General features: G+C 39.0%; 1 protein-coding gene across 4 annotated transcripts; it reads left to right on the forward strand.

The window, feature by feature from the left end:
* The first annotated feature begins 48,606 nt into the window (after window positions 1-48,606).
* Window positions 48,607-229,815, forward strand: LYST (lysosomal trafficking regulator). Of its 4 annotated transcripts, none has more exons than XM_082423109.1 (54): window positions 48,607-48,742; window positions 72,841-72,930; window positions 76,407-76,597; window positions 76,722-76,920; window positions 90,512-90,602; window positions 92,316-94,395; window positions 96,132-97,155; window positions 98,949-99,110; window positions 100,594-100,750; window positions 102,885-103,111; window positions 103,617-103,683; window positions 107,143-107,252; window positions 109,429-109,861; window positions 112,911-113,055; window positions 114,050-114,223; window positions 117,677-117,837; window positions 118,687-118,877; window positions 121,420-121,665; window positions 124,900-125,073; window positions 125,989-126,142; window positions 129,938-130,071; window positions 135,572-135,770; window positions 138,050-138,181; window positions 140,932-141,559; window positions 142,280-142,457; window positions 144,221-144,390; window positions 145,664-145,894; window positions 147,534-147,700; window positions 148,590-148,742; window positions 154,908-155,099; window positions 157,071-157,249; window positions 158,963-159,169; window positions 165,118-165,294; window positions 165,871-165,947; window positions 166,090-166,278; window positions 169,919-170,064; window positions 170,155-170,251; window positions 171,190-171,251; window positions 172,709-172,764; window positions 174,822-174,974; window positions 178,969-179,213; window positions 183,762-183,828; window positions 185,205-185,361; window positions 194,973-195,113; window positions 197,887-198,104; window positions 205,057-205,287; window positions 207,074-207,263; window positions 210,402-210,538; window positions 214,360-214,458; window positions 220,324-220,463; window positions 220,744-220,841; window positions 226,196-226,352; window positions 226,763-226,834; window positions 227,775-229,815. In XM_082423109.1, exons 3-54 carry the CDS (start codon window positions 76,578-76,580, stop codon window positions 227,911-227,913), a joined length of 11,433 nt encoding a protein of 3,810 aa, XP_082279235.1. In that variant the 5' UTR covers window positions 48,607-48,742; window positions 72,841-72,930; window positions 76,407-76,577; the 3' UTR covers window positions 227,914-229,815. The 4 variants fall into 4 exon arrangements, with proteins under 4 accessions (XP_082279235.1, XP_082279234.1, XP_082279236.1 ...); XM_082423108.1 differs by lacking the exon at window positions 76,407-76,597 and adding an exon at window positions 154,048-154,209 and having other exon boundaries at window positions 170,152-170,251; XM_082423110.1 differs by lacking the exons at window positions 48,607-48,742; window positions 76,407-76,597 and adding an exon at window positions 154,048-154,209 and having other exon boundaries at window positions 72,911-72,930.
* The last annotated feature ends 11,803 nt before the right edge of the window (window positions 229,816-241,618 follow it).

The following is a 241,618-nucleotide window of genomic DNA, read 5'->3' on the forward strand; positions in this document are numbered from 1 at the left end:
CACTAAGGAGAAAATGGCAAACGAACATGAAAATACAAATGCCCTCAGTACAGACATGTTTCACATGCAGTACACGCAGCTCCTTGTCCTTGCTTTGCCCCCCGTTCATAGGTTCACAGCAGCCACTTCACCAAGTCTGCTATCTTCCTTCAGGGTCTTTTTTTTTTAATTGAAGTATAGTTGATTTACAATGTTGTGTTAATTTCTGCTGTACAGCAAAGTGATTCAGTTATACATATACACATTCTTTTTTAATATTCTTTTCCACTATGGTTTATCATAGGATATTGAATATACTTCTTTGTGCTATACAGTGGGACCTTGTTGTTTGTCTAATCTATACATAAAAGCTTACATCTGCTAACCCCACTCCATCCCTCACCCCCTCTCCCTTGGCAACCACAAGTCTGTTCTCTATGACTGTGAGTCTGTTTCTGTTTCATAGATAAGTTCATTTGTGTCCTATTTTAGATTCCACATATAGGTGATGTCATATGGTATTTGTCTTTCTCTTTCTGACTTACTTCACTTAGTATGATAATCTCTAGTTGCACCCATGTTGCTGCAAATGACATTATTTCATTCTTTTTATGGCTGAGTAGTATTCCATTGTATATATGTACCACACCTTCATCCATTCACCTGTCGATGGACATTCAGGTTGTTTCTATGTCTTGGCTGTTGTGAATAGTGCTGCTATGAATATAGGGGTGCAAGTATTTTTTGAATTATAGTTTTGTCTGGTTATATGCCCAGGAATGGGATTGCTGGATCATATGGTTTCTCTATTTTTAGTTTTTTGAGGAACCTCCATACTGTTCTCCATAGTGTGTGCATCAACTTACACTCCCACCAACAGTGTAGGAGGGTTCTCTTTTCTCCACACCCTCTCCAGCATTTGTTATTTGTAGACTTTTTAATGATGTCCATTCTGACCAGTGAGAGGTGATACCTCATTGTAGTTTTGATTTGCATTTCTCTAATAATTAGTGATGTTGAGCATCTTTTCATGTGCCTACTTGACCATCTCTATTTCTTCTTTGGAGAAATGTCTATTTAGGTCTTCTGCCCGTTTTTCGATTGGGTTGTTTTTTTTGTTGTTATTGAGTTGTATGAGCTCTTTGTATATTTTGGAAATTAAGCCCTTGTTGGTCACATCATTTGCAAATATTTTCTCCCATTCTGTAGGTTGTCTTTTCGTTTTGTTTATGGTTTCCTTTGCTGTGCAAAAGCTTGTAAGTTTGATTAGGTCCCATTTGTTTATTTTTGTTTCTATTTCTATTGCCTTGGAAGACGCTTCAGGGTCTTCTATTTGGTCTGAGATCCTTGAGCCTTGGTCCATGTCCTTCCATCTTGGACAGGTGCCAGCACCTTGCCTGACACATGTGAGCGCTGAGTCAATGGTAGATGATTGGCTAAATAAATACAATTCACAACCATGTGAGGAAGACGCCCAAGTAATTGGAATGTTGTTTTTCCTTTGATTTCAGTTTTCCCTCTGGGATCCATAGTGGTTTATGTACAAAATCTCATGGTCAGTGTCTCTTTAGTGGGGGAAGGGAGCCTAAGTATTTAGGGAGAACAGGAAGTGTCAAAAGGATTAAAAGAAAGAAAAAGAAATGTTAAGTGTTCTTGCGGAAGAACTGATACCATAGAAGGAAAGCCTGTGAGAGTCTGATGAGCAAACTGTAAAGGGGCCTGTGAAATCTTCCAGGTTTCAGTGCAGACCTAAGCCAGGGCTGCTTTGTTTTCTCAAGGTCTAAGAGCCTTGACACAGTTGTCATGTGAATGCATGCAGGTAGATTTCAATTGAGATTAATAAGGAAAATGTGACTTGCCCCTAATTGAAAAGTGGACAGATGACAGGAGCAGGTAAATCATAGAAGAAACACAAATTCCCCCAGAAGAAGTAAAATATTAGGTTGACATTAATCACCCAGTGTCACTTTCTGAAACGCGTTTTCTGTGCTAAGCACTGTCCATGAATTATCTCCTTTAATCCTCACAATAAATCTATAATGTAGATATCTTTAATCCCCCTTTTAGATACCCCCATTTGATATTTTTATCCCCATTTTAGCGAGAGGCTCCTTAACAGAGAGGTTAAGAAACTTAAAGTCACACGGTAGATAAATGGTTCCAGATGACGCACCCAGGTAGGCATCTCACAGAGCCTGCACTGTACAATATTGCTTGTATGTGAAATCTCACTGTTATACAGATGCAACAAAAATGCAGCGGCTTTCTGTAATGTAAGTACACTCTACAACATTAACTCAAATTCTAGAGATGTCCCCCAGATTGGTGACACCAGTTATTGTAGGATAATGGTGACGCTGAAATTTTCAATAACCTTGAAAAATACATGGGGTTTGGGGAGCCACTTCTTCAATCTTCATTGTGGGAAATAATCAAATATAAGTCATCTCCACTCTGTGACAAATTCCCTTTTCCAGGGCTGTCCCGTTACGCTACAGTAACCCCTATGATGACTAAGCCATCAAGACTAAGCCATCATTTTACTGATGATATATGCTATATAGGACCAAATTCTATTAAGCCAGTCTTTGAGTCTGGACCTGGAGGGGAGATTATATCTCTGTCTTTCAAAACTGGGCTCAAAGGGCCAGGATCTATTAACATAATGCGACCCAAGTCCCCTCCTTCTAGGAAGCCTGACCCCGCCAGCTCATTCTCTTCTCTTCCCTGGTGAATCTGCTTCCGGCTCCTTGTGGGGCACCTACCATGACATAGTCTCCCTGAGAGTGGGGTGTTGGGCTGGGCCAGGTCTATAGGCCCCCTCAGTGCCTATCCAGGCAACATGCCTCCACCTTGGGTTATTTTATAGTTACTCGGGGCCACAGAACACAGACAGTGCCAAATCAAGGCAGCAAACCAGAAAAAAGCGAGGACCCATCATTCAGTGCACCAGTGTCTTTATTTTTATGCCAAACGCGGCTGGAGTCCTTTCTGACTCTGACATCCTAAATTATGATCCTAATAAATATTTATCTAGACAACAGCACATAAATCAGTTGATGACTTCCCATGTTACTTATAAACCTGCAAGGGTCAGAGGTAAAGAACCAAGGACAATTAAGTGTCTTAAAATTGAAGTTCCAGATATGGAAAGAGAATTACAGGCAGACCTCATTTAATTGCACTCTGCTTTATTGTGCTCTGCAGATACTGCGTTTTTTACAAATTGAAGGTTTGGGGCAACCCTGCGTCGAGCAACTCTATCGGTGCCATTTTTCCAACTGCATTTGCTCACTTTGTGTTTCTGTGGTAATTCTATTGGTAATTCTCACAATATTTCAAACTGTTTGTTTCATTGATATTCTATTTGTTATGGTGATCTGTGATCAGTAATCTTTGATGGTACTGCTACAACTCACTAAAGTCTCAGCTGATGGTTAGCATTTTTTAGCAATAAAAGTTTTTTGTTTTTTTTTTAAATTTCTTTTTTGGCCACGCCTCGCGGCATGTGGAATCTTAGTTCCCCAGCCAGGGATCGAACTCATGCCCCGTGCAGTGGAGGCGTGGCGTCTTAACCAGACCGCCGGGGAAGTCCCAGCAATAAAGTATTTTAAAATTAAGATATGTACATTGTTTTTTTAGACATAATGCTATTGCACACTTAACAGACTATAGCATAGTGTAAACATAACTTTTATATGCACTGGGAAACGAAAAAATTCGTGTGACTTGCTTTATTGGAGTGGGCTGGAACTAAACCCACAATATCTCCGAGGTGTGTCTATTACTGAAATTTTCTGAGTTCTAATGATTGGTGTATTTAGACTCTCCTCAGCTAAAATCCTTGCCTTTTTCTCAGTTTCTGATAATAAAGAAAATCTGGTGAGCCCATTACCCTGCTTAAAACTTGTCAGTGGCTGCCGGTTTCCCCCCAGGATAAAAGCCAACCCTTTTATCATGGTAAAGAAAGTTCTTCCTAATCTGTCCCCTGCTTACCTGTTAGTCTTCTCTCTCAACACCCCTGACTTCTGCCCCTGGCTAAGCCTCAGCCCTCAGGCACCAACACACCAAGGTTTCTCTGTCTCTTGGTGGGCCCACGAGACCCCTCATCTTGAAACATCCCCTGGCGTCCTTACCCCTCCATCCTCACCTGGCTGAGTGAGTCTTTGTGCATCCGTCTCCGCTAAGGTGTCCTTTCCTCCCAGAAGCTTTCCTCCCTCCCCACCAACCCCCGCAGGTGTGGGAGCTGCTCCTGTATATTCCCATGGAAGTGCTCAGCGTTTTCCATGCTGTGTTACGACTGCCTGTGGATTTCTCTGGCTCCCGCTCCAACTGTAAATTTTTGAGAGCAAAGCCCTTCACTGCTACATTCCCAACACCCAGCCATTGTGTCTGGCACTTAGTAGATGCTTGATAAATATCTGTGATTGAATGTTATTCATGCCCATAGGATTTTTGATATTTGTCACTATGTAAACTGCAGTTATCCATTCTCTTTGTATATATACTCTCTGCCACTTAGAACAACTGAGTGACTCCTCTTTTCCCCCACCCCAAGTTGACACCTACTCCAGCAACCTGAGGGCGGTCCTCTTCCCACTCCTCACACACTCTCAGCCAAGTCTCAACCCTGCTGTGTAGGAACTTGAATGTTACCCTGGAACTGGATTTCATTCAACAAGAAGGGTGAATCAGTAGAAGTGCGTTTAAGATCAGGGGAGCGTGAAATTACAGCGCTGGGCTAAGATGAAGATGGATGCATTGGCAGCACAAAAACATGAGACTAAGGGAGGTTGGTTAGGGAACGGTGACACTAATTGATGTAAATTGGGTTACTGGGGGTAGGAATGGCGAGGAAGAGGCAGATTTGAACTGAGATGTAGGATTTGCCAATTCATCAGATACAGAGACAAAAAAGAGAAAGGCTCAAAGTTGACTTCAAACTCATAGGTCTAGAAAATGGGAAGGCAGGGACTTCCCTGGTGGTCCAGTGGTTACGACTCTGCGCTTCCACTGCAGGGGGCGCGGGTTCGATCCCTGGTCAGGGGACTAAGATCCCACATGCTGTGTGGTGCAGCCAAAAAAAAAAAAAAATTCAAAAAAAGAATAGAAAATGGAAAGGCAGGTGACACCACTCAAAGAAACAGGAAACATTGGAGGGCTTGTGTGAAGTGTTTCACTTTTTCAGAGAGGAGAGGTGTGCATTGGATCTGCTAACAAAGTATGCAAGTTAAAAAGCTTAATTATTCAAATAAAAATTACAGGTAGCATGTGTTAAGTGATTGCTAGGTGCCAATCACTTTACAGCATTCACTTCCTTCATGCTTACTACAACATCGGGAAGTCCATTCTATGATTCTTTCCATTGTACAGATAAGGAGACTGAGGCTTGTCACTGGTCCACATTCACACAGCTTTTCTGGGTGGCAGAGACGGGATCCAGCCTGAGCTCTGTGACCCCAGCACCTTCAGTATGGTGGGAACTGGGGCACGAGGGAGGCTCCGAGCTCTCTGTCAATTTAAGGACCATCCACTTTAGCATGCTAATCGAACACTGATTGGATGAGGTTATCAAGGGAGATAACATGCAGGGGAAGGAGTTGAGAACCAAGGTTGGAAATGGAAGACTAAGACGAGCAGCCAAGGGAAGAAGAGAAGACAGAGGTGGAAATGAAGCAGGAGCAGCAGAGAAGGGGAATGAATGGAGTAAAGCATCTTCGAAGAAGGTAGAAACATGTTTTGGAAGAGAGTGATGGTCGCATCAGTGCTGTATAGAGAGGTCAAGAAGGAAGAATATTTTAAGGCCATGGGATTGTTTATTATTTGTTGATTGGTTGGGTTAATTGTGTGTTTGCCTAAGTCTTCCCAGGCATCTCCAGGCAGAAAGCAGGGAAATGACAAGGAAGCAATTAGGGCGGCATCAGCAGCATACATAGGATTGTACCAGGACCAGTACAGAAAGGTCGAGGCAAATTTGTACTGTGGGTTCCATGCATCAAAGATACAAAGCTGTGACATGCCAAGTATTAAGGTTGCTTGAAACCCACAGGGTATCTCTCCAGCAGAGCTAAAGCCTCAGAATCGCTCTGCGTTGACAAATTGGCATTTAGTTTGAACACACAATCTGAGACGGCCTTGACTCTCATGTACTGGGGCCCCTAAGATCATTTGCCAAAGACCCAGATCTTATTTCAAGCTCGCCTTTCAGGCTCCAGCACCAGATAACATGGGAATATGGCCATTTCCAGAATTAGCTAGAACTGCTGTTCATTTACAACCATTCACATAATACTTTATGTGCAGTGACAGAACTTACAAACCAAGATCATTCTCTTCAGCTTTGCCAGTTGCTAATTAATCTTTCAGCTTGATCTGCACAGTTTCTGGAACTCAGGGAATTTCAGACGATCTCTGCTAACACTGGCCTCTTTGGAAGAGGAGAGGTTTCTTTCCTTTTCCTTGGTTAAATAATAAATGAACTGGTATCCAAGCTGCTAAAACTGAACTCGCATTGGGGGCTTACTGGCTTCAAAGCGTACGTGCTGGGGAGGAGGGATAGGACATCCTGCCTTTAGAAACTGTAGGACGTTAAAACTAAAACACATTGGGACTTCCCTGGCGGTCCAGTGGTTAAGACTCCATGCTTCCATTGTGGGGGGCACGGGTTCCATCCCTGGTTGGGGAACTAAGATCCCGCATGGGAAAAAAAAAAAAACAAAACACTAAAGCAGCACCAAAAACCATCTCACTCAAGCCCTTATTGTTCAGATGAGCAAAATGAAGCCCAGAAATGTGAAGGGGTTTGCTCAAGTCCCCGCGCTGATTACAGCTTTAGGACTAGAGACCCTAAGTCTCTTAGAGTTAATCTAGTTCTCTTTCTACTATGCTATTCAAAAAACAATGCACTGATCCACGCATATCCTCTGTCTAACATCCTAACACGTTAGCATCTAATACCATACACTATCTTCATAAGTACACTTGTGCCTTAGGCAAGAGAGAATGGAAGGAGCCTGGCAGACAAGCTCTTCAAAACATACTGAGCAGATACCCAAGAAGTTTCTTAAGAGGTAACATAAGCTTTAGGGAAAGCCCACCCAGGCTTTGGAATATTCACTCTTGGTTTTAATCTGGGGTTCATCCTATCTAATTTGTGACGTTGCACCAGTTATGACTTAAAATCTATATTAGTTTTCTTTTTCGTTGTTAATATTTATTTATCTATTTGGTTGCACTGGGTCTTTAGTTGTGGCTCGCAGGCTCCTTAGTTGTGGCATGCGAACTCAGCTGCGGCGTGCATGTGGAATCTAGCTCCCTGACCAGGGATTGAACCCGGGCCCCCTGCATTGGGAACGTGGAGTCTTAACCACTGCACCACCAGGGAAGTCCTTGTATTAGTTTTCTATTGCTGCTGTGACAGATTACTACAAACCTAATGGCTTAAAACCACACCAATGTATTCTCTTACAGTTGTAGAACAAGTCCAAAATGAGTCTTACTGATTAAAACCAAGTGTCAGCAGGGCAGTGTCCTTTAGGAGGCTCTCAAGGAGAATCTGTTTCCTTACCTGTTTCAGCTTCTAGAGGCCACCCGTATCCCTTGGCTTGTGGCCCCTTCCTCTCATCACTCCAACTTCTTGCTTCTATCATTACATCTCCCACTACTGACTTTGACCTTCTTGCTTCCCTGTTATAAGGGGTTACATGTGCTTACATCGGGCCTACCCAGACAACCCAAAATAATCTCCCCATCTCAAAATGTTTAACTTAATCACATCGGCAAAGTCTTTTTTGCCATATAAGGTAACGTATTCATAGGTTCTGGGGATTAGAATGTGGGCATCTTTGGGAGCCAGTATTCTGTCTTCCACAAACTCTGAGGCTCAGAGGTAACTCTGGAGATGATAATTTTCATCAAATAGTGCTTAGACATCACTTCCCGCAAGAAGACTTCATCGGCACCCCAAAACTGGGTTAGGGTTTCCTCCTATGTGCTCCCATAGCCATCTGGGCTCACCTTTTTGCCCTTATTACACTGTATTGTAATTTCTTTCCTTATAAATACAGATATATTTATTTCATTTTTTATAGTAGGTCCTTGTTGGTTATCTATTTTATTTTATTATTATTTTTTAAAATTTATTTATTTATTTTTATTTTTGGCTGTCTTGGGCCTTTGTTGCTGTGCACGGTTTTCTCTAGTTGCGGTTAGCGGGGGCTACTCTTCATTGCGCTGCATGGGCTTCTCATTGCGGTGGCTTCTCTTGTTGCAAAGTGTGGGCTCTGGGCGTATGGGCTTCAGTAATTGTGGCACGCGGGCTCAGTAGTTGTGGCTCGCGGACTCTAGAGCGCAGGCTCAGTAGTTGTGGTGCACAGACTTAGTTGCTCTGCGGCATGTGGGATCTTCCTAGGCCAGGGATTGAACCCGTGTCCCCTGCATTGGCAGGCAGATTCTCAACCCCTGCGCCACCAGGGAAGCCCTGGTTGTCTATTTTAAATACGGCAGTGTGTGCATGTCAATCCCAAACTCCCAACTACCCCTCTCCCCCGACCCTTCCCCTCTGGTAACCATAAATTCATTCTCTAAGCCTGTGAGTCTGTTTCTGTTTTGTAAATAAGTTCATTTGTAACATTTTTAGATGCTGCATATAAGTGGTATCATATAATATTTGTCTTTCTCTGTCTGACTTACTTCACTTAGTATGATAATCTCCATGTTGCTGCAGATGGCATTATTTCATTCTTTTTGATGGCTGAATAATATTCCATTGTATATATGTACCACATCTTCTTTATCCATTCGTCTGTCGATAGGCATTTAGGTTGCTTCCATGTCTTGGCTATTGTAAACAGTGTTGCAATGAACATTGGGATGCATGTATCCTTTCGAACCATGTTTTTCTCTGGATATATGCCCAGGATTGGGATTGCTGGATCACATGGTAGCTCTATTTTTAGTTTTTCAAGGAACCTCCATACTGTTCTCCATAGTGGCTGTACCAATTTACATTCTCATCAACAGTGTAGGAGGGTTCCTTTTTCTCCACACCCTCTCCGGCATTTATTGTTTGTAGATTTTTGATGATGGCCATTCTGACTGGTGTGAGGTGACATCTCATTGTATTATACTGTATTGTAACTTCTTGATCATGAGTATATTTTGTACACTAGACTATACAACTCTGGAGAGCAGGGACTGTGCCCAGTTTATTTTTGTATCTCTGGTCCCCAACAGTGTCCAGCACATGCAGTTGCTCAATAAATATATATTTGTCATAAGGATGAAGTGGAGACCATACAAAATGCCCAGTGGTACCTGCCTCAAATAGGTGTTCAGTAGATGAAGGATGCTTTTGCTGACACCCATTATGCCCAAGAAAGTGGGAAAATTTCTATGGGTGACAAGTAAAATGTCTCCATCCTTAATGGGAAAATGCAAGATTGCATGACTTCTAGGTTAGGGACAAAGACCCTTCGGGGCAATTAGAGTCAATGTCATGGTTCACCTTTTCTATTTTTATTATAATGTTGTTTTGCCCAGAACCCAGCACAGATTTGCTGAAGAAAGAGTGCTGGTTGACTTTCAGAGGCCAAGTGAGACAGGAACAGGTGAGAAGAAAGAAACCCACCACCTGCATATCTTTACCCCAACGGGGCAGAGCAGAAATGCAACCTGGTCTGTCTTTACCTTTTCAAGAGCTGTGAACTTTGGCATCTGTTTCTTCTCATCTCAGTGGCCAGAATTGCTTTTCTCTACCAATGTTCATACTTGGTACAGCGGAGGGATGAAAGGATGGGCAGCTGGCCCAGTAATTCTGGGCAGCCTCATGGCGCTGGAGCCACTATATCCTTGGAGTTGCCGTCTGGCCTCATGCAAGTCATTCCTCTTTCAATTCTGTACCTATAAAATGCATGATTCACCTCTCAGATGCCAAGAAACTCAAAGACTCTGTGTTCCTGTCATTAAAGGGTAATATTTAAATTTTAAAAAGCTGCTGTAGACATACCTATCAGACTATTATTAGATGAAAGCTCAAGTCAAGACCAAAGCAAGCTTTGATTTTATTTCAAAGCCTGGAGCAGGAGATCTAGTGCCGGAACTTTAAAGGTGCTTGCTGTTTAAAGTGGGCCTGCCCACCCTACAACTTGGATTCAGATTCAAACATGTCCTGCTAGCTGGACGCTGATTCCCCTGCAGGTACACAGAGTAGGACTTGAACCAGCAACCCTGCCTTTCTAGCCAAGCAGTAACATGTACTGATCGCACCCACAGCCAGAGCCTGATGGGTATGCCTATCATGTTTGCTGACAAAACTAGGCCACGTGGTCTGCAGAAGAAATTTTTAATGATATGTGAATGTATTTCCACGGAAAGTATAACAAAGGAACAAATATTAAACCAAACTTAGTTTTGCATTCAGCAAGACACTCTTTGAGAAGAATGAATTGTATAATCAGCCACCATGAGCTTCTTGAAGACCACTTAATTTTATTTCTTTTTCAATCCCTACCTTTAAAATATCTTTGAAATAATTTGTGCTGAAATAAATGTTAACTGGTTAATTAAGTATTCAAAATTAAGCACTAAATCAAACACTAGTTCTGTTGTCTGTTGCAAGGATCAGAGGGGACTAGAGACAGTTTTTGCCACCCATGGGAGGCAAGAGAGCAAACAGATTAAACAGACATATAGCAGAGGGACATTGCATACGGGAAAACAAATTTGCCTTTACATGGAACTTATGCAGTTTGGTATATTGACCATTCATTCATTTACTCTCTCATTTTTATCATTCCACAAATATGTTCTAAGTATTTTCCATGAGACAACAAGGGAGCAGGCCATGTTAGCCTGAGTTACGCTCAGCGTTCTTGCGTCTTCTTGGCCTTATTAGGCAATAAATGGGCAATTATATGGACAATGCAGTGTGGTAAGTGCTGGTTTAGGGAAGCAAAGGATACCAGAGAGCTAAGGAGGATGCCAGCCCAGTCTGGGGGTACCAGGGGGTCAGTCTCAACCACCAAAGAGCACCTGCCTTCAGTCACATTATTTTTAAATGTGAGGAGCAGAGAAGGGAAGGTACTGCAGAATATTCTAGAAAAAGAACTTGTCCCATACCTCAGGAACCTTAATAGTCAACAGGTTGGGACTACTGGCATTTGATGAATGCCCTGGATTCAGAGATTTAGAATTGTGTTTAACAAAACCAATAATCCTAACATAAGTGACCTTTCACTCTGGATAAAGGCAACTCTACTATCATCAGCACCACCCCCAGCCTCTGTCCAGAAGAACCATATTCCTTTTCAGGACCCTCTTTACTTCTGTGGATTTCTGCAACTGTGGCCAACCAACCCCCCAATTACTCAAGTTCTCCTGAACCTTCCCCTCCAAAGCAAGTGGGGTTCTCAAGAAGCAGGAGGCTTCTTGAGCAAGTGATTCATTGGGGAAATATTCTTAGGAAAAGGGGAATGAGGGAAGTAAGATAGGACAGGGGAAAACCCAAGCAAGGTGGGGCTCTCAGCTGGAGGCTAGCTTCAAGCTCATCCCTCCAGGCAGCCCTGGAAACCCCAATTACACCATGTAGTCAATCCCCCTTAATTCAAGGGCCCCAAGCTTTTGTGCCTCAGTGTACACAGCCTGGTGAGGGTGGGGCATGGCCTCACGGAGCCATGATTCCTGTTTGCTAGAGGCCCATTCCCAGGAGAAAGGGGCTGGGAGTTGTCATCAGCCAACACTCACAGAAGCTGGGGCACAGAGGCCCCTGTCGGTAAAAGGGCTCGGGGTGGGGGGGGCGGGGCGGGGGGCGGTCCTTACATCTACAAGGATGAACTCACCGATGAGTTGAGTCTTCACTGCTGTGTCAGGAAAGGCCCTTTCCCAGAATGCAAGGGAGCTCAACCGAGGGAGATGTGGATGCCACAAAACGTGTTTGTTGCTGTTACGTCTGCGCGTCACCCAAAGCCTCTGCCTCCCTCCCTGCCCTTCACACCTGGCTTGTTCTGCGCCGCCCTTTGTATCCTGCACTGCAGCCAGACTGCACGTCTTTCTGTTCCTTGAGCACACACCGAGCTCATTCTCTATTCGTTTGCTTTTCTTTTTCCACCTGGAATATTCCTGCGCTTTGATATGATGGTGCCATTTTCTAAGGTGAGGATGGAGCGAAATGGTCTGAAGGGGGAGGGCAGCGCAAGGGAGGATGTGGAAATCAAGAGTTCTTTCTGAGGAACCTATTAGGTTTCTAAGTAGAGTTGTAAAGATAGACACTTGGATATGTGATTCTGGAGTCGTGGTTCTTAAAACCAGCCTGTATCAGATTACCCTGCAGGGCTTGTTAAAGCAGACTGCTGGGCCCCGCCCCCAGAGTTTCTGATTCAATAGGTCTGGGGTAAGACCTGAAAATCTGCACTTTTAATTTGTTTATTTATTTTTATTTGTTTGGCTGTGTCGGGTCTTAGGTGCGGCACAGGGGATCTTTAGGTACGCGCGGACTTCTCTCTAGTTGTGACCCCATGTAGTGCATGGGCTCAGTAGTTGCAGCACACGGGCTTAGTTGCTCCACGGCATGTGGGATTTTAGTTCCCCGACCAGGGATCGAACCCACGTCCCCTGCATTGGAAGGCGGATTCTTAACCACTGGACCACCAAGGAAGTCCCCAGATCTGCATTTTTCACAAGTTCCCAGGTGACGTTGATGCCCCTGGTTGGGGAGCACACTTTGAGAAGAACTGGTCTAGAGTTCTAGGCCGGGGTTGGACCTAGAATTGGGAAGCTTTGGCATATAGACAACATTTCAGCCATGGGATGATGCAAGATCATCTGAGATGGAGCAAAGTCCCAAGACTGATGTTATGGATTGAATTGTATCCCCCCCTGCAAAAAAAAATTTCATATGCTGAAGTCCTAACCCCTAGTACCTCAGAATGTGATCTTATTTGGAAATAGGACGGTTGCAGATTTAATTAGTTAAGATGAGGTCACATTCGAGTAGGGTGGGCCCTTAATCCGGTATGATTGGTGCCCTATCAAAAGGAGAAATTTGGACACAGAGACACGCACACAGGGAGAACGCCATGTGAAGGCTAAGGCAGAGATCTACAAGGCATGGAACACCAAAGATTGCCAGTAAACCTCCAGAAGCCAGGAGAAGGGCCTGGAACAGATCTTCACTCACAGCCCTCGGAAGGAAGCAACCCTGCCAACACCTTTTTTTTGCAGGGGAAGCACAGTTGATTTAGAGTGTTATGTTAATTTCTGCTGTACAGCAAAGTGACTCAGTTATACATATACTTTGTTTTCATATTCTTTTCCATTATGGTTTATCATGGGATATTGAATATAGTTCCCTGTGCTATACAGCAGGACCTTGTTGTTTATCCATCCTATATATAAGAGTTTGCATCTACTAACCCCAGACTCCTAATCCTTCCCTCTCCCACCCTCCTCCCCCCTTGCCTGCCCACACCTTGATCTTGGACTTGTGGCCTCCAGCACTGTGAGACAATACATTTCTGTTGTTTAAGCCACTCAGTCGATGGTAATTTGGTACAGCACCCCTAGCAAACTAATACAACTGGGATCCACCAAAACTATGCAGAGATCCGGTGGGTGAGGAGAAGCCAGCAAAGAAGTGGCTGGTGGAAATCCCAGGAGAACGTAATATCCCAGAAGCCAAGGAAAGACTGTGTTGAAGCAGGAGAGTGGTCTTTGTGACAAATGCTGCTGAGAAGTCAAGTCAAAAGAGGACAGGGAAACGACTCTGATAGGACTGCAGTTTTATAAGGCAGTGTGTTGTCTCTGACGACCTTGAGAGAACAGTCTTAGTGGAAGGGGAGGGGCCAGAGCCAACTGCAGTAGCTTGAAGAGAGGAAGAGAGAAAAGGATGTGGACAGGTTTCCTGGGTGGGGCAGCAAAGCCATGGGGCCATAGCTGGAGGAAAGTGTAGGTTTTTTGGTATAAAGATAGGACCCTGGAAATAATAGACTGATAGACATAAGGAGAAACTTATGATGCTGGAGAGAAGGGATGATTGAGGGAGGAAAGTCCTTGAGAAAAACTAGAGGCTTCTCAGAAGGGGTAGGGTCTTCATTCAGGGTAACAAGGAGAAAGGCTGAGAGGGACGGGGAGAGAGGCTGATGTGAAATTCGGTTTTGTTTCTTGTGCTCTCAGTAATTGCACAGAATTTCAGCAAAGGAGATGTTCAAAACAAAGAAAAAATCTTATGACTAAATGATTAAATGTGGAGTCCACACTGGAAAAAATGTGTGTGTTGGTGGGGGAGAGGGGAGGTGGAAGCGTAGCAGGGGAAATATGCGAATTGTGTAGGTTGCAGTTGTGAAATAGCCATTCAAAGGAAGAGATGTAAATAGCAACATTTGCCAAACTAGGCTGGACGGTAGAACTGGAATTTTGAGACGGGACACAGAAGCCAGTACTCCCCGGGCTGGGCTTCTTGATGACTCAGGGAGCTGTCCCGCTGCGGGGTCTTTGACTGGCTCAGCGGATGGGAAAGGTCAAGGCTATGATACATTTGGAACATAGTATCTGTGATAGTTCAAAATCTGTCATTAATTTGAAGGAGGTAAATAGATACCCTTTACCTCTTATCTTCCCACCTACCCAGGGTTGAGGCCCTGCCTCTGGAGGAGGGGATTCTGGGAGTTCTGTAGCAGCATGATGTCACCTCCTTGTAGCTATTGACCTTTGGCCAATTACATCACCACCATCACCATCATCATCATCGATTGAACGCTTGCTATGTGCCAGGCACTGAGCTGAGTGCTTCAAGTATATTATCTTATTTAATCCTTATGTAAATCTATGAAGTATAGACAATTAGCATTCACATTTTACTCTCGAAAGGAATCTGAGTCTCAGGGGGATTAAGTCGTAGGAACTGTGATAGAGGTAAAGGTGGAAGCTAGTCTGTCGCCAGAGGCTGCATTTACTTCTTAACCTCTCTGAGCCTCAGTTTCCTCATCAGAAAACGGGGCTGAAAACACCTCCCACACAGGAGTGTTCCATGGATTACATGACATCATGCATAAAGTAAACAGTCAAAAAATTTAGCTATTATTAGTAGATTTGGGCTATTATTACAACACTGTGTTTACATTTTTACATTTTAATAAAGGACTATAGAGAAAGAATGTGGGTTTGTATGAGTGCTTATGTGTGTGTGTCAGAGAGAGAAAAAGAACAATAATCATCAGAAAGTCATAAATTCGAGCTGGAGAATTTTGAGTGTTGATAGAAGAGAGTTTGTGGGGGCTGCTTTCCCTTAGTGCCTAAAACCCTATGATATACAAGTTCCTCAAGATGCTTTTAATTTTCGGGGCTGGGACTAGGGTGAGGTGAATGAGGCACTAGACTCTGGTGTAACTTTTAAAGGGACACAAACAATTCAGTCATCAAGATACATTTTACGTGTGTGTGTATGTGTATATACACGTACATATATATTTTTAACACCTCTGAATGCGCTAGCTCTATAAAAGCATGTGTTTGTCCTACAACATTCTAAGATGGATTTTGGTATTTTAGCTTTTTACTGGTAGGTGAAATGTATGATTTCTCCTTTTTTGCCTTACTTTGCAGCTTATTTGGAAATAGTATCTAAGTTCTATGGCTCTCCATTTCTGCCCAAAGAGTAGTTAGAAATTCTGTGCAGTTTTGTTTTTGAGATATACTTAACATATAGCATTATATTAGTTTCAGGTGTACCATATAATGATTTAATATTTGTATGTATTGTAAAATGATCACCTCATTAAGTCCAGTCAACATCCATCACCACACATAGTTAAAATTTTTTTTCTTGTGATAAGAAGATCTGTTAGCAACTTTCAAGTTTACAGTACAGTATTATTAACTATAGTCACCGTGCCGTACATTACATCCCCAGGACTTATTTATTTTATAACTGGAGGTTTGCACTTTTTGACTCCCTTCACCCATTTCGCCCACTCCCATGCCCCACCTCTGTATCTATGAGTTTTTTGGGTTTTGGTTTTAGGTTTTTTTGTTTTTACGTTTTTTGTTTTGTTTTTTTTAAAGATTCCTCATATAAGTGAGATCGTATGGTATTTGTCTTTCTCTGTCTGACTTTTTTCACTCAACATAATACCCTTAAGGTCCATCCATGTTGCTGCAAATGGCAGGATTTCCTTCTTTTTTTATGGCTAACATTCCATTGTATAGGTATACTACATTTTCTTTATCCGTTCATCCATCAATGAACACTTAGATTGCTTCCATGTCTTGGCTATTGAAAATAATGCTGTAATGAACATAGGGATGCATAGATCTTTTCAATTTAGTACTTTTGTTTCCTTCAGATAAATGCCCAGAAGTGAAATTGCTGGATCATATGGTAGTTCTATTTTTATTTTTTTGAGGAACCTCCAAATTGTTCTCCATAGTGGCTGCATCAATTTACATTCCCACCAACAGCGCATAAGCGTTCCCTTTTCTCCACATCCTTGCCAAAACCTGTTATTTCTTGCCTTTTTGATAATAACCATTTTAACAGATACGTGATATCTCATTGTGTTTTTTTTTTATTGAAGTATAGTTGATTTACAATGTTGTGTTAGTTTCTGCTGTACAGCAAAGTGATTCTGTTATACATATATACACATATTCTTTTTCATATTATTTTCCATTAGGGTTTATTACACGGTATTGACTGTAGTTCCCTGTGCTATACAGTAGGACCTTGTTGTTTATCTATTTTATATATAGTAGTTTATATCTGCTAATCCCAAACTCCTAATTTATCCCTCCCCCATCCCTTTTCCCCTTTGGTAACCACAACTTTGTTTTCTGTGTCTGTGAGTCTGGTTTCTGTTTCTGTTTCTTCTTTGGAAAAATTTCTATTCTACCCATTTTTAATTGGACTATTTGGTTTTTTGCTCTTAAGTTGTGTGAGTTCTTTGTATATTTTGGATATTAATCCTTCATCAGATATCTGACTTGCACATATTTTCTTGCATTCAGTAGGTTGCCTTTTCATTTTGTTGATGGTTTCCTTTGCTGTGCAGAACTTTGATGTAATCCCCCTTGTTTATCTTTGCTTTTGTTGCTTTTGCTTTTCGTGTCAAAACCAAAAAAACCTTTGCCAAAACCGCAGTCAAGGAGCTTACCACCTCTGTTTTCTTCCAGGAGTTTTATGGTTTTAGGGCTTATGTTCAGTCTTTAATTCATTTTGAGTTGATTTTGGGGTATGGTTAAGTTTTATTCTTTTGCATGTGGCTGTCCAGTTTTCCCATCACCATTTATTGAAGAGACTGTCCTTTCCCCATTGTGTATTATTGGCCATATTTTGTGGGTTTCTTTCTGAGCTCTCTATTCTGTTTCACTGACCTATGTGTCCAATTTTATGCCAACATTGTACTGTTTTGATTACTATAGCTTTGTAATATAGTTTGAAGTCAGGAAATGTGATGCCTCCAGCTTTGTTCTTCTTTCTCAAGATTGCTTTGGCTATTCATGGTCTTTTGTGGTTCTGTACAAATTTTAGGATTGTTTGTTCTATTTCTGTGAAAAATGTCATTGGAATTTTGATAAGGATTGCATTGAAGCTGTAGATTACTTGAGTAGTATGGACATTTTAATGATATTAATTCTTCCAATCCATGAGCATGGAATATCTTTCCATTTATTCGTGTCATCATCAATTTCTTTCATCAATGTCTTATAGTTTTCAGTGTACAGGTCTTTCACCTTCTTGATTACATTTAGTCCTAGATATTTTATTCTTTTTGATGCAATTGTAAGTGAGATTGTTTTCTTAATTTTTCTTTCTGATAGTTGTTGTTAGTGTATAGAAATACAGCTGATTTTTGTATATTGATTTTGTATCCTGCAAGTTCACTGAGTTTGCTTGTTAGTTCTAACAGTTTTTTGGTGGAGCCTTTAGGAATTTTTAATATATAATATGTCATCTGCAAAAAGAGACATTTTTACTTCTCCCTTTCTGATTTGGATGCCTTTTATTTCTTTTTCCTGCTTAATTTTTCTGGCTAGGATTTCCAATACTATGTTGAATAAAAGGGGCAAGAGTGGGCATCCTTGTCTTGTTTCTGGTGTTACAGGAAAAGCTTTCAGATGGATAATACTTTATTGCAGTATTTAAAAAAAAATCAAATTGACAAACTATGGCCTGTGGGCAGCCACCTGTTTTTGTAAATAAAGTCTTACTTCTAATTTAAAACAGAACTCTTTATTAACATTCTCATACCCGCAAGCATATAAAAGAGTTCTAGAATATTTCCAGACCTTCACTGACACACTGATAAAGGTTCATGTTCCTAGCTTTGTATGTTTTTTCTTTGAATGCTTCGTATCAGATCATCATTATCCAGCTTTGGATATAACGTCAGAAAATATAACATTACCAAAAATTTACAGAAAAAGCTCTCTATAAAATGACTAGCTGATAAAGTCAGTCTTGGATTATTCCCCAAAACTACATAATGACACTACATAATAAAGTTCCTTTATACGCAAAGTGTTTCACAATATACTATTCAACCTTAGAGAGCACGAAGGGAGTATGGGGAAGGCCCATTCAACCGTGGAGTAGCTATAACACGTGTTATCCACATGATTTGTATCTCTCCTAATACGTGCATTCCCAAACAAAGGGTATTTATAGGAATTGTGTGTGCATCAGAATGATGGCACCCTGCCATACTCAGCAATGTTTTTTCAGTTTTGAACCCTAGTACTTAAGAGAAAAATGAAAATTAATTCACGATAAGGCTAATTGGACTGTAGACCTCATTAAAAAGTTCTTTCTCCCTTCAGTCATTCTTTAGGGCCCAGAAATGTTAACAAGCAACACTACAGCTGCCTTTTTTGTCTCTAAGAGAAAGACAGAAAATGAAAGAAAGAGCTTTGCATCTGATTTATGAAGGGTGAGCAGCTCTCCTCCGAGAGAGAGAATTGTCTCCACATAACAGTGGCTACACCTGCTTATCAACAGTCTGAGCTGCGGCAGGTTGCTCACCTGTGCATCAGTCCCATCATCCCCCCAAAATGGGGAGAACACCTCTTGCGGCTTTTGTACCGAGTAAAGAAATCAATGCAAGCAAAGCACTTAGAATATACGTAGCACATAGTAAGTGCTCAATAAATGGTAGCTATTATTAGCAATTAGCGATTGGTTACCCAAGTCTAGGGGAAATTGGAAGGCAATGGGAACAAGATTAACAAGCATGGAAGAACAGATAACTAGAGAGGATGCTAACGACATCTATCTTTCTCTCATTCCAGCTGAGGACAGATGTTGGGGTTTCCCTGGGTACCATCCTTGGGCCACTGCTTGTTGCATTTCACATGCTCTCCAGAGAGTGACGACTCCCAAACCTTGAGTTCCAGCCCTCCTTTCTGGGCCTGTTTCTCCCAGGTTCCTACAAGCATCTCAGATTCAACACATCCCAAACCTGATGGGTCACCTCACTCTCTCCGGCTCGCCAAGCCTGCTTCCACAGTGTGCCCTTGGTTGATGCAATCCCATCATCATCTCTGCATCCCCCAAGCTCTTGACTCTTTCTCAGCAACCTTCAGCCAACCTGCCCCACACTTCATCAGTAACCGAGTCCTACCAGCTTGACTTCTTAAAGGTTCTGGAAACTGTTTCTGACTCTCTCTCTGTGACCTCTGCCCCAGGTCAGAGCCTCATCAAATTCACCGGGTCTCCTGCCTCAAAATGCATCCTCTCAAATCCACCACCTCCCGCCCCACCACCCACCCCTCATTAAAACTTTCAGGGACCTCTTCCTACTTAAACGTCCAAGCTTCTAACCATGACTCCAGTGCCTCCTCATCAGGCCCCAGCTCATTGCTCTGACTTATTTCTCTGACTGCACTTGATTTTCTAGCAATGCTAAAGGGCTGACTGTTTTCCTGTCCACAGAATATTGCTTTTCTGTTCCATATCTGGGCTCATGCAGTTCCCTGTGCTTGTAATGCCTTCCTCCCCTTTATCTGGCTCAGATCCGATGACACGTCCTCCAGGAAGAAGGATCTTTCTGTCTCTCAAACTGGATTAGATCTCCTTCCCCTGTGAGACTGTCTTTGTCTTTTATATAGCAAATCATTGCACCTGCTACAGAATATTATAATTATGTGCTTCCGTTGCTAGGCTGGGAGTTCCTTGAAGTTAGGAAATGCTGTATCTTATGCATCTTTGTATCCTGAGTGCTTAATATACTGCCTGGCACTTCATAAGTAAATGCTGAGTGAATTAATATTTATTGAACCCCCGTCCCAGTACCCACTGGGATGGAGTGCCATTTGAAGAAACTAGATTAGTGTAATGAATGGTTCCCTAAGGTGAGGGGAGGGACTTCAAACACTGAACAAACAATACAAAAGAGCAGATATTTCATTTCAGAGCTGCAGAAGGTGAAATAGAAAACAGGAACTCGGGGACGGGGGAGATGGGAGGGATCAGAAGTGGCCTGGGGGAGGCTCAGATCAGAAAGAGAGCTGCCCAGAGGGACAGGTCACAGAGATTTGACAGCTACCTTGCATATCACAGTGCTATGGGTTTATAAGCCACCAAACCAGAGGAAAAGTGAAACGGCTATTCGCTCATTGAACTAGTGTTTATTGAGCATCTATTAAGGAGGCAGGCAGTGGGGATACAGCAGTGAACCAAACAGGCCTTGTCTCTGTTGTCATTGAGCTTACCAGGCGGTGGGGAGACAGAAAATCCCCAAGCAAAGAAATATATAATTACATACAGTGATAAGAACTGTGAAGGGACGAAACAGAATGCTCCGTGAGAAAACGGCAGGCAGGGCAGGGAAGGTCTCTCTAAGGGTGTGGTTTTTAAGCTGAAGTAGACAAGGCCAGGAAGGAGCTGGAGGAGGAGCAGTCCAGGAAACGGGCCTAGGGACTGAGCAGGGAACTGAAAGGGGCCGGTGCAGCCTCAAAAAGCCGGGCAAGGCAAAGCGAGGCCTGTCAACATCCAGCACCTGCCGGGGAGGCGGGCAAAGGCAGAGCGAGTGGAGTCAGGTCAGACGGGTTAAGGAGTTTAGATTTTGTTCCATGTACAGTGGCCGAGGAAGTGTTTTAAGAAAGGGTGTGATGGAGTGATGGGACGCGACTTACATTCACAGGGGAACATCCAGGATGCTGGGAGGAAACGAGAGAGGAAAGGAGTTTCAGAGTCGGAGGTGGTCGTGACTAGTGTTGAGCTATCGAGCACTTCTTTTTAGGAAATATCATTTATCTCATTTAAAAAAAAATCTTTGGCCACGCCTCACAGCATGTGGGGTCTTAGTTCCCCAGCCAGGGATGGAACCCACGCCCCCTGCAGTGGAAGCGTGGAGTCTGAACCCCTGGACTGCCAGGGAAGTCCCTCAGTTATCTCATTTTATAGCTGAGGAAACAGGTTCTGAGCTGGAAGGAGGAGCCAAGTCTGTTCTATCCCGGAGTTGGAACTTCAAGCCCTGTTGCCTCTTCTGTGACCCTTGTGCTCAGTTACATGAAATTTCCAGACTGGCAAAGATTAAAAAGAATGATAATATCCATTTTCGCAAGGCAACAGGGGGAAGGTGAACTTTCAACCCCTGTAGGTGGGAATGTAAATCAGTGCAGTCTTTCTAGAAGAAAACCCAATGCCTTAAAGATGTGTGCCCTAGAGTCACCAATTCCATTTTCAGAATCTTAAAAAGATAAACCAAATACTGAGCAGAGATGTCTGAGCAAGTCTTATTTATCAGTGTTTGTAGTAACATAATAGGGCATTGATAAAATAGACTCCAGAACTATGCAGTTAATAACATGCAGTATTACTGCATGGACCCTACAGTATATTGCCTGGTGATAAAACTGGGTTACCAAAAGATGTAGAATGTGATTTCATTTTCACAAAATATATGTTTACATAGAAAACATTCTGGAAGGATCTACATCCAAATATTTAGAGTAGCTATTGTCAGGGAGGAAAAAATTCCCTTCTAACCCTTAGGTTCTGTGGCTGGTCTAACAATAAAAATGACATAAGGCAGATCAATGGGTGAAAAACAAATTTAATTATGTACATACCATACAGGAGCCCTACAAAGGCAGTGAGACTCAGGGCAAGTTGGGCAGTTGAGACTCTTACACCATCCAGAGCTAAGGAACTACAATGGGATAGGGGCTTCAAAGGGGAGGAGGGCCATTCACAGGACGATAGGAAGAGCAGAGGTCTGGTCATTGATGTTCGCCCTGCCATACAGTAGGTCTTTCAGATGTAAAGTTACCTCTGGTACAAGCTCTCTTTCTGGGCCAGGCCCTGATCTAAATTATTTTAGGTAGTCAAGAGGGGGGTAAAAGTTTTCCTCGAGTCTGCTGTGTCTTGATTGCCTCCTGCTCAAAATAATCCATGTGCCAAAGTGGCACATTTTGGGCACGCTTGTTCGGAACGCCTTCACTGTCTCTGGAAGATGGCGAAATCTGGAGATTTTTATCGTTGTTGCTGTTGTTTTTTATCCGCGGTATCTAATTTTTCTAAATAAAAAATTTTCAGTTTTTGCTGAAGTAGGACATACGTACAGAAAAGGGCACACATCCTATTCTCAGAAGGGATGAGTGATCGCAAACTGACCACACCCGTGTCAACAACACACAGATCAAGAGAGAATGTTCCCAGCCCCCAGAAGCCCCTCTGTAGAATCACATAGAACCTACTGCATTGAGTCTGGCTTCCTCCACTTCACATTATGTTTCGTGCAGTTCCTCCATGTGGTTGCAACTGAATTGCAGTACATTAATTGCTTAAAATCTTATCATGTTAATACTTGTCTTTTCTAAATATGGCACCTCAGAATGATAATCGTCAGCATTTTTGTCTCTATATAGAGTGCTTTTCATGGGCACTAGCTCCAAGTATTATTGTTACCCTCACTGGTGCCTTAATAGACAAGGGAACTGGGAGCAGACGGTCATTTCCCTCCGTCCGGTTCACGCACAAAGCGAGAAGTAGCACAGCCAGGACAGGCTCGTATCTAAATACATGCCCTTTTTGCCCCACCTCATGGGATTAAGAGCAGAGGTAGCAGTGGAGTAAATGAAAGGAATAGCTTTCTCACCATTAGGCTCATTTAGACATTGAGACAATTACGTGGGAAAGTTGTTTAAACTCCTTTTCTGAAAGTCATTCAGAATAGAATACACAGACCCTGCCAGTTCAGAAGCTGAAGGTCCCATCAATATTCAACCAATTTCAACATGCATCATCTCTGGAGAGAATTTCTTTTGCTAATAATCTGTGAGAACAACACTTCTCATTTCACATTATTAATCACAGTGCCTTCATCGTTACGTTGTGTATGTAATCTCTGTATACTTGCCATGTGGATTTTGTGTTTGCCTATGTCCACTTTGCTCTCCAGCTTTATGAACAACATTGATTGCAGCCTCTTAGCGATCATGTACAGGCGGTTCACTTCTCATGTACAGGTCAAATATCTGGTGTCAGCAGGACGGGGGTAGAACTCAGGTGTTCCGGCTCACGGGTCTTAGGACCACACGTCAGTGCCTGAAGTGAAAAAATCCATTTCTACTTGGAAACATAAACAATGATGGTCCTGATTGTTAAGAAACCTGTGAACGTGGTTTTTTTTTTTTTTCTATAACGTAGAACTTCATGACTTAGCTTTATGTATCTTACCATCACATTTCACTCTAAAATCCACAATGATCCTTCTTTAAAATCTTGTGATTCTAGGTGTCTGTAGTGTGAAACGAATTTCACAATCCAGTATGCTTTGTAGACTTTTCAAAAGAAATTAGGTGAATTAGTAGAGAAAACAAAGACCTATCACTGCAGATATTTACTTCAGTGCTGACACAAGTAGCCTTGTTTTACTGGTAGGGTTGTCAGCCCTTAAAAGCTGAAGTGAGGTAAACAAGCGGCTTAGTCTGAACTCCCCTTCTCCTTCTTCCCCATTCCTACTCCCCCTCCTGTGGATATTCTCTTTTTTGTGTTAATTTTAGAAAAAGCACAGACAAGTAATTCGTGTCTGCTGTCCTTCTGCCTCTGAACCTAGCACTAGATGCCCCGCGTGTGGGAGAACGTAGGAGACACCACTCCTCCCCCTTTCCCGGGTTACCTTTCAGGAATCCAAAAACTGCATGGTCTGTTTTTCCTGACAAAAGAACAGTATCTGCAGGTCAAAGGATAACTGATAAGCCTATTTATTTTCCCAGAGACTTTGGCCAGACACTTCCCCTTTCTTAACTCTCCTGGTCAGCCTGGCACAGCCCTGACCAGTCCTACTTGGCAGGCTGTCTATGCCTCCTCTGTGAATCTGTAGCTTCACAGTTACTTTTTTATAAACAACATGAAGGGGGAATCTTTTTTTTTTTTTTTGCTTTTATTTTTGATAATTAAAAAAAAATTTTTTTATTGGAGTCTAGTTGATTTACAATGTTGCATTAGTTTCAGGTGTACAGCAGAGGGAATCAGTTATACATATACATAGATCCACTTTTCTTTTTTTTTTTCTTTTAAGATTCTTTTCCCATATAGGCCATTACAGAGTATTGAGTAGAGTTCCCTGTGCTATACAGCAAGTTATCATAAAGTTATCATTTATCCGCACCCCCCCTTACCCCCGGTAAACATAAGTTTGTTTTCTACATCTGTGACTCTACTTCTGTTTTGTAAATACGTTCATTTGTACCCCTCCTTTTTTTTTAGATTCCACGTATAAGCGATATCATATGATATTTGCCTTTCTGTGTCTGACTTACTTCACTCAGTATGACAATCTATAGGTTCTTCCATGTTGTTGCAGATGGCATTATTTTGTTCTTTTTTATTGCTTAGTAATATTCTGGGGGAATCTTTATTTATTTGTTATAATTTATTTATTTTATTTATTTATTTTTGGCTGCATTGGGTCTTTGCTGCTGTGTTCGGGCTTTCTCTAGTTGTGGTGAGTGAAGGCTACTCTTCGTTGCGGTGCATGGGCTTCTCATTGTGGTGGCTTCTCTTGTTGCGGAGCACGGGCTCTAGGCGCGTGGTCTTCAGTAGCTGTGGCATGCGGGCTCAGTAGTTGTGGCTCGCGGGCTCTAGAGCGCAGGCTCAGTAGCTGTGGCGCACGGGCTTAGTTGCTCCACGGCATGTGGGATCTTCCCGGACCAGGGCTTGAACCTGTGTCCCCTGCATTGGCAGGTGGATTCTTAACCACTGTGCCACCAGGGAAGCCTTTTTTTTTTTTTTTAAATTAATGGAATCTTTAAATAAACAGACGAATGAGGTCTCAGAGTTATCGCCCTTCTAATGACCTTTAGACATAAGGGAAATACCTTGGCCTCAGAAGCAAGGAAATGGGCCCTCAGAGCCCTGTCCCTCCCCCGTCCCAGCGCAGGACCCTGTGTGTGTGGGCGGCTGGAGGGGGGGGGGAGTTGTCCAGGCGCACAGTTTGAGTGCTGAGGAAATAGCCTTCCGGGCTTTCAGTGGGAGTTCTCCCATTTAGAACACGCCACATGGCATGACTCTTGTCTCTCCTACAGAAAAGGGCTGAGCCTCGGGGCTCTTGTCTACTGGCCTGGATTGTAATAGAGACTGGCAACTCTTAGAGGTCCTCATGTGTCCTAAAGCTCAGAGAAATTTGTTCAGGGAGAGGTTGAGGGGAAGGGACTGCAGGGCGTGGGGAGTGGCAGTGGCCTACAGGTGGCCTCCTCGATGAGGTCTGTGGTGGCACCAAGGCTGTGGGCTGGGCAGCTGGTCAGGATGAAAGTGAGTTGATGAAGGGGAGGGGCTCAGAGCAGTGCTGCTGCCCGAAGGAGGGGCAGGGTCTCTAGGAGGAACCTCCTTCCTGACCTCTCACTGAAGTCCAAAGGCCTTAAGAAATCTTGTTTAAGAAGTGGCACATATATACGATGGGATACTACTCAGCCATGAAAAAGAACAAGATAATGCCATTTGCAGCAACGTGGATGGACCTAGAGATGATCATACTAAGTGAAGTAAGTTAGACAAAGACAAATACCATATGATATCTCTCATATGTGGAATCTAAAATAGAACATAAATGGACTTATCTATGAACAGAAACAGACTCACAGACATAGAAAAGAGACTTGTGGTTGCCAAAGGGGAGTGGGTTGGAGGAGGGATGAACTAGGATTTAGGGATTAGCAGATGTATGTTATTATATATAGAAGTGATAAACAATAAGATCCTACTATACAGCACAGGGAACTATATTCAATATCTTATGATAAACCATAATGGTAAAGAATATTTTCAAAAATAATGTATATGTATATCTATATATATATATAGATCTATATCTATATCTGAATCACTTTGCTGTACAGCAGAAATTGACACAACGTTGTAAATCAACTACACTTCAATAAATAAATAAATAAATACCTTCATCTGAAAAAAAAATCGAAAAGAAAGAAATCTTTAAAAATTGCTGCTCTTGGCCAACAGTTCAGTATACTTGCAGTTAGTTCTGTTAGGCATTTTTTTTTTAACTTTTTATTTTATATTGGAGTATAGTTGATAAACAGCAAACTGATTCAGTTATACATATACATGAATCTATTCTTTTACAAATTCTTTTCCCATTTAGCTTGTTACATAATACTGAGCAGAGTTCCCTGTGCTATACAGTAGGTTCTTGTTGATTATCCATTTAAAATACAGCAGTGTGTATATGTCAATCCCAAACTCCCTGATGTGGTACATATATGCAATGCAATATTACTCAGCCATTAAAAAGAATGAAATAATGCCAGTGGCAGCAACATGGATGGACCTAGAGATTGTCATACTGAGTGAAGTAAGACAGAGAAAGAGAAATATTGTATGATATTGCTTACATGTGGAATCTAAAAAAAAAAATGATACAAATGAACTTATTGACAAAACAGAAACAGATTCACAAACTTAGAGAACGAACTTATGGTTACCAGGGGGTAAGAATGGTGGGAAGGGATAGTTGTTAGGCTTTTTGAATGATTAGCATTACATTCTGGATAATGATTACCTCTGGGGAGGAGCCATAAGAGAAAGGTATCAATGATGTTTCATATCCATAATATGGTTATTATTATTTTTAATAAATGTTTTATTTTGGAATAATTTTGGATCTATAGAAAAATTGCAAAGAGAGTACAGAGAGTTCCCATATACCCTACACCAGGCTTTCCCTAATGTTTACATCTTCATAACCATCATAACATGGATCAAAACTAAGAAATTAACATTGGTACAACTAAGTATTAGACTTTATTCCGATTTTACCCGTTTTTCCACTATTTTTTATTCTGTTCCAGGATTCAATCCAGGATACTACATTGCATTTAGCACAGCCGTACTGTTTTATATTTTTAAAGAGTCTGAAGAAATTACAGCAAATATTAAGATTTGATTAAACTTTCTGGCAAGAACAGAAAGTTCATTATATTACTTTCTGGTTAATATAGGAGAGAAAGTATAATGTAGTGGCTATCAGGGAGGCTCTGGAAAGAAACTGCCCAGGTTCAAATTCTGGCTCAAGCACTGTCCAGCTGTGTTACTTGGTGGTTACTTAATCTCTCTGTGCCTAAATTTCCTATCTCAAAAATAGGGGTAACCACAGCACCCTTAGGATTACTCTGAGTCTTAAATGTACTAATTCCTGTAAAGCAACTAGAATAGCACTCAATAAAGGTTAGCCATTATTATTAATTACATATATAATACTTCACAATATATTTTAAATTTTTAAAAAATTTATTTTATTCAAGTATAGGTGATTTACAATGTTGCATTAATTTCTGCTGTACAGCAAAGTGATTCAGTTGTACATATATATATACATTCTTTTTCAGATTCTTTTCCATTATGGTTTACCACAGGATACTGATATAGTTCCCTGTGCTATACAGTAGGACCTGGTTTTCTATCCATTCTGTATATAAGAGCTTGCATCAGCTAACCCCAAACTCCCAGTGCATCCCTCCCCTGTGCCCCCTCTCCCTTGGCAAACACAGGTCTGTTCTCTATGTCTGTGAATCTGTTTCGTAGATGAGTTCATTTGTGTCCTGTTTTAGATTCCACATATAGGTGATATCATATGGTATTTGTCTTTCTCTTTCTGACTTACTTCACTCAGTATGATAATCTCTAATTCCATCCATGTTGCTGCAAATGGCATTATTTCATTCTTTTTTAATGGCTGAATAGTATTCCATCATATACGTGTACCACATCTTCTTTATCCATTCATCTGCTGAGGGACATTTAGGTTGTTTCCATGTCTTGGCTATCATAATACATTAAAAAAAAAAAAATAGGGCTTCCCTGGTGGCGCAGTGGTTGAGAATCTGCCTGCCAATGCAGGGGACACGGGTTCGAGCCCTGGTCTGGGAAGATCCCACATTCCACGGAGCAACTAAGCCCGTGAGCCACAATTACTGAGCCTGCGCGTCTGGAGCCTGTGCTCCGCAACAAGAGAGGCCGCGACAGTGAGAGGCCCGCGCACTGCGATGAAGAGTGGCCCCCACTTGCCGCAACCAGAGAAAGCTCTCGCACAGAAACGAAGACCCAACACAGCCATAAATAAATAAATAAAATTAAAAAAAAAAAAAGAATTCAGAGTTTTAAAAAAAAAAAAGCTCCTTTGAGCTTTTCTGGATCTCATTTTAACAGGAAATCCCAATCTTCTTTGTACATTCACTACCTGTGTTATAAAACATACCACACTGTATTATAATTTGCTTCTGTTGTGTCTCCAACAGTGGACCCCGCCTAACCCATCATGGCATGCATAGGATTAAAGTGTTTTCAGTCTGGAGGAAGGACAAAATAAGGAATGCGAAAGCAAGCTGAGTGAGTACGCAGCTCTCCCAGCAGCTTTAATGGGGGGGGCTCGAGCCAGAGCAGAAGCACAGAATGTGTTGGGATTGAGAGAGCCACACTTTTCAGAGCAAGGCTTCAGCAGTGACGGGAAGATGGTGTAACAGCGTGGAGGGCTCCCAGCGTAGAGCAGGGGTGCCTGGACGTGGGGATGAAGACACAAAGAAAGAGCTCTCTGCACAGTTCTTTGCAAGAGCATGAGCAGGGCAGAGGCCTGGAAGCACTTTTCATCCCCAGGGCTGAACTGAAGACTCTAGTGCATTCTCACTGGAGCTCTGCTGGGACCATGTCCGCAGTTAGCTTTCATCCTTGGACACTGAGTAGCAAGTCCCCGCCAGATGGCTTTCTTCTTTAATTTATCCTTTTAAGTGAATAGTTCTGTGTGACTGAGCAACACTGACTCTGTTTTGCCCGCTCCGTCTTAGGCCCGCAGTCCTACCCCCTCCCTTTTCTGGGTGACTGAGTTGTAGCCTAACTCACAAGCCATACGCCCAAGCCAGGTAAGTTCCCTATCAACTTTTACCCTTGCCTCCATCTGATATGAAAACTGGAAGAATGCCTTTTGCTGATGCAGGTGGTTAATGGTCCTCGAGGAAGGGAAGAAAAAACCCCAGTTCTCATTGGTGCGGACCTGCTTTTCCCTTAGTAATCAGATTCTGTCTTTGTCTTTGGCCCCTTTAAATTCCCTTGAACCCCTGTGGGTGTCCCGGGGTGCAGCTGTGGACGCCTCTGGGCCATCTTCCTCCTGGTCCTGCCTGTATGTAAGTGGCCGACAATAAACTTCATGACTGCACTTTGAAAGGATCCTAGGGGATGGGAGGGTGGGGAAGAGGGATGGTAGTTCCAAGAATCAAGAAGCAGGATTCCTTAGAAAGGAGGTTAACTGAGTTTTCAGTCCTCTCTGTAGGGCGGCGCACTACACGCCACCCAACAGCGGAGTAACTATTACATCTTTCCTACCCAACTGCTCTCTCAACCCTTCCAAACCACATGAACAGGTATTGAAGGCTTATGAAAGATAGTAACTTGAACTTTTCTCTCCACTCCACTCCTCCCCGTAACTCTGACTTTTTTTTTTTTTTTGGCCGTGCCACATGTGGGATTTTAGTTCCCTGACCAGGGATTGAACCTGCGCCCCATGCAGTGGAAGCGCAGAGTCTTAACCACTGGACCGCCGGGGAAGTCCTGACATATTTTTAATACGCCGTTCTCTTATCTCTAATAATAATAGTAGACAACCTATAAACAGGGGAAATATTTAATGACTTTTATCGTTTCCTGTTGATATGTTTTAAAGAGTACAATAACTCTTTAGGGATAAATGGTTTATCCCCCCCTTGAATTTAATGCCAATTAATTTAATGCTGATTTAGTGCCATTTATCTTTATCAGATACAAGATTAAAACTTTTTCCCTTTTTTTGGTCTGACCTATGGTAACCTATGGCAACCATCTTCTTTCCTTTTGTGCATTGGTTACCTGGAATCTAGGCCAAATTCAGAGCCCAACTATAATAATCAGCTCATCTCAGGTAACTGGTTATATTCACCCCTTTACAGAGTCCCTATTGTATTTTCAATCTTAAATTACCCTATTTTTTATTATGTTTATGTGTGGAAAACTATCTTGTGCCCTTTCAGAACTCGGCAGGATTATAAATTCTAAATAAATGAAAGAATAACACACCTTTACGAAGGTAACTCTTTCAAACTACCTGAGTCCCATTTAGTGCATTATAGTAATTGAGCTGCACAGATTCTGCAAGTTAGAAACATCTTAGAGAAAATCTAGTTTACTGTTTGTGTTGCCCTGACTGTTTATCTGGCAAAATCAGGACCTCTAAGACCTCCAAGGAAGGATCACTGCTCTTGAAAATATATCAATAAATCAGGCATTTTAGAATCTGCATCAACTCTCAAGCCATTCGGTATCATTCTGTGCCTCAGAAGAGTGTTTAACTAAATGGTTGAAACCTGTAAAGGTACTCTGTCTTCCAAATGAATCGTTTGCATCCTGTTCATTAACAAGGGTCTCTAAGTTCCTAATTGGGCCAAGACAGTTTTTCCTCCAGCAAGCTTCCAGGAAGAAAACATTAATTCATTACATCGAGCAGTAGTAAGTGATCATACAGCAGTAGTATTAAATGAGTCAGGAAGCATCATGATAAACGCAAGGAACTCTTGGAGAGGCAAGTCTTCAGAGGTATTCAAAATACTTCAGGGCTTTTTTGTGTGTTACAACGTGAAACACAGGTAACAGACCTTTCAAAGTGAAGAAGGAATTTTTTCCCCTAGAAGTATCCATTGATGGTGACTTTATTATCTATAGCATTCAGACAATTTTCATGTTGGAAAGATAAGGAACTTTCTCTCAGTCCCTTCGACCCTGACATCTCTGTTGGGTGTGTGTCACTGAGTTGTCAGCTAGACACGAGAGCTGACACAAGGATGGTAAATACAGTCCACCTACACTCCTTTCACTGAGCGTGGCTGGGGGAGTCCCAGACACGGCCCAAGCAGTGACAGTCATTACAAGCAGAGATTGCAATCACTATTCATTGAAAAGATATTCATCAAGGGCCTAATACGTACATGGCACATAATATATTTGAATACATTTACAGCTATTTGTTTAGGAACTATGCCAGGTGCTTTGGTGTTCAGCTGGGCGTGGAAACTGAGAACCATAAGTAATGTGATAAAACCTATTATAAGCATCCACTTTAATAGCCACTGTTCTAGGTGCCACCATGATGTCATAATATGAATTTGTTTAGCTGTAATCTGTGTCCAGAATATAACATAATTAGCATCAATTTCTAGGTACAGTAATAACACTGAAAGTTTGGAGCAAATACATATAATATATAATAGTAACAACAAACATTTATTGTACACCTTCTTTATAGTCTATGTATACTTACATGTATTATGTATCTCACACACACCACACACACAGAGCAGCCTAGTAAGTAGTTAAGAGCTTGGAACTGGAAGTTAAACTAACTAGTGCTACCATTTAAAAGCAGTGTGACAAACTTATGGTTACCAGAGGGGAAAGGTTGGGGGAGGGATAAATTAGGAGTTTGGGATTAGAATATACAAACTACTGTATATAAAATAGATAAACAACAAGGTCCTACTGTATAGCACAGGGAACTATATGCAATATCTTGTAATAAACCATAATGGAAAAGTATCTGAAAAAGAATATATGTATGTGTATATGTGTGTGTGTGTGTGTGTATGTGTATATATATATATATATATATATATATATATATATATATATATATACACACACTAGTGAATCACTTTGCTGTATACCTGAAATGAACACAACATTGTAAATCAACTATACTTCAATAAATTTTTTAAAATAAAGTAAATATTAAAGCAGATAATTGACAGGAATAAAGCAACTACTTGAGAATAAAAAATAAAGAAAGAAAGAAAGCAGTGTGACATTGGGCAAGTCTCAGATTTCTTATCCGTAAAATGGGAACAAAAATACTTATTTGGCAGAATTGTTGTGAGAATTAAATACAATAATGTTTGTAAGGTGCTAACCTAGGGCCTGGCTTAAATGCTGAATAAAAGGTAACAATTTGTTGTTTTATGTACATATATGCACATGAATTTGTTAATAAAAATATTAGTCCAGAAATCCATAACAGGCATGAGATTAAAAAGATGAGAGTATTTTTAAATCAAAATTTAAAAAAAGAATAATAGCAGAAAGAAAAGGACAGGGGCAGATATCAGCACAAAAGAAGGGCCAAAAAAATCTACACTGCAAGTTTGGTGAAAGTTTGCAACCAGATGGTGAGTGGCAGCAGCCAGGCTCAGGACCCACATTCTGGCGTTTAGTTTGGTTCTAGGTCCTCCAAGGACTGCAGAATTCTCAGAACAAGAGTAATGATGATCCTCCTGGGGTCAATCTCAGGCCCTCACCCTCTGCTGGAGAATCAGGGCGCTATGACTCACCGCAGCCATCACAAAATCACTAACTGGAAATCCTTGCTGCAGCTACACTGCAAAGGAATCGGACTCGATTTGCCAACTTCCCCATGTGATCCAAGCATGGCCATCTGCCAAAGAGCCAGAGGGAGAGAGGGCCACTCGCCTTGCCGGCAACACAGAGATTGCCTAGCCCCATCACCAAATGAAAAAGCAGCAGAGGGCTCACAAGAAGTCCTTTCCAATGACGATCTGGCTTTGAAAAGAGCAGCTGTAGTGCCAGAGTGTTTGGTGCATTGCCTCTTTTGGCCGAGTATCCATTCTTCCATGGGGAAGTGGTGTTGGGAGGTTCTTGTGGTGCACGAAGCTATTCCTCTGCCCTCTGCTCCCAGGGGCATCAGAGAGTGCAGCAGGATTTGCCTTTGCCACTTAATGGGGTTTCAGTTTGTTTGACTCAACTGGGCATGTTCTTATAATGCCAGGAGAATGATTCTATCCTAAGTCAGCTGAACAGAAGCCAGAAGTGAACTGCAAACAAGAGACCCGGCTTGCATAACAGCATGGAGGAGACCAGTTTCACTGCAGCAACACAGCGTAGGTGGTTGCTAATGAGCCTGCAGTGAAGATGCCTACAGAGTGACGACCAAAGGGAAGAGTTCCCTGCTCACCTGAAAAAGACAATCACTGTACAGGTAGGTTAAAGTGTTTCTGAGACCTCCCAGTGCCAGCCAAGCAGTTGCGCAGATTTGGTGGGCAGGCTGGGTACAGGCTGAGAGCTTTAGAACCACTGAGGAAGATGATTAACAGCTGAATTCCTGGCAGCCTTGGTGCTTTCAGGAGCTGGTTCCTACAGACTGCTTGCCCGGAGATACTGCACAGAAAGGAAGGAGAATGCGGTGAGCCAGTGACCCTTATTGGAGAGAGTCCAGCTCTGATTCTTGGATGCCAGTAAACTGAGGTTGACTCTCTTGGGCATGGCATAGGTACAAGGACTCAAGCAGTAAGTGGGTGCAGGTGGACTTCTGTGAGATGTTATTAGACGAGGTACATCAAACCCAACGTATCCAAAGTGCATTTTCTTTCTCTCTCTCTGTCTGTCTCTCTCTCTCACTCTCACCCCCACTGCTAGATCGCTAACCCTTCAGCCTCTACCATATTCCTGATCTGTGCTAAGGATAGCTCAAGTCCCTCTATCTCAGAGGCTAGAGACTGGTCTAGGAGGAGGAGGGAGACAGCACAGAACTAAGGATCGGAGTGGGGAATTATGAAGGGATAAATAAGAAATTCTGTGGCTGGAGTTGGAGGGGAAGGGAAAGACTGCGGGTGAGATTGGAGGGAAAGCTAGCAAGAGCCAGAATGCCTGCCAGATGGAGAGGCGGCTGAGGACAGTATGGAAGTCAGGGGTTTAGGGATCGGGAGGGAAGAGTAAGCCCAAGTAGGGTCAAGGTTGGGAGGGGTATTGAGCGCTTGTTCTGAGACAGGAGACCTGGAGAACTTGTGGGTGGGTCAGCTGGGCTGGAGATGTGGATGAAGATGAGAAGACGGAAGTGGATGAAAAGACAACTCAGCACTCAGAAGCCAAGTAGCCTGGGCCGTCCTCCACTCCACAAGCCTTCTCACTCCCCACCTCCTGCTGGTTTCCACCTCCTGCTAAACAGCCCCCTCCATTCCACGTCCTCTCAACTCTGCCCTCATTGTCTCTCTGTCAGGCTATTGCCAGACCCTCTCCACCAGTGTCCCTGCCTCTAGTCTTTCCCCTCCAACCCATTCTTCACTCAACTGCCAAGCATTATCTTTCCAAAATGCAAGCTTGATCGTGTCCCCAAGCTTAAAGGACTCCAGTCTTCCCATTGCCTACAGAATAAAGCCCAAACTTCTTGCATGGCACGCAGGGGGCCTCAAGATTCCCCCCGCCTTGCCATTGCAGCTTCATCTCTTGTAACTTACCCATAAGTGCGCAGTCACCTGCAAGTGTCCAGTCACCTGGATAAGTTGCTATTCCTTGAATACGACCTTGTAATTTGCCTTCCTACTTCCCAAAGTTATTCCCTCAGCCTAGAGGAACTTTTCCTTCTCTCCTGCCTACCAAACCTCTTCTCATCTTTCAAGATGAAAGTGCCTCCTCTGAGAAGCCTTCCTTATATTCCTCCCTCCAGATTAGGGTTAACTGTTCTGTCTCGTGTGTGTGTCTGTGTGTGTGTGTGTGTGTTAAACTATATAAAACAGAACGTTTATCATTTTAACCATTTTAAGTGTACAGTTCTGTGGCGTTAAGTACATTCACACTGTTGTGCAAACTTCACCACCATCCATCGCCAGAACTTTTTCATCATCCCCAAGTAGTACTCTGTCCCCATTAAACACTCACTCCCCATTATTTCCTCCCCCTAGCCCCTGACAACCATCATTCTACTTTCTGTCTCTATGAATTTAATTATTCTAAGTGCCTCATATATGTGGAAGCATATATTCTCCTTTATGACTGGCTTGTTTCACTTAGCATAATATCCTCAAGTTTCCTCCATGTTGTAGCAAATATCAGAACGTCCTTCCTTTTTAAAGCTGAATTATATTCCATTGTATGCATAGACCACATTTTGTTTATCCATTCATCCATGTATGGATACTTGGGTTGCTTCTGCCTTTTGATTGTTGTGAATGACGCTGCTATGAACATCAGAGTTACAAATATCTGTTCAAGTCCCAAGAACTGCTTTCAGTTCTTTAGGGTATATACCCAGAAGTGGAATTGCTGGATCATATGGTAATTCTAACTCCCATTCTTTTCCCTCCCTTGAAAGTAATTGTGCATGGTAAGTGTGCATCTTCAGTGTCATAATATAAATACCCTTGGAGTAATGCTCAATAATTAAAGCACAGTAAAGACCCTGGAAAGAATATTTAACTCTTCCCTGAAGTAAAAGTATGTTTTTCACATAGAGAAGTTACAAACCAGTTGAAACGTGACAATGCTGTTAACACTTGAACTCTAAAATTAGACTCTGGCAAAATGCTTTTAAGAAAATCCTTTCAAGAAATCCGGTTAGTAAGTTTTGTAGTTATTACTCTGTCATGACCTGCTTAGGAATTTGGAATCAGGAAACCTGAGTTCCAGCCCCACCCTGCTGGTTACTGACAGTTAAGTTACCTAATTTCTCTAGGCTCTAATTTTACCATCAGTAAAATAACAAATGCCCCTGTACATTCACGAAAGAAGAGCAATCCAAATGAAAGCGTTCTGGTAACCTCAAAAAAAAAAAAAAAAAAAAAAAGGATCGTCTGAATTATCACAGTGACTGGCATCCCGTGCAACACTGGGGCCTCTTTAGCCAAGCTGAATGATAGTACATTGAACTAATGTCCTTCCTCAAAGGAAGCTAAATGGAATTCTTTAAAGGATAAAGTGCAGCCATACTTTTTTTTTTTGAGGTTTGAATAGAACTTTTTTTAAATTTAATTTTTATTTTATATTGGGGTATAGTTGATTTACAATTTGCATTAGTTTCAGGTGTACAGCAAAGTGTTTCAGTTATCCATATACATATATCCATTCTTTTTCAGATTCTTTTTCCATATAAGTTATTACAGAATACTGAGTAAAGTTCCCTGTGCTATACAGTAGGTCCTTGTTGATTATCTATTTTATATATAGTAGAGTATATCTGTCAATCCCAAACTCCTAATTTATCCCTCCCCCCTCCCACATTTCCCCTTCGGTAACTATAAGTTTGTTTTCTAAGTTTGTGAGTCTGTCTCTGTTTTGTGAATAAGTTCATTTGCATCCTTTTTTTAGATTCCACATATAATGATATCATATGATATTTGTCTCTCTCTGTCTGACTTACTTCACTTAGTGTGATAATCTCTAGGTCCATCCATGTTGCTGCAAATGGCATTATTTCATTCTTTTTTATGGCTGAGTAATATTCCATTGTATGTATGTACCACATCTTCTTTATCCATTCATCCGTTGATGGACATTTAGGTTGTTTCCACGTCTTGGCTATTGTAAATCGTGCTACAACGAACATTGGGGTGCATTATCTTTTCGAATTATGGTTTTCTCCGGGTATATGCCCAGGAGTGGGATTGAAAGTGCAGCCATACTTCATCATTCCTGTTTGGATAAGAAAAATCTTTGAGTAAGAAGTGGAATTCCAGGGACATTTGAAGAGTGATAGGAAAGCTGCTGGAGGGGTTTTAACACTGGGCAGTTAAGGAGACAGCTTTCTATAAATAAGAAATAGGCACAGAGAAAGAAAGCCCTGAGCCAAGATTACTAAAAAATACTCTTGGTAAAAATAGATGGTAATAGTCCTATACACTATGCGTGTATTTCATCCAGACAGTCTTTACGTTTTTATGAAAACTTGTAGATAGAAGAAAAAACTCAAACCTGCTTCACATGGTTACTTCTGGCCTATAGTACATATTACATGTGGTAAAGACTGTGGAGAGTCACTGTTAAGATGTTGGTGCCAAACCATGAAACTTTTCCTGAGTCATAAATCGGCATCGCTTTCTTACCTTAGAAGAAATGACCAGTGAACTTACTTTTAGATCTTACAGCCTACATTCTTCTCTTCTGTGTTTTCAGAATGTCTGTGTTATTGATTCTTTAGAAGGGAAGGCAGGATAAGGCAAGACTACTGATCTTTTTTTCACATAGACTGGTAAATTACCATTGAATGGGATATATTCTTCCTCCTGCATTTCTCCCTCTTCACTCCCTGAAATTGAAGAAGTGGCCAGTAAATAGAATACAGGTTTGGAACAATTACAGAATTCAAATGATGTAATCATTCACTTGTGTATACAAGACAGAAGGCACAGTGCTACATATGTAATAGCAGTGAAATCAAAGAAAAAATGAGACAGCAGTTATTCCTCTGAAGATTGAGATCCATTTTCAGGGCTATCAGTGTACAGGTGTATATTTCTCTATTTTAGAGAGTTCAGAAACAGCCTGGAAAAAAGAACGTTAGTATGGAATAAAGATGACATTTCTAATTAGAGGGGAAAAGATGAGTGTAATGCATGGTGTTCAAACAAGAGACTATTTGGAGGAAAATCTTTCTCCCTGTTCTCTTTCCCTTTAAATGGTGTCTTTCGCACTAATTCTCAGGCATCTGGTTAGGGAACCCAGAAACAGAGGTGGCACTTGGGATGATGGCATTTTCCATCAAATGCTCCTGCTTGTAAACCGGTCTCCAGTGGCCAAGGATTTATCTTATTTTCGAAGACATCTATTATAGGTCTGACTAGAATTTATCCTATTTCAGGAAACTCCCACATACCTGCAAGTGCATTCGCCCTGGGGATGAATGTTCTAAAACCAGGTCTCTTTATTAAGAATCAGCCACAAGGTCCAGTGGTCCCTGGTGGCCTAGTGGTTAAGACTCCGCGCTCCCAGTGCAGGGGGCCCGGGTTCGATCCCTGGTCAGGGAACTAGATCCCGCATGCCGCTAAGAAGATCCCGCAGGCAGCAACGAAGAGCCCATGTGCTGCCACTAGGATCTGGCACAGCCAAGAGAAAAAAAAAAAAAAAAGCATCAGCCACAGTGGTGGGTAGGATACTTACCTGAGAGCTGCCTTCATCGTGTGAAGAGCTGGCTTCGCTAAATTGCCTGAGTTGGGCGTGGTGGTGGAGAGCGAGCATAGGGTCAAAAGCCAGGTTTCCAACAATTAGCAGAGGCACAGCTGCCAGCAAACACAGTGTTGTCTGCATCCCGTCAGGAAACTCTCGCTCTCTATTAGACCTAATCATCAGTCAGCAGCTGAGTTCCAGAAATGGTGCTATAGGTTGGGCAGGACAAAAGTCAGGAGAGGTTATCCTGAGGGGCGAGTGGTCCTGTGACAGTGCTTTATAGTACATTTCCTGGCCATTTATTCCTTTGATTTGGTGACCTCACATTCTTGGTTGATGCTTTTTCTGGAGAAGAAACTCGTGCAGTCTAAAATCATTCTTTTTCTTTCAGGTGGCTGGTATCTGATTCTTAGGGATGTTGGGTGGGGGAGGGAGAGTGGGATGGAATAGGGGAGTATATTCCAGAAATCACATCGAATTCAGGAGAATCTGAGTCAAATGGCAGCTTGTACCCCGGCCACAAAGACCACCCAGAGAGCCAGAGCCACTTGCCACAAAGCAGCTCTCCCCTTGCCCAGGGAGGCACTGCATTTTGGCAAGACTTCTCTCCTGGCCGGGAGTCTTTATCCAGCTGAAGACTGAGCCCACTTGCTCCTGAGTGTGACTGCTTGGTGTGACTGCCTTGGGGCTTTGCTGACTAAACTACTCTACCACAGTGACCCATGTGAAGTGACATGATCTTTTAAAAAATATGGATGAAAATCCAGAAGATTATGTTATTAAATAGACCCAGATGTTTTTAAATACCTTGTTTATGTAAGGTCCTTTACAGTTCACAAAGGTGCTTAAAAATGTCTTACTTGTATTCCTCAGATTTTTAGAATTTTTTTTCCGCTGCGCCACGTGGCTTGCGGGATGTTAGTTCCCCGACCAGTGATCAAACCTGGACCCTCAGCAGTGAAAGTGCCGAGTCCTGACCCCTGGACCGCCAGGGAAGTACCCCCCCTGTCTTCTTCATTATATATTTCAGTGATTGATTTTCCAACATAATGTCTGCATTTTTGCCAATGTTATTGTGTGTTGCAGATTACTTTTTACGGGTTGGCTATTGTTGTACTTCCAAACAAGAGTCTATATTTTATTTTCAATAAGATAGCATGCCTGGGCTGCATCTCTACTACTAAGTGGTACAACTGTCTCAGAACTTTACTCACGGAGTAGCTGCTTGAAAAAGGCAAAAGCTGGCCACAAGCTAGCTGTTTACAAAGTGAATTCTGTGTTCCCGTGGAGTCCTTCATTTCCTGCATTGCTCTAACGTCAGCACAAGCTGGGCAGGGAGAAGGGTTTTTGCTTCAAGCCAAGGCTCCGGGCAAACAGCTAAGGAAATGAGTGCCCTCCCTCCGCCGTGGCTGGCGCGCTGCAGGCCCTCCCCATGGCACAGTAGAGCTGTTCTCTTTCCTCTGGTGTGACTGCTTGCTTGCATGGATCTTAAGGGCAGAGCTGCCTGGGACCAGGGATTCTACAGACATTTTAGTGAAAACAGGCCTCTCAGTTTTTCATCTCAGATCCCTTTGAAATATCTTTGAAAACTCAGGACTTAGAAATATCTCAGGTGCTGGTGAGGAGTAGATTTGGATACCAGACACCATGCTGTACATACGTTCATCCCGTCCCTTCTGCGGCCCAAGTTTTATTATTAGATGAGCTTGTGTACCAGAGAAACTTAGAACGAGAGCTTCCCCAGAATACCCTTCACTTGCTCATGTAGGTTATTCCTGGACAGCCCCACCGGGACCCCTACAACCCCCACCATCTGAATTCGACAGGTAAATATAGCTTAGGCTGAAGATGGGGGTCACACTACATTAATATTCAGTTCTGATTCCAAATATATGACAGGCCTATGCCTCTCAAATTAGTTCACATTGTGAACTGGGGAAATGATTATGTAATTTTTACAAGTTTGATTTCTCGTTGCATAAAATAGCACTTTATTTTTTAAATTTATTTTAGTGAAGTATAATTGATTTACAATGTTGTGTTAATTTCTGCTGCACAGCAAAGTGATTCAGTTATATATATATATATATATATATATATATATATATATATATATATATTCTTTTTCATATTCCTTTCCATTACGGTTTCTTACAGAATATTGAATATAGTTCCCTGGTTATACAGTAAGACCTATCCATTCTATATATAATAGTTTGCATCTGCTAACCCCAAACTCCCAATCCATCCCTCCCCTCCCCTCCTTGCCCCTTGGCAACCACAAGTCTATTCTCTATGTCTGTGATTCTGTTTCTGTTTTCTAGATAAGTTCATTTGTGTCATATTTTAGATTCCACATATCGTATGGTATTCATCTTTCTCTGCCTGGCTTACTTCACTTAGTATGATAATCTCTAGGTCCATCCATGCTGCTGCAAATGACATTACTTCATTATTTTTTTATGGCTGAGTAATATTCCATTGTATATATATACCACATCTTCTTTATCCATTCATAAAATAGCACTTTACTATCAGGATGCCACATCAGAATGCACATAGATATGAAATATTCTGATATTCCAGGCACAAAAGTCAGGATTTAAATAAAATCTCCCAAAGTGTAAAAGATATATAACCTCTAACAACTATTGACCATGAGACCACAGGTCATGGAGAATTCTTTCAGCTACTGTATTCTTCTGTATCCTCCTCCTCCTCATTTATTAAAAAAAATTATTGAGCAGCTACTGTCTCAGGCACTTGGGCATACAGAATGCTAAAATGCAGTCCTCACAACTTATTGAACTCAAAGTGTATTTGAGAAGACAAATTACAAAAATAACGATAGGTACTGGGAGTTAAGGAACATAGGGAAGACTACTGTATTCGATTGTGTTCTGGCTTGTCTGTCACACTCACTTGGGATATTCTTTCCCTATTAGCAGATAAAAGAGATAATGCATACTTTATATCTTAACTTATAAATACCAAGAGGGCAAGATGTGCCTTTTGTGCATTCAGTACAGCCTTATGCTGGCACAGGACAAAGACTAATTGAGACATCACAGCAGTTGGGTGGGACAGGCTCCTTCCATCTCTGTGATGTAGCAGTACCCTGGCTTAGGGTAAACCTTTATCCTTTGGTGTCTGGTCCTTATTAAAACAGACTCTCCACCAGTCCCTCTGGAGAGTCAGCCCAACCTATGATTATAGTTACGATATGCTTTATCAGAATCCCACTAATTGCCACACAATAGGCCCCAGATAAGATATTTGCCCCACAAGAGTTTAACCTGTGTTTTGTGGTTCTTCAACAAGTGATTAGACGTTTTAAAAAATATATTTATTTATTTATTTGGTTGCATGGGGTCTTAGTTGCGTCTCCAGACCTCCTTAGTTGCAGCTCACCAGCTCCTTAGTTGCGGCACGTGGGCTCCTTAGTTGTGGCATGCAAACTCTTAGTTGTTAACGGCATACATGTGGGATCTAGTTCCCTGACCTGGGATCAGACTCGGGCCCCCTGCATTGGGAGCGTGGATTCTTAACCACTGTGCCACCAGGGAAGTCCCTAGTGATTAGACATCTTAAGCAGCATGGAACATGGCTTAGTTAAGAACAACCAGGATGAAATAGGGAGCAATTATCTATCTGGCTGCAGTTGGAGCAGAGGGAAATATTAGTTATCTTCACCCACCTGCCCACCTGCCTTCCTAACATCACTCTCAACCTCCCTGAAATGTGGCCTTTACTTTTTCTATTTTAAAAAGGATCTTCAAGCCACCACAGTCTCTCTCACCAGTTTTTTTTTTCAATTGAAGTATAGTTGATTTACAATGTGTTCATTTCTGCTGTACAGCAAAGTGATTCAGTTATACATATATATATATATATATACACATTCTTTTTCATATTCTTTTCCATTATGGTTTATCACAGGATATTGAATATAGTTCCCTGTGTTATACAGTAGGACCTTGTTGTTTATGCAGTCTATATGTAATAGTTTGCATCTGCTAACCCCAGACTCCCACTCCATCTCCTGCCCCACTCGGCAGCCACAAGTCTGCTCTCTACGTCTGCTCTCTTACCGGTTTTTACACATGCTCTTCCCCCTCCTAAAAGAGTGCTTCTTAAACTTTAATGTGCATAGAAATCACCTGAGCATCTTGTTGAACTGCCCAGTGTGACTCAGTGAGTCTGGGGCGTGGCCTGAGATTCTGGATTTCTCACATGCTGGTGCTGCTGGCCTGAGGAGGAGCATGGGCCTAGAACTCCCTGCCGGCCCATCCTGGTTTCTGGACACATGGATTTTATAGACTGCTACCAAAAAGTAAAAAATTAAGAACAAAACAATAAACTCTTTCAGGGACCAATCAGCTCGCCAACTTTTTATTGCCAATTAATTGGTCAAGAAAGGCCATTAAACATATGCATGGCTCTGATTGCTGTATCATAAAGAAAGGTTATTTAAATTCCAAAAAAGTAGGAAGGGCATAGTTTCAGAATACTAGAGGACAGTCTTTTGAATTGAATAAACTCAGCTTTGCGGAAAGACTCACTACACTGATCTCATTTTTAAAATTTTGTCCTAGATTGGGGGCACTAAAAGCAGTTAGGAAAAATTGGCCTGCCTGAAGCCTACTGAGGCTTTTAAGTCTGAAGTCTAGAGTCAGCTTTTCCAAGATGTCTTTTCTGATCCCAAAGGTGGGGTTGGACGTCCCTCCACAGTGCCTCAGGGATCGCTGTGCATGACACTGTCATAACCTTCATCACCATCCACTGTAATTGCTTGTTTACTTGTCTGGAGCTCCCAACAGGCCTAGAATGTCTTTTTAAAAAAATTAAAGTTAATTTACGATATTGTGTTAGTTTCAAGTGTACAGCAAAGTGACTCATATACATATATTTGTATATTCTTTTTCAGATTCTTTTCCATTATAGGTTATTACAAGATATTGAGCATAGTTCCCCATGCTATACAGTAGGTCCTTGTTGTTTACCTATTTTATATACAGTAGTGTGTATCTGTTAATCCCAAACTCCTAATTTATCTCTCCCCCCACCCTCCTGCTACCCCTTTGGTAACCACAAGTTTGTTTTCTATGTCTGTGAGTCCATTTCTGTTTTGTAAATAAGTATCATTTTTTTAGATACCACATATAATTGATATTATATATTTGTCTTTCTCTGACTTACTTCACTGAATATGATAATCTCTAGGTCCGTCTATGTTGCTGCAGATGGCATTATTTCATTCTTTTTTATGGCTCTTATTCCATTGTATGTATATATACCACATCTTCTTTATCCATTTATCTGTCGATGGACATTTAGGGTGCTTCCATGTCTTGGCTATTGTAAATAGTGCTGCAGTGAACACTGGGGTGCATGTGTCTCTTTGAATTATGGTTTTCTCTGGGTATATGCCCAGTAGTGGGATTGCTGGATCATATGGTAACTCTATTTTTAGTTTTTTAAGGAACCTCCATACTGTTCTCCATAATAGAATGTCTTTTATCTACCTCTATATCCCAAAGCCTCAAACATTGCAAGTACACAGAAAAGAGTCAGTAATTGAATGAAGGCCTGAAATAAGGCATCAGTGTTACAGTCTCACTAGTGGATTCCGTTTGTGGTGTTAGGTAGAATCAGAGACATTTTCTGAAGTGGTCCAAACTAGTGGCATGTATGAAATTATAGAGAAAATGTACATTAAGAATATTCTTATGTAGCACAGGTTTCTTTGAGTAGGCAGTGAAACACACACACACACGTACACACACACACACACACACATATATGTATAAAATCTTTACCTCTTCCTTACTTTGAACCTGACTGGCCCTTTCCAACTCTTGCTTTGAACTGGTCAAGTAATATGCTGTTCTGTGAACTTGCTGATACCCTGAACTGTTTCTTTGTTTTTCTGGTCTGCTGAATGAGCTACCATGAGCTTTAGAGGGTTCTTATGAATTTTTAATCTGCTCTGATCCCCTGGGCTCTTGGCTTTTAAACAGGAATGGATAGCAAACATGCATTTCTTATGATAACATTTCTTAATTTCCTTCCACTTCTTAGCCTGTCTGTTGTATAGGATAGACTTAGTGCTCTCTTCCAAAATAAACAGCTCACGCAGCTCATAGCTCAAAGTTAATCAGAAACTTGTTTACCACAGGAATATATTGGGAATTAAGACAGACAAATATCAACTATAAAAATAAGAAATGGCAAGTGAGAAAGTAGGACACTAAGACACACTCAGTATGAAGTTTCCACAGCAAAGAAGGGAATATTTGGGTTGTTTTAACGCTTTTAGCTGGTTGAAAAGATCTTCCCATAAATTTTTTTTTGCTGTTTACCAGTCTTTTAATGCAATGTTATAAGAGTTTTAAAGTAAAGTACACATATTTTGGGGGATTTAAAATGTTATCAGTGATTTAGTAGAGAAAAGTACATAAAAGAATCTTATTAAAACCTACTCTGATAAGCTTTGCAAAAAAGAGTGGACGTTACTAGTAACCTAATGGAGACATTAATTATGAATTGACTTCTTCAATAACGTTTCAAGGTACCTATTAAAAAGCATGTTTTTTAAAGATCCATATACATCCTAATAAAGTAAAGCACTCCAAAACTAAATTTATACAACTATAATTTTTTAATGTAGCAATTACTTGGTCTGTAGGCAAAGGTGGACCATCTGTATAATTTTGACCATGTTACTGTTCCTGAAATGACAGCCCTGCATCCCCTCTACCACTTCTTTACAAATCCATTTCTATGCCAGTGCAGTGCAGTAGGCATTAGAGTTGTCAAACTTCATCTCAAAGTATGAATAACTCATTCTTTAGATATTTACTTGAATTTGAACAAAATCTTCTTAATTAAACTATTCATTCAAAAAATATTTACTGAGTGCTTACTATGTGCCAGGTACTGTTCTGGCACATGGGATACATCATAAACAGAGCAAGTGTTGCTGCCTTCGTGGAGCTTATAGTCTAAATGCAGGAGACAATAAAAATAAACATAATAAATGGCTAAAATATGAATGTTTGAAGTTGATAGGTTCAATGAGAAAGATGATGTTTAGGATCACACAGTGTTGACTTCGGCACCAGATCCCAAGCTGACAGAAAACCTGTATGTTCTTTAATAAAATTATTTTTGGGGGTATGTTAGTCTGCTAGGGTTGCCATAACAAAATACTACAGCCTAGGTGGCTTAAACAACAGAAATTTATTTTCTCATTGTTCCTGTGGCTGGGAGTCCCAGATCAAGGTACCAGTGGGGCTGGTTTCTGGTGAGACCTTTCTTCCTGGTTTGCAGACAGCCGCAGTCTCACTGTGTCCTCACATGGCCTTTCCTCTGTGCATGTGTGGAAAGCTCTGGTGACTCTTCCCCTTCTCATAAAGACACTAGTCCTATTGGATGAGCCCCCCACCCCCTTATGACCTCTTTTAACCTTAATTAAAAGGCTGATTACCTCCTTTAAGGCTCTGTCTCCAGAGTCATGTATGGGTTAGCGCTTCAACATATGAATGTGGTCAAGGGAGCGGGAATCAATTCCACTCGTAACAGATGGCATTTGTGACATGAGGGAGACTTAAGTATGGGGCCTAGGGCAGAGTCCCATCTTGTTCAGGTTTAAGGGCAGTGTTGAGGTAAACTTCATGGAGAAGATGAAATTTGAGCAAAGACAGGAAGGAGGTAAACGGGTTCTCTATGTGGCTATCTGGAGAAAAAGCATTGCAAGCAAAGGGAACAGCCAGTGCAAAGGCCTTAGGACAGGAATGTATCTGGAATGTTTGGTAAACAGTAAAGACGCCAGTATGCCTGTGGGATGGCAGAGTAGGAAGAGATGAAGTTGTGAGGAGCTGGATGGTGCAGAGTTCTGCAAGCTATTGTAAGGACTTTGGTTTTACCTGAGTGAAATGGGGAGCCATTGCAGGGTTTTGAGCAGAGGTGTGACATGGTCTGATTTACATATGCATGTAGTCACGAAATAATTATTTTAACATTTTGGTGAATTCAGTGTGAAATGATGCACATATACATTAATCGCATCTTTTAAAACCTTGATTTTAGAATCTCCTTTTAGATTCTAATTTTAGAGTCAAATTATCTGGAGAATTGCCCACTCACAAAGTTTTCCCGTATGCGATAAATACATAAGTAGGGCTTCCTTCTAGATCTCTTATTACTTTTCTTTATTCTTCTATTGCATGCGCTTGATTACACATTATTTTGTGTGTTCATTTGAAATATTTTAAACTAAGTTTTATCTAATAGGTATACTTAATATCTACGTTCTAAGATACTCTTGCACAGAGTCAATACGATGGTAGCGTGGTTAAAATAGTTTGTAACTCAGATATGAAGAGAAAAGAATAGTCACAAAAGACATTACTTTGTGCCTTTTACAAAAAAATAATACTTTGAGGGCCGGTTGTGTACCATTGTCATATAAAGTCTATTTTGTTCTCTTTGACTTTAACGAAATCATGACCATCTATTATTTGCCATTCAAGAGAAACAGAAACCGGCTTGTTACTTAACACTTCTATGGCTTATTTTTTCCATTAAAGAAAAAAAAGAGGTGTTTTTGAGATTAGTGTGTGAAAGTTGACGTATAAACAAGAGTAGGTTTGGTTATAGGTAAAACTGTGAAATATGTCAAGTTTGGCTTCCTCTGAGTTCAGGGAAATTCACCAAAGCATCTTGGGCACTTAGCACACAGTACCCAGCACATAGTAGGTGCCCATTACATACTTGTTAAGTGAATAACATCTCTTTCACTAACTTGCTGGGGACTTCGTGTGTTGCCCATCCCTGGAGTATTCCAGTTTTACAAGATTGCTGTAGGAAGTGTGCGACCTCTGCACAAACGTATGAATTGCTAATAGTTGCACTTCAGATGTCAGTGGGGAGATATTTTAAAGTACAGGATCTCCTCTGAGAGCCCCTTCAAACCACATCACTGGGCACGTATTTACTTGGTTTGTCGTTGGGGCGGATGGAAGTTGCATTTGGTATACAGCCTTAGAATATAATATCCTGAATTATTTCTATTTCTTGATTCCTATGCAAAAATTACTGGAGTTGTTGATTCTAAAGCAGCTCCTGTCAATTAGTAAACCATTGCTTATACAGCTGACCCTTGAACAACAGGTGTGAACAGCACGGGTCCACTTACAAACAAAATTTTTCACTAATCTGTTTTACAGTACTACACCATCCGCGGTTGGTTGAATCCACAGGTGGAAGGCTGATTATAAAGCCATATGCAGGATTTTTAACTAGCAGGGGGTCAGTGCCCCTAACAACTTCCCTCTTGGTCAGTGGTCAGCTGTACTTTGTATTAGGTAGGACTTGAACCCCCGACCCTCAGACCTCAAAGCCCAAGCTCTTTCCCAATACCTTTGACATTGCACCGCAAGGCCAGCCTCAGTGACTGGGTGGTAAAGAGGGGTGTCCTCTAAAATGCCAAACTGCCGGCATCAGTAGTCTGTCAGCCTTGTGCTGGACCTGACAGTCAATGATGCAGCTAAAACATCCTTATATGTAACGTAGGGTTCCCGCCCTCTGGAGGCACTGCTATTATAAGACATACAATGTTGACAGTGCACGCTGCCTACAACTGTGTTTTAAAAGAGTTAAGTTGAAACATACACCTTTGCGCTGAATTAATTCTAGGGTAGCTTCGTAAACCTCTTTCCGGTTTTGTAAGAAGCCTACAGTAACCTTTGTAAACTGTTTTTTTTCCAGCCCCAAAGGAAGGGCAGGGTTCCTCGTGGGTAACCCTTTCTCCCTCTCGCGACCCCCTTCCCATATTTCTTCTACCCCCATCCTCCGGAGCCACACAAGGGGGATGACAGTCTGTGTTGAACAGAGAAAGAGGACGCTGCGCATGTGTTTGGTGCTTTTCAAACTGAGCAGGCTCACCCTAGGGGGCGACGCAGCCTCGTCGCAAGCCCCTTGGAGAGTGAGGACTAGGCGAGCCTCCCCCGCGCAGGGAGGAACCCCACGGCCCCAGCCCAGGGGCTCGGCCCGCCCTCCTCCCTTCCTCATTGGCTCCCGTGCTCTACGTGTCACGCCTGCGACGCTGGCGCTGCCCTACCGGCGAGGGGCGGGGGTCGGGACGCGTCCGGCGGACAAGTGCGCAGGCGCAGGCGAGCGGGTCTGGGGCCGGACGGGGGGAGGGAGGGGGTGGTGTTCCCGGTTTCCTGGGTTACCTGAGGGGGCGGGGGTGGGGAGTTCGCGGCGGCGGTGGCGGTAGCGGCAGCTGCGACGACTCGGGATTTTCCCGGTGAGACGGAGCGCGCGGCGGCGACGGCGGCCAGAGAGCAGGTAAAGGCGGTCCCCGGGCCCGGCGATGCCGGCAGAGGGCTAGGGGTCCCGGACCCAATCGGTGGCCTGGAGGGAAGGCGGTTGGCGCGGGGGGCGGGTAGCAGTCAGCCCGGGATGGGGGTCGCGGCGGCCGGGCTGAGGGCGCGGGGGACTCGGCCCGACGCGCCGGCCCGGGGTTTCTGTCCGGCTCCGGGACGTCTCCCTGCTGTGCCCGGGCCGCCTCTGACAGCAACTGAGCCGAGGGCAGGAGCACTGCCCGGCCTCTCCGGACCTTTGCGGTGGGCGCGCGGCCACCAGCCACTAACTTTATTTCCTGGCGCTTGGAGGGCGGAGGTCAAGCAGGCTGGGGGCGATTTGCTGCGATCTTGATTGTATTTATTATCCTGTGCCGCGGCACAACCTGCACCCGGCCGGGCCCACACTGGCAGGTTGACGGCTGGAGTTGACAGTTTCCGCGCCGCCACTCTGCTGGTCGCTCTTTACGATCTTGCCCGGCGGTTGCTCGCCCACCTGTCATCTCCCCCGTGCGCCTTGGTCCGCTGCTTTTTCTCCTGCCTGTAACATCCCTTGCCCGGGCGAGAGACTCTCCAGAGGATCCTCTGAGACATCTGCCGTCTGTCCCGGGCATCATTGGAGCCTTGGCTGAGATGCCCGTTGGCCTCTGGTGGGATTAAACTGTATGGGAAATAACCCAGGGAGACCCCGGCACCACAGTGTGGAGGCCAACGGGTTGCTTAGTGGCGGGGTGGGTAAGCTCAGAGGCTTTAAAAAACGCTTCCTAGCTCTGAGTCTTACCAGGTTAAACAAAACAAAACATTCCCTATATGCTCAGCAGACCATACACACCTAGTTAACAGCACTTGGTAGTTGATGAGGTTGCTTTAAGCAGATAGAACATTTTAAAGGAGTTGAATCTCGTGTTGAATACGTCGGTGTTGGATTCAGACCAGTGGTTCCTCGAATATTGAATTCAGCTTGCACTTTCCTTAGGGTTTGTTTAGCAGACTGATAGGACAAACTGAATTGGGCTTGTCTTCCTGATGATCCTTGGCTGTTCTGCTCTGTTACTTTAAACTTCCATACCCAGGAACCTTATGCTAATAAAGATGTTGACTCTGAGCTTTCATTTTATAAATGTAGTTAATTACTATGGGGGATCTGTTTTAAAGAGCTTTGCAAGTAGCCAGCAACTTTTCTGATAGCTTTGTTGTCATCCACATTGTTACTGCAAAGATTGGAGAATTTGGAGAAGGGGGGGAGCATAAGGAGAAAATGAGTTGCTATATAATTTAATTTACATGAAAGCAATTTGTAAACTATAAAATTGTACATGAATATAGTAAATATTTTTTGAGCACCTACTGTGTGCAAGACAGTTTCCTAAACAGATAAATATCCCCTCCTACATGGAACTTACATTAGTGAGGAATCGCAGATGATAAACAAAATATGTGCTATGTCAGATGGTATTAAGGACTATGGAGAAAAAGCAGGGAAGAGGGAGAGACTTGCAGTTTTATTTTATTTTATTTTATTGAAGTATATTTTGATAGTTGATTTACAATGTTGTATTAATTTCTGCTATACAGCAAAGTGATTCGGTTATTTATATATATATATATATATATATATATACATATATATATATATATACACACACACATTCTTTTTTTAAAATATTCTTTTCCATTGTGGTTAATCATAGGATACTGAATATATTTCTCTGTGCTCTACAGTAGGACCTTGTTTATCCATTCCGTATAATAGCTTACATCTGCTAATCCCAAACTCCCACTCCATCCCCTCCGCCTTGGCAACCACAAATCTGTCCTCTGTGAGACTTGCAGTTTTAACTAGAGGTAGCCAGGGAAAACTTCCTAGGGAAGATGACATTTGAGCCCAAGACCAAAGGGAAGTGAGAGGGTAATCTGTGCACCTCTCTGAGGGAAGAGTGTTCAAGCAGAAAGAAAGGCACTTGCAAAAAGCTTAGAGGCAGGAGTGGACTGGGTACGTTTGAGGGCAGCAGAGAGGCTGATTTGGCTGTGGTGGAGTGAGCAAAGTAAGAGTAGTAGAAATGAAGGAGAGCGGTAAGTGGGAATGGGGAATCAGATTGTGTAAGGACTTGGGCTTCCACTCTGAGTGAGAAGGGGCTCACACTTTTGAATAGAGAAGGGATATAATCAGACTTGCCTTTTAAAAGGGTCGCTGTGGTGGCTGGATGGAGAATAGATTTTGTCTGGGGTAGGGTGAGGGGTTGGGCAGAAGCAGGGATATCAATTCCAGGACGCTTGCCATAATCCAGGCCAGAGAGGACGTACCTTGGACCAGAGAGGAATTGGTGGAGTGGTTGATTTCTGGACAAATTGAGGGTAGGGTCAACAGGAGACTTAAAGGACACCAAAATTTTTGTCCTGAGCAATTAGAAAGATGGAGTAGACATATACCAAGATGAGGTTTATGAGAGGAGCAATTTGGTGGGGAGAAGGTTAGGAGTTGGTTAGAAAATAATGAAATTAGTGATTAAATTAATTAAATTAATTAATCTCCAAGTGGAGATTAGTAGTAGTAGACACTAGTGACTTTGTATTGAAGACACTTTTTATGTTATCCTGGCTATAACAGGGGTTTAATATTTTCAACCATGAACTCCCAACGTTTTTTCACGCTCATTTTCTTTTTAGCCGTTTGAACCAGCCTAATCATTTTTTTCACCAAATGTAGCTTTGCTTTTATTTGCTTGCACTTAGAGCATCTGTTTGTTAGTTTCATTTGCAGAGAAAGCCATATAATCCAGAATTTCAGAGTGTTGTATCTAACTTGAACACCTTCATCTGATTAATCTTTTTCTGAATTCTATTTAGATGCCTGGCTTAAGTTCAAGAACTTTTTTTTAAGCCTCAGAAATCTTGTTATCAAATGTGGCTTCACTTGGCCATTTGCAAAATTACAATGGTAATGACCTATATTTTTAATACTTTACTAATAGTAATATACAGGGATTATCCTAATTCTTCTGTTTCATTAAAGATGGCTTGAAATAAATGGGCCATCACATGTTAAATGGAGATCTTTTTCATCAAATTATGCAGTATTTGGAGCAATAGAATCTGACCTGTAAAACTTGTATGAAAAATATATCAAGCTCTTAGAATTTAAGGCTGCCCCTTACATTTTAAGAAACAAGGTAATATGCTAATATTTTTAAATGGATTTTTAACCTAAATGTATCATGAAAGTATGTAAAAATCTGTTAGATAAATAGCTATAAACCGATCTTAGAGTTGATAGGGATGCTGTATTCTCTTTGATACTACTTTCTTTTGCTATTGCTTCTCAGCGTTGTTTGTCCTGTGCCTCTTAATTCTCCTGACTTTGTTTTACAGTAATTGAGATATTTGGAAGTTTTGAATGCTCTCCAAATCTAACTTCTGGGAAAAGGAAAACAAAAACAAAAACAAAGAAAAATCTTATCCAATAATACGAAAGAGTAATGCTTAAAGTGTAACCATCTTAATTAGCCAAGAAAGGAATCAAACAATTTTCCAAAAGACTAGTCACTATTCCATTCAAATGTGATTCTTTGAAGTTGAAACTCAAGATAGACCAGGAAATAAGAGAACTTCTAGCCACTTTAGAAGAGTGGAAGAAATAGATGAATGATAAGGTAGAGTACTACACATACTTCTACAACTACTGCCGCTTGTCTTTAAAAAGTAAAGAGAATAGAAGATTTTTGCCAGAAACCTGAAGAATTGCATATTTTAAATTAAAAAATGTGTGGGGAGGTGAAGCCCAGAAGCTATACGTTAAACATCTTGACACTGACTGATTCCTAGAAAAATTGTAGACCAGATTGCCAGACAGATGCTTTGTGAACTGTGATTAGAAAAAAAAAGCACTGATTACTAAGATGCAGAGTTGGTTTTTAAAGAACACATTGTATTACGCTAACCTCATGCTCACTTTGCCAAAGATATAATAATATTAAATAATCTTTGTAAGCACCTCACATCTTACAGAGTGCATTCCCATTTATCATCTCACTTAACCCTCACGTCATCCCCCCTGTGAAGTACTGTTAGGTGAGGAGGGCCTCAACAGTAAGAGTCCTGGGGAGACACAAAAGGGACAGATATGGGAGATTTTAGAAAGGAATTGCTTAGATATGGGGGAAAGTTGAGGGAGGAATCAAAGTGAGCTTTAAGGATTCTAGAATGTCTGGGGGAATGGTGATGCTGGTAATTGCTCTTAATTCTAAAAATACAAATGGGGCTTCCCTGGTGGCACAGAGGTTAAGAATCCGCCTGCCAATGCAGGAGACACGGGTTTGAGCCCTGGTCTGGGAAGATCCCACGTGCCGTGGAGCAACTAAGCCCGTGCACCACAACTACTGAGCCTGCGCCCTAGAGCCCGTGAGCCACAACTACTGAGCCTGTGTGTCACAACTACTGAAGCCCGCACGCCTAGAGCCTGTGCTCTGCAACAAGAGAAGCAACTGCAGTAAGAAGCCCGTGCACCACAACAAAGAGTAGCCCCCGCTCGCTGCAACTAGAGAAAGTCCATGCGCAGCAACAAAGACCCAACGCAGCCAAAAATAAATAAATAAATAAATAAATTTATAAAAATAAATAAATAAAAATACAAGTGGAGGAGTAGATGGGGAGATGTGAAATTCATCAGTTCACATCAGTTTGGTGGAAGTAGCTGTTTTCTTTCTTGGAACTGAATCTGGAATGAGTCACATATAATTAAAAATTTTAACATATGTAGGTCTGAAGCTCAGGAGAGAAGTCTGAACCAAATAAAAAAAGTCTTCATTCAGTAAATATATTCTTTCAAATACTTCTGGTAAAGAAGGGAGGACAGTGGGTAGAAGCTTGAGCGGGGAGGTGTGATCAGGGAAGGTTTGTTTTTCTTTAAAAATGTAAGAGATAAGGATACTTTAGTGGACTGAAGGAAGGGGGCCGTTGAAGAGGTGAGAAAATTGAAGTCACAAGAGAAGGAAGGTAATTAGACATAATCTCAGAGGAAGTGGAAGGGTTGGGAACAAGAGCACAGGTGAAAGGGTTATCCTGAAGAAAAGCAGTGATGCATATTCCTTTAAAAAAAAGAAAAGGAAATAGGGAGTAGATACAGATACAGATTTATAGATAAGTATCCAGGATAGCATCAGTTGTCTCTGTGAAGCAAGGTTATCTGCTGAGATTGAGAAGGAAGAGCGTGGATCGGGGTAATTTTGAGGGGAAAAGAAAATTTACCATTGTGATTGGAAAACGGCCTTGACCAGGGACCAGTGACCTAATTGCTGATACTGTTTAACACCCCTGCAATCACAAATGTAGGAAGCGGCTGTCAGTGCTGAAGCAGTTTTCTCCAGCAGCTCCCCATAACAGAGCAAAAGGCAAATAGGCTGAACCGGGAAGGGGGTTGGAAGGGAAGGTATGATGGAGAACTTGGGTCGGGGTGCTGTGAAGTCAGGGGATTGTGGGTGGTAGTGAGGTGGTTGATTGAAGGGCTGAACCTTAGGTATCCTGCTTGATTAAGGAAGAAAGCGAAGCCAAGACAGGGCTGATGAATGTGGAGAATGAAGAGGATGAAACATCCCAGTGAGTAAGCTGTAGGATTAACGGAAGTGAAGAACTAGAGACAGAAAAATGTGATGTGAGAGTCCTAAATTTAAGATTCTGGAGTTGGAGCAATTGCAGGTGATGATAAGGGCCAAAGTACGACCGATGGTGGTGAGTAGCTAAGATCAGTAGTGCTAATTACAACAATAGTAATATTAATAAAAGCTACTGTTTATTGAGTACTGTATACTAGTCACTATACTGAATGCTTCCCGTAGGTTATCATACTTATTTTTCACAACCATCCTGTGAGGTACATAGTAGGAGCTCCATTTTACAAATGAGGAAACTGGGGCTCAGTGAGGTTAAGTAATTTTCCCCAAGGCACACAGGAAGTACCTGAGTCTTTCTAGCCCCATAGCCCTTATGCCCAGCTATTGAAACCATGCTGGCCTTCTGCAAAGTAGGGGTCACTGAAGGAAAGGAAGTCAAAGTGCTCTAAATCCCAGTGTGTTGGCATTAATTTTTCTTATGGATAGTGAAGCCCCCAGAATAACAGATCTTGTGTGGAGAGGAAGATAGGAGTTGTGTCACGAAATTCTCAGTAAATGCAGATGAATGACTCAAAGGTCAGTCGTGTTAACTTTAAATATGGTTATAATATAACATTAAAAGTAGATGAAATGGGATAATAATAATGTGCAAATCACCTTGGGAAACCAGGATAGTACTGACCTGTCCTCTGGCCTGGGATCTGGGTGTGTATAGGGGTTTATTAAGAGGAGGAGATGAAGTGATCCTCCTGTGTGAAGGTAGAGGATATAGGGAAGTTTCTTAGCAACAGAACTAGGGATCCTAATGGTAAGGGAGTAAAGAATTCAGGGGGAGGGGAAGGACTCATCTAGCTGTGAATGAAAAAATCAGAAAGGATGATGGCAGGTAGGGTGATTATATAATGTATTGACCAAACAGGTGTTATTTCGAAAATGAAAAGAATGTCATTAATAGTCACTCTGGGACAAGAAGCATAAACTAGGACTGTCCTGGGGAAATAGAGATGTTTAATCATATCAGTCATGGGTAACCAGAGGACCTGTCACCCTGGAAAGGGGTTGTGGATGTTGAGAAGGAATGAATTGAGCCTTAAATTTGAGGGATGTGAATGGAGCTTACTAGCCTAAGATTATTCTCTAGCCCCATAATACTGCTCCAGAATGCTCTGGGCGTGCCTTGTTCTATAAGGGTCTGAAGGAAGTTACGAATTCATCTCTAGATGAAAATTTGGAGGACGTTAATATGTAGATGGTACCTGAAACCTTAGAAGTGGATGATATTGTCACAGAACACAAAGGGAAGTGAGGTGGAGGGGAAAATGCAGAGGCTCACCTACATGAAGGAGCTGGCAAAGAAGCATCCCGCCAAGGAGACAGGAGTGGTCAGAGAGGCAGGAGGAAAACCAAAAGAGATTTGGCATCTTCCAAGTCAGAGAAGAGAGATTTAAGAAGTGAGTGATTGGGACTTCCCTGGTGATCCAGTGGGTAAGACTCCGTGCTTGCAATGCAGGGGGCCTGGGTTCGATCCCTGGTCAGGGAACTAGATCCCGCACACATGCCGCAACTAAGAAGACCGCGCGCCACAACTAAGACCCAGCGCAGCCTAGATAAATAAATATTAAAGAAAAAAAGGAGTGAATGATTAATAGTCTCATATGCTTCATGTTCCTCACAGAGGTCAAATGAGGTAAGGACTGGAACGTGTCTGTTGGATTGGTCTTGACCTGAGTAGTTCTGGTAGAGCAGTGTGGGCAAAAGCCACACTGCAGTGCACAGAGGGGTGGAGGGGAAGTGAGAAGACTACTTCCAGTGCAGATTACCCTGAGTAATCTTGAAAGAGGAAGGTGTCACCAGGACTTCTTTTCTTTTTAAGTGTAGGCAGTGAAGAAGCCAAAGGAGATGAGGGGTTAAAAACTGAGAAGGAGATGGAAGTCCAAGCTGTGCCTCCTAATATTGTCTAGTCAGTAATTTTGTAGTAATCAAAAGAGTGAAAGTAAGAGGAAGGAACATTTTAGATCAAGAAAGACAAACTTCATAATGACTATAATTTGTCAGAAGCTGGAATGGGTGGGGAGTGTTTATTGAAGGGATCAAAGTCCTAATTTGGGTGAAATATTGGAAAGTGACATCTAGGTTGTGGACTAACTCTAGGATTCTGTTTTTTCCGCTACTTTTTTTTTTTTAAGACTTTTATTTTTATTTAGTATTTATTTATTTATTTGGCTGTGCCGTGTCTTAGTTGTGGCATGAGGGATCTTTAGTTGCGGCACACAGGATCTTTAGTTGTAGCATGCAGGATCTTTAGTCATGGCATGCAGGATCTTTAGTTGCGGCATGTAGGATCTAGTTCCCTGACCAGGGATCGAACCCGGGCCCCCTGCATTGGCAGTGTGGAGTCTTGACCACTGGACCACCAGGGAAGTCCCTTTTCCTCTACTTTTAAGCCTGTTTTTTTGGAATGGTTTAACCATGTTCCACCCCCAAGATTGTTGTTGGGATGGGTTTGCATTTTCTAGGGATTTGTCCTTATACTTCCTTCTTTTTAAAAGTTAACTGTGTCTTTGTACATCGGAAATATATTCTGGTTAAATATATTTAAATTTTCTGTTGTGGTAGCATTTGATTCTTGGCTGAATTCACTGCTCTTGGTAATTTCTATTTAGCAAAAGTGAATTCCAATCTATATGCTTGTTTTATATTATGAACTTTTAAAGGGCAATAATAGTATATTAATTTTTTCCTTTCTCTTCCCTCTTTAAAATTGCTCTGATCAAAATGTGATTTGCTGCAGTGGAATTCTTAAGTTTTGTAGTTCACTTGTCTTGGTTCCTTAGATGGAAGAGTAATAGTCGTAATTGCATAGATATTATTTCAACAGGATAATTATTATACAAAGTTTAATGAGTATAAAATTAAAACAATGGTGAGAATGATTTCCTCCTTTATTATAACTAGGTGCTTTATTTGAAAGGCCAGCAAAACATGTTTATCAGTTCATAAAGTGCATTCATTGTTATTGCTTCTGGGTATTCATTCATTGAAGTACAAAATTCAGTGTATCCTCACCAATGGTAAAAGGAGGTTTTACTGCTGTGAATTGTAGGACAGCTGTTTATATTCATCAACTCACTCTTATACTGCTTATTGATATTTGCTTATCTGAACCTTTAATGCACTATGACTTTATTTTTATTTTAGTCTATTAAAGATTAAAATCCTTTGCCATTTTCTGGATTTCCTCTTAATGATGCTTCCAAAGACAGTAATGCTGATAACTGTTCTTGTTTTTCTGTTAGCTTTATTTAAATATTTTGGAGAATATTTCTAAAGTCATACGTTCCACACTACTGAAATATATTTATTTTTTTCTGCACCTTATTTTTTTAAAAATAAAACCTCAAAAGAAAATGTCAGTGGTTTTGACAAAACCTGATTATGCACAATTTAAGGAAACATTTAGAATGTGTAATTTTAATCCTAAATTAATCTTGATGTTTACTATCACTGTATGACTATTACTATATTGCTATTTTCTGACTGTTGTACTGTCACAAAAGTCCATAGCCTAAAAAATATTTAGAGATCATCTACTTTTGTTTTTGTTTTTGTTTAAATATGTATAAGAAGAATGGGGATCAGAAAGGTTAAGCACTTTGCCTGAGATGCTAAAGAGTTTGAGGCAAAACAGAAAACCGAATGTCTCTTGACTTTCAGTCTAGTATTCTTTCTCCTATACCACCAACTTCTTGAACATTTTAATGCATTTTGAAAAAGTAATTCCATAGCCAAAAGATGCCTTATACAACATGGAAAACAGAAGGGTTTGGTTTCTAGTGTGTAGTTTATTTCTAACTTTAACCATTTTCTTTGCACGTGTCTACATAGAGATCACAGTGATAGAAACTAGATTGTAATGATACCAATGTGGTCGAAAAAAAATATTAAGTGTAGGTTGAATTTGAAATGCATTCGCTCAGGAAGTGTTTAGTACATATTCCTGTTTTATTTCTGTTCTCTATCACTCCCAACCCCTGTGCCTTTCTTTCCTGCTGTCTGTCTATCTTCATGAATGGTTAGAGAACAATAGATGAAACAACTGGATCTCAGTTTGGTCTCACTGTTATTTTTCTTGGTGTGAAATGTTTTTTTAACAGTAAACACATTTGTCTATAACTGTCTCAGCTAAATCTTTTTCTTTAGAAGGGAAGCGAATTTTCATTGTGTCTGTAAGAATTACAGAGGAATGAGGAAACTAGTACTATGTACATTTGCAAGGGGTCTTTAAAGCTTGTAAATATCTACGTTCAGTATTTCTGAAACTTATTTTGCAGACTCTTTTACCGTATGCAAAGTATATATTAAAAACTGTGGATCATTATGATGTTGCTCTATAAATTATTTTTTATTTTTTCATTTCACCTTTAGGATAAGGCTCCAAGATGTTTTTTAGTGTTTCTTTGGGAGGTATGGAAAACCATCATGTCTACTACTGATTTGAAAGAACTTTGAAACTGTAAACTCTGAGTTATACTCTTTAACATAGGAAGAATAAACATCCAAGATTTTATTGCTGAAGTTTTTTGTTTTTAATAATCAAAAAATTTTGGTAAGGTTTTTAGGTGTTTCTGTAGCACTTCCTTAATACATCAAATTCTTGCTGTGGAATGGAGAAAGACTTTTGTAAATGTGCCTGTTGATTTCTCCATGCTTTAGCTGTGGGAAGATTTCCTAAAGGAATTTGAATTACAAAATGTTTCCTATCAAAGTTAGTATTAAATGAATTGGTTTTAATTTATTGAGCTCTTCCCGTTTGTGACAGTGTGTCAGGCACAAATGATTTTTTTTTAAACAAATAAGACCTGATTTCCCTTCTTAAGGAAAGTATAATCAAGCTTTGAAAGAAACAATATAATTCTGTAATGCAATGTGGTGAGTCCTAGGATTAAGGCATGTAGAAAAGTAATTGGGAATTAATGGGAATTTCTGTAGCAGCAGCAACAGGATTTTAAAAAAAACAACAGCAACAACAGTGAAATGGTGTTGAGAAAGTATGTACCCTTAGGAGGAATTATGGGGTAGTACAGTGTGTTTTGGGATGTGTTGAGAGATTAAAAAGGTTAGATGGGGAAGGGAATCCCATAGCATGATAATAAGGAGTCGGGATCTTATTCCCTAGGAATTGGAGTGTCATTTATGATTTTTAAGGAATGTGGCTGACATTTTTAGCTGTTGTAGAATTTGAAGTGAATGGAAAATAGACCAGACACGGTGACCAAATAAGAGGTTGCTGGTATGGCATGTGAGAGAGATGAGGGCCGGAGAATGCTTAAGCGTAAGTTTAGAGGGGAAGGACCAGATTCAAGATGATGATCATAATAGCTACTAATTATTGATCTTCCGACAATCTGCCGGGCCCAGCGCTGTCTCATTTAGTTTTAATATTCACAACAACTTGAGGTGCCCTTAGGAACTCAGTTTTATAGATAAGAAACTGAGATTTAGAGGAAGTCAAGTACCCAGGGTCATAGAGGTAGCAAGTAACAGATGCAGAGGTGAACCAGCAAGCTGTCAAGAGGAAAAATTGACTAGGCCCCGGACGAAGTGCTATTCTGTTTTTGTTTTTGTTTTTTTCTTTTTGCCGGAGTGACTGGGTAGAGGCCATTAACTGAAATAGGAGTGAGGAAGGAAGAGCTGGTTTGATGGAGGTAGGAGTCACTGTTTTGGAGAATAGACATTTGTATACAGAGTACAGAGAGATGGCCTGGGTCTGAATCCTGCCTCTGACACTTGAATCTCTGTGACCTTGAGCAGTTACCTAACCTCATGTGCTTCAGTTTCCAACACGTGACAAGTAGGGATATATCAATATTTGTACTTACGAGATGGTTGTGAGGATTAAACCAGCCACTCTAGGAGAGTGCTTACAGAAGTACCTGCTGTGTAGTAGTTGATCTTGGTGGGTGTTAGGTGTATCATCATCATTATCATTCTGTGAAAATCTAGAGATCTATTATGAAGATGGATGAACTATTCAGTATAAAACTTCTAGCACAATTCCTTCTAGTAGTGATGTAAAGCCAGGGGAGATGCTTTACCTGGACGGGCCTTCAGGGTTCCTTTTAGTGCAGCCTTGCTATAACCACAGTGTCTCAGAATTTCCATGCTTTTATGGTGTTCAGGATCGAACACAGGTTCTTCTGAGTTATCTGGTTGCCCAATTTGTTTGGTTTAGAGAAAATGAACTGCTTGTTGAAGGGCTTAAGTTTAATACATTTTGGTGTGACTTCCTCAGAATTTCTTTTAAAATTCTGCCTTGCTACACTGTTCCTGGGTTTCCTTTATTTCCTGGCCAGTTTTGTCATACAAGGAGCCAGGATGGCCTCTCCTCTTTGGGCCAATCACAGGTTTCAAAGCAGCTGTGAAGGAAAGCAAGAACCAAGACTTCATCGGTTTGGGGAAGGGGAGGGAAACAGGCGGTGGTATTTGTTGGCTCCCTGAAATGTGGAAAAAATAGTGTGTGCACTTTTCTGGAGCCATTGCTTTCTTAGATTTCGATCCTTCCCCTGCCAGATCATTTTATTGAGTTTTATTTGAACAGCCTACACAATTCTACATAATTTGAAAATATTTCATTCAACACATTTTTGTACTTTGACTTAGCCTAAATGCATAATACAGAATAAAAGTAGGAACAGTATAAACATTTTCTTCCATATTTACTAGTTAAGGATTATTATGGTCCTATATATATATTTTTAAGCTTCTCGAAACATTTTTAAATTTTCTGCTTTTCCCACCAAGACCTAAGTTTTACAAACAGGTGTAAAATTCTGAACCATCAGGGCATGAAGCGTGACCTCACGTGGTCCAAGTCCTTTCCGCTCTCCTTTCCACGTGTTTTCAAGTTGTGTCCCATTCAGAGCATTGCCTTCTTCCATGACATATCAGCCATAGGCAGCAAGAGCGCTTGGAGGTGTGGGGACAGTGGGGAAGGCACGTGTGCCAGGAGCAGCGAGCTCCCACACCAGCCGAGAGCACTTCAGAAACAGCCTCAGCAGGTGGATGCACAGAGAAGGAAGGTCCCGGCTGTTCCAGCTTCCTTGCACTCGGCTGGCAGCCCTGGGCTACTTTCTAAGATGAGAAAGACCTAGGGGCTCCCAAGGAAAGTGAGCAGTTAAGAATCATTCACAACCAGGCAGTGATTTCAAGCGAGATTAAAAGTTCTCTAACTATCATTTTCTATTGGAGAATGGAGGAGCAAAGTCAAGAAAAGGGTTGAATCACCTTTCATTCTTCCATTTTCATCATTCATTTGATGGTTCTTGACTTTGATACAGCAGAAATAAAAACAAAAAGGCTTCAAACCAACCTATCACCTGGGTCCAGGCTACTGCATACAAAACTCTCCCAAGAACTGAGGTAAAAGAACTTTTTCCCCCCAAGCCCTGAAGAAGTCCTGTTTTGATTAGGGAAATTTGTTGAAAGCTACAGCCAGCTGAGAAGCCATTGGTAACAGAGACAGAAAGCAGTGCACATATACTTATTTCATTGAATTGTAAACTGACAAGGTAAAGAGAATACAAATCCTACTGTTTATGTAATAGAACCCTATTAAGTGGTTTTAGGAAGGGACTAGAACTTAGGTAGCAATCTACTTTCCGGAGATTCCTGGGCATTCGTTATTCATGCATTCATTTCTGGCAGAGTCCAGTTGGACACAACCTTTCTCCCCATCCCACCCTAGACCCTTTGGAATTGACTGCATCAAACATTCTGTACTGTGAAGTCCCTTTAGAGTTTATATGAAAAGCCAAACCTAAAGAGAAAAGAATCCTTACACCTTCTCTCCACTCAAGCATCAGTGTGAAGAAAACTCAGCTTAGAATATACCAAATAACATACCAAAGAAGGGAGTGTGACCCAGCAAACCAAAATGACCAGTCCCCTGCCCCCCTCCCACGGTGCACCCCATCACACTGTAGTTATTTTCTTATCCTCGGTGGCTTGCTTGATGGCTGCCTATATATAGTCCTATATTTTTAATACGGAACACCTAGGTCAGAGCCAACTTTTACCCCTCTTATGTTGCAATCCTGGTTAGAGCTGAGGGTGTTACTTCTTGTTAAAATGTAAATACTTGTTTCTAGGAGGAGCAGAATTTTCTTTTTTTTCAGGTCACTTCTTGATGTAAATGAGAAATGGGGAAACATATGGAAAAGGATAACATGAACCTGTAGAAGACTAGGGTAGCAGGATATATTGCCTGGAGGACAGACAGACAGGCAGGGTTACTGCCTAATTACAGTTGCACTTAGTGCCAGACCTAATCACTAAAATGCTCTGACAGGTAGCATTCTAAAAGACATAGTTGGGCTGTGAGAAGTCTCTCAAAAATTTCATGCAGTATTAGGAAGAACAGTGGACAGGATCTGAAGACCCAGGTGTGAAGCCCTATGACTTTTGGGGAATCTCTTAACCTCCATCTGCCTTAGGGTTCTTATCTATAAAATTCTGAGGAGGTACTAAGATCATTTAACTCTCTGTGTGTTTATTCTCTAATAGATTTTCATTCTCAAATAATTCATAAAATGTAAACTCCATGGCAGTTTTCCTTTACTGGCAGTCAACTTGTTACTTACTTCAGTGTTAGTTGAAAAAACTTTAAGGACGGCAGTTACTTCTTATAAATGGTTGTGTTCCAAAGGTTCATGTCTAAGATAGTTATTCAGACTGTAAACGATTTGCCCTTATAGACAACGTTATATGAGGTATTTATATCCATAAGGCTGTTTAATCTACAGTATACCTGAGAGTGGCGTTGTGGGAGAACCCCGGGAAGAAGGTTTGGGGAGGTGCTGCGATTACCTCATCAAGCTTAGCTGGCCTACTGTTTGCCTCACATGCTGCTACCCTACTTTCGGAGCCCTTTCCCCAGACCATCAGAGGCACCTCAGATGGCTTGGCGGTGCGGGCACACCTTCTCCCCTTGCCTGACAGGGTACTGGGGGGGGATGCGGTGCGGCCAGCTGTGTTGTTAGCAGTCCAAATTGGAACTGTCAGTTCAGTTCCCCAGGGGGTCTGGGGGAGTTACTCAGACTCTGTAGGGTCTGGTGGAGTTCAATGCCTTAATGACATTTTTTTCATGAGACCACATTAGTATCTAAGGAGCTGGAGGCCACAGTCCAAACTTCATAAGGATGTGTGTGTGACATCCTGACTTCCAATCAGATACTCTTTAAAGCAGAATTCAGAAAGTCAAGTTCAGTATTTGTCAAGAAGGGCCTGAGCTCAAACAACCGCTCTAGTCTAAAACAACTGTTCTAATTCCTGTTGAAGTTATTGATTAGATGGAAGTTGAGCATCCTCCTCAAGTGTGGTGACTTATCAGTAATTACGGGATTGTGCGCCAAAGATTTATCTTATTGCTAAAGTGGTTTTTAACGGATCTCTGATTCAGCTGTTTAATTTAGAGCTTTGTTAAAGTGTCACAACCTTTCCTAACTCTCATTTTATTTTATTTATTTTTTTGATGTGGACCATTTTTAAAGTCTTTATTGAATTGGTTACAGTATTGCTTCTGTTTTATGTTTTGTTTTGTTTTTTTCGGCCCCGAGGCATGTGGGATCTTAGCTCCCCAACCAGGGATCGAACCTGCACCCCCTGCATTGGAAGGTGAAGTCTTAACCACTGGACCGCCAGGGAAGTCACCCCTAACTCTCATTTTAAATTCCAAGAATTTTATAAAAATAAGCCCACAAAATATATTTTAATTTTTCATATTCAATGACTATCAAATTTTACTTCAATTTTCTCAAGAGAATATTTATTATCTACTATAACATAGGTTGTAAAGATGCTTACATTAATAAAAATATACATAATAAAATGGATAAGCAACAAGGATATATTGTACAGCACAGGAAAATATAGCCATTATTTTATAATAACTTTAAATGGAGAATAATCTATAAAAATATTAAATCACTATGCTGTACACCTGAAACTAATATAATGTTGTAAATCAACTATACTTCAATTAAAAAAAAAGAAAACAAACTACTTGCAAGAAGAAAAAAATTTTGGTATGTAAATAGTATCCTAATAAACTTTCTGTCTTAAGTCTGTAGTTGGGAATCATTCTGATGGTTATTAATTAACATATGTAGTATGACCAAAAATTTACAGGGTAAAACCTAGATTAACAGACATGTGCTTGCTTAAATGTTGTATAATTTAATGCAACCGATATGCCTTAACTAGCTCATTCCTTAAAGAGAATTCTGTTGATCTGAACAAGCTCAGTTCATAGTATCTTCTCCCCTCTCCCACACAAGTTTCCTGTATTTCAAACATATGGCTCTGTGTTGTGGTTACAAAAGTGTGTAGAGAGAGATTCTTAAATCTTGTTTCCTGGTGTACAGATTGCAAACTAGTGGACTTGCGTAAAGGTTCTGGGTAACATTTAGAGATAGCATTTGGTGTTAAGGAAACTTCTTTGCCCACTGTCTAATTTTTAATTGACCTGACAGAAGAAAGGCTGTGTCTTCTAAACTTGGGTTATTTTAGTTCTAGTTAATTAGCTCCAAAAATACCGTATAACTCCCAAGACAACTGTCATGGGATCTTGAACCTGTTGGCTTCACTTTTTGTCACCTATAGAATGTGGGGTTGGAGAATATGATGTCTAAAGTTTCTGCCATTGTGCAAATGTACGCTTCTAACTTATTCATGTTTATTCCTTTATTCGTGTCATTTACGAAATTGTATAAATAGCGTTATCATTTTTCTCCTCCTAAGTTTTTTTGATTTTTAGTAATGTATTGCAAAGAATGTGTGAGATCTTTGGGAAAGTCATTAATTAGTCTCTAATCAATATATATTGAACTCTGTACAGATGGGATTTAGCATAGTTAAGAGTCCATATGAACCAACCCTTATTTTCATGAAGGCTGCTTCAAATTGTAACAGATTCTGTCAACAGAATTCATTGAGTACTAATTATTCTGTGCATTATTTTGTTTAAGCCTCACAATAGTCCTGTGATTTGTAGTACTCGCCTCCTTTTTGGTATATAGTACATTTCTGAAAAATATTCTTTCTAATGGCAATTTCTCTAATACTGTTGTAATTAACAGATTTAGGCAAGTACATAGTATTATTTTAAAAGACAATTTACCAGGATTTTTGGCATTTGATGAAAGATTAGGAATTGAGTCCTTCAGGTGGCACTGTTTGATGAGAAAAAAATATGCTTTTTAATCAGGCTATAAGAATAAACTTCATTGTTATAATCTTTTTTTCTTGTCTTTTTCCTTTTACTTCTTGTTTTCTGTAGAAGTCACAAGGTAGGGAAAAGATAAAAAATGCAGGTACCCTCTGCTTTTATTTTCAGTGTTTCCTTGGAAACCACGTCATCATAAAGCAGAACATTAACATTTCCATGCTAACTGGTCTGTGAGGAAAGGTTGTAGTGATCTTTTCTTCCTCCAGATGGCACTCTCTGTTGGAACATGTTCAGCTAGTGCCAAGCATTTGAAATAGAACTACATACAACATATTCCAAGAATGTTTACTGATATTATATAATCTCCGAAGATCCACATAACAACTCTATGGGATAGACATTTTATGGAAAAGGAAGCCAAACTTCACACACCTCTGTGTGACGGACTAGTAATTGCTTGATTCCAAATCTGCCGCCTTTGTTTTCACCACTGTCACAGTGCTGACAATCTGACTATTCAGAACAGATTCAGAAACTAACAAAAATAGAATGAGTAATCAGACTCGTAAATATTTATTGAATAAGTAATAAATATTGATTGAATAAATGAATGAATGAATGAATTAGTGAAAAAGTGAACTGTAGCACAATGGACTCCACCCTTCTTATCACCATGGCCACTTGTTATGTGACAGTTCTTGAGAAGGAAACTTGGTGACCTTTAGAATACTTCTTGCCATATTGTTGAGCTTGAGATTTTTTTTTTTTTAATTTATTTATTTACGGCTTTGTTGGGTCTTCATTGCGCGCGGGCTTTTCTCTAGTTGCGGCGAGCGGGGACTGCTCTTCGTCATGGTGCCCGGGCTTCTCATTGCAGTGGCTTCTCTTGTTGAGGAGCACTGGCTCTACGCGTGCGGGCTTCAGTAGTTGTGGCTCGCGGGCTCAGTAGTTGTGGCTCGCGGGCTCAGTAGTTGTGGCTTGAGGGCTCTAGAGCGCAGGCTCAGTAGTTGTGGCACACGGGCTTAGTTGCTCTGCAGCATGTGGGATCTTCCCAGACCAGGGATTGAACCCGTGTCCCCTGCACTGGCCGGCGGATTCTTAACCACTGCGCCACCAGGGAAGTCCTGTTGAGCTTGAGATTTTATCTTCAATGGTAAATGTAATATCATTGGTTGCACTGATTAAAACACAGAAGTGACAAGGTCTTTTCAAATGCCGAAAAGTGAAGAATGTATGTAGTAATGGTTTGGTGTAGGGGCAGGTGTAGTTGTTTTATATGTCAAGAAAATAAATGTTTGAAAATCCACAAGACTGAGGGTGAAAGCTTAATTCTGTGATCTTTTGGATAATAGGTTGTGGAAATTAATCACAGAAGCAGATCAGAGCTAAAATATCAAAGTCAGCTATCCAAATGTCGTGGGAAGTCTCACTCAGTAAAGCAAAACTTATGTTGTTGACCATTTCATTTCCAGAAGGTAAAGGAAATAGTCGGGGAGCTGATACTCTGAGCCTAATTTTGACCCACTGTGAGGGCTTAGTTAGACAGTGAACATAATGGGAATCCTGAGAGAAAAGTCATGTCATTCATTCAACAAATTCCACAAATGATTGCCTTCTCTGTGCCACGTACTATTCTAGATGCTGTAGATTTAGCAGTAAATGCAACAGAAAAACTCCCTGTCATCAAGGAGCTTTCAAGAGCTTGCAGTGACCTGTTGTCCAGAAAACTAGCTTCATGGTTACTTAGCTACAGTGACCTTTCACTTCACCTCAGACACTGACTTGCAGGGTCACACGCTGGATGTTGTCATCATCTGGAACTGCTTGCTTCAAAAACCTGCGAATTCCAGTGTCTTCCGTAGCCCATTCTCTGTTCTTCTCTCTCGTAGGGGTTGATTACCTGTGTGTCAGCATTTGCCTGGCGTCTTTCTCTTCCCTGCCCAGCCTGTACACATTCTGACCATATGGACTGTTCTTTCACCTCTACCCCTGATTCCCTTCCACTTATGCTTCTGCTGCCTCCACCCACCAAAACCCTCATCAAGATCAGTGATACAATCTGTATTCTCTCCTGTTAGATCCAAGCAGCTGAATGCTGCTGGAGAATCTCAAATAGCTGAGGAAATTGACACCATCAGAAATTCACGTTTTCAGCGCATCAATAAATCCTTTTATTTATCCTTGGTCACTATTCTCTCCATCCTTGTTTTCCTGCTTCTCATTTTGCTTTTTGATACCAAACTTATTGTAATTCTTCCAAGGACTTGACTTGAGCCTCTCTTCCTGTCTGTAATGCCTTTCTTCTCTCCTTTTCTCCCTTTACCTGTTCTACTTTTTCTTGAAGATTATCTCCTTTATGAAGCTTCCCTGACTCCTCAAATTGGGTTCAGTGCTCCTTATCAGTATGCAGTACCCTGTGTGTTGGTTTGCCTTTGCCACCATAACGTGATCTTCCTGAGGGGCAAAGACTGGGACTGCTTTCAAAGGGAGTGTTTAGTAAATGATAGCTAAATGAATAAATAATAAACAGGAAGAAGAATATGAAGCAAAGCTGGAATATAGAGAATTGGAAATACAGAGTTCCTAAATTTCAAAGAAAAGATAGGTAAGGTGCCATGGATATGGTTTCTAGAAGGGAAAGTGGTTGTAAGATGACCATGGACTGGTCTTTATGGAACAATTGGAAATAATATGTGAAGAAAGGTAGAGGTAAAGTGGCCAAATGAACTCAGATTTTAAAATAACATGTGCAGAAGAAGGAAAGAAGGATATGAAACAAATAACAAAAACAAAATTATTTATATATAAAAGAGGAACACAAACCTCTGAAAATAATGAGCTGAGGTTTTGAAAAAGGTTAAGGCTGACCTTTTTACATTTTATATATAGAAGATGAAAACAACAGGCCAATAATAGATTCTTCTTTGAAACAAACTGACCCTATAATCAGATACAGAGAGTAAGTGAAACTTCTCAACTTCTGTTTTCTTTCTGTCTTCTCTGACACGAAGAACAATCTACACACAGACTAATAAGGGTAGAAGTAAGAAGAATAATAGAAAATTTAAGCCCAAGAGTGAGGAGGAGATTGTATCAGAATCTCTGGTTGCTCTAAATGAATTCACATCTCAGGTTCAGGTTCTGAGAAAATTTGTTAATGTCATTGCTGAACTGGTAATCTTTGAGTTATTATAGTAAATTTGAAAAATTTCAGAAGACTGTGGAGGAATAAAGTTCCAAAATTATAAAAAAGAATGTAGAGTCCATAGATTTTAGTGAGTTTGAAGTTACCTTCACAAAAGATTCTAGCGATCATTTTAAAAGATTTGCAGACATTTACAGAAGGACCAGATGGGCAGTAAAGGTTAAGGGGATTCTCTAAAATGAATTCATGCCGATTACCCAGTTTCTGCTTTTGATGGGGATGTACAGATACACATCAGGAGAACGCTGCAGCTGTAACATACGTAGATTTCCACGAGGTGTTTGACATCATCTGTTCTATCATTCTGTTCTTGGGGACACACTGGAGAGTGGGACTGTAGTATGGGTACAGTTACTAAACAGCGCAACTTGATCTTAGTTACTAACTGGCAGCCGTGTGGGAAATCTCTTAGGGGCTGCAGTTTTGACCCTGTTCCACTCATCAGCTTAAAACACCTCCCACTTCTGACTCTCAGCTGGTAAACTTGTGGTTTATTTCACTGAGAAGATAGAAGCCTCCAAATCTTGGTCCTCCCACTGCCAGATACACAAGTCTTCCTGAATCTGTACTCATGAGCTCTGTCGTGCTTCTTACTCCACCGGATGAACTGTCACCGTCCCGTCCACTTGCACTTGGATCCTCTTCATTTTGCCTCCTCACTGTCCCTGATACTATCTCCTCTCATTCTAGTTTTTCATCCGTTTTCCTTTCTCTGTTGGAGAAACATGCTGTACAAACATGCTGTGATATCTCAGCTTACAAACATGCTGTTATATCTTTTTTTCTTAAAAAAAAAAAAAGAAAAAGCCAACAACAACTCCCCTATCCAATGTATTTTCAAGCTACCACCCATTTCCTTGCTACCCTTTTGGGCAGAGCTTCTCTAAGGAGTTTTCTAAACCCCTTGCCTCCATTTCTTCACCACTCTTTGCGACTCCACTGAGGCCACTCTCTGACACGGCTGTCTGTAACTTCAGTGTTGCTACATCCAGCCGTCAGTTCCCAGTTTCCATCTTACTCAACCTCTCAGCGATATTTGACACAGTTGATCAGTCTCTCCTGTTTCAAGTTTTCCTCCCCTGGTTTCTGGGAAGGACCACTCTCCTGATTTTTTTTCTTCCCGCTTCACATGTTATTTCTTCCTGGTCTCCTGTGCTGGAACCTCCCTGAGTCAGTGGTGTTAACCCCAGAGCTAGAACCTCTTCTCTGCCCCACTTACACTCATTCTCTGGGTCCCCGCTGTTCAATACTGTGGCCACTAGGCACAGCCCCCATCATTGCAGGACGTTCTGCCAGACAACACTGCTCTGGGTTGTTTCATCCATCTGGTCTCATTAAACTCCATCTATATGCTGATAACTCCCAAACTGACTCACCAGTCCCAGCCTCCCACCTGAACTCCAGTTGGGTATATCCAGCTGCCTGCTTGATATCCTTTACTTGCTTCCTGAGAGACCTGTCAAACTTGACATAGCTAAAGGCGAACTTTATTTTCCCTCCCAACTAGTCTTACCTATCCGTGAATGGCGCTATTCTGTCTCTTTTTTGGGGGGGGGGGTGGGCAAGGAAAGGAGGGTGGGCAGCAAGGAGGCTTCCATTCCTCACGAGAGACAGTTTCAGAGGAACACTCCTGTTTCTTCTTTCTACATCTTACTTCAGTCCCTGAGAAGTAGGAGCGAGAGACTTTTCTCACTTTTGTGGTAATGTTTAACTTCTCTCTTTCTTCTCGTTACTCAGTATCCAGTGCATCAAACATACACTAATCTCAGAGCCCTGGAATACTCTTTCCCCGGATACTCATGTGGGCTGTTTTCTTACGTCATTCAGGGTTTTGCTCGGATGTCACGTCTTCAGACATTCCTCACCAGCCCTATCTGAAGTCGCATTCCTGTCACTCTGTACCCTTATTCTGTTTTACTTTGTTTCGTAGCGCTTAGTACTACTACCTGACATTACAACAGGTTTATTTTTTTTGTCTCTACCCCACTAGAATCCATGAGGGTAGGGATTTTATTTTTGCTCTATACTCAGTGTCAAAAGTAGTAGCTGGCGTATAATGAATGCTCAATAAACATTTGTTTAATTAAATGGCATATTGATGAAATTTCTGATGACGTAAAACTAGGGGGTATAGCTAATACATTGTCAGGTTTTGTTTTGTTTTGGGCATTTATATTTTACACTGTACCAGTCACTGAATTAGAGAAAGTGAAACCTACTATTTTTCTGGGAAGGTCATTTATATGATTAGAGGCATTTTGTTATTATGCTTTTCATTTATGGTAAATTTTAAGAATATAAAAATTCTAGTAATATTGTTGGGAGCAAGTCTTATTTATTATGTCACTATAACAATAGTTGTATTAGAAGGTGAAAATTGTAATGATGATGAATTTAAAATTTGGCATGATAGCTATAAAGTGCAAAGAGTAATAAGACAGGGTTCCTGGCCTTAAGGAACTCATGACCTAGGAGGTAAGACAGTCATATAGATAAGTAGCTACAGGGTGTCCATGTAGTTTGGAAACAGGGGCAAAAATATATATTGTCCTAAGCACATCTTCAATTTATTTTTTTTTAAAACCTGTATTTTCAGACTTTATGGACACCCAGCATAATATAGGGTGATAAAAGTTAGAATACAGCTGTGAATAAAGCGTCATGGCAGAGTGAAGGAGGGCACAGCTGATGGTGCTGGCAGATAGGATTATGATCTTGGATGGAGTGAGACTCCATGGATAGCCAAGCTGGGCTGTGTAAAATATGGAGATAAAGAAGCCATGTCAGTTTAAGAGCATTAGAAAAATCCCTCAGCTTGGCCTAGAAATGTCCCTCGGTAAGAGAGAGAAACAGATGGATCCAGTTGTCTGTCAGCTTTCACTTCTAATGGCCAGGCTGAGTGAGCTGGAATCGTTTCAGTGTCGTGAGCTGAATGGGTCCACCTTGTAGCAGTCCAAGCCAGAGGGCGCCAGTAGTCAGCTCAATTCGTACAAGCCCTCCTCATGCTCATGATTTGATTGATAATTTCCCCGCCCAAATTTTAGAGTTAAAACTGCAGGGATGATGCAGTAGGAGCAGGTCTGGAAGGTGTTTTGAGACTCCATTCCAGGGCTCTTTCGTTTGGTTGAGCAGTTGATGCACTGGTGCTTGGCCAGTGGAGCGGCGAGTAGGACTGAAGTCTAGCCTGTGCTTTGATAGCTGTGTGCCATGGGCTGCCTCAGCCTAGAAGGAAGTGTTTTTTCCCTAATTCACACAAAGTCCTGTGTAGTCTAACAGCAGCTCTGTCCTATTTCCTGCCTACTTTATTCTCAAGGGCCTAGAATAGTGTGGTACAAGAACTGTTTGTCAAGCTGAAAGGAATTCAAGACAGTTCTCTAGATTTGAGCATTTTAAAGCAATTAAAGGTGTTTTGATTTTATAAACTTGTGGTTCAAAATAAACCTTTATGTTTGCCTTATAACTGTAATAAGGAAATTTTTTCTCATGCCTCTGCCTGGTAAAAACTATAGAGAAGGAGAAAACTACAGAGAAGCACCTTCTCGCTACCCCAGAAGTAGGAATTTATCCTTTGGTATCCTAGAAATAGCCTTCACTGTGTTATACACAAAAGTTAATTCATTTTTAAAAATTCAACAAGGATAGGAAATTTGGTGGTGGTTTATTCATTGTTTGGCTGTAGTATTTTCTGAATTCTCATATATCCTCACCCTAGATTTCATTGTTAAGAAGACTGATGTTGCCTGATTCTCCTTCCTTTGTAGTGATTTACCTGGAGGTTATAAGTTGGGGGTTGGGAGAAGAGCCGTGGGGAGCTACAGTCAGGTTGCCTTTTTCAGATCAAACATGTTCCAAGACTCCATCTCTCAAGACACCATTCTTGAAGCTACAGGCATTTTTTAGTGTGTTCTTGAGATTCAAAAAAATCGTTGTCTGTTTCATACATCAGATATGAAGACTGGCCTCTTGTTTTTATATCAGAACTTCAGTTGTTAAAAATATTTGTTTTACTATTGCTGTTAATATCTTTCTCTTTTTTTTTTTTTTGGTAGGTCAAGCTTTGTTCTAAGATTATTTGTTTCGTCTAGTTCATGAGCTCAAATCATAAAGACCCTAAATGTTACAGAAGTGTTGAAAGATTGGTAAGTATTTAATGTAACATATATTAGCAGTCAAAATCCTTGGTTCAGTCCAAGACTTTGAAACTATATAGTTATGTGACATTAAATTTTTAAACCCCAAAGTGAAAACAGCTAAACTTTCTAGATATGTAAATTGTGGTTTATTCATACCATGGCATATTGCACAATGGTTTAAAGGAATGAACTTAATGTCGAGAGGGAAAAGCAAAGTTATGAAATGATGCATATATTATACTATTTATTATTAATTTTTATTGGAGTATAGTTGCTTCACAACGTTGTGTTAGTTTCTGCTGTACAGCAAAGCAATCAGTTATACATACACATATATCCATTCTTTTTGAGATTCCCTTCCCATCTAGGTCACCACAGAGCACTGAGTAGGGTTCCCTGTGCTTTACAGTAGGTTCTCCTTAGTTATCTATTTTATATATAGTAGAGTATATGTATCAATCTCAATCTCCCAATTCATCCCACCCCCCTATAATATACTGTTTATATAAAGTGTTAAAAATAACTAAAACAATACTGAATATTTTATGGCTTTAACATATCAAAATTATAAAAATATGTATGGAAAAGGTGTGGGTGGAGTGTGGCTTTCCTGTACTATAAGGTTTGATTTCTTTACACACATACACACACACACAGACACACCCACACATGGGAACTGAACGGAACATAGCATAATGTTAATACTTGCTAGATCTAAGGTCTGAGCATTGGCTATAACCTCATGTTATATGTTCTTTGCACTTTTCTGGGTATTTGAAATATTCCAAAAAAATCTTTAAAAATTACCATGCAATCATCTTTTCAGTTGACATTCAGAATGGCTGAAAGGCAATAGGTAAATTCAGCATTCCTATTAGATGCATAGGAAGAAATAAGTATTTCTTAATGTGCAAAGCAAAAGTGTCCCCATCACCCCTACCAGTGTTGTTCTGCTAGTACTAATGCAGTTGAAAGAGTGGAAAGTGTGAATGTTGGATAGAAAAATTCAGAATTTTTGTTATTTGTAGATGATAGGGTTTTATATCTGGAAATTCTGAGAAAATCAATAAGAGAGTTCAGTAAGAAGTTTGGACATATGAGTAAAGTTTGGATATCTCAAAATAAATCTACTTCCTATAGGCCTCCTATATACCAGTTTTCTATCCGAGTAAGAATGTATCAATATAATGGAAAATAAAATCCCATTCAGAATAATGGCAAAAACTATAAAACACCTTGGAATAAACCTAACAGAAATGTGTGAAGCCTATTATATGAAGTAACAGCAATTTCTGCTTCAAGGAAATAATAGGATAAATGTGCAAATATTGTAAGGATGTTTATTGCAGCTTTGTTTATGATAATAAGAAACTAGAAATAACCTAAATGTTCAACAGTGACAGATTGGCTACATAGTGATAGTACATCTAATAATGAAATATATGAACTATATGTAATATATACATGCAGTGGAATATATTAAAAAGAGTAAGCATGCAGCTATTAAACAGAGTAAAAGAGAGCTCGTGGGAAAAGATTTCCGAAATATCTAAATGAAACAAACAGGTAATAGATCATCTATATGTAATACCCGATATATGTAACTGTGTACATATTTTATACACGTTTTTAAATCAGGAAAAATGTTTCTGCATATATTATAATACTTTTTACTGACATGGCATCTTGTGCTTTTGGGAAGTGGGATTGAAATTATTTCCTCATTAATTGTCTAAAAATTCACGTTAATTTTCATTATCTTAATTTCTTGAAGATAGACCCTAATTATTGCCACAGTTTTTCAGTTTTTCACATTTTTATTGTTCCTAAAGTTGCAGTGTGCCTTGCAAATGATGGTGTCTTAGAAACACTGTCAGAGGGCTGCACTTGTGGAAGAGTTGTTCTTGCGTGCCCATGAGGTGACCTTGGTCATAGCTGTTCACATTGTCAGCGCTTCAGTTGAGTAACATGAATTGTTGTACTATATCTGATGAGTTTTCAATGTTTCCTGGTTATTTTCTGAAATTTTCTACCGACCTCATCTGGTAAGGTTAAGAAAGCCACCAGCATCAAAACTTACAGAATGATGTCAGCCTCTTCAGAAGAAAATCCCCAGAACAATAGGGTAGCACTCTTAAGAAATGTTGCATGGTGGATGGTCCTGATGGTCTAGAAGGTGATATTGTATGGAAAATTCTAAGTGATAAGAAAGCATTGTATTATAGTTTAATTGGCAGTGTTTTTTCTTTTGTAGTGGTACACTAAATAATTATGTATCTTAAAATCAATGACAGATTAAGTGAAATAAATTAATAAAATTGGATGAATATGGACTGAATATAAATCAGGTTATTTGATTTATTGAACAATTTTACTTTACAAAAGCTTATAAAGAAGTAATATTATAAATAATAGCGGCTATTGCTGCATTTTGGGATAATGAGCGATGTACCTTTTTTTATACTTTTCTTTTCCTAATGTTCAATATTTAAAATAATGATACTTGTTATATTATAGTGGGGATTGTTATTGTAACAATACCTAGAATTCTGATGGGAATCCAGGAATTAAACCATCAGACTCTTGAATGAATAGGAACCGAAGTAGTATTAGGAATTTCTTTGGTCTCTCCCTTTCATGTTTATCTGTTTCTCTCTGCATCCTCTTGGTTAATTTTCACTCAATTAGCCTCAGCTACCTCATAGTGACCACCACAAGGTCATCTCTCTGTGACTTTCCAGCACAACTATGCTCCTAATCCAAATTCCTATGAGAGAGAAAGAAAACTTGATTGGCCAAGGCCTCTTTGCAGGCTGCACCATATGAGTCACATCTTGCAGCCATCGTATTTGTTGGCTGATCCTGAATCAGGTGTGTGTCAGCTGATTCGGGCCCAGAGACTGGCAGTGCCTCTTGGCAGTAGACATAGTCACATGGCCCACTGCCTTCTCAGCAGGGACGATGGAAGGTCTTCCCCCAAAGGGTGAAGGAAGACTGCAAAACACATTTCATTTAATTTAAGCTGTCAGGTTACAAGGGTCTCAGGGTAACTGGATGTCTCAAAATTACCTTTAATCCTAAGATTAAACTATTTTGAAATTCTTTGGGGATTTTGTTCTTCATGCTTTTTCCTTTTCTGAAGATTTATACATGTTTTTCTTTACATTTGTGTTTTGCGTCTCTTTTGTCTGTTTTACTGTACTGTTTTCCTTAATCCTAAAATGTCACACTGCCCTTTATTTGATTCAGATGTGTAGCAAGAAATGAAGTGCCATAACTTCAGCTGCTAGAATTCTTGTATTTTTATTCACCTGGTGGTAAATCTTTTCCCCACCCACCCCTCATGTGTTTGAGGACGTGGGTTAGTGATTGTGGCTTCTATCAAGTGAAAAACAGTTTATATTTTTAAAAGACCCATTTATCTTTCAAAACATGTACAGCAAGAATACTTTATAAGTTATGTGTTTATTTTTATTCTACAGTGAGACATTTAAGAGAGGAAGTCAGCATCTACCTTAACTGCCACCACTCCCTAGTGTCTTCTCTCCCGGCGCTTTCACGTACCCGTGCGTGGTTCCACCCAGCCATTTCACACCCAGGACTAATTTCTGCCATGTAGGAATATTTAAGGAGCCCCTGACTAGGTCGGAACTATGTCTGAAAAGATTATAAGGTTAGATACCAATGCCCAGTAATTTAAAGTCAGTCTTCAGTTAAAAACAAACAGCAACAAAAACACATAGTTTTAAACATAATTTTTAGTTTCTCTAATCTCTTTTGTGTTACTTATTTTATAGCTCGGTCATGAGCACTGACAGTAACTCACTGGCACGTGAATTTCTGACCGATGTCAACCGGCTTTGCAATGCGGTGGTCCAGAGAGTGGGGGCCAGGGAGGAAGAAGAGGAGGAGACACACATGGCAACCCTTGGACAATACCTCGTCCACGGCCGAGGATTTCTGTTACTTACCAAGCTAAATTCTATTATTGATCAGGTAACATTTTCATATCAAATCATTTTTTTCATCAGTAAATTTTAGTTAATTATAGATATGTAATTTCTGGGTTACATAATTTCTGAGAGTCTCTTTGAGATAAAGTTCTATCTCTCACATCACTCAGACAAGGAAAAGTAGCCCCATTTGTGAACATATTATTTATTTGGATACTTTTCAAAATGTCTAAAATACCTTACAGTTATATATAGCCTTTCTTCTAAAATGGTTTCATATATACTATGCTTTTTATCCTAATTCCAGTGTGAGATAACTATGATTATTAGTAGAGATAAGATCACGATTCAGAAACATCATGCATTTGCAGTTTCAGTAAGTATCAGGTATGTTTTTGAAAAGTTTAGTGTAAATGATATTTAGGGAACTTGCCAATTCTGGGGTAAAAAAAGTAGAGAATCCTTTGTGTAAACTAATAATTACTAAGTCTTTCATTTTGTACACATCTAGTTTTTCATACATTACTGTGTTTGCTTAAACTATGGTAAGACCATATGGTATTTTGCTGTTTCCTTATTATAGAATTAACAGAATTTTAAAGCTAGTTGGGACTATGGAGATGTTTTCATCTAACCTCCTTTGGTAGGTGAAAGACTGAGATCTGGAAACATTAAGTAGCTCAAACAAGGTTAACTTGAAGCCCAGATGTGATTTATATCTATTTCATTTTAGTAGAAAACAAATACTTACTTTATGAAAGAAAAGTCCACCATCTGCTTTCACTATCTACTAATTAATGCAGTTAGATAATAATATTTCAGTTAACTTGAATTTAAAGGATAATAAGGGCTCTGTAGCACCAATATGATGGACAGCTTTAAACACTTTAAATGTTACTGGCTTTAGATGTAAACTTAACCGTTGTAAAATAAAATTTCTTTGCCATGAAAGCATTTTGCTAATAAATACATATATTGGGTAAATATAGATACTAAAATTAAACAGTATCTGTTTTCACTGTAAGCTAAGGAACCTAACAAATATAAACCAGGATGTATTTGTTCACTGTGGTGTCTACCTGTCATGGACTTTTCCAGAATATTTGCAGGTTTATGTATTTTTAAATTTTATTTATTTTTATTGAGGTAGCATTGATTTATAACATTATATAGGTTTATATAATTTTATTCTTTTTTCTGAATGTAGTTTATCAAATGTGACTAAATGTAATTTAATTTTTATATATTTGTATGACTTTTCCATAAATAAATTTTAAAATCAGAAAAAATTATTTGTTAGACCACGTGTAGTGATTTTTTATTTCAAAATTTTTATGACTTAGTATGCATATCATGCTCTATTCATCTTCTTACCCCACATTAGGACAATTCAGTGCTTTCTCTCTTTTTTTTTAAGATACTATGTAAGTAGCATCAGAAATATCAGTTACCCAGGAATAAATCTGATAAATTATGTACAAATTTCTCTATAAAATTCTATAAAACATTGTTGAGAGAAACTAAAGAAGACCCAAATAAGGGCACAACTACATAATTTTCATGTATTGGGAAAAATTAATATTGTAAATATATCTGTTTTCTCCAAATTGATCTATAGATGCCAATGCAATCCCAATCAGAATCTCAATGGCTTTTTTTAAATGACAGCTTTTTTGAGATATAGTTCACATATCATAGAATTCACCTATTTCATATGTACAATTTGGTGGTTTTTAATGTAGTCACACATATGTGCAACTGTCACCACAGTCAATTTTAGGACATTTTCATCCTCTCAAATAGAAACTGGTGCCTTTTAGCCATCGCTCCCCTATCCCTCCCATCCCCCTTGGCCCTAAGCAAACATTAATCTACTTTCTGTCTTTCTCTTTTAAGTTGTGAAATATCTTTTAATGTACTATTAAATGATTGAACGCATTCAAGTCATAATTGCTGCAACAACATTCTTTCCTATGGTAATACTTTTTAATGCCCTCTTTCCCCCAGTCACTCACTTTTTGGAATATCTGTAGCAATGGTAGTAGGGCCAGTAGAGGCAGAAGTAGAGTGAAAATAAACAGCCATTTTAAAAATGAGACTTCTCAGGATTTAATTGTTTAAACCAGAAAATGGAGAATGATCTTTTGGCTCTTTAAGGGGAATTTAATTGCATAAGGTTTAATCACTTAAAATGGAATCAAAACACTAGATGCTGTACAGGAGGAACTTTAGCTTTTTTTTTTTAAATTGGGGTGTAGTTGTTTTACAATGTTGTGTTAGTTTCTACTGTACAGCAAAGTGAAGTAGAGTTCCCTGTGCTATAGAGCAGGTTCTCATTAGTTATCTGTTTTATACATATTAGTGTATATATGTCAATCCCAATCTCCCAGTTCATTCCACCCCCACTTCCCCCCCTTGGTGTCCATACGTTTGTTCTCTTACGTCTGTGTCTCTATTTCTGCCTTGCAAACTGGTTCATCTGTACCATTTTTCTAGATTCCACATGGAACTTTAACTTTTGTATCTATGCTTCTCATGAGTTGGAACACTTCTTGGATACTCTAGAGAAGAGGCAATTTAAGCCCTTGTCCTTCTATGCAATACTTTTGCTTTATTAACAGATATTTAATATACAGAATTAAGCAGACTTTTTATTGATATGTAATTTACATATAGTAAATGCACAGATGTTCAGTGTATTGTTGGATAAGTTTTGACAAATATATACACCTCTGTAACCACTACCCAGATCAGTGGTTAGAACATTTCTACCACCCTAGAAAGTTTTGTCATACTCCTTTTCAGTCAGCCACTCTCCTTCCCCCACTGCAAGATAACCACTGTTCTGGCTTTTAACATCTAAGTGTAGTGTTGCTTGTTCTAGTACTTCACGTAAATGTAATCATGCAGTATGTACTCTTGTATCTCGGAGATTCATCCATGTTGCTTGAATCAGTAGTTCACTATTTTTTGTTTCTGGTTAGTATTTTGTTGTATGGATATACCATAATTTCTTTAACTATTCACCTGTTGTTTAACCTTTTGGGTTGTTTACATTTGGCTATTTTGAATAAAACTGCTGTGAATGTTCTTATAGATGTCTTTGTGTGCATATATTTTCATCTCCTGGGTAAATATCTAGGCATATGATTTCTGGGCCAAACAGTAGGTATTTAACTTTATAAGAAATTGCCAAACTGTTTTTCCAAGTGGTTGTACCACTTTTCATTCTCACCAGCAGTGTATGAGAATTCCAGTTGTTTTACATCCTCTCTAATATTTGACACTGCCAGTCTTTTTAGTATTAGCCATTCTAAGTGAATATGAAGTAGTATCTCACTGCAGTTTTAATTCGAATTTCTCTGACAACTAATGATGTTGAGCATTTTTTATGTGCTTATTGGCCATCTGTGTATCTTCTTTTGTGAATGTCTGTTCAAGTTTTGTGCCCATTTTTAAAGTCAGGTTATTCGTTTATTATCCAGTTGCTGTAATTATTTATGTATTCTGGATAAAAATCTTTGTTAAATTGCAAATACTTTCTTTGTGGCTTGCCTTTTCATTTCTTTCTGCATGCAGGATCTTAGTTCCCTGACTAGGAATGGAACCCATGCCCCCTGCAGTGGAAGCGCGGTCTTAACCACTGGACCGCCAGGGAAGTCCCACCTTTTCATTTCTTAACAATGTCTTTCGAAAAGCAAAATTTTTTTCCTGTGTGAATAGTGCTTTTTGTATCTTGTCTAAGAAATCTTGGTCTTGCAAGTCCAAAGCTGCAAAGATATTCTCTGATGTTTTTTCCCCCTAGGGGCTTTTTTGTTATTATTTTTACTTTTAGGTCTGTGATCCATTTTGAATTAATATTTGCGTATGGTGTGAGGTAGGAGTTACGGTTCATTTCTTCCCCTCTCTCCTGTATAGTTACCCAGTTGTTCCAGCAACATTTCTTCTTAAAAGTCTGTTCTTTCCCCCACTGAAAAACTTTGCCACCTTGGTTAAAAATCCATTGACCAAATATTTATGGTTTATTTCTAGACTCTCTATTCTACTCCTTACCTGTCATCTGTTCTTTCACTAATACCATACTGTCTTGATTACTATAGCTTTTATAGTAAGTCTAGAAATTACATGGTGTAAGTTCTCCAATTTGTACTTCATTTTCAAGAATGTTTGAAGAACATTCTAGATCCTTTGCATTTCCATATACATTTTAGAATCAACATTATTTCTACAGAGTGCCTGCTATGATTTCACTTGTGATGTCATTGAATCCAGAAATCAATTTGGAGAGAATTGACATCTTACATCTTAACAATCCTGAGTTTCTCAATCCATGAGCATGGTATAAATCTCTGTTTGAGTCTTCTCAAATTTCTCCGCAGTATTTTGCAGTTTTTAGTGTAGCGGTCTTATATTTTGGGGGGTAAATTTATTCTAAATAGTTTATTCTTTTTTATGACATTATAAATGGCATTTAAAATTTTTATTTTTCTGTATACTGCTCATAGAAATACAGTTGATTTTTGTACGTTGACCTTGTGTCCTATGCTTTTGCTAAATTATTTATCCATCTTAAAGTTTTTCTGTGGTTTCCTTAGGATTTTCTGTGTAAACAATCACGTCATCTGTACATAATGATAGTTTCACTTCTTTTCAAATTTTTATGCCTTTTATTTCATTTTCTTGCCTTTTGCACTGGCTTCTAGTACAAAGGTGGATGGAAGTGATGATAGTGGACATCCTGCCTTGTGTCAACCTTAGGGAAAAACGTTCAGTATCTCACCATTAAATCTGATGTCAGCTCTAGATTTTTCCTAGATGCATTTTATCACAATGAGGAAGTTCTCTTTTATTTCCAGTTTGTTGAGAGTTTCTATCCTGAATGGATGTTGGATTTTGTCAAATGCCTTTTCTGTGTCTATTCAGACTATCATATTATCTTCCTATTAATGTAGGTGAATTACATTGATGGTTTCTAAATGTTGAAGCAACTTTGCATTCCTGGGATAAACCCCATTTGGTCATAATTTATTATATACAGACATGTTAATCTACTTATTCTTAGGGAAAAAATGCTCTGCTTAAATAGAAAAAATGTAACCTTTTTAATGGTTAAAGATAGAGTGGACCTATACTGAGACCTTTACAAGTTTTTTTAAAACTTGTAAACTTGAAAACTGCCCAGCCTAAAAAGTAACAATTATCCTTGATTTTTTAATCTTGGTACCAGTATCAACCAGATGGGTGGCTTTAGTGACTTAATTGCTCCAGATCTCAGTATCCTCATCAGTAACATAAATACATCTAGTTGGATGACTTAAAAGATCTCTTCCAACATAAAAATGATTTGTTTCCATGTAATATTTGATAATAATGGTTTCTAATTTCTTCTGTACCCTAATTATGAATGTATATATAGCTCAATTCTAATGTAATCGGTAGAAAATTACATGATTTATTACCAATACAATATATCAAAAAAGAGCTAATATACACAGCCATGTGTTATAAATATACTTTAAAAATTTCCAGTATGTATAATTTCCATGCCTATTCACATTCTATGGATGTTCTATAAAGTTGTTACTTATTTTGCTGAGTAAAATATGAAGTTTTACTGAAAGAGGCTGTACATTTATGGACAAAATGTAATTTAAAAAATAGCTATTTTATGTGTAAGAGAGTACTTTATTCTTCTTACATTTCTGTAGCATTGTCACTTTAATATATAGTACTATATAAACGGCCTGTCATAATAATACATAAAATAAGTATAATTGGAAAATATCAGACTTTTAAAACTGTGGCTACACAGTTCATTCACTGGTTTATTCAGCAGACCATTAAGTACCTGCTATGTGCTCGCACCTCTGCTAGATGCAGAAATACAAGAGCAGAGACTGTCTTTACCGGGAGCTTATAGCTTTTGAAGGGATGGACAGATATATATTTTTTTAATGGTGACAAAACAGTGTGAAAGTATTTGGGGAGTGTAAAGGAGAGAGTCCTCAGGAAATGCTTCTTAGAGAAATTGACATGTCTAAATAAGGATTGGCAGTGTAAAGGGGGAGGGGGCATTAGACCAAGGGAACTGCAAATGCAAGCACACTGAGGGTTGGAGAACGATCAGCTAGTAGGGTAAGAGCAAAGGCTGCATGTGGGGGGTTGGCTAGTCGGGAGACTGGAAGACATAGACCATGTGATGGCAAGCCTTGTCTACCGTAGTAAGGAGTCTTAACTTTATTCTCACAATATTGGGGAGGTTTTTAAGTAAGAGAATAGGCAATGAAAAGTATTCTTCAGATTGGACGAGTCAGTCATTGATAATATTATCAGCAAGAATTGCTTCTCTTGGAGAATAATGCAAACTTTTAAATTTAGTAAAGGTAATAATAATAAAATAAACTTTAACTTACTACATCTAGTTCTACAGATTCTGTTTACACACATGCCAGGATTTATCTATGTATGGTTGGTCTGGCAGGGATGAGGGGGAGTGTAGGGGATGCTGGCATTCCTACTTATTGGAGGAGTGGGAGTATGAGTGCAGTGGAAGTGTTAGCCACTGGACAGCAGTAGATAATCCACTGCATTATCTCCCTTTGCACCCAGGCTACTAGATAGGAGCAATGAGTACATCAGTTGATTGCTGTGTAACAAACCACATTCCAAAAACTTAGTGGCATAAAACAATGACTTATTTGCTCATGATTCTGGAGCAGTTCAGAGAGGCTCAGCTGGGATCACAGGCTCTGCTCCTGTGGTGTCGGCGGGGCTTACATCCGAATGTGCAGTTAGTTGGTTGGCAGAAGACTGAGGGCTGTCGGATGGGGCCGTTGGCCAGGCTGCCTCAGTTCTCACCCACGCAGCCTCTCATCTTTCAGGAGGCTAGTCTCAGCTTCTTTCCATGGGTGGAAGCATTCTAAGAGATTGAGGGGGAAGCTGCAGGAAGTACATAATCTCACTTCTGCCGCATTCTGTTGGTCAAAGCAAGTCACAAGGCCGGCACAGGTTTAAGAGATGGGAACATAGAGTCCAGCACTTGATGGGAGGAAATGACTTGTGGCCACGTTTTATCTACCATAGTCTCCCCTCCGGCCACGATTATTAGCGTCCCTCCCACACCCCCTCCCTACCAGAACTCTCAAAGTAATGCTCCACAGTGGCATCAGGCCCGAAGTCCATGAGCTCACGATGTGCGTCACTTCCGGATGCACTCGGGGCTTCCAGGTGCAGTACTTTGGTTGCAGCTCTTCTTGATTGAGAGGCTTGTGAATAAAAAGACAAGTTATCTGCCCCCCGCACACCCTGCACACAATGATGAGATAGGAACAAGTTAACCACGCTACATACTTGTATTCAACAAGCAGGTGACAGGAGGCGCATAGCAGCCATTAATCCACTGAAATGCAGCCAGGCATGCGTTATCACACATCTTGCTCTGGAAGCAGGAAATACGTTTCTCTTCCTTAGGAGTGGTTCCCTAGTCTCTGGTTCTCCAGGACTCTTGGCTCCACCCTCTGAGATGCCCTCTCTTTTCCAGAATAGATAGCCCATAATTTCAGCTTTCTCATTCTGCCTCCTGCCTGTAAAAAAGTGGGCACCCAGAAGTCTCATCATTTTAATCTGTCTCTGCCCCTTTTAGTCCAAGCTGTTAGTATTTTTTAGTAATACAACTTCTTTAAAAATATTGTGAGTTTCTTCTGAACCTTGGTGGAGTTCACTCCATGCCCCCAAAGCCACATCTATAATTGTTTTTGATACAGACCTCTCTCTACCTTGGGCATATAAGGCTTGTGTGGAACAACGCCTTCAGGATTCTTAGTAGTACTTTTGTCTAGCTAACAGGGTCTGCTAGGTACCACCTTAAGTCTTCCTGGAGTCTTAACTAAGAGTATTGCAGCCATTTAATAACCATTTTTGATGGGAGAGGAGGAGGAGAGGGAATGGGGGCTGGTTGGGCGAACTATGGCCTACAGGCCAAATCCTGCTGTCAGTGATCTCTTTTTGAGCAGCACACAAGCTAAGAAGAGTTTTGGCGTTTTTAAAGCATTGTTAAAAGAAACAAGAATATGCAACACAGACCATATATGACTCACAAAGCCTAAAATATTTACATTCTGGCCCTTTACAAAGTGAGTTTGCAACTCCTGGTCTAATGCAAGAAAAACTATTAGCGTGATGTTTGACATCATTAGGAGAAACAGTACATTCAATTAACCTGAGACATCAGAATAACATTTGACAGAATTCATCTATTCTTGACAAAAACTCTAAAAATAAATTAATAGAGGGTTTCATATACAAAGAGTAGAAAAACCAAAAAAAATTTAAAAATTTATTTTATTGAAGTATAGTTGATTTACAATGTTGTGTTAACTTCTGCTGTACAGCAAAGTGATTCAGTTATACATATATACATTCCTTTTCATATTCTTTTCCATTATGATTTATCATATGATATTGAATATAGTCCCCTGGGATGTACAGTAGGACCTTGTTGTTCATCCATTCTATGTATAATCGTTTGCATCTGCTAACCCCGAACTCCCAATCTATCCCTTCCCCACCCCCTCTCCCCCTTGGCAACCACAAGTCTGTTCTCTATGTCTGTGACTCTGTTTCTGTTTCATAGATAAGTTCATTTATGTCCTATTTTAGATTCCACATATAAGTGATATCCTGTGGTATTTGTCTTTCCCTTTCTGACTTACTTCACTTAGTATGATCATCTCTAGGTCCATCCATCTTGCTGCAAATGACATTTCATTCTTTTTGTCTGAGTAGTATTCCATTGTATATATATGTACGACGTCTTCTTTATCCATTCATCTGTCCATAGGCATTTAGGTTGTTTCCATGTCTTGGCTATTGTGAATAGTGCTGCTATGAACATAGGGGTGCGTGTATCTTTTTGAATTATAGTTTTATCTGGATATATGCACAGGAATAGGATTGCTGGATTACATGGCACATCTATTTTTAGTTTCTTGACGAACCTCCATACTGTTTTCCACAGTGGCTGCACCAATTTACATTCCCACCAACAGTGCAAGAGGGTTCCCTTTTCTCCACACCCTCTCCAGCATTTGTTATTTGTGGATTTTCTGATGATGGCCATTCTGACTGGTGTGAGGTGATACCTCATTGTAGTTTTGATTTGCATTTCTCTAATAATTAGTGATGATGAGCATCTTTCATGTGCCTGTAGGCCATCTGTATGTCTTCTTTGGAGAAATGTCTGTTTAGGTCTTCTGCCCATTTTTCGATTGGGTTGTTTTTTTGTTGTTGAGTTGTATGAGCTGTTTGTATAGAAAAACCAAAATTATTTTTAATAAGAAGCTTTGTAATAGAACCAATATAAGAATAACTTTTTATTACTATTCTGTTTGACATCATGTTTTAAAAACATTCGATAGTAAAGTGGAGTATGAAAGTAATGACAGCTAAATGTGAGAAAGATGAATAAAAATTTTTTAAGTGATGTGTACAGAAAAATCCAAAAGATCATCCCGAAAACTGTTCAGCAAAGTTATGGAATATAAGTCAAATATATTGTTTCCTTTAGCTAAAGCTATATAGCTAGGAAATTTTAAAAAGATTCTGTTTACAGTACTATTGAAGAAATGTTCACATATGTATGTATAGATACACATATTTTAGAAATAATTATAAAATTCTGATAGAAGAAATAAAGGACTTAAATAAATAGCACTTGGGACTTCCCTGGTGGTCCAGTGGTTAAGCCTCTGTGCTTCCTCTGCAGGGGGTGCAGGTTCAATTCCTGGTTAGGGAACTAAGATCCTGCATGCTGTGCAGCACAGCCAAAATGAATGAATGAATGAATAAATGAATAAATAAATAACATATTTCTGCTATGTCAGGAACATTAAATTTAATTACCATGTCAAAATTAAAAGTAATACCATTAATACCAATTAAAATAACTTCATTCCATGTTCCTTAGCATGTCATCCTGAGGTCCTTGATCTGGTGCCCACCTGCCTTTGTAGCTTCCTAAACATCACCTCTGGTTTGGGATCTCAACCTTTCCCCCCAATAAACTTGCCCTTTCTCTCCCATCCTGCCACCACTACTTCTGGATGGTTAGGATACGTAGTTAATATAAAATCCAGTCAAAACAATAGAATTGTGAAAGGGATGGTGCCTGGCACCTGGTAGGTACTTACAATATGCTTCTTACTACCTGGATGAGAGTGATTTCACTGTTTATTATTGGTACGGGGAATTTAAAAATGTATGACACAGTCATTTTCCCTGCACAGGGGGAAACATAAAAGTGTAAGTATTAAATGAGGAGTAGTATGATTTCTGTAGATTGGACAGTCTAGGAATAGCCAAGGAATGGATCTGTTTGTGTCACGTATTGCCTAATTTGGCATATTGAGCCCTGAGCTAAGTGGGAAGGAGCGAGAGAAGTTCCAGGCCACGTGTTGCAGAGGCCAGGGGCAGGAATGCCAGCTCACACAGCAGTGGTGATTTGCCAGTGTACTGTGGGGAAACGAGGGCTGAATTATAAGGACAGTGTGTCTATAGCACTTCTTCACACACCCTTGAGGTTTTACCAAGCTCTGTTAGAAAGTTATTAGTTCATCTGCTAAAGATAAAGACTCAGCTTAGGAGGACTCTGCAGGAATGACCTGCCCAAAATTGGTTTACATTTTTTTTTAAAGACTATGTATCTTTTGCTGACATCTTAAAAAATGTTGAGATACATACAGAGTACAAGCTATATGTGTGAATGTTATATAGACATCTTTAGTCTTATTAATTCTGAAGTAAAGCACATAAAAATGGGGCCCTTTGATATAATTTTTACTTCACATCCAGAATTCAAAGTCATTCATGCAGGTAATGTTTATGGATATCTGACTACGTACTAGGCATTGAGTGGCAGAAAAGGGAGGTGATTGCTAAGGACTAGAGCCTGAGCCCTGGAGTTCATGCTCTGAGAGAGGCCTGGGAAGTATGTTTGGAAAAGTTTCCCATCGTATTTAGAGATAAATCCAAACTCCTTCACATGACGCCCAAGGCCACATTGAATCTGGCACTGTCCACCTCGCTGACCTTCCAGGCTTATCTCCTAGCGCCCTCCCCCATGCTATGCTTCAGCCACACTGGACTGCCTGCTCTTCTATGAAAAAGTCAAATCCATTCCCAGCCCTTTATATACTTCCTGTGAGCCCTTTGCTTCCCTGTCTTTGCATGGATTCTTCCTTCTCATCAGTTAAGTAGCTGCTCAAGTGGCCCATCCTGACTAGCCAGTTTAAATGTTCCCCTTTCCATCATTCTGTCATCCCTCTCCTGTTTAATTTTCTCCATCGCACAGCATTCTGTCTGAAATTCTCTTATCTGTGCCCATTATTTTCTGTCTCCCCTGCTAGAGTGTCTGCTTTGTAAGGATGTGAGTATCGTCTTCCTTGTTCACCACTACATCCAAAGCGTCTGGCACATAGTAGGGGCTCAATAAGTATTTGTTGAATGAATGAAAGAGGAAAACGGGCATTCAGACATTAACCGTTCAGCAAGTTGGTTGCTGTACTAAATTAGAGGCATGAAACCCAGCTTGACTTAGGGGAGATTAGGGAAGTCTCCCCACAGAGGAATTAAGACCTGAGGAATGAGTTGGCATTTGGCAGACGGGAGGATGGTGAGAGAATTGCAAGAGCCGTGTATGTGAGGAAGATGTTTGCAAAGACCAGTGGTGGTCAGGAAACCCTTAATAGCTGGACATGTGGGGAGGGGTCAGATGTGGTGATGGGAGCTACAACTAGACAAGTCAGTAGGAATCGTGTCATGAAATGTCTTCCAAGCCTGAGAAGGAGTTTAAATTTTACTTTTGCGGAATTTTGAGGCTTTTCATAGCCAGGACACTAGAAAGTGATAGTCTGAATCTATGTCTCTGCTTTCTCATTCTCTTCGACTCTTCAGCCTATCGTAATCTGACCTGCACCCTCATCACTCCATTAAAACTGTGTTTGTTAAGGTCACCAGTGACCCTCTACTTGCTAAATACTTTCCTGCCATCATCTTACACAATTAAAGAACAACAACTCTTGACCTGGTTGACCTTTCTTTCCTGAACTGCTCTCTTCCCTTGATATTTCTTGTTCTGCTTCTGTTTGGGGGAAGCTACTTCTCAGTCTCCTTCGCAGGCTGCTCTTCAGGTCCACCGTCCACAGTTCTTTCAATGTTGTTCTCCAGAGCTCCATTCTGGGTAGAAGTCTCTTGTCCTCCTGCATACTCTCCCTAGGAAATCTCACCCATGTCCTTAACCTCTGCCCTGATGACTCCCCAGTCTTTTTATTTACTTCACATCTTTTTCTTAAGCTCCAATTCTGTATATCCAGCTGTTTACTAAAAAGCTCTCTCCATTTGGATATCTTACAGACATCTCAAACTCAGTATGTCTAAAAAGTGAATCCATTATCTTTACCCCAACCTGACACCACTGCTAAATTTCCTGCCTTGGTGACTATTATCAGTTGCCTAGTGGCCTAAACCAGAAACCTTCAAGTTCTTTTTGATCTTTTTTTTTTTTCTCCCAGTGTCATACCTGACAGGTATGCAAGTCATACCTGACAGGTATGCAAGTCATACCTGACAGGTATGCAGTCATATACTGCAAGTCATTTCAGTTCTCCCTCACAGTTTCTCAAATATGTCTCCTTCTCTTCAATTTTACTATCTGAGGCTTCATATCATTATTATCTCCCATCTGTATTGTTTCCCTGCCTCTGACACTGATCAATCCCTTCCCCTCCCTGCCAATTCCATCCTCTATATAGTGGCAAATCTGACTGTATCACCCTGACCCCCTCCCCACTGATTGATGTGAGGAATTTAAACTTGATTCGTCATTAATTCCTTGACCACCCATGTCCCAACGTTTCCAGGTCTAGCACTTCCACACCTCTAACTGATAATGACTGCTCCTTTTTCTTAACTCCTCAACTGAATGCCTGTACCACACCTGGGTATGTACACATACTACATGCCTTCTGTTCTTTAACTGTTTTGTGTATATGTATTCTACGGACCAAATGAGGGGACCTTCTGCAGGGCTTGGACCATATCCTCCAGAAAGGGTAAGACAGTAAATGCTGTGGACCTAGTGTGCAGTCTATAAATATTTATTGGATGACCTTCACTAATACGTCTTTCTCTCTTTAGGTATATTATTTTATTAATAATGTCAGTTTCTCTTTTTAAAATTGTGTTCTCTGAGTTTTAAACTTAACTGCATGAAGACTTTGTTTTCTAGTAACTTATGTTATTGGTTTGCTAATTAATAGGGCTTAACTTTTCATTTGCACCTAGCAAAATTTTTTTTTCGTAGGTAAGGAATTCTTACAATGTGCATGGTGGTAATAACAGCTATTTTTGGAAAAATCAGCAAGAATGTGCTAAATACCGTCAAATACTCTTACATTCTTCTGTCATTGGCAGGGTTTATAAGTTGCAAAGTATCGCAGCTTTAATTGGATTTAAAATAGGTTAACTTGATTCTTCCTTCTCAAGAAAAAGGATTTTTTGGTTCAATTTAAGACAGAATATTAGGAATTAATGTGTTTCATGACCTTGGAACATGAAGGATTCTTTTATTTCTAATACAGGCATTGACATGTAGAGAAGAACTCCTTACCCTTCTTCTGTCACTCCTTCCACTGGTATGGAAGATACCTGTTCAACTAGAAAAGGCAACAGGTATGTTTCTTTTCTTTATCATATCACCTGTGTTATCACAATTCCACTGGGGAAAAAAGTTCCATTGAAAAGTTACTTCTGCTGTAACGGTTGATACGGCTCAAAATCAGAATGGTATATATTAGTATGATACTTAATATGAAAAATTCTTTAGGCAAATACATTTTTATTTCTTCTAATAATACAGAAACCATGGTCCTTCTTAGGGGATTCCTTGAATGTAATGATGATTAGAAAATAGATGAAGAAGCAGAACACTTAGCAAACGGAGTAAATCTGGATATGTAGCCTAACATTTGAGAAATGGAGAGGGAAAAGTTTGAAGAAAGAAATTAAAGATTCTTTGCTTATTTTAAAGGCTGCTTTCCATTACCAGTACTCTGTCAGTGACTTTTGTAGTTTAGTTTTTCTACTGTTGCTTTTAAAGGATAAATTTGAAGTAATATTTTGTTTCAGGACTTGGTAGAATTATTACACTTAAGGTCACTACATACTTTTAATTTCTGATTCAGAAAAAATAAAAATATGTGTATACATATCATATTAAGTATATGAAACTTAGTTTAAATGTTTCAGTGGAGGGATTAACAGTTTTCCCCCTTGACCACTTCTGGAATATGAGAATTGTGAGATGCTTAAGGATATCTCAGGTTGAAAAAAAAAAAGAAAAATCTCCTGAATTGTATTTTAATGCCATATATGCATTTTTAATGTGTTTCTGATATGGGGCTCTCTTTTAGGGAGTTACCTAAGTTCTTGTAATATTGTTATCCTACTTATTTGTTGATTCACTGATTCTGCTCTTGTTTTCTTCTTAATTTATAGAATTCACAAATTGTTAATCACTTAAGAAATCTAATTTGTGTCCTTTTGGGGAAGTTGTCTTCATTGCCTGCATCTTTTGCATACATGGAATTTGTCAGACTCCTTTTAATCTCCCTTAATTAAAGCACAAGTCTTTTATTTACAGATTTTTTAATTTATTCATTCTGAATTATAACTATATCTTTCGTATAGATCTTATTACGTGTTATTGCAAAAGGAAAGACCAATTTCATTATCTTTTTAATTAGTATGGAAAATTTATTCATTTCCCTAAGAGATAGGTATTGAGTGGTGACCACACGGCAGCCCTAGGTTCTAGGCACTGAGGATGAAACAGGAATGAATGCCTGTACCTGTGCCTAGTTCAGTGCGTAGCACATGCCGTAGATATTGTGAATGAATAACTCTTTTAACCTCAGTCTTGGAGAACATTTGGTATCTACTGTATAATTTAAAAATAATTTTAGAAAATCTTAAAGTTTCTAAGTTATATCAGGGCTATAAACTAAATACTGTTTTGAGAATATAATATACCCGTGTCTTAATTAATGGCATTATCGGAGGAGATTTGTAAAGTGGTAGGAATAGTAGCGCTAAATACCAGCACTACTTTCCTAACACTGTTCTCCATGTTGTTTTCAGAATCAATTTGTATCCTTTGAACCAGTGCCACCTGGTACTTAACATGAGCGGGATAAGGAAGTGAAGTGATAAGGGGAGGAAGGGGAGTAGAGACATAACAAAAGGCTAAAGGAAATCAGCCCCATAATAAAAATATACTGAGGATAAACTCCTAAACTGAATGATAAGTAAGAAGGTAATCACCTATGCAAACTGAGTTTTAAAACATATTAAGGTATTCTAAATTTTCTTTCTTCATATTGTTAGATTTTAATCTACCGTTCTCAGCTGATATAATCCTGACCAAAGAAAAGAACTCAAGTTCTCAAAGATCTACTCAGGAAAAATTATATTTAGAAGGAAGCGCCCCAGCCGGTCAGGTTTCTGCAGAAGTAAATGTTTTTCGACAAAGCAGACGGCAGCGTAAAACTACCCATCGCTATTCTGTAAGAGATGCAAGAAAGACACAGCTCTCCACCTCAGATTCAGAAGTCAATTCAGATGACAAAACTATAGTAATGACTAAGCATAGAAGGTCCCATCTGCTGAAGCATTTTGTAACACAGTCTCCTAAAGAAGACCACCTTACAGCTAAGCTTGACCACTTATCAACCAAAGAACAGACCCTTCCTGATACCATGGCTTTGGAAAATTCCAGAGAGAAGATTCCAAGACAGGAGTCAAACACTGACATTTTAAGTGAGCCAGCAGCCTTGTCTATCATCAGTCACATGCACAATTCTCCATTTGACTTATGTCACGTTTTGTTATCTTTATTAGAGAAGGTCTGTAAGTTTGACATTACCTTGAATCATAATTCTGCTCTAGCCGCCAGCGTAGTGCCCACGCTGACTGAGTTCCTAGTGGGTTTTGGGGACTGCTGTAATCTCAGCGACAATTTGGAGAGTCGGGTGGTTTCTGCAGGTTGGACTGAAGAACCGGTGGCTTTGATTCAACGGATGCTTTTTCGAACAGTGTTGCATCTTATGTCAGTAGATATTAGTATGGCAGAGATGATGCCAGAAAGTCTTAGAAAAAATTTAACGGAATTGCTTAGAGCAGCTTTAAAAATTAGAACTTGCCTAGAAAAGCAGCCCGACCCTTTTGCACCAAGACAAAAGAAAACACTACAAGAGGTTGAGGAAGATTTTGTGTTTTCCAAGTATCGCCATAGAGCGCTTCTTTTACCTGAGCTCCTAGAGGGAGTTTTACAGATCCTGATCTGTTGTCTTCAAAGTGCAGCTTCAAATCCTTTCTTCTTCAGTCAAGCCATGGATCTGGTTCAAGAATTCATTCAGCATCATGGATTTCATTTACTTGAAACAGCAGTTCTTCAAATGGAGTGGCTGGTTGTAAGAGATGGGGTTCCTCCTGAGGCCTCAGAACATTTGAAAGCCCTCATCAATAGTGTGATGAAAATAATGAGCACCGTCAAAAAAGTGAAATCAGAGCAACTTCATCATTCAATGTGTACAAGAAAAAGGCACAGACGGTGTGAATATTCCCACCTCATGCATCACCACAGAGATCTCTCAGGTCTGCTGGTTTCGGCTTTTAAAAACCAAGTTTCCAAAAGCCCGTTTGAAGAGACGGCAGATGGAGACGTGTATTACCCGGAGCGGTGCTGTTGCATTGCAGTGTGTGCTCACCAGTGTTTACGCTTACTGCAGCAGGCTTCCTCGAGCAGCACGTGCGTCCAGATTCTCTCGGGTGTTCAGCACATCGGCATATGCTGTTGTATGGATCCCAAATCTGTGATCCTTCCTTTGCTCTGTGCTTTTAAATCGCCAGCACTGAAAAACTGTCGGCAGCATATATTAAATATTCTTAACAAACTTATTTTGGATCAGTTAGGAGGAGCCGAGATACCACAAAAAACTAAGAAAGCAGCTTGCAATATTTGTACCGTTGACTCAGATCAACTAGCCAAATTAGAAGAGACCCTGCAGGGAAACGCATGCGATGCTGAACCTTCCTCAGGTTTAGCCAGTCCTTCTTACAGATTTCAAGGGATCCTGCCCAGCAGTGGATCTGAAGACTTGTTGTGGAAATGGGATGCCTTAGAGGCTTATCAGAATTTTGTTTTTGAAGAAGACAGACTATGTAGTGTGCAGATTGCAAGTCACATTTCCAGTTTAATGCAGAAAGGCAATATAGTTGTTCAGTGGAAATTGTATAACTACATATTTAATCCTGTGCTCCAAAGAGGAGTTGAATTAGCACATCATTGTCAACAGCTCGGCATTACTTCAGCTCAGACTCATGTATGTAGCCATCATAACCAGTGTTTGCCCCAGGAAGTGGTTCAGATTTATTTAAAAACTCTGCCTACCCTGCTTAAATCAAGGTTCGTGTGTGTGTGTGTGTGTGTGTGTATGTGTGTGTGTGTGTGTGTAGATATTTTTTTCTCATTGTACGCTTTTGAATATCTTTATTATTTATTTTTTCCTAGGATTTAATTTTTAGTTTAACAACTACCAAAAAATTCCCATCCCATGTCAGATTGTTTTTTAAACATTTATATATTTGTTCATTTGTTTGTTTTTACTGGGGTGGTCATAGAGAAGAGGATAGAGCCATTGATTTTAATTTCTCTGAAAAAAAGTAAAGTTTTAAATGTATTTCTGAGAAAAAAATGGACACAACACAAATATCTAACAGCAGGGGCAAGGTTAAATTAATTATTTTATATTTTCTTGATGTAATATTATTAGCCATTAAAAAATAATGTTTAAAAGGATCATGTTGGGACATGAAAAAATGCTTATAATATTTTATCAATAAAATAAAAAAATAAAAATATCATCCGCTTATTTACAACTAGGTAAAATATGCATATACATAAAATGATAATTATTTATGGAGGTAGTGAAATTAAGGGAATTATTATTTTTTAAATACCATATCTACATTTATTGCCTAAGCAATATATGTGGAAAATACAGATAAGCAAAATGAAGAAAATTAAAATTACTTAGAATCCCATCAATGAGTTTTGCAGATTTTTTTTTAATTAATTAATTAATTAATTTTTTTTTTTTTGGCTGTGTTGGGTCTTCGTTTCTGTGCGAGGGCTTTCTGTAGTTGCGGCAAGCGGGGGCCACTCTTCACCGCGGTGCGCGGGCCTCTCACTGTCGTGGCCTCTCCCATTGCGGAGCACAGGCTCCAGACGCGCAGGCTCAGTAGTTGTGGCTCACGGGCTTAGTTGCTCCGCGGCATGTGGGATCTTCCCAGACCAGGGCTCGAACCCGTGTCCCCTGCATTAGCAGGCAGATTCTCAACCACTGCGCCACCAGGGAAGCCCAGTTTTGCAGATTTTGTGATTTTCAACTCTGATACTTAAAAAATAGTTTTATAAATAAAGCTTGCTTCTGATGGGTAGTTTGGCCTTTCAAATTAATGCATGTACCATTTTAAAAAACGTAATAAAATACAACCCATCTGTGATGGTTATCTTTACAATCTCTTTTTTAAAAATTCCTGACATTCTGACATTGTTTAACTAGAACTGACTTTGCTTTGAAAGCTTGTAACTCCTTAGCCTATTTCTGGACAGGGATCCAGACCCGTGAGTCTTACCCGAGGCAGAGCTGAAAAACTTCACATCTGCAGTTTGGTTCTTTCCCTGTGTGACATACAGATTTAAAACCAACAGAAGTCCTGGGTGAACCATCAGGCAGACACACAAATGCCTCCGGGCTTCCGGAGTGTCCATCTCAAATGTGATGGTGGCTGTGGCACTGAGAATTTATAGAGAAATTTGCCATTTGGAGAAAAATGCGCTTCGTTTAACTTAACTTGAGATGCGTTGCTTCGTTTAACTTGAGATGCGTTGCTTCGTTTAACTTGAGATATACGTTGTAATCTGTTCTTGCTGCTGGAGTGTTTGAAGAAGGATGTAAAAGTAACTAGAAAGCCACTTGAGATCCTAGTCATATCTGAGGACTTCAGCCAGATAATTGATGAGTTGAAATAGGTAGTGTTTAGTTACTTGCAGCAATGACATATTTAAATAGTATATGTACCTACTTAATAAATGATGTTGCTATATGTAAAAGCTCTTGTTTTTTTTTTCTCTCACAGGGTAATAAGAGATTTGTTTTTAAGTTGTAATGGAGTGAACCAAATAATTGAATTAAATTACTTAGATGGTATTCGAAATCACTCGCTAAAAGCATTTGAAACTCTGATAATCAGCCTAGGGCAACAACAGAAAGATTCTTCAATTCCAGGTACTGATGGGACAGACCTTGAACAGAAGGAGCTGTCGTCTTTAAATGTCAGTACTTTGTACAACCAGCAAGCTTATTCAGATTCTCAGAGTCTTAGCAAATTTTATGCCCGCCTCAAAGATGCTTATCCAAAGAAACGGAAGTCTGTCACCCAGGATGTTCATATCAACACGATAAACCTCTTCCTCTGTGTGGCATTCTTGTGCGTAAGTAAAGAAGCAGAATCTGATAGAGAGTCAGCCAATGATTCAGAAGATACTTCTGGCTACGACAGTACAGCGAGCGAGCCTTTGCAACACATGCTGCCATGTTTCTGTCTCGAGAGCCTCGTCCTGCCCTCTCCCAAACACATGCACCAAGCAGCAGACATTTGGTCAATGTGTCATTGGATCTACATGTTGAGTCCAGTTTTCCAGAAACAGTTTTATAGGCTTGGTGGTTTCCGAGTATGCCATAAATTAATATTTATGATAATACAGGAACTATTCAGAAGTCCTGAAGAGGAGCAAGGGAAAAAGGAGGGAGATATAAATGTAGATGAAAACCAAGATTTACACAGACCTTCTCAATCTGAGATCACTGTGAAGGAAGATTTATTGTCTTTGACTGTGAAAAGTGACCCCACACCATCAGAACTGGGTAGTCTGAAAAAGAGTGCTGACAGTTTAGGTAAATTGGAGTCACAGCCTATTTCTTCCATGAATGTGGAACAAATTCCAGCCACGGAAGCTGCTCCTGAGGAAGCAAAAGTATTTACGAATCGAGAAAGCGAGACCTCACTTCAGGGCATACGACTTTTGGAAGCCCTTTTGGCTATTTGTCTTCATGGCACCAGAGCTAGTCAGCAAAAGATGGAATTGGAGTTACCTAATCAGGTAGTAACTTGTCCTTCATCTAGCTATTGTGTTTTACATATACATATATACACACATATATATATATATATATATATATATATATATATATATATATATTTTAAAGTTCTAATGTAATACTATTGTCATTTTGTTTTTCCAAAGATTCTAAGTTTTGAGATGCTCCTGCATGCTTAGCACAGTACCAGGTGCTGTGGCGGCCACAGAGGAGTACATGACCCTGCTCTTGCCCTCAAGAAGCTTACGTTTTAGTTTGGAATTCAGAACCCACATGTGACAAATTTACCAACTCTGAAAGGCATTAGTTACTCACTGAATGTCAGATGAGTAATAATGAGTATTGTATTTCAAAGTTCAGACTCTTCAGTCTTGGTGTGATTCTGTTTGGTGCCCTGCCCAGATCCCCTACCGAGCTGATCCCCCCGCCCACCGTCTGCTGCAGGTGTTGGCTGCTGAGGACTCACGTCTGCACCCGTCTCCCAAGGGGTGCCCTTGGCCGACTGGGGACGGGTGCTCAGAGCCCGTGATTGATGGCAGTGGCTCTGTTGGGGGGGGCAGTTTCTGCGGTGCAGCTCAGGCCACAGATCTTGCCATGGAATTAGGCTGGGACTACACATTTATTCTGGAACCACACGTTTGCCTGGCTTCTTCCCCTGACATATTCTGCCTCCCTCATACCTTTACAAGTTTCTGCTGAGAGCATGTCTCAGAGAAAAAGGAGTCCTCAGTTTCGGACCTTGCTTCTAAGGGCACTTCGAATATGGCAGATCCCTTCTTTCCTTACTGACTCACCCCTAACCGTTCTGTCAGCCAGCAGGCTCTCCCGACTGCAGTCCCAGCCTCCATAATGCCTCCTGTCTAAGACATCTTGATGCCTCCACGTTGCTCACAATTAAAATAGACACTCCTTAGTATAGCACGCAGAGCCCATCACAGTCTTGCTTTCACTTCCGTGTTTAGCCTAATTTCCTGCCATCCTTCACCATGCTGCAATCAGCCATACTGAGCTGACAGCTTCTCGAGATGCCATTCTTTGTCGTCACTTCTGTACTTTTGTACCTGTTCTTCTGCCTGGCGTATTCTCTCTCTCTGCTTCTATGCCTGCTGTCTCCAACTTGTTCTTCATTGTTCATCTCCTACAGTCCTTCCTCTGGACATTCTGACAGGTCTCTCAGGCACGTCCTCTCTTTTCTGTACTCAGAGAACTTTATTTATAGCTCTCGTATGGTCACCATCATATCTTGTTTGTATGTATCTGTGTCTCACATTGGACGGAGATAATTCCTTAGGGAAGAAGTCAGTTTCCTATCCATCCTTATGGCCTCATCCCCTAGTAGAAGAACGTAGGCAAGCAGTGAGAGTTCCCCTCAAGCACAGATGGAAAGGAGTAAAGAAGGGAGGAAGAGAAAAGGATTAGAACATAAGTGCTTCTTAGAGTCTTAAGGAATCTCCAAGAAGAAGGAATTTGTAAAATCTAGAGATGGTTAATCAAACCCCTGAAGTTTTAACTAAACATTTTTTGCACGATACAATTAATTTATGGTACATTGAAATTCAAAACCAAATAAGATGAGTAAAGCATTTGATAAATTAAAATGTTGTTATTAATTGTAACAGTAGGATGTTTGTATAAGTGCTAGGTATTTATAGTCATTTTAATTTCATATCAACTGCAAATAAATGGACTAGTGTTTGCTTAAGTAACTATTAACTTGTCATTTGTTTTGTCACTGTTTAATTTTTTCTTAAAGCATGTTAATATTCTTAGTCTCTTTTTTTTTTTTTTACCTTAGAACTTGTCTGTGGAAAATATACTGCTTGAAATGAGGAGCCATCTTTCCAAGTCAAAGGTGACTGAAACAGAATTAGCAAAGCCTTTATTTGATGCCCTGCTTCGAGTTGCACTGGGGAATCATTCAGCAGATTTTGAACACGATGATGCTGTGACTGAGAAGGTATGAATAACGGACAGTTGTGTTGTTTGGGTGTGACTGGCAGAGGCAGAAGCCTCTGTGTGGGATGGGAGTAAGGCACCAATGAATGTGGTTAGGACATGTGGGCCAGGATTTGGTCATGTGAGTTCGATGGGCCGTGTCGCCGTCACGTGGGGTGGATTGTATTTAGTCAGTGCCGTATCTCGTAAAAACCAGGAGAGCAGTATGACATGCTTCTCTTCATCTAATCTGGAGATTTTCTGAGAATTACTTCTAGTTAGGTGGAAAGGTATTATTTGGTAAGTCTTACATATAAAATGATAGTTTATTAAATAACAATTCAGGGCTGGGTCTTATTTGATCCTATATTGGTGCAGCTAATATTTCCAGAACTCTCTTCTCACTTTAATTTTAAATCACTCAGCATGAAAAAGGACTAGTACTTGCATAGAAAATAGCAGTCATAGTTTTTTAGTTGTTCCGTTAACATTGTTTTCTAAAAGAACTATTTTAATTTCTTTTCCTGAAACTCGGATACATATTTAGTTAATTTCCCTCTCCTTTCATGTTTCTTTACCGTTAGTTAATTGTCACCGCTCCTTTATCCGTATGTAACTTCTTTTTAAACTTCTTGGTCTGGACATACATTGGCATTTTATAATCTTCTGCCATAATATTTTATGTTACTGTTTGTCATAACTTAAAAACTTACTGAAATAACTACTAATGCCTTCATCATATTACTGAATCAGTTGGTTAACTGGAAAATGTTAAAATAGCTACCTAAAATGTCAAAATACCTAGGTAGGTTAAAATACCTACCTACTTATTAAAAAAAAAGTTTACTCTACCTTTTATTACTGTTGCAATGATAAAATACTCTGAGCTTCTTCAAGTGTGTTTTCTAAAATGAAGATATTAGTAACATTTTTATAAGAGAAGGAAAATTTCATGCCACAAGATATTGCACAGGGAGTTAATGCTGGAACTCTTGATTTCTGAGATGCTTGTGTATAGACAACTGCATTCTGAAACCTTAAAATTAATTTCCTTGAAAATTTTTCATCTCTTCTCTGGGTATCTAATTTATGAAACACTTTATGTATAAAAATCCTATGAAAAAATCTTTTCCATGAACAAATATGTAAAACTAATACATATTTATTCACATGAAGTTGTAGGAAGTACAACTTAATTCTACCTCATTGTGGTTTTTAGTCATTTCTTATCATATAACTAGAATGAAATTTCTGAGACTTATTTTTCAGTAAAACTGAAATGACCTATAGCTTAATCTTTTAGGACAGCTATTTTTTGAGGTGTTAATCAAGAAAATTATTCTGCGTGAATTTCATAATGTGTAATGGTTAATATCGATGCCTAAGATTTGTTTTCTTAAAATACTGAAGCTGTCCTTAAAATGACTTTTGAGTAGTAAATACCTTATTTATAAAAAAGGAACAAACATTACAGCTTTTACCTTTTAATTACACTGATCTTGTAGAGTCATCAGTCTGAAGAAGAATTGTCATCCCAACCTAGTGATTTTTCAGAAGAAGCTGAGGATCCTCAGTGTTGCAGTATTAAACTTTTGGTTGAAGAAGAAGGTTATGAAGCAGATACTGAAAGCAATCCTGAGGACAGTGAAACCTGGGATGATGGTAAAATATCACTGAAGTACTTGTGATTGGATTTGAAGTCAGATTATTAATTAGCAAATGGTTCATAATAATATCACTTCAGAATTTTGTATTGCCTTACATTTAAAAAGTGCATTGCATCATCATTTCATTTGATCTTGACAACAAATTCTGGCATTCTTGTAAGCAGTTTAAAACAATGAGATATATTTTGTTATCACAAGCATTGATCGAGTGCCTAAGAATACAGGGTAGAGGAAGTCCCTGCTTTCATATATATTCTAGTGGAAAAGACAAACAATAAGTATCAGAAATAAGCAGTATGAAGAAATAAAACAGGGTGATGTGATAGTGATTGGGTGGTCGGAGAAGGCCTCTCTGAAGATATGTTTACGTTGAGGCCTAAATACAAAAGATCTATCCAGCGAACATTGACAGGAAGAGCATTGCAGGCAGTTTGTTATAAAGATTAAATAATATAAGGAATGCAGACATCTCTTTGTGGCCTCCAAGGATGCTGCAGCATAGATTTCTTCTTAGTTCACCACAGCCCAACTTGTTTAGGATGGAACGACATTGCATATGATCCTTTGTTTCCAGGCCTAAAACTTGGGTAAAGTGGAAAGTATGGATTGGCCAGAGCCAAGAGATTTCTGGGAAGGCTCCATCTTTTAATCTGCTGATCTTGTGCCTGTGCCAGTACTGTTAGTCTTCACTAAGTTTGCAGTAGTTTATCCTCCTCAAAGTCTATTTTCTCTTTCCCACTGAGTGAATGGGAATAATCACTGATGTCCTACTGAAAGGGCTTGATGGGCCCATAGCAGGTATTTTTTGTTTCTTTGTTTTTTTACCATAAAGAGAGTGAAAAGAACAAAGGAACAGCCACGAATTGAAAGCCACACACATATATGTTCATGTAGCTTACTTGATTCATTAAACAAACTACTTTAATATGTTTTTTCCAGTTTTATTGAGAAATAATTGACATACATCACTGTATAAGTTTAAGGTGGTTGGATTGACATATACTGTGAAATGATGACCACAGTAGGTTTAGTTAGCATTCATCATCTCATATAGATACAATAAAAAGAAGAGAAATAAACATTTCTCCTTGTGATGAGGACTCTTAGACTCTACTCTCTTAACTTTCCTGTATATCATACAGCAATGGCGACTACAGTCATCGTGCTGTACATTATATCCCTAGTACTTATTTATCTGATAACTGGAAGTTTGTACCTTTTAACCACCTTCTTCCACTTCTCCCTCCCCCCCCACCTCCTGAGCAGGTGCTTTGGAAAAAATATTGGTTTAATAGTGTTAGTTTTTTTTGTTTGTTTGTTTTTTTGGCCGCACTGTGCGGCATGCGCGATCTTAGTTCCCTGACCAGGGATCTAACCTGCGCTCCATGCAATAGAAGCACGAAGTCTTAACCGCTGGACTGCCAGGGAAGTCCCAACAGTGTTAGTTTTATCAGAGTACAGACATGATTTTATAATGATAGATTTCCTCCTTTTTGTAAGTTTGCTAAATAGATCTTAATTTAAAGAATTTTGGTCTAGGTAGAAATTTATACATTTCTTACCTATATGAACTTTTTAAAAGAGTACAGCAGTTTCTTTAAAGAGCATAACAGTTAAAATTTCCAAAATGTAATATTCATTGAAATTACTTGAAATTGAAATTCATTGAAAGTCTTGTCTGTTTCTCACTTATGAAGAAGACAAAGTATAAAATTCATCCAACCAATAGCCAGACCTACTGTTTTCACAGAGATATGGGCAAACAAATGAACTACCCTGTGATTTAGGTATTTTGGCGTCAGAAAGTTTGGGATAGTATTTTTTTCCAGTTGTGTCAAAGGAGTGTGATAAATCTGTGTCACAGGTCTGTAAAAATTACAGTTGATAATATTCGTGGTTCTAGTGAAGATCAAAATTACTCTTAAGGCTACTCATTTATCTTCAAAATATCCATATGACTTGATTTTTCAGGATATGTATTGTAATCAAAAGTCAAGCAGTAGGAAAAGGTTTTGTGAGCATCTTATAAATAGCACTTCTGTCACTAGATCTCCTAATGATGAACGAGATTTGAAATATTTTTTCAATGTTTAGGGAATAAAAATAATCTTTTCTTTTCCCCCTTTTAGGGGTAGACTTAAAGCCTGAAGTAGAAAGTTTCAGTGCATCAAGCAGTCCAAATGACTTACTTCAAAACCTCACTCAAGGGGAAATAATTTATCCTGAGATTTGTATGCTGGAATTAAATTTGCTTTCTACTGGTAAAGCCAAACTTGATGTGCTTGCCCATGTATTTGAGAGTTTTTTGAAAATCATCAGACAGAAAGAAAAGAATATTTTTCTACTCATGCAACAGGTAAAAGATGTATTTAGTTAAATGTGATCAATATTTACCACACGCATCCCCCAATTACTCACCTCTTTGTTTATATATAACCCAACTTGTCTGAAAATTGAGATGATTACTTACCTTTTATAATACCTTAATGTATGTTTTTAGTATAAGTGATATTCTAAAAATCTTCTATTTCCATAGTTCTCCAAAGTAGCATAAAAATTAATGTTGTCATTGGCTAACTAATAAGAATCCTAGTATGCTTCTGAGAATGGATAATATTTGAAAAATTGCATTTAATTTTAATATATGGTCATTGTTTTGAAAACTCAGAAAACAAAACAGCATGAAAAACAAAATGAAAATTATGTATAATCCTACACATAGCATTCTCTCCACTTATTTTAAAATACCTAGAAATGTGTATACAGTAGACTATCAAGTAGTTTATTATGCTATTACAGTTGCTTCATGCTTTCATGAGGTAAGAAATTTAATTTCTTATGTTTTGTTTTTTAATCTTCAGGGAACTGTGAAAAATCTTTTAGGAGGGTTCTTGAGTATTTTAACACAGACTGATTCTGATTTTCAAGGTGCGTTGAAACTGTTTTAAACCATAGCTTTGAAATAATTTTGTTGCCACGTGAAATGAAGAGTTGACAATAATGGCTTCCATCGGCATAGGGCTGTGTGGTTTCAAAAGTAGCTTTATATGCATCATCTCTTTTGTTTCTCAGAACCATCCAATGCGGTAGACATAGTATAAGTATCTTGAGTTTATAGAGAGGAAAATCTAGATTCCAAGGGATCGAATTAGTTGTTCAGGGTCGTATACATGGAAGTGGCATTGCAAGGGCTGTAACCCAGTCTAAACACTGTGTTGCTGCTTTACCAGGTATCGCTTGAGTGCCCGCTCTCTACTCTGTACTTTCACAGACATTTGAGAAATTCATAATGAATACGTAATATGATTATATTATATACACTAGATAGAAACCTAGATTTTAGTTGGAGAAACCTAAGTTGTAATTGGAGAATTAAGGCTGACATACACAAAATGTTAATTTGGGTTTGTCGCATATTTTCTCATGATCAAATTCAAGTTATGCGTTTTGGGCATGCATACCTCACAAGTGATGCTATGCCTTTTCACAGTGCGTCATATCTAGGGGTTCATGATATCTGTATCTTATTACTGGTGATGTTGACTTCGACCACTTGGTTAAGGTGGTGTTTTGCCAGGTGTTTCCATTGTTAAGTTAGTATTTTCTCTTTATAATTAGGAAGTTTCTTATGGGGAGATAACTTAAGGCTATGTAAATATCCTTTTTTCATCATACTTTAACCCACTCGTTTTAGCATCCATTGATGATTCTTGACTGAAACAGTTAATATGGTGGTTTGCCAAATAGTAATTTTCTGTTTCCCTCATTCCATCTTCATTTATTAATTGGGATTACACTGTAAGGAAAAGCCTTCCCTTCTTCCCCATCTACTTAGTGTATGGGTATATTTTTATTTATTGTGCTGGGCACTTAGTGGACTTTTTTGATCTGAAGACTTATTTCCAGCTCAACTCTGAGAAATTCTATTCCATTATCTTTTCATAACAGCTTTACTGAGATATAATTCATATACATGAGATATATTTGTGATATAATTGAGATATATTAATATACTATACCAGTCACCCGTTTGAAGTGTACAATTTAGTGTTTTTTAGTAGGTTCAGAGCTGTCCATGTTAAAACATTTTCATCGCCCCAAGAGAAACCCCATACCCTGTAGCAGTCACTCCCTCTTTCCCCTTCACCCTCCCCCACGCACGTGCCCCAGCCCCTGGCAATCACTAATCTATTTCCTGTCTTATAGATTTACCTATTCTAGATATTTCATGTAAATGGAATATGTGGTTTTTTGTGACTGGCTTCTTTCGCTTAGCATAATATTTTCATCCATGTTGTAGCATACATCAGTACTTCAGGTTTTTAAAGCTCATTTTTTAATTTTATTTTGATTTAATGTAGATTGCTTTTTAATTTTTTTATTAATAAGCTTTATTTTTTACAACAGCTTTACCTTTATAGAGAGATTGAGCAGATAGTACAGAGAGTACCCAGATTAACCTTAGTATATTTGCTATAATTAATGAACCTATATTGTTATATTATTATTAACTTATGTCCATAGTTTATTCAAATTGCCTTAGTGTGTACCTAATGTTCTTCTGTTTAAAGATCTTAGCCAGGATTCACATTGCATTTAGTTGTCATACCTCCTTAGGTTCCCTCTTGGCTGTGACAATTTCTTAGACTTTGCCTGTTTAATGACCTTGAGAGTTTTGAGGAGGACTGATCATACTGTAGAATGTCCCCCTGCTGAATTTGTCTGATGTTTTCCTCACTGTGGTTTCTCACTGTGGTTTTGATTTGCATTTCCGTAATGATTAGTGACACTGATCATCTTTTCATGTACTTGTTAGCCATCTGTATATCTTCTTTGGAGACATGTCTATTCAAATCCTTCACCCTTTTTCAAAATCAGGGTGTTTCTTTTTTTGTCGTTGAGTATTAGGAGTTCTCTGTGTACTCTGTATACTCTTCAGTTCCTATTTTTCCCCTTGGTTAGGCAACTCGGCCAGTCTGCAGACTTTTACAGTTATACCTGGTAGCCCTGATGCTAACATCCCACCATGCATCTCAGCTTTTTCTGGGCAGAAGCCATTCAGTTTCTTTTGAGAAGAGTTTACAGGTTTGGGGCATAAAGGTGAAAGGTGACTTATCTGTGCTGTGTACTCGGAATCAAGGAGAGAGGCGGATGTCACAGACAGACCTTTTATTAATCCCTGTGCTTGCAGCCCCGTCTTACTTCCTCCCCAGATTTGGGACAGATCGGCTCTTCATTCCTCTGAGCCCCTTTGTAATTCAAAGAGATTCTAGGCTGCAGCTTTCTCTTTTATCTATCTCTCCTTGCATCTTCAAGAAATATTTTTAAATCTCTCACTTGACCTGCTCCCAGTGCCCACTGCCTCCCCACTTTTTTCCTGTTATGGGTTTCTTCCTTTTTGTTATTCTGAACTTTCAGTTCAGTGACTTTTCGGTGGTAGACAGAGGCATATGTATATGTGTGTGCATATCTCTATTCCCCCATTTTGAACTGGAACCTGTTAGTTTTGAACTGGAAAATAAAATCTAAGCACATACACTTTACATCGATCATGTTATTTTCCTACTCTAAAACCTTTAACTGATTGATGTAACTTACAGGATAAAGTCCATGCTATTTTATAGTCTTGTTGCTCAATTTCTTTCTAGATATGTCTACCATTACACTACTGTATCAGTTCACTGCTTCTACAAAACATGTTGCTGAAACATGACTTCTATTCTCAGGTTTTATATGAGAATTATTTTGTCATGTCCAAAAGGGAGATAATATTTATTTTGTAGGACTTATTTTTGGTTAGGATCGGCTGAGATAATGCATGCAAATATAGTTCGATCGCTGTAATATACGCTACAAATATTTATTTTACTCTAGAAAGTTATGTGAATGTGTGTATTACCAATTATATTTCATACTGAACCCCATGATAGAATAAAGTGTTCACACTAATCATTTGTCATATTTTAGTGTTTTCGTAATTTTTAATACTTCCACTTTTACTTATGTCATCTAATTTTCTAATTAGAAAGTTGTAGTCATAAATTAAACATTTTCAACATGAGAAGGTAGCAGACTGTTTTATGGTACCTAACAGCTTATTTAAGAAATACTGTATTAATTTATGCTTCTTTAAATAATACCTTTATTTTACTTTGAGCTAACCAGTCTTTAAGAAAAGTGGTTTTGTTGTTGTTTGTCAGTTGGTTAGTTGGTTTGCATTTAATTATATTGTTATTTCTTCAGCAGATTTTTGGATTATTAGAGTATTTATAATCCGTTCAAGATGTGACAATAGTGTTTGATCCCTTTCAGTGAAATTGCTTATTCCGTTCTTTTAATTATTGTATATCGGCTTTAATTTTCCCCCTCTCTCTTTCTTTAATTTAGCATGCCAGAGAGTACTGGTGGATCTTTTGGTATCTTTGATGAGTTCAAGAACATGTTCGGAAGAGCTAACCCTTCTTTTGAGAATATTTCTGGAGAAATCTCCTTGTACAGTAAATATGCTATAATTTGCCATTTTTTCACTGATACCTAATAGAATATTTTTTTATTATTTAGAAATCACTAAGCTCCCTCTTTTGATGTGGTAATTATTATATAGTCAGCTCCATGTTATTGCGTGTGAAATTCTCGATTATTTTGTTATTTACACAATTTTAACCGTTTTGCTTCAATTTCGGCTAGCTAGACATATCACTGGGAACATAGTCCCTTTACCCCATTCCACCCCAAGTCTTTGTGCTTAAGAAATGCTAAATAATTTTAATTACTAAAGATAATTATAAGTAATTATAACCATTTTGAGAGTTACCCTTTTTTTTAAGAAAATTATTATTCACTCTTCATTTATCTTCTGTCACTTGTCCATTGGTGCAGCTTAGTGATCTTTAGACCGTTCTTTGCTGAGAAACCCATTTTTATAATGAAATCTTGACTAGAAGCATAAGCAAATAAAACAGAAAACTTTGGAGCTACTTTCTTTGAAGCAAGTTTGGAGGATGTTCCTGAGCCCTGCCCATTTCATCACCCCACTTGAGCCTTGTAGACCCCGAGGGAGCTCTGTGGAACACGAGGGCAAAAACCACTAGTGTAATGGAGAACAGTATGGAGGTTCCTTAAAAAACTAAAAATATAACTACCATATGACCCAGCAATCCCACTACTGGGCATATACCCTGAGAAAACCATAATTCAAAAAGAGCCATGTACCACAATGTTCATTGCAGCACTATTTACAATAGCCAGGACACGGAAGCAACCTAAGTGTCCATCAACAGGTGAATGGATAAAGAAGATGTGGCACATATATACAATGGAATATTACTCAGCCATAAAAAGAAATGAAATTGAGTTATTTGTAGTGAGGTGGATGGACCTAGAGTCTGTCATACAGAGTGAAGTAAGTCAGAAAGAGAGAAACAAATAGTGTATGCTAACACATATATATGGAATCTTAAAAAAAAAAAAAAAATGGTTCTGAAGCACCTAGGGGCAGGACGGGAATAAAGACTGAGACCTAGTAGAGAATGGACTTGAGACACGGGGAGGAGGAAGGGTAAGCTGGGACAAAGTGAGACAGTGGCATGGACATATATACACTACCAAATGTAAAACCGATAGCTAGTGGGAAGCAGCCGCATAGCACAGGGAGATCAGCTCCGTGCTTTGTGACCACCTAGAGGGGTGGGATAGGGAGGGTGGGAGGAAGGGAGACGCAAGAGGGAAGAGATATGGGGATATACGTATATGTATAGCTGATTCACTTTGTTATAAAGCAGAAACTAACACACCATTGTAAAGCAATTATACTCCAATAAAGATGTTAAAAAAAAAAACCCACTCATGTAGACAATTGAGAACTGACTATATATTTATGGAATGTTTCTATTGTATTTTTCTGAGTTCATTTATCATTGTAATAATCAACATTAGATGTTATTTTATGCATGGGTAGGGCATTGTACTGGGTTAATCTTTTTCTATTTTTTTACTTGTCTCCTTAGTCGTTGCTTTTCCCTTTAATTAAATACTTGTTTCCTGTCATCTCTTCTGTACATTCTGTGTTTGAGTTTAACCAAAAACTTGTAATTATAAATAAACCTAAAAACCTTATTTTAGTTTACCAAACAGAGATGAAAGAAATTTTATTTGATTAGGGAAAAGGCATGTAAAATAAGGTGGAAAGTAACGGAGCACTCAATTTTGTGAAGTCAGTCATGCTGTAAATGCCATTCAGAAATCTGAAGAATTTGTAAGGTCTTTGATTCTATCCCTCATTTAAAAATAATTGATAGAAGCAACTATAGTGTACTTGGGAATAAACATCTTTCTTTGCTAGAAATGATTCCTGATATAATCATTGTATTTAATTGCTAGTACTTAAAACCAACTCATAACTTTTTAGGTTTGTACCTTAAAAGCATCTAAATCTAAAACAAATTAACCACAAGAGATTATATATTTTAAGACTGAAATCTCTGTTTCATATTTTATCTTAACTACACACAAAAAATGAAAATTTTAATGATATAGTAGATAGGAAGGTATTTAAATAGGAATGCTGATATGCATATGTACATGTTTGCATTTTCATTTATAACCTGACTTTCAAGATTATTATGTACCTTGTAACATGATTGTAAAGTTTTGTGTGGTTTTCTTCTCCTCTAGGAAATTCTTCTTCTGGGTATTCTGAAAATTGTTGAAAGTGACATTACTATGAGTCCTTCACAGTATCTAACCTTCCCTTTGCTGCATACTCCAAATTTAAGCGGTGGTGTTTCATCTTTTTCACAAAAGTGTCCCGGGATTCTAAACAGTAAGGCCATGGGGTTATTAAGAAGAGCACGAGTTTTGCGGAGCAAGAAGGAGGGTGACAGTGACAGTTTTCCCCAGCAGCTGCTTTCCTCTTGGCACGTAGCCCCCGTCCACTTGCCATTGCTAGGACAAAACTGCTGGCCACACCTGTCGGAGGGTTTCAGCGTTTCACTGTGGTTTAATGTGGAGCGCATTCACGAAGCTGAGAGTACCACAGAAAAAGGAAAGAAGACAAAGAAAAGAAACAAATCGTTAATTCTACTGGATAGTAGTTTTGGTGGAACAGGTATGACAGCAGCGTTATCTGTTGCACTAAGATTTTTCCGACGGCGGTTTTATAGTAGTTGAGCACTGAGAATACAGCGAAGCTCTGACTTACTCTCAACGTGTTCTTCACGTGGAATGCCTCAGCAGCGGCAGGCTCTGACTTACGCAGCCTGAGTGGTCAGCTAGCCCTGAAAACTCCATTTTCTTCTGCTCTTTTGCCTAGTGTGTATGGGAGCCGGGGCGGGGGAGGCAGGTGGGCCATATCTGCAACTGCTGCGGGGCTCACCAGCCCCATTGCTTGCCTCTTTCCTGGTCCCGTCACTGGGTTAGGGTGGCTCCTGGTGTTTCAAAAGGAAAGGATAAAACCCTGTAGCCACTTTTCCATCCTTCTGCTACCGGTTTCCCACCTCCTATTAGTCCGCCTCCATTTCATCTCCTTTCTCTCTCGTAGTTCAAGCTCTCTTTCTTATGCTGTATCTTACCTCAGTGCCTCTCTCCTCGTTCCCATCACAGAATGTTTAAATGCGTCAACCAACCTCCAGAGTGAGGATGAATTTCATTCCAGTTCTTTCTATAACTGCTCGAATTGCGATTATGCTACTAGGAAACTGCTAGGTAGAAAGAAGCTGTTCGTTAGAAAGCAGTTTATGGTGGTGGTAAGTAAAGCAGGTAGGCTAATTCTTAGGGTCCATGAATGAATGAAATGACTGAATGAGACAGGTGTTCAGGGGGTTATGATTATAGGGAGGTGCTGGCCTCCATAGCTGCTCATTCCACAAGGTTTACACACGCCCACAGAGCCTCTGCTTCAGGACACTAGGCCTTCACCAGTATCTGGTTTCCAGGGAGGTCTTCTACCGCTGACCTGTAGATGGAACGGAAAACCTTAACGACACTGTTGAGATTGAAGGGTGGGAAATATCACCTGATATCCACAGTTGGAGCTCTGAATCTACTTTTCCACAGATGTTATTTCCAAGTTATTAGCAGAGCATACTTAGGTACTTTTATGGGTTAGCCTAGGAAGCTGAACTTTTAAGAAATCTTAGCAGATAATTTAATGTTTCAGGTAGTTATAGTGTTTTCTTTTGTGAATTGAATTTTGCCACCTAAGAATGGATAGCTCTGAAGGATATACATGTGATGTTATTGACGATGGTGCTGTCTCATGTACATGGAGAGCTTTCTGGATTGTGTCACTTTGCTCTTGCTATATACGTTTTTAATCTTCACAACATTTCAGTAAGGTGAGTGCTCATACTGTCCGTATTTGTACGTGAAGTTAAGCAGCATGACCAATTTATGTGGCTGGTAAGTGCTGGAAATGGATTTAAACCCACCTATATTTAATTCCAGAGCTTAAATGTCACCACTACACTATAAACTGCAGATCTCTTTCTTACATATTAAGTGGGAGCAATCACAATATAAACAGTCTCTTATAAAATGAATAAATATACACAATGACCTGAGAAAACTAAGTATTGGGAACATTTTAAAAATTTATTATTGTAAAGATGTATTAGAAAACGTGTGTTTTAGAAAGATAATCTTGCATAAACGTTTAAAATTAACATTTAAAAATAGTATACATACAAAAAAATTGAAGAAAGGTGAAGAAAATATTACAGTGATAACACATCCTTTGCCACTAAACCACTGTGTGCCATTGAGCAAGTTATTTAACCTCTCAGCACCTCAGTTCTGTCACCCTCAAAATGGGGATAATAATATTTATCTCACAAGATTGTCATGAGCACTAAATTAAGAAATATTTATAATATAACTGCTCTGAATTCCTGAATACACACTGGTTTCTCTTCTGGTCTCTTAATTGTACAAGTTCAGATTTGATATGGAAACATTTTTTTCGATATCACTTCAGATATGAGTTCTCTATATATCTTATATCTTGGGCAATAGTCCTCAAGATAATCAATGAATTTAACTGTTCTTTTTTAAGACTATTATCATTGCTAGGGGGAGTATTCTTAAAAATTGGTGGTGGTTGTTTTTTTAATAAGTTTTTTTTTTGATATGGACCATTTTTTTAAAGTCCTTATTGAATTTGTTACAATGTTGCTTCTGTTTTATGTTTTGGTTTTTTGGCTGGAGGTACGTGGGATTCTTAGCTCCTCAACCAGGGATCAAACCCGCACCCCCTGCATTGGAAGGCAAAGTCGTAACCACTGGACTGCCAGGGAAGTCCCTGGTGGTGGTTATACCCGTAGAAAATTGACAACCAATATATATGCAATCTGATAGCTGGCAGTGTTTATCTTCTCTAAAAGTCTGAGCCTTTGGGCATGCATTTTATATTTTGGTACATCTTAATGGAGCTTTACATGAAGTCATGAATCATGGTAATAGGTCGCATGGCTGAGAATTGAGCTCATCGTACATACTCAGGCAGTGCTAGGTTTTAAGTGGTGAGAAAGAGAAGTCAGGATAACCCGATGGCTCAAAGCCTCTAGCATTTACCTTCGCTTGCCTTGGAGAGACATGTTAGAGTTTCAGAATCACTCAGCACTTACATTCAGAGATCACGCACCAGGGACTCTAAACAAGGAATATATTCAAACACCACAATTTTTCTAAAAGGAATTTTAATATCAATTTTTTTAAAAAACAGCATGCTATTATTATTATTATTATAGAGATTTTTGGTGGTGCAAGACATGTGACAATGGTGTGTTCTCCCTGGGCTCGGGCCCCGATGTCACCGTGACCCAGTCCAGTCGATAAAAGAATCATGGCACAGTGACATCACAGTGGTCTCTTCACTCCTGCAATTAGCCCTTGGTTATCATGTATTTTAAAACATTTAACCACTTCTATTGCGCTCAATTACTGTTTTCACTCTTCATGCTTTTTTTTTGGAGTTAACATCTAAACTTTGGAAATGTTGTTTGGAAATAAATGTTGTTTGTTTACCTGAAATGTTCAGACATTCCAGGTAAATAATTTACTACAAATGAACAACCATGCTTTGTAATCTTTTAGATTCACTTTTCCACTCATTTTTTATCAGTTGCTTAACTGATCATTCTAACATCTTTTTCTCATAGAGCACAGCAGACCGGAAGGCGCAGAGTACGTGAGTCCCAGTGAAAGGCTCATAGAGGAAGGCTGTATTCATATGATCTCACTGGGATCCAAAGCGCTGATGATCCAAGTGTGGGCTGATCCCCGCAGTGGCACTTTTATCTTTCGGTAACGATTATCCTCAACCCATCATGAATAGCTCATGTATTTAAATAATTTATGTAAGAGACATTAATGTGAAATCTGCTAATAAAGATCATTACAGCAAAATAGAAAATTCTTTAAAAAAAGAAGATACATTATAACAGTTATTAATACAGCCTTTGTAACAATATATTATTCTATCTAAAAGTCTATAATTAAACTCTGAAGTACATTATGTTAATTCTCAGTTGTATCTTAGACCAAATACTTACTGAAGTCTTATCTATGAAAGTATTCCATCAGATTGCAGTGATCTTATGATGCTGTTACCAGACAGCTGTTTTTCATGCAGATTATATATTTAAGAGCCACTATCCAATAAGCTTAGGTTCTCCTTGCTGTCTTGTCCTTTTTTTCCTACCTCCTTTGTTGACTAGTATAGATACAAGTCTTTTATTTGTATTGAGTGAGTATGACTAGTATGATACTATCTTTATAAAACTTTAAATGAAACATGTTGCTTAGGGATCTATGCTCTGTAAACGTAATAAAGGTTACTTGGTACATTATATAAATTATATCTTAATTCTCTTAGTAATCCCTCGAAGTAGGTTAGACCAACAATACATCCTGGCATTTAGATATTTATGTATAATATGTATTAATTTTTGTATGAACCAAATATTACACTGTAATTTCTAAAAAGGCAATGACTGTGTAGACAGTACTAATAAAAATTTTTTTTGCAAATTGAATTCTGAAGATTATTGCCCAAATTGTTAACACTAGCAAATGAGCCAAATCTATTTTAGTTCATGAATTGAGGTAATAGTATAATAAAATAACTAAGCAGATTACGGTGTAAAACAAAAGACCTACTGACTTTTCAAGTTAGTTTAATAATAGAACTGATTTTTAATTTCACTTAAATATCTAGAATTGTAGTTAATATACATGTTAAAAACTGAGATCAGAAGTTTCATGTTTTTAGCCTATACCTTTTCTCTTTTTTGTGCAGTGTGTGCATGGATTCAAATGATGATACGAAAGCTGTTTTACTAGCACAGGTTGAATCACAGGAGAATATTTTCCTTCTAAGCAAATGGCAACATTTAGTACTCACCTACTTGCAGCAGCCCCAAGGGAAAAAGAATATCCATGGGAAGATCTCCATATGGGTCTCTGGACAGAGGTATGAAACATTTTTAGTAAATACTTATTAATGTCAGTTATAATTTTACTTATTCTGTTACAGCTTCTGAAACAGATTACAGAAAACTATAGATGAAATTTTACTATATATTAACATAAGAGTCTGTCAAGTTAGATATTTTTTCCTATTTATCACTTTCATACAAAATTAATTCCCCTTAGAAATAATTGTTGAAGATTAATGTTTGGATTTGTGGAGCATGCAGAAATCTGAACATTTAGGCACTCATGTAGAACGTATATTTACATCAAGCAACTGAACCTATAATTTACTCCATCAAGGCCATATGTTATAAAATGAATCCATAAGGAATTATTTAAATTAAGTGGCTAATAAAGCTAATACCTAAATTAAATCAGAGTTGCAAAAGAAATTAGAATGACTAGAGAAAAATATAAGCCAGTGTATCAGGTGATAGATTAAGATAGGGTCCTAGAAATATGCCAGGTGATAGATTCGGTTATAGTACTATATGACTTTTACAAACCAGGAGAATTGTGAGTCAAATTAATAAGAAATGTTTTGTAGAGTATCTTAATGTAAACTGTAACACTAAGAGAACTATAAGGTATCTTGGAAATTGTAAGCATTGGGAAGTATTTTATTGAATGAAATAGCATGAAAGGGGATACAGAATTGGAAACTAGTGTAACATGGGAAAGGCCCAAGCTGGCTGGAAGGAACAGTCTAAGTTGAATAATGAGCAAGAAGAATGAGTGGGCATGGTGATACTATGTGACAGCAGCTTTGAATCCAGGATGAGGAGTCTAGATTTAATCGAATGGTCTGAAATATTGCATACCTATTATGTTGCAGACCTTTTGCCAGGTGCGTTTTATACATGATCTTCCAGTTCTCTCAAAAGTCCCTCGAAGTAGATTAGATCATAGAGATAACATATACCCTTAGCACAAATTAACCTCTTTTTTCATTCATTTGTTCATCCAATACTTACTGAGGAATTATTATGTGCTGAGCACATGCTATATCAGGCTTGGGGGCTTGGTGAACAAGACAGACACGTTGCCTGCCTTTTGGGGCTCGCAGTCCCGTGAGGAAGCAGACAGCAAGCCTACACGATTCAATGAGTGTGTACAAAGCATGACAAGGACTGTGGGGATAACAAATGTGTCCTGAGACAGAAAATACCAGGTTTGCTACTTAAGAGAGGCACACCAGGGAAGACCTATCTAGGAACAGTTTATTTAAGCTGAGACCTGAAGGAGATGGAGCTTTCCATGAGCAGGGGGGAGGAAGAGTGAGTGGGCCAGGCAGAGGAAAGGGCCTGTGGGAATCAACGGAAGGCTGTATACCGGTCAGCGCTGCAGTGGCTGCGGGAGTTGATTGCTTACAGCCGTCCAGCCTCAAGAAGGCAGGGGAAGGGGCTTGTGAACGGCTCTAGGGTAGCCAGTCCACAGTATCTGTCACAGGAAACAGTTTATTCATTTAAAAAAAATACATGAAAATATGTCATTGAAGCTCAATTTCCATAGTCCAAATAAAATATTTTCTGAGAAGTTCTGTCTTCACAGCTGCCTAAGCCTGAATGACAGCCGTAGCCAATCACTGTTTGTTTCCAGAGCCTTGAGTTAGATTGCTTGGGACTGGGGATGGGGCTGGGAGAGAGTCTCCTGGACTCTCTCCTCCTCATTTCTTGAGCTCTCAGCACACACCAGGCAGTGTAGTAAGCACTTGACGTGGATGACCTCAATTAGTCCTCCCAACAGCACGATGAAAGAGGTGTACTTTACATGTGAGGCAGCTGAGACCCAGGGTAGGGCAAGGTAACTGACCCAAAGCCCTACCAGCAGTGAGGAGGGCGGCTGAAACTCAAACTGGACTCTTGAGTCTGGATAGAGCCTGCTTTAAAACCCTGTGCTTTACTAACCTGACAGCGTTTTGGTGAATCAGGCCAGCTGACAGATACAGGAATCATAAACTAATCATTAGACATGTTCAGAGTGAGAGTCTAGCTGTTCTCTGTGGCCAGTTCTGAAGTTATGAGTATAGTCACTTGATTCACATAGCACTAATTTTTACCCACCCACTTATTTCTTCATTACTTTGAGGGATTTTTTTCCCCTTTGGTACAAGTTAATGATTTTATCTATTAATAGAGCAATGAGCAAGTGACCAAGGATGAATATATTATTCTCTTGATTTAAATTCGGCACTATCTTCATCACTCTCTGAACTAATAGAATAATTTCTACAAATAATACATTTCAAGATGTAATGATACTGAAAAAAACCTATTAATATTTTCTATTAATTTTTATTTGATGAACAGCACACAAATATGGTAGGAATATATGGCACATAGTAGATAGTATGAATTATTTTAGTGTTTGTTGAACTCATCTTGCATTGATCTTACAGTAAGTTTTCTTTACCCATAAAAACTGTATTGTCATAATGCCACTAGGTGGCAGTACTGTTTCAGTCACAGCCATTTAGTTGGTTCAAGAAAGATGCCTGTACAGTAATAGAAGTTATCTCACTCTAATGTTGTATGTCAATTATACCTCAGTAAAAAAAGCTCACATCTTTCCTTTGTTAAAAATATTCCTATTAAAATAGTTAAATTTATATGCTAAGTATGAAACAGAAAGCCTTAGGGGAAAGTTTTTAAATACATACATACCAAAATAGAATATCTCATTATTAGCTTATTCTAAGTCCTTTGTCTTATTCACAAACTTTGTCTTTATAAGCTACCTTCATTATCGTAATATGGAGGTTAAAACATTTCTAAAATGGGGGTAGAGCTTGGCACTCTGCCGTTTCAACTAGAGGATGAAGTTCTCCCATCATGGATGTCTGTCTAGGAGAAACCGTTAGTTTACCTCTTCCTACTCTGCCTTTTGTAAGGATTCCTGTAACCTTTATATGAAGAAAAGCAAGAGACTAATCAAAAGCTCGGTAATGATTTAGCACTGAAAAAACAGAAAATGCCAAAAAGCATTGGCGTTTTAGTGCCTTGTCAGAGCAAAACCTGAAGAAGTGATATTCTTTTTCTGATTAGTTTTTGAAGCCCTCATAGAGGACATGAGATTTTAGGAATTGTTTACTGAGGTGGGAGACTTTCTGGTAAAATCAGGGGGAGGTGGTAGATTTATATCTTAAACCAGGAAGGTGAATGTGCAGAAGTCAAGTGGCAAAGAAAGCTTGCAGCAAATGTCCGGTCATACTTCCCATGGCCTGGTGTAGGACCATCAGGCATCTCTATTCTACTCCCGTCCTCTGGGGCTTGTGGACCAGCAGCACCTTGGACCAAGACACAAGAGAATCAGTCCTCCTCTCTCTCCCATCACCAGCTATCTGATACCGAACCAAGAAACTTGTTCAAGAATTTCCTGTTTTTAAACATTCATACTTTAAAAATCCCTAGTACTCACTGAAGTAACTGATTTAACTTTGTTTTTAACGTAGGAAGCCTGATGTTACTTTGGATTTTACGCTTCCAAGAAAAACAAGTTTGTCATCTGACAGCAATAAAACATTTTGCATGGTCGGCCATTGTTTATCATCCCAAGAAGAATTTCTGCAGTTGGCTGGCAAATGGGACCTGGGAAATTTACTTCTCTTCAGTGGTATATTTTTCCCCTTCAAAGCATTTCCAAATTTTTCTTTCAGTTAACAAATATTAGACTAAGTTAATTATCCTGGATAAAGTATTAATCCCTGTTCCTTCACTTGTACTTAGTAAGTACTGTATTTCCTAGGTTCCAAGATGTACTTTTAAAATATTTTAAGATTTTTATAATCTAGGTGTTTCTTATAATTGATACATTCATTTAATGTAGAGGTGTACATCCTACCCCCATACCCTCCCCAAAAGAGAAGCTTATATTAAATCAACTTTATAATCCTGGAAAATGCACTGCTATGACAGGTACCCTTAGACTGGTTGTCTCTTTTATTTATAATTTTAGTATATTATATTAAAAAATACCACATTTTAAGGGAAAAAGAAATATGTGATTTTAAAAAATATATCACTAAACCTGGCACTTAATAGCATTCAGACAGTGTTTATTGAATAGATGGATGGACGAAGGAATAAAGATCCACATGTTATTTTTAAAAGGAGTTTACTGAGGTATAGTTTCCATTTACAAAAAAAAAAAAAAAGAGGCAAAACAAAACCTGCTTTTAGCCTAAAGAGCAACTAGAAATTTTATGACTTCATTATACCAAGAGCTTTCAGTTAACTTTATATATGTATCTATATTAATTCATCTTACATCCAGCAGATAATCTTGCTGTCAATTATTTGCTCATTACACCAATTTGGAAATTGAGGCTTTATCAATTTTGTAAGATACAGTGAACAACTGTAAGACTTAATCTAGCAAAAAAAACCTCTTGGTTTCTTGTTTTTTACGAAAAATTTTGGTTGGAGTATTTTAAGTAAATAACTTAATTTTTTTGCTATTCAGGAGCTAAGATTGGCTCACAGGAGGCATTTTATTTATATGCTTGTGGACCCAATCATACGTCAATAATGCCATGTAAATATGGCAAGCCTGTGAATGACTACTCCAAATATATTAATAAAGAAATTTTGCAGTGTGAACAAATCAGAGAACTTTTTATGACCAGCAAAGATGTCGACATTGGTCTTATAATTGTAAGTTTTCATTTTATAAGTTTTAACTTTATAGTAACTGTTATGTATGTTTATTGAATGTGTCATTAGCTGGGAATTAGAATTTTAGAGTTTTTCTTTTTTGTTTCTCAATATTTTCTTTACTTAGAAGTGTTTTTCTTTTTAATTGAAATGCTTTGACCACCTCAGAATTCGTTTTCAGGTTTCAAATTTTCATCTGCTTTTCCTTGGAACTATATTTCTATACTAAGTATCAGTTTAGTTTAGGTTATACCTATTAATCATTTGAGAAAAATATTTATGATATAATGAAAATATAACACGTGTTAGCCTTAAAAAATTGCTTATTACCTTTCTTTCCCATACTTATAAATAAATACTAACTTTTATTTATATTAATTTTAATTACACATATTCAGATTTTAGAATGTTTCTTTCTTTAATATCAATAACAACTAGGAATTTTGCTTTCAAATTTTTGCTAACTCTGCTTATATGAGACTCTTGATTGCATTTTATACATTATTCTAATATTTTGTTATACTAAATATAGATTAGGAGCTTGTGATGGATATTTTTCATTATAGCAGCTTGGAAACTGACCCTTCATGGTCTTAGAAGATCTGGTAAAAGCTGGTAGGCATAGCCACGAAACTGTGTTCCTCCTTCTCTTGCTTTCTTATGAGAGGTACAATTATAGGTCAGAGATACTTCTTACTTGGAGACTACTACTTTGGGATATATTTTGTTGTTATTGTTGTGTTAATGAGGTGTATATTTTACAATCAAAATATATTATATTTTAAAGCTGTAACATTTGACTAAAGTAAAGGAGAAGTTCTAATTCAGATATTTTGTAAAACATATGTAAGTCTTAAGTGGTGTTAAATATATATCTATGGTAAAATAAATATAGAGTAGATACCTGTGGACTTTAACTAAAGATCTGGTATTAGGCACACAATCATTTTCTCCCTAAGGAGTATTTTAAGATGGGGGTTGGGGGCGTTTTGGCTGTCCACTATTATTGAGTGGGGGCCAGGGATTTTAAATATTCTACAGTGCATGGGCAGTGTCATACACCTAAGAATTAATCCCACCCCAAATGTCCCACCGTTGACCAAACATGCTTTATTTAGTGAAATGATTCTCCAAGCAGAATCACCCAGAGGACTTGTTAAAACCTAGATTGCTGGGCCAGAGTTTCGGATGCAGCAGATCTGAAGTGTGGTCCAGGAGTCTGCATTTTTAACAAATCCCGGGTGGTGCTGATGCTCCTGGTTGGGGACCACACGTTGAGCATCTCTGCTTTAGGAAGACGAAGGCGCTCGTACAGCAAATGTCTGTTCAAAACATAACTCTAACTCTCTACTTCTTGGTTAGTCCATTTGTTTTTACAAAAATTTACATATTCTTAATCCTTTTATTTTGCCCAAAAAGAATATAGGTTGTAAGTCATAAAATTCAACAGAAATTATCACAGATAAAAATTACACAGGTTTTATGTGAAAAGTCTTTTTTTAGAAAGCAGATTTTTTAAGCCTGACTTCATTATTTTGGGGTTATGAGGTATGAGTGAGCAGTCAGGCAGAGATGGTGCCCTCCTGGCAAGGCATTGGTGTCAGGTGGGACTTGTTTCAGGTAACTGGGCATTTTATCAGGTTTCTAATGAAAACTACTACAGATATACAATTTTGTTTTACCCAGCATAATCATATACGGTAGACTGTGTAGTCAGTTTAGTTGGTATGCATATGTGCTAGGTGATGCCTGATGAAACTATACTTAAATCACCATGAGTTGAAAATGATCGAAGCCCAAGGTGACCCCGCCCGCCCTGGCTTCTGTGAGAAGATCTTGAATCTACCTGATTTCCCTAAGCTTGAGCTCCTGCAGCTGCCTCCATGGAGAGCGCCTCAGAGTATATTTTGCATTTAAAATTTACCATCATTTTAGAAGTAATTAATAGAATATTTGACAGACAGCCAGAATCTGATCAAAACTACCCTCTGCGTGGGAGAAGTATTGAAAGTTCCATTCAATTTCAGTTAGGTACGCTGATAGTCTGGAATTTTATTCTAGTAGAAAGAATGATCTAGTTTAGAGTCATGTTTGAATGAGTAGGCAGCCCATGAGCAAATTCAAGACCAAGATACATTTGAATACATTGACCCAGAGTCTCCAACTCATAGGGTTGTAAAGATTGGTTAATATTTATAAATGCATAGAACAGTGCCTGGCACGCAATGTGTGGTATGGGCTTGTTGTTATCGGTGATAATAGGTATAATTTCATGTTTATTCTCAAAAGATCAAAGCTGGAATCTTTCTCAGCCTTGATGTGGTTTACACATATTGATCACTGCTAAATGAAACTGATCTTTTCCTTTGTGGGGAGCTGTCTTGCTTCTCATGTCCATCTTTGTTTAGTGTAGTGTCTCTCTTTTTTAAAACAAAGAAAAAGATTTGTTGGTTGTCTTTTCACTTTGAAATATTCATTTGCTAGTTAATAACTTACTTTTTAAACTTTGTTTAGTTACTGAAGGACAATATTTGTGTTTCAGGAAAATCTTTCAGTTGTGTATACCACTTACTGCCCTGCTCAGTACACCATCTACGAGCCAGTTATTAGACTTAAAGGTCAAATGAAAACCCAACTCTCTCAAAGACCCTTCAGCTCAAAAGAAGTTCACAGCATCTTATTAGAACCTTATCATCTAAAGAATCTCCGGCCCACTGAATGTAAAACCCTTCAAGGCATTCTGCATGAGATTGGTGGAACTGGTATATTTGTCTTTCTCTTTGCTAGGGTAAGAATCACTGCTTATAATTTTATTTAAAGAGAAACTACCTCTTTATTATTGATACATTTTAGGATTTCTTTTCAAATACAAATAAAGCTCTATATCAGCTATATTAAACTTTTAAGATTAAAAAAGCACATATTGTTTAGAATGTCATCAAACTTTCTGCCACGGGTAATTTTTGATTAAAATTTCTTTTTAATTTATGAAGATTTTAGAAGTTTCCTATTATCCAGAAATGCAATTAGAACAATTAAGTGTTAAATGTACAAGATTTAAAATTGCCAATGAGAAAAAAGAAAAGCATACCATAGTAAAAATATAGAAGAAATGTATTCCTTAAAATAATGTTTGTGAAACTTGTTTTTTCCCTTGAAGCTTCCAGATGCATGGGGAAAAAAAAGGTCAAATAAGTACAAAAATAATTTGTTCGGGTTTGAAGTTTATTTAAAGCGAAGGAGAAATACAGAAATTTTGACTCATGCCATAGGTACTGTTTTAGAGAAACATGTTTAATTATCTGTTCTATTTAGTCATCTGAGGGCCAGCATGATATCTTTCCTGATGCAGGGTAGGCAGTCAATAGTATAATGTGACTGTTTCAGGGATTGGTAAAATCCAAAGGGTGGTACAAATGGTCTCTCTTCAGTACAAATCATTTCCACTTCCTTGTGGTCCATATCCTTGTTTAGTTAAAGCAGCCCTGATCTTTTTTCATCCTCAAAATTTTCTCCTTAAGTATAACTTCTGCAACATTATCATACTGTCTCCCTAACCGGCCTTCTTTCTTTTAACCTTTTGATTAATTTTGCAATAAGAGACATATCAGTGTTTGTTGTTATTGTTACTGTTCTTATAAATATTTGATTAGCATTTGACCCGCCATACTCTAAACTGTCTTTCCTCCTTTTCCTTTTTCAAACTTTTTTTTTTGCATCTAGTGCCTTGTGTTTTAAAATTAAAAGCTTTTCATTTAACTTATCAACATTTTGTGATCTACTTTTATAGCTTTGTATAATTTCAAAACGGTTTTTCTTCTTTCATCAAGTTATTGAATATAATTTTGTTATGTTTATTGTTACACAGTGACTAGATCCTAGAGAAAATGGTTAATTTTTTATCTTGCATACATATAGGATCTTGCCAATAAGACTTTTAAAGTATGTTTTTACACTTAAAACTTAGAAACTTTGTTCAGTATCCATCCTTTCCTACAAAAATAAAATTCTGTCTCCTTAAAATCCTTACACGTGGGACTTCCCTGGTGGCGCAGTGGTTAAGAACCCTCCTGCCAATGCAGGGGACACGGGTTCGATCCCTGGTCCGGGAAGATCTCACATGCCGCAGAGCAACTGAGCCCGTGCGCTGCAACTACTGAGCCCACGCGCCACAACTACTGAAGCCCACGCGCCTAGAGCCCATGCTCCACAACAAGAGAAGCCACCACAATGAGAAGCCCGTGTACCGCAACAAAGAGTAGCCCCTGCTCGCTGCAACTAGAGAAAGCCTGCGCGCAGCAATAAAGACCCAACGCAGCCAAAAATAAATTTTAAAAAAATTCCTTACACGTATAGCCTGCCTTTTGAGCCTAATGTCCACCATCCAACCAAATAGGCAATCTGCATCCTCCTAGATGTACCATGAACTTCCAGTCTTCGCCTCTCTCCTGACTGTGGCCCACCCCTGGCCACCCATTTATCCCTGCTTCCCAGGGTTTTGCTCTCTCTCCAGGCCACCTTCTCCATGTAGGCTTGCCTGTCCCAAGCAGAGTGGAGTCAGAAGTAGTTTCCATGCTCTCGTGCATTCACAGTGTGTCTCACTCTTCTTTGCCTTTTATCATCATAATAAGGTGTGTGTTTCTTCCATATAGTGGTTTCCAGAAAGCATTGGGGGAATCGAAGTACAAGTCACAATCCGTAGTTTCTATATGTACATCTTATCATTTGACCCCCACTGGAGGCAGGTAGCATGCCTATTACTTCTTCATCTCCCACAGCACAGAACACAGATCCTGTTTGTTGAGTGATTAATCATCAAAAATTTCAGGCATTTTGCTGACATTTCAGATCACTAATAAAATGCTACTGACTTCTAAGGTTATCAGTGTTATTTTAGTCAATTTATAGAATATTTAAGAGACAAATGAACATGGAATTTATGGGGGGTTTTTTGCACTGTGTATGCATTATTTCTTTTTAACATCATTATTGGAGTATAATTGCTTTACAATGTTGTGTTAGTCTCTGCTATATAACAAAGTGAATCAGCTATACATGTACATATACCCCCGTATCTCTTCCCTCTTGCATCTCCCTCCCACCCTCCCTATCCCACCCCTCTAGGTGGTCACAAAGCACCGAGCTGATCTCCCTGTGCTATGCGGCTGCTTCCCACTAGCTATCTATTTTACATTTGGTAGTGTATATATGTCCATGCCACTCTCTCACTTCGTCCCAGCTTACCCTTCCCCCTCCCTGTGTCCTCAAGTCCATTCTCTACGTCTGTGTCTTTATTCCTGTCCTGCCCCTAGGTTCTTCCGAACCATTTTTTTTTTTTTTTTTTTTTAGGTTCCATATATATGTGTTAGCATACGGTATTTGTTTTTCTCTTTCTGACTTACTTCACTCTGTAGGACAGACTCTGGGTCCATCCACCTCACTACAAATAACTCAAATTTTGTTTCTTTTTATGGCTGAGTAATACTCCACTGTATATATGTGCCACATCTTCTTTATCCATTCACCTGTCGATGGACACTTAGGTTGCTTCCATGTCCTGGCTATTGTAAATAGAGCTGCAGTGAACATTGTGGTACATGACTCTTTTTGAATTATGGTTCTCTCAGGGTATATGCCCAGTAGTGGGATTGCTGGGTCATATGGTACTTCTATTTTTAGTTTTTTAAGGAACCTCCATACTGTTCTCCATAGTGGCTGTATCAGTTTATCAATTTACATTCCCACTAACAGTGCAAGAGGGTTCCCTTTTCTCCACATCCTCTCCAGCATTTATTGTTTGTAAATTTTTTGATGATGGCCAGTCTGACTGGTGTGAGGGGAGAATTTATGTTTTTTAGTTTTGTTTCTTTACAATTCTTAAGTAATTACAAACAGTGTCAGCAATAAAAAAAATAAGCTTTCAAATGAAACTAATGGGTTGATATTACATAATGGAAGATAACCACACATGTTAAATTTTTAATCTCAACAAATTAGAAAAAATATATCTACTTTTTTTTAGGTTGTGGAACTCAGTATCTGTGAAGAAACTCAAGCATTAGCACTGAGAATTATACTCTCATTAATTAAATACAACCAACAGAGAATACATGAATTAGAAAATTGTAATGGACTTTCCATGATTCATCAGGTGTTGATCAAACAAAAATGCATTGTGGGCTTTCACATTTTGAAGGTAGGTTCTCATAAAACTTATTCTCAGAGTTTCATATGCAGTGATACCTCTTCATTAAAGTCTTCCAATAATAGAGTTTTGTGTTTCAGTTATTCCTGAAGAAAATGAAGGAAACTCAATAGTATATATTTAATCAAAGTAAGGCTCTTCTGGGTTTTTCATCATTTAAATAATTACATTTTAATTGCCTTTAAAACATTTTAGAAGAGAAAAAGAAAAAAATTAAGATTTTTAAATCTTGATTAGCCAGCGATGTCTCCTTGGCCGGCCCTTCATTCTGTAGACTAGTGAAAGTGAAACCCACAGAGAGACCGCTGTTTGCCTCAGCTCCCACAGTTATGGAAGAGAACCTAGTTCCCCAGACACCTAGTGCTGTGCCGTTCCCGTTAGGCAATGCTGCTACAGAGTTAGCATCTTAAAGCCTTATTAGCTTTTATTGTGATCCTGCTGTCACCATATATGTAAGTACCTTTCTAACTAAAAGCATTTGGTACCATTGTGAAAGTATTTCTCTCTGAGGGTACTAGTCCTAAGGCAAAAGACCATGCCTCTTCCCATGCCCCCAAACCCCAGCTCTTGAAACTGTCAAGATCCATACATTTGCGGCATGAATGCTTCTTGGAAAAAATTTAAAACCCAACAGATTCATTGAATTTAAAAAATAGGATGTGGTTTCTTTTACCCCGTATTTGAAACTGAATAGTCATTTATAAATATTTGAAATTTGGGGGTTTTCGCATTACTTGAATTGTTTTACAAAACAAGTTAAAGATACTTGGTGAAATGCTGAGTTATTCACTAGTTTTCCTTTGAATTTAATGTTATGACTGCTAAGATTGAAAGCTTAGTATTTCTGTTGAATTTTTGGATTAACTGATTGTTGATGCATCTTGTATTAATGTTATTTTTCCATAGACCCTTCTTGAAGGTTGCTGTGGTGAAGATATTATTCATATCAGTGAGAATGGAGAATTTAAGTTGGATGCCGAGTCTAATGCTATAATCCAGGATGTTAAACTGCTAGAGGAGCTATTGCTAGACTGGAGGATATGGAATAAAGCAGAGGCATGTACTATTTTTGTGGTAAAAAAACACTTGTGAATTTACCCTCAACAATTTTTACATGTACAGTACAGTATTAACTGTATACACTTTGTTGTATGGCACTTCTCTAGAACTTTTTCATCTTGTTTGACTGAAACTCTACCCATTGGACAGCAACTCCCCATTTCCCCTGCCCCCAGTCCCTGGCAACCACCATTCTACATTCTGTTTCTATGAGTCTGATTACATTAGATACTTAATACAAGTGGAATCATTCAGTGTTTGTCTTTTTGTCATTGGCTTATTTGACTTTGCATTATGTCCTCAAGGTTCATCTGTGTTGTAGCATATGACAAGATTTTTTTCTTTTTTAAGACGGAATAGTATCCCATTGTATGTGTATCCCACATTTTCTTTATCTGTTCATCTGTCACGCACACTTAGCTTGCTTCCACATGTTGGCCATTGTGAATTATGTTGCAGTGAACATGGATGTGCAGAGGTCTCTCTGAGATCCTGTTTTCAATTATGTTAGATATGTATGCAGATAAGATTGCTGAATCATATAGTAGTTCTATTTTTAACTTTTTGAGGAACCTCCATACTATTTTCCATAAGAGAAGCACCATTTTACAATCCTACCAACAATGTGCAAGTGATCCAAATTTTTTACATTCTCACCAAACAATTGTTATTTTTTGATAGTGCCTATTCTATAGGGTATGAGGTAATAGTTTGTTGTGGTTTTGATTTGCATTTATTTCCCTGATGATTAGTGATGATGAGCATCTTTTCATATACTTATTGGCCCTTTGCATATCTTCTTTGAAGAGATGTCCATTCAAGTCCTTTGACCATTTTTTAACTGGGTTATTTGATTTTTTGTTAATGAGTAATAGGAGTTCTTTATATAGTCTGCATATTAATCCTTATCTCATTTATGGTTTGCAAGTATTTTCTCCCGTTCTGTAGGTTGCCTTTTCACTCTGTTGATTGTTTCCTTTGGTGCACAAAAAAGGCATTTACTTTTAAATATTCATCCAGTCATTCTTTTGGAGAACAGAACAAATTTACCGCTTCAACGTAATGTTAATTGTAGATGGAAATCTGGAGATTAATTTCTGTGCAAGGTTTTAGACAGCCATGGATAATGCTGATCTGGAGGGTCAGGATCAGGGCTTGGGCTGCTGGTAGTAGCTAGAGCAGTACTCGGCGGGAGAACATTTGAATCAGTTGGAGACTTGCATTTACCATAAACTCTGAAAGGGGTCCTGCTAAGAGTGTGGAGAGTCGAGTCAAGGAGAGGGAAATAGACACACTTCTGAGTAAGGGAGCAACGTTACCCAGAAGTCATAGAGCTGTATCAGTATACAGGGCAAGGCTATGAAATCTTGGCTTCATGATAGGCATAAGCTAAGGAACATGCTTTGAACTTAGGTCTAGGCAAAGCATCTCAACAGCTGGATGGATCAGGTAGTCTTCACAAGGACCCAGCCAGGGAATGAATATAGGGCTGTTTCCTTTCTGCCCTAGTTATAAGCATAGTCTTCATGGTGTGGCGCATAGAGCCTCCTTAGTTCTAGTGTAGACTGTAGATTGTCCAGAGTTATTTAGCATATAGCAACAGGTTCATCAAACGTAATTAAAGACCAATTCAAAGTGTGTACCTTTAGAATTTTTAGAAATTTGGTTACTTCCAAATTTGGCAACAGCCCCCCCAGATTTACTCACTATCAATAATGAGTTAGGAAGCTGAAGGAAACATTTCTAATCTGTCATTAACAAAAACAAATTTTGACCAAACATGCTAGAGGAAAGACAGAATTATATTTCTGTTCTTCCTATATAAAATTATATTACAAAATTATCGTTATATGAAGAATCAGTCAAAGAATATGCTCCTGCAGAACACAGGGGGAAAGTATTACAGAGCTGTGTCAGGCAGCTAACTATTGCTTTTTCTGGGTTTTATGGTATTGTCAGTTTTTAAAACTTTCTATTTTGTTGTGATTTCTCATTCTGAATAAATACTTCCAGAATTTAAAAAATCCATATATATATATTTTTATATATATATATATATATATATATATATATATACACACACACACACACACATATATATATATGTATAAAAATACACTTAATGTTTCAGGGAGAGAAAGCAAATAAACATAGTGATAGTAAATACAAACAAGTTGGATCAAAGGCAGTATAAATATAAACATGTAATAAAGAAATAGCTCAATTGTAGATTGGAAGATCAAATCTTAACTAAAAATTGGACAGCTATTTTAGTGTTTCAAAAGAGGATGCTAATTTGAGCATTAAAAAACAGTGTGATTAAAAAATAAAACATTTTTTGTTGAATTCAAAAGTGATATACACAAATACTTCTATGGGTTTGAAATAAGATTTTCTTTCCTAATTATTTTTTTAGCTGAGTTGTTTTGTTTTTGTTGCTGGTTGTCTGTTTGCTTTGGCACTGCTCTATTTGAGTACTATTTTTCAGGCCTGAATCAAGTTTTCATACTTGGCCTGCCTCGTCTTCCAGTTTTCATGTCTTTTTCTCTCAGGGCACCTTGGCCCTGTCTTATAAAGAGAGAGGCCTCGTTAGAATAGTATGATTAAGTCTGTCAATTCCTTGGCCTTTTCATTATTCATTTCCATCGATAATGGCAAGAAAAACAGCAAGACCTGCAACCCAAGGCAGTTAATTTTGCTTTTTGTTAATGACTTTGTTGAAAGGTTATTTGGGCTAATAAAATGAGGTGAAGATTATCTTTCAGTAGTTATCTATGTAAGATTCCTTTTTCTCTATTACTGTGGATAATTTAAGATGGATGCAGTATGGGAGAAGCATTTTAAAGCACCTCAAAAGGATGCTAACTGCTGTTTGAAACCGCACACTTAGTAATTGTGCAGAGAATTCTATTATTTGGACTTAAAAGTAAATTAATCCAAAATGCAGAATTTCTACATTGTCTAACTTTTTTTTCAATTTAGTACATCTTGTTCTAAAATTATTTGATTAAATGCTGCATACAGAAATTAGCATTGAAATCTGTACATTTTTAATAATACTCTTTGAAAATAAATTATTTGTAAATAGTTAATATTGATAATGTGTTTCATGTGTTTCTTTTTCTTTTTATAAATTTATTTATTTTTGGCTGTGTTGGGTCTTCGTTGCTGCACGCAGACTTTCTCTAGTTGCGGTGAGCGGGGGCTACTCTTCCTTGCGGTGTGCGTCCTTCTCATTGCGGTGGCTTCTCTTGTTGTGGAGCATGGGCTCTTGGCGCACAGGCTTCAGTAGTTGTGGCACACGGGCTCAGTAGTTGTGGCTCATGGGCTCTAGAGTACAGGCTCAGTCGTTGTGGTGCACGGGCTTAGTTGCTCCACGGCATGTGGGATCTTCCCAGACCAGGGATTGAATCGGTGTCCCCTGAATTGGCAGGCGAATTCTCAACCACTGCGCCACCAGGGAAGCCCCCTCATGTGTTTCTTTATAATAAATAAATCCCCCAAGATAATTCATCTTTTGAAAATACTGTATATCATTTAATGCCACGGAAAGGTTAATATAGTAAAGCACCTAATGCAATATTGCATTCAGTATAAGTATTTAGAAATGACCTATTGTTAAAAAAAATAATAGTCTGGGAATAAATTTTAAGATTTACTTTTTCAGACAAATTTAATCTTTGACCCTGAGTATATACACAGTGTTAAACTGATGTATTGCATGTCTTCTAAAAAGCATGCAGCATGTTTTTAAGTAACTCTGTGCTAATTGGTATGTGTTTCTTTTCTCAGCAAGGTGTTTGGGCAACTCTGCTGGCAGCCCTAGAAGTCCTCCTCAGAGCAGATCACCAGCAGCAGATGTTTAATATTAAGCAGTTACTGAAAGCTCGAGTGGTGCATCACTTTCTACTGACTTGCCAGGTTTTGCAGGTACTTTTCATGTAACTTTACTTCTGGAGATATTTTCTGCGATGATTTCTGTTTAATAACTCAACGCTATGGACTCAGATTTTTGAGGGACTTTCAGCGAGGTTATTTTCTGTCTGCCCTGCTCTCCAGGATCCCTTCTTTCAGCTGATAGTATCGGAGTTTTTTAACCCCTGCCTCTTGTAACTTGACCTTTCCTAACTCAGTTACAGAAGAAAAACTTATAAATTCTGGAGATATTTCCTTATGTTGGGGTAAAATAATAATTTTGTAGTCTCTTGGACATCAACAGTAGTGATATTTTAACTTGTTCCATATTCCTTCAATAACAAGTACCAGTATGTGTTGTTTTAATAAGTGCGTATTTGTTGACGATCTGTTATATGTACTAGAATTAGTATACTGAAAATATATCAAAAATATTATATCAGGGCTTCCCTGGTGGCGCAGTGGTTGAGAGCCCGCCTGCCAATGCAGGGGATGTGGGTTCGAGCCCTGGTCCGGGAAGATCCCACACGCTGCGGAGCAGCTGGGCCCCTGCGCCACAGCTGCTGAGCCTGTGCTCTGGAGCCCGTGAGCCGCAACTGCCGAGCCCGCGTGCCACAGTTACTGAAGCCCGCGTGCCTAGAGCCCGTGCTCCGCAACAAGAGAGGCCACTGCAGTGAGAGGCCCGTGCACCGCAACGAAGAGTGGCCCCTGCTCATCGTAACTGGAGAAGGCCCGCGAGCAGCAACGAAGACCCAATGCAGCCAAAAATAAATAAATAAAATAAATAAATTTGTTAAAAAAAAATTATATCAAAAAGTGGCACTAACTTCACCAGTCACGTTGTAGGGCCTGTGCTGCGGCCTGGCTTCTAGTTCAGTTACTTTCTCTGCCTTCACAGGTGTCTGGTTTTAGCTTGGTTGGTGTATTGAACTATTTTTCAAGTTAGTTTGATTTTTCAGGGTCTGAGGCATATATTAGAACTCTATCAAGTCAGATAAGGACAGATGTTCCATGGGATCAGTAATTGTTTCTTTGTTTTAAATGCCTTTGTTTCAGTTGCACTACTGGCTTCTTATTGTACTTGGGATAAAATCCAAAATCTGTGACAACTTCTGTAAGAAGGCTTGTAGGATCTAGCCACCGCTCCAGCAGCATCTTATACCACTGCAGGCCCACCCCACCCCCAGCCTTGTTTCCTTTCCTTAAGCAAGTGAGCCTCTTTCCCACCACAGGGTATGTGATGTTCTTTCCGACTGAAAAGTTATCCATCCCATTCTTTTCATCTGCCCAACTCCTGCTTATCCTTTGTGCCTCAACTTAAAATCACCTTCCTGAGAGAAGCCTTCCCTGCCCTTTCTGTCTAAATTAACCCTTTCTCCTTCCTGCACTTACTCTCACTCTGCCCATATACGATTTGTTAGTTTTATGTCATTTAGGACATTATGGTTTATTTCTCTCTGCAAACTTCCTGAGGGCAGGGATAAGGTTGTTACAGTTTGTTGATCACACTGTAATCCCAGTACCTGAAACACATAAGCGCACAATAAATAATTTTTGAATGAATGAATTGTGAAAAAAACAAAACAAAAACATTTAATGCCTTTCTTGGCCCCTGTGGTAAATGAGACTGTTGTCTTCAGGAATACAATACAGTGATCTCTCAGACCCCTTGCTTACTGAATGTTTTATGTATCATCTATGGGTCAGTTTTCCTCTAACTCACTTTCTTTGTCTATCCATTTTGAAACTCATTGGCCAGTTTTAAGTGAGTCCATATGACAGTGTGAAGTTCTTATTCAGTCTTTCCATGTCAGAAAAGTGACACTTATCAACTTGGAAATTTCAATAAGTATTCTGACTTCCATTTTATTTATAAAAATGCTAGAAAAATTCAGGTACCAATTTCTTTTAATTAAAGTATATTTCTTCACCCTTCTTTATTCAGAGAGCCTGTTTGTCAAGTTAACAGTTATTTATTAACGATAGCTTTATGTTAGGTATTGTGAGAAGTATATAAAGAATGGAACTTAGTCTTTGCCTTTAAGGTATTTGAGTGTAGTTAAGGAAGATTAATAAATTGGCAGTATATTGGTTGTGAGGTAGTCTCATTAGTCCATGAGTACAGTGTAAAGAACCTGTAGGAGATTTAAAATGGAAGTGTAAAAGTAAGGAGCAGCCAAAGCAGTCTTGAGGGAAAAAAAACGGAGCTGGAGGAATTAGACTCCCTGACTTCAAACTATACTACGAAGCTACAGTAATCAAGACAATATAGTACCGGAACAAAAACAGAAATATAGATCAATGGAACAGGATAGAAAGCCCAGAGATAAACCCACGCACCTTGGTCAACTAATCTACAACAAAGGAGGCAAGGATATACAATGGAGAAAAGACAGCCTCTTCAATAAGTGGTGCTGGGAAAACTGGACAGCTACATGTAAAAGAATGAAATTAGAACACTTCCTAACACCATACACAAAAATAAACTTAATATGGAGTAAAGACCTAAGTGTAAGACCGGACACTATAAAACTCTTAGAGGAAAACATAGGAAGAACGCTCTTTGACAGAAATCACAGCAAGATCTTTTTTGACCCACCTCCTAGAGTAATGGAAATAAAAGCAAAAATAAACAAATGGGACCTAATGAAACTTAAAAGCTTTTGCACAGCAAAGGAAACTATAAGCAAGATGAAAAGACAACCCTCAGAATGGGAGAAAATATTTGCAAACGAATCAACGGACAAAAGATTAATCTCCAAAATATATAAAACAGCTCATGCAGCTCAATATTAAAAAAACCAACAACCCAATCCAAAAATGGGCAGAAGACCTAAATAGACAGTTCTCCAAAGAAGACATACAGATGGCCAAGAGGCACATGAAAAGCTGCTCAACATCACTAATTATTAGAGAAATGCAAATCAAAACTACAATGAGGTATCACCTCACACCAGTCAGAATGGGCATCATCAGAAAATCTGCAAACAACAAATGCTGAAGAGGGTGTGGAGAAAAGGGAACGCTATTGCACTGTTGGTGGGAGTGTAAATTGATACAGCCACTATGGAGAACAGTATGGAGTTTCCTTAAAAAACAAAAATAGAACTACCATATGACCCAGCAATCCCACTACAGGGCACATACCCAGAGAAAACCATAATTTAAAAAGACACATGCACCCCAGTGTTCATTGCAACACTATTTACAATAGCCAGGTCATGGAAGCAACCTAAATGCCTATTGACAGGTGAATGGATGAAGAAGATGTGGCACATATGTACAATGGAATATTACTCAGCCATAAAAAGGAACGAAATTGGGTCATTTGTAGAGACGTGGATGGACCTAGAGACTGTCATACGGAGTGAAGTAAGTCAGAAAGAGAAAAACAAATATCGTATATTAACGCATATGTGGAATCTAGAAAAATGGTGCAGATGAACTGGTTTGCAAGGCAGAAATAGAGACACAGATGTAGAGAACAAACGTATGGACACCAAGTGGGGGAAGTGCGGGGGGGTGGGATGAATTGGGAGATTGGGATTGACATATGTACACTAATATGTATAAAATAGAGAACTAATAAGAACCTGCTGTATTAAAAATACAATTCAACAAACAAAAGTAAGGAGCAAATAATGGAGGAGATGTAACGGCAATTAATAGGGCTTGATTCTGTTTAAATAGAAGCTGCAAAAGAAGTCAAATATATAATGTAAAATTTCAAGCTGGGAGACCAGAAGAATGATTGTATCATCAAAGAAAGCAGGATTGAACATGAATTGAGCAAGACTTGAGCATTCTGCATGTGAGATTACGGTGGGATGCTCAGCGACACTGACCGCCAGGCCCTTGGATGTGCAAGATTGGAGCTGGGGAGAGAGTAGAACTTGTTTGCATTGATGTGTTCGTGAAGCCATGGGGGTAGAGAAGCACTACAAGATACACAAATGTAGTGAAAGGATCATAGGGAGTTGAGGTTTGCATCTCAGAAAATATCCATTTTCAGGGCATGAAACAGGAAAAAGGAGCTGTTGAGAGTGATATAGAAAGAATAGTCCAAAAAAAAAAAAAAAAAAAGAGTAGTTGAAAAGGTAAAGAAGTACCAGGAAGCCCAGCAAAGTGAAAGCCAAGGGTGGGCAGAGGGAAGAGAACCTGCCCAGACACAGGTGGTCTCTAGAGCCAAATAAGGTAGAAAGTTCCAAGAAAATGTGGACAGACAAAAGGCCATCAACTTGGAAATTCTTAATGGCTTATAAGATTTCAGCGGAGTGAAGACGGCAAGAACCAGATTTCTGGGGACTTTAGGCAGCATGTGTGGTGGATCATTGGAAGCAGTGAGAATTTAAAAGTGTTTTTATTAAAAAGTCCAGCAGCAAAAGAAAAGAGAAACAGAATGTTAACAAAAGCTTCCCAACAGGTCAAGTTAAGGGATTTTTTTTTTTTTTTTTAATGAGATAGGTTACCAGTGACTATTTGTAAGGAGTCAGTGGAGAGGGCAAGATTGAAGAAACATAAGCTGGGATGAACTTAGGAATGAATAATTGAGGTTGGGAAGTCACAAGGGGTGTGATTTAGAAAAAAGACAAATGGCTGTGGGAGAAATAACGCTGAATTGCACGTTAGGACACCTGTATTCTTGGCTTGGCTTGGCCACTTGGCCATTGTGAGATCTTGACAAAGGGGTTTTGTGCTTACTTTTGTAGACTCGGTGTTCTCTTCTTAAATCTGAGGTAGTAAGACTAAACTGTGTCAAAGTTAACATCTAGATTTTACGTTTTCTGATTGACCAGTACACAAGAGCAGATGAAGAAGAGTGGATGTAGAGATATATTGTATATTTGGACAGACAGGAAACATGAGGAGGTTTACCTCTGGTAGCCTTGATCTAGAGGCCAGCTGCTGCCTATTGGGGAGGTTGGGGTTGGAGAATATAAATAGTTTATTTATATCCGTCTTTATTTTTGGTAATTACTTGGCATTCTGCCAATTCTCATTATTCCAGGCAGTAGTAGATGATGCAGTAGAAAGAGATCAGATGTCTGAGTTTGAGTTAATGGCTGCACTACTCTGACATGTTTTCTATGTGGTTTAAGTTAGTCATATAACCACTTTGGGCCTCCGTATTCTAGAAATGATGGATAAAACCTCTCAGAGCTGTTGTGAGAAATAACTTTGTAGACTGGAACATAGTGTATTCATGTAATCAGTTTTGCCTGTCAAAAAATTTCCCTTCTGAACCCATAGTAGTAGTAGCAGAAGTAGTAGTAGTAGTAGTGATAAGAGTACTAATAGTAGCTAACATTTATATGGGGGCATTGGTTTTAATGAATTTTAATAGCAGGGTTGCTTGAATTGAGAAATAGCAACTCAATTGTATGGTAAATATGGTCAGTCTGGAGTAGTAAACCAACACAGTTCTATCTTAAACAGAATTATCTTGCTTCAGTGAGAAATGTTAGTTAAGTTGACAGTTCTCTTTAAATCTAAAGAGAGTGTTTATTTTTTTCAGGAACACAAAGAGGGGCAGCTTACATCCATGCCCCGAGAGGTTTGTAGATCATTTGTGAAAATTATAGCAGAAGTCCTTGGGTCTCCTCCAGATCTGGAATTATTGGCAGCCGTCTTCAGTTTCCTTTTAGCAGCTCACCCTCCTACCAATACTTACGTTTGCCATAACCCTGCAGGCTTCTACTTTTCTTTGCACATAGGTAGGTATGATCATTTTTGTTAGGTCTTGGCTGTTTCCACTTTTGTTTCTTCCTTCCCGCTTGATTCGTGTTTGTTTGATATATATCGAACGGCCTCTGTGCTAGAAACTAATTACACACTGGGATTGGGACAGGGCAGAGGGCCATAAAATGAACCAGACATAGTCTCTGCCTTCAGAGGGCTTAAATACCAAGAGGCAAGGGGAGATATATATGCTGAAATAATTATAATAAGAAACAATATCTGGTAAGTACGTAAGAGATGCAAAAGAAGAACTAATTAGATTTCAGAGGAGTTAGGGTTTCATCAAACAGGTATGGAGAGAGATTTAATAGATTAATATCTGCCATGGGCATTGCAGAATTTAAGTAAAATTTAATAGGTAGATTGGAGAATTAGCATTCCAGGTGAAGAGAATGACTTAAAGGGAGGAAAAATAGAGAAAATAAAGAGTAATGAATTTTACCTAATATAGGGGATTTATAAAGGAGTAGTGAGAAATAATACCATAAATATAGTTTGGGACCATCATTTATTCCACCCCACCCAAGCTCATGTTAAACGAGTCCTTGAATGTAAGGTCAGAGAATTTGAACTTGTATTCTAGTTGGGGGTAATTGAAGGATTTTGTTTTGTTGTGTTTGTTTTGAGCCAAGGAATACAATGTAAGTAAATTATTACAGTAAAATTCAGTATAGAGAAACCACCTGCATAGAAGTGAGTTGAAGCTCTGGGAACAGATGAGACCACTGAAGAAAAGTGTGGAGAGAGAGAGAAGGAAAAAGGAAGCTAAGGATGGAACTGTTGGTGATAATACTATTCAGAGGGTGGAACAAGAAAGAGTAATCTCAGTGTAAAAGAAAGATGGAAGAATCAGAGTTTTAAAAGAACTAGGAAAAGGTGATGTGGTAAGAAAGCAAGCAAGAGTATACCTGTGAGAAAGCTAGATAGTAAATTTAGAGAGGGAAGCTGGTTGTGCAACAGCCATTTTAAGCAATATAATAAGTGAATAAAATGATTCCGCCACGGTAAAAATCCAAGTGAAATTATACAGCATGACTTTGTGTTAGGTTCAGCTAACATTTAGTGAATAAAGCAATGCCAAGATTCTGGTAGCACAGGGTTGTTGCAACAATGGGTAAAATGTGGTCGCCTCCCTTAAGGAGTTTGCAGTCTAGTAGAGGGGAGAGAGCCATAAACAGGTAAGTATACCATGTGGAAAGCACAGCGATGTCAATATTTCATTTTGGGTAGCATAGAGCATGGCGAGGGGATATTTCCTGGAGGTGGTGACGCCTGCTCTGAGTCTAAAGGCTGAGTAGGAGTGGAAGGGAGGGGCCTTTCAGGCAAAGCGAACAGCTTGGTTTTGCTGAAGTATAATACAAGCAAAAAGGCTGGTAGAAGGGTGTGGAGACAGGTCATGGAGATTCTTGTAGCAGTAAGGAGGCAGCAGAAAGCCACTGGAAGGTTTTAAGCAGAGATTGACATTTGATAGAAGGCTGGTAGCTATGAGGATTTGAGGGTGACCAGAGGTCCATCACAGATACCATTTAGAAGTCCGAGACAATAATCCAGGTGAGGGGGATAAGAGCCTGCCTTATAGCTCTATGCTAAGGATGAGAAGAGTTCCAGAAACAGAAATAAAGTCAATGGAACCTGGAGACTGACTTGACATGGGTAAAGGAAAGGTTGTGGTCAAGGGTGGCTCCTGGATCCTGCATGGGAAATGGGTACTTCTACCAAAGGAACCAGAGAACAACACAGGAGTGAATTTAGGGTAGAAGGATGACTCACATTTAGATTTGTTGCATTTGTGGTGCATTTAAAAAATCAAGCAGTTGAATTTAGAAGTATGAAGCTCAAAAAGGAAGATTAAACTGGAGGTATCAACTTTGGAGTCATATTGGGGCTGTGTAAAAATAGAGAAGACACAGCCTTTCCCTCAAGGAATGAATTGATGAACAGTCTCCTTGGAGAGATCATATTAGCATATAAAAAGTGAACAGTTAGCTGCTAAACTATAGGAATAACTATAAATACAGTTAGAATTGAAAGAAAATAGAAGTTAATGTGGCTAGTAATAGTCAACAAAAGAATCTAGAGTAAGAAGTTGTAGAGTGTCCTCACGTATCAAATGTGCATTATTATAAAGGATGCCGTTTTTTCTTTTTGCTTTGAACATCTTTTTGTAAACATTTGTATTTAACGATTTGCTTTTAAAGTTATAGTTTTGCTTTATCCTTCTTTAAAATTGTCTGAAAACTTTTTTTGATCCTAGATGGCAAGATCTTTCAGGAGAAAGTACAGTCAATCAGGTACCTGAGGCATTCTAGCAGTGGAGGAAAGTCTGTTACTAGCCCTGGATTTATGGTAATAAGCCCATCTGGTTTCACTGCTTCACCACCTGAAGGTAAACAGACAAACAAAGACAATGATGAAAGTATAACCCTTCTGTATTTAGTTCTGAATATTTAATAGATAAATAAATTGTACATGTTTTAGCAGCATAATACAACCTGATATTCAGAATAAATAAATGGAAGGCTGAACTTAAAAATAATAGAATATGTTTAAGGAATCCATTTCACTACTTTCTGATATCAGTAACTCACACTCAGGATAATAAGTGACTCTCAGGAGGACTTAGGGAGTGGATGAGGCTCCTGCTATCTTGCTCTGGAATTCTCTCTCCCCTTCTATCATAGGCATTTGTCTTTCATTAAGCTTCTGATTTATTTTCCCATTTTCTTCAAAAGCTTTGTTTGGCTTACTGTCTCCTTTCCACCTGAGCTCATTCTAGACAACTTCACTTGCCATGTGAGTGGCCATCCGTACTCCAGCCTTGACCCTGGGGACCGTCCCCTCTACTTTATCTACCAGTCTGCTTGCATCTGTCTTAGACACCATCAAAGAACGCTTCCCACCCCTAAAACTCCAGTCTCCCACTCTTTATGACAACTTCCTATCCTTCTGGTTTCTTTGTCATCCTCCCAAGTTCCCTCTGCCTATTTTCCCCTTCCAGCCTAGATCCCAGAAGCCAATAATTTTATTTCTTCATTTTCCTTGTCCTCTTGGCCTTTTAGCACGCTTGACCTGAAAAAGTCAAACCTTTCCTCAATCTAACCATCCTCACGCTGCTTAGAATTCCTGCCATTAAAAGGGTCTGTGGCATAGTTGGCCTTTTAATGCTGCCCTATAATTTTTCTGTATATTCAGAATCAGTTGCTTCTTCTATCTCCGTAGCAAGTATATTCAAGTCTTTAAGCTAACAGTACTTTTCTCTCTTCCTAGCTTGTTCTTAACAGACAACCTCATCTCTATTTTTATAGAGAAAAATTAGGTACATGTCTCCTGGTTGTGAACTGACTGTATGTCTTTTCCTTTCCTGACTGCCATCCTCTCCCAGACTGAGACATTCTTTCTCCCAGACTGTTAGTCCCACCTACTCTTGTCTCCAGCTCCAATACAAACCATTAAATAGGCCGGTAAGATAGAGACATGGATAGATAGGACACAGTATCTGGGTATTAACCTCCAGTTTTCCTTCTCTCCCAAAGTGTTTCAGTTATTCTCTAGCACATTTTATGGCCTTTTATTATAATATATTTTTTAAAATTTATTTATTTATGGCTGTGTTGGGTCTTCGTTTCTGTGCAAGGGCTTTCTCTAGTTGTGGCAAGCGGGGGCCACTCTTCATCACGGTGCGCGTGCCTCTCACTATCGCGGCCTCTCGTTGCGGAGCACAGGCTCCAGACGCGCAGGCTCAGTAATTGTGGCTCACGGGCCCAGTTGCTCCGCGGCATGTGGGATCTTCCCAGACCAGGGCTCGAACCCGTGTCCCCTGCATTGGCAGGCAGATTCTCAACCACTGCGCCACCAGGGAAGCCCCCTATGATAATATTTTAAGGCTATGTTTTAATGAGTTTATTTGGAATTTCATAGGAGGTGTCATTTTTTAAATCATTGTGCATCACTCTGAAACATTTTCTAGTACAATCATGCCACCATTTTTTCCAGGTCGTTTGAACAGTCTCTTTTGGCAACCTTATTCCTCCAGCCAAAACCCAGAAATAACTAGGAAAAACTTCTGAGCCATGGAGCTGTTTTATTGCCACAAAGCCTGAGCTCTGAGCAGTTCATTCAGTGCTTGTTTACTTTATATCAGTGCTTCTCAAGTTTTAGCTTGCTGAAAAATCACCTGGAGAGCTGGTTAAAACATAGATCCCTGGGCCCCTGCCTCACACGTTCTGATTCAGTAGATCCGGGGTGGAGCCTGAGAATGTGCATTTTGAACAGTCACACAGAGGTGCTGATCCCATGCTCCTGGCCCACAGGCCATACCTTGAGTAGCATTCACTTATATCCCATGCGCTAAGGATGAGAGTGATTTTTCTGGTCTCCTCCTACATAGAATATAAGAAGCAGAAAATTCGAGAGCTATAGCAAGAAGAGAAAAAACTGTTTCTTCTCAGTAATAGCAGCAAAAAGTGACTACAGAAAGGGAGGAGTGAGAGAACAGTCTAGGGACATTTAGCCTAGTCATAACAACACCAAGTACAACTATCACTAACATTTATTGAGCACCTATTATATGGCAGGCACTATGCTAGGTGCATCATGGATATGATCTCACTTAATCCTTAAAGCAGCCTTGCAAAGTAGATGTTCTGAACCCTCATTTTACATTGCAGAAATGAACACTCATCTAATTAAATGATTTACCTAAGCCACCTAACTAGCTGAACTATCGCTTGAATCCTGTTATATCTCGTTGCAAAGCCCACACTCTTTCCACTGTATCAAACTGCATCCTAATGACTGCTAGCCTGAGGTACATTGAGTTTCACTTAATTCACTTAATTTCACTTCAATAGCACCATTAATCCTAATAACTTTGAATCACTCAGGCAATATTGTATTTTGTTAAGGAGACAGGTAAAGATATGTATTTTGGGAAAATTTTAATAAAAAGTAGTTAAAAGAAAAATAGTTTTAACCTTAAGAATTTTTAAGCATAGTTACTGTGATCGTTAGCCTGTATGGGTTCTTTAATATCGCTAGATAAATGGGTTATTGCTCTGGGTGGGACCGATAGTGCAGAAAAGACGTGGGCCCGCTCGTAAGATTTTTCAGTACTGTTTTTGTGTCTACTCTCACCAGGAAACAATTCCTCCAGTACTGTTCCACCGCAGATGACTGCCAGCATGCTGCGTTCTAGAAGCCTACCAGCATTTCCTACTTCTTCACCTCAAATACAACCACGAAAATTGACTGGAAGTTTGGGTTGTAGTATTGACAAGTTACAAAGCGTTGTAGGTAATGATGTTGCTTCCCAACCAGAGAAATGGAGCCCTCAGGGGAGTTCCGAGACGCTGAAGAAAGGCAAAGAAGATGCTTTTGTCAGTAGCTGTGAGTCTGCAAAAATGGTTTGTGAAATGGAAGCTGTCCTTTCAGCCCATGCCTCTGTCAGTGGTGTCCCAAAAGGAACATCGGGACTTCCAGTGGTCAAAGTAGATCAGAAAGAGGTGGGAACAGAACCCAGATCAGACGATGACAGTCTTGGGGATGAGTTCTGCCCACGCCGACCTGATTACCTGAAGGGACTGGCCTCGTTCCAGCAAAGCCACAGCACTATTGCAAGCCTTGGTCTAGCTTTTCCCTCACAGAATGGCTCTGCAGCTGTCGGCCGGTGGCCAAGTCTTGTTGACAGGAACACCGAAGACTGGGAAAACTTTGCCTTTTCTCTCCGTTATGAGCCAAACCACAACCGAACTAGAAGTGCTCACAGGTACTCACATGTTTTTGTATGCCAAACCCCTCCCCGCTTTTTTTTTTTTTTACTGTTCTTTGAAGAATTTCTGTACTTGTAGAAAAGTCTTTATTATGGGATCTCTTATAACATATATATTAATAACAAACAAAGGTACCTTTCTCCTTATTTTAATACTAGGTGATATTGAATTCCATATTTAACCAAAGGCTAAACCATAAATTGTTCCTGAAGAAAAAATTATCTTATGGTTTATTTAATTCCATATGGTTATTAGAGAAAAACTCTTCAGTTTAGGGAAATTATATGATTTATTATCGTTCCTAAAAGCATCTCAATTAGCACCGTCAGTGAAACTTTCCGCACGATGATGGAAACGTTCACCTGTGCTGTCCACTGCAGGAGACACATAACGCACTTGAAATGTGGCCAGTGCAGCTGAGCAACTGGATTTTTAATTTAATTTTAAATAGTTTAAATAGCACAAGTGGCTAATGGAAATCACAGATGTAGAATAGACTAGTGTTTAATAGACGATATACCTAAAAAATACCGGTGATAAAAAGTGATGGCAAATTTGTTAATCACAGTTAAATCAGGAAACATTTTTTAAACCTTATGCACTTTTGTTTCATCTGTGAAAATTATTACTACTCATCACAGCTCTTAAGGTAATCATGAGGCACTACTTTCCTCCCTGATCTTGTTTTGGTAAGACTTTCTGGGTCTCTGTTTTAGTGTAACTGAAGACTGTTTGGTACCTGTATGCTGTGGGTTGTATGAACTCTTAAGCGGAGTTCTTCTCATCCTGCCTGATGTTATGCTGGAAGACGTGATGGACAGGCTCATTCAAGCAGATACGCTGTTGGTCCTCGTTAACCACCCATCACCTGCTGTGCAACAAGGAGTTATTAAAGTAAGGGCAAATGCGAAATACGTTGTCTTCATTTGGAACGATAAACATATGCGTAATTTAAAATTTGAATGTACATATTCAGATAGACCTGAAGCTTTCTTTTATTCTTAGGCATAATGAGCTGATGTAGTTTGTTACTTCTTACCCTATTTTTCTATGTCTTGTCATCCAGATTTAAGCCCTCCTCCATGTATTGATTCATATCAGTATGTTTTTTAAAGTCTGCTACTTACAAGGAACACACAGGTCATTGGAAGTCTCTCCTGCAGTGTAGTATCGTTAAATCTTAGACACTTACTTCAGGTTTCAGCTCAGATGTCACCTTCTCAAAGAGGCCTTCCCTGTTCACCTTTCAAACCAGTTTCTGTCTAGCCCTGTTCCTCACTTGTTCTATAATAGCATCCTAGGTGTGTCTTGTAATTATCTTTTTAATTTGTTTGTGTATTCATTTTTTTTTAACCTCCCATACTGAAATGTAAGTCCTGTGAGGGTAGGCATCTTGTGTCTAATATATAAAAGGTCCTAAGTACATGATTGAAAGAATAAATATTTGATATGAATGGTTCCCATTAGGAGACAACCCAATATTGAAATGGTCTTTAAAGATTCTCATTTTCTTAGTTTGATGTGGGATATTGTTAAATCAGTTGCAACCCACTATTTACTTAGCTTCCATTTCATGTGTAAAACACTGGGCTATCTGCTATGTGGGATATAAAGGGGAATAAGCCTCTGTATTTAGGAGTTTATAGGCCAGTGGGGAAGAGAGACATATACCCAACTAAGTAAAATGTAAGGACTTGTGTGATCAGTGCTTCACTGGTAGTATTAATAAAGAAGAACGGGAGCACAGGAAAAGCAAATAATTCTGATGCGGGAACCAGGGAAGGATTCATGCAAAAGGTGTATTTTGTATTATGCTGTAAACTTAGAAAGCTTTTTAAGTAGGGCGGTCAAGAGGTGTGTGTTTTGGGAAGAATAGTCTGTCACCACTGTGAGGGAGTGATTGCAGGGGAGAGAGAGGTGGAAGCATTGTGTTCGCAGGATATCACAGTGGTCCAGGGGAGAGGTGATGAGTCCCTGATCTGGGGAAGTGGAAAGTCAAAGGACAGACAGATTTGAGAGACCTTCATAATTACATGTAGGAAATCAGGACAAGAAAAGCCAAAAGTGAGATTAGCCTTGAAGTCTCATAGGATGGTGCTACTGTGCTCTTAAGATCAGAACCATGGAAGAAGTGAGTTTGGAAGGAAAAATAATTACTTAGATTGTACACATGTTGCATTTAAGATGCTGGGAAAGGATGGAAGTTTAGGCCTATGCTCAAGATAAATAAAATGTTAAGAAGTCTAGAAAAATAGAGGTCTGGGATATATATATATATATTTTTTTTTTTTTTTTTTTTCAGAGAAAGCATCATACAGTGTTGACTCATTTTTTTCAGAATTAGAATTAGGCACAAATATTCTACTTATACTCAGCTAAGGCTGCCAATCTGCTAGGTGTCCATGCTCAGCTAAAAAGCTAGTTTCCCATCACAAAAATATTAAGATCTCCAAGACAGGGTCATCATTAGCATTCCATAATAATCAGAGACAAAGTTCATTTTTGTTTTGCTATGGAGGTGGCATTTTTTTGAGCTTTCTCTGTTCTATACAGATGAAATTAAACAATAACTTACAACTACAAATATAATACACTGTCTGACTTGTATACATTATATAAAATTTTAATATATTGTCTAACTTAATTTTTTTCCTTAGCTATTAGATGCATATTTTAATAGAGCATCTAAGGAACAAAAGGATAAATTTCTGAAGAATCGTGGCTTTTCCTTGCTAGCCAACCAGTTGTATCTTCATCGGGGAACCCAGGAATTGTTAGAATGCTTCATTGAAATGTTCTTTGGCCGACATGCTGGCCTTGATGAAGAGTAAGTGGGTTCTTCCCTCCACCAGAATTGGGGATCTTTTGTCTTAAATGTAAAATTTGTCAAACTGACTCTTAACAAAATTACTTGGTCACTCTTAGAAAAAATCTGCTAAAAGTCATTTTCCAGGTGAATCAATTTATTATTTTCCATATTATATTCTTTCTAATATAATTTCTTCCTTTTTATGTCATTCATTAGCTAGGAACTAGTAAGAAAGAAAGAAAGAAAGAAATGCTGCATCAGATGAAAGAAAGTGATAGTTAAGATTGGTTTTACAGTGTTAACCTGAGGTTAACTGAGAAGATGGTGGCTTCTGTGGTCCCAGCAGCAGATTAAAGGAGGGCTCCATAGACAAGCTCCTCACTCCCTCAGAGACCCAGGTTATCTGGGTGAAGAATAAATCCCCCACCTGGAATTCCAGCACACTGATTACTGAGCTTTGTCCCTGGTATAATGCTGAAGGATTAGCAAATAAGTACAAAAATTAAAGAATATTTTTCTCCCAAGCCAAAAGTTTGGCAGAAAAGTTAAGCTGTGATTTCTGTGTATGATAAAGTAGAGAGAAATGTGTGTCTTTGTATTATTATTAAGTGTCTCCTACTTATTTGTAAGTAGACCAATTCAGACCTTGAAGAATTTACTTATTAGTTGCAGCAATGACAATAGTACTTTCCGTTCGCATACAGCTTTTGGCTCTTTCAAAGCAATTCTGCATCATCTCATTTGATTCTCACAACAGTCTTGAGAAGAAAGTAGAGCAAATATCACCACACATATTTGACAGATAAAGAAAATGAGGTATAAAACATGTAAATAATTTCCCTCCATCCCAGAGACAAAGAGTATTGGAACAAGAACTCGAGATCCATTCCTTTCACTAGACCTCTTTTTACTAGTTCCCTGAAATACTGTTTAAAATAATTGTCATTTTTTTTTCCCTGCACACTTGTTATATAGATCCCTAGAGCAGGGGATCTTTGGACAACTTAGTGGTTCATGGACAAATTAAAGTGAGTCAATTAAAACCATGAAATTGTATAAATGTTTCCCTTGAATATTTGTGTATCTGCCTTGGAACAGACTTCTAGCAACACCTTTTATCTTTTTATTGGAGGGAGTTATGATCTAAAAAAAGGTTAAGAATCCTTGCTTCCCTAATTTATGCTTTATAGCTTCAAAATCAAGTCAACAAAATGGCCCATATTGCAATCATTTTTCCTTATTTCATGGTTAATTGCTTCTGATGTGCTCTTAACTGTATTATTTATTATAGATTTGATCTGGAAGATGTGAAAAACATGGGACTTTTTCAGAAGTGGTCTGTCATTCCTATTCTGGGACTAATAGAGACCTCCTTATATGACAACGTGCTCTTGCATAACGCTCTCTTACTTCTTCTCCAAGTATTAAATTCTTGTTCTAAGGTAGCAGATATGTTGTTGGATAATGGTCTACTCTACGTGTTATGTAATACAGTAGCAGCTCTGAATGGATTAGAAAAGAAGTAAGTTTTAAATCATTATTTAAAACTACATCTAATAAAAACTTTGGAAAGGGAAAAGCTTTACTAGCAGGTTACATTAAAGCATCTGATATTTCATAATACTTTCAAAGAATTTCTTTCCTCCAAAACTGATTAAATTAAATTAAATTTGGAGGGCATATTTTTCCATCATTTTCAATAAAGTTTGGTTTAAAAAAAATAAGGTATTTATATGAAATACTTTTAGGTATTTAGAACCTGAAGACAATGTGAATAAATTTAACTGTCCTCAAATATATTTACCAAGCTTCCACTATAGTCTTATAAAAACTATTATCCCCATCAGGAATAGGAAATTGAGGATTAGAGAGATGTAGTAACTTGTTGCAGATCACACAGCTAGTAAACAGAGAACTTGAGGCTGAATCTTCTCACTTCAGAAGCCTGTGCTTTACAGTCACCATGCTCTCCCACTTTTAGCATGCTGTACCGCTGTCTACTACCGTAAATGAATTTCTAGTAGCGAAAAGTACATTGGCAAATGGCTGCCCACCAAGTTGATTAACAGCTTTAAAAAATGTTAGGCAATTATATTTTTATTTGGATTTTGTGCCTTCGGTGTCTGCCTTTATGATGTACAGTATAACATTTTTATTAGCATAATATTAAGATACAAATCTCCAGAAGCATCATCTTACTGCATGTTAAAACATTAAATATTAAATATATTTTTGCAGAGAAGGCAGAGCATATCCTCGGTGATTCTCGAGGCCCAGGAGGCTCTCTGGGTGCTAGAGAGGACTCCTTGTAGTCAGCTCAGTTCGGTTTTTATTGGGCACCTGTTTTATTTAGGGTCTGTGTGCTGGGCATATGAGAAATACAAAGTATTGTATTCCTTAAAACATTTAGTCTTGATTATAATACAGTGCATGAAATTGGTGGAACTTGGGAAGAGTACCAGCAGGCTCCTGCTAAGAGCAGTTTGTTGCTGTTGTTGTTTTAAAGAAACTGTACTTACGGAATGTCCCTATATGCTACTCTATTGATTGCGCCCCCGCCCAAATTTACCATTTCTAACTCTTGCTCGATTTTGAAAAAGTAAGTGGAGAGGCTTAATATCACACACTGAGGTAGATTATCAAGGTTAAAAGTTGAGGGACAGAAGATACTAATTCATATTTATTAGGTAGTTGTAAGTGATTAATACATATGTTCAAATCTGTATCTCTTTTAATCCTTAAAATAAACATACTTTGTGTAAGTGAGATTCAGAGAAGTCAATTAATGTATTCAAATTCACCATCTCTGTGAAGCCTTCTCAGAATTATCCCTCTTCATACCCACAGAATCTTCACCTTTAGTGTGTTGGGAACCTGCCAGTGCATTCCCACAGTATCTTGTGTTAGTCTCTGTTGTTACATTTACCACCACCTACTGGTTATATTTATCTGTTCACTTGTCTGGTCCTTTGCAAGCTGAACTTTCACAGGAGTCAAAACGTGTCTTCTTATTTCTGTTCCTAGCATGTAGTTTATGTAACCTGCCATAGAGTAAGCATGGATAAATATCGAATGAATGCATGAATGAATGAATGAATACTGGCAGAACAGGAATTTAAACCAGTTCTTTTTGCCTTAAATTATTTGTTCTTTTTCTTTAGCGTTCCTTTGAATGAATACAGATTGCTTGCTTGTGATCTGCAGCAACTTTTCATAGCAGTTACAATTCATGCTTGCAGTTCCTCAGGCTCACAATATTTTAGAGTTATTGAAGATCTTATTGTACTGCTTGGATATCTTCAAAATAGCAAAAGCAAGAGGACCCAAAGTAAGATTTAATTTTCATGGATTTGTGGGGGGCAGTTGTATAATAGCCAAAAATGTTAGTAGAACCTAATCTCTTTCTCTGGCTTCCATAGAGAGAGTGGGATAGAGGAGAGAAACTGTTTTACTAAAGGTTCATCCTTAACTTTGTTTACTGGCTTTAAAAAGAAGCCTTTTTAAGTGGCAAAAATTTAAAAGTGATGCCCTGATGTAATTAGTAGCTGCCAACACATCACTAAAAGAAGCTGCTGGGACTTCCCTGGTGGTGCAGTGGTTAAGACTTCACGCTCCCAATGCAGGGGGCCTGGGTTCGATCCCTGGTTGAGGAATAGATCCCACATGCATGCCGCAACTAAGAGTTCGCATGCTGCAACTAAGAGTTCACATGCCGCAACTAAGACCTGGTGCAACCAAATAAATAAATAAATAAATAAATATTAAAAAAAAAAAAAAAACTGCTGATTTTTCTTACCAAGTAGAATGAAAAGGCTTATGCTGAATAGTAACATAAAACATTAGTTTTCTTTAGTGGCAAATATTATAGTGAATATGGGGCAGAAATATGTGAGAATTTCTGGTTAAACTTTTGCCTTATATATTAAAAAGGCTGTTCTTTAAAACAGTTATATAAAATAAAATAAATTTGTGAGCTAGTATTTTTCTATTGAATTTTTTTATAGTAATCATTTAGAAATTTGCTTTAAAATTGATTTTAAAGACAGTTAAGAAATGTTTACTACCATTGAGAACCCATGTTGATCAAAAATTTTAAATTTATCTCTAATAAAACATTATTGGCAGTTTTGATATTGCATGAATGTAAGAATCAATTCAATTAAAAAAAAATTAACAACCACATAGCTTGAAAACATTCTAGTATCTTCTGTTTTTAGATATGGCTGTTGCACTACAGTATAGAGTTCTCCAGGCTGCTATGGAGTTTATAAGGACCACCGCAAATCATGACTCTGAAAGCCTTACAGATTCATCTCAGTCGCCATCTGCTCCCCATCATGCAGTATTTCAAAAGCGAAAGAGCATTGCTGGTGAGTGCTGAAATAATATTTTAATAATTATAAATGGAAGGTAGCTTGACTCTCCTGTATTCTGATGGCATTCACATTTTAAAACATTTCTTTGTTTCAAAAGCTAAACTATAAAGTTTGAGAAGGTTTTCCTCCCAGAGGAGGAAAACTGCTACTTTCCTACTGCTTTCTTTTCAGTGCTCTTCTCATTCAGTTATCTCTTGAGCACCTGCCATGTGCCAAGCACTGTGTTAAATGTTGACGATACAGTAATGAAAAGAAAAAAAAAAAGACACAGATTCTTCCCTTCTACCATAAAGTAGTAGAGAAATGTAGAAGGTAGGAATAGAGACCGTAACAGGGCAGCCTGATTTACATCCAGAGTTAGAGAAGTCTCTGAAGAAGTGGGATTTCAATATAAGGGATGAGAAAGGAGTTAGCAGGAGCCAGAGGAAGAGTATTACAGGCAGAATGAACAGCCGACGTGCAGGTCCTGGGGCAGGAAAAAGCTAAGGTTGTTCAGAGAACTGAAAGAAAGCCATGTAGCTGAAGTATAGCCCTTGATGAGATAGTGCTGCCAGATGAGGCTCTACAGGACGGCATGAACCAGATCATGTGTCATCATATGGGCCGTGTTAAGGACTTTATTAGATTTTACCCTAATGGGAAGTTGTCAGAGGTTTTTAAGTAGCTGGCATGACATAGCCAGATTTTCATTTTGTAAAGACCATTCTGGTTTCTGTGCAGAGTGGATTAGAGGAAAGTAGGAAAGGTAGTGGGGAGTGCAAGGAGGAGGCTATTGCAATAGTCAGGGCAGGAGGTGATGGTGCCTTGGATATGGTTATGTTATACACGTGACTATAGGGCTTGCTCTAAATGAGGACATGTCATCAAATTCTAATTTTTAATATTGTTAGACTTATTTTTTCCACAAAATCTGCTCTGCCCTATATACACATTAATTCTGAAAGATAGCGTAAACACCCCCCACACATACACATTGGCTCTATATATGCACACACACACACACACACACACACATATATATATACGTCTGTATATACTGGACATAGGTACATGTGCGCGCACACACATACACACATATATATATACGTCTATATATACTGAACATAGGTACATGCGCGCGCACACACACACACACAAACACAAACATATATATACGTCTGTATGTACTGGACATAGGTACATGCACACACACACACACACACACACATATATATACACGTCTGTATATACTGGACATAGGTACATGCACGCGCGCGCACACACACACACACACACACATATATATATACGTCTGTATATACTGGACATAGGTACATGCACACACACACACATATATATATATACGTCTGTATATACTGGACATAGGTACATGCGTACACACACACACACATATATATATATACGTCTGTATATACTGGACATAGGTACATGCGTACACACACGCACACACAGACATATATATACGTCTGTATATACTGGACATAGGTACAGGCGTGCGCACAAACACACACACACACACACACATTTCTCCAAACTGAGGACTTGGTAAATTGTTTGAAGTTTAATCACGCATACAGTCTTGAGAGCTTTTAAATCCAAATCTTTCTTCTACCTGGTTAAACTACTTCATTGTGGTCGGTGCTATGCCGAAGTTTAAAACCATGTGAAACACTCATCTGTAGAGAAAAGCTATCAAATATACATTGTTTCGCAGGAGTATGTTTACATTATGCTAAATGAAAGCTTATGTAAATAAAACTTGTAAAGCATCCACATAACTAAACTTATCTCCCTATACATCCTTCTTTAATTAATTAATTAATTATTTTTAACATGTTTATTGGAGTATAATTGCTTTACAATGGTGTGTTAGTTTCTGCTGTATAACAAAGTGAATCAGCTATACATATACATATATCCCCATATCTCTTCCCTCTTGTGTCTCCCTCCCACCTTCCCTATCCCACCCCTCTAGGTGGTCACAGAGCACCGAGCTGATCTCCCTGTGCTATGCAGCTGCTTCCCACTAGCTATCTATTTTACGTTTGGTAGTGTATATATGTCTATGCCACTCTCTGACTTCGTCCCAGCTTACCCTTCCCCCTCCCCGTGTCCTCAAGTCCATTCTCTACATCTGTGTCTTTATTCCTGTCCTGCCCCTAGGTTCATCAGAACCTTTTTTTTTTTTTTTTTTTACATTCCGTGTATATGTGTTAGCATACAGTATTTGTTTTTCTCTTTCTGACCGACTTCACTCTGTATGACAGACTCTAGGTCCATCCACCTCACTACAAATAACTCAATTTCGTTTCCTTTTATGGCTGAGTAATACTCCATTGTAAATATGTGCCACATCTTCTTTATCCTTCCTTGATGTACTATCTGAATATAATCTGTCCTCATGAGCTTCCCTCCCAGTTGTGCCTCTTTTGTCCCGGGTAGAATTCCATCTTTTACCAAGTCTGGCAGTAGTGCTCAACTGCCTGCATGCCAAAAGGTGACTTTTGGACCATTTTCCCTTTGCAGGATTTCTTAGTCAGAGACTGCTTAGATGGAATTCACCCTCTTTGACAGAGGAAAGTATACCTTTACTACCTGAACAAATGCCTGCTATTTCTTCCTTCTTGACGTTTCTCTTTCTCATATCTGTTTCTTCCCTTTTCTACCTAGTTCCCTGGTTTAGTTTATGATCAGCTGGTGCCTGGGCTAACACAGCAGCCCTTTTGCTATTTTCTGTTTGGTCTGTGATTTCTCTAACAGTCTGTCATCTCTCTCTTTATGTACTAGCGCTTTTATCACCCTAAGCCTAAGAGCCCCGCAGAGCTCCACGTTTGTATTATTTATTTTTTCTTTGTGTGAGTCATTTTAAAGTGGATAATAGACTTCTAGTCCTTTCTCTAAACCATTCTCCTTTTTGTTCCTGACTCCTCTAGCCTCTTCTGCTGGGGCTTATATTTTTCACACTATCTAAGTAAATGCAGTTACTGTAAGGCCACATGAGGCTTATAGAATCCTAAAAATTTTGAACTTGATAAAAGACCTTGAAAGTCATCCAGTCCAGCTTGCTCCTGTTGCAGATGCACTGAGGCCTAGACTTAGAGGCTGCTGGAGCGAGGCCCCTGCGCCCGTCTCTTTGTGTCCTACCCAACACCCACTCCTCCCAGGTCTGTTGTATCTTTATGTCTGTCTCAGGTCTCTCCCAAGAATTCTTCCTGTTTTAAATACTACCTTATTTAAATTCTGTCATTGTGAATCCAGTTTATAAAACTCCACTTTACATGTGTTAAACTGTTGCTTTGTATTTCCTTCCATGTTGTTTTACACATGTATTTGGCAAAGCCTGTGTTTTATTTGTTCAGTATTAGTCAAAAATTATTGTCAAAAGTGTGTTGGCCTTGTACACTGTCGGTGCAAAACATACACAGTGCTGAAGCTCCTCTGCTTCTGAGCAGTGTGGTTATTAAAAACTCACTGAAGTCCATTTGTTCATGATACTGAAGTGACTAAGAGGGATTTATATTTCCATCATTTAGATAATGAACTGTTCCTTCAAAGATTTCATACACGCTGTTCTCATTAGTGACAGATGTTTGGAGGGATGTTTTTTTCCTGGATAGACTTGTTTAGCGTTTACTGAAAACTGCTGAGACGGCGGGCGTCTCCAGCCCCACAGCCGCCACCCCTGCACCTCCCGCGGGCCTCGTGGGGGCAGCTCCTCCTGTGGCCGCACGCCACAGTGTGTGATGGCAGCCAGGTTCGCTCAGGCTGTGAACCCCAGGATACCCATGGCCTGGGACCAGCGTTTCTTCAGCAGCACGGCCGCCGCATCTAGGTTGTGAGGTCTCCTGCTCTTGGAGGCGTTAGGTAGTATTTTATTGCCAGCTTAACCTTCTTGCAGCCTGACTCGTGTACCATTCTGCTCAACAGCTCCGATGGTTCCCTACCACCCAGTGAACAAAGCGCCGATTCCTTAGTGTCTGTGTCTTTTTTTTTTATATACATAGATATGTATAAGAGAGAGAGAGAGAATTCTGCTTGAATAGTATCATCACTATTTAGTATCACTCAACCTTCTGTTTGTAAACTGATTTATAATTCTACTCAATATAGTATACTTTTCCATATAATATAAATATTCTTATATTTAATGAATGCCTAATAATCTGTTAGATTTGCCATGATCTTCTTCCCCAACCATTATCAATAAACAAAGGTTTTTTTTTTTTACTTGTTTGTTTTTGCTATTATAACAGGATAGCAATGTACATTCTTACATATGTATTTTTTCCCTTGTCTGCTTATCAATATAAAAAACTTTACACATCGCCTTAATACACAAAGGAAGAAGTAAGTGTTAGGGTATTATTTAAAGAGCTACACATACATTTAAACTGTCATAAATAATCATATATATGTGTGTGTGTGTGTGTATATATATATATATCGTGTTATTGATATAATTCACCTACCAATGAATTTCCTTTCTAGTTCAACCATTAATAACAATACCAACTATTAACTTTTAATTCTTTGTATGAGACAGACATTGTGTTTCACGTACATTATTTTATTTAATCCACAGAACAAACCTCTTTATCCATTCGTTCAGCCATCAGATATTTATTGAGCATCAACCATGTATCAGTTATTATTTCATCTGGTCTCATGGAACTTATATTTTACTGGAGAAAATGATCAGTAAGCCTGTAAACAAATATATTTAGTATAGTGTCAGATAGTGACAAATATCTACCTGTGAGGTAGGCTCTATTTTACTTTGTAATCCACATCTTACATATAAGGAACCTGAGGCTTAGAAAGCAGAGTATGTGAGGCCACACCAGCTCAGTGCAGCTTCACAGCCTGACTGCTGGGATACCCTCCCACTTTTTCAAGTACATAGAACTGAAGAAGACTTAACATTTCCTTATTTGGTGTATTGCTGTGTCTCTGAATTGTGATTATCAGCTGCTTATACAGCATGAAAGCTGTCAGAGATGTAGACATTTGGAAGAATCTGCTTAAACTAAGGACATCATCTGATAATATTATTCTTGAATATATCCCAGATATGAATTTTTCTTATTTTTATTTGCTTCATTTTTGTCTCAAAGGTGACTCCACCTACCAAAATGTATTAACTGATAAAAAATACTGATTACCTAAAATACTGGACAATCTAAAATGCCATTAAAATATTTACATATCTTGCAGGACGAGTCATTAAAACCTATTGTAAGTAATGTGTATAGAGGCTATTTGTGGACTTTGATATATATGCTTTCATAATTTAAAAAAGGTTCAATTCCAATGAAGGATTTCATTATTCCTCACCTACCAAGACGTCATTTTGGTTCCTGTGGTCAACTTCCGATGCCCTTCTCCTTCAGTCCATTAAATGAAGACTCAGTCCCCTCCTTTTCTCCTGGATCCGCTCCCTGTGTGGTGCCTGTCAGAGCAGGTGCAGTAACGATGCAGGAACCCCATTCCTGCCTCTTTAACCTGAGGAAACATTTCTCGGGAAACGCTTTTTAGGATTGAATCCCACGTGATGCATATGTTCCAAATCACTTTAATATCTGAGCTCTTCACTTTATTTGGCTGATTTCTACTATGTCACTATATACGCTTTTCAAAACTAATTTATAAAATTCAGCAATGTTAATTACCCAGAAATAGTAATGTTCATGCTAAAATGTGATGTGCTTTACAAATCTGTTGATTATTTTGGAATACAAGGAAGTGAAACAGTATTTGAAAATATTTTGTCAAAACATTCTGAACTGTATGTGTGTATATATATACACACACACAGACACACACACACACACACACACACACACACACACACACACACACACACCCTTCTAAGAGTTCGAGTTTTTCAGAGGACTAAAATTTTGCCAAATGATATCCACCCTACTAAGCTGTGTCACAAGCTTCAACATTCTGGTTTAGGACTTTGACATCAGAGGTACTGTTGCACTTCTTCAAAGAGGGAAAACATACTTTCTCTTAATCACTCTTTCCTTTGTATAAATTACCTTTGAATTAAATAAAGTTCTTTTCATGGTCTGACAATCAAAAAGTTACAGCAGAAATAGTTTCTTTGGTCCTTGTTAACTCTGGCATTTGACATTTTAATTTATATACTTGAAGGTCCTCGAAAATTTCCCCTCGCTCAAACTGACTCTCTTCTGATGAAAATGCGTTCAGTAGCAAGTGATGAACTTCATACGATGATCCAACGGAGAATGAGCCAGGAGAATCCTGTCCAGGCCACCGAAACAGAGCTTGCACAGAGACTGCAGCGGCTCACCATTTTAGCAGTTAACAGGATTATTTATCAAGGTAGGACTAGAGAATAAATATGTTCTTACTCAGATATTGAACTAAAAGGAAAATAATTTAAGAGAGAACTGACTAGGTTTCAAATTTTTTAACAGCATTATATTTTCATTGTTAGCATCCACACTGGTAAAAGAATCTCTCATTTGGAACTAATAGCCTTGAATAAAATTCCACTTTTTAATATGTTAAATGCTGGCCTAGACTGACCATTGAAGTTTAAAATAGTACAGCACCTCCAATATATTTTTTAAACTTTTCTTTGAGATAATCATAGGTTCACATACAGTTGTTAGGAAATATTACAGAGATCCTGTGTACCCTTTACCCAGTTTCCCCCGATGGATCTTGCAAAACTATAGTCCAGTATCAGTACCAGGATATTGACATGGATACAGTCAAGAAAAAGAACATTTCCGTCACCACAAGAATCTATATGTTGCCTTTTAGCACCACACCCATCCTCCTCCCACCCCCATCCCTTCCTCAATCCCTGGCAACTATCAATCTGTTGTCCATTTATATATTTTCATCATTTCAAGAATGCTAAATAAATGGAATCATACAGTACGCAGCCTCGTGTAGGACTGGCTTTTTTCACTCAGCATAATTCTCTGTAGAGTCTTCCTGGTTGTTGCACGTATCAATAGTTTGTTCCTTTTTTGTTTTTGGTGAGTAATAGTCCATAGCATAGATGTCACAGTTTAGTCATTTAGCTGTTGAAAGTTGATCTGGGTGTTTTTCAGTTTGGGGTTATTACAAATAAAGCTAGCTGCTATAAACATTTATGTAAAATTTTTGTGTGAACATGGGGCTTTCCTTTTCTGGGATAAATGTCCAAGAGTGCAGTTTCTAGGTTGTACAGTAGTTGTGTGTTTTGTTCTTGTTAAGAAACTGCCAAACTTTTCTAGAGTGGCAGTATAATTTTATATTCCTACCAGCAATGTGTGAGTGATCCAGTTTTCTTCATGTCTTTACCAGCATTAGGAGTTTCACTGTTTTTAATTTCAGCCATTCTGATAGGTAATATAGGGGTATAGCCTTGTGGTTTCAATGTGCGTTTCTACAGGGGCTAAATGATTTATATATTTATATATAAACTTTAATACCTACAGCAACCACTAAAAAGCTATGCAAAGAAATATACTCAAAAACACTATAGATAAGTCAAAATTCTAAAAAACGTTCAAGTGACACACAAGGTGTTTTTTTTTTTAACTTTTCTAATTTATATTTGGGGCAACCAGCCTCCAGGGTAAACTGTGAAATTGAACCATTTTTATCACATGCATGGCATTTGATGGGATAGCATGTCCAGTGAAACAGGTCTGCACGTCTGTCTAATGTAAATATCACATGGTCTTTATGTTTAATTTGTACAAGAACCTTTATGACTTTAATAATTTTGCAGTTTAATTCATCTTCATTAGTAAAATAAACCTTTAATTTAGAACTGCGTGACTTATGTATGTTTAAATTTCTACATTGTTTTAGGTGAATTCATTTTCTCTAGTATATTGTATTTTCTACAGCTAATACACCTACTACACATTTATATTGTGACAACTGAATCAGAAATTACATAGAATATTTTTGCCAGCATCATTACCATTTGTAATGGCTAGTGATTTGACTAATTCAAATTTGACTAATTTTTTTTTTTAATTCAGTTTCTTTTAATATCTTCTTTTTTTTTTTTCGCACACACACTGTATTTTATTTTTACAAGAGATAAATAGACTGACACCAAGCATTGTACATGGATGACCACAACAAAAGCAACAATGATTGCAATTACCAAACATGAAACACACTCATACTATGTCATAATATTGACATTCAGTCCAGTAATCCTCCACTGTAACAGCTCCTTTACTTTGCAGTGAAAATTGATTTGTATATTCTTTGCCTCTGAAATTTGACTAATTTTTTGACTTGATTTGACTAATTTTTTATTCTTCTTTTAATGCAAAGAGTTTAATCCAGACATTATTGACATTTTGAGTACTCCAGAAAATGCACCGCAAAGCAAGACCTCAGTTTCCCAGACTGAAATTTCTGAAGAAAATATTTATCATGAACAGCCTTCTGCGTTCAATCCATTTCAGAAAGAAATGTTCACGTATCTGGTGGAAGGCTTCAAAGTATCCACTGTAAGTAAATTAATTACATGGGAAACGTTCATTCACAGAAAAGGAGCAGGGGTTTTGTGTGTCTGTATTATATGTTTTCAAAATCATATTCCTACACTTTCACAGCGTTTTCTGAAACTCAGACAACTTGAATGTTAATAACAGAGTAAAATGTACTGCTAGTTTACCCTTTCGAAGAGGACTCACTTCATGCAGCGTTGGTTTTTAAGCCTGTAACCCAACAACCATGTTCTAATGTTGTAATTTTGTAACTAAGCACAGCATCAGAAAAGAGTGGGAATTTGATGATTACTATGAGGTTTAAACTAATAACCTGTTTTTAGCGGACTTTATTTATAGCTACCTACTCTAGAATTATTATTATTATGAATAATTATGAAGTGTATGTAGATGTTGCCTTAAGCATATCCAACAGCTTCAAAGTGACACAGAGAATACTGACAAGCGTCAGGCTCCATTTATCATCAACTCACTTAGGGTTCCGTGGGCCACTTACAATTGACCATAGGGAACAACAAATTGGTCAGTACACTCCGTAGATTCCAAAGGCTAATCTAATTCTAGCAGAACTCATAAATCATGATTCTGCCAGTCTCTAAATCTAAACTAGATTTTGTTGTCTGCAGGTTCCACTTAGAACTGAATCATTCACACAGAGCCCTTAGGACTAGGAGTAATTGGAGAGCCTTTTCCAAAACTCAGAATAAACTCTAAAATGTACTGATTCCAGTTTTTAAACCAGATGCAGGATATTTGATCAGGATTGGGTTAGCCTTAGCGGGACCACAATCGAAACAACTTATTTGGTTATTTGTTAGGGGATATTGATGGTCAATTTACATGCAGTTCTTAATTTGTGACAATTATACTCAATGTTTTAGTACTAATTCAAATCTTTATTATGAATCCTTTCTCTTTTATATTGCAAAATCAATGTAGGCTTATCTACCACTGTTCTTTGATGATTCTTTTTTTTTTTTTCCTTTTAAGATTTCCAAGCCCTAGGTAATTTTTTTAAGTGGCTTAGGACTTTAGCTTCTTTGTCTCTCCTTTTTAAAATTGTGGTAAAATATACATAACATAAATTTTGCTATTTAAGTGTACACATCAGTGACCTTAAGTCCATTCACACTGTTGTGCAACCATTACCACTATCCATCCCCAGAACTTTCTCCATCGTCCCAAACTGAAACTCTGTACCCATGAAATAGTAACTCCCCATTAGCCTCTCCCCCAGCCCCGATAAACCGCTGTTCTACTTTGTCTCTATGACTTTGACTTTCTAGATACCTCATATAAGTTATCATACAATATTTAATATAATATTTGTCCTTTTTGTATGTGGCTTATTTCATGATTCATTTTAGTAAAATGTTTTTAAGTTCATTCATACTGAAGCATGTATCAGAACTCCCTTTTTAAGGCTGAACAGTATTCCATTCTGTGTATATACCACGTTTTGTTTATCCATTCATCCGTCAGTGGGTACTTGGATTGTTTCTGCCTTCTGGCTGTTTTGAACAATGCTGCTGTAAACACTGGTGTACATCCATCTCTTTTAAACCCCATTTGTATGGGTGTATATGTCTTTCTAATTTCAACTGTTTAAAAATTCTAGAGTAAAACATGTTCTGTGATTTTTAGGACTGTGTTGAGGTTAGGATATTATTGCTTAAGAAGTTTGATCCTAATTCATTCCTGTTTTGATTTAAGGGTTCAAGTAAAGCCAGTGGTTCCAGACAGCAGTGGGCTAAAATCTTATGGTCTTGTAAGGAAACCTTCCGAATGCAGCTTGGGAGACTGCTCGTGCATATTTTGTCACCAGCCCACCCTTCACAAGAGAGAAAGCAAATTTTTGAACTAGTTCGTGAACCAAATCACCAGGAAATACTACGAGACTGTCTTAGCCCATCCCTGCAAGTAAGTACCCCAGTACTTCGTAAGTAAAAACTATTGGTCAAATATAAAACTGTACAAAACAAGAACTGAAATTAAACTGTATTTTCATGCCAAACACCATAAATTAGTTTTCTTACCAAATAAATATTTTCTGAGGTCTTTCTTCAGATGCTCTTTACCAGAGTCAATTTGACCTCTGTTTATTCCCCATTTTTTTCCAGGGTTTAAGAAGTTCTATATCTGAGTTCTTATAAGACCCTTTGTAATTTGTTACTAAATCTTGAAGTGTTTTCTTTAAGAACTGTTTGGAGACTTTTTTAAGCATTGTATTATCCATGAAACATCTATAGTGAATAGCTCGAACAACAGTACATATAACATATTTCAAAAATATTTACAGTAAGTTAAAATAAAAAATATTTATTGATCATCTGGAATGATAAAATCAAAATACTTAAAGAATTTTAAAGTCTATAATTTCTATCATTTAACTAGTGATAGATGGAGAATTTAAATGGTACAACCATTCTAGACAGCTGTTCAGCAGTTTCTTATAAAATTAAACATACCCTTAACCTGTGACCCTAAAATTCCATTTTTAGGTATTTACCTAAGAGAAATTACAACATATGTCCATAAAAAGACTAGTAGAAGAATATCCATGGCAGCCTTTTTACTAATAGCCAGAAACCAGAAATAACCCAAGTGTCTGTCACTGGGAGAATGTGTAACTAAATTGTGATATATTTATACAGTAGACTACTATACAAGCAATAAAAAGGAACAGACTACTGATACACCCACCAATATGGTTGAAGCTCAAAATCATTGTGTCGGTGAAAGGGACAGCCAAGCACAAAAGAGTAGACATTCTGTGATTCTATTCATATGAAGCCCAAGAACAGGCAAAATTAAGATATGGTCATAGAATTCAAGCAGTAGTTGTCTCTGTGAGGAGAGGAGCAGTGAGAAGGGGAGTTGATTGGAAAGGGGCATAAGGAAACTGCCTGGGGTGATAAAAATGTGCTGTATCTTAGTTTGGGTAGTGGTTACATGGGCGTATGCAGTTGTCAGAACTCGTAGAAATGAACATTTAATGTCTATATGCTTTATTGAATGCAAATTATACCCCTATAAATAAAGTATTAGATGATATTTCAGAAAGGACAGGTATCCCTTTTATATCCCTGGGAAACTCAGATTTATCATACTAAGAACCAGAAGGTTATAGATTTGAAGTGATACTTTCAGGTGCTCTTTCCAGTATTAAGACTCTCTCAGGTGCACTAAGGGCATTGTCTTTCCTTTCCCAAGGCAGAAGCATAGCTAGCCCGTAGTTTCCTTCTGTGGAGAATTCAAAGAGATGTTCTTTCATTGCTTTATACTTAGCAAAGCTGCCGTCCCTCTGAATCCAGCCCTGATGTTCCCACTCCTCTCCCACCAGCCTCCCTTCTCTACTGCTCCATTTCTGTTGGTGGTTTCCGTACTGCTTTCGGGTTGAAACATTGGAACTACGGTTGACTTTCTTCTCTCTTTTGAATCCATTTTATTACCAAGGCCAGTTATTTGTCTAGTCCTGCCTTTCTCTATAGTCTGCCCACCCATCCTAGTTTACACTTTCACCCCTTATGCTTGAATCACTAGAATAACCTCCTCTCCACCTCAAGACCAAAAACTGTATCTGGTAATTTTTTTAAGGTTTATTATGGCAACATTCAAGCATACCTAAAAGTTGGGAGAAATCAGAAAAAGAACCCCACATGACATTACGCAGCTTTAATTTTTCTTTGTAGTATTTTGAAACAAATGTCAGATATCAAATCATTTTACCTGTAAATACTTCAGTATGTATCTCTGACTGATAGGACTTTGTTTAAACTTATCACTCTCTGTGATTGTAACAATAATTCCTTATTATCATCTAATACCCAGTGTTTAAATTTTCCTAATTTTCTTATATTTTTTTAAATAGTTCTCTTGATTCTGGACCCAAACAGGGCCCTTATACTGCGTTTGTTTGTTGTGTGCTACATCTTTTTAATCCTGGCAATTATCCTCCCCAACGCTTTCTTTTTTTAATGTCATGTATTTGTTGGTGACACTGGGTCATTTGTTCTGTAGAATTTCCCACATTCTGGATTTGGCTGATTGCATCCTTGTGGCTCTAGATCTAGAGGCTTGACTAGATTTCAGTTCTTGATTTCATACTTGCCTTTGTGCTTGGTTTTTTAAAAGAATACTTTAGTAGGAGTGCTTTGCACTTTCCGTTACATCATGGCAGGAGGCAGAGAATGTCTGGTTGCTCTGCTCTTTGAGATGGTAGCAGCGTGATTCATCCGTTATGAAGTTCATCCTCAGTCTTTAACCTAATAGTTTTAGCAGCCATCGATGATACAGCTGCCAGGATCCATTTTTTGATTAGGAGCTGCAAAATAGTGATTTCTCTACGTTTCTCATTCCACCAGCATCTATTAGCTCTGAGTCTTCTATTGGGAAGAATACTCCCTTATCAGCTATTTGGCTACCCTGAAATATAGTGTGTATAGGAAAGGCAAGGTAAATGCTTGCTTCTTTCCTCTGTTTGTTTTTAGAATAATAAGTTGGTGCCCTGGCAACCTTTAATTTTTGTATTTGTTTTTATTTTTGAGGTCTTGTCATGAACTCAGGTATTTTTTTAATAAATTTAATAAGTAGTTTCACACCTTTGCAGTTATTTTTCTGTTTGATGTTCAGATTAACACCTCTGTAGATTCAAGTTGTTTTATCCTTTTAACATGGCCTTTTTAATTTTTACCAAGTTAATATGATTAACTTCCTTCCATTCTGGAGCAGAAGAATGTCCCGGGCTCATCTTGTACATTTCCTTCCCTGGGCCTGGAACCAAACTCTTCCCCCAAGAAGCCCCTGTTTCCTTTTAATGAGATAATAGTATTTAGAGACTATAAAGCTAGGGACTAGGTACGTTTATTTCTATTGGGTTGTCATTTCTTCTCAGCCTTTGTAGTGAACAAAGCTAAGAATTGTGTATTTTTTTAGGAAGAAAAATAAATCATGAATTCATGATTTTCTTGGATTTTATGTTTATATTTCTTTTTATTAATGTTGATAAGCTTAATTCCTGATGACATTACCATAATTACTTATTTGCTTTATCTATCTATAAAACATTTTCAAAATAAGATGACAACATTATCACTTATAACAAACCTACTGAATGCAGTTTAAGATTTCTTGGTGGTTCTTCTGTCCTTAGGATACCATTATGGGTGTACCACGAAAATAGTGTATCGTAAAAGCATTTAAAATAATTTTCTCTATTTGATTATGCCACCAACTTGGCATCAAGTAACTAGTTAGGTTCTTTTTTTTTCCTTCAATTTGCTTTCTGTTTTTAGAGATTCCACTGGGTATTTATTTGTTGAATTTTGTTTTTAATTACATTAAATGTCTGCCTGGTTCCAAAATCAAAATTGTGAAACATAGCACATTCAAAGAGGTTCTAGGTTTTATCTCTATACCCTTCCCTCATTCTTTCCCTTTCCCTGTAGGTAACCATCCTTACTTGGTTTTTTAATTTCTTTTGGACATATAAGCAAATCTGTGACACACACACACGTGTATATTATCTCCCTCACTTCTTAATACAAAGAAAGATAGTGAACCATACATATCCTTCTCACTCTACTTTCTTCAAGTAACAGTGTATCCTAGCGATCGTTCCGCAGCAGTATAGAGAGCTCTTCTCATGCCTTTTTACAGCTGCCTACAAGCTGTGTTCCGTTTGTAATCTGCCTGATTTTTTTTTTTTTTTTTTAATTCTGCATGGTTTTTAAAGCCCCAAGCTTCTCTTCTACTGTTACAACTTGAGTCTGGTTAATTCTCTAGTCTATGGCTCTTCCTTTTTTCAAGATAGTCCCATCTTTTCTCTTATAACCTCTTCACATCCCTGTAGTCCTACTGACAAGCTGCTTTATTCATGGTGTCCACTCAGCACACAACTCCGTCTCTCCTCCCCTTTGTCTGTCTATATGCCCGTTCTGTCCATTTAGGCACGTACCCACATCACGTGGTACCACCTTCAAAGCCTTCCTTCCCTTCTTTATTTAGTCCACTCAGAACTCTTCCTTCTTGAAACTTCATTGAAAATTTTATTTTTACACATTTTAACATTTTATTATTTTCTTAGGATTTGTGTTTAATAGATTCGATTCCTTAAATCAGTTTTCTGAGACCTGAAAACAAGACTCTGTGTGTGTGTGTCTCCAATAACACCTTTTCTAGTCCCAGGAACTGCAGCCAATAAATGATTGATCAGAGGATGTTAAAATGAGATATTAGAAACAACTTCAGTGTCTAGAAAAATCATGTGTTTCTTTGGATATCCAGAATGAATAAAAACATTTCTGCTAGTTTTTCAAGATGATTTTAAAATGTCACTGAATACTAAACTGAAATATTTTTAGAGTTCTATCAAGAACATTGCCTTTAAGATACACATATGAAAATATTCTAGTCAGTTACCATTTCTCTTTATTTGCCAACTCTTCAGGCCTTTTACTTGCAGAGCATCTGTTCATTTTTCTCTTTTGGTCAGGTAGCAGCTGTCTCCTGACTAATTTAAAATGTTGCATTAAAATGAGCTTTGCTATTTTCATCATTGCATATGTTCATCTTATGCTTTTGCGAAATGACATGATGCGATTCAGCGTGTTAATTTAAATATCACCCAAAATGTAATAGTTTCCAAATCCATTTGTTGACTATTCACAGTTTAAAATATCATAAAGCCAAATGCAGTGATATTTGTATCAATGTAAATTTTTAAAAAAGTAAAATTATGTATGTTTCACTTGTTGGCAAAATTAATGTCTAAATATACATAGTGTACACATAACCATCAGGTGTAATATCTATGGCATGAAAGGGCCACTTAAAAAATCATGAATCAAAGTTTGGTTTAGGTTTACACTGGGAAGGACCATTGTCATTTCTTTAAGTAACACTCTAATTTTCTTTATAGGGTCTGTTCATAGAAGATTGGCCTAAACTAACCCTTCTCTGGACATGCACAGACCTGAGTGATGACATCTTATTGGTTTAGAGTTTTTCACCTTTTGTTCTCCCTAGGGAATAGTGAATGCTTACAAACAGATCCAAAGATACATTTTTGTTCTGGAATTTTCTCCAATGTTTATTCTCCCAGGCAGAAATTAAAGGAGAAAGAATAATCATGCATAATCCTCTTACCTTAAGGTTTAAAGGAAAGTTTTCCTTCCAGTTCAGTTCTATGAGAAGAACTAAGAATTATTTTTCTTTATCCCAGGCTTATTTTCTGTATTCCTTTAGCAAATCCTCTCCAAAATTCTTTCCCCAAAAGGTTGTGTGCTTGCTTTTTTCCTTCTTTCCTTCTTTTCTTTCCTTCCTCTTTTCTTCCTCCCTCCCTCTCCTTCCTTCCTTCCTTTCCTTCTTTTCTTCCTTTCTTTTCCTCTCTTTTTTTTTTTTTACCTTTTACGATGAAAATTTTCGAACATACTAAGAAAAATGGAGACTAGTGAATACTGTATGAATACCATATGAGTACCATATGACCATCACATAGATCTAACAATTGTTAATAATTTTTATCATATTAACATCATTTCTTTTTTCTGAAGTATTTTAAAGTAAATTATGGTAATCATGACATTTTTCAAAAGACATTTTTTATGTAACCATAACAACATTATTATACCTAACAAAATTAACATGTACCCTAATGTCATCATATTACCCAACACATAATCGTTTGACAATTTCTTCAGTTGTTTCCAAAATGTCTTTTTTAGCTGATTTATTTAAACCAGATCCAACCAAATAAATCTAGCAATGTAATTTAATTTACTGTTAAATAATTTAAATGTAAGAAATAAAAATTCTTTATGACTTTAAAAAATTTTTAATTAAAAAAAATTGTTACTTTTTTTTTAAAGCATGGAGCCAAGTTAGTTTTGTATTTGTCAGAGTTGATACATAATCACGAAGATGAATTGACTGCAGAAGAACAAGACACAGCAGAGCTGCTTATGAGTGCTTTAAAGTTATGTGGTCATAAGTGCATCCCCCCCAGTGCATCGACAAAATCAGACCTTATTAAAGTGATTAAAGAGGTGAGTCAGTGAAAGCATAAGAAACAATTTTCTTAGGATATCCCATTGAATATAACTAAAGAGTGATTGAAAGTGTTTTTTTTATTATAGAGTACCATTGATAATGAATTTGATTTTTTTTTCTTTTTTTTACTTTATATTGCTTTTTTACTATGAGAGAACAAATTGGCCTGTTTTAAGGAGCATTTTATTCTCTGTGGTCATGCTCATCCATTATCACTAGCTTTCAGGGAAGGAAAGATTTTAATAGTGACAAGGAAGTTGAATCATCAACCTTAAGTTCTGGGTTCTTTAATGAAAAGGCAAAATAAGGAAACAAGCAACTGCGCACACCCATCGGGTTTGGCAACCCTAGTTAACTACTCCACCCTAATTTCTCTGACCCAGATTGTGTGGAAACAAAGGGGAGTTACAGCATTATTTAAGTGGTTAATGTATCTTAATATCTTGGTCTCCTGGGGACAATATTTTTTTCCTTTGTTAACTTTGTTTTAAATTTAGTTTGTTGGGCTCTGTGCCAGTGTTAAATGGTAACTAATAAATTTTATATAATATATTATTATCCAAATCTTTTAGGAACAAAAGAAATATGAAACTGAAGAACATGTGAATAAAGCCAACTGGCAGAAAACAGTTAATAATAATCAGCAAAGGTAGGATTTTATTTGTCCTAAAAGCTGTGTCTTTTTAGGAACCCATTAGATTTCACATATACTGTTAGTTTTAAAGTATCATGTTTTGATATACATTTAATGTTCCACGTATGCTTAACTTACGGGCATCTTGTTTGTTTAGTCTCTTTCAGCGTCTTGATTCAAAATCAAAGGATATATCTAAAATAGCTGCGGATATCACCCAGGCAGTATCTCTTTCCCAAGGAATTGAGAGAAAAAAGGTGATCCAGCACATCAGAGGAATGTATAAAGTGGACCTGAGTGCCAGCAGACATTGGCAGGAGCTTATTCAACAACTGACGCATGACAGGTGAGCATGAATTTTTATATATTGGTGTTATTTTCACTCCAGAGTAAAGATTCATTACATTATCTCATTAGTTTAAATATGTTTTGTTTACTCATTTGTGATTTATTTCATCTTGAAGAATAATCCTATGAGAATATTTTTTTTTAATATTTAGGGAGAGAAAAAATAATGAGAGGGAGAGGCATTAGCTCTTCCAGAGAGAAAAATCTATATATCGGCTTTCATTTTAAAATATGATCTTTGCAAAAGAATGGAGAAATCACTGAAACAGGCTAGTTGGGAAATAGACCTTTTTCTAGTTAAGACTTTAATAACACAGTTAAAAAGATGCATCACAAATAAGGAAAAGAGGGAAATTAAAGTATTATTCTCTGAATTTCATTAAGATAAATGATTAGTATTATGACTTCGAGGCACTAAACATTATACACTAATCATTATACACTAAAGCAAATTCCAGGTGAATGAATGAACAAAACTCAAAAAGTTTACAAAGTAGAAGAAAATAGGATATTTATCAATGGTGATGGACAGATAACTTTCTTAAGATCAAACACAATTGAAGAAACTACAAAGAAGAAATGAATGGCTTTGACCTTTCACATTTTCCAGTGTATTTAACAAGCATAACCACAACAAAACATCAAGGTTTATTTTTAGCAAGTATTTCACAGAGTTAACATGTTTATGGTTTTATTTTTTTTTATTTTTTTATTTTTTAAACATCTTTATTGAAGTATAATTGCTTCACAATGGTGTGTTAGTTTCTGCTTTATAACAAAGTAAATCAGCTACACATATACACATGTTCCCATATCTCCTCCCTCCCGCATCTCCCTCCCTCCCACCCTCCCCATCCCACCCCCCCAGGCGGTCACAAAGCACCAAGCTGATCTCCCTGTGCTATGTGGCTGCTTCCCACTAGCTATCTATTTTACATTTGGTAGTGTATATATGTCCATGACACTCTCTCACCCTGTCACATCTCACCCCTCCCCCTCCCCATATCCTCAAGTCCATTCTTTAGTAGGTCTGTGTCTTTATTCCCATCTTGCCACTAGGATCTTCATGACCTTTTTTTTTCCCCTTAGATTCCATATATATGTGTTAGCATACTGTATTTGTTTTTCTCTTTCTGACTTACTTCACTCTGTATGACAGACTCTAACTCCATCCACCTCATTACAAATACCTCCATTTCATTTCTTTTTATGGCTGAGTAATATTCCATTGTATATATGTGCCACATCTTCTTTATCCATTCATCCGATGATGGACACTTAGGTTGCTTCCATGTCCTGGCTATTGTAAATAGAGCTGCAGTGAACATTTTGGTACATGACTCTTTTTGAATTATGGTTTTCTCAGGGTATATGCCCAGTAGTGGGATTGCTGGGTCGTATGGTAGTTCTATTTTTAGTTTTTTAAGGAACCTCCATACTGTTCTCCATAGTGGCTGTATCAATTTACATTCCCACCAACAGTGCAAGAGTGTTCCCTTTTCTCCACACCCTCTCCAGCATTTATTGTTTCTAGATTTTTTGATGATGGCCATTCTGACCGGTGTGAGATGATACCTCGTTGTTTTGATTTGCATTTCTCTAATGATTAATGATGTTGAGCATTCTTTCATGTGTCTGTTGGCCATCTGTATATCTTCTTTGGGGAAATGTCTATTTAGGTCTTCTGCCCATTTTTGGATTGGGTTGTTTGTTTTTTTGTTATTGAGCTGCATGAGCTGCTTGTAAATCTTGGAGATTAATCCTTTGTCAGTTGCTTCATTTGCAAATATTTTCTCCCATTCTGAGGGTTGTCTTTTGGTCTTGTTTATGGTTTCCTTTGCTGTGCAAAAGCTTTTAAGTTTCATTAGGTCCCATTTGTTTATTTGTGTTTTTATTTCCATTTCTCTAGGAGCTGGGTCAAAAAGGATCTTGCTGTGATTTATGTCATAGAGTGTTCTGCCTATGTTTTCCTCTAAGAGTTTGATAGTGTCTGGCTTTACACTTAGGTCTTTAATCCATTTTGAGTTTATTTTTGTGTATGGTGTTAGGGAGTGTTCTAATTTCATACTTTTACATGTACCTGTCCAATTTTCCCAGCACCACTTATTGAAGAGGCTGTCTTTTCTCCACTGTATATGCTTGCCTCCTTTATCAAAGATAAGGTGACCATAGTTGCATGGGTTTATCTCTGGACTTTCTATCCTGTTCCATGGATCTATATTTCTGTTTTTGTGCCAGTACCAAACTGTCTTGATTACTGTAGCTTTGTAATATAGTCTGAAGTCAGGGAGCCTGATTCCTCCAGCACCATTTTTCGTTCTCAAGATTGCTTTGGCTATTCGGGGTCTTTTGTGTCTCCATACAAATTGTGAAATTTTTTGTTCTAGTTCTGTGAAAAATGCCAGTGGTAGTTTGATAGGGATTGCATTGAATCTGTAGATTGCTTTGGGTAGTAGATATGGTTTTAAAAATGCATAAAGATTTGAAAATAAAATATCAAGGTCCCAAAAGTTTGAATAAGCAAAAGACATGAATATACTCTTCACATAAGACAAATAGAATTAATAAACAGATGGGAAAATATTGACTATTGCTAGAAACTGATTTAAAACCTTTAGTTAACATATTTTACCTTTTATGTTACAAAAAAAAATTTTTTTTAGGTGCTAATCTCCACAGCAGGAAGAAATGTATCTTAGCCCTTGGTCAGAGGTTTGGTGGCACTGAACACTTTGACATGTGTCAGGAACCCTACAAACATTTTATTTCTAGTTCCAGTTATCCTGTTTTAGTGATTCTGTCCTAAGGAAAATATTCAAAATATGGAAAAGTAATAAGCATAAAGGTTTTCATCTCTGCATTATTTGTTAATGAGTGAATTGGAAACAACTTAAATATATAATAATAGTAATAGAGTTAAATACATTATTATGCATCCACTCAGTATAACATTAGCCATTTAAAATGGTAATAATGAAGACTATACTGTGTTCAGTGAAAAAAGGCAGGATATAGAAATGTGTATACATAATTTTAACTGCAATTTTAAAAACTGAAAGAAAGTAATCACTACCGGTATTTTGGTATGTTTGGGGTAGTGGGATTAAGGGTAATTTTTTTTTCTCTTATCTATTTCTAAAAATGTATTTAATATGGTTCTACTATTTCCTTTCATTTAAAATATTAATTTACTTTAAAACATTTTAAGAAATGTAATTACTACAAAAGTGAACTCATTTTATTTGTTATATTCGATAATAAGGCAAAATGGGAAATGAAGAAAATTAATTTGGAAAATTGATTTTTTTCTTTAGTTAACCATACTAAGTCTAATATATTGCTAAAGCATACATAGTAGTCATGCTATATCTTTTTTAAAATTTAATAGATACAAGAAATTGGTAGCAGCGCTTGCCTCGAGGCAGGGACACAGGGACTCCAGAGCAGAGGGATACTTTTTTTTTAATGTTACTCTTTTGTACAATGTGTATGCATAGCCTAGTCTAATTATATAACTGGTTGGAATTTTTCAATTGCATAGATAAATTTTGATTTATTTATTCAATTTCTATAATTTTTTTTTTTCAAACTGCAAATACTTCAGGTTACCACTTAAAATCTTTTCTTTTCACTTGCAGAGCAGTCTGGTATGACCCCATCTACTATCCAACTTCATGGCAGTTGGATCCAACAGAAGGGCCAAATCGAGAGAGAAGGCGCTTACAGAGATGTTACTTAACTATTCCAAATAAGTATCTCCTTAGGGATAGACAAAAATCAGAAGGTGATAGTGGCTTCTTGACTCAACATGTAAATATAGCAGATTAACTATGGGCATTACACAAAGATAATAATGTCCTTTTTTCCTCAGCAGATGTGGTCAAACCACCACTCTCTTACCTATTTGAAGACAAAACTCATTCTTCTTTCTCTTCTACTGTAAAGGACAAAGCTGCAAGTGAGTCTATAAGGTAAATTTGAATCCATAAGACATTTTCTGTTTTGTTGAAAGTGTTAAAGACTTTAATAGTCTATTGTTGCGCTTATGTAATATTTATTTTAGATAATGCCGTGGTTTGGGGAAAGATCCCAAACATGGCTCAAAGAGAAGACAAAGCTGAATGGCCAGAATCCAAAAGGAACAGACATTTTTGTTAGGGAGGATTCATTGGACTTCAGTCATCATGCTCTGGCCCTTGGTTGCATGCATATATTTTTGTAGTTGATTTTTCTAACAGCTCTGTGAAATAGATAGCGCTGCTGGTGGCATCGCAAGAGGCAATCTAGTGTATTGATTAAAGGTTCAAATCCTAGTTCCTCCTCTTACTAGCCATCTGATCTTAGCCTCTCTCTGTCTCAGTTTCCTCATCTGTTACATGAGGAAGATAAGTCATAGCACTATTCAGTGGGTCAGTATGGTAACTATTGATAGTTTTATCATTATTGTTGTGGCCGAGGTTGTTATGATGCCCATTGTATGGATAAAAAACTGCGAGACTCAAAAACGATAATTGACTTGACTAAAGAATAGAGGAACTTTTCTGACTCTGAAGCCCCCCTTTTTCCTAGAATGCTAAGCTTCTTTTCTGTGTTTGAAATATCAGAGCCATGAACCAATGTTTGCTTATTTACTGGAAAATATAAAATATTGAAGTCTCTTTTAAATAACGGAATCCCTGTATTCTGCATAAGAGTGTTGGGATTATTCACCTTTTCTAAAAGTTTCCGCTATTTTCTCCTCTATTATAATTCAAAAAATGAGATATTTTCATGTGGATTTTAACAAGATGTTTTATGCTTTTGAAACTCTAGTCTGCTTTGCTGAAATCTTCTATGATAAAATAAAGCTTTTACTCTCTGAAATCGGTCAAAACATTTAATCATAGTAATTTTAAATGTGTTTTGACAGAGTGAATCGAAGATGTATCAGCGTCGCACCATCTAGAGAGACAGCTGGTGAATTGTTGTTAGGTAAGTCACATTTTGCAGGTATTTACACATATTCACCCTGCCTATTTTATTCTTAGATAATTTGAAGCATTGTTTTGACACACTACCATTAAATGAGATGAACTTTCTATAACAGATAACCTCTTTCTTATAGGTTATTTTGCCTTAACATTGTATATAATGTGTATGACTCATGAATGTGAAAAATGACAATCTTATTCTCTGAAAAGCACATGAACAGCATTTTAATTTTTATAAAATTGACTTTCTTCATGAGTATACATTTTTATATTTAATCATTCCTTTTATTATATATCAGTTTTTATATTTAAAGTAAAGAATTATTGGTATACTTATAAGCCTACTGTTTTAACAGATACCCCTATGCATATGAAATATATCCACCTTGAGATTGTTCATAATTTATATTCTCTATTGTACTTCTGAGAGAAAGGCCAAGACTGTCGATCCATGGATAGTTACATTTGGTGAGGAATTTTTTCCTCGAGACGTGAAGGAATACGGTTTTATCACTCTAGTCTCTATTCCCTTAAAGAACCAATTTGTACGCTGTGGGCCGGTTGTTCTCCAAGCGCGGTCCCCAAATCAGGAGCATCGGCATCAGATGGGAACTTCTAAGAAATACGCATTCTCAGGCCCCAGCCCAGACCTGCTGAATCTGAAACTCTGTGGGTGGGGCCCAGCGATCTGCATTTTTATGAACCCTGCAGAGATTCTGATGCACCCTCATATTTGAGAGTCACTGCAGTTGGCTAAAGCTATAGCCCCAAAGGCCTGACAGGCAGAGTTTCGAGCTTGCCAGGACTGAGCCCCATGGTCACGAGGGTGGAGATGGTGCCTTTCTCTGAGCCAGCCGTGCCAGTGCTCAAGGTGACCAGCACCCACTGCAGAGCCCCAGGGAAGTTTCTACTGTTTGGATACATGACGTAGGGACATGCATTAACAATAGCCTATCAAGCAGGAAAAATTGGGGAAGTATCTTGTAAGGCCTTTTCTGGCCTATTGAGTGTTTAAGTCAGCAAAATAATTAAGGATTCCTCTTTTGCTAGAAAATTTAGTTGATAACTTGACTTCAGTTAATGTATGACAAAATAAAGCAAAGTAATATGCTAGTAACCTAAGAAGAATACTGGTAATAATTAATAGCCTAAACCTTTTAGCATGAAGTGGCAGACACTGTTAATAAACATTTTACATGTATTCTAATTTAATTCCCACAGTAACCCTGTGAAATAGAGTCCTCCCTCTTCTTTTTATAATGAGGCTAAAGTACAAAGAGGTTAAGCAACTTGCCTAAGATCTCATGGATGCTCTTCAAAAATATTTATTGAGTATTAGGAACTCGTTCTGGGTTCTGGGATTCAAATTCAGTCCAACTGACTCCAGAGGCATGCCTTTAACCATATAAGGTAATAGTGCATGTACATTTTCAAACTCATACCAATTCTTTTCTGCAGGTAAATGTGGAATGTATTTTGTGGAAGATAACGCTTCTGACACAGTTGAAAGTTCCGTGAGTAGAGGCTTAAGTTTACATTTGTATGAATCTAGACAAATTCCCAAAATGTATAAATTTAATACAACCAGAGAGCTTGTAGAACTGTTAGAGTTCATTAATTGTCGCACTCTGTGTAAATTTGTCTGAATTCCAATTTTTTTTTAAAGATAATTTTAAAAAGAAGACCATGCCATCCCCTCTGGCTCATGGTCTGATTCGCAGAGCCGTGAGTATTATGAGTCATATTCTAAAGTGCTCCTGTTATTTCTGTGTATGTCCACTCGATTTCTCACTACTGTCCTCAGTAGCAACAAACTCCCTGCCACTCCCCGTTTACTATCATGTACATTTGCCTTCAAAAAGAAAGAAAAATGTTGTCTAACTGAATAACTTAAGTAATCCTGATATTCACATAGCTTAGTAGTCATGATTTTTATTCTTCTGGAAATACTGATATCAATCAGAAAATAACAAAAAAGACTCAATTCACATTTTTGTACAGAAAAGCATTTTATCCATTTGAATTCATTTACATGCCATTAAAATATTGTTTTGAGAGCCCTGTAACAGGAGAAGTAAGGTTCTTTGTTTCAGAACTTCTAAAGCTACAAACTGCTAAGGATGTAAGTAAATAAGATTATTTATGGTTTAATGGTGAATACATATTTGATTCAAAGAAATTAATGAGTGAAAACATAAAATTCGGTTGTAAAGCAAATCATGTTAAAAAATAATTAATTTAATATAGCCCCCGAAAATTGAGTAGGCATTATTTCATGATTCATATAGCAATTACTACAGTATTTATCCCAGCTAGTAAAAATATAGTTACGTTATTTTTCAAGATGTATCTTTTCAGCAACCAAAGAATTTAATAGTTGATACATGAACCAGCTTTTTTTCTGGATCCAAAAGGTTACATATTCCACCTGTAAAACTCTAAAAAGACCCTTGCTTTTTAATAGATTGAAGGCTTCTTCTTTTCTCTGTCCTTTTGTAGCATTTTTTCTTACTTCCTGTATGACATTTGCTATCTTGCCTTTTAAAAGTGGGTGCAAATATCTCGTTCCCCCTTTTTATCATACATATAGATTTGTTTTATGCAGAGCACTTAGCAGAGCACCTTGCCTGTAGATGCTTAATTAACGTTTATTAACTTGAATTCATGTTGAATGTCAAAGCTAAACAGGGAGGATTTTGGTTTTAAGAATGAGAATATTATGTTTTCATTAAAATATTTTATTTACTTTGTAATATATTTCCTGTCTCTACTTCTAGAAATGAGTTGGGACCCAGTACAATAGTAAAGCACACATAGAGCAGGCCAAAGTGTCACTTCCTCCTTACAGCTGTGTTTCAAATTTCTCTTTATTTTTGACTCCTGGAGATTTCATTTCCCTTACTTTCTTGCAAGCTCAACTATACATTTAAAAGAATATTTGCTTAGTAAAAGAAATTGGTCTGAAAAGTCTACATACTGTATGATTCCAACCATATGACATTCTGGAAAAAGGAAAACAGTGGAGACAATAAAAAGATCAGTGGCTGCCAGATGGAACAGAAGGGAATTTTAGGGCAGTGAGACTAGTCTGTATGATACTATAATGGTGGATACATGTCATTAAACATTTGTCAAAACCCATTGAACTATACAACACCAAGATAAACTATGGACTTCAGTTAAGAATAACCTATTCAATAGTGGCTCATCAGTTGTAGCACATGCACCGCGTGAGAACAAAATGTTCACAGTAGGGAAACTGAGTGCGGAGAAGCTATACATTGGAACGCCATGCTATCTGCTCAATTTTATAAACCTAAAACTGCTCTAAAAAATACAGCCTACTAAAAAAGTTTAAAAGAAGTATATTTAAATTTTTTTCTTAGATTTTTTAATCCAGCATTTTGCAGTGTTTAGTAGTGGGAGGATTTTCAGAGAATCTTATCTGCCATTTTGCCACAAAAGGAAGACTTTCTATTGCATTTTGATAGTTTTTAACAATCTAAAATTAAAACAATTATTTCTATTTCATGTAGAGCAAATACTTTCATGTTATTTCCTTTGTCTTTAGAGCCTTCAGGGAGAATTGGAACCAGCATCATTTTCCTGGACATATGAAGAAATTAAAGAAGTTCACAAGCGTTGGTGGCAATTGAGAGATAATGCAGTAGAAATCTTTTTAACAAATGGCAGAACACTCCTGCTGGCATTTGATAACACCAAGGTAAATTTGCCTTTATTAATACATATACTTTTTCAAAGCGATCATGGATCAGTGTAACTACACTCATACTGATTAAATGAAGTTTTAACTTATTTAAACTTTGTTTCTGAAATCAAATAAAAATTGCCTTATTTCTTAGTACTGATTAAAGTAAATACTTAGTTATATTAGGATTTTTTTTGTCCTCCAAAACTGTACTAAATTCTCATTCCCCAGAGTGACAGTATCTGTAAAAAGCAAATGAACGAATGTATAACCAACCTGAAAGTAGTTTAACCTTGATAGTAGATTCCATTTTTGACAAACCCTTTTTTGACCGCCACATCCTTTCAGCTACTATGTGTCTGCTAGCCTTTATAGAAAACCTCTTGGAAGAAACTGTGAATGCTTGCTGCTTCCAATTCCTCCCCTCCGGTTCTCTTTGGAAATGCTCCAGGCAGATCTTCTCACCACTCCGCCTGTAACTTCTCTGGCTAGCATCACCAGTGACCTCCATGTTGCTAAACCCTATGGTCATATTTCTTAGTCTTCATCTTACTTGACTCCTCAGCAGCATTTGACACAGCTGATTATTCTCTCTTTCTTTAAAGAAAGGAAAAATAAAAAACCTTCCTCACTGGGCTTCTGAGTTATCACTTTCTTAGTTCTCCTTTCAGCTCACCAGCCATTCCTCCTCAGTCTTGTTTGCAGATGCTTCCTCTGGGCATCTCAGCGCTCACTCTTCATTTTATTTTTTATTTTTTAAATTTTTTGGTCGCAGTGCACGGTTCTCAGGATCTTAGTTCCCGGACCAGGGATTGAACATCCAGGAATTGAACCCAGGCCATGGCAGTGAAAGCGCCGAGTCCTAACCACTGGAACGCTAAGGAATTCCCAGGGCTCACCCTCCAGACCTCTTCTCTTCTCATCCCATCTTGTGACTTTAAATACTATCTGTGTTATAACAATTTACAGATTTATATCACCACCAAACCTCTTCCCTGGATGCCCACTCAAATATTTAAGTTTCTACTTGGCATCTCCACTTGGGAGTCTAATTGGCATCTCAAATTTTACACGGACAAAACTGAACTTCTAATCTCCCCCACAAAATCTTTTTGCAGTTTTCCCCATCTCAGTAAATGGCAACTCCAGTGTTTCTGATTGGCCAGGTCAAAAACCTGGGGATTATCCTCAACTCCTCTTATTCTTTCATCTACTACATCTACTCTATCAGTAAGTTCTGATGGCTCACCCCTCAGAATACATCCAGAATCTGACTGCTTCCACTGCTACCATCCTGGTCCAAGCCACTGCCACCTCTTGCATAAATCATTACACTAGCCTCCTAACTGGCCTCCCTGCTTCCATACTCCCTCTTCTTTCAGACTGTTCTCAACACAGCAGCTAAAGTGTGTCAGATCGTGCCATTCCTCTGCTCAAAACCCTCCGACCACTTTCTGTGTCACTCCATTAAAGGCAAAGACCTTACAGTGTTGAATAATCTGGCACTTCCTTATCTCTCTGACCTTATCTTCTACCATTCTATCCTTCACTCTCTTTAATCCATCTGTGGAGACCTTGTTTACCTTGACTATAGCAGACACACTGATGCCTCAGGGCCTTGGCACTTACTGCTCCCTAGAATGCTGCCTGGAATGCTTTTCCTCTTAGAACTACATTACTCACTCCCTTGCTTTTTTCAGGTTCCCTGATCAAATGTCTTCTTATCAGAGAGACTTCCCTGATTACTCTAAATAAAACGGCAACCCCTGCCTCACTGCTACCCCCAAGCATCCCTTACCTCCTTTGCTTTGCTCTATTTTTCTCACAGCACTTAAAAGCATCCAACAGTGTCTCCCCAATAGACTATAAGGACTTTGTTTTGTTAAGTGCTTCAGCTTTAGCACCTTAAACATGCTGGTATATAGGTGCTCAATAAATATTTGTAGAATGAATAAATGTTTCCTTTTTCTTGCAGAGGTTAGTATGCAAACTGTCATAAATTCTCTTCCACCAACCTTAGTTTCAGCAGTAGGCAACCTTCAGATTTATTTTTTTTAAATTTTTATTGGCGTATAGTTGCTTTACAATGTTGTGTTAGTTTCTACTGTACAGCAAAGTGAATCAGCTATATGTATACCTATATCCCCTCTTTTTTGGATTTCCTTCCATTTAGGTCACCACAGAGCACTGAGTAGAGTTCCCTGTGCTATACTGTAGGTTCTCATTAGTTATCTATTTTATACATAGTATCAATTGTGTTTATATGTCAATCCCAATCTCCCAATTCATCCCACCCCCACCCTTCCCCCTTGGTATCTGTACGTTTGTTCTCTACGTCTGTGTCTCTATCTCTGCTTTGTAAATAAGATCGTCTATACCAGTTTTTTCAGATTCCACATATATGCATTAATATATGATATTTGTTTTTCTCTTTCTGACTTACTTCACTCTGTATGACAGTCTCTAGGTCCATCCATGTCTCTACAAATGACCCAATTTCATTCCTTTTTATGGCTGAGTAGTATTCCATTGTATATATGTACCACATCTTCTTTATCCATTCTTCTCTTGATGGACATGTAGGTTGCTTTCATGTCCTGGCTATTGTAAATAGTGCTGCAGTGAACATTGGGGTGCATGTGTCTTTTTGAATTATGGTTTTCTCTGGGTATATGTCCAGTAGTGGGATTGCTGGGTCACATGGTAGTTCTATTTTTAGTTTTTTAAGGAACCTCCATATTGTAACCTCCAGATTTAGAATATAAGTTTAGTTTTTGTTTTTGCCTTGAACCGATTCTTTTTTTTTTAATTATCATAAAAAATACATAACATAAAAGTTGCCATCTTAACCATTTTCAAGCATACAGTTCAGTTGTGTTAAGTGTATTCACATTGTTGTGAAACAGATCTTCAGGTTTAAGTTCTTAAACACCCTGTAATCTTGCTTATTCCATAACCAAGATCATTCTTCTCATTCACTTTTAGTCTCATCTTTGATTATCCACATCCATGGCTCACCTTCCTATACCTAAAGCATATACACATTTAAGAGGGGTAATTCAAATTTGTTTTTAGCAAAGGCCTGGCTCGTCTGTTTTTTTCCATTTATTATCAATTATCATTTAATTGCTTTAGAAGAAATCAGAATACCTTTTTTCTGTGACAGAACTTTTGTGCCTCTCTGAAAAAAGAGTTTATATACTAGTTTTCAATCAGTAGTGAAAATCAAGTATTCTGTTTTACATAGGATAGCTTATTTCATTCTCAGGAAATAAATATTATTACCCTCATACTACAGGTATGATAACTGTAACACAAAGAGTTTAAGCAAGAAAAAACACCAGTTCTGTCTGTCAGAAAACTATGCTCTTTCTACTACATCATGTTGCATTTATTTAGATGAAGACTCTTCATTTTCCTTTATTGATTTTTTTTCTTAGGGTCTGTATATAAGTGACTTCTCTATACAGACTTCTTAGTTTCTTACTGATTTCTCCAGCTGCAAAACATAGTGGTTAAGAGCCACAAGTGAATGAATATAAAAAAAAAAGAAATAGACTCATAGATATGGAGAACAAACTAGTGGTACCAGTGGGGAGAGAGAAGGGGGAGGAGCAAGATAAGGGAAGAGGATTAAGAGGTACAAACTATTATGTACAAAATAAATAAGTTACAAGGGTATATGGTACAGCACAAGGAATGAAGCCAACATTTTATAACAACTTTAAATGGAGAATAATTTATAAAAAAATTGAACCACTATGTTGTACACCTAAAACTAATATAATATTGTTAATCAACTACACTTCAATAAATAAATAAATAGCCCAACCTTTGGAGGAAGACGTGGATTTGAATCTCAGTTCCCGACCAGTCAATTTTATTGGGCAAAAAGTATTTTCTTGGAGGACTTGAGATTAGTAACATGCCTATAATGTCATGGATTCTTTGGAGGAAAATGTCAAGCCTAAAAATAAAATCTGGGGTTTTTTCTCTCCTTCCCTTATAGGTTCGTGACGATGTGTACCACAGTATACTAACAAATAACCTCCCTAATCTTCTGGAATATGGCAATATCACTGCTCTGACAAATTTATGGTATACTGGACAAATTACTAATTTTGAATATTTGACTCACTTAAACAAACATGCCGGCCGATCCTTTAATGATCTCATGCAGTATCCAGTGTTCCCGTTTATCCTAGCTGACTACGTTAGTGAGACCCTTGACCTCAGCGATCCATCAGTGTACAGGTAACTAAAGACATCATCACCTTTTGGCTTTGTCAATATGCTGTATTTATTTTACTGAAGTTCTTATTGTGAGAATTTTCAAACATGCACAAAAATAGAATGAATGTATAATGAGCCCCATATGACCATGACCCCAGCTCAACAATTATCAAGATTTTTGCCAAACTTACGTCATCTTTTTTTTTCTTCTTAAGATGAACCACACAAATCTTTTATATCATTCATATGATCTTTAGTACACATCTCTTAAGAAAAAAGTGGAACATTTTCTTTTATAACCTCAGTGCCGTTATCATATCTAAGAAAATCAACAGTAATTTCATGGTATCATCTAATATCCAGTCCGTTTTCAGATGTCCCCTGATTATATCAGAGGTGTCTTTCTATAGTTGATTTGTTTGAGTCAGGCCCACTGTCACCTTTGGTTGCTTTGTGTCTAAAGACATAACATCTAGAACAGCCCTTATTTTGGTGTATGTATTTTTCTCTTTCTTTCTTCCTAACATTGACTTGTTTTTAAAACAAAAATAAGTCATTTATCTTGTAGGATGTCCCCCATTCCACATTAGCATTTAGCTTTTTCCTCTAGCCTCTGTACTTCCTAGAGACTGCAAATTACTTCTAAAGGCTTGCTTAGATTCAGATTCAACTGTTTTTGGCAAGAATCCTCTAGAGGAGGTGGTGTGGACTTTATATTGCCCCATATCAGGAGACCTGTGATATCCCACTCTAAGGATGCTCAGGCTGGTCCGTGGGTTCAGCCTCCCGTTGAACTTGTTTCTTTCATTGATGATTATTGTTTGAGTCTGTTATTTCACTAGGAGTTACAGAATGGTGATTTCCTATTCTCTCATTTCTTCTGCGTTTATTAGAAGAAAACATACAAGATGAGCCCAGGATATTTTGTTGTGTCAGAGAGCAAGGAAATTACTATAGTCTTGTCAGAAGGACTCGGGAGCCATATTTGCACACCCATGTTCATTGCAGCTTTATTCGCAGTGGCCAGGAGGTGGAGGCAGCCCAGGTGTCTGTCTGTGGATCAGTGGATGGGGAAAATGAGGTGCATACATACAGAGGAATATTATTCAACCTTAAGAAGGAGGGAAGTCCTGTCACATGGATGAGCCCTGGGGACGTTGTGCTAAATGGAATGAGCCAGCCACAGAAGACAAATACTGTGTGATTCCTTTTCATGAGTTGTCTAGGGCAGTCAACTCAGAGAGACAAAGAGTGGAATGGTGGGTGTGGGCGACAGCAGGAGAGGGGGTGGATATAGGGGGTTGTTGCTCAGCAGGTGTAGAGTTTCAGCTTTACAAAATGAAAAAGTTTTAGAGACCTATTGCACAACAATGTGGATATTGTTAACACCACTGAACTAGGTACTTGAGGATGGTTAGGATGGTAAGTTTTGTGATGTGCGTTTTTTTTTACCACAGTTACAAAAAATAAAAGACTTAAGAGCCAACTTGAAGTGGCTCTCACTGCCAAAGATAGGACAATCTGAGCATCAGAAAGAATAATGACTACAGTTGATTGAACACATTTGAATTTAAAAAATACTTAAGTTAACAATGACACTTTTTAAAGGCCCCCAAAACAAAGCAAAACTAAACTCACTGGTCACTGTTGGGTAGGGCACCAATTCCTTGCTTTTGAAATTTGACAACTAAGGAAAAGAATTAAGCTTTTATCCTGCCGTTCCTGAATGAGTTGCCTTTTAGAGTAACCAAATAGCCCTAGTTGATGAGGGAATATTCTGTTTCTTTAGTTTTAAATAACATTCTGTGGCTAGGATCAAAAAGTCAAGAAATAACAACTGTTGGCGAGGATATAGAGAAAAGAGACCCTGTGCACTGTTGGTGGGAATGTAAATTGGTGCAGCCACTGTGGAGAACAATATGGAGGTTCCTTAAAAAACTAAAAATAGATCTGTCATATGATCCAGCCATTCTACTTCTGGGTATTTATCCAGAGGAAATGAAAACACTAACTTGAAAAGATATCTGCACCCGCATGTTCACTGCAGCATTATTTATAGTAGCCAAGATACAGAAACAACCTAAGTGTCCATCTGTGGATGAATGGATAAATAAAATGTCACACACACACAATGGGATACTGTTTATCCATAAAAGAGAATGAAATCTTGTGACAGCATGGATGGACCTTGAGGGCATTATGCTAAGTGAAACAAGTCAGTCAAAGACAAATACCATACAAATAACTATGATCTCACTTGTATGTGGAATCTAAAAATAAAAACAAAACAAAAACGGAACAAACAGAAAACCTCATTGATACAGAGAACAGATCGGTGGTTGCCAGAATCATTGGGGGGGTGGGATTGTGGCAAAATAGGTGAAGGGAGTCAAAAAGTACAGACTGACAGTTATGAAATGAGCCCTGGGATGCAACGCACAGCGCGATGACCTTAGCTAATAACACTGCGTTACATGTTTGAAAGTTGCTGAGAGAGTAAATCTTAAAAGTTCTCAGCACAACAGAAAAAGTCCTGTAACTACGTGTGGTAATGGCTGGTACCTAGACTTACTGTGGTGATCATTTTGTAATATTGAATATATAAATATCGAATCGTTATGTTGGACACCTGAAACTAATATAGTGTTATATGTCCGTTACACTTCAATTAAAAAATTATCTATGTAGTTTAAAGAAAAATTGACTGCCAATATACTACTTAGTGTATTAGAATATTTTAATTATAACTGCTGAATAGTTAGGCCTAGTCTGAACTAGGCCTAGTTCAGATAGTTTTCAAGAAATCAGATTCAATTTAATGTATTTGTCAATTTAAAAACGAGCAAATGGCACATTATTTAGCTTTTAGACATTTTTATACACTACTAATGTACATTTAAATTTTTACACTACTGAGGGCTTCCCTGGTAGCGCAGTGGTTAAGAATCCGCCTGCCAATGCAGGGGACACGGGTTCAAGCCGTGGTCCGGGAAGATCCCACATGCTGTGGAGCAACTAAGCCCGTGCGCCACAACTACTGAGCCCATGCGCCACAACTACTGAGCCTGCGCTCTAGAGCCCGCAAGGCACAACTACTGAAGCCCGCATGCCTAGAGCCCGTGCTCCGCAACAAGAGAAGCCACCGCAATGAGAAGCCCGCACACCGTAACAAAGAGTAGCCCCCGCTCAACGTAACTAGAGAAAGCCCACGTGCAGTAACAAAGACCCAACACAGCCAAAAATAAATAAATAAATAAATTTATATTTTTAAAAAAAAGAATGATATTGTAGAAATGTATATTATGGGGGAGGGGGAGATTTTTATTTAAAAAGTAATTATACATACACAAATAAGGAGAGAGCATCTGGAAAGGTATGTACCCTTCCAGATATATTGTGAGTAATAGTACTGTGGTTGATTTTTGGTTTATTCTATTCGCTCATCAGTAACTTCTGATTTTCCAACCACAACAGTATTACCTGTGTTCAAAAAAACTACTTACACTGTTTAGAAAAAAATTGCATGCCAGGATCTTGAACATGATTTCTCCTATATTGAGGTGAATTTGTATCTATGCTATAAAACTGTCTTTACTTTTTAACAAAGTTTTTAGGATTATCAAAGTCTCAAAAATGAAATTAATTTGTTTATTATCACTAATTTTAATATCCCTAGGAAATAATTTTCCCAAAAAATAGATATATCAACATCTGGCTAAGCAGACCTGGTTTGACTTAACTGAAACTTGAGCAAATCTTGATGTTGATCTCGTTGTGGTGCCAGATGTTGAAACTCCAGGTGGTGCCATCCCGGTGCCAGACCAGATGGTACCTCAGCCGGAGAAGCCTGCCCTTCCTCGTTGGATCTTGTTCTCTTGCTCTTTCCTGGGCCTCACAGAGATGCTGCTTGACTCTGTAGCTTGTGAAAGTGGAGATTCATCCTTGAGTTCTCTTCCCTCCCTGATACAGTGTGAACACCAGCACAGACATGCACACGTTTGCTACACTGTGCACATGGTGTCAGTCACTATCTGCGAATTAGCTAACAAAATGTTTCTGTCAGTACTTGCACTCCAGATCTCAGGGTGGTCATTTTAAGCATGTGTTGTTTCTTCAGTTTTCACTAACCTAGTAATTACATAACATCTCCTCATGATCATATCTCCTGTCCAAACTGCCCTTCACTCTTCCTTGCCGAGCTGGGTATAGAATCTGGAAATGGGGGCAGGAACTTCCAGGGCTTGGTAGGAATCAGCTGCCATGGGCAGCATCAGTTATGATTTGGAGGAAGTAGAGGAACCAGAGAAGGGAGGGAGAACAGCAGCTCTTCTTGTGTAGGTTACTCGTAAGTCAGGAATTCCTAATAATGGTACACATCTGTTTAGAAAAATTCTATCTTCATAGGTTATGAAATCATAATTGTGACTTAATTGCAAAGCAACATGTGTAAGCGCTAAACCAAGGGCTGAGTATTTTGTTGACCACTTACTTACTTGTAAACATCTAAGGCAGCTTAATCCTGACTGTATCAGCATACTTCGATGTTTTCCATCATCTCTTCCTTTGTAGAAGTCTCTCCAAGCCCATAGCTGTGCAGTACAAAGAAAAAGAAGATCGTTACGTGGACACATACAAGGTAGGTTTAGTTTTTCCTCATGTATTTTGATAAGTAAAAACTGGATTTTTGTTTTACAGACTGGTTTACCTAATTTTAAATGTATAGTATTGATTTTTCTGTTTCCCACTTCCTTGTGCTTTGATTGACAGACAACTGGAAATCATCATGTGATTTTAAATATTATTCTCTGTCTTAATTCTCTGAAAGCACTTTGCCCAGAAAAAAAAATACACTTACTGTTACATAAATTGGAAGCTCATAATCCGTTGTAATGTTCAAATATATAAATAATTATATTCCTTATAAAAATCACAAAGATTTCCAGGGACCTGCTATTTGTATCCCCTAGTGTTATATATAATAATATCAATATATTTATACTGTACCATAATCCCTTATTATTCATCTCAGCAAATTGTGCACAGGTTTATTAACAAAAAATACTGGATTGTAAAGTTTAAAAATAGAAATTAATTACCCATTTCTGTGAAATTAATATTAATGGAATCCTGCTGGAGATTTTTAAAAACCCATTAATCGTATGTTACATTCTTCACAACAGTGTCAAGATAGGAGCAGCTGAAGAAGTTTTCTCATATTCACCACGTTATCTTATGTCAAAGTTCCAGAAAGGTCCATCCAAGCATTTTATAACTGTCAATGCTTGATTCTTCTGCAGCTAAAAATGCAGCAGTGCTATGGGAATCAAAGAGAAGTGACTCCAGAAAATTCACTGTCACCTGACTTTGTTATTAGAGACAGAAGCTACAGGAGATGAGAATAGTGACAGATATTAAAAATTTGGTTGAGCTTCTTACTTTATGATGGGAAGACAGGACTAGTTGAAAAATCACCACAGTCTTCGTTATTTCTGTGTAACTCCACTGCAAAACAGCTATAACATGTTATATTAAAGAATTCCAATAATATGATACAGGTTTTACATTTCTATTGCAGTTCCTCTGCTAGAGAAGCATTTCTCTAAAGAATGTAGCATTACAGCTTGAAACCCTCTTAAGACGCAGGCATCTCTAGTGAGAGTGGCAGCTCTTATTTATTGAGCCCTTGATCAGTTGAGATATATTAGATATATATTATCTAAACTGATATTATTATCAGTTTAGATTTATGTATTAGTTGGGAGCCAGGGGGCTGGGAGGTGGGGTACAGAACAGGTGGGTTCTCTATGAGCAAATGAGAGGGTAAACGTGCACACGGTGCATGGTTAGGCCTTAGTGGGGCACCAGAACCCCGGACACTCAGGAGGGCCGAGGGCAAGCCATGGAGAATGGCATCTAACGGGCAGCAGAGAAGGATGGGAAAGAAGACAAGTGAGGCGGCTCCAGCTCTGCCTGGAGCTCACTGTCACGAGTTCTGGTCCCTGTGTCCTTCAGTACCTGGAGGAGGAGTACCGCAAAGGAGCCCGGGAAGACGACCCGATGCCGCCGGTGCAGCCCTACCACTACGGTTCCCACTACTCCAACAGCGGCACCGTGCTCCACTTCCTGGTCAGGATGCCTCCGTTCACAAAGATGTTTTTAGCCTATCAAGGTAAGGGTTGTTTCATAACTACCTCAAAGGTCAGATTGGTCATCGGGGATAAAACACTTGACTGACATCCTGAGAACATACTGAAACTAATCAAACCATAGGAAAAAGAATTGTATATATTCCCGCAACAAAATTCTCTTCAAGAAACCAGCAGTGGTACTAGGAGGACGCGGAATTTGCGTATCCGCACAACTAGGGCACCTACCAGGCCCCAGTGGGGGACTGCGGACACCTAAGGGGACAGGAGGAACCCCCAGCGACCGGGTAGGACGTGGGGTGCAGGGGGAGTGCAGGGGGAGGAGAAGTGGAGGCGGGACGGGACTGGCGCCCCTGAGGGGAAGGGATCCGAGGCCTGAAGGGGGAAATTGGGGAACCACTGGAAGGGCAGAGAATCAAAAGGGAGCGTGGCCAGGTTTCCCCCGCCCACTTGGACCCCCAGGAACCTACTGAGATCTCAGGCCTGATCCTCTGCCCAGTGAGGCCCCCTCCAGCCGCGCGGGTCCTGAGGGAGTGGGAGGGAGGGAAGGGGGAGCAAAAGTAAAGGCTGGATCTCCGGGACCGGCACCCCTGAGGGGCGGCTGGGGGAGGGGAGGAGTGCCTACACCCAGCGGGACCCACCCACGCTTAGGGGTCCGGAGGCGACGGGGGAGGCCCTGGGGGAGATGGTGGGGGAGGGGCACGAAGGAACAGAGGGGAACGGGGCCAGCGCTTTCTCTGTCCACTCAGGCACCAGGGGAGCCTGTTGGGCTCCAGGGCCTAATCCTCTGCCCTCAGAGCCTCCCTCCTGCTGGGCAGAGCCCAAGCCTCGCCCCTGCCCCCCACCCGGGGCCCCACCTCTGCACTCGGAAACCCCCTCCAACGTGCTGGGCCTAAACCCCACCCACACACCCTCAGGCAGGGCCTTACCTCCAAACCCCGGAACTCCACACTCCAGAGATCCTTCTTTCCACGTGCTGCCTCTCCCCTTGTGCAGGTCCTAAGCAGAGGCCCCGCCCCACACTTGAACGTCACCCCACCTAGGCCCCGCCCCACAATGAAACATCACCCTCCACCCGCCTAGGTCCTGCGCCACACTAAACCCTGCCTTTGCCTAAGTTCCACCCCTCTCCTAAACCCCACCCCTATAGCCAACAGTTTTTTTTTTTTTCCCTCTTTTAGATTGGGGTTCTGTTTTGTTGATTCATTGTTGTTGATTCTTTTATATTTTTATTTTTCCTAAACCTTTTATTTTTCTAATTTTATTTTATTCTTTATACTTTGTTATCATTCTCTCCTTTTAGCTTATTCCCACCCCCCCCCCTTTTTTTTTTCTTTTTCCTGTTGTGGTTTTATTTTGCCTTGTTGCAGTTGTTTCAATTATAGTTTTATTTTTCCTGATATATTTTTTATCTTTCTAATTTTATTTTGTATTTTATTCTTTGATATTGTACTGCTCTTTTTTTTCTTTCTTTCTTTCTTTTTTTTTTTTTTTTCACCGTGCCACAAAGCTTGCAGGATCTTGGTTCCCAGGCCGGAGGTCAGGCCCGAGCTCCTGTGGTAGCCACAGGACTAACAGAGAACCTCAGACCCCAGGGAATATTAATCAGTGAGGCCTCCCAGAGGTCCTCATCTCATCACCAAGACACAGCTCTATCCAACGGCCTGCAAACTCCAGTGCTGGACGTCTCAGGCCAAACAACCAGTAAGACAGGAATACAGCACCACCCATCAAAAAAAAAAAGAAAAAGAAAAAGAAATAAATGACAAATAAATATGTTACAGACAAAGGAGCAAGGTAAAAACCTACAAGACCAAATAAATGAGGACAAAATAGGCAACCTACCTGAAAAAGAATTCAGAGTAATGGTAGTAAAGATGATCCAAAATCTCAGAAACAGAATAGAGGAAATACAAGAAACATTTAACAAGGATGTAGAAGAACTAAAGGGCAAACAAATGGTGATGAACAACACAATTACTGAAATTAAAAATAACTCTACAAGGAATCAATAGCAGAATAACTGAGGCAGAAGAACAGATAAGTGAGCTGGAAGATAAAATGGTGGAAATAACTGCCAGGGAGCAGAATAAAGAAAAAAGAATGGAAAGAATTGAGGACAGTCTCAGAGACCTCTGGGACAACATTAAATGCACCAACATTCGAATTATAGGGGTCCCAGAAGAAGAAGAGAAAAAGAAAGGGTCTGAGAAAATACTTGAAGAGATTATAGTCAAAAACTTCCCTAACATGGGAAAGGAAATAGTCAAGTCCAGGAAGCACAGAGAGTACCGTACAGGATAAACCCAAAGAGAAACACACCGAGACATGTATTAATCAAACTATCAAAAATTAAATACAAAGAAAAAATATTAAAAGCAGCAAGGGAAAAGCAACAAATAACATACAAACAAGGGAATCCCCATAAGGTTAACAGCTGATCTTTCAGCAGAAACTCTGCAAGCCAGAAGGGAGTGGCAGGACATATTTAAAGTTATGAAAGGGAAAAACCTACAACCAAGATTAGTCTACCCGGCAAGGATCTCATTCAGATTCGATGGAGAAATTAAAACCTTTACAGACAACAAAAGTTAAGAGAATTCAGCACCACCAAACCAGCTTTACAACAAATGCTAAAGGGACTTATCTAGGCAGGAAACACAAGAGAAGGAAAAGACCTACAAAAACAAACCCAAAACAATTACGAAAATGGAGCATACATATCAATAACTACCTTAAATGTAAATGGATTAAATGCTCCAACCAAAAGACATATGCTATTATTCAACATAGTTTTGGAAGTTTTAGCCACAGCAATCAGAGAAGAAAAAGAAATAAAAGGAATCCAAATTGGAAAAGAAGAGGTAAAACTGTCACTATTTGCAGATGACATGATACTATACATAGAGAATCCTAAAGATGCTTCCAGAAAACTACTAGAGCTAATCAATGAATTTAGTAAAGTAGCAGGATACAAAATTAATGCACAGAAATGTCTTCCATTCCTATACACTAATGATGACAAATCTGAAAGAGAAATTAAGGAAACACTCCCACTTACCATTGCAACAAAAAGAGTAAAATACCTGGGAAGAAACCTACCACAGGAGCACCTCAATACATAAGGCAAATGCTAACAGCCATAAAAGGGGAAATCGACAGTAACACAATCATAGTAGGGGACTTTAACACCCTGCTTTCACCAATGGACAGAGCATCCAAAATGAAAATAAATAAGGAAACACAAGCTTTAAATGACATATTAAACAAGAATGACTTAATTGATATTTATAGGACATTCCATCCAAAAACAACAGAATACACTTTCTTCTCAAGTGCTCACGGAACATTCTCCAGGATAGACCATATCTTGGGTCACAAATCAAGCCTTGGTAAATTTCAGACAATTGAAATTATATCAAGTATCTTTTCCTACCACAACGCTATGAGACTAGATATCAATTACAGGAAAAAAACTGTAAAAAATACAAACACATGGAGACTAAACAATATGCTACTAAATAACCAAGAGATCGCTGAAGAAATCAAAAAAATACCTAGAAGCAAATGACAATGAAAACACGACGACCCAAAACCTCTGGGATGCAGTAAAAGCAGTTCTAAGAGGGAAGGTTATAGTAATACAATACTACCTCAAGAAACAAGAAAAATCTCAAGTAAACAACCTAACCTTACATCTAAAGCAATTAGAGAAAGAATAACAAAAAAAACCCCAAAGTTAGCAGAAAGAAAGAAATCAAAGATCAGATCAGAAATAAATGAAAAAGAACTGAAGGAAACAATAGCAAAGTTCAACAAAACTAAAAGCTGGTTCTTTGAGAAGATAAACAAAATTGATAACCATTAGCCAGACTCATCAAGAAAAAAAGGGAGAAGACTCAAACCAAATTAGAAATGAAAAAGGAGAAGTAACAACTGACACTGCGGAAGTACAAAGGAATCATGAGAGATTACTACCAGCAACTCTATGCCAATAAAATGGACAACCTGGAAGAAATGGACAAATTCTTAGAAAAGGACAACCTTCCAAGACTGAACCAGGAAGAAATAGAAAATATAAACAGACCAATCACAAGCACTGAAATTGAAACTGATTAAAAATCTTCCAACAAACAAAAGCCCAGGACCAGATGGCTTCACAGGCGAATTCTATCAAACATTTAGAGAAGAGCTAACACCTGTCATTCTCAAACTCTTCCAAAATATAGCAGAGGGAGGAACACTCCCCAACTCATTCTACGAGGCCACCATCACCCTGATACCAAAACCAGACAAAGATGTCACAAAGAAAGAAAACTACAGGCCAATATCACTGATGAACATAGATGCAAAAATCCTCAACAAAATACTAGCAAACAGAATCCAACAGCACATTAAAAGGATCATACACCATGATCAAGTGGGGTTTATCCCAGGAATGCAAGGATTCTTCAGTATATGCAAATCAATCAATGTGATACACCGTATTAACAAATTGAAGGATAAAAACCATATCATCATCTCAATAGATGCAGAAAAAGCTTTTGAGAAAATTCAACACCCATTTATGATAAAAACTCTTCAGAAAGTAGACATAGAGGGAACCTACCTCAACATAATAAAGGCCATATATGACAAACCCACAGCCAACATCATTCTCAATGGGGAAAGACTGAAATCATTTCTTCTAAAATCAGGAACAAGAAAAGGTTGCCCTCTCTCACCGCTATTATTCAACATAGTTTTGGAAGTTTTAGCCACAGCAATCAGAGAAGAAAAAGAAATAAAAGGAATCCAAATTGGAAAAGAAGAGGTAAAACTGTCACTGTTTGCAGATGACATGATACTATACATAGAGAATCCTAAAGATGCTACCAGAAAACTACTAGAGCTAATCAATGAATTTAGTAAAGTAGCAGGATACAAAATTAATGCACAGAAATCTCTTGCATTCCTATTCACTAATGATGAAAAGTCTGAAAGAGGAATTAAGGAAACACTCCCATTTACCATTGCAACAAAAAGAATAAAATACCGAGGAATAAACCTACCTAAGGAGGCAAAAGACCTGTATGAAGAAAACTATAAGACACTGATGAAAGAAATTAAAGATGATACAAACAGATGCAGAGAAATTCTTGGATTGGAAGAATCAACATTGTGAAAATGACTGTACTACCCAAAGCAATCTACAGATTCAGTGCAATCCCTATCAAACTACCAATAGCATTTTTCACAGAACTACAACAAAAAAACTGCACAATTTGTAAGGAGACACAACAGACCCCGAACAGCCAAAGCAGTCTTGAGAAAGAAAAACGGAGCTGGAGGAATCAGGCTCCCGGACTTCAGACTATACTACAAAGCTACAGTAATCAAGACAGTATGGTACTGCACAAAAACAGAAATATAGATCAGTGGAACAGGATAGAAAGCCCAGAGATAAACCCACGCACATATGGTCACCTTATCTTTGATAAAGGAGGCAAGAGTATACAATGGAGAAAAGACAGCCTCTTCAATAAGTGGTGCTGGGAAAACTGGACAGCTACATGTAAAAGAATGAAATTAGAACACTCCCTGACACCATACACAAAAATAAACTCAAAATGGATTAAAGACCTAAATGTAAGGCCAGACACTATCAAACTCTTAGAGGAAAACATAGGCAGAACACTCTATGACATAAATCACAGCAAGATCCTTTTCGACCCACCTCCTAGAGAAATAGAAATAAAAACAAAAATAAACAAATGGGACCTAATGAAACTTAGAAGCTTTTGCACAGCAAAGGAAACCATAAACAAGATGAAAAGACAACCCTCAGAATGGGAGAAAATATTTGCAAATTAAGCAACGGACAAAGGATTAATCTCCAAAATTTACAAGCAGCTCATGCAGCTCAATATCAAAAAAACAAACAACCCAATCCAAAAATGGACAGAAGACCTAAACAGACATTTCTCCAAAGAAGATATACAGATTGCCAACAAACACATGAGAGGATGCTCAACATCACTAATCATTAGAGAAATGCAAATCAAAACCACAATGAGGTATCACCTCACACCAGTCAGAATAGCCATCATCAAAAAATCTGCAAACAATAAATGCTGGAGAGGGTGTGGAGAAAAGGGAACCCTCTTGCTCTGTTGGTGGGAATGTAAATTGACACAGCCACTATGGAGAACAGTATAGAGGTTCCTTAAGAAACTAAAAATAGAGCTACCATATGACCCAGCAATCCCACTACTGCGCATATACCCTGAGAAAACCATAATTCAGAAAGAGTCATGTACCACCATGTTCATTGCAGCACTATTTACAATAGCCAGGACATGGAAGCAACCTAAGTGTCCATTGACAGGTGAATGGATAAAGAAGATGTGGCACATATATACAATGGAATATTACTCAGCCATAAAAAGAAACGAAATCGAGTTATTCGTAGTGAGGTGGATGGACCTAGAGTCTGTCATACAGAGTGAAGGAAGTCAGAAAAAGAAAAACAAATACCGTATGCTAACACATATATATGGAATCTGAAAAAAAAAAAAGGTTCTGAAGCATCTAGGGGCAGGACAGGAATAAAGACACAGACGTAAAGAATGGACTTGAGGACACGGGGAGGGGGAAGGGTAAGCCAGAATGAAGTGAGAGAGTAATATTGACATATATACATACACTACCAAATGTAAAATAGCTAGCTAGTGGGAAGCGGCTGCATCGCACAGGGAGATCAGCTCGGTGCTCTGCAACCACCTAGAGGGGTGGGATAAGGAGGGTGGGAGGGAGATGCAAGAGGGGGAGGGGATATGGGGATATACGTATGCATATAGCTGATCCACTTTGTTATACAGCAGAAACTAACACAACATTGTAAAGCAATTATACTCCAATAATGATGTCAGAAAAAAAAAAAGAAACCAGCAGTAAGCCACATGATCTTGCTAATGTCTTACATTTTAGCTTCACATTGAACATGTCTAAGTTTATAAAAGTGCAATTCACTTTTTAAAAATTAATGTCATTCACATAGCGTAAAATTTACCCTTTTTACCCTTTTAAAGTGTATGCAATTCACTTTTTTAAAATGTTCAACTTAATAATTATTTGAGATCACCTAAGTTATCTTTGGCCCCTAAAGGGGAATATGTTATTGTCAGTTGTTCTGACAACTGAGTGAGTTGTAAGTGGTTATAGGAGAGCCACACTGCCACCTTCACCATAGTAACTGTCTAGTTAATCTTCTACCTCGGCATTTTCAGTGGCAGCCCTCAGGCCTGAGGATGACCTAGATAGAGACGAAGTTACTGCTTTGCGTGCAAACAGGGACACACTCACGTATCAGTTTCCAGTGAGAACCGTGGTACTAGTCCTGTAGTTGTTCCTCCTGGTGCCCAGAATCATTTATGGAATCATTATCCGTTCATTTACTCAACCCTTCTTGAACTTCTGTATATATTTATACTCATATGCAACCTCTTGGAGGAATGAATTTTATAGACTGTAGACTACTTGGTCTATAAAAGGGGCTTTCTTATATTTGTCCCTCTGTCTGTACACAAAACAAACATTCTGTATGACAGCTGTTCAAATATTTGAACATTACTGCCCTGTCCCCCTTCTCCTCTCACTCTTGTTTATTCCCAGGCTAATTATCCTTAGTTAATTTGACATCCAGTTGAGAGCCTCCTATATGCAAGGCCTTATCCCAGCTGCTGCAAGGAATACAAAAATAAGACAGTTCTGTACTTAGTAAAGCGTTTAAAAACTCATATTTAAGCCGTGTTTGCTCTGGTTTCCATACCTGTCACTGCTCTGCTCATCTTTCTGGACATGTTCTGATTTGTGAATGCTCTTATTAAAAAGTGGCAGTCAGAATAAAAAAGAATATTTCAGATGTGGTTTGGGATGACTGCAGTGTATAACACAACTGTTACTGCCCTCTGTTTCTTTTCATGTAGCCCAAGGATATAGTAATATAAAACTCCCAATCAGCTATTATGCTAGGTTTTCCTCACTGTGTATTTAAGAATGATTAAAAAAAAAAAAAAAAGACAACAGGGACAACCTAAGTCCCCATTCAGTTTCTTCTGATTAATTTTAATTTAAATGATGTGTGATGGCTTTTTAATTTGTTTCTAGACTTCTCATTTAGTCCAGGGTTTCTCACCTTGGCATTGTAGTCATTTTGAGCTACATAATTCTTTGTTATGGCGACTGTCCTGTGCATTGTAGGACATTTAGCAGTATCCCTGGCCCCTACTTACTAGATGCTAGTGGCATCCCCTCCCACCCAGCCGTGAGAACCAAAAATGTCTCTAGGCATTGCCAAGTGTCCCCCGGGGGACAAAAGTGCTAGGTTAACAACTACCAGTTGAGTTCATACATGTTCTAAATTATAGGAAATGTAGTATTACTTTTTTTTTTTATTAAGAAACTGCAGAGAATTTAAAAATCCAAACAGAAACCTCAGTGTGCTTCTCCTGTTCCACAGTTCTGTAGTCTCTACTCTAGATGCTGTGATTCCATCATAGCCTCACAGAACTGCCTTTAATTTTTCTGGATTCCACTTAGATTAATAACTTTTTCCCCTGCGTGAGTTAGTAAATATTTCTTTAAGTGGCCCTCCCTCCTTTCTGAGAAAAAAAGAAATATTTATAAACCTAATTTCTCCCCAGATTTTATTTAGTGCCCAGCCAATGCTGACTCAACAGAACAGATGAGAAAGTAGTAACAGAAAATGTTGCTCGGCAAAGCAGGTCAGGCTTGGGGAAGATTTAGCATATTTTTAAAAAATCGTGCCTTGCTTGATGCTGAAATTCGTCTCTAACAGTCTCCAGATAGAAAGATGTGTTCAAATTTCAGCAAGTTGAGAGGAGTTTTGGATGGTACAGTATGGTTCCAAAGAAACATCCACGCTGCTGCTGTTTTCACGGGCTGGTCTTTAGCTATCATTTCATATTCTAGGATAGAAAGTCTGATAGCTGTTGACAGAAAAGACAGGGTCAAAGCTCATTTCTTGATTATTAGTAGTGTTCACCAGAAAAACTTAACAAAGGAGGAAGTATTCTTAGTTTTATTTTCATTCATAGGAAATTTTACTTAATTTTTTAGGTTAGAGTTAGAACATCTAAAAAGCAATGCCCCTCCCCCCCCAAAAAAAAGAAAAGAGAGAAGAAAAGAGGTAAAGAAATAACCTTGCTTCTTGATGGGGGAAAAAACTTATTTTACCTATTTGAACTTTAATTTTCCTTCCTTATTCTTTCAGTCAATAAATAAATGATTATCCAATTCCTGGAATGTGCTCGGTATGGTTGATATCCCAGGTCTCTGCTTTTATGGAACTTTCATTCTACTTGGGCAGACAGTAATCAATTAAATAAGTGATGTACATTTATCTAGTTATATGTACTATGAACGCATAATACCGATTAAAAATAACATAATGCAGTCGCAAATTGTGTAGAGAAATATTTATTTTCAAGAACACGAATGATCTCTTTTAAACTGTGGACAAAGTCAACATCATTTTAATCTTTTTGAAGTAGTAAAAGTGAATTAATTGTAACAAGTTTCAAATGGAATCAAGTCTTTGTGTCTTAAGTGTGTTATCTGTATTTCTTTTCAGATCAGAGTTTTGACATCCCAGACAGAACTTTTCATTCTACGAACACAACCTGGCGTCTCTCCTCTTTTGAGTCCATGACTGACGTGAAAGAACTTATCCCAGAGTTTTTCTATCTTCCAGAATTCTTAGTTAACCGTGAAGGTATAACAGTAAATCGTTTCTAATTTAAATTTCTGAGTGTTTGTACTTACTTTATAATTTTCCAAAAATAAAAATACCTTTTGTAAGCCCTAAAATTTGAGTCCCCAAATAAGAGAAATACCTTTACTTATTAAGTATATAATGTTATTTCCAAGTGAGCTTGAGGATGTTAAATATTTTATAGGACTAGGTATATCTGAAAAACTGTAACTTTTAACTATTAAAAGTATTTGTAAACGTGTATTTTAATTCTGTTACAGAACTTGCTTTATTATTTTCTCTGATTACAAAAGTTATAATATGCTGATTATAAAAAAATTCATGAATTTATAAAGAACAATGTAAATTAACCAAAATCTCAATGATTTAATGAGGAATGACCAAGTTAGAAATAAAACACTCTAACTAGAGTTATCTAATAATGAAAAGGAATACTAGAAGATAAAATCAGATTTTCTGTGATGCCAGTGACCAACAATCTTGGTAATCTTACCTGTTCTTTAATGTAAGATCAGTTCATCCTTTACAGGGTATCTTTGGGTCATTTTCCTACATTACTTAATTTCATATTTTTATGTGACCTTTAGGAAGTACATGAAATTGAGAATTATATCTTTAGAGAGGTTAATTAATGTTGGACAAATTACTTCAGAATTGTTTCCTATATTAACTGGCCTCTCTGGAGTTATTTAGAGAATCCGTTATTTAGATAATTCTGTGCTGCTAATTACCTGGAGCAAGCTTCATAGTGTTGCCCAAGTGGGAAATGCCTCAGTGAAATATCAGCACCTGCAGCTGGGGGTACCTGCCTTGTGGCTTTCAATCAGGGACTCATTTCTCTGTCCAAAAACCACGTTCCTCTGTGGTTTCTTATATGTATGTTCCTGTTATCTATGGCTGCATAACGAATAACCCCAATACTTAGTGACTCAGAACAACTTTCAATGTATTATCCATCACAGCTTTTGCAGGTCAGAAAGTCAGGGACAGCTCAGCCAAGTGGTTTTTGTGGTTTTGGCTCAGGGTCTCTTGTGCATTTGACTGGCTGGCGCTGGAACATCCAGGGGAGCAGAGCAGCGTGGGGCTGGTGGGCATCTCTCTCTTCAGGTAGTGTCCATGGTTTTCCACGTGGTTTCTCCACGTGGACTAGTGTGGACTTCCTCACAGCATGGCGGCCTCGGACACCCTACTTGGCAACTCAGGGTTCCAAAGGCAAGTGTCCCTAGAGAGATGAGCAGAAGCTGCATGGCCTTTTCCAGCCTAGCCTTGGAAGTCACACGGTGGCACTTACACTGCATTCTGCTTGTGAGGTAGTCACAAGTGCCTGCCCACATTCAAAAGGAAGGAGCATAGACTTTGCCATTTGATAGGGGAACAGCAAGATTCTAGAAAAGCATGCACAACAGCAAGTGTTGTTATAGCCATTTTTGGAAACGATAACTTGCTATAGCATACATCCTGCTATTTCCTATGGGCATTCCTGTAGGCCTCTCATTGTACCTCCAGGCATCTGCTCTGGGTGAACAGTGTCTACCTCTCTGATGTGTCCCCAGAGCCTCTCTGATGTGTCCCCAGAGCACCAAAAAGTTGGGAATGATTTGAATTCACAGAGACCCCCTGCGGCTCAACCCCTCCTAGCTCAGCCCTGAGATGCCTCATCACCATTGTTCAACCAGTAAATCTCTGCTGCTTCCCCTGAAGCCGCCACATAGAGTATGGAGGCGATCAGCCAGTACATCCTAACGCTGTCACCCTGCAGCTGTCTGTCGGATGACTGCTGGGATTTTTGAGGTGACCCTCACCCCCACCCCGTATTAATTTTATATAAGCCCTTAGTTTATATTTTATTTCATATCATTTCAGAGTACTTCCAAAATTAGTGAAGATCCTTCTATCTGTTTTCACAAGATCAAGAAGTAGGCAGACAGCAACTTAATTTTACATGGAGCATAATTAGCTTTTAAGAGGTCTTTTTAAATTTGGATTCTGCTATGGTGTTCGGATTTTCTGTCCATAAAAAAAAAAAAAGGTAGCACAAAAAAAATTTCTGTTCAAAGGTAACATTTCCTTTAGGACAATTTTTTTAAAGAAACACTTCTGAGATTTTTGTTTACACTAGCAGACTAATGAGGCAATTAGATAACACCTTATTTACATCACAGAAGAACCCTCTTACTCAGTGTGTTAGTATAATTTTGTTGTCCATAAGAATGCTTAGTGGAAATAAAATCAGAACAGACCTATAGATTTACCATAAAATTAATAGACTAAGACAGTTCATTCTAGGAATGTGTATACTTTGTATTTGTTGAGTTTTTAAACTACAGAGTGCTAATACTTACTACATATGAGTAGTCTTGAATTTATTATATGTTAACACCAATCATTCTGAAATGCTTATACAAAAGCCTTCACTTTATTTTAATCAGGTTTACAATTTAGATATTTTCTCACTCGATGCATTTGAAGATTTGATAACTGGAACATTGGAATTAGTGGGCAATGATTTTCTGCTTGTTTTTCAATATGATATAAAGTGGTGGAAGGGTAAAGTTGAAAGATCTCGGATTCAGTTAGGATAGATAGCGTTAATCCATGTAGCTCTGTGAGGGGTAAGTCAGCAGGTGAGCAACGGTGTTACTATCCCCTCGCTGCTCCTTCTCCAGGTTATAGCACACAGTAGCTGTTTCTGTGAACTCGTACGATCTGCTCAGTGGGCCAAAGGAAGCATGCTCTGGGGGAGATAAACATTGACATTAATCTTCTCTTTTAGGTTTCGATTTTGGTGTACGCCAGAATGGTGAACGGGTTAATCACGTCAACCTCCCGCCTTGGGCACGTAACGATCCTCGTCTTTTTATCCTCATCCATAGACAGGCTCTAGAGTCTGACTACGTGTCCCAGAACATCTGTCAGTGGATCGACTTGGTATTCGGGTATAAACAAAAAGGAAAGGCCTCTGTCCAAGCCATCAATGTTTTTCATCCTGCTGTAAGTGACTCTTTTAAAACTCTGCATTTATATAAGGTAGAAGGTTAGACTTTCTTTACAATACCCAAGTTATCAAAGAGAATTGACAAAGACACTAAACTTGCCCAAGATTTTTCAGGTTTTATATTTCACCTCTTTAAGAATAACTAAGATACTATCTATCAGGGGTTCCCCAAGACCATCCCCAGGTTGGATGAGGACTTAACAACTCAGCATATAGCTGTAATTACAGCTAAGGTTTATTACAGTGAAGGGTACAAAGCAAAATCAGCAAAAGGAAAAGATGCACCGGGCAAAGCTGGAGGAAACCAGGCACAAGCTTCCAAGAGACTTCTCCCAGTGAATCACAAGGAACTCACTCACTTCCTCCAGAAACAAATTGTGACAGCACGTGTGATGTTGTCTACCAGGGAAGCTCATGAGGGATGCAGTGCCAGCGTTTTTATTAAGGACTGGTCATGTAGGCACCCTCTTTCTCACAAGTCCTGAAATTCCAGGCGTCCAGAAGGAAACAGGTATTCAGTATACACCACACTGTTTGTATAGTTTGGGTGCAGTGAGCCACTCTTACCAGGTAGAGAAGGTGGGAACTCTCTTGAAATCCATGTTCCCAGACACCAGCCAAGGACCACATTGGCAGGCACGCCATCCCAAGGAGAGCAGTTCAGGCCTGCCGTGTAACTCTTTTCTGCATACTGTCCTGTATATCAATACATGTTCTATTTTTTAAATGGCCTCATTTTTCCTTATTGCACGAGCAATATTTGTGCCTTGTTAGAAAAATGTATAAGATACAGACCGCAAAAGGAAGAAATTTTAAAATCAACTTTGATATCATCATCCAAAGATAAATATCAAACCACCTTCTAGACTTTTATCTATACATATGTATCACTCCATTTATATAATATTAATACTACTTATTCCAAAGTATGGCTATCCAATAATTTATTTAACCAGTCCCCTATTGTTGGATATTTAGTTAGTATGCATTTGCTATTAAAATTAATATTCCTCAGATTATTTCTTTATGTACCCCTTTACTTCTTCAAGGTAAATTCCTAGAAGCAGAATTGTTACACTTTAACATATATTTTTTAATGTTGTTAGATAGTCTACCTTTTTAAAAAAAATATCTATCTATTCAGGAAACATTTATTTTGCTAGGCTCTGGGGATACGAAGGTGAATAAGATTCACGTAGGGAGGGAACATATATGAATGGCCAGGAAGCAAATGATAAAGGTGCTGGCATCTTTAGTCATCAGGGAAACGCAAATTAAAGCCACGATGAGTTACCACTTTATATCCCTGAGAAGGACTGAAAGTAAAAAGACTAACAATTCCAGGTATTGGGTAGGTGGAATACTACTCAACAGTGAAGAGGAATGGATTTCAGATGTATGTGACAGCATGGGTGAATCTCCAGAACATTTTATGCTGAATGAGAGACGCCCCTCATAAGAGCACGCTCTGTATGATCCACTCCGTTCACATGAAACTCAAGAGCAAGGAAGACTAATGTCTTAGGGGTAGGAGTCATGGGGACTTTATCTTAAAGACGGTTCTTTATTTCTTTAAGATACTTTCCAACCTAATTGCCCCTGGGGAGCAGAGTAGTGACTGCCACAGGCGCACCCGGGAACTTTCTGGGGTGATGGAATTGCTCTATACCTTGAGTTGCGTGATGGTTGCATGGGATGGTACTATAAAAATCTGTATCGTTTTATTGTACGTAAAATATACCTCTATAAAAATGTATGTAAAATTTTTATAAGTTTTAAAGACTGAGGTGTAATTTTTACACTTTGTTCATATTTTATGTAAAATGTAACTTTAAAAGCAATTAAGAACTTGGACATTAACCTCAATATACTCTGTGCCTATAATACTGGCACAAATTTTCAGTTTTTCTCATTTAAAATTCACATTAAAAGTATCTGCATGCTGAAATATACCATTTAATTCTCATCTTACTAGAATTTTTTTCATTAATTCTTTGAGACTTTAGAGCTTTAAAAAGGATAGAGTTTATACCATTGTTCTAGAAATTTTAAATACAATTTATTTATTTATTTTGCCGTGCCACGCGGCATGTGGGATCTTAGTTCCCTGACCAGGGATCTAACCCATGTGCCCTGCAGTAGAAGCGTGGAGTCTTAACCACTGGACCACCAGGGAAGTCCTGTTCTAGAAATTTAGTAATTCATAGGACAAAACCAAGTGTCACAATTAAGCACACAGTCTCTAAATCCACAATTGAGTTCAAATCCTCACTCCGTGACTCTGCCACTTACTTTGTGACCTGCAGTGTGACCTTAACTTCTCTGTACCTTAATGTACAAATTTGTAAAATGTGAACAATAATACCAGCCTCATAAATAAGAAAATGCATGCAGGGTAATGTCTGCCATCCAGTTAAGTGCAAATAAATGTTAACTTTTTAAAAAGGAATGTAGGGGCTTCCCTGGTGGTGCTGTGGTTAAGAATCCGCCTGCCATTGCAGGGGACACGGGTTCGAGCCCTGGCCCGGGAAGATCCCACATGCCGTGGAGCAGCTAAGCCCGTGCACCACAACTACTGAGCCTGTGCTCTAGAGCCCGCGAGCCACAACTACTGAGCCCATGTGCCACAACTACTGAAGCCCGTGCGTTTAGAGCCCGTGCTCCGCAACAAGAGAAGCCACCGCAATGAGAAGCCCGCGCACTGCAACAAAGAGTAGCCCCCGCTCGCCACAACTAGAGAAAGCCCGTGCGCAGCAACGAAGACCCAGTGCAGCCAAAAATAAATTAATTCATTCATTAATTTAAAAAAACAGAAAAAATATTTTAAAAGGAATGTAAAAATGCCTTTTGATCTTAATTCGTCATTCACCAATATATGGGGTTCACTAGAAACTGATACCACAGAATGTAAAGAAGTACTAATTTAAAGTAAATTTTAAGAGTCCTGGATATCGGATTATTCCATTCTTCATTTGAATTTTCGACTATATTAAATCCAGCAACCATTAGGAATGACCTGCTTAGATAAGCGTTTATAACAGGTGTTTGAGCCCTTGTGGTCGTGCGAGGGTGGTGGCGAGGGGAGTGGATGTTGAAGATTAACTTCTGAAGAATCTTTGAAACTTTTTTTTGGTATTTATAGAGATGTTCTGTGCAGATATAAAAATGAAATTTGCTGACTGATTCAGTGCTAAAAGCTAAATTACACAAGCAAGATGCACAAGCATGACAGATCTATACCCAGCTACTGACTGCTAGCTTTAAAAATAATAAAGTGCACACCACTCTCCATCTGACTCTAACACTCAGAAGAAAAGTGCAACAACACCCTTCACGTTAAAAAGCTTGCAATTTTCACCGCTGCTCTTTCAGATCCACTTACAGTTCTCATTAGAACCTAAATAATGGTCTCTTAAGCTACCTACCAACATTCTATCGCAATTTCATTTTTATATACCTTTTCCTATGTATCACTTTGGGCACATGACTTTTTCAATAATTTAGTATTACACATGAAGTCTTTATATATATATATATATATATATGTGTATATATATATATATGTATATATATGTATATATATATATGTATGAACACTAGGTGGGAAAGAAAAGGACAGTGACAAATCCCGAATTTTTACTCCTTGTCTAGACTGATTATTGCCCTAACCCCCTTTCTCTCTAGCTTCATGTCCTAAGAAAGGTGACAGCATGAAGGACACCAGTCGCGTGGAACATTAAGCGTGCCAACCTCTCTGCAGTGTTTTGGTTGAAGATGGAATACCTTGGCTTTGTTTCTCATCCAGCCTTCTGCCCCGTGCCGGGGAGGTGAAGCTGTCCTGCTTCCTGCATTGACAGCTTTGCCTGGTTGGCTGAGGGAGGCTGGAAGGATATACATCACATTACAGCCTTCTCACTGCCAGGTTCTAGTCAGGTTCAGCAATATATGTGGAAACCTGCAAAGCAAACACACAGAGAGGGAATCAGAATTCAATTAATCCTCTCCAAGGATAAATAAAGCATGGATGAGTGGCTCTTGAGCTTACAGGATGGAAATCACAAAGACTTTGCTTGGGTTTCAGTGATGTTGGTGTTTAGAATCCTGATTCTTCAGCCCAGACAGGAGAAGAGATATAGACCTACAAAAATCTAGGTTCCTTACTAATGTCTCTGTATGTAAGGAAATACATCTCAATAGTTGATATTCTTAGACATCTTCAAGATGGGGTAGCGACACAAAGTCATCCTGTGACACCAGCCACTGTGTCTTGAGAGGAATCAGACTCTTTCTTTGAGCATATTCCCATCAAAGACCAAAAGGGCATTTGGATATCACGTAATTTCAGGCAGACACAGATGGTTTTGAACTTCTAGTTCTCATTTTTAGGAATTGAGAAATTGAGGTGGGGCAGGTTCCCCTAGTTTTCTTCAGTCTTCGTGTTGCCATGTAGCTGCATTCTCTTGTCTCTTTCGATTTTGTTGACCACCTGAAATGAGTTTGCCCAATTCCCTGACTCTAGTTTTCTGACCAGTATCTGACAGGCAGCCACAGAAAAAATAGAGCCACCTACTAACCTGCCTGCAGAAGCTATTTTGGGTCAACTGAATTGAAAAACCTGATCATTTTTCATCAACTCTCACTGAAAGACAAGACCAAAGAAAAACCTCATTTAGTTTTTCTTTTTTTTTTTTTAATTTGAGGTATAATTGGCATACATTATATTAGTTTCCAGTATACAGCGTACTGATTTCGATCATCTGCAAAATGATCACCGCAGTAAGTCTAGTTACCATCCACCCCATACGAAGTTACAAAAGTTTTTTTTCTTGGGATGAAGACTTTTAAGATTTATTCTCTTAGGAACTTTCAGATCTGCAGTACAATGTTATTAACTGCAGTCACCATGCTGTACGTTACATCCCAGGACTTATTTGCTTTATAACTGGAAGTTTGTACCTTTGGCTCCCTTCACCCGTTTGCCCACCCCCTACCTTTGGCAACCACCAATCTTACGAGCTTGGTCTTTTGTTTGTTTAGATTCCACATATACATGAGATCATACTTATTTGTATGGTATTTGTCTCTCTCTGTCTGACTTGTTTCACTTGGCATCATACCTTCAAGGTCCACCCGTGTTGTGACAAGATTTCATTCTTTCTTATGGCTGAGTAATAATTCCATGGCATGTATTTACCACATCGTCTCCATCCATTCCACTGGTGCATGCTTAGGGTGCTTCCATGTCCTGGCTATTATAAATAAGGCTGTAATGAACATAGGGGTGCGTGTATCTTTTCAAATTAGTGTTTTCGAAATACCCAGAAGTGGAAATTCTGGATCATATGGTAGCTCTATTTTTAGTTTTCTGAGGCACCTCCATACTGTTCTCCACAGTGGCTGCACCAATTTACATTCCCACCAACAGTGCAGAGGGGTTTCCTTTTCTCTACATCCTCGCCAACGGTTGTTATCTCTTGTCTTTTTGATACTAGCCATTCTCACAGGTGTGAGCTGATATTTCATTGTGGTTTTATTTGCATTTTCCTGATGATTAGTGATGCTGAGCATCTTTTCATATACCTGTTGGCCGTCTGTATGTCTCTTTTGGAAAAATGTCTATTCAGGACCTCTGCCCCGCCCCACCATTTTTTTTTTAATTTATTATATTCCTTTATTTATTTATTTATAATATTCCTTTGCAGAAAAGTTCCGTAATTTTTCCCATTATTTTTTTTAACATCTTTATTGGAGTATAATTGCTTTACGCTGTTGTGTTAGTTGCTGCTGTATAACAAAGTGAATCAGCTATACGTATACATATATCCCCATATCTCCTCCCTCTTGCGTCTCCCTCCCACCCTCCCTATCCCACCCCTCTAGGTGGTCACAAAGCATGAGCTGATCTCCCTGTGCTATGCGGCTGCTTCCCACTAGCTATCTATTTTACATTTGGTAGTGTATATATGTCAATGCTACTCTCTCACTTCATCCCAGCTTACCCTTCCCCTTCCCCGTGTCCTCAAGTCCATTCTCTATGGCTGCGTCTTTATTCCCGTCCTGCCCCTAGGTGCTTCAGAACCTTTTTTTTTTTTAGATTCCATATGTATGAGTTAGCATACGGTATTTGTTTTTCTCTTTCTGACTTACTTCACTCTGTATGACAGTCTCTAGGTCCATCCACCTCACTACAGATAACTCAATTTCGTTTCTTTTTATGGCTGAGTAATATTCCATTTTATATATATATGTGCCACATCTTCTTTATCCATTCGTCTGTCGATGGACACTTAGGTTGCTTCCATGTCCTGGCTATTGTAAATAGTGCTGCAAGGAACATTGTGGTACGTGACTCTTTTTGAATTATGGTTTTCTCAGGGTATATGCCCAGGAGTGGGATTGCTGGGTCGTATGGTAGCTCTATTTTAGTTTTTAAGGAGCCTCCATACTGTTCTCCATAGTGGCTGGATCAATTTACATTCCCACCAACAGTGCAGCCCCTTTTTAATTAGATGGGTTTGTTTGCTACGGAGTTGTGTAAGTTCTTTATAGATTTTGGATATTAACTCTTTATCAGATTTGCAAGCAATTTCTCTCATTCAGTAGGTTGTCTTTTCATTTTGTTGATGTATTCCTTTGCTGTGCAGATAAATGAAGTCTTATATGATATTCTCTTAAATTAAAAATTAATTTTATAAACATACCTAATTAGCACCAATCAAGGTACATTATTTTCATTCATCCATTCAGAAGCATTGATCATTCCTATTCTGATCTCATTGAGATTATTGATGATTGTTAACCTGTTCAAAAACATTTTAAAATCCTTTTCATTTGAAACAGAGAAGAGTAAACCATTGCCTAGAGAATAAGAGAAGTTGTTGTTTTCCCCTTCAGTGTTATCGCCAAGTCTTGCTTTTTACATACCTCTCGTTTTCTTTTATTCTTCAGACATATTTTGGAATGGATGTCTCTGCAGTTGAAGATGCAGTTCAGAGACGAGCGCTGGAAACCATGATAAAAACCTATGGCCAGACCCCTCGTCAGCTGTTCCAGTCGGCCCATGCGAGCAGACCTGGCTCCAAGCTCAACATCGAAGGGGAGCTTCCTGCTGCCGTGGGGTTGTTAGTACAGTTTGCTTTCAGGGAAACCAGAGAACAGGTCAAGGAAGTTCCCTATCCGGTATGTCATTTGGATTTCAATAGAATTCAGCAAAAACTGGCTCAACTCCTGAGCCGTCAGGTCCCCTCCCAGGCTCTAGGGGCAGGGAAATGAGTAGCATGGTCCCGGCCTGAAGGTGAGTACCAGCCAGTGAACACGGATACCTGCATTACGTTGTGTGTAGCAAATGCTGCGTTAGTGCTGTGAAGAGAGTACTTTGGGAGCTCAGGTCGGATTGTAACCTCCCTGAGGGTCATTACTGGGGAGAGCCTCACCGGGCAGTGACATAACAGGCGTTGCAAATGAGAGGAGAGGAACCATCCAGGACCCGAGAAGAGTCTGAGCGTGGCTGTTCCAGTGCAAACATGCCTAGCGTGGTCCTGGTCATCATCGTCCACCAGAGGTGCTGGCCAGAAGTGCGAATGTTCGCGTTTACAATTAAGGGGGAAATCGTACATGGTTTTTTGGCCCCTCCAGGTTGTAATGATAAGAAGTATTGCCTCTTAAAATGGGAAGTAGGTATAATTTTTACTCTGAAATAGAAAAATAAAGCAAGCAAGCCTTAAGAGTAAAATGGATTCTAATCCTCAACTAAATTCTTCATTATAAAAGCAGCAAAGATGGGAGATTGTAAATTGTCAAGTGTTACAAAGGTTTGCAGAAGGAAATCACAGAAAATGAAAAGGCAAGGGAAAGAGGTTGTGAAGGACTTGGAGATAAAGTAAAGCACAGATGTCAAACTGCAGTCATCTGTGAGCCACTTTAAGAGAAAATGCTTTTTACAGATCTTGCTTTGATAGTCATTTCTTATAATGATGTTTCTTAAATACACTAAATGTAGAACACAAATAGAACACTAAATGTAAGTTCTTTATGCTCAGAGCTCATAGATATCAAATTTGCATGTTAAATACAAACAAAACTTATACAACTAGTAAAATTGAAATTTAAATTTTAAAACATCAGTATGAGAGACAATGTTGTTTTTCTGAACCCAGATCACCAGTGTTGTGTTTCATAGTTGAAAGCTGTATTTTTTGTTTTGTGTTTACTTGTCAACAAAACTCATATGCTTTTGAAGCCTTACAAATCATTTTGGTCATTGTCATTACCAGGGTCATTATTTTTAACTAGAATCTATTATTTTAACATGTCAAAATAACAGTACGTCCCTGGAAAGTAAAAAATGCCATTTAATTTGCCACTATACTTATTGCTCACTAACTAATTCAAGTTGGTGAGTATGAAGGACCTGAACAGTATGTCTGTTTGCAGTGGGAACGTGTACCGACCTGCCTCCTTCCCACCCCAGGACCTTCGCATTGGCTGTTCCCTCCGCCTGGCGTGCCCTGTCCCCAGATAGAACCCCAGTTTGCTCTCTCATTTCACTCAGGTGTCTGCTCAGACATTATCTCCGCAGGCAGTCTTCCCCGACCCCCGCATCTAAATGGGCAGCTCCGTCACTCTCGGTCCTCTTCCCCTTCTTTGACTTTCTTCTTAGCACTTGCACCAGCTGACATCTTGTGTATGTATTTGTTTAGTTGTTGTCTGCCCTGCTTCCCGGCTATCAGGCAGCTCCACGGGCACTGGGACTTCATCTGTCTTGTTCATCACTGTGTCTAGCAACCAGGAATACATATTTCCATATGCTAAGCACGGGGGAAGTAAAAAATTATAAAATAACTCTTGCCCACAAAGGGTTTATAATCAGGCTGCTTTCTCTTACTCTGTTTGGAGTTTAAATTAGAAGTGATTCTATATTTACTACCTTTTTTAAAATTGTACTTTTTACTTTCCTCGGTTGTAGAGTCCTTTGTCATGGATAAAAGGCTTGAAATGGGGGGAGTATGTCGGTTCCCCAAGTGCCCCAGTACCTGTGGTCTGCTTCAGCCAGCCCCACGGAGAAAGATTTGGTTCTCTCCAGGCTCTGCCCACTAGAGCAATCTGCGGTTTGTCCCGAAATTTCTGTCTTCTGATGACGTACAGCAAAGAACAAGGTAAAATCAAACATGAAAATCATCCTAGGTGTATCTTTCGTGAGGGTTGAATGTTTCCTCTCATCTGTGCTGATATTTTGTTTTATTTCTAGGTTTTCTGAGTCCTTGGTGAAAAACTAAACTCAAATTTGTGTTCATTTAATGCAACGTAGGAATTAAAACAGTACATGAAAAAAATGGGAACTAAATGCAATGTCATTTGAAATGAGAGGAGATGTCGAAGGAGACAAGAATAAATGTCTCACAAAATGAAAACATTAACAGTTTTATATAAATGTACACTTTGAGACTCTTGAATTCCAGAATAGACAGACTTATTTGACCAGCAAATCTAGTACCTCAGAAGAGACAGTCATGAGATTAAAACAAAACAAGGAAGTCATGATAGCCTTGAAAATAGGTTTTAAAAATATGTATGTCTGGAAAGCAATGTTTTTCTCACCTCTCTGTGCACTGACTCACTGAAAGCAACACATGGAAAAGTGCTGTCAGTAGAGGCCCTCTTCATATTTCTAAATGTCACCTACACCCTGGAAAACTAGTGACATTTCCGCTCAAGTAATCCCTCCGTCCTCCCAAATTAACCGTTTTACTTAATGCGAAAGAACTGTTCCTACGTCCTAGGCATGGGCTTTAAGCACTAAAATGAATGACTGAGGGCACCCATCTGTTCGTATCAGGTGTGTGCAGATTTGCCCGGCAGCCCGCATGTGGACCAGGCACGTCTTAGCATTGCGCGCGGCTAGTGTCGAACCTTGCGTTCTGTGCACTGTGCTCTGTGGTCCACATGGTCCACATGGCCTCCCCCCCCATGGAGCACCGCAGTGCAGGGATGCCAGGACCCATGCCAAACATCGGCCACCTAAAGGGATTCAGTGTGCTGGCTGGGCCGCAGTTCTTTTACACTCACTCTTCATTCTGTCATGAAGTGAATGATTGATTGCCTTTATAGTTGTCGGTACTAAAAGAGGCTGCGTACCATTTTATCTAAGTTTAGTGAACTAGGAGGAGAAGGTAAAATCTGTTTGATCATCGCTGTAATATCAGTAGTTTATTCTCACTAGTATGCTACAGTTAGCTATGAGGTATGTCACGAGTAATTTACTACTAATAATACTTAAAGTACCAAAATGCGTGAATAATTTATCTTTAAAAAATTAATTTGGGTGGATTGAAGTTTCTCTCTTTAGAGCAGAGAGAAAGGGCTGGTATTATCCTGCTAATGATGGGACTTAAATATGTCCAGTATAATTGCTAACCTGTCTTATTTGTGCCACTTCAGTCACAAGCCCTTAGTGGCCCTTAATAGCTGTGTTCGTTCAAATTACACTTTATTTCCTCATAGAACGTGTTTGGGATTTATCAGAATCTAGGTGTGTCCAGGGAAGTGGTATCACACAAGTTATAGCCGTGGCCTCGGGCGGCACGGTGCCTGAATTTGTGTCCCAGTTCTGCTGCCTAATACCTGTGTGACCTTGAGAAAATGACTTACACTTTTGGAATCCTGGCTTTTAATCTATAAAATGGGAGTAAATGAAAGGACTTATCTCACAGGGTAGTTCACTGTAAGGATTAAATGAAATAATATAAGGAACGATTAACACAGCGCGGGACTCATTCTAAGTGCTTAATAAATGCATGCCCATCGGACAGTTAGCACCCTGGGGCCAGGGGCTGTGTGAGTGTTCACTGCTGTACCCAGCGCGGGACCGTCCACGGGGGCGTTTCAGAGAGGCCTTGACTGACTGGGAGTGCACCTGGCAGATGGAAGGTCATGTGTGTTAAGCACTGTTATATCAAATAACTGTGTCATTTTGCTTAGTTATATATGCATAATACAATATAGCAACGAAACTGCCATGGTTTTCATGATCTTTAGCCCAGTATAGGCCAATTACTTGAGAACTGACAATGCCTCAAAATTGCCTGAGGTACTTTTTTTCAAAATATATTGATACTTGGTTGGGTCCCATTGGAGACATACTGCTTCAGAATCTCTGGGGCTTGAGTCTAGGCCTGTGCATGCTACAAAAGCCATTTTCTTGCAAACTCCTGTTTAAGATCCACTGTTCAAATAGATAAAGCAGAAGTTTATTTTTCTTTTTTAAAAAATATGGTGCCTCTTGTGTTGCTGGAATGAGAAACCAGGAACAGTTACTGAGTTCCTACTACATGCCAGGCTTTATGGTGGAATTTGCAAGGTCCCGAGGCTCATGAAGTGTGGTTCCTTTCCATAGCAGCTTACGTAGAGAGGAGTTTATATTTAACAAGTATATCCCAATTTCTTTATTGCAAAAGTGATGTCCACATTTGGGATTATACTCAACAAAACAAAAAGAAATCTGTGAATTACATTTTCAGTGTGCTGTTGATTCATTCAACAAATATTTATTTGTTTTATTGCTTTATATGCTGGGTATTATGCTAGGTACTCACATTCTGTCTCCGTAAGGAACTCAAAGCTTCTAAGTTTCCAGGGCAGCACCAGCTATAGCATTTAGGCTGCATTTGCCCTAGTCAATGTGCCAACAAGGCGTAGATTATGAGAAACGTTGATGTCAGGAGGTCCAGATCTTTATCCCAAAAGGACATAATACTATGTTACGGGTCCAATGAGAAAAGGACAGAACCTTGTTAAACGAAGGTCTCCCGTGCAGTCCTTGCAGTTGAAAGGATTAAATTATCCCTTCTCAGGGTTGCTTCTGCTCTAGCAATGGCCCCTTTCTGGTATTACTAGTTGTCCGTATTGATTTTTTTAACAGGGTATCTAAGTTTTTTGAAACATTTTCTCGTTCATATTTATTGTTAGAAGTAAAGTGTCACAGAACATGAATAGAGGAAGCTTGATTATCATTGTCTTTTATAAAAATTTCTTAACAGAAATTTTAGTACTAAGTCATATAAATCCAAACCAGAACACCACAGGTGAAAAAGAATACAGTTCCACCCTTAGAATCCCATTAGCCTTAAAGGAATAAAACTAACACAATTCGGTCCATCTTATGGATATAAAGATGATTTTGCACTGGAATGACCGTGTTCTGCTGTGTGAACTTGAGCCTTTAACCTGCCACTGTGGCCGGCTGTCCAATAATAACTGAGCAGTGGCAACTGATGCTTTTATTTCTCCTTCTTGAGGTGTGAGAAGCATGAACAGTACTGACATTCAGTGGTCCGCCATCCTGAGCTGGGGATATGCTGATAACATTTTAAGGTTGAAGAGTAAACAAAGCGAGCCTCCAATAAACTTTATACAAAGTTCACAGCAGTATCAGGTAAACATTTTTATGAAGTGCTTTACAATAATAATTAAATATAATGCTTTAAAAAGGAGTCAGACTGATGGCAGCCAGTCTTTAATATCCTGCAGTCAGTCCAGGCGCTGGTGATGCTGAATGTGTGCCTTGTTTACAGTGCTGACAGACTCCCTAACTGCCGCTGCTCTGCGTCCCCAGAGTTTGTCCTCTACCCAGTCTCTGTTGAGGCAGCACCAGCTCATGGCTCAGCATTGGGACAAAGTCAACACTGCTTTCTTCTCAGGGTCCACTTACCTTTTGTTACTGTGTCATTTCCTTTCTTTCTTTCTTCCTTCCTTCCTTCCTTCCTTCCTTCCTTCCTTCCTTCCTTCCTTCCTTCCTTTCTCTTTCTTTCTCTCTCTCTTTCTCTCTCTACAGCTGCGTTGGGTCTTTGTTGCTGCGCACGGGCTTTCTCTAGTTGTGGTGAGCGGGGGCTACTCTTCGTTGCACGGGCTTCTCATTGCGGTGGCTTCTCTTGTTGCGGAGCACGGGCTCTAGCCGCATGGACTTCAGTAGTCGTGGCACGCGGGCTCAGTAGTTGTGGCTCACGGGCTCTAGAGCACAGGCTCGGTAGTTGTGGCGCACAGGCTTAGCTGCTCCGCGGCATGTGGGATCTTCCTGGACCAGGGCTCGAACCCGTGTCCCCTGTGTTGGCAGGCAGATTCTTAATCACGGCACCACCAGGGAAGTCCCTTTACTATGTCATTTTCAGTAACCAGAGTGCCATCTTCTATACCTGGTTTTTTCTAAATGAACCGGGTATTTAGGCATCACAACATGGTAGAAAGAGCCTTGGGGCTAACTGTAGCTCTGTGATCTGTGTTAGTGTCCAGCTCTGTTATTTACTATGTAGCCTTTGGCAAGTAATTTAACCTTACCCAACTTGAGTTTCTTTCCTCTTCTCTAAAACTGGGCTAGTCATACTTCCACCACTCTCTCATAAAGCTGTTGTTAAAAATGTCTCCAGTGTTTCTGAAAGTGCTTTGTAAACTATAAAACACCATGTACACAAACACACACACACACACACACACACACACACACACACAGTACTGCCATAACTTTTTCCGGTACTAAATTGTATGTTAAACCTTCTTTCTTTGACTGTCTTTCCATAGGAAGTTCTTCTACTGTTTTCTGACTTCCGTTACCTACATAGCACCTGGTGCCTATTCATATAGTCCTAACATTCGTCACCATTCCCTGAGCACTTTTAAGATAGAGTAAGCTACTTTTGGGGAATTTTTGGCAGTGAAAGAAAGGAGAGCAATGGTTTGTTTGCTTAACCTTCAATATGCCTGGAAAGAAAGGTCACTGCCTTTTGTCATCTGGCTTACCAGTAAACTAACAAAAGTAAGAATAAAGGACAGTGAAAAACAACCTTATTATAAATTTTAATAAGAATTTAAGCACTGAAAAATTATTTCTGTCATGTAAAGTTGGGCATAGAAACATCATTAAAGATGAAAAAATACTCTCATTAAAGTCCTTTTAGCAAAGCAGGATGATCCAGATTTCTAGCAAACACGGTGTGATAAAGTACTTCCGGTCAAGTGCCTGACTAACTAGATAAGAATACCATGTTTCATTTTGTTCTTAGAAATATGCTGTTCACTCATTGGTTGTTTAGTTTGAGAAAATTTGTCCAGGGTATTATCATATGAAGACTCACACTCTGAGATTTCACTTATCTGATCAATTTCATCATCATCATTACAGATTAGAGTCCTGCTGTCTCTTAGCCTTTATCTTCTGATTGATCTCATAATTGTGAAACATGTTCCTGTCAATTTTCTTCTCTTTTCTATTATTGCTGGAAAATGAAAAATTCTCAATTTCCAACTGTGTTCGATGACAGCTGAAAGTAGACTACAGAAATGGTGTCTTTGGTCTTCTTTTATACTTTCTCAAAAGATGACAACATTCTTTTGACAATGCAATAAGAAAACCAAAAGATGACAATTTAGGGACTTCCCTGGTGGGGCTGTGGTTAAGAATCCACCTGCCAATGCAGGGGACACGGGTTCAAGCCCTGGTCCGGGAAGATCCCACATGCTGCAGAGCAACTAAGCCCGTGCGCCACAACTACCGAGCCTGCGCTCTAGAGCCCGTGAGCCACAACTACTGAGCCCGCGTGCCATAACTACTGAAGCCCATGCGCCTAGAGCCCGTGCTCCGCAACAAGAGAAGCCACCGCAATGAGAAGCCCGCGCACTGCAACAAAGAGTAGCCCCCGCTCACCGCAACTAGAGAAAGCCTGCGCGCAGCAACAAAGACCCAACGCAGCCAAAAATAAATAAACGAATAAGTAAATAAATAAATTTATTTAAAAAAGATGACAATTTATTTCACATTTTACATCATCCTTCCGGGAGATCCATCATTCTTCCATTTTCTTATTTTGTTTGTTTTGTTTTAGCATAGTTGGGAATAATTGAAGAGTAGAGATGAAATAATTCCTAGGATGATGAAATAGCAAAGTGTTTCAAAATAGAGAAAAAAATGAGATTATTGAAATCCTAAAAATGTAACTTAGGTTTATAAAAGAGTTCAGTCAACCCATATGGTAATTGCAAGACAGAATGAGTTTTATTCTACATGTAGGAAATAGGTACATTTTCTTTTTGCTCTTTGGAAGACCTCTAAGAAAGAATAAAAATTATGAAATATCAGTCTTTACAAATAGAACTATTCAAGAAAGAAACTCAAAAAATAAAATTAGATCCAATGGACTCTGAAGATATATTGAGAGTTAAGAAGAGTCAGGCTCAAAGCAAGTCATCTTTCAAGGTAGCAGACACTTGAACACGTTTGCAGGGCCAGGGGAAGAAGCCAGCAAATGACAGTTTGAAATTCTGACAGTTGTTTGAGAAACACTGGGGTGGGGTGGGGCTGGCCTTAAAAACAGAGGGGCTTCTCTAAATCAGGAGGTGACGCCGAGACATTTTGAGGCCCGAAGGAGGGAAAGGGATGAGGTCTGTGGCTGATGATCGCCGTCTTCTTAGTGAAGTGAGGTGAAGTATGTGGGTATTGCTGAGCAGCCGACCGACCGGGAGAGGTGGGACTGGAGAGGGGGCAGAGCGGCTGGGGACAGCTGCCGGGGGCGTGGTGCTGGGGGTCAGCTAGTGCCAGAGGAAGACTGTCAGGCCGAGCAAAGAGGTGAGCCGACCTTGAATAGTGTCTCCATGGTTGGGACTCAAGGGTTTATAATCCCCAAGGAATAATCCCAGATTTTTTTCTCCACGTTTATCTTTCTTTCTTCTCCTATCTAGCAATCTTTAGAACTGTTAGAAGCAGTACCTCTATTTATATATACTCTGTTTCCCTACCAAAGACAGAAAAAGAAAAAAAAAAAAAGAAAAGTAAAAATCAGGTAAATGCATCTCTCTCTCTCTCTCTCTCTCTCTCTCTCTCTCTCTCTCTCTGTCACACACACACACACACACACACACACACACCCTCTCAACCTTGGATCTAGTCAATCCTGAATCATTGTGTTTAAATTTCTGAGGAACAAATGGCCCTACGTGTATTTGTGTGTGTGTGTGTGTGTGTGTGTGTGTGTACACAGAAAAATGTAAAATCATAGACAATGCATTGTAATACATTTTAACTTGGAAACAGCTTTTAGATAGCTTAAAGTTACAGAATATTATTATATCTTACACCATTCTAATCATTTCAAGTAAAATGTTTACCTTAAATTTTGTGATCATATATTTTTTTTAAAATTGTCAGAAAAGTAGAAGCATTTCTTGTGCTTTTTAAACATGATAATCTTTGATTTGTCCTTTCTCTAGGTGACTAGTTGTGCTTGGGTACCGGACAGTTGCCAGCTTTTTACTGGGAGCAAATGTGGTGTCATCACAGCCTACACAAACAGATTCATGAGCGGCACGGTAGGTCCTGGGCGCGTTTTGTGGGATTTTCATGTCAGTGAGGGGAAGAAACCCTTGAAGAAACCCTTTATGAAGTATAAATTGGTATAAGATTAAATTTTTTTTTAAATTTTATTTATTTATTTATTATTTTTGGCTGTGTTGGGTCTTCGTTTCTGTGCGAGGGCTTTCTCCAGTTGCGGCAAGCGGGGGCCACTCTTCATCGCCGTGCGCGGGCCTCTCACTGTCGCGGCCTCTCTTGTTGCGGAGCACAGGCTCCAGACGCGCAGGCTCAGTAGTTGTGGAGCACGGGCTTAGTTGCTCCGCGGCATGTGGGATCCTCCCAGACCAGGGCTCGAACCCATGTCCCCTGCAATGGCAGGCAGATTCTCAACCACTGTGCCACCAGGGAAGCCCAAGATTAAATTTTTTGTACATTAATGTTTTGTACTTTAATCTCTTCACATAGGCTCTTAAAATGTAAAAGGTCACGTGTCTAACTCTTTAATTTTAGGTTTATTAAGATCACAAAAATTTTGAAAATAACTGTAAAGGTCAGAGACAGACAGTATTTTGAGTTATGATCTGTTTTGAGTTTAGCCTTTTTCATGGCATTTTGATGCTTGCTTGCTTGCTTTCATTCTCGGTATAAACCTGAGTGCTTATAAGTATCCCACAAGATTCTATAAAAGTTGGAAGTACAGAACTCCTAATGTTCAACATTCCTATGCCCTCTGGATGAATTAAATGACAGAAAAATCCAAGTAGCCAGTCTTGATTTCTACCACTTACTGGAAGAAATTTTTTCATTCACTGAATCCTTTGGATTTGAGAGTTAAATTATTAAAACACTCTAGTGAAGAAGACATTATGCAATACTTCTTTTAATCTACTGTCAGTCCTTTTTTTTTTTTTTTTTTTGCAGTAACAGTACTTACTTTATTAAGAGATTAAACCTACAGTATTTTAGTAGTTAATTAAAGGACCAATTCCTAAGAGGCATTTCCACTGTAGGTCTGTCATTCCTTTCTTGAATCAACTGTCTGTGGTGCTGTTGAGAATTAGTGGCAAGTTTAGGGTGATAACTCAGTGATTATCATTCTAGTCTAAAACATGCTCTGTGCTTTTTTTTAATTACAATTTTCTGCATTGTTTTATAAAACATGTTTTACTGGGTGAAACCTGTATTTCCAGCATAGGGTGATGCTCAGTTCCTTACTTTTCTGTCCAAGTTTATTCCCTTTTAAGCCCTTGTTAAGGTTCTTTGCCACGATCCTTGGGGTATAAATGTCCTTGGGGTATTGTTTCTGTCTCTTAGTCTAAGGAGTCATTAAAATGTTTGAAGCAGGAGTGATATGATCCAGTCAGCATTTTAAGGCCATCACTGTAGCGCCTACAAGGAGAATCAGTTAAAAGGGGTGTGAGGCTGGAGGGGAGGGTACCAGTTCCGAGGTGCTGTAGTGATACAGGCCGGCTGTGGTGAGGGCTCTGTGTCAGGAGGTCAGCATGTACAGGTTACTGCAGGACGGTGAGGTTGTGCTCTAAGAAAGATTCACACACAGCTTAGAAGAGCCAGAAGTGGGACCAACCAGATGTCAGGAAGCCTGAAAAGTTACACATGAGCTAGATCTTAAAGGACCATTTTACTAAGTGGAGAAAAGAGGAAAGAGTATTGTAGCAAAGTAAACCAACACATGGAAACAAAGGCATGGTAGTTTGGGGGATGGCAGATACTTTTATGTGTAGTTTAGAGTATAACATGCTGGGAGGAGTGCCAAATTCAGGGCAGGAACAGTAGAGTGAGGTGAGGGTCTTATACACAGGCCACAATAAGAAGCATGCTAAGGAGTCTGAGCAGAGAGGCGCCTTCACTTTTGGATTGTCTTCTGTTTTCTCCTTTTTACTCCCCAAGGCCTAAAGCGGATGTTAATTTTATAACGTCTCTAATATTTACCACTGCCATTGCCTTTCACCTTCTGAGCTCACCCTCTGTTTCCTTTTTTCTACAAATATATTCTAATCTCTGCTGCTAGAGCAGTTGTCTGCTTGTACACTCAGATCATTTGCACCATCATAGACACCTATTTAAAAACTAGCTTCATCTTTTGTTTTTTATTTCCTCTTGCTTTTCCCAACACTATGAACAGCCTTGCTCTTAGTTTTCCTTACTTCCATTCTTCCTATAATTTAAAATTTTAATTGTACACTAGCACAGTATACAGTATTGGTTAAAAAAAAAAAAGATTAAGCTGTACTCGGTATAGGAGTCATTTTGCACAACATAGCTTTGAAATAGATCAAAGATGTAGCTATTATCATTTGAATACAGCAAGACACATGCTTCTTTTAGTTTGAAGTTATTGTGAATTCTTAGGTTGCTTACCTTTCCTCAGTTCTGTATTTGCCTGAAAATGGATTTTTTCAATTTATTTGTAAGGGTTTTCTTTTTCTCCTAAGTATTAATAGTATTAGTTAATCAAGTCATGAGATTAACAGTTACTATTTAAACCATGTCCAAAATTGTATCTTAGCTGTGTGGTTTTATCATTGTTTGTTTGATCTGAGAGAAGGTTACTTGGGTTTTTGTAGATGTTGTTGTTGCTTTTTACTGGGGACCGTCTCATCATTTTGGGGTCCCCGAAGCTGCAGATGTGACCCTATGCCTGTGAGGTTGGCAGGAAACACCTCATGTTTACTAGCTTCTGTTCTCCCAACCCATTGAATGCCATGATTCTAAAAGTATTTATGCTCTTGTTTGTGTTGGCCTTGACACATACGAAAGACCACCTCCCATGTAGCACCATGTAGGATATGACCAAAATAATTGTTGTCTGAAAATATTTTCAAGGGAATCTTATGAAGTACTTTCCTGAGCTAGTGAAGCATATATAACTTTGAGCATTGTGAGTTTCTGTTGACTATCCCAAGATAGTCTGCTAAAATGCATTCTACATGTGTCATGACGAATACGTTGGTTGGTTATAGGGAATTGTTATCTATAAGCCATTTATATACAGTATTAGAGAAGAATGTCTTCTGAAAGTGATAACTGATTTTAAAATAGTTGGTCTTGAGTCATTTTTTCACTAATTAAATAGTGTGGCCACATCATCTTCATATAAGTGAACACCTGTATTTCTATTCTCTAAATTGATGGTGGTAGGAGAATATATATGCAGTTTATCCGAGGTAGTATTACACCATTCAAGAACATTTTATGAAGAAGTAGGCCAGCACAAGATTCCTGTTCTACCCATGGAAATTATTTTCTGATCCATCAGGGAATCATCTAGTAACACTAACTCTTGTAATCATTTTAAAGTGCAAAGTCTATAAAATTTCAATAACCACTACAGGGTACCTATCTTGTGTTTACCCCATAAATATTATTCATGATCATGAAGTAAAAAAAAAAAATACACACACACACACACACACATATATATACAAATATATATTTTTTTTTTCTTTTTTTTTAATAAGCAAGGAGGGAGCTTTAGCCTTGAGGGCATTTGTCAATCCTAGAATATTGACACTGTCCTTGGACAGCCTCTTGTGAGAGGAATAGAAAACAACAACAAGGGACAGAGCAAGCTGGGGAGTCCCAAGGAGGCCCTTGTCCAAAAGGCTGGTCCCTAAGAGTAAGGATGAGTCAGATAGGACCAACTGTTGCCTGGAATTACAGCCTGGATTGGAATTCCCTGGGTTGTCCAGGATCCTCAAGACTTGAGTTTGGGTAAGGCGTCCCTAGCCTGGCTTGGGGATCCAGGTCATCCAGCAGAAGAAACAAGGAAGGTACTTGCACTCTATTCCACAAATAGAGGAATTCCTTCACATAATTTTTCTAATGTAGTAACAAATACACAAAACCAAGCACACAAATTTACAGATAAGAAAATGAATATGTGAAAAAGTTAAACTTAGTTACAATAAGAGAAATTCAAGTTAAAACAACCTTGATTGCCATTTAAAACTCGGGAAATTTTCAAAGATTTAGAATGGGAATTGAGTCACAAACTGAAATGCTGCAGAGTTCAGGCAGAGAAGGAAGGAGCTCAGGCCTTTTGGGGCAAGGAATTCCTTGGTCCCAGGGACCCTGAAGAATGGTCTGCAAGGGCGCTGGCACATCCCTGTGGCCCTGCAGGCTCCTGGCCCTGTGGGGAAGGTCACGGAGGAGAAGCAGAACTCGTGCCCTTGTTCAGAGCCATCTGGTTGCTGTGGTTGTGTGCAGCTGAAGGCCACGTGCCCTAGCTAAACAGAAGCCACTGCCACACAGCTCAAGCCTGTGGTTCCAAGGGGAACTGTAAGCCTGGTATTGCCTGGTCATCTGAGTCTTTAAGAATAAAATAGGTATTTTTATGTGAAAAATAAAGCACTTGAAATAGATGAGCTGCAGCTAATAACTCAACACAGATATGTTTCAAAAGCAGTGGTGATCAAAAAGGCAAGATGCAGCAGATACCTAAAGAATAATTAATACCATATATATAAAGCTTAGCAACATGGAAAACAATACAATCGTTATAGTAACATATAGTAGAACATAAATTCTACATACATGGGAAACAAATACAAAATTCAGGATAATAGTAACTTCTGACAAGAGAGAGGAAATAGGATGTAAAACAGTACACAGACTATGTAATGTTTAATGTTTTCTTTATTTAAAAAATAAGCTGATCTTATAAAATGTTAGGATTAGTTTAACTGAGTGGTCAGTCTACAGATTTTTATTATACTTTCTTTCTACTTTTCTATATTCTTTGTACTGAAATACTTTATGACAATAAACTGCTACCCTAATGAAAACAAAGGTTAGACCCTGTGTGGACATCTGGTGTCTGTGAGCCATGTGGAACTTGGAACATCAGTTTGCAATGTTTGATTTAGAAAATCAGTCCACAACAATTGATGAGTAATACATCGCCATTGGTGGCATCATGAGTTGGTACAAAGCCTTTGAAAAGTACACTCAAGAACTGTAAAATTATTAATATTCACTGATCCACTAGTAGGATCCTGGAAATTCTAAAGAAATGATTTAGAGGAGGAACAAAACTTATATACATGAAGGATTTAATTATGACATCTATAATTTTGAAAAAATTTGAAACAATTTTAAATGCCTATCATAAAGGATGCTCAAGGGGGCTTCCCTGGTGGTGCAGTAGTTAAGAATCCGCCTGCCAAGGAAGGGGACATGGGTTCGAGCCCTGGTGCGGGAAGATCCCACATGCCGCGGAGCAACTAAGCCCGTGCGCCACAACTACTGAGCCTGCGCTCTAGAGCTCACGAGCCACAACTACTGAGCCTGTGTGCCACAGCTACTGAAGCCCGTGCGCCTAGAGCCCATGCTCCGCAATGAAGAGTAGCCCCCACTCACCGCCAACTAGAGAAAGCCCGCGTGCGGCAACAAAGACCCAACGCAGCCCAAATAAATTAATTAGTTAATTAATTTTTTTATTTAAAAAGGATGCTCAAGTAAATTATGGTATACTAACTGTATAGAATATTATAACACTTAAAAATCATTTTGAAGACACTGTCAAAAATGGAAAATGCTTATGGGAGAATGTATAAAATACAAAACAGGGAGTTATTTGTATGGCAGTAATCACAGCTATAAAATACATATGTATTTGGCTAAAGACTGGAAAAGAATAGACAAAAATGAAAAGCTTATTTGTTGCTGAAATTATGGTCAATTAAAAATTTTTTAATGTTTAATTAGTTTTACTCTTTAGAAAAAGTTGAACTAGATTGAAAAATGAGATGTTTGAGAAGAATGTTTGAATCACTTGGGTTGTTTTTATTTTTGAGATATGACACTAGGATACCTTTCGTCATGGTTTTTGTCTTATACTTTACTTATTTTTTTAATTTTAGCCTTCAGAGATAGAAATGGAGTCTCAGATACATCTCTATGGGCACACAGAAGAGATAACCAGCTTGTTTGTCTGCAAACCATACAGTATAATGATAAGTGTGAGCAGAGATGGAACCTGCATCATATGGGATTTAAACAGGTACAGAAATCTCCAACTCTAAAATAGCTACTTTTAATGTTTCAGTTCTCACTGTGAGAAATAGATGCACTAAAATAATATCTTTATATCATAATAGCTTTAAGCATGAAATACAGACTTTACCTTTGTAATCTTATTGAATTAAACAATCAGTTAGGAATATAGTCAGGAATGCCTTATAAATAGTAGATACATATACACCGAGGAAAAGAATTATACAAATAAGAGAATATAATTATATGTAATGATCATATGCAAATTCATGTCTTTGGTGTTTCAGGTTGTGCTACGTACAAAGTCTGGCGGGACACAAAAGCCCTGTCACAGCCGTCTCTGCCAGTGAGACTACAGGTGACATTGCCACCGTGTGTGACTCAGGTGAGCTGGCCCCAAAACCAAAGCACAGGGTGGCTGCACTCGCAGTGCATTCAGCCAGCTGGTTACATCACAGGTGCGACGGTTGCATTCCATCTCTCAGGCCCCTGCCAGGTCTGTATGCTTAGGGGATAGCATGTATGTGTGTTAAGACGCCACACTCCCGACGCAGGGGTCATGGGCTCAATCCCTAGTCAGGGAACTAAGATCCGCCATGCCGCACAGCGAGGCCAAAAAAAAACCAGTAAGGTTGAAGATTGAGTTCATCAGTTTAGGCATCTACTTATGCAAATGTTAGTATTGTCATAATTTAACTTTCTTTCTGATATATGTAAGATTGCATTTGAGCACATGTAATGTAAGTTAAGCAAGTTACTGTTACATAATTATCTGAATTTTCTTTGGTTTTGTTTTCCCATCCTTTTTTGCTTCTGCTTTTTTTTTTTTTTTTTTTATAAATTTATTTTACTTTATTTATTTATTTTTGGCTGTGTTGGGTCTTTGTTTCTGTGCGAGGGCTTTCTCTAGTTGCGGCAAGTGGGGGCCACTCTTCATCGCGGTGCGCGGGCCTCTCACTATCGCGGCCTCTCTTGTTGCGGAGCACAGGCTCCAGACACGCAGGCTCAGCAGTTGTGGCTCACGGGCCCAGTTGCTCCGCGGCATGTGGGATCTTCCCAGACCAGGGCTCGAACCCGTGTCCCCTGCACCAGCAGGCAGACTCTCAACCACTGCGCCACCAGGGAAGCCCCTTTGCTTCTGCTTTTAAACTACTGACTTTGCTACCTCCCTCCTGACTAAATGAAAAGCATCAGCAGATGATCAACTTCCTACATGTGTCTTGTAGTTCCTGTGAGAGAGTAGTATAGAATAATAATGGAAGTATAATTTGCCCAAAATTTACATGACAAAGATATATCTCCTAATCAAAGGTCTGGCTTTTAGTTTTTGTTTTTGCATGTATACATATTAAAAAACTTGATGCATCCAGCAGGAAAGAACTGTTGAAAAGCTCATAAATTTTCTGTTTGCATTTCCATTAATTGAAAGGATCCTTTGAAAAACTGTTTCTTTTTGTCCACTCAGTACAGATATCTTTGACACATCTACAGTGGGTGGTCTTTTATCCTTTGCTTGCATTTTTCATATTGTTTGTTTTTTCCTGACACCAAATGTGTGGTCTTTCCAGACACTAAACAATTCTCCAATTCTATGACACCAACTGGGTGTCCAACAGTGCAATTCAATTCTGACACTAACTAGTTGAAGTTAGCAAATTTGGGAGCCCCAAGACCCCCCCCCACCAGGTTTGATAATTCTCTCGAATGACTCACAAAACTCAGTAAAACACTGTACTTACTACTATGGTTCATTACAAAGGATAGAAGTGAACAGCCAGAAGAAAAGGTAGGTAGGGTGAGGTCACAGGGTCTGTCCACCCTCCTGGCATGTCAGTGTGCTCCTCAACTTGGAAACTCTCCTCCCCCTGTTGTTTAGGAGTTTTTCTAAGGTTCCATTCTGTAGGCACGGTAGATTCAATCATTGGCCAGTAGGAACTGAGCTCAACCTCCAGCCCCTCTCCCTTCCCTGGAAGTGGGAGGTGCTGTAAGTTCTAACTCGGGGTTGGTTTTTCGGGTGAGCAGTTCCCATCCTGAAGCTGTCTGGGCCTCCCCCCAGGAGTCATCTCATTAGCATAAAAAAGACAGTAAATTAACAAGGGTTTTAGGAGCTCTATGCCAGGCACCTGGGACAAAGTCCGAGTATTTATTTTTGTACTATACCACGATAAAGCTCTTGTTTTTACAAAACACTCATTCATGCTTGTATTCAAGAAAAGTAACATCTTCAGTCATGCTTCAAGATTTCAGATGTGAAGTATTTGCCAGTCTTCACCCCTAGTCATAAAATAATGTCATGAAAACATTTTTATTTCCTAATCAGCATAACTAAGGGGAAAGATCTTAAATAGTTGACTTTGGTAATATAAGTGTGGGCAGATGATTGATGACTTTGCTGATTGTTCTTCCTTGATTTGTACATTAGTGGCTTTTAGTATGTCACATCAAGAGGGAATTTGGGGGAATCATATGATGATTATTTATATAGAGTTCTCTACTTTCTTGTTTTGGCAACATTTGGAATTTAGGACTGATACCGAGGGAACCGAATTTTGTAAAGTTAATTACTTTCCTGCTGCCAGTAGTGATTTATTGTATCTGTGATAGTATATTAGCTAGTCATATGGGAACAAGAAACCAGATTACTTTTGCTTACAATTACCAGCTCACTAGTAGGGTGTTCAGGTGCCCCTAGGTAGTGCGCACAGTAGAATAGAGTAATGGCTAGAACTTCCTTTCCACTTTGAACAAAAAGGCCTTCTCAACTTGTTTGAGGCCTCTCAATGCATATAGAAGGGGACTCATAAAGAGCATGTGGCATATAGAGAGCATAATAAGAATAATGATTTTTTTAAAGAGAGGACAAATTTATGTTTAGTGATCCAGAATATATTTCATTCTCCTATTCTTATAGTCCAGGAAGGGAAGAAAGTTATCAGATGTAGCCTACCAGAAGTCTTGACACTTTAGTGAGAACCATCCAAGTAACTTTAAAATCAAAATTTAAGAGAAATAAATATATATGCATGTGTATGTATATATATGTATGTGTATGTATACACATATATAATCTCAAAAATTTCTGTATTGGGGCTGAAGATAACACTGGCAGACTCACTCCTCCTGATCCTAATTTCCCAGGGCTTATTATGGGATGTGGTTGTTATAGTGATAAGATGTAAAATTTATTAAACTATGTAAATATTATAGTAGATGGTTTCTGTATTTTTTTAAAATCATTCTGCCACTATATCAAAATATATGCATTTCAACTAGGGTTCATAGCCTTTTCCTGTGTTGCCAGTGGCACTCTGAAGTTAATATAATATTCTAAGATTCGGAGTAGGGGGTAGTTCTCCGATGTCTTTTAATTTTGATGAAGATGTATAGGAAGAATAAAGATTTTTTCAGGAATGCCCAACTTTCTGACTTTTAGTTGATATGTTAAATTATACATGAAAGCAATCCGGTATTGGGTAAGGGCCTCGATTTTTTTTTTTAATATATATTTATAATCTTAGGCAGATGAGTGTTTACTTGGTTTTGTGGTAGACCAAGTTTCTGGACAATCTGCTAGGGTAACTCTTTGCCTATTAAGTTCCACACCATACTTCAGAGTTGAGGACCACAGTTAGGTTTTTTATTTTGAAGAACTAAGCCATGCAGTAGCTGTGTCTTACAGTTACCAACCCCTACATCCGTATCTTTTATGGATGTGTATCCAATGACTTTAATAAGCCTTCTGACCTTACTAGTACACGTCTGGTTAGTTTATATAGTTTTTAAAATCTTTATTAGATATTAAATACAAAAGAAAGAGTGAAATCTCCACTTACGTAAAAGATGAGTTTATCATCTACAATTGTATTTCTTTAGCATATTGAGTCTCCTATATCTTTTTTTTTTTTTAATGTATTTATTTTTGGCTGTGTTGGATCTTTGTTGCTGCACGTGGGCTTTCTCTACTTGGGGTGAGCAGGGGCTACTCTTCATTGCGGTGCGCGGGCTTCTCATTACGGTGGCTTCTCTTGTCGCAGCACACGGGCTCTAGGCGCGCGGGCTTCAGTAGTTGTGGCACGTGGGATCAGTAGTTGTGGCTCGCGGGCTCTAGAGCACAGGGTCAGTAGTTGTGGCACACGGGCTTAGCTGCTCGGCGGCATGTGGGATCTCCCCGGACCAGGGATCGAACCCGTGTCCCCTGCATTGGCAGGCAGATTCTTAACCACTGAGCCACCAGGGAAGTCCCAGAGTCTCCTATATCTTGATGCTTTATTTGGATAATCTCTCCTAATCGATATTCTACAATGGGAAGTAGACCACTGGGCATTTTTTAATCTTTGTGTGTGTATGTGTGTGTGTTTATGTGTGTGGTAAAATATATTTAACATACAAGCTGCCATTTAAACCATTTTAAAGAATACAATTCAGTGGCATTATTACGTTCACAATGTTGTGCAACCATCACCACTGTCCATTTCAAAAACTTTTTCATCACCCTGAACAGAAACTCTGTAACCGTAACTCCCACTCCTCCCTCCCCAACAGATCCTGGTAACCTCTATTCGACTTTCTATCTCTGTGAATTTGCCTATTCTAGATATTTTATATAAGTGGAATCATACAGTATTTTGTCCTTTTGTGTCTGGGTTATTTCACTTAGCGTACCACTTTCAAGGTTTATCCGTGTTGGTACCTGTATCAGAACTTCATTACTTTTTGTGGCTAAACAATATTCCATCGTATAGATATACCACATTTTTGTTTATCCATTCATCTCTTGATACACATTTGGGTTGTTCCCACCTTTTCGCTATTGTGAATGATACTGCAACACACTAGGCATTTCGGTTGGTGACATTTGAAGGTCTTTCGCATACCTTTAGGTAAAGAAGTATTTCCAATATTTATTTCTTTGCTATAAAATCTTTTCATTTCCTTAATAAAGAGAGAAACACATTCTCTGCTTTTCTGTTAGTTCTAATGGAGAGATAAAATTAAGTGTAGTAACACACTATGTCATCCAAACTTTATCATGCCTCTTAACCTCTGTCTTATCAGTATGAGAATATTTCTCCAGAGAAGGCTGGACACATCACCATGAGGCCCCAAACCACAGCCCGAGTTTATAGAGGATATTAAAGCAATTAGTGCCTCCTCCACCCCCTGGAAAACTACAAAAAGTTTGGTTACTCGTGGTCTTTGAAAGGAAAAAAAGTTCGTTTAACAAGACATTGATTTGTAAGAGTCAATCTTAGACATTCTGAAGAATTAGCTTTCTTTTTTTTTTAAGAATTAGTTTTTAACTCAGCTTTTACTGTAACATTTTTTTTCTTCAGAAGTTCCGGAAGTCACTTCTTATAGATAGTTTCACAGAATATTTTCTTCTCTTTTTGGAGATTGTTTAGCTTTCTAGGTACTTTCAAATTCAGACTTGGCAGTTTGTATGCTGAAATATTATGACTACAGAAAGATTCATGGTTAATTTACATTGTTGCTCTACCTTGTAGCTTAATTTTTTATTTTCATTTTCTTCACTGGTCATCATCTCTAGATAAATATGCCAACTCTGTGTGACTTACAATGCAGTAGTTCCATTTATACCGTCCTCAGTCGTCAGTTGCCTATAAACTTCATCACTAAAACAAACAAGCTAGGCCCTCAGGGGTGCCCCTCTGGGGCCAAGTGTAGGGGGCTCTGTGACACCCACAGCCTGGTGACCTGCGGGTGACTGTGGCGTTTTAGCTGGCGGGGGCAGTGACCTCAGACTCTGGACAGTGAACGGGGACCTCGTTGGACATGTCCACTGCAGAGAGATCATTTGTTCCGTGGCTTTCTCTAACCAGCCTGAGGGGATATCTATCAACGTGATTGCTGGGGGATTAGAAAATGGAATTGTAAGGTAAGAGGAGTTTTTTATTTCTTTGTGTACTTTTGTTTATGAGGGCACAGCAGTTTCAAAAATTAGTTTTTACTCTCTAAACATAGTAATATCTAATATTTAGAGATTTAAAATCACCTTCGGATATCGGTTCTTCAGTTCTTTGTTTTATTTATAAATAGTAAAGATAGCTTTAGTACATTTTTGAAATTTTATATTATTTGTCAACTATGAAAGAGTAACAATATGAAAATATACAGTTAGGTTTCCTTTCTCCCCACCCACCTGGGCAAACTGCCAGAAGTAACTACTGTTAATCGTTTATTGTGTTTCCTTCCAGATGATTTTTAACAAGTAAACATGTAGGTTCAATTTTTAGGGAAGGGAACGTTAGTTTGCATAATTAGATGATGACTTTTTTCTTCCTCCAGGTTATGGAGTACTTGGGACCTAAAGCCTGTGCGGGAAATTACATTTCCTAAATCAAATAAGCCTATTGTAAGGTAAAACCTCCCTCCCCTCTTCTTTTCTTCATAACATACTCTGAGACTGTTTTGTTGGAGAGACAGTAAAGCACACAGAGGTACAGAAGTGCGTAATGAGAGTCATTATAAACAGCCGGCCATTTATCGAAGCCCAGGATGTCCGGGGCCCGGTGGCAAGAGGAGGCAAAATGCTTGTCTTCATGGAGCTCAGAATCTGGGTCAGGAGCTCACAGTCCCACAGGCAGGCATGCTGGGCTCGCGCCAGGGAAGGCCTCTTGAACTGCAGAAGTGATGGATTTTTTCGCTTTCCTTATGGAAAATCCCATAATGGTGATTGATGGCTACAGGAGTGTGCTTGACAGGACTGCTAAACAACCAGTTACCCTGTGCTCTGTCAACAAATTTGACTTTAAACACTCAATTGGAAGGAAGTGATTCAAATTCTACTTTATTAAAATAAACTTATTTTTAATCCACTAAATGTAAAGTTTAATGAACCTAAATTAATTATGCATTAATGTTACATTTTTTACCCTTTCCCCTTTCAGGGAAATAAAATCCCTCCATAAAATAATCACCATTTATTTCTATAGAGAGAAAATGTAGTACTGCTGTATTTTTCAAAGTTTCCTATACCCAAGTATTTGTTGTTTAAGTAATCAGGCTAAACAAGAAGGGAAAAGAAAATATGCAAAGAAGGAACAGAACGTACCGATCCTTTTGGTCCTGGTTTAGTCTGTATCACTTGGTTAGAAGGAGCTTGACAAACATGCCAGCAGAGCAAGTAAACTATATTAGAATTACAGTCAAAACCAATGAGTTGTAGGCCGTCATTTTGTTTGTCTCTGTGCTCCAGTAAAGATATCTTAACCCCCTTACACTGATTTCCATATGATCACCATATATGCTGATACACTTTTCAGAGACACAATATACAAATGGGATTTTTTTTTCACAGCCTTACATTTTCCTGCGATGGCCACCATTTGTACACCGCAAACAGTGATGGGACCGTGATCGCCTGGTGTCGGAAGGACCAGCAGCGCCTGAAACAGCCAATGTTCTATTCCTTCCTCAGCAGCTATGCAGCTGGATGAGTGAGGAGAACCTCGCATTCTGCAAGGCACTTTAACTCCAAGCTAGATTTGCTGACTTCGCCAGTTACAGGAGGTCAAACCCAAAGAGATGGATGACCAAACAAACCATCCAAGTAGTGATAAAGTCTATTCATCTGCACAAAATTCTGCAGCCTCACAAGGTCCTGAGAGGAAAGTTTTGTTTAGTAATAACCTGGAGGGTGTGTCAGTATGCACTAACCAACAAGGTTGAAGTCTGGCACAGTAAATTAAAATCATATTCTTAAAGTTTTTTTTCCATAGAGGATTCTAAAGAAAAGATGAGCATCTCTCTATTTCTGTTTTCTATTACTTTCTATTTTCTATTACTCCAAAAAAGCCAGTGGAATTTAAATTGGTTAGCTGTTTGTATAAAATGCTCTAAAGATTATATTTTAAAAGTTTTCTGCCAAGATAACACACCCACTCCACTACCCCCAAAAAAGGAAAGATAAGGATAAAGAATTCAGGACTTAATCATTGCTTTCTTTGAGAAGTATGAAATTCAGTAGGTGCCTCTGCACCATTTTTTGGAATATGTGAATATTTGAATCTCAGTGTTAGGCAGTTTTTGCCTGTTGCCTTCTTAGCTCAAAGTAGAACCAGACTTTTTGACAGTCACAAACAACAACACAAGTATCTTTGATTTTCAGACACATTCTGTTTCTTCATAAAAATCCTACTTAAAATCCATAACACTAGATATGGAATATCCTTAGTTGAGCCACTAAGATTTAAACACAATGATAATTCTTTTAATATCTGCCATTTACAGAGCATTGAATACTTAACAATTTGCAATAGAAAGCCTCCATTTCAGAAAAAGTTTGCACAGATATTAATAATGCAGTCCAGTTAAGGCATTTAATCTAATATGCAGGAGGAGTTTTCTTCCCCAAAACAGAATTACAAAAGAAAAGGACACAGCTTACTTCGTTTTAAACAGGAGGCAGAATAATTCTTTTAGGAAGCAGTTTCCACTGTTTCTACTAACCTATACCACTTGAGAATTCTAGGAACAATAGAAAAATCTGTGTACTCCACAGCAAACTTACACATGATAAAGACAGAATTCCTAAAAATCCTGGAATAGTCTATCATGATATTATGGCTCTATTTTTACTTGGGGTGCTGCTTTATTGGCTTTGAAAACACTGTAAAATAAGCTCAGTAATGTTACCATGAGATAAAAAGATGTATTCCTGCCTAAGAATTACTTGCGTGTTTGTTATGGACATTTAATTCATATGGTGTTTACAGAACTACTTTTGTAACTTCCAGACTTTCTAAAACATTCCGCTTAAAAACTGTATAAAATACAATTGCAAAGTCTCTGCTGTCAAGGTAAATACAAGAGGAAGCAAGTGGCTACGTATGCTTGTAACCTTCAGTTGCATACATAGGTAAGAGCACTTCACGGCTGCACTGAGATCATGGTTTGCACAGACCACCTATTAATTCTGAGGTCCAAATAGGTGCAGAGATGAGACTATTCCTATTCACGTTGAAGTGATTTGCTTTGTTTAAAACAAAAAAATCGCAGCTATTGTCTTTCATTTTTCTACTGAGAACTTTACATTAGTCCCTTATTAGAATAAGGTTGCTACTCAATCTTTTTTTCTTTTTAAGGCTGAATTTCATCATTTATCTAAAGAGAAAATATGCAAAATGACTGGTCTTGTTAAGAGTGCAATATTATATTTTTATGTAAAAATAAAAATGAAATTGGGGGGATTATTTATTCAGCATGAAACTTAATATGTATATGTTTGAAGCACTTCATAATATGCATGTTGTAACAAATATTTCTGTAAACTATCACAAGCTCTGTTACCTTTGTACACACGGCCACTTCAGAGTGGGGATAAATTTCATAAAAATAGACTGAGGACCTATTCTCATTGCAGTTTAAGTATTATGACCAGATCTCAAATTGGTGGCTGTTTTTGGTAACCCATATAGTTTCTCTCTTTAGCTCCCCTATAAATTTATGTCACTAGAAAAGGATAACTTTCATTTCTTAATTGTGGTCTTTGTGAGAACTTGTATATTTCAATCTTTACTGCCTTTAAATGGAGTTTAGACAGAAGTCCTAAGGTCAAACCACTCATTTTTAAAAAGAAAAGACTATCTGTCCCTTCCCCCTCCCCACCCCCAATAGCAGATCTGCACTGAGCCCCTACTTGTACCAGGTGCCACACTGAGCACTGAGGTCCAGTTTGTTCCCTGCACTGCCAGGGCAACATGCTGTCCGTAACATAGCGTGCGTCGTTACAAAACGTGGTAAGTGCTGTGAAGGAAGAGTGGAGGATCCTCTGAGAGAGTACAACCAAAGAATTCAGTCTAAATCAGGAGCATCCAGGAAAGTCAAATTGTTGCCGCTGTCTAATGGATGAAGAGAAATTTGACAGGCGCAGATGGGAGCAGACGTGTTCCAGGCAGTACACGTGCAAAGACCTGAGGCAGGAGTGTCAGTGAACAGAGGCTCAGTGAGAGAAACACCTCAGCTCCTCTGGTGGGCCCTGCAGAAGGTGGGTGAATTCAACCACCAGCACTCCAGGAACTCAGAATTACTCTTTTTTTCTGCTTTGCATCTGCGGTGTTTGAAGGATTCTCAAGACGAGGGCACACCTGCTTCTAGGTGTCTGTTCCCAAAAGAACTCAGGAGCAGCATCTCTCAGTGTAAGCCTGCCAACCTGAACGTCCCCACTTTACCTGCACATCTCAGCTTGACTCTTCCTTTCAGCAACGTTCACTGATTGCCAAACACGTGCAAGCCCAATACTAGGTGATGGGGGAGGGGAGTGGAGGAGTGGGGAATTCTTTCCAGCCCTTCAGAGCTCATTCCTGGTGATCTGCTTCTCACTCTTTTGGATGACCTGTTAATGTTTTGAATCAAAGACAGAAGAGCTACAAGGGGTTCCGGTTCAAGATGGTGACACAGGAGGACCCTGAGCTCACCCGCATCCCGCAGACACCCTGAATCTACAGCTACACACAGAACAATTTCCTCTGAAAGAAATCCAGGAACTAGCAAAGCGACTCTTAGAATCTGGTGAACAAAACCCACATCAGAACGGGTAGGAGAGGCCGAGACGCGCGCTCACCTTAAACCCCACTCCTGGCACAGCGACCCACAGTCAGGGGTGGGCTGGGGACTGACGGCTCCCAGCTTCTCCCTCAGTGAGGCTTTGACCTCCACGTCGGGCACCCCAACTTTTAAGACCTACACCTGAGAGATGAACCCCCAAAAACCATCTAGCTTGGAAAGCCAGTGCGCCTGCGTCCCCGAGACCCACGAGGCTATAGCATCTGAGAAGCAGACCTTCAAGGGCTCTGCAGGACGCACCAGGCTAACGCCCCAGGGCCCAGCACCGAGGCCGGGACTGAACTGTGCCCAGTGTTTCTGTGTAAGAGGCCTGTTGCCTATCTTGAAAGCTTCAGCCTGAGGGGCGGGCATTTAACACATTTCTGGAGGCCACTGAACTACGCCCCAAGGACGGCCAAGGCGGCAGGCACCATCTTTGTGCGCCCCCTCTCCTTTCCTAGGATTGCGGGGATCTCCCAGAAAGGGGGGTGTGCACGTCTGGGGCTCCGGATTTGGCGCTGCCTGCCAGGGGGTGCCCTCTGACCACCTGGCTCTGGTGGCCAACCAGGCTTACGTTCCTGGGTCCCACAGAACTGTAACAAGGGGAAAACAGTTCTTAACCAGCTACCACCCAGGCCAGAGCCCAGAGGCAGCAAACTCCCCGGTCTTTCCGTGAAAGAGGCTGTGAGCTTATCTTGATAGCTGCGTCGGGGTGGGGTGGGGGTGCTGGGGTGCGGCTAATTAAACACACATCCTGAGGCTGAGGGCAGCCCTCTCCAGAGATGGGAGCCAGTGGGTGTCACATTCGTGCTCTCCCTCTGCCCCGCCAGGTCTCCAGTGTCTCAGAGAAAGGAGCCTGTGGCATCTCTAGCATTGCCACCCAGAGGCCATAGCCCTTGAAAGCCTGGCTCTGGTGGCCAGCAGGGCTTGTGTTCACGGGTTCAATGGGATGGTAGCAAAGAAACAATTAACTAACACCCCAGGGCTCAGTGCAGAGGGAGCAGACAGAAACGCCCATCCTCCGGTCTTCCCCAAAGAGAGGTCTGTTTGTGTACTTTAAAAGCTGCTGCCTGAGGGTCCAGCTTCCAATCAGCCTTCAGAAAAAAGCCTTTAGTCTCCTAGGCCTTCGCTGACTTCCAAAGAGCAGACTCAAGCAGTTACTGCTCAGAACAATAGACTCGCGGGAAGCCTAGTTCCTCCTGAAGGGAAATGCACAACAATTTGATGCAGACCTTTGAGCTGTTCTACAGAAACGACAGCCCCCAACCCGTAGACTCCAGACTAGTTGGAACCGGAAGGTTGAGATTCCGGAAACATCACCCTATTACTTCACCACCAGCCAATCCAAAGAAGGTCCACGAGCTGCTCACGCACCCTACGACCCTCTCCCCTAACACCGTCTTTAAAAACCCTGGCCTGAAAGCCATCGGGGAGTTTGGGTCTTCTGAGCACGAGTTCCCCTTCTCTTTGCTTGGCCCTGCAATAAACCTTTCTCTGCTCGAAACTCCAACATTTCGGTTTGGTCTCCCTGTGCACGGGGCACACGACCTTGGGTTCAGCAGCAACTTCTGACAAGCCAGCCAGGAGCCTGTGCCCGTGGCAGGTCGACCTTGACTGGGGGCAGCCCCTTCCCTGGGTCCCCAGGAGCTACTGGGGCTCATTTTGCTCCAGGGAACTCTGAGCAGACGCATTCTGACCCACCATCAGCCTTCTGTTTCATCTGGGGGTAAGTCGCTCTGGCCCGTGCAGGCTGGGAATTACCCTCCTTCATCCAGGCTCATGCCCTTTCGAGAAATGAGCCAATCTGGGCTGTTCTCTTCTGGGAGCGGGGCCAATCTGGTCTTGAGGTCTGCATCTGGGAGGGGGAATGGAATTGTTAGGCTACAGTTCCATAGTCTGATCTTTTGTCTGTGCGACTGTGTTTGTTGTTTGTATTTCTGTGTATCAGTACTTGCATTTTCAACAAAATGGGAGATACTAACTTCACCCCTGTCTGCCTGAGTCCTGGAGGCTGATCGGGACCCTGGTCACTAAAGGCTTCAGTGAAATAATCTGTGTCCCTCTTCCTGGTTTTGACCCTCGTTAGGGGGTCCTGGCTTTGACAACCCAAAGGGGCCCTGGTTATGACTTTTGTTAGAGGGTCCTGGTAACTTGAATTATTTGTAGAGGGGCGCCAGTTTGGTGTACCTGAACAACCTGAGTGTGCACTTTTAAATTATCAGTTGCAAGAACTTACTTACCAACTCTCTAGAGAAGGAGATTTTCAGTGGGCTGAGAACAGCCGAATCTGTGTCTCCACCAACACTTATTATAGAGCTCTTGGTAGGTGAAGGCAAATTCTCAGCCGAGATCCAAGGATGTGGGCACCAGACATCAGTCCCCTCGGACAGCCCATTAGGGTGCATTCTGAGTCATCAGAAACTCTGTGGCTCTACTCCAAATGACAAAAAAATCCACTTATTTTCTTTTGTAATACTGTCTGGCCACAATAACAAGTAGGTGACCAGGGAAAATGGACAGAGAATGGCTCATTAAATCATAGCACCATGCTCCAACTGGACTTACTCCATGAGAAAAGAGAAATGAGGTGAGACTCCCTATGTACAGCGCTTTCTGGCCCTTTACCAGAGCAGAGGCTGCAGAAGAAATGCAGACTTAAGGCTGCTCAGCAATTTAACTCTGCGGGGGAAGACCTCGCTCCCTGTTTTGAAAGGATCCCCTGAAGACCCCTTAGATTTTCCTTTGCCCCTAGTGCTCCAAATACTCACTGCAAACTTCAAAAGATTGCTGTAGGGACCTATCACCCCCACCTACCAGCTGGTTTTCAATAACTAAGATGTGGCAGAAGAAGAAAAAGAAGATGAAGAAGCAAGGCGCCTTCCTTGCAGCAGTAGCGCTGCAGACCACCCCAGGTACCCGGGAGGAGAGAATAAGAAGACTCCACAGGTGAGCGCCCCTGCCCCCAACATGGGACTTGGGACACACAGGCCACCAGCAAAGCTGGGACCTAGTCAGTGCACTTACTGCAAGAAAGTGGGAAGGCCCCGACCAACCACAGAGGGGGAAGGCCTGAGCTAAACCCCCTTCCTTTCAGCTCCTGCTAACTGAAGAAGCAGCCTGGGGGCTCCCCAACTGGCCCCTCAAAACACCACCCCCCATCTCCCCCAAGGAGCCCCAGTTACCCCAGAAGTCGGGGGAGAGCCAACTGAGTTTCTGGTAGATACCAGAGCCACATTCTCAGTGCGGACAACCTGAAGGGGCTCCCTCTCCAAGACATCAAAGGGGTGTCAGGAAAGGAAGACACAAGGAAATCTTGCCCTGAAAATTCCCCAGACGAGCCTCATTTGACAAGAGAAAACTGGCTTTGCACACAGGCATACAAGCAACACCAGGAGCTAGGGCAGGGTTGAACAAGACTTATCTCCTACACATCTGCTCCTTCAGGACTGAGAGAGGTGGCTGTTTTATCTGATGCATAGAAACCAGCACAGGGAGTCCAGGAACAGGAAGAAACAGGAATATGCTCCAAACAAAAGAACAAGATAAAACCTCAGAAAAATACCCTGATGAAACAGAGATAAGTGTCTTACCTGAAAATAGTCATGAGATGCTCACCGAGGGCGGGAGAACGATGCACTGATGAAATGAAAATTCACATTTTAAGGCAAGACAAGAAAAATTTAGACATAAAACGACTTCTCTGCCCGCCTGGGCGTCCTCCCCGCCCCCGCCCCCAGCGTGCGTTGTGCATCTGCAGTATGTGTTACCCAGACCTCCCCCATGGCCTCCTTCGGGCACCAGCCACGTAACTGCTTAGAAGATAGCGTTCGTTTCTCAATCCTGTAAGGGGTCACGGTGACCCACCACTCACCTTTTACGTGCAGACATCTTTGGTGAACTTTATGTATAATTTATCATTTCCCTTAACGATAGTGATCGGTGCAGAGCAGACTGGTCAGATGATGTGGAGAGATACTGGACTGCACCTAATGGAAGTTCTTAGCTTAATTATTTACTTATGATCTCATTAATGTCACTAGCTATATTACTTGTGTTCTGCCTAGTTTACACGCTTATTGTTTCTTGCGTTGCCAAATGTGTGACTGAGCCTCAGATAAAATTAATGATGATTAAGCAACTTGCAACAATTGACCAGATATACAGTTTTATAAGAGCAATGACTGTAATAGTGTACTCTAGATAGGGGAAGAAGCAACAAGAGGGAATGATTTCCTGGCCCATAACAGACTGGCGAGACAGCTGGTCCAGAGGCTTTTGGCTACTGTTAACAGAACCTAGTCCAGTAATAGCACAGGAAGCGGCCTATCCACAAAATCCTTGCCTGGCCTGGGAATGAACATCCCAAGCACCGTGGAACACATTGGTCATGAAATGCCTCCCAAACCTTGGCCAAAATTAAGAGCAAAAGGGAAGGGACTGTAAAATAAAGAATATTGCTTACCACCCAGTTCTACGAGAATCAAGCCATTAGCCACTGCAGTCACCGACCTACAATACACTTTGAAAGGAGTTCAGGGTGAAGATCAGGATGAGGCACTCTGCGCTCTGGGAAAACTGACAGAACTGGCCCTATGATAGATATTTTCAGGAGAAATTTTGTATGAACCCGGATTCTTGTATCTTTCCATACTTAGAAAAGTACTAAAACCATTAACTAAGATGTCTGTTCCTCATGGCTAGCACCAAGCTTCTACTGAGACGTGTGCTTGGTTTCATGCAGCCTTCACCAAAATCACATATATACTGAACCTCCCCGACCCTCCACCGCTTTGGAACAGTTCTCAGAGCTCTCTGAGAGACTGTCTCCCAGATTACGATCTGCAGTTTGGCTTGCAAAAAATTTTCCATTTCTTTCTTAGATTGACTATTGATTTTTTGTTGTTGTTGACATTTACAAGAATGATGCATGAACAAAGTGAGAATGTCAGCAAAAAAAGAGAAAGAAAATATCAGAAAGTACCAAACAGTAATCACACAGCTGAAGAATATAATAACTGAACTGAAAACTATAATAAAGGGGTTCCACAACAGACTAGATGAAGTACAAGAAAGGATCAGTGAATCAAAGACAGGAAGGGCAGTGGAACTCATCCAATCGGAGCAGCTAAAAGAAAAAAAAGAATGAAAAAGAGTAAAGAGAGCTCAAGGGACTTGTGGGAAAGCATTAAGCAGACCAATATTTGCATCATAGGGATCCCAGAAGGAGAAGAGAGACACAGGCGGGTAAAAGACTTATTTGGAGAAATAATGGCTGAAAACTTCTGTGACCTGGGGAAGAAAACAGAAGTCCAGATCCAGAAGGCCCAGAGAGTTCCAAATAAAATGAACCCAAAGGAACCCACACCAAGATACATTATAATAACATTGCCAGAAGTTAAGGAAGGGTTACAAGGCAATATTTAGAAAAGTGAGTAGGGAGGAAAGAAATTCAATAGCTTAACATTTGGAGATTGAAACTACTGGAGGTTTTGAATTATCCATGTTACCCTTACTTTGCTGATTATCCTTCAACTATTTCCAGTTTGTCCCAAATTGGGGGCAAAATATCCCCATTTATTTCCAACCTGTCCAATCCTTGGACGGCTCTGTTATTTTTCAATATCCTCCTCAGGATAACACTCTATATACTAGGAAGCCAAAGCATTTCAAAATGTTAACAGGCTTAAAACCTTGCAGGAGCAGTTGGGGTGGGGAGGAGGGAAGATGGGGGATAAAACAAAACAAAGAATTGCCATTTGAAATAACAATTCCAGATTGAGATCAAAGGGAAACAAAAGAGGTTTCAGGTTCAGCACAAACTGGTGTTTTGGAGTATCACACAAAGAGTAGCAATACACACGGTATTTATCAGCTTTTCCCCCCAGGTTATGTCCAATTTTAAACTCCACAATTTAAAAAGCAGCTACAAAAAAATAAAAATAAAAAGCAGCTACATTTGTCAATACAAAATATACACACTTGACTGTACACTGAGTTGGGAAGGAGGTGCCACTAATTTTATTGTGTTATATGAGCTGAACAGAAAAATACATCCTGCCACTTTGGGGATGCTGGGTTGCAAGTCAGCTATTTGAGAGAAACTAGATAATACAATGTGTCCTTTGAGGCCAAAGTGACTAGAAGATCATTTGAGCCTGGGCTGCAGTATTCTTGCTCTAGTGCTGAGCTTGTTTTTTCTCTCATGACCAAAGTTAATGAGAGGTGAGTTTAGAAAAGAGTGTTTTGTGGCAAAGTTTGGCTGATTTCCAAAGTAAATTAAACTGGTCTTACCAAAATTTCTGAAGGCTGATCACAATAAGTCATTCGTTCATTCTCAGATCTTAATTTTATTAAAAGAGCTTTAAAAATCATTAGAGTCCTGTTTCAAGCATTAAGACAAAAGACCATCTTTTCTGAGATTTTAGGAAAAAACTAAACTGTAATTTTCATACTTGTTGATATGACCTAAACACAAATGGTTACTTAGCTAATTTCATTATGTGCTTTCTACAGATAATATTGTACATACAATTTTATTATAGCTAAGTAAAATCAACTTGTATACTCATAGTTAGATAAGAATTACACATCTGCTTTATATTTGATGGTGGTCTGGAGAACACAGTTGTGAGGTCTGATGCCTCTCAGCCTGTAGTTGAGACTGAAAGGACAGGTGTCTTCCACACCTTTCTAGCCTGTGCATCTTTATACACAAGCACCGTTCTTTGGTCCTCAGTACAGGCATCATTTGCATCATTGCAACTTCAGTTCCGCTGCGTTAGATACATGTGCTTTATACCGTGCTCACTTAGTGGGCCATCCTCTTCCCCACTGCTTTATGTTAGACTGGTGGTCTCTTTCCTACTGCATTTTCCTGAATTTTAAATCTTTCAGTTATTACAATTGATTGTGTTGAATATACTCAGTGTTGAGAAATCTTTCTCCTGTGAACATATATGAGTTTTGAAAACATCCAAAAGTCATTCCAAACTGAATCTGATAAATGAAATATTTGATAACTGTTTTAGTCAAAAACAAAGTACAATTACAAGGTATAAAAAAAAAAGTGTGTGATTCTGCAGGTACTTCTGAAAGAGGAATTTTTAAATGTTTTGAGCAATTTATAGTATCATTGGAATAGGGTAGATTAGGTATATACTGGGAAAGAAGGATGGATGGAGGGATGGAGGGATGGTTGGGTGGGTGAATGGGTAAGTGGATGGGTGGGTGGACAGATACAGTATGTCTCATTTGTTTGTTTCTTTGCTTGTTTTTAAGAAAATGTTCTAACTCAAAAGAAACAACTAAGTCCTAGGTTACCCTTCCTTATCTTTGGATAATGTCTTTTTACAGAACCTGAAGCCCACACTTGGGTTATCTTCACTTACACATTTTCCTAAGTTTCTTCTTTGCTAAGAAACTCCCTACCATGCAGTGAACTTATTTGACTTCCCCCAAAGAGTCTCTTACCCTCTTTCTTGTCCTCTGTTTCAGTAGATCCATGTTTATCTCAGGATAATTATTACACAAATATAAAAATAGGATAAGAATAACAAGAGTTGTGTACACATTCCATTCAGGGATCACAATAGCTCCTTATAGATCCACCAAAAAAGGCTCATTTAGACCCCTGTTTAAGACCAAAAACTTTGGTTATCACTCAGAGATGAACTGTGCCAGAAGCAATCAGTCTCTTTCAATCTGGTAATCCTTGTGTTTTCTTTGTGCAACAGATGACTCCATATCAGACAATATTTTGCAGTCTTTATTTATCACTCTATCACTGATCCTTGAAAACTTTTTATCCAGGAAAAATGTTCAAAAGGCAAGGCTTTTTGTAATTTTCCTCCTAAGTGGGGCCATACACCAAACCGCCTTTGCCAAATCCTTAAAAATATTTAAAATTAAGCAGATTAATAAGCACATGGTTTTTCTTGATGTCCCATTAAACATGGAGTCCCATTTAACACTTCTTAAGCCTCTACAACATACCAGACACAAATATTTATAAGATGGGCTCTTAACTCATAGTATAGTGAAAAGAGGTATGGTTTTGTTTTTTTTTTTATTTTGATACAATGAAGTACATTTTATAATAGAGGTTTTATAGATCAGACTGACTAAAATGGAAAGTGGGGAAGCAAACAGGTCAGGTTTCCCAAAGATATTAGTGATTTAGCCGAATCTTGAAGAAAACAGAAATTTACTAGATTTGGGCCGGGGTAGAAGGAAACCAGTGTTACCGAGACTCAAAGGTGTAAGAAAGCAGGAAGTAGAAGCAGTCCGTGTGTCAGGGACAGAAGGTAAAAGTGAAGGGATGAGAGGAAATTAAATCAAAAAGATAGGCCAAGAACTCCTGCTCCTATCCATTCTGGGGAAACTGGGATCAGATTCACCCTTCCATCATAAACAACTGGAAACTGGAGATACTATGTGAAACAAGGATTTTCAAACAGTGAAAAACAGGCAACACAGGTCTGCGATCCCTGAGAAAAAGGCTGCAAACTAAGTGAATCCTGTCATTGCCTCAGCTTTCTGCCTGGGGGCACTTACCAACCAAGGTGCAAAAGGGGATCCTAAGAAGAATACACAAGAATACATCTTGAGATGAGGATCAGAGATTAGAGTTTGGGGAGGCTGAGAAACTGGAATTTGTGGCACAGAGTTCCATCAGAAGGTTGCTGCCCAGACCAAGAGAACTAGGTTCCCGGTTGTGGAGCCCCTGGAGGCTCTGGCTGAATGCTGTCATTTGTACAGGAGATAAAATGCCCTAGGTCTGAGCAAAGAATGTCCAAGGAGCTGTAAGCTGAACAATTCCCAGAGCTCCCAGGGGGTTGGGATATATTTGAGTTCCAGCCAATCAGAGAGGAAGAGTTCATTGAACATACAGGCACCCAGTTGAGACCTCAGAAGAGTCATACCATAGTAGGAAGGCTAAACTAGTCCTAGAATAAAGGCTAAAGTCCTTTAAAATAAATATCCGAACTATCAAACTGATCCATAAGGAACTTAACTGCCTGCCAGGACAAAGTCCCTACTCTTTAAGTCAACAAAATCTAGGCACACAACAACATATATTTACAATGTCTAGCATCTAATTTAAAAATTACTAGATATAGGAAGAAATAAGAAAATGTGACCCAAAACAGTAGAAAACTTATTTCAAAGAAAGAGACCAAGAAAAGAAAGAAATAATGGAATTCACAGAGAAGCATAAAATAGCTCAATATGCTCAAGGATTTAAAGAAAAACAAATCTAATGAGAAAAAATGGAAGATTAGAAAAACGAAATGCAACTTCTAGAGATAAGCATACAATATCTGAAATTTTAAGAATTTAGGTTTTATGTGACTTATCTTTATTTTTTTCCAGTTTTATTGGGATACAATTGACAACAAACAACCCAATCAAAAAATGGGCAGAAGAACTAAATAGACATTTCTCTAAAGAAGACATCCAGATGGCCAACAAGCACATGAAAAGATGCTTAACACTGCTAATTATTAGAGGAATGAAAATCAAAACCACAATGAGGTATCACCTCACACCAGTCAGAATGGTCATCGTCAAGAAGTCTACAAATAACAAATGCTGGAGAGGGTGTGGAGAAAAGAGAACCCTCCTACACCGTTGGTGGGAATGTAAATTGGTGCAGCCACTATGGAGAACAGAATGGAGGTTCCTCAAAAAAATAAAAATAGAGCTACCATGTGATCCAGCAATCCCACTCCTGGGCATATATCCGAAGGAAACAAAAACACTAATTTGAAAAGATACACGCACCCCAGTGTTCACAGCAGCATTGTTTACAATAGCCAAGATATGGAAGCAACCTAAGTGTCAATCAACAGATAAATGGATAAAGAGGATGTGGTATATATATACAATAGAATACTACTCAACCATAAAAAGTATAACATTTTGCCATTTGTAACAACATGTATAGACCTGGAGGGTATTTAGTGAAATAAATCAGATAGAGAAAAACAAATACTGTATGTTAACACTTATATGTGGAATCTAAAAAATAAAACAAATGAATGAATATAACAAAACAAACAGACTCACAGATATAGAGAACAAACTAGCCGTTACCAGTGGGGAGAGAAAATGGGAGAGGGGCAAGATAAGGGTATGGGATTAAGAGATACAAACTACTACTTATAAAATAAATCAACTACAAGGATATATTGTACAGCACAGGGAATATAGCCAATATTTATAATAAATTTAAATGGAGTATAATCTATAAAAATTTTGAATCACCATGTTGTACACCTGAGACTAATATAATATTGTAAATTAACTATACTTCAATTATAAAAAAAGAGAGACAGGATAAAAGGAATGCACAATAATAGGACAAATAGAAAACAAACAAATAGCAAGATTGTAGATTTAAACCCAACCACATGATAATTACATAAGAAGTAAATAACCCAAACACTCCAATTAAAAGGCCCAGTTTGCCAGGCTGAATAAAAAAGCAAGATCCAAATCTATGCTGTCTGCAAGAATAGAGAATCCCACTTTAAGAATGAAGATACAGATAAGTTAAATGTAAAAGGATGGAAAAAGATACATCATGCAAACACCGAT

Source organism: Balaenoptera physalus (assembly GCF_965194825.1).
Source record: "Balaenoptera physalus genome assembly, chromosome: 14".
In the NCBI taxonomy this organism is placed as follows: Eukaryota; Metazoa; Chordata; class Mammalia; order Artiodactyla; family Balaenopteridae; genus Balaenoptera; species Balaenoptera physalus.

What these genes read in the sequence shown, in the direction of transcription:
- LYST (XM_082423108.1), top strand. Translation starts at nt 76,729, where the DNA reads ATGAGCACTGACAGTAACTCACTGGCACGTGAATTTCTGACCGATGTC. An exon ending in AAAGTTCACAGCAGTATCAG is followed by an intron (nt 210,539 to 214,359) that starts GTAAACATTTTT and finishes TCCTTTCTCTAG; the next exon opens with GTGACTAGTTGTGCTTGGGT. An exon ending in TCAAATAAGCCTATTGTAAG is followed by an intron (nt 226,835 to 227,774) that starts GTAAAACCTCCC and finishes TTTTTTTCACAG; the next exon opens with CCTTACATTTTCCTGCGATG.